The sequence below is a fragment of the Pipra filicauda genome, unplaced genomic scaffold, assembly GCF_003945595.2.
Source record: "Pipra filicauda isolate LSUMZ 115617 unplaced genomic scaffold, ASM394559v2 scaffold18_size4552066_pilon, whole genome shotgun sequence".
NCBI lineage: Eukaryota > Metazoa > Chordata > Aves > Passeriformes > Pipridae > Pipra > Pipra filicauda.
The window spans coordinates 3,591,689-3,880,046 of NW_024104298.1; the positions used below are offsets into that span (position 1 = coordinate 3,591,689).

A 288,358-nucleotide genomic window follows, 5' to 3' on the forward strand; every position below is an offset into this window, starting at 1 on the left:
TCTGGCTATGGAGACACATTTGTCTTTCTTGCTTATTGGGAAACTCCTTTCCACCAGAACTGGTATGCAGGTGTAGTAGTAGGCTTGCTCTTATTCATCGTGTGTGAAAAAAGCATGATAGAAACCACTGCAAAGAAGAGCAGAAGAGTGCAGTTTAGAGAGAACAAATCTATATCCAGATGTCTAAAAATTCACTTATAAAGTTAAGCCACAGGCTTTTAAAGTCAGGAAGCTTTTAGCCACAAAGAACTGACTCCATGTGCATCCCTGTTCACCAAGTGACTGTTATTAAAGCACCCAAAATAAGAAAAGAGTAGTTCCCAGACTAGGATATCCCATCAGGAAATACTTCAGTGAAAGATATGAATTGGCTGCTGCAAATGTGTTCTGACTCAGCAATAATTCCATAAGAATGTTTATCTTCCTTTAAATTTAGAATAAATTCAAGTCTGCCCTCCCAACCCTGTTACTAATTTGAAGTGTATCAGTAATACACAGAGAGGCTGAAGTAATGCAGCTTTAAGACCCAAAACTGAGAGAACCCCTTCTTGCTGCTGGCTGGCAGCGGAAACGGCATCGAGACCTGCAGTCTTGCACAACCCTGAAGTTTCGTGCTCATCGTGCACAAAGTAATTGGTTATTCCCAGGGCGACTAGAACAAAGGAGAAATAAAACACGAACGTGGCAGATCTCAGCCACTGACGCGGTGCCGCTCGCTTGCAGCGCGGCTGTGACAGCTTCGTGCTGCGGGTCACAAACGCTGGGCTGGGGGGCCTGACAAAAAACAAGTCAAACACAGCCACGGGTGTGGAACCAGAAACGAAACGGCTGAGACTGTGAACCACAGCTTTCAGTCAACCGGCTGGTGCTTCAACACCTCTCACCAGCGCGGCTCTGTCAGAATTCTTACCTACGGCACCTTCGGGCGCAGCTGTGTTCTCTACCAAACACCATTTAGCTATTTACCAAATAAAAATATGTGACAAATATATTATTTATGTGATCATAGACCCAGTGTACTTTGAAACACATCATCACCGGTTCCCCGGACCCCTGAGCGCTGCCGGGTGCAGTACCCTGCCCACCCCCGGGAGGCGTGGGGCCGGTCTCCGCATCGCAGGGCCAAGAAGGTGCCGCTCTTTCTGTGCTATCTCTAAACCCGGCGCCCAGCACTGACTCCCCAGTCCTCCCCTGTAGCTCCAGAGACGGCAGTGAGGGGCACAGGCGGGATTCCGCGGCACCGGGAGCTCCTGCCAAGTGGTCCCGGCGAGGCTCTGGGAAAGGGTCGGTGGGGATGGGGCAGTGCCCGAGACCCTCCGCATCGCCAGTGCCGGGGGTCCCAGGTTTGCACAGCCCTGGCCGTGACACGGCTCCGAGCGCACAGAGACGGAAATCCCCGGCGGGAGGAGGCGTGGAGAGAGAAAGGAGAACGGCCCACGGCGGGCAGCTGCCGGCTTGGCTTAGCTCAGCTCAGCTCTGCTCAGCTCAGCTCCGCACGATGGATCCGCGAGGGTGAGTAGTGACCCCGGGCCGCGGAAAAAAGGGACCTGCCGCCCCCCTCATTCATCGCTGGGGCACGGGGGGAACTCCCCGGCTGACTCCGGGACAGGGATGCGCATTCCCCTTTTAGGGAAATGCGAGTTTCGCTGCTGCAGCGGGCAGGGAAAGCGCTGGCGCGGGTGGGCTGCTTGACTGGAATCAAGGGCGAGGGGAACACTCCTGATCCCTGGACAGCGGTTGCAACGATAAAGGCTCCCGGAGGCAGCTCCCGTCGGCAGCTCCCGTCCCCCGGCGGGTCCCGCAGCGCTCCCGGTTCTCGGAGCCGCGGGACCGGAGCCGAGAGGATGAGGATGTTCCCAGAACCTCCTCCCCCGTCAACCGGGCTGGAACCCCTTGTCTCTCCGCGTTCGAGGGCTACAGGCAATTAACGGGCATTTTATGGAGATTTTTAGCCGAAAGTGAACTATGGGAGATGACTCAGCTGAGTTTTTATTGCCCAGGTTGGCGTTTCTCTAGGGCAAGTGTTAGAAAAACTCCGCAGGTAACTTGTTTGGGGCACCTGCTGATGCGAGAAGAGCCGTGTCGCTACAAGGATAGGGGGTAAAGTGGATCTCAAGGGGGTAAAGTGGATCTCAAATGGTTGTTGTAACTGAAAGCATCGGGACATCTTTTGCCTGGCAGGGTTGTGCCAGAGCAGCAACCTTCCATGGCTCTAAGATGAGCAGTGATGGAAAAAATGCTGGTAGGAAGAATGATCTCATCAAATAAGAATGTATGAAAAGGGAACTGCAACTTTCTCCTGTTTCATATGGCATTTAAAAAAAAAAAATGCAGAAGAGGGAAGGTGTGGGAAAGACTTGAGAAAGGAAAAAATAATTAAAGTTAAAATATCTTTTAAAAATCAGAGAAAACCTAAGAAACTTACTGGAGCTCACTGCTAGTGTGGGGGACACAGGAGCTGGGTGTACATAGAGGACAAAACAAAGGGTTTGCTGCAGGCAAGAGCATTTCTCCCTTTTTCCAGTAGAAGCTGGGAATTAATGCTATTCCAGAGGAACACGGTGGGTTGACACTGCCCCCACACAACCACAGCTGCAACCTCCTCCAAGTAAGAGGATGAGATCTGTCCAATCTTGGCTGTGCATCACTATCAAAATAAGAAATCAGGATCTGCTTTGTGTACATACATACATATGAGAATCGATTCTGGCTGACTATTGGAATGTTTGTTGACATTAGCAAAAGCCTACCATGGGAAATTCCCTAAGGAGTCCCTTAAAGATAAGTCAGTTACTTTTTGTATTTCATTCAAATGAGTTGCTATATCCATAATTTCCATGTGGGTGGGGATTGATAAAACAAACACAGGATTAAGAAAGATTAAAGACTACATTAAACTGAGGTTATCAAGACAGATCTCTAGAAACCTGGCACAAAAGTGATGACTCCTGCACTATATAAAAATACAACAGGAATACAATAAAAAGGCATGTGCAAAAGCCACCAAAAGTCACCGACAGAGACAGAGCAGAGCAGAGCTGCCTCTCTGGAATGTTTAGGTACAATTACTTAGGAGAGTTCCTTTAAGCCTGATGGCAGATTCACTAAAATAAGTAATAGAGCAGAAACGTTCTACACTGGTCATCCACTTAAACATTTGAAACCTCATCTATGAAACTGTTTCAAAGGACACAGAAAAGAAAAATGAAGTGTTTCCTTCATATAAAAGAAATACAGTTCATAGTGCTTCTCCCCAAAACTTTCTCCATCTCAGTCTCTGGAGATGGGGCTTCAAGTGGAGGTAGATTTTGTGTCAGGAATGTTCTGTGCTTTCTCCATGGGAAGCCAAATATGTTGGGGGGGATTATAACTTTGGGAGAGGCAGGTGGGAATTAGAGACACTCCTTCACAGCAGAGGAGCCCCAGGCTGTTCCTGAGGAAGCTGGTAGGAGTAAAGCTGGGCAAAAGCAATGCTGTGCCTGGGAAGTGGAGTATAAATTCCTATGCTTGGATGGACAAAGGAGCAGAAGCTGTGGGGAAAGGGCAGAAAGCTTGGAAGAGAGAGAGAAGGGATGTTGTAAAGCATAGCTGATGGGGAAAAGCAAGGTGAGAAATGGCTGCTGGGGGAGTGAGCTTAGGTTAGGGCTTGGAGGGAGGAGGGTCAGGGTTGGGAGGGAAGGCAGTGAGCGATCTGGGTGGCAGATCCTGGAGCTCGATCCTGGCTGGACATGGACTGCTGGAGGCAGCTCTACCCATTGCCCCCAACCCTTGGCTCAGTGTTGGACCTGGCTGAGGGTTGAGAACAGCTGAGGAAGGGAGCTGTACCCAAGTAGTGTGGCCTCACAGTCTTGCTTGCTTGCAAGAGTGAGCTGGGCAAACCAGCAACGAGCCAGTGCTCGTGTCCCTCTGCCCATCAGCTCAGCTTTGCAATCTTATTGTACCTGGGGCAATATCAAGGTGGGCAACTGCAGCCAGAAAAGTCTCATTGCAAAACCTTTCCAGCATTCCAAAACCTTTCCTTTCCCTTCCCACAGCACTCTGGAGGAAGGAGAGAACAATGTGTAACTAGGCATGGCGGTGAAAGGCTACTTTAAAGTAACTCCTAAGAAAGTGCTGCGCATTTATCTTCCTTAAAGCCCTGTGGGATGACAGTTAAGTCACTTGGACTTTGTAGACAGGTTAAACTGAGTTTTCCTATAGTATCTATCTCCTATAACACTCTGGGGTAACTCTTGCATAGATTTGTCCCTCCTGAGTAATCAAACACACCGAATTCTTTCCAGCAAAACCTTTGCACTCCACTCCAGTGCTCTCCACTATCAGCACGTTTCCTGTTTACACATTTTTACTGAGTGCACAAACTGGTGGGCAATGTGGTCAGCTGCTCTTTGACCTTTACCCAGACAAAACCATAACTCCCTGGGTTTCAGCAAAAGTATGAAAAACCTGGGTTTCGACCTGGGCATCCACTGTCCTTCCCAGTGATCCAGATAGCCTCCAGGGCCTGTTTGTCCATCTTTGTCCCATTTGTCAATCCACTTTGTTTTTCACAAAAGAGACAGGCACAATACCAGCTTCATGCCCTCTGCTCTGATTCCAATATTAGTGCATTTTGCTGCTATTCATGGCCTTGGCCACCTACCCACAGTTATGAACAGAAGTTTCGCAGCTGTCAAAAATGCAAATACTTAATGGGGCATTACACAGTAGCAGTACCTAATTTACCTACTTCTGCCACTGTACTAAAACAATCAATATTGGGTTTATTGCTTATTTAAACAAGAGAGACTCTAAAGTCAATCATGTAACGCTCTTGTTTGCTTTTATTTTTAGTTATGGATTTCTGTTACTGCTCCTGCATCTCCTGAGAGCTGGTAAGTGCAGAACGCTTCAGTTAAAAACTAAGCTTCCCTCCCTTTATTGTGTTTATTATGTTTGGCCAAATACACAAAGCAGTTGTAAAATGCACAATATAATCATCTGCCTGTTTTCAGCAAGATACTTAAAAATTCCTCAGTGTGAAATGTTTCTCTGACATGCATCAGGGAAAGAAGGAACAATCAATTTTTATCAGTTTCACTGCAGAGAACAGCAAGGGACCTCATGGATGCTCTTGCTCAGATTGCTTTGCTTGCTTCAGAGATATCCCTGCTTACGTATCTCTGCCAACAAAAGGCCTTCGAAGTGGACTAATAAGGGCTGTTGATAAGCAGATCTAACGTGCCTGGATACTCATGACTAGAATTATACATCACAGTGTCCAGCAGCCAATAGTAGTAAGTCTTTTACTACAGTTCCAAAATATCCCTTGCAAAACGAAGGTAGGGTTAAGCGACATCACCTGGTGATATTTAAGTGTTTTTAGAGTTGTCTCTCCTCAGTTCCTGCTTAATCATTGAGAAGGACCTCAAAAAAATCATCAAGGAAACTCCCTAGCCCCAACATCAAGACAAACTGTACCAGCTTCAGTCTCAGTAGATGCCAGCTGGCCTCTTCTTGCAGAACGCCAGTGGTGGAGGTTACCTCATCTTCCCTGGGTGCCACTTCTCCTGCTATTGAAGGGGGTTTCCCGAAGTCTGAGCCACAGCATCTGTGTTGCAGTTCAAGCCTGTAACTTCTTGTCTGACTCCTTGGAGGATAAGGGCCTGGAAAACATCCCACCTTCCTCCCTGCAATCTGCTTCATTGCTGTTTTAAAGCCAGGGTGCCCAACTCAGATGTGTAAATGAGCTATTTCTGAGTTCAGTGCACCCTCAGAAACAGAGGTCCCCCTTTAATATCGATGCCTCCCTCCCACCTCACCATGCCCTGTTTCCGCATTTCCAAACCTTCAATCCTATCATCTTTCTTTCCCAAATCATCCACCCACATAAACCCTTCCCCCAGATGTAATCTCTCCCATTCAACCCCATGCCTGACCCCCTCTCACCCCCTGCCTGACACTTACAACACATACACTGCTTTGGTGTCAGCAACCAGTTGCACCGAGGAGGTTTTGGCTGCTGGGGTGAAGAAATAGTGCATCCTCAGCAGGGAAGCTGTGGGCAGAGCTGCCCTGGCCCTCTTGGTGTCACTGTGCTTTCTACATCACTTATCAGTCAGGTCTCACCTCCCCCCTGCTCACCAGGAGGAGAGGCTGCTCCAGTCTGGAAGGCAGGAAAAGCGTTCTGAAAGCCAAATACGTTCTGAAAGCCACGTACCTCACGTGACCCTTAAGTTTTAAATGTCTAATGGATGTGTCACTGGAGGCATCTGGCCAGGCTGTTTTGCCATCTGTATGTGTTTATTGAGAGGGTGTCACCGACAGTAGCAATTAAATGTGATTTCTATGGCATTCTTGCTTTCAGAAACACTGCTTTTAGTCCCCTTCTTAATTTTTTGGGTCTCAAAATAATGGTAGCACTCTTTTTCTCATCAGTGTTTCCCTTTCTCGTGATTTACCTCCTGTCACTTGGAATTTTTCTTAATTAAAAAAAGCCTCCAAGTGATTATTAAAGCATTAGGGCTTGAATATGTGTCTGCAGTCAGTGGGCAAAGTGCAACATGTGGATATCCATGGGGCTGGGAACACTTAAGACTGGTTGGTCCTCAGAGAAATGGTCCCTTTGGACAATATACAGAAAAATGGATGTGGAGAGAATTAGCCACTGGCAAGTCATGTGGTAGGAATGACTATGAAGTGAGCACACACACACCTGTTATAAATACTAATACTGGAGTCTGTATGTGGTAGAATGTACTTGAAAATAATGACCCTTTTTCCACATAACCTCCCTTATTTCTCTCTCTCTTATGATCCTGCAGTTATTGCACTAGAGAAGAAGAACATCATCAGCAAACTCGGAGACAACGCTACACTAAGTTGCATTTATGACAAAAGAGACTTGCAATTAAAAAATCTACGGGTATATTGGCAAATCGCCGATCAAGTGAAGTGTTCAGTTGTGCATGCACTGGTCTCTGGTCGAGACAACTACAGCAATCAGTGTATTCACTTTAAAAACAGGACTCAATTATTCTGGGACAGGTTGGAAAATGGTGATTTTTCTCTACTACTACTGAATGTCAGCCAGAGTGATAAACATACATACAAATGTATAGTACAGGAGAAAAAAGAATTTCCCAAAGTGGTTCACCAGGCAGAAGTGGTTCTCAGTTTAGCAGGTAAGAACTTGTGTCACTTACACATATTTGCCCAAATTCTCATTTCAGTTTTTCAAATTCATGCTATTTCTACATTACATTTAAGCACACCCTTGGAAACATACTTTAGCCCTTTGCTGAAATGATGTGTGCTTAACTTAAATATTACAAACAGGGAATCTAAACCTGGGAGAATACCTGTAACAACTGTTTACCCAGTGTGTGTTTCTTTTCCTCTTGTTTTTCATTAATATTAAGACTCTTGCACGTGGCTGGGTGACAGCAGCTTAAGAAGTTGCTTTCTTCCTCTGGGTTTGGCTTTAGCTTTCTGCCCTTCCAGTAATTCTCAGCCCTCTGGGCTGAGAGAACCTGCAGGTGTTTCCCTTTCAAGTTATGAAGGCCATGTGAAACCCAGAAGTTCTGCTTCAGAGCCCACGTCAGAATTTTGTCTTCTCAACGTGTTTCAAAGTATCAGCGACTGTTTCTTCTTCTCTTGCTCTCCAGCTAGTTACAGCCAACCAATACTCAGTGGACCAATAAGAAACAGTACTGGAGAGGAGGTGACTTTCAGCTGCAGGTCTGGCAATGGATACCCAAAGCCCAATGTTTATTGGATAAATAAAATGAACAACAGTCTCCTGAACGCATCAACGCTGGAGATCATCTCCCACGCCGACGGCACCTACAGCGTTTTCAGCACCCTGACGGTGAAAGCCACTTCCAACATGCAAATAGAGTGCTCCATAGAAAATGAAATGCTGCAGGAAAATCTATCAGCCAATTGTAAGTCCCTTCACACTGCTTCATGTTTTCTAGATAGCAGGAACACCAACCAGTGCATCTCTGTCCGTAGATACACACTAACAAGGCCTATGTGTTAATTCAGTAGTTCCAAGAGGTGCTGAGAAGAGCTCAGGTTTTGTTTCAAGCTAATTATGCCTAGCCATGCATTTTATGTTTACTTCTTTCACACTGAAGTGAATACCCCATAAAGTGTATGATGACAACAGCTCTGAGGAGCTCTTGCACGCCAGGCAGTCACTGTGCTTTACTCTTTGGTTCCTCGGGAATATGCTGACTTGGGGAATTAAGTTATTTTTCAAGGGCCACCATACAGCAGATCCATGATTTCTGACCACCTACCCAACTGCTTTGCAGACTCATGTTTACTTTTTACTCTACCTAGTTTCAAAGTTCAGTTTTCAGTCTCCAAAACTCAATTCATTACAGTGCACTGTTTAAAGCAGGCCTGCAGAAATGTGGGTAATGTCAGCTGAATAGAACAATACACCTAATAGCACAAGTATAATATGCTATTTATTGCTGATGTGAGTGATCAATAGTAAAAGCAAGTATTTAGCACTCAACTCTTCACAAAATCAGAAAGCTATTAAAAAGGAAAAAAAAAAAAAAGAAAACTATAAAGTTAGAGCTACAGTACCACTGCTGGAAGTCATTATTTCAAACAAAACTGTGTAGAGAAGCTGTATGGAGTGGGAAGGCTTACCTGGAGGTGGCTCTTTGATCTCACTGCAATTCCTGGTCCTACCTCCAGCTACCCCTTTCTCTCGCAGGTTTCTGCACTCTGGTGCAAGGAGGTTGTACTGTTTGCATAACTGTAGCTGGATACCCACAACTTGTGTACCTGAACACTCCAAGGAATCACATACTCTGGACTTAACAACACTGATCCCACAAACATAGGCAAACTACATAAACTATTTCCAGGAACAAAAACTGTGCACGCGAGCAAAAGTTGCACAGTAGAGTGTTTAAATGACAATATACCATGCTGTCATCCCAAATTAAAGGAAAACTGAGTAACCTTGTCATTAGTTTCCTAATGGCATTCTGTCATATTGTCTTCTGGGGGAAAAGACCTTCATATTACCAGTTTCTGTTTGTTTTTAAAAGCACATGACACTTGAAATAGTTAAGGGATGCGATTTAAAACCTTCCGTTTGCAGCAGTAGGTGAAGATTCTCCATTAATTTCAGGGAAACAGGTTTTCACTCACTTTTCTGAATACATTGAGATTTACATTATAGATTCTGTATAGATTTATTTTTAACTGAGTCTAAGTACAAGCCCAAACATAAAGTCTCTCAAGGCTGGCAGGAAAGAACAAAAAAGAAGAAAGAAGGATGGATGCAGTGTGATGAAAGGGAAGAGTAAACTGGTATTGTATTATTAGACATTATTAGCTGGAGATGTGCCTTGCTCAGAAGAAATCACCAGTATCACAGTGATACAAATAGCACAAATATTTAATCCCTCAGAATTTTTTTATATATGTAAAATTTGGTGAAATATTTGCCTGGTATGAAATGTGAACATTTACACCTTATTACATCCCCTTTCTATTTTATTCTAGACATGGAGCAGAAGCAAAGCAATGGTTCTAGCACAGAAAACCTAGGAAAAAAAGGAAGACTTGCTCAAGCAGCTGGCATCATTTGCATTGTCATTCTGATAGGCCTTCTAGCTGTTTTAATCTGCTGGCTTTGGAGACGGAGGTCCTCCCATCTGCTGTCCTATACAGGTAATGAGTCACTTCATTTGCATGACCAAATATCTCAAGAATTCTTTTTCACTTACAAATATACTTAATGTTATCCATTGTGTCACTGGTAGGTACAAAATCATTCTGTTTTCAAAAACCTGGGGTGCCTTTGGGACTGGACAGTTTTCTGCTCTTGTGCCTGAGCCTCACAGGAGTTAGCTGCTGGATGTGAGAGTAACTCAGACTTTGTGCCTGTTCAGGCCATAGTTTGTCAGCTGTGATCCCTGCAGGCTGTTTCTGGACAGATGGAAGGGATACTCTTCCATGGAACAGAGCTGGGTTCAGTAGCTTGCTCTGCTTAGCACAGTCTGAAGCAGAAATCAGAGCATAATTCAATCCTGAGAGCTTTAGGGTCACTGGCTGGAAAACTAAGGGTCAGGATCCCACCAGGATCAAGCGGATTTCTACAGAAATACAGCTTGTCTCACTGTCACACGTGTACTCTTGTGTTGCTGCATGACATCAATGCTTGGCCTAACAGAACAAAAGGGAGCTCTAAAAGAGGTCTTGTGAACCAGACTGAGTCTGCCAAGCTATCTGAGTACTTGCTGTTAGCTACTTTGCAGCTGTACAGGAGCTAACACCTGAGAAAAGGGAGCAGGGACAACCAGACTTTTCATGGACAAGGACAATCCTTGTTTTCAATCCATACCCTCTTCCTTCATGCTAGCAAGCCTGGGTGCCTCAGAAAAGAGCGGGAGAAAGCAGGGTAGTGATCTTGTCCAGCATCTGCAGCAGCTGTTCTAGAAGTTGCGTCCTTCTCTCGGAAACAACCCAAGGGGGGTGCAGGACTCTGTCTCAAGACATGGAGCAGGGCTATTACCTCATTATTTTATTATCCAAATCTGTCCTTCCTGAAATAGTAACCTATATTGTAAGACAATGGAGTAAGGACTGCATTTTGCTCTTCAAAGAGCAGTTAGCACATTGAACCCTCAGCATTGGTGGATGTTGCTTAATATTAATCTCATTTGGATAAACACTATAGTTATCTACCCTACATGCTTAAACCTGTGAATTTGTTTCAACAGATGTCCCACCAAATGAATACAAAGAAGGACCCAACCGTAAGTATTAAAAATATATTACTGTATTTGTCTCAAGAGTGACTTAACTTCAAAGCTTTGGTACTCAAGTTTAGCACAAAGCCTTCAGATTAGACTTGCTGGATATTATAACTTAAGCATGTAAAGTAGGAGCCCTACTTCTTCTGTCAGCCCTTTCCTCAAGGTCTGTAAGTGTTGACAAAGGCAGCCTGAGAGTCTTAGTTCCCAAAAATTCCTTCAACAGTTCAGGCCAAAGGACATGACAAATCAACAGGGAACATGGAGCATACAGGCTGAAGCCACCCTCCCTTCTTGTTCTACAACTATGCCAAAGCTTCATTGCCACAAACCTGGAAAATCTATCTTAAATGCTGATTTTTGAGTCTGGACAACACTGACCATTTATCACTTCATGTCATCGCAGTGCAAATCACCAGCTGGTTGTTCCCTGCCTTTTTAGGCACAGCATCCTAGAAGGTCTTTAACTGGGATACAGGAACATAATTTTCTTTATGTCTATGAACCTGAGCCTTTATACGCCCAACTAAAATAAAATACTAAGCACTCTCCTAGAAAAAAATCACACCGTTCAGACCTTCAACATGTTCATATTTTTTATAAGCAATAATGCAATATTGCAGGCCAGCTGGTTTACAAATTCATTTACCATTTATAGTGGGAGAAAATAAAAATAGGGCAAAAAATGAAGATAGATTTGGAAAACAAACTCAGAACAGGGGATTTTGAGAGTATAGAGAGGTTGAAATATCTGCCTTTGGTAGTTTCTACTTGAGAAAATGACTGTTGCCTGTGTCTCTGCAGAACAGGCAGAAAATACTGTGATTCTACCAAAGCTGTAATAGTTAAAGCATAGTTTGCTGTAGCAGATGCTGTGAATGTACCCAATTCACAGTATCAAGCGGAAGCAATATAACCCCATAAATTAAAAAACTTTCTCAGGAACTTCTTTTGTGGTCATGGAAACTGGGTTAATGGTCAGTTATTTTCCAGACCACAGCCTGATCCCCAACATTTGTGTTTGCTAAACAATGAAAGGCATTGCACTGTTTCCAGCAGAGCATAATGTAGAGAGGAGGATGGATTTTTCTCCTTAAAATAAAGAGAGTTTCTCATTTTGTTCCTGTGGATTACATTAACATACATTAACACAACACAAACAGTTCATTTAAGGTCAACTTCCTTTACAGACTGACTTATAGAAGGCCCTACTTATACGAGGGCCTTGACTTTGCTCATAAATAGAAAAATCTCTGTGACGTAAGTAAGAGTAAATATTTGTTTTATTTTGAAGGCTGCTGTAGCACGATTTGTTCATTAAGAACAAAGCAAAGACACTTGCCTTCCAGACACTACCTTTTCCTTGGCATGTCTCTGCACCATTTGTGGAAGAGGAGGTGGGACAGCAGCTTTGGTGGCTCACTGCTGTCCCACCATCTTCTGGGCATCCTAATTTAAGGGCAACTTGGACCAATACCAGAGAAATGAGAATGATCTAGGGACGTGCTGGAAGATTGGTTATGTTTGTTTAGGCCGATTAAGGACACGATAAACAAACCTCTTCAGAGCGTCCTTAGAGAGGATGGGACAAGTTATTTATTGTGCTAACCCAGCTGACACAGCACTTAAGGTCCAACAGATTTAAACAAAGGAGACTTAAGCTGGATTTTAGGAAGAAAAGTGTACTGGTAGTTGAGCACTGAGATGGAGAGTTTGTCCAGGCTGTCAAGCCTCCATCTCTCCCAAGTTGTTGCTATTCCATTTCTTTTTTTTTTTTTTTAACAAAAGAGAAAACTAGTATCTGTCAGAAATTATTTAGTAATATAGCTGGTACTACCCTGGGGAAAAAAGATGGCTCTTGGAGAAACTCCAGCCTAATTCAGTCATCATTTCATATTTTCAAGCAGGTTGTGTGTGGTAGATGGGGAATAAGGCACTGTGGAGGTGCACCCAGGGGGATGCTCTGCCATGCATTTTGCTTTTCAATACTGATGGAAATGTGCTTCTGGTGGTTTCACTTTATGAAGAAGGCCAGATTGCTTCATGGGCAGTGGGAATCCCAAATACTGCAAACCAAAAAGAGATTACTGAAACTAGCTTTTCTGTTAAAAGGGGGGAAAAAAAAGGGTTGGAAACTGTGAGGAAGGCAGGTTGTAAAGAAGAGTAATTCCATCCTAGTGGGGTTAGTCTCTCCAGACACCCATTATAGAGTGGGGCAGAGTGCTCTGGAGCAATTCTGAACTGGTCCCTGGAGGGATCCCCTCACTTCCTTAGAGGAGCCTCGGAAAGCCGTTTTCCCTTGACCACAGACAGAATTTGTGCTTCTCATTCTCTGAAACCCAAGGTGACACTGGTATCCCCTCACAAGGGAGGGGGATGTTAGCAGGAGTGCCCTTTTTTTGCATTTGCAGAGAGAGGCACTTCCAGGTTGTGGAACAAGGACAGAAGGCCCCCAGTTTCTTGGGTACCCGGGCAGAGACAGGGCTTCACCCCAGCCAGTTCTCTCTCAGCAGCATGAATACCTCTTTTCCATAGCTTTGTTCCACTGATTGCATAGAAAAAACAATGCTAGGACATGATTATTTTGTGGAGAGTTTTTTTCTATTTTTTTTTTTCTGAAAAGAAATTGTTCTGTTTTTACAGTGCCTGCCTAAATGGAAAGTCTGCCAACAATTTGGGCAGCTGGAGATGTGTCAAGAGAAGCATCACTCCCTGTCTCAATGGCAGCACTGTTTGTAATACAACTGAAAGATTTCTGCCAAGAGAGATGGCAAAAAAAAAAACAACAACAAAACAAAACAAAACAAAACAAGCTTCTCCAACACAAGAGACAGGAAAATCTGCTGGATTTTCATTTCAGCTGCTGACTGTATCCACACAGCAGTTGTGTGACCACTCCAGTTAACCACCTGGGACAGTCCTCTGTGACTGTCAGTGATTTGAGTACCTGCACTGAGGAATGCAGTAAGCCTGGGAATCAACTGCTCTGTGCCAGAGCACTGGAAATTGGTGACTGTCCAGTCTCTCATCATCATCTTTGAGGATTTTGCTGGGAGCAGAAGCAGCCACCTTTCAGGAGCATGGGAAGTTCCTGTTGTGTCACCTCACCTGATGACTACTGGATGTGAAGAAAGGCAGCTAAAAGAAATAAAACCAAAGGACTCTGCAAAGTGAGAATTGTAACTAACCCTTTCCATGTTTATCTGTCTACAGTACGTCCTTTTCATTGTCTGGTTTCACCAGCTGCATGTTATTGTGTACAGAACTAGGCAGAACGCTTTGACCCAGGCCTCCAAAACTGATGTTTAAATGCACTTGATAGCAACATTTTGTTTTTTACCAAATATTCCACCGAAAAGGGGATTTCCACTTTTTACAGGAGTCAGAGCATACTGTGCGAAAGAACAGGCTGTGGAATTCTGACCAATTAAAAATAGTGCCTTATGTTATGTTAATGTTGGGTTACCTGGACTTACCCTTTTCGGGGTGAAACAAAAACCACGGTCAAGTTCTGCTTGATTCAACCGAATCTTTATTTAAGCACACTCCTGTGGCTTCAGATCCTCCTTTCAGGGAGGATTTTAAACTGAAGCTTTTATACTGTTCCTCTGCTTGTGTCTCATCCCTCCACCTACCCAACAAAACATAACAAAAAAACCAACAAAAAAACAGAACAAAACAAAACAAAACAAAAGTGCTGTCAGGCTGTTGTCCATGAATGTCCAGAAAGCCAAGAACTGCAGTTTCCTTGTGCCAGTGCATGTGCCTTGCTGTTTCAGCCCCCAAGAGAAACTGGCTGCAGCAAACTTTGCTGATGGTATGAGGTTTTGAAGGAGGAGGAATCTATATTAGCTCACTTGCCCAGGTGGGACAGTTTCATCATAGGGGGATGGAGATTACAATTTTAGACTGAGTTCTGGAAATACTCAGCTTCCCTTGCACTGGTTACTAGACAAAAATTGTACCATTTTTGTGAATAAGTCACAGCCTTGTTTGCCCTTGTTCTGTGTGTGGGAGGCACTCTGGTGTCAACTGCGAGCTGGGACATTGATTTTTCATATCAAGATCAGCTGTCAAGTCCCAGCCAAGTGAAAATTTTGTTGTCCTGTTCTCCCATCACGTGGAACCAGAGTCATTAGGCAATAGTGCAGCAGTTAGCTTTTGTCGAAGCAATACCCCCAAGGAGGCTCCAAGCTGGATAACTGTGCTTCTCTCACATCCATGAGAGGTGTGACATATTTTCTGAGTCCAGATCTAGCCTTCAGTGAACCATAAAGGGAACTTGCTTGAAGAAAGCTTGCAGGCACCTTAAAAATGTGAATAACACCCGTGCAGATGTACAGGGTAACCATTTCCTAGTGGTTCAGTAAGAAGTCCTGTGGACCTTTCCTTGCTATCTATCACAAGAAGTTGTTTTGTGCAGTCTCTTTGGTGCTGCTGTAACTGACAGAAGCCTTTTTCCTAAACAGTTTTCCAACTTTTATAACTTTTATATGCTACAACTGCAAGAAGCTGTAACGGTTCAGAGATGTAAGAAATGACCAAGTAGTCACTCCACAATATGTTGTTAAACTGATCTAGACTGCTTGGATTTTCTTACCTCTGTGCTACTTCATGGATACATCTAAATGCAAAAGCCCGTTCTTGCAAAATCTGTGCTTTCAATTGGTTTGGGGTTCCAGCTATTTTTAGAGGGTCCCAGTTGTTTGTTACCATTCAAAGGACGTAGGAGTTTTGTAATAACAGAGTTTTTGTCTTCACGTGCCACGTTTATATTTTAAATAAAATCCATTCATTCTTCTGGGTGTTTGACTAAATCTACCAGCACGCACACACAAGTCACTCCAAACCATTGCCCCCAATCCAAGTGGCAGTTTTGCTTTCAGTCACATCCCTCAGGGCATACGAGTGCTCCTTCCCAAAGCCCTCAGATGAGGAGACACCAACGCAACACAGACTCGACCACCTTTGCTTTTTTTGGTCTCACACAACAAAATACCTTGAGCACACTGAGTGAAAGCCATGCAGTAGCCTGAAGGCAGCACTAAGCCCAGGCTGATACATCCATTTCTCACCCAAATTTACAACCCCAAGCAGAGCAGAGGTACAACACTCCCACATCCAGAACTGAAACCAGCTCATTGCACTGTCCCAGTTCAGTGTTGCACTTGAGCACCAGCATCCCTCTGTTTGTCTTCATTAAAGGTAGCAGCTCACAGGGACTACATATCCCAAGTAGCTTGAACACATGCACAGGAAAGCAACACTTGATGCAGGTTTGGAGCAAGACTCTAAGAAATGGACTTACTTTCACAGAAAAGTGAAAGACAGTTATTGTGGCATGGCTGGTAAACCACAAGTGGAAAGCCCCAAGAGAAAACATGTGTAGCTACTTAGTGATCTGAATCCATCTGTCCTGTAGTCAAATTCATTTTTTAAATCTTTTTACCTGTGAAAGCTGAAATATCTCTTTTGCTCAAAAAAGCACTCCCTTTTCCCTCTTCGACAACCCTGACTCCAGACTCTTTTCTCAGTAGCCCTTGTGCCATGCCAAAGAAACTCTATTAGTTGCTTTTCCAACTTGCAAAGTGAATCTTTCTCATATTTGTAGCAAACATACACAAAAGTTCACATTTCCCCATAAGTGTAATCTCTCTAACCTCTCTTTTTTTTCCAGAAGAAGAGAAACTGCTCTCAGGAATAATTGAGTACAGCCCAACACCACAGGGAGAGAACCCCCATAACCCCTATAGATGTTGGTTAGGCTCTGGGACTTTTCCTCTCAATGTGTGGTGGGCATTAGGACCTTCACCACGTTCATTAGATGATATGGAATGCAATCATTGTAATATGGTCACCATTTGAGGATTATTATGGAGCTCCTGGAGCAAGTCCAGAACAGGGTTACAAAGATGATTAGGGAACTGGAGCACCTCATTTACAAGGAAAGGCTGAGGGAGCTGGGCCTGTTCAACCTCAAGAAAAGATGACTGAGAGGGGACTCCATCAATATATTTAAGTATTGGAAAGGAAGGTGTCAGAGGATGGATCCAGGCTCTGCTTGGTTGTTCCAAGCAATAGGACAAGAGGCAACAGGCAGAAACTGATGCACATGAACTTAAGGAAGAACTTCTGTTCAGTGAGAGTGACTGAGCACTGGAACAGGTTGTGGAGATCTTTTCCCTGAAGATATTCAAAAGCCATCTGGACACAATCCTGAGTCATGCGCTCCTGGGAACCCTGCATGAGCAGGGAGGTTGGACCAGATGACCTCCAATGGTCCCTTCCAAACTTACCCACTCTGTGGTTATAGAAGGCACCTCACATGTTCTTTGAGGTGATCTCTGCATCTGGCATTCCAGGGAATTACAGGCCACACACCAGTGGCTTCTGTGTCATCCATCATTCAAGACACACTTAGGTGACAACAGGTCAGTTTGTACAGTTACCTTCCAACACAAGAAAAACACTTCAAACACTTCATGTCTTATCAGCACCACTAACAAGCATAAGCACTGTATCCAAACCAATGCCCCATGATGCAAAATGCAAGTCCTTGGCAGCTATTAATCACAAACTCTTTGTTTGCAGTTGTTAGGAAAGAGTCTGTTTCCCATTTCAGTTTGGCACAGAAAATTGCTGTGTAGAGACAAGAGACTTAAGCTGACCCTCCAACTTGCCTAAAACAGGTCCCAAGAGTTTAGTGATAAATTAGCGATTTATTTTCCTGTGATTCCAAGAAGTGCTGCTTAGAATGATTTTATAATTGAAAAGCTTGGACACGGAAGTCATGCCGAGTCACACAGGGCTGTAGCTGACTTGGTGTTTGCACTCACATCTCCAGCACACAGAAGCCTTCTTTCACTTGCTGGACTGGAAAGTCCAGTCCTTTGCAGCATTCACCCCAGTAGGTATCATAAGTCAACAGAAGCTGTTTGAATAGGATTACATTGCACAAAAAAAAAAAGTCCACCCTTAAAAAAAAAAAAAAAAAAAAAAAAAAAAAGAGAAAAAAGATATCTCTCAGTTCAGACCAGGAATCTTTTAAGAATCTGTCAGTAAGAAGGAACACTAACACAGTTACTACGTGGACAGAGAGGGACTGCTAACATTTCCTTCTTAATTTCTTCTGCCAGATCTGTGCTGTCACATGTCATCCCTCCTAGGAGGCTGAGAGTGCAGTTTCGAAACAAGATCAAATTCGCTTGCAGAAACAACTTTTACACAGCATCATGCTGGACTAGAAGCAATTCTGTTCCTCTCGATTCATCTCTTTATCAGTCAGACTTACCACAGTTGTGTTACCTAACTTGTGAAATACATCACTCCTGCAGTTATCGTAACTAAAAATAGGTCAAGGGATAAACATGCAACTGTGTCTGAACTGTAGCTGTTTTTATAAAACTAGGTAAACACAAAATATCTTTATCACCTCATTGGGAGTCTTATTAACCAGTTTAGATTAAACTGAGTTTGATCAAACTCTGTGTCAGCAAATTACCAGAAGTCTTATCACAAACCTGGTCTTTCAAAGCCCTTTCTTTGGTTTTCTATACCTGTGTTCATGCTTTTATCTGGCTCTATCTGCAGCACAGAGGGTTGCTCTCTTATTTAAGATATATTATTGAATTATCTCATCAATACCATGAGAAAAATCGAGCCCTGTGTGGGTTCCTGACCTACTGAACAAGGCAAGAGGGCTGGCCAGATAATGACTGCCCTTTCCACGAAAATTTATTGACTGTTTCTACACAGGGTGAGGCAGGGACACAGCACCCCAGGGATGTCTCCTGCACTCCTGCCACCAGCTGACACGAAGAGAGTGTCCAGGAACTGAAGAAGATGAGGAAGTGCCTTTGGAGACAGGCAAACCTCCAGAAGATCCCAGTCCAGGGTGAGCTGCGGTGCCAGGTCTCTGCTCAGAAGGTGGGGACCCCATCAGGAATCCTGGCACACCAGGGCACAGCTCAGCTCTGAGGCGTAAAAGTGCCTCTGAGTAGGCAAAAAGTAAAAAAATAAATAAACACTGAATTCTACACAACTGCCCTGTTTAGTTTCAGATTATTTCTTTATTTATTTAAAGTTGAATTTTTCATGATGACGACGAAGCAGACAGCTGCCTGCCATGGTATTTCTCACGGAACAATTTGAACCAGCTGAGAGTGGGAACAAGAAAGAAAAGAAAACAAATTTAATATCTTTTAATCTCCTCCAGCCCAGTGACATTTGCCAGTCCTCAGTAGATGAAGCTCTGTGGGGGATTTTTTTTTTTTTAACTATTATTTGAAGTAGCTCTTAAGTAGAGCTGCCATTAACAAACATATGCTCTGGTATATGCACCAGGCATGCACACAGTGAGCCAGTGCCTTTCATTAACATTTTTGGCAACGTGGCAACTGCTGACCAGCTTTATACAGTGTGTCTTATCTTCATTTTTTAGCAATTCCTACTGCACTACAACATATCCGGACAGAAAATTATTTCTGAACAAAGTCAAACAACAGCTCCCAGAAACAGAAAACTTGGCAAAAGAAATCCACCAACTTCTGTAGCTGCATTTATGGCACCGATAGACCTTTAAGCCTCAGGAAACAGTAGTATATAATCCACATGTCAAAGACCTCTGCTAGTACTTTGTACTATGCCAGTTTTTGCATTAAAAGGGGTTTTAATGTTCCCAGGTCACAGGTGCTCAAGCTTGAGCACCTCACAGCTAGGAGCAGTCCCAGGCACAGAGGTGTGCCCCTGCCAGCATATTTTTCAGAAGTTTTGGGGTGGGGTTGAAGGCAGGGAAAGAAAGCAATTGTTTAGTTTAGTCTCCAGGCAGTGCTGCTCCAAACAGCCAGGAGGAAACCACTGAACTGAAGCCAGGTAAGAAGCTGGCTGTGAAGCTGGAAAGGGACCCTAACCCCCTCCTGTGTAGGTCTGGCTTTACAGCCCAGCTCTCTTATACAGCTCTCACTACATGTTTCACGAAGCATGCTGTAATCTCAACCACTGCACTCCCAGCTGATGGGATAGAGCACCCAGCCTGGCAATACTTAGTTGTATAACATATCTCTGCTAGCTGGAAATTCCGTGCAAATAATGAGCACAATTGCAGAGGTGAGCACAGTGCAGTAGCACACAGAAGTGTATTTGAGCAGAAATAACGTGCAATGGAGCAGTGTGCCAAATGCAGGTCAACTTTTGCAAGGAGATAAGAAAGCACGTGGCTCCCACAAAAACCTTGTCTGAGTGGGAGGACTGTCACAGACTGGATGCAAACCTTGCTGCTTTCATTCAGACTATTTACTTTTCGGGGAGGCAAGGCTGATATTCCCATCTCCCCACACCCCAGCATGTCAAAGTTCATTTCACTGTTCACTGCCAAGACAGCAGAGACTTTTTTTGCCCTCTTGAATTGCTGCTCCCTGCAGGTTGGAGAAATACCAACAACTTAATCATGCCTGCCTGAACTTTCACACTGGAAAAACTTGTGCCTCCTCTCATGAAATTGAGGTAAAAATCAGTACTTTATTTCCAAAGATGAAGCCAAGGAAATACCTGAAGGCCTACTGCTATATGCTTCCCTGGTAACAAAGTGCCTGGTCTCTCTGTGTGTCACATCCACAGAGCAGGTGTTGAGCTGTGAGGGCCTTTGGACACTCACAGCAGAGCAAATGTTGCTGAACTAAAAGCTTTTCCCACTATTAGACCAATTTCTGATAGATCAGGGGTAAAGGACTGCAGACAGCACCTGCAGAACTGGCACTTGAATTACTGATAATATTTACAGAATATAACCCTTCAGAGACAGAAAAACCTTTACAAAATACAGCAAGAGTGGCTGGATCTGCAGTACCGTATTCAAAGCTCAAATTTCATCAAATTGGAAAGAGGAATTCCTTTGCCCCTGGGACTGGAGCACCCTGCAGAGGAGGGGAGTACTCCCACCATGGCCAAGGCTGCCGTGAGCTAAACCAGGATGTTTTGCCTCAATGCATGTAATGGTTTAGTCAGCCCTGGAAGGCCTCTCTCCTTTAGAGAAGATGTGAACCAAGCTGTCCCAGGGACCAAAAGAAAAAAATACCTGTGTGCCTTGAGAAAAGCATTAAGCTTCACTTAGCCCTGCCTTGCACAGGGGAACCAAGGCTCGAGGACACTCAAGCCACTGTGGCTGTCAGCAGTTGTGTAAGACGAGATTGGGTTTGCAGACTTAGATCAAGAGGGAAGAAAATGGATTTAGAAGAAGAGCTGACTGTTTTTGGAAAGCAGCCTAATACATGAACCGCAGGAATGCCCCAGGCAGCTCCTCTTCCATGGCAGAGACAGTGGCAAACAGAACACGTGCTCTTTAGCCACCCAAAAATGAGGACTAGAGGAAGAGTGTCCCTCATGGAGGGTTGTGGCCTTGGGTGCAACAGTTTCATTGGTCATATTTAGAATGAATGCTTTAGGCTTGACAAAGCTCACACAAGATACCACAGAGAATAGTTGGTGATGCATAAACCAAGTTGTAGGGGGTTTTTTGCTCTTGGATTTCATGGTGTCCCTGCTGTGCCTAAATGAAAGAACCACTCCCATAATTAGCATTAGCCTGACAAGCTGCAACACTGAAGGACTGCAGATGACATTGTTGTGACTCTGCTGGACCTCCAAAGTACACTCCTGTGATGGAGGCCACAGGGTGGGCATTCAGCACTTGGCTTTTATAATTCATTTTATAACTCATACTATTATAGTTGCAAATAAGCTGGTTGGAATGTTAAGTACCTTTCAGAAGGTAGGTGTGCTCCCCATGCATTTCTAGGCAAAGCAGAGCCCTCCCTACCGTTACTGAACCAGGCCCAAGCACAAGACCAAACTCTCCCCCACCAGCTCAGTTTTCTACCACAAGCAGACTTGTAAGCCCTGTTTTGGCCAGCCCAGGGTAGGGCCAGATACCAGCAGCTGTAATGGAGGAAAGAAATAAAACTGGCTGAGAAAGAGACAGATATCATAAACTTTCACTCTTTGAGATATGCCAGAGTCTAGGACAGAGAGATGAAACGCAACCAAATGTTTTTTCACTGAATTGCTCAAAGGGCTGGAGAGATGAGGCAGCACCAGGAAAGCTGGTAAGGCCCATATGCAACTGAGTCAAGCCCGTGGTGACGTTTTGGTCACCACGATGATCTGCCAAGCACTAACCAGGCTCCCCTTGCTGCAGCAAGGGCAGACATTCCCTCCCAGCCTCACTCAGCCCCTGCCCTGCTCAGCCAACCAGGCAGGCCAGCCCGTGTCATTCTGTCTAGTTTGGAGAAAAGGAGGCTGAGGGGTGACTTTGTGTCTCCTACAGCATCACACCTGACAGAGTTCATAGAACACCTGGGCAACACTCTTAGTCATTTGGCTAAGTTTTAGGTAGCTCTGCAAGGAGCAGGATGCTTATGGGTCCCTTCCAACTCAAGATATTTTATGATTCTGGGGGAGGTTCAGATTTCACACAAGGAAGCATTTCTTTGCCAAGAGCGTGGTCAAACACTGGAACAGGCTCCTTAGAGAGGTGCTTAATGCCCAAAGTCTGTCAGTGTGCAAGAGGCATTTGGACAGTGCCCTTAACAACGTGCTGTAACTTTTGGTCAGCCCTGAAGTGGTCAGGCAGTTGGACTAGATAATCCTTGTAAGGTTCCTTCCAACTGTAACAGTCTACCCTCTGTCTCACTCATGTTGGGAGGAAAGCACAGACACATGGAGCGACTTAGGCTTTCAAAGCCTCCCAGTGCTTGCTGCTATTCCCTAGGAAAGCCCAGAAGCCTCGTGGCAAATACAGTCATGAACACCTTTACAGAAAAAGTGTGAATCCTCCCTCCTGAGTGTCTGAGATCCTGAGCCCTCAGGCAACCACCCACTGCAGGGTATTTTGAAAAAAGGGGGGGAAGCGACTGCAGAGAGGAACAAACAGCTAATGGATCAGCCTGAGAGATTATCATTCAAGGGATCAGACTGACAAAAGTAGGAAAAGTCAGTTTCACTCTCATTCCTTTCTCACAGTTAAGCTGAACTTTTGTTCCCATTTCTGCTGGCATATTCAGGTCATTAGGCCTCAGCCTGATGTGTAGTCCTTGCCAAGTATCTCCTATTGCCAGAACCTAAAAGAACATTTCTTGGACAGGAATGCTGCTGACTATTGATTCTTCCTTTGCAAATGAACACGCTACTTCAATTTCTGCTACCCTAGCAGCACCATGAAAGGACCTTCACAGTTGCTCAAGTGTCTCAAAAGCCAGCATGAGCACTCATTATTTCTTCATATCTTTGCATCCCCCTCATCCTGGGATAAGAGTCCTAACCACGTAACATGTTAGCTCAAATATGTGGACATGAGTGAAACCAGCCACAACCAGGAGTGCTTCCCACGGGCTGGACAGCCTCAGTCTACAGCCAAATCCAAAGTGATAAATAAAGTACACAGACCTCAGGTACTCACCAGCGTGGTGTAAATAGTCTTTGTTTTCACCTGAATTGAAGAATGATGAAGGTTCAGCAAAATAGAGAGGATAGGTATGGTAAACTATAGCTACTGCTGGTCTGTACTGTCTGATTCAAAAACTCTTGCTGCCTTCTGCTGTGAATGACAAATGAAGTTAAGTTTGCACTTTCCTTCTGAAGTGAGCCAGGTTAGGACTGTAGGTATTATTTGGTTCATCTGATAACAAAAGGGGAGCGAGGCAAAGAGAAAAACTCACACTTATTAATAATCCCAGGTAAGGTCATCACTATTAATAACTTATGATGAGTAACAGTCAGAAATGCAAGACTCGGTTTCTCGGAGTATTCTGCCAGCAGGTTTAGAAGCCATTTTAACTATAAACACAAATAGAGGTGAAAAATTACAACTAAAAGAGGAACACTGCAAGGTCGCAATATGCTAACATAGCACCAAAGGAAAATACATAGGTCCCTTGTCCAGTCTGCAGCAGTACTTAGTGGAATGCAAGTTTATAATTCAGATACTGAAGATTAAACTATATAAACCCTTCATTCTTCTATCAATTTACTTCTATGTGATGAAAACATTCTGGCTTCTAGAATGCATATGATTCATGGTATTTTAATTAGCAGATGTGTAGACAACTGCCTAGGGGGTTGTATTGAGTGGGAAAGGAGATTGTATCTTGCTTCTGTTGGAAGCCTTTTAGCAAATATGCAGGATACAGCAAATGGAGGGGAGAAAGCACATTTATACAACCTAAAAGCATCATCGTGAAGGTACTGAATATTTTAATGTCTCCAAACTGAAGTGAGGAGCCTCAGGGACTGAAAACCAACAAGATGTTGGGCAATAGTCTTTAGTACATGAATTGCCTTAAGGATTTCATGTCTCAACAAAGTTTTGTTCTGTGTTTCATTCATCCTAACAAGTAAGAAGCAAGACCAAAAAAAAAAAAACCAAACCAAAACAAAAACAAAACCACCAAGATGCCTGCAAAACTCAAGCACTAAAAGGAAGCATGCAGAGGGTGTAGCAAGGGTAGGTAACACGGAAGCAATCAAGAGACACTCTCTGAGCATGCAGAAAACACAGTTAAGAAAGCCAAAATCCACCTGGAATTTAATCCATTCAGGCATTTCAAAGACAACAAGACTTCTATGCGTACATAGGAGACAAAAGGAAGGGAAGGCTAGGGAAAATGTGGGCCTGCTGCTGAAGGAGACAGGGAACCTGGTCACACAGGACATGGAAAAGGCTGAGATATTGAACACCTCCTTTACCTCAGACTTTTTTAGGAAGACTGGCCTTGAAGAATCACAGATCCCAGAGACCAGGAGAAAGGTTCAAGAGAGTAAGACATGCCCTTGGTGGTAGTGGGACAGGTTTACTTAAGTAAACTGAACATGTCTAAGTCCACAGGCCTTGATGGGGTGCACTCACGAGTGCTGAGGGAGCTGGCAGATATCATTGTGAGGCCACTCTTGATAATCTTTGATTAATCATGACAGCTCTGAGAAGTGCCAGAGAACTACAGGAGAACAAATGTCACTCCTGACTTCAGGAGCAAGAAGGAAGATCCAGGGAGCTACAGGGCCACTCGGCTTCATCCTGATCCCTGGGGAAAGCAATAGAGGAGCTGATTTTGGGATCCATTTTCAGGCATGTGAGGGACAAGAAAGTCATAAGGAGTAGTCATCATGGCTTCATCAATTAATGTGGGACCAACCTGATAAACTTCTATGATAAAATGATTGGACTAGTAGTCAAGGGGGGAGTAGCAGACTCTGTCTTCCATAATGGTCCTCGTAGAAAAGCTGAATGAAGTGTGGGCTGGATGAGCAGAGTGAGGTGGATTAAAAAATGGCTCAACAGCTTGATCCAGAGAGCAGTGATCAGTAACCCAACCTAGCTGGAGGCCAGTAATTATCACTGTATCCCAGGAATCAGTACTGGGCCCAGTTCTGTTGAAAGTCTTCATTGATGATCTGGATGATGGGGCAAATTTGCTGATAACACCAAACTGGCAGGAGTGACTGATATATCAGAGGGTGGTAATGCCATCCAGAGGGATCACAACACGATGGAAAAATGGGCTGACAGGAATCTCATGAAGCTCAACAAGGAGAAGTGCAAAGTCCTGCACTTCGGAGAAAAAAAAAACCCACATACATGGTAGGGGCCACCCAGCTTGAAAGCAACTTTGCAGAAAGTACCCTGGGGGTGTGCTGGTGGGCAACAAGTTCAACATGAGTCAGTGTTGTGTCCTTGTGGCAAAGAAGGTTAATGTTATCTTGGGCTGTATTAGGCAAAATATTGCCTGAAAGTTGAGGGAGGTGATCCTTCCCCCTCTCTTCAGCACTGATGAGACCACTCTTGGAGATCTGGATCCAATTCTGGGCTCCCTCATAGAAAAGAAATATGAATTTGTCAGAGAAAGTGCAATGAAAGGCCACAAAGGTGATGAAGATGCAGGAGCATGTCTTCTGTAAGGAAAGGCTGAGCGAGCTGGGGCTGTTCTGCCTGGAGAAGAGAAGGCTCAGGTGGGATCTCATCAATGTATGTAAATACCTGAAGGGAGGGTACTAAGAGGACAGGACCAGAGGAAGTGAGCACACACACAGGAGGCTGTCTGAAGATCAAGCAAGTAACCCAGCTTGAGCAGGGGAGCTGGCCCAGACCACTTCCAGACGTCCCTTCCAACCTCAACCACTCTGTGATACTGGGAACCTTGTGACTGGATTTTGAAAGAACACAGGCAAAGTGTATAGCCATAACAAAAGTCTCCTTCAGGTCACTCAACCCATGCTGAATTTAATAGGAGTTCCTTGGAAAAACAGAAAGGGTGAGAAGAAAAAAAAGCCTTTTCAGTGTTTTCTTTTTTTTTTTTTCTGTCAAGATAAACAATTATAAGGCAACATTGCACTGCTGCCAGGTCCTCATTTTATTTCATGTTTAACTACACTCAGTGTAGCACAGGGGAACACTAAGCAATCACAGCATCTCACTTCTGCCACATGAGCAATAAGGAGACTGAGGAAAAAAATCCCCAACTAAAACCAACTCCAAAACAAAACACAACCACATGCCTTGTACATATTGGTGTGCTTTGTCCTGGTGAGCAGTCATCACAGATCAGCACGATTTCCATGTCTTTATCACTGAGAATCAAATTGAGTAATAACTGTATGGCCATGTCCTCCAGGCCCACAACCTTTACTCCAGACCATTAGATGACCAGAGGTGTCTGACTCCTGTATTTCTTTACACTGAGAGGTTTTGAAAGAATGCATTAGTATTCTGCTACCTCCTCTTACAAGATGGGAGTAGAGAAATAACGTGAGAAAGGGATGGAAGGGAAGACACAGAGGTTATTTAGGCACAAAGCTGGAGAACAGCAGCTTTTCCATTCTCACAATTTTTTCCCTAGATGGTATTTAATCACCATGCCAATGCACTCCAAAGACCAAACACAAGAAAAACTTGGAGTATTTAGAGACCTAGGACTTTAAAGGTATGTACTGGAAAAAGGCTGTTCAAATCACTGGACACCGAGAAATTACCTCAACTGATGGTTTAAATTTAGGCTGGGCTACGTAGCATCTCAGACTTGTTCAAAGCACATAAAGAAGGAATTAGCATATGAAGCATTAAGGATACACCTTTACATTCTCGAACTTTGTTATGGAGGGATTTTCTTTTACTTGGAGCAGGGCAGAGCATCTCTGAGTCAGATTGCAACAGTTCTGTTTAACTTGGACAATACTTCTGCTATTGTGAGAGAAGTTCTCAGAGTAGGGTTAGGAGTAGGATCTTTTGGAAGAGTAGCTTTCAGAAGAGTATGGGGGAAAAACCCATCAATACTTCTTTCTCATTACATTAGTACAGCCATAGGCATTTTTGGTCCTTCATCAGGAATTATAGTCTTGGAAGCCTTCCACTTTTGTGCTTCAGTGCTAGACAAAAAACAACTTCTACAAACTCAGAAGTATTTTCCTCTACTCTATCTTACCACTCATCTAATGTGAGTTGTATCAGGCATTCAAAGCTTTCCAAAGTGAAGTGTCCCAGGAAATACTCAGGATCATCACTGTCACAGGAGAGAATGAGGAATTCCATTACAACATCCTTTGAGTGAGAAACTGTATTGCTGAAATTCTACCATGAAGCTGACTGATTTATCAAGTGTTACCTTTCGAACCATTAAAGTGGAGCGTGGGTGGTTTTGTTTGTTTTCTATCACAGTGAAACATGATTTTCTAGACTTTCTTCAATTATGTAACTTCTAGTTTAATACAAAAAGAAAAAAAATCAGACATTCTGAAGTTTAAGCAATTTTTTGTATGAGTGTTCCATACTAATATTTAAATTAATCCAGCATGATTAACTAGCTCTCTGCTTCACCCAAGAAGAGGACTTAAAAGGAATGAGAACAGTGGTTATAATATTATTCTTTCATTTTAATAATTAACATTATTTAATACTTTCTAATAATAATTTATTTTAAATCAGTGGGTATGCCTTTTATGGCACGTTTATATAATGTAAAGTTCAACACTAACAGCGCATTAAGAAGTGTGTGTTTGCACTTATAAAGCAAAGGGAGATGACAGAAGCATTGAATTCAATGCAAGAGAGACTACCCAAACAAGGGTAGTTTAAATAGAAGAGTTGAACAAAACCCATCAAATATATTTTCCTGCAAGTTCTGAATTGTGCAATTATGCAACTCTGTGCAAAAAAAAAAAAAAAAAAAAAAATCAATGAAGCAATGCTCCTCCTTGCAAATGCCCATAGAAAGAAAAACTTAAATTTCTTTGCAAAATGCCACAGCAGAATATGCCAGGCACCCACATCCAAGTCCACATCTCACGGACATGCAAGAGCTCTCTAGGGGAGAAAAAGAAAGGCTTCTACCATGGTTGGCTGGAAATGTAAGGGGTAAACACTGCTCAGTACCTGCACATCAAAAGCAGAGAGCCAGGGAAGCAACAGTGCTTGACTGCAGAGCAAATAAAAGAAACAGAGCTTTTTTGACACTGTAGAGTTTGCAAAGGTAAGCTTTGAAACCGCAAGTGGTAGACTGTGTTCAGCTGTATAGGAGGTTAAAAACATGAATGTGAGTCAAAACTAATTGTAAGAATTTTTTAGGGTTTTTTAAGGGTTTTTTAATCATTTTCTGTTCTTAATAGAAAGAATCAAGCAAAGTCTCAAGTGCCTGCTTGAGCTAAGAAGCAAGAGCTGTTTCAGAGACATTAGCAAAATCCTTATTCTGAACATCTTCAAGTAGCACATTCGTGCAAAGAAATGCTTATTAACAAAGGCCATATGTTTTATAGGACTAAAGGTAGGCAGTCCTCCTAGAAAGGAGTGCAACACCTGAACACTGCATTACCATAAGCAGCTAAAGTTTGGGAAAAGACGAAAGGTGAAACATTGAATGTTCATGAGCTTTTACTATTGGTAAATCAAGTCGTTATGTCAGCTGAACGTGATAGGCCCTCAATAATAATTCCTTTTATTCCTCAGCTAGTCTCGAGAAACTCAGCCCCTCAGCATCTGAGTCATTGCTCCACATCCTGTCCCACTCCTGCACTTCCTCATTCAAGGCAGAAGTGACTCTCAGCAGCACGTTTGGATCTCAGCACATGCAGAAAAGATACCGAGAGATTCCAGAGGTAAGCAAGAGACCAAGTTTTCTCTCTTGTACTAGTAAGTGCTAAAGCTGCAGTATCAGGGCTATGGCTTTTTGGTTAAGGTCTTGTAAAGTTGCTTCAAATGATGTAGGCACGGGAAAAACGAAAAAGAAACGATCTGGGTTTGGTTTGTTTATTTTTTTTTTTCTTTGTCATAAGCGACAATTTGCTGAAGCGGAAAAAAATACAGATTGAGGGATTTCCCAGTTAAAGTGTTTCAGCTCTGTAGCTCCACTCCCCTGCACTGGCTGCCAGCTGGGGTGTGCTTAGACTGCAAAATGAGAAGTGAGGCTAAGACTACCGCTACAACAAAAGGCAGCTTTCACCTGACACCCCAAAAGGTATTTTTAACTAGTTTACTCACAATACAGTTTTGCCTTTATTTCTGCTCTTTAACCTTCTTGTTTATCTTTAATCATTAATGTGACACATTGACAGAAGTGGCTGCATGGGGAGTTTCAGTGTAGTGAAGTTCAGAGAATGAACTGGCTGAAAAGAATCAAATTCCACTTACTGCCTCAAAATGTCATTTGGGCAAGAAAAAAAAAGGCTCAAGACATTCAGCATGCTAGTCACACCGAAAAGGAAGCCCTACATAACTTCTCAGGTTCTGAATGGTCACTGTTTACAAACAGACAGTGGGTAACAGCAGCTAAAAAACCCCATGCAAGGAAGGTAAGGGGTCCCCAGGGTACTGAGCAGCACACACACAATCACACAACCCGAGGCGCAGTCTGCAGCTAGTAAAGAAGTCAAGTGTAAGAGTGAAGAGACAAGAAAGAGGGAAAGCAACTGCATAGCAGGGTTTTCCCAAGCCACAAGTCACCCTGGTTTCAGTTTTAACCACTGTTGGACTTTGAAAAAGAAGAGAACAAAATACAGTTGCACGAGTAAGTTTCAGGCAGACTCATTACCTTCGAGTTTTGATGGAAGATTTATATTAGATGAATTAAAAAATAAAAAAACAAACAAACAAAACCAAACAGAAAAACTACACAGCCACCAGTCCCTACAGCAGGGCATTTAAGACAGCTTTCCAATTTTAAAATCTGTTTGTATTCTTGATAGCTCATCCCTTCCCTTTACTGTACCCACCACCAAGGTAGCGCAGGGAGAGCGGAAGATGGGAAAGAGACACCTTGGAAAAGTACAGAGCAACTGATGCCACAAAGCCCAAATTATCACACCTCCATGTGAACTCAGACCTCTCAAGAGCCAGCTCATGACAGACAACTTTGCCTTTTTGAAAGCTAAATGGAAATATTTCACAAGTTGATTAAAACTGAATCCCGAGCAAGGAGGGAAATGACACAGCTACAGATTTCAGCTCTCATTAAATCAGAAAGCTTGCCATTATTTTGAGTTTAACTTGACAACACAAGTGTAAGTAATGTAAAGGAAGAGATTAGCACAGACATTTCATTCTAGAGGAATTATTTATGTATTTCTGGAAAGGAAGAGGAGGTGGTAGGAAGTTTTCATTGAGCCCTCTTCTTGTAACACAGACCAGGTTATTGAAATATTTACCAAGATGAGCATTACAACAGTCTCCAGCACACTGTCTCCAATTAGAAAAGCTCTAAAATAAGATTGCATGAGTGTATATACCACATTCAAGAGACTGATCCTTTGGTAGAACAGTCACCAGTTCTGCAGATTTTGTCTGCTAGAGAAGCCTCTGCAAAAGAAAAAGCCTATATATTGTTCAAAGAAAAAGAAGCAAACCCAACCAAACTACCACCAAACCACACATACACAGGTGCAGTCAACTCTTTAGGGGGCTTGTTGGCTTTTTCCACCTTATCACTGCAAATGTAATCTACAGCTTACTGCCAGCACAAGGCAGACGTGGACCTGTCATAGCAGATCCAGAAGAGGTCCACAAAAATGGTCAGTACTGGAACACCTTTCCTCTGGAGACAGGCTGAAGAGTTGAGGTTGTTCAGCCTGCAGAAGACTCCAGGGAGACCTTAATCTGTCTTTTCAGTACTTAAAGGGGACTTAAAAGAAACAAGACATTTTACCAGGCCCTGTAGTGACAGGACAAGGGACAATGATTTTAAACCAAAAGATGTTAGATTTGGATTGCATGTAAGGAAGAAATTCTTTACTGTGACCGTGGTGAGGCCCTGGAAGGGGTTGCCCAGAGATGTTGTGGCTTGCCCTATCCCTGGAAGTATCCAGGCCAGGTTGGATTGGGCTTTGAGCAACCTGGTCTCATGGAAGGTTTCCCTGACCATGGCAGGGGGGATTGGAACTGGATGAACCTTAAGTGTCGCTTCCAACCCATTCCATGCTTCCATGGTAAGTACTTAAGAATCCATAGAAAAAGTTGAGCTGGTTTCTGTCTCTCACAGCCCTTTTCTGAACTGTGCTACAGCCTTCCCTCTCGCTCCGGACAAGAAACCTATAAGAGCCAACTGTCTCCTATGGAAGCTGAGCATTTCTAAACATCCACAGAAGGTGGCAGTCCAGGTGACAGGACGCTGCATGCACATGTCAGTGACTGAGCTTTGTTTCCACAGGTGAGAGACAGAAGGAGAGGAAAGGAAAAACTATGAAATGTCCTCTGAGCAACAAAACGTTTTTCTGTTACGGTCCATTAGATATACACACACATATAGGATGTGAATATATAGTCAGTGAAGTATCTCACTGAACACTGACAATTTTCAGAGGCATGTGGGGATGTATATACACTGTGAATGTACCTGCAGTCAGGTTTTTCAAAGCAACTTGAGCCTCAGAGACTTCCAGTAATTGATTTCGGTTCACATCCGTTCATATGTTTTTAAATTCCAGTAATTGATTTCAACTCATGTCTGCTCAGATATTTTTAAAACAGCACCTCAGTCCTTCAGGCACATCCTAACCACACCTCAGGGTGTGGTGCAGAGGTGCCTGTGCTAACAGGGTCTGGAGAAGTGCCACTGTCCTAGTGTAACATTGCCCGGGCATGAATTCCCTGTGTTGACGGGGAAGTACAAATTGCAGCTCCTCAATATACTTCACAGGAGTTGGCTGCTCCTGACCTGGGATGAGCTCAGATCAGCACAGGGCTGGGCAGACACCCTTGGCTGCTCAGACCTGGCCAAAGGCACTTGTACCACCTATGGTTTACAGAAGAGGCAAACCAGAACTTGCACTGGCTTGGGTTTTCAGTTGGGTCTGTTACTAGAAGTAGGGAAAGGTTAGTTTTGATAAGTGAGTTTTTGGTTTTGCTGGGGTGTTTTTCTCTTTAAGTTTTCCCTCCTGCTTACATGGAGTCCTAAACAAATAAAATCACAGCCATCTTCTGCATCACTAAAAAGAATCTTCATGTTATGGCAGTAGCTAATTCTAGGTTAGGTTGTTCTCTCAGCTGCTTTTTACAGAATGGTTTGGGTTGGAAAGGACCTTAAAGATCCTCTCATTTCAACCCTCCTTCAACAGCCAGGGACACCTTCCACTAGATCAGGTTGCTTAGAACCGCATCCAAAAATGGCCTTGAACACTTCCAGAGATGGGGCATCCACAGCTTCTCTGGGCACCCTGTTTGAGTGCCTCACCATCGTCACAGTGAAGAATTTCTTCCTAATATCTAATCTAAACCTACCCTCCTTCATCTTAAGAGCATTCCCCCCTGGTCCTATCACTACATGCCCTTGTGAAAAGTCCCTCTCCAGCCTTTGTGTAAGTCCCCTTTACATACTGGAAGGTGCTCTGAGGTCTCCCTGAAGCCTTCTCTTCTCCAGGCTAAACAACCCCAACTCTCTGAATCTGCCTTCATAGGAGAGGTGCTCCAGCCCTCTGACCATCTTCATAGAGTCCTCCGAACCCAGAAGGTTCATATTTTCTTACACTGGGGACCCCAAAGTTGGACACAATACTCCAGGCGGGGTCTCATAACAGAGGCATAATCCCCTTCCTCAACCTACCAGGACACAGTTGGTTTTCTGGGTTGCAAGTGCACATTGTCAGGTCATGCTGAGCTTCTCACACCCAAAGTTTCACTCCAAATTCACTTTTTTTCCTATAAACAAAGAGTGCTGGTGAGGGGTGCAATTTAGCTTTTGCTTGCTGTAGTTGAAGAATGCAACTTCAATAAAGAGTGGGGAGGATGGACAAAACAGGTGAATTTTTCAGAGAACAGTAAGGGGGTTGAATTTTTAAATTTATTTCTACAGCTTAGCTTTGCACGCTGTGTTTCTCTCACACCTCCTTGTGCATACATTACTGTGTACTTTTCTGTATTATTTTATTTCACTTATAATATCCTTGCAAAGCTACTGAAAAGACTAGGCTCGATGAGATGAAGGAGGTTGCTATTTGCTTGATTTTTTTTTTTGCCTTCCATTAGTTTATGAATATAGAGAGTTAGTTGTAGAGTCCAAATGTATTTCTCAGCTAAGCACATTTGAGATATAATCATTTCACCTCTGGCTTCTTAACATCTGAGCTTCCCATGTTCTACATTGCCATGTGCTGAAGTTCTGAATCATAAGTTTTTCGTAAAAGCAAACTTGCTTTCAGCTCCTTCATCAGTAGCCTTGCCAGAGCAATGATTGCTGTGGCCATGGGTAGAGAGTTATCAGAGCTAGAGCCAAACAGATCCTCCTCATAATTTCTCAAGAGGATTCATTTATTTTGACATCAGGAAAGGGAAGAGCATCCAGAATCCCCTACATTTCCCTTGTTGAGGCAGCCCAGCTTTTAAAGAGAGATTTACAGGGTCTAAAGGGAATTGCTGTATGTTCCTTCTGCATCCTTCCATGATGCAAACTGACTATTGAATACATCTGAAGAAACAGCACATATTCCAGTTATCCAGCTCTGGAGGAGCTGTTGTTGTCTTTTTTCCTGCACTACCACAAAGAGTGTAAATAACACTGAACTGTTCCAAAAACACACTTGTGTTTGCAGTTACTCTCTCCATTACCATGAACTCTTACTTTCTGAAAGGTGACAATTTCCTCCTATCCAAATGCAGTTTACTATCTAGAGAAGGACATATCTCAAACAGTAGTGGTGAGGGGGAAAAAAAAGAAAAAGATGCCCAGAAGCATTTGTGAAACCCAAGAGGTGAGAGGAGTGTCACCACTGTTCCAGTTCTTCCATATATCCAGTGAGGGCCATCCCATGGCTTATTCACTCCCACACACTCTTCACCAATAGCAATGTTTCTGACAACTCAGGGTGCAAGCTAAGTTTGCCTTGCAGCTGGCAGAACTATAGTTAGCATTGGAGTTACATTTCTGAGAGATTTTTGAACACAGGGCATGACCCTGTAGGAATCTAATGCTCCTTTCTACTAGGTTCTATAGAGTAGAACCTATAAGAGCTCCTATTGTCTCCTACAGCAAAATTTATATTCTTTTATGGATAGATTTTGTTTATTTGAGATGAGGAAGGAATTTTTCTTGACAAGAAAGGCTGCAACGTGTGAGGATGGGAATGGAATTCTCCTGGGGTTCCCACGTTGTGTTGCATCTCTAGTATTTTCTAAGTCCCCTGCTGGGAAAGTGGTGGGGAGGGAGAAATTAAAAGCTTTAAAGCTAAAAGGTTTTCCTGGAAAGGTCTCCTTCACAAGACAGGCTGGGAAATAGCTGTGCCAAGCTAGAGAGTCAGGGGTCAGCGTTTCATCCCTCAATGTCTCATTTAAATAAGTCCCTATGCTATAACACATTTTACTGCCTCCTCCCCCATTTCTTCACTCACCACAGAGGAATGAAGCAGAAAAGAGTGTGTTGATTTGCACTAGTGTTGTCATCCATCCAATAAGTATGCTCTGGGGAAGCCTAATTCCATAAACATTGCTTCAGCCCACATTTGGGATCTGTTAATGCCAAAGAAAGCAGCAGCGCCTTGCTGAGCACAAACGCCTTTTACGACACCAGGATACTGCAGCACAAGTGCCTGGATGAAGCCCTAATATTCTTAAACCAAAAAGCAAAATACCTAATTAAAGAGCTAGCAGGGTCGTATGGTAGGTCTGTCTGGGGGATCTTTGAATTTCCTCACGGGGAAACTTCTGTCCTCAAAGACTGTCCTCCACACAATTAATTTCACCCTTCTAAAGCCTCACTGCAGCTGTAATTTTCATGGTGGTCGTGGAATTAAACCACTGTATTACAGGTGATTTCCAAATACTGCTCTCACAGCTGAAGTTGAACTCAGCTCAGATGCAAAATGACATGCACAAGTCTGTCTAAGTCCATGCAGCTCTGTTGGCTTGGCGTGGTTGCAAGTGTGTCTCTGCCTCAGTCCAACTGCAGATGTGTTCCACACATCAGAGGAAGGAAGAGAAGGATCTAAGTTAGGATAGCCTTGATTAAAATTCAGTTTTATTGTCTTGTTTCCCATTTTCCCTTAATGCTATTTTGTGTTGAGAGAGGCATGAACAAGTTTCCACCCAGAAATATGTTTACATCTACAGGGGATGTAAATGTGCTACTTAAGTTCCAGTCCTCCTTGTATTTTCAGCCCATGGTGCAGGACATTTTGGGACAAAACAGCTGTAAGAAACAGCTCAGTGAGTTAACACCAGTTATGGCAAAGGCCACCGTTGACTCACTACCAGCAAGGTGCAGGTCAGAGATACCCCATGCCCTTACCCTGTATAGGAAAGGGCAAATATTTCATCCTGGGTGGCTCCAGAACCTGGGGGGCTGCAAGGCTCAGACATTTTGCCATCCCTGAACAACTGCTTAGAAGTAGGGTTGCTTCGACTTCTAAAACCTGTGATCCGCTTCAGAGCTGCTCTAAGGTGTTCACTGTCCTTCAGCTGCCAGTTCAACTTAGCCTCCCAAATGCCTGTTTACAGCTCAAATGAAGGATTATAAAAACAACATGGAATACTCTTAGTTCAGGCCTCTAAATAAACAGTCCTAGAAGTGCCAAGGTTAGCTCTGAGGTCCTTAAAGTCTGAGGCATTGTAAGAGTCAAAATCAATAAAGCCATCTGGTCACAGGACAGGAACGTAAGGGCTTTGAACTACGAGCATGAAATCATCTAAAGAAGTTTTCCATGAGTGTTCCGAGGAAGTGCTTTAAAACTAGGTTATGTAAACTTAACATATTTTGAGTGCTTCCTACAAATGATTTCTCCCGTGGGTTGAACCCATAAGCTACTACTTTGTTTAACAACTATCGGGTAAAGCACAGGACAAATCACACCTAGCAATTACTAGTTAACTTTCCACAAACGTGTCAGCAAGGGGAGAAGAAAAAGGATCTTGTTCCATTACATATTCTCACGAACAATGGACAGTTGTGTCTGCAAAAAGGGCAGCTGTAATGTTTAACGCCATTCAACAGCGCTCTAAAGATCCACCGGCAGCTGCCAGTAAACCATGCACAATGACATCCCTAATCAATTAGCACTTTGTACTTTCTTATCTGAGGGCATTACATCAGTTTTCCTTCGAGGGTTAGGGATGCAGTAAATTGCACAGCAAGTCCCATCAAACACTCCTCCCTGTTGCCCCAACTGAAGTTTCAAGATGCTGTCTGGGTAAGCAGCAGGTAGTTGCCACATTCCCATCAAAGCTCAATCAACTCAATTTCTCATTGAATGCATCAGCTCTTTTTACCAGTAAGCAAATACAAATTGGAGAAGGAATCCTGCCTTTCCAAATCAAAAAGTTTCTATACAGTTTTCACTCCAAGCTTAGTCATTTCTGAGGCCCCAAGTCTCGTCATCTGTTACCACAAACACTCAGAACTCGCCTTTGGGCACATCGAAAAGATGGGTTTTCATGAAGTTTTAGCATCAAGAGAGGATGTGAATTCAGACAGCCCTGCTATGGGGTGGCTCAGGGAATACATCTCTTCCCAGAAGTAGGAAGAGTCACTCAGTTGCTACATCTGTCTAGACTAAAACTAGCACATTGCAATGACAAAAATCCTTCCAGATGCAGCTTTGTTAGACATCTCCCTGGAAGTGTCTACTTCCCTAGATTCTGATGGCAAAGCAGAAAATCAGCTGTTTACTCTAGCAGCAACAGCTGTAGTGGAAAAACACTCATAAGTACTTTGAGACATGCAAGTATGGACATCCTTTTCATCCTAACAAAATATCCACAGCATACTACTGATGCCAGAGAATGTAACCAGATATGGTCCTGCCTCTGTACTTGCACATGGACAAAGTGTTTGGCCTATGATTTTAAATATATTTTCTGCAAGAACTGAATAAAGGAAGGTAGTATTATTTTTAAAAAGTGTAGCAGGAGTTCTTAGTCAGAGAAACCCAAAGACAATCATTGATCTCTCACATATATAGAAACACAGTTCCTCCAGCTGGTATTTACATGTCTTGCTCCCACTTACAGAAAACAGGGCTGTTCATTGGTGTTTGCAGTTCTCAATGTGTACGATATGACAGAAAGCCAAGATCTTTTCTCTGATTTGGGTATACATACACCTTAAGAGATCACTAAAGCAGAGACTGTCAGAAGAGCTTGAGTGTAAATAGTTTAAGAATTATCACAACTATAATGCTCAACATTTGTGTCATGACTGCAGGATATGTGAACAGAGAAACATTTGAGAAACCTGGCCTTGCAACTACACAGTCATAACAATCTGCTCAGTTCTGGATGGCCTCACAAATTACCTTGGTTCTCTGAAATGCCTGGAGAAGATACACAAAGATTGAAAGTTGTAAGGTGATATTACGGATTTCCACTCACACACACCTTGATTTTTGAGATGGCTGGAACAATTGGCACATCTTTGTGCTCTTCATACCGCAAGGCACATCATGCAGCCAAGGAGCAATTTGCTCCTGTACAACACACATACTTAATAGCGCTTCCAAAAATCGGTGGCACAGACCTACTCGCTCTAATGCTCCAACTCACTTTTTCCTGGATTTCCAAAGAACAGTTATTATCTATGTGTTGCAAAATTTGTGCACAACTCCAGCCAAGAGCTTGAAGGGTGCCAAAACATATGTGCCACAGGCACTTGCTACTATACAAGAAGAGCTTTGTGTCTAAGGCACTGTAGAGACCAAGCAGGCTCCTCCAGCTACCCAGAGCTACTGGATCACAACAGTGGAGCTGCTACCTGCTCCACCCTTGCAGAAGCAGCTACTGGGCCTGAATCATCCCAGGGAAAAATTCCTGCTGAGAGACAGCATCAGAAGGTATTTTACAGGGGGTTAGTCAATGGAAAGGAAAGAGCAGGCATTCCAGGGAGATAAGCGCGTGTGTTGGGAGCAGGGAGATGTCATACAAGGGGTGCTTCATCTAGAGGAGTGTCAAGACTTCTCAACAACGCTGGTCAAATTAAACGTTGCTGTTTTGGAAAGGGCACAGTCACCTGGGGAAAGGTCAGTGCAATGCTCTGCTGAATTTGCAAGCCTTATTTTGGCTGTGCATTTCACACCCTCAACTTCCACTTTGGGGCTAGTTGAAAACAAACTGTAAAACTAAGTTCACCTAAACTTTCACAGGGGGTTTCCTATCTTGAAAGTGTAGAACCACAAAGAGGCCAGGCTGATATTTCATAGCATGAAAGCTTGTGGTTTTGCAGAAGCTGCTCCTCTTTCTTTTCAAGTCGTTACTTACCAACATGCTTTAAACGGCAAAGGCATACAAAAGTTCTGTTTGGTATCTCTGACACTGAGAAAGTATAAGTTTGGTGCACTCTAAATTACAGAAAAGAGATGCCAGCAGCTACCCTGGTGTAGATGCAGCCTGCCTACCTAGCCAGCAAGTTCCCTTCATAGAAGAGTTGTGCAAAGTTGATCCAGTGACTCATTGCTAAGGTACTTTGTTTCTGTCCAGGGCCATATCTAAAGTGACCTCCACCAAAGCCCTTGGGATGACCTTATTGTCCACTATCAAGTGATCAGCAGATGCTATTGCAACACAGGACATCTGGGCAGCATTTATGAGCCCTGACAACATCTGGTTGCTTTCTGATATTAAATCTCCAGCCCACATTCAGCTGTGTCCTACTTTCAAATGACAAGTATTGTGCTCTCTGGTATTAAACACAGTAACTGGTGAAAGGGTTCCATGGCTAAACTAAGCTCCCTTTGAGGAAAGGAGACCATTCACTACCAGAGCTCCATTATAACTGAACTATTTCACTTTGGAAGAGTAAACTAAAGACAAGTTCCCCACATATACCTAAAGGAGAGAGCAGGCAGCATGTGGAAATTAATAGTACACACACACACACAACCACAAGAACAGGGTAATGTTGTGAGAAAAGAGTAGAGGGGAGGATGTCACCTGTTTCATGTGCCATGGTTCTGAACAGAAACATCTCTAGGAAGTAAACACAAGTGGTCTTTCAGAGTGATTCAAAAGAATGGAGTTGCTTGCTGTGCTTCCAAACCCCGAGCTTTTTACTTTGAAAAGCAGCCAGCACCTCCCTGTGTGGTCAGGATTGTAGACTGGGGGGAAAAATGCAATGCTATTGCACTAATAACAGAAATTACTCTTTTGCTGGTGGGACAAGAATGAGACAAGATCCAATCATGCATACAGTGCTTGAGATGGGTGCTTCAGAGAGAAAATTATTTAGCTGAACTAAATCTGAACCAAGCACTAACAAGATCTAAAAGCCTTAAGAAGGTTGAGAAACATTCCAGAGTAGAGGGTCTGCAGGAAGTGCTTATGATCCCCACTCTTCTTTTTCCAACTTACACAAACTGACTGTTCAGGGCATTTCTTTCAGACCATAAATACATCCACCTCACTTATCAAGACAATAGTCTACAGTCTTCCAGCACCTGGGCAAAATAACTTGGGCACCTCTACACAGCTCTGGTGTATATTGTATGCACATCCCATTGACTCTGTGTGACTGTTCTCTGCTTGGAACAATTATTTACAGCTTAGCGAAACAAGCATGAAGTGCTTAAAGGAGCTTTTAGTGGCTCCTGTTTAGGATCCTATTTGTGTCCCTCTTTGGTGAACAGAATTTAATTGGACCTCAACATTCCCATGTTTGCAACACAGCCATGCAACTAGAAACTTTCTGCTCTGATACCAGAACACTTACATTTAAAAACTGTATAGGCTTCAACTTCTAAATATGATCACAAAGCAGTGGTTGGGAAGGCAATTTCCTTTGGGAGGAGAGGTCAGGTTTAAGCCTGCAATATTTGGCACCTCTGTCTTATTTTTGTCAGCGGTTCAAGAGTCCTTGAACCATTAGGACTTCATCTTTTCACTGTACAAAGTATTCCATGAGTACTTTGTGCTTAACTATGACCAAGATGGGCTCCTGGAGAAGGAAATGGTTTTTCCTTGCCTTAGTTATTTACATTCATGGTGCTTATCTGTTATTCTCTTGCATAGCAAAAGGTGCCACCAGGACCTGCAGGAATATCAGAGATATTTTGTTAGAACACCAAAGGTACTGGGTAAATGCTGTCAATTACTTGGAAAAAGTTCTATGAACAGTTCCTTCCTCCTGAAAAATTCTCACAAGCTGTAGCTGCAGGTCTGTTTACAAGAATTAAAAGAAAACAGACCACAAATAAAACCCAGACACCTTCACTTTTGATTTAACAGAGCAATGCTCCTAGAGAGACCAGCTCAGGCAGAGACCATCTCCTTTAGGTTCAGTAGCTCTGACATCAATAAACTCATTAAAACCATTTATTGGCCTCAGGATTTGTTCCAGGTCTATAAAGTCTTTATGATGAATGGTTGTTTATACACATGTTCAAACAACCACATTGTGTAGCTGAGTAGAAAAACCCAGGATGTGACTCAGGTGGTTTCTCTCGCTCAGAGGAGCCATTGTCAGAGTTTACTTCCAGGTGTGCAAACCCTCAGCAAGGTGCCTGTCATGGGACTCTCAGTTCAGTCACCAGTGAACATTATTCTCCAGGGAAGAGCCAAGTTACACCAGTCTTGATTAATCTCAATTTCTTTTTCTCCTCTCATCCTGGCACCCTGAGCTTCCATTTTCAGACCCACCATTCCCATGTTTCCATGTCCAATGCAGCAGCTACAACAGCACAGGTTACTAATTAACCTCATTTACCTGTGAGGCTCATCAATACTTAACTCCTTCCTAGAGAACAAAAATAAACATTTTCTGAACTTGATCCAACTTTCTTCCTTTTATCACACCTCTTGGGAAATATAAAATCCAACTGATTGTAGCATTACAGGTCAGGAATGAGATTTATTGTCCTAATAGGTCTGATAGAGGGAAAAATAAACTGACTGCTGAGTCTTGGTGGAATTGTATATATGTATCACTAACAACAGCATCTTGTCTCAAAGGTTCTAGGGTATGTAAATTAAAAATAGCTAAGAGGAGAGAGGAGTCACAATCCAGAAAAGAAACTGGTAGTCCTTGAGCCTGTTGCTGGCAAAAATAACCATCTGCAGGTCAGGATTTTCCCTGATCTCACTGTATTGGGCTGGAAAGTAATTTTGGAGAATAGAAATTCTCTGGCACTAAGTGTTAGACTTCCTCCTAGACAAGGCATCGAACAAAACTGATAAAAGCATTTTATTGACTACTCTGTCAGCTCAAAGCAGTCTCTTGAGCCTGAAATAGTTTCCCTTCTGCTTCCTAGGAAATTCCCCTAGAATTTCCCTTTCTCCACCTCCCTTGTGATCAGGCTACATCCACCACACAAATGCAAAACTTCCAAGGGAGGGAGTTTTCCTCTTTTCTTGTTGGGACTGATAACATTTACCAAGGGGGTTTTATAATCCTGGCTTGGTGTGAAAGGTAACTGCTGACTGAAGAGAAAAAAACCAAACTTGTAAAACGGATAATGCATTGGAGTTTTACAATCTAAGTAGCTCAATACTATTCATAGGATGGTCTGGGTTTAAAGGGACTGTAAAGATCACCTAGTTCCAAACCCCCTGCCTTGGGCAGGGACACCTTCCCTAAACCAGGCTGCTCACAGTTCTGTCCATCCTGGCCTTGGGTTCTTACTCAGTGTTCAGTAATTCAATTATTGTAGAGTTGTATCCGCCCTAAGTTTTATGGCACTTCAGCTGCACTCTGTCAATGGATGGGACAGAGAACAGAGATAAAAGGAATCACATTAATGAGCTTTTAGAGACTTACCAGCTGTAAGCAGTGGAAGAAGTCAAGGCTGCTGAGATACCCTAGGTGCTAGGCAGAGAGCTGAGATCAGACAGCACTCCTGCTTCAGCATTTGCAGGACAGCAGGCCTAGCTTGAGATGCAGGCAAAACATAATCTCACTTAAATCTCAGAGGGCTGGCATCTGCCTGGAGCTGGGAAGCAAGAGGCAGCTCGGCTCCTTCAATGCTCATCCCTCTGTAGGAAGAGGGACCACCCTGTGTCACCTCTCTGGCAGCCACTAGCCCTGCTCAGTCCTTTCCATGGTTTCTACCAGCAATACCCTCTTTAGTCTGTTTTTCCAAGAAGCCCGAACCAGCCTTGTACATGTCTAGCTGTGCACTTGCCAGGGAGTCCTTGTCCCTCTGTGGGAGCTTAGTAACAAAGGAAGAGCTCAAATAATCATGAGATGTCAACTGTAGATGCAAGTTAAGGAGCTTTGCCCATTGAATGATGAAGCTGCAAACTATTAGCAGAAATTTAAACTACGTGGAGACATTTTTGTGCAGGGAGGTTCCTACAAGTAACAGACTAACAACAGAATTAGGCTGTCATCCTCATCTTCAATGAGAATTATTTCATAGTAAATCTCTAATCCAGATGGCACAAAACCTTTTAAGGCAATTAATAACTACTGTGGGAGGGAAAGGCAACAACACAGAGAAATGCATGGAGAAATACCTGCCAACCACACCCATACTGTGCAAAAACTTCCCATATATTTCAACCCATTTGTGTTCATCATGCCTGTATCTGGTTTATGAGAAGGTATACTCAGGGATTCATATCACTTGACATACTGGCTAAAGAAAAAAAATAACTAATGTGTAGGTATCTGAGAGGACCAGAGGAAGGGTAGTGAGGTAACTTTATTTCACCCATCTTGTCTCCTACTCCAACAGAGCTTACAAGAGTTTCTCCTCAGTTTATGTCTAGCAAGAAGCTCACACACAAAGGCAGTAAGAGGACTCAGTGAGGTTACTGGAGATTATGGCAGTAAGTAGGCACACCTTCTGACAAAAGTTGAGCTCTCTACTCCAAAGTAGTACCAGTACCCCAAACTGGATCATCTCTCCCTTCAAAACCATGTCTCATTTTTATAATTAGCTTCAGATCATCCGCCTCAGAAATATTAGTATCAGTGTTGTATTAATCCAAACATTTTTACTGACATCAGTTAACTTAATGCCTCCAGGACTCCTCATGTGATTGCATCCAAGCATCAGCTAGATTGTTTGTTGAGTGCTCCAGAATTGGGTAAAACCACTGATTTAAGGGTTAGTTTTAACAGGTGCCAGAAGAAAAAGAAAGCCCAGGGTGAAGAATGAAAAATTAAAGTCCTGATATCCACGTGAATATTTTACTCTACAGTATCTCTACCTTCAGAGGTCAAACAAGCCATCATCCAGAGAGTTCTAGAAGCAAATGTTCAGACAGGAACCGCCTCCAAAATCAGAAAAAATACACAACATGGATTTAGCTGAAGGAACCCTTGTTTCTTTCTGCATTGTCACTTGGGAGCTGCTTCCTTAAGGCTACAGTTTTCTAAAAAGCAAAACCCCCACACAACTATGCCTCTTCTCTTGAAAGAAAAAAATCTTTATTCTTGAGAAAAATATTCATCAAAAGCAAAAAAAACATTTTGTTGGAACTGGCAGAAGAAAAGCAGTGGAAACTCTCCGAAGAACAAAAAGGAATTGAGAAAAAGGAACTTTTGAGGGAGTTGTCAGAAAGGCTTTGCAAAAAGGAACAGTGACATTTTGGTTTCATTCTGGAAGTTTCACAAAAGGGCATGAGACCCCTGCACACCACTAGTCACAGGGAATAAGTCTCACCCACGAGCACAAGACCAGGTAGAGGGTGGGACACACCATATGCTGCCGAAGCTGTGCTTCCTGAGCTGTCACCCAGACAGTGTCAGGCATGCAGCACGCAAAACCAGGAGGCCTTAGGATGTGCAAGACAGGGATAGGTGGGGCTGGGAACACTTGCTGGGGTTTTAGAGGTGAGAAATTCCTCCCCGTGTCAAGAGTCTTTCCAACAGGAAGAACGCAAGTGCCATACAGCAGCAGTGTTCTCTTGGAAAGCTAACTGTTCAATCTAGCACAAAAGTTATCTCACACAGAGAATAAAGCACATTTTAAGACAATGGGATGAGAGCCCACTACTGAAAATTACACACAGATGTCATGCAAAACTGCTTAACACTGACCCCACAGGCAACAGTGACAGTGTCCCTCTGGGATCTGTGTGCAGACATCCTTCTAGGCCTTGGACTGACCTTTGCCCAAGGGGAATTAAGCAGAGAACAAATACAAAATTTCTCAGAAATGGCAGCTGGAAATATTAATGCCATGGATCTTGACTGTCTGAGAATTCAATCAGACCAGACTTAACATGAAACCACTAAACACCCAAAAGGCTGTGGCATCATTCGCCCAGTGTTGAATTCTGCTCGCTTGCATACCAAGAGCGTGCTTCCTTCCCTCTGAAACTTGAAATGAAACATGCCACATTTAGCATCAGACCCCCTGAGCCACAAAACCCTTCCCATTTCACAAAGCCACAAACTACTGCAGTTTAGTCTGAGACTTATTTAGAAAGGTTATTCTGAAACCAAGTCTAGTTTCCTGAGCCTTCCAGTTTACCAGGTGTGCTAGGTCACACACAGTCCCTTTTTGGCCAGACACATCTAGAGTTTTTTTATTTTCCTTCAAACCTTTGGAAAGATGTTTATGTTTGAATCCTGGAAACTGATCCATTATAAACTGTAAATTCTGTTTCTCCCATATGTTTTATTTCTATACATTGGGATCAATTCCTCCTTACCAAAACTGTTTATTACAAGCCAGAGTAGGGTGTGTAAGTTCCTGCTGCAGCACCTGTACATGGTACAGTGAGGCAAACAAAAGGCAATGGAGTGATGAAGGGTCTGATGAGGAGCAGCTGAGGGAGCTCAGCCTGGAGAAAAGGAAGATCAGAGAGACCTCATTGGTCTCTACAGTTATCTGAAAGGAGATTGTAGCAAGGGGGGGATTGGCCTCTTCTCCCAGGTGACAAGTGACAGGACAAGAGGAAATGGCCTCCAGTTTTGCCAGGGGAGGTTTAGATTAGCTATTAGGAAAAAAAACTCACAGAAAGGGTTGTAAAGCACTGGAAGAGGCTGTCCAGGGAAGTGGTGGAATCACTATCTCTGGAAGTGTTCAAAAAACATGTAGACATGGCACTTGAGGACATGGTTTAGGGGGGGAACATGATGGTGGTGCTGGGCTGATAGTCAGACTTGATGATCTTGAAGGTTTTTTCCAGCCTTAAAGATTCCATGATTCTACAGTTTTCCACTGGGAGCAAGTCATGCACCATCACTCATTCGATTCTTATCCTTGAGAAGGAAAAACTTTGCAGATTAGATATGGATTTGATAATCTTTCAGTCCCCAGACCCTGACTGCGGCCCATATAAGCCTTAAACAGGCGATGGGAAATTCCAGCTGCACGGGGAAACACAGCAAGCCCGAAGGCAGCACCCCACCCACCACCTCCACAGCAGGGGTGATGTGACTGGAGCACGGGGCAGGGAAAAGAGGGAGCAGGGACAGAGTACACAGAACTCCAGTGCGCAGCAGATAAGGCCAAGTTCCGAGAACTACAACAGCTATAAACTTTGCTAAAACAAACAAACAAACACACATGAAAACCAGACCAGCCACCCACACCAGTGCACCTGAAGATGAGGATCCCAATCCAGGACTCAGCTGTCACCACAGCACATTTTGCAGCCTGAAGCTCCAGGCAGTCCCCCAAGGAAGCAGAGAGCACTTCTTCCCACTGCCTTGAGCCACACGGGTGGATCACACAGTGGTTAGCTACAGAAACACTCCCTGCCACTGCCCACAGATTTCCAGAAGGCTGCTTTCAAATTAGGGTAATTTCAAAACCTAAAACCCTAAAAGAGAAAGCCACCATCATTTTTTACTATATATCAGCATGTGCCCCCCTCCAAGATCTCTTAAATACCTCTCCTTGAACTAATTACAGGACAGGTCTGTAAATGATTCATGTTGTTTACTAGTTGCTGTCAGATAAGAACAGAAGTAATCACCCAGTTTCAGTACCAGACTGTCACACCATAAAAACTTTCTCTAAGAAACCAGACTGTAATTTCCGCTTGCAAGCTCATTCATTAGCTTTCTATTAGCTAATAGGTTTTACCTAAAGGTAAGAGGGCTGGGTGGTTGCATAAGTGGAGAGCATTTAAAGAAATGGCAGAAAGTTGCCTTCACATGGGTAAGGAAGAGTAAAGTGGCATTTCTTTGCTCAGGGTGCACTCAGGACTTCACAAAGTCATGGAAAAAAGGTGCCTCCCCCATCCTCCTACAAGCATCAGTAACAGCAGTCAGCTTGCATGAATTTGTTCTCAAAAGCTGAAGGCATACAAGAGAGGGAGGCAAAAAGAAAAACTCATACTTGGAGCAACTACCAGTGATTAAGCTACCAGGTGCATAACAAGAAGTTTCCATCTTAGCAGCAGCCTCTATTCATCTGATAAGGGATTTTGGCTAATCCTCTCGGAATTATTAGTGCTTTCTCCCTCAGGTGTCTGCTCTGACTTGTATCACCATTCATTCAGTGCCCAGCTGCATTACCCACATTACTCAGCCAGTGCTGAATGTTGACAAACAAAGTGGAAGAGGTGGCAAGCAGATCAGTTCCTTCCATAGAACATGCAAATTGTTGTGCCCCCTTAGTTCACAACAGCCTTTAGACCAGCAGCACATTCTGTGGTCACCACACAGAGGGAACTCCACCGTGCTCAGCATCTCCTGCCCAGCTCAGCCCTCTGCTTCACCCCATCAGACCATAAAACCTTCTCTACATTTTCAATTCCCAGGTGCTTTCTGATCTGTATCCCAAACTAATCACTCTTTCCAGTGAACAGCATTCAACAATAGCATTTAGACCCTTTCTCTCCCCCATCTCTCCCGCACTGGAAAGAGGTAACTTGAATCAATTTGCTTCAGGACACAAAGCCCTGCTGTTCTACAGGCACTGGGAGCATTTGATCACTTGCCCCACTTGATTAATTTAATTTTATTGCAGGTTGAGCTAACGTGCTCAATAAATGGCCTTGCACATATGACACAGAAGCAGGATGACAGATTTGCAAGAAGATCATAGTTCTACAATTTAATCATATGCTTTAATTACATTAATGCATTAATAATTTCATGTAGGTTAATGCGTTAAATAGTTATTAATTAGCATTTTTATTCTTCAGGAAGTGATTATTCATCGCAAAGCCTTACTCAGTTAATTATTTTAATCTCTGAAAAAGTCTTAAATAATTTCTCTGTCTGATTAAAATGAACAATAAATGGGTCACCTTTTAAATTTGAAAAAAAAATTACAAAAAAAAAAAATTGCTAGTTTCCTAAACTCCTAAACTAGCACTTAAAGAAAAAAAATTGAAATAATAGAAACTGTTTAAAATTCTGATTCACGTGGTGCATGAAACATCTTACACCTCCTGAACTGAACAGACAGGAACAGATCTCCCCTTTATGGTACCAAGGCCAATCCTTCTATGGGCTCAGTGTAAACACTTTTGTTCCAAGCAGAGTCTGCTCAAACCAGAAAGAAATGTTATTTCAACTAAACAGCATTGAATTAACCTAAATTAAGGGTCAGGTCCTCCAGCTAGACCCATTGGAAATGTTCCTGTGGTTAGACGCTGCTTCTTAAAGCAAGACCTTTCTTTATGCACCATTTTAAATGTCAGCAGGGAAGTAACAGCATGAGGATGGCAAGAGAGCTCAGCATTCACATGCAATTTGGTATTTCAACTCTGATCCCACTTGCTCCCCAATCCAAAACTTTTGAACAAGCATTTGTGAGAACCAAAAACCCCACAGGGACTCTGTGGGAGTAAATCAGCCAACACCAGTGACACAAACAAACCGGCTGTGCTGGAACAACCACCTTCATGTTTTTCTCAACTCAGAATCAAAATGGGTAGAAAATGACTGACCCTTCAGAAGACCTTCCAGATGACATCACTTTTAGGAGTTCAGACTTCTTCAGGAGGAATTTCTCCCCAGAAAGTGTTTTTGATAAGATGGTAATTGGTCAAAGTTTGGACTCAGGAGTCTTTTCCAACCTAAGTGATTCTATGATTCTGTGATAAAAGTGGTCATCAGTGCCTGAATTCCATTTACAGAAGGTAGGCAGGAAGGAAACACATATGGAATAAGCTCACCTTCCCTAAATTTTTATCCTTGTTTGAAACAACCTCCTCTAAGGAAGACAGAGGCAACCACAGGAGTTCATAAAAAACACAGATGACACACTGGTTTTAATGTCAAAGAAGCCAAAGACGGCAGATGGCTTGCACTGAGTATCAGAAAGGGGCTGTTAAATGAAGCATAATCAGAGCTTGGCCACAATGAGAGAGGGAGGAACACAAAAATCCAGGTCTTGGGTCTTGCTTATACCAAGAAGCCCCTTTGCACCAGGAGCAACAGGCAGGAGAACAGTTCCAGCACCTTGCCCATACAGAGCTTTCTCTGTGAGAAGAGGACCTTGGCTAAAACACTTCTTCCACCACCAGCATTATCCTGGAGCACACGTGGAGGAACAATCACTCAGATATTTGTACTCCTTAAGTTATGAGATGCTATGAGGATGGCAAGAGAAAGTCCAAAACCCACATTCTTCCCCCTGCTTCCAGGTCTGTTCCATTTTGAATTTTTTCCTGAGACAGTACCTGTTTAAAGCTCCCTCAAACAAGTTCTTTTAAGCAACATTTTCTTTATAGGCTTATTATTTTTGCTGGTAGATATGCAGCTTCAGTGGTGTGCTGGTTTAAAGGTAAACCAGCAGGGGAAAGGAACTCAACTCAAAAGAGAGATTATAAATCAGAATAACAATTTAATAAAATAATACAATAAGTATAATTATACAGACAAACAATTGGTTTTAATCTACAAAACCCAAATGTATAACCCAGCACCCTGGGGCATTAACGGAGTGGTGTTCTTTGGGCCCCCTGAATCCAAAGTAAAAGGAGAGGGGAAAACCTGTTGGTGAGAGTGATGGTTGCAGTCCAGTCGAGAGTGATGGTCTGCAGTCTGGTTGAGAGCGGTGGTCTGCAGTCTTCCTCTTGATCCCACGAGTGGTTAAAAAAGTTCCAAGACTCCAAGATTATATATTCTCCAGTTCAGGCAGGAATGCTCAGTACTTCCCTCAGAGCGGGGAGTTCCACAAAAGAGTGTGATGACAGGGAGGCACCCTCCTATCTTAACACCTCTTAACACCTAGTTTGTAGCCTGAGGAGTCAGGCTCTATGGGCAGAGGGTGTAAATGGTTCATTGATAACAATTTCTGGGAAATGGCATGGAAGGCTATAGAACACACAGTTTTGGGCTACACCCATACAGTGATGAACTGGTCCCAGGTGTTCTAACTAGGACAAGTGGTATTTGATAGTTTGTTGGAAGGTGCCTACACCTCCTGATAAATACAACACCCATCAGCTTTCACCACCTTCTTTGATCTCAGCTGGCTGTAGAACAAGAATCCCTTCACTGGGTTAAAAGCTCCAGGCTAGTCAGTGCATGGCTTGTGACTCATATCCGTCCTGCTCAAGAAAATACACTTTTTGTATTGCAAGAGTGTATTCAGAATGCAGATACGCAGACACTGTATATACACAGGGTGTACATAATGTATACACATTATATACACAGTGTATGTAATAATACACCATGTTTTACATGCATAGAGTGAGAGAAAGCAGACTGAACCACAGCAAATGATGCACAAGTAAAATACCTATTTTCTCTTATAAGAAATGCTTATAACAACAAAAATTAAGAGCCTTTCACTCTTTTGCAGACACAACTAGCAGCTGTGAAGCTGGTCTGGTGAAGCTCCCAACAGGGACAGATTCCCAAGGGCTGGGAAGGCACAAAAATGAAATGGTAAGTTATGCTTTATTTTGTGCTGCAAAATAGCTGAAGTTTGGGAGCAAAGAAATGTCATTTAATTGCCAACAGAAAATAATCTCAAGAGCAAACTGTGACCATATGCAATTAACTTTTTCTACACGAGAATGCAAGCCAGGGGGTCTGGTGTTTGCAACTGAAGCCTCATCCCATTGCAACCACTGAGAAACCTCAGAAAGGAGATAAAACCCACACCAAGACTAGATAACAAAATAAGGCAGAGTTTCTAATCACCTTCAGATCCAAATTATCTTAACAGATGAAGGAGGTGGGAAAGGCAGGATAAATTACACCAGAGAAAAGGTCTTTGATCTCTGCTCTAGCATTCTAACAAAGCATTTGACCTTTCTCTCTCTCTTTCTCATTAGGGAGACTGCACTCTGGATGGTTGCCTGCTTACTGGTTGTGTCTCTACCCAGAGGTAAATAAATTATAATACACACCTAGGAATTTGCAGGAGTATTTATATGTGAATACACAAACTGCCAACAGAATCTTGGAGCGAAACAAAACAAGTGCATGCATTGCTTTGCATATATTTCATCACAGTCCAAGGTTTGCAAGTATAGGTCATCATCATAGGTCATAACCTTCAGATAAATCTCAGCACCCAAAAGAAGTGGTTTTCAAGTTTGTAGGTAAAAGTCTGTGGGTCTGACACACCTTAAGATTATCCTGCCATATCCTTAAAAGTACTCTACCATTTCCATAATATTAAACATGACTTGGAATCTCATCATTTACGGCCCCCAACTGCCTTGTATCTGGTTTTGTATTTAAACTCAATAAGATACCAAGCTCTCTGCAGGTATAACTAGGTAAGCAAAAGGACTGGAGCCCAGCAGCAAACTCTCCCTAAATCTTTGCACATGCTTTGCCAAGTTCTGGCAGAGTTGGGTTTCTGACATTATGAGGAATAGATATAATCTTCCCTAAGAGAGAGACACACTAGTATGTGCTGGGGAGAGAGTTTTATACAAGGTGCAGGGGTAACTCCCTACCATTTCCTTATCTGAGGTTTAAATTCAGCAGTAGTAAGAGCTCTCTGTGTGGTCAAGACTCCTGTTTGCTCAGAAGTGCCTCACACTTACCAGATACTGCAGTGGTTGAGGAGGTTACACTTCACCTGGAACAAGTCTACCCCTTTCTTCTGGAAGCACAACTGACCTTTTTAGCAAAACCTCTCACGAGTCTCCACAGAGAAGTGTGAAAACTCTATTGCCACTCAAGATGTGATCCTTTGGCAGCCAAGTGCACCTGAAAACACTACCTAAGTGACTGCCCTTTAACTCCTTCCCTGCCACCCTCACCCCCCCAAAAAAGCAAGGGAATTCAAGTTCAGTGTTTCTGAGCAAGAAACTGTGATTGCAAACAGCCCTCTACCCTCCTCAAAATACTTTTTCACACAGGCAAGATTTAAACCTATAAGGAATTGCACAACACTGCTATATCAGGGTAATACATTTTGATTTGAGCTCTTAAGGACTCAGAAACACAAGAAACTTTCTTTTGTTTCTAACACCAGAACATTTTTGCTTAACCCAGTACTTCCACCATTAAACTACTTTGTTTTTTAAATTCACTCTGATGATATTAATGCAGTTCTAACAACAGACACACTTCCCACTTCCAGGTTCTTTTCCTCAAGGCATAAGCTCCAGATCACCTAATAGCATCCCAGATTCCTCTGGTAGAAGCAATATACAACTAATAAAGAAAAAAAAATTACTAACTTAAATCACCTTCAGGGAGAAGGAGAGAGAAACAGAAAACCCCAGTCTTTGTGAGCTTCCCCGCACCACACTTTAGATGCTGAAGCAGCAGTGTTCTCCTATTACAGGCATCTTACAGATTGGTTAAATTGGCACATCCAACTTCACCTTGATAGCTTTAAACATTTGGGCAATATTTAAAACACATAATTTAAAAAAAAAAATAAACTCATCTCACTTAGCATTCAAGTCTTAAAACTGCAAGTGGAAGCTGTGTGCCAACATTCATTTGTTCCAACATAGAGACCTGCACCTTCTGCATGCAAAGCTTACCCAGTAGGTCAGATGAGCACTTCTCATCCTGCTTCATTCACTATTCATCCACCTGCCACCACCTCCATTGCACAGTTGCTTCAGACTTCTGGCCAGGAGGCTCCTACTTCCACATCTCCCAGTACATCAACAGCCTCAGTAGGAAGATTAACACAACATCACCAGCCTTCAGCATGACTTCGTTCTTATTCTCAATATTGGCTTCCATAAGGACACTTATTTGACTTGTACCCAGAAGTCTGTTCTCCCCATCAACAAAAGACCTTGTGCAGCTGTAGGCTCGTTAAGTAACCCATTACAGCAGATTTCAGTCACCTGCCTTTGTCCCAGCAAATTTCAGCAGTGCCTCCTTTTTTTGGCTCCTGCTGGCCTGGTTTTACCAGCTGAAAGCAGTGTAGGGCAGGGTAGGAATTTCAAGAGTCATCCCAAGTGTTACAGGGTTTGTACAGAGGAAAGGAATGGTTATGCTAAACTCATATGCTATGTACTGCTGTCCTCCAGCTTCAGAAAAAGAATAAAAAGCCAAAAAACAAGTAGATACACTTCCAAAACCAGTATGAGATTTAGAAGCATCCACAGTCAGGAGACAGGATCCATGCTCTTTTCCCTCTTTTACTGATTAAGAAAATGCTCATTGTCCATTTTTCTGAATAGAGCTACAAGTTCTGCCCATGTAAGGATTATCTTTTCTTCATCCATGTGCAACAACACACGTTGCAAGCACTCTCTCTCCTAATGACATCCTGTGGACAGGACTTTTCCCACCGGAAAGCTCTTGTGGAGGTTCACTTCTTCCATTGCTTCCAAAACACCTGCAGCAGCCCCAGGCACACTCATCTCCTACTGTGGTTGTCTAACCATGTTCAGCCATAACCACAATCTGCTTTCAGACATGGCCTTGCCTCAGGGTGACTCTGCTGGGTGCAGCCTTACTGAGCTCCCCAGGCCCAAACAGCTCAGGGATGGGGCTCAGGCTTCTCCCGGCCCTCCCTCAGGTGGTGGTGGTGGCCCCTCTAGGTGTGCTGGAGACAGCAAATGGCTCTGCCTGGGCACGTCACCAATTGCAGGACACCTTGAGGACTGTAGGGTCATATGTGCTGTGGCAGTAAGGGTGGAGGCTGAGCTTTATTATAAATAAAATAAGACCCTTTGGGTATATTCCTGAAATTCGGGTTCCCCTTTGAGAAGCAAAACCTGGTCAGCATCTGATACATTCTGAAAATCACAGAATTACAGAATCACAGAATCAATTATGTTGGAACAGACCTCTGAGATCATGGGTCCAACCTGTGACCAAACACCACCGTGTCAACCAGACCATGGCAGTCAGTGCCACAGCCAGTCTTTCCTTAAACTCCTCCAGGGATGGTGACTCCACTACCTCCATGGGCAGCCCATTCCAATATCTAACCACACTTCCTGTGGAGAATTTCTTCCTAATGTCCAACCTAAGCTTTCCCTGGCCCAGCTTAAGGCTGTGTCCTCTCATCCTGTCGCTGGTCGCCTGGGAGAAGAGACCGACTCCCACCTGGCTACACCCTCCTGTCAGGGAGTTGTAGAGAGCAATAAGGTCACCCCTGAGCCTCCTTTTCTCCAGGCTAAAAACCCTGAGCTCCTTCAGCTGCTTCTCATCAGATCTGTGCTCCAGACCCTCCCCCAGCTCCTTTGCCCTTCTCTGGAGTCACTCTGGTCCCTCAGTCTTTCCTGAATTGACGGGCCCAGAACTGGACACAGGATTCCAGGTGTGATCTCACCAGTGCCAAGTACAGCTGGACAATCACTGCCCTGGTCCTGCTGGCCACACCATTCCTGGTACAGGCCAGGATGCCATTGGCCTTCTCGGCCACCTGGGCACACTGCTGGCTCATGTTCAGCCCCTGTGGATCAGCACTCCCAGGTCCTTTTCCAGTGGGACAGTTTCCAGCCTGCAGCACTGCATGGGGTCATTGTGGCCAAAGTGTAGCCAAATGGTTGAGCTCTCCACACAATAACGGGATTCTCCTTCCACCAACAAGCAGAAATAGCACTGGGGATATGTGGTTTTTCCAGCTAAAACTTTACACTGTTGTGCAAAGCCAGGCTAGGATTTTCAGCTGAAAAATCTGAAAACCTAAGGAAAGCAGATGCTTGGTGACAGAGTTTTAATCAAAGACACTTAGCTGGCTCTGAGATTCAGCTTTCTGTATTACAGTTTTCCTTCTGCTTTTATGTCTGTCTGAATGGACACAGTGTGACACCAAAAAAGCCTCAAAACAGACACTGATTGATATAGAAACAGAGGCCTGAGCATGTGACAAGCTGAGCCCTGGCTGATGAGCCAGTGGCTTCAAAGGGAAACTGGGACTTTGGTTTTTAGCCTAATATATGCAGAGAGCTGATGCAAGCCTAGAACACAGGAATGACCACACTGCGACCAAGAATATTTATTTCAATATTAAGTCTGATTACTTACCCCTTATGCTTTACAGAACTTTGGCCATGAAAACAGATTGAGTTGTTTCACAGTGAATTTTAGCTTTTCTTCTTGGCACAATCACAGACTCACACTGCTTTTGTTCTGCTCCCCGTTGGGGATAACTTTCCCATCCAAATTAATTCATCTGCATTTTAATTTATAAAATCATTTTATGAAACAGGTTTGGTCAAGAAGTTAATTTAAGCCCAAATTCTGTGCTGAAAATACCTAGCTGTCTATGCTTTATAAATACGTAGAAACCTTATTCCATAGCCCACTCTTCCCCCAAAAAATATAACACTACAGTCTGGTAGGAATTGAGGCAGAATCACCCATTTGTACAAGTTTTAGTATGCTTTCAACTAACTTGGAAAAATTTATAATAGTAATTGGCATCAGATTTATTAAATGAACAGTGTGTGTAAGTGATGTGCAGGTGGCTGCCTGCCCTGCCTGTGGCCCCGTGTGTTCACCTGCAGGCCACCCTCATCCTGGCTCTTGCATGGGCTGGAATTGGTTGGTAAGGCTGGTAACATCTTTCCTCTTGTGTAGGAAACCTACAAAGTTTCCCCAAGGTCTCAGAAAAGTCATTTAGGCAAAGTGGAAATGACAGACCCTTCTTTCTGGGCTACTGGAGAATAATGCCAGAGTCTGAAATCACAGGACAGGTACAAGCAAGAGTACAACAAGCCAGATATGCAGAGAAAAGCCCTGTTCTGTCAGACCCCCTGCAAGATGCCACAGGAGAAGGGAGATGGAGGGATCTAGCACATTCTTTGCAAGTCGGGAGTCACAATCTGAAAGCCAAGCAATGGGAGTTGGGGGATACTAAACCCATCCAGGAGTTTTCTCCTGCTGGTCCAGCACTCACTTTTCACACTTATCCTTTTATTTCAGCCAGACTTCCTACAAAACCAAAACTTTTTAAATCATGTGTGCCCACCTTCACTTCCCTGCATCCCCTTTTCCTCTTGTGAACTGACCTATTCAAGTCAAATCAGACACCTGATCTCAAGAGTAAGATCCCCAGAAGCTGGGAGAAAAATCACCAGCTAAGGAGATGAGTTCAAGCAGAAACCACACTGCCAAAGTGAAGGCAACTTGCACATAGCAACATCTGTCCTGCTGCACAGCTGGCTGGGCACTCAATCCTGGCGTGTACGACCTCCTGCCTGGCTGGGAGCAGAAGTGGGAGGAAGAGTGGCAATAATGATGTGATGAAGCCAAATTATAGGAAACCTGTTGTCTCTATGTCTATACACATTGATGTTGTTTTTTAATGTTGTCTGTTTTTTACTCCAGGTCAACCAGAAACATGCCGTGCATTTGTTGGAGAAACTGTTGTTTTGCCTTGCTCCACCACCCCTCCTGGAGAGCTGATCTTTTCCAAGTCAATGCTCTACTGGCAGATCGACCAGAAGATAGTGCACTTTTTTCAAAAAGGGCAGGATTCACTGGGGACCCAGGACAAACGTTTCCGTGGCAGAACCAGTCTTTTTTTGGACCAGATGAAGCACGGCAACCTTTCCTTAAAGATCTCCAACGTCCAGTTACAGGACAATGCTGAGTATACCTGCATCTACAAACAGGATGCAGATCATCAAACAAAGAAATCTAATATTAAACTCAGTGTCTCAGGTAAGACTTTTTTTTATTTTGGCCATATATGGCCGTTGACTAGGATGACTTCAAATTTTGAAGCAATTTTTCACTCATTCTGTTCGTTCTGTTTCATTCTGTTCCTTGCTTTTGTGGGAAGAATATGTGAGAAAGAAAAGAAAAAGCCTCTTTGTCAAGGTTTAGCACAGCATATCCACAGAAGCAGCAGGACTCCTAAAGGCAAACCACCTGCCTCTTCCCCCTCCCTTTGCAGGACATTAGGAATTCTGAGGTCTCCCCAGATTTAAGCATTTGGTTGTTTGTGGATTTGTACTGTCAAAGTCCAGGCCATAGACCCTTACAGACAAAAGACAGCCAGTTGCTAGTTTCCTTTTCCCTTGCAGCTGGAAGATCTGGGTCTGGTGACAAGGCTGGACACATGCAACAAGAATTACTATTTTTCTTCTTTAGGAAAATGAGTGAGACCATAAAACATGCTTGAATAATGCCAAACCACTGAGATAACTTTTGAACTACCTAAAAGCATGGCCACCAGAAGGATGGGGCACTGGGTTTGACCAGTTGACCCACAAGAAAAGAAAGTTATAAAAAGGGGTATATACATCAAAACAAATCATATCTTTTTATGATGTCTTATTTGAATAAATCAGCTGGAAACTTTCATTATGGTCAATCATATACTTTTAATTCTGCTTAAAATAGAAAAAAGTTGTTTTCAAGTAATATAAACCCTTTAATGACTTTCTTTTAATGCACATCATTCTAAAGAAAAAAAGTGCTTTTGAAATGTAAAGTGAAACGCTTTTTGTTCAGGAAATTTCAAAGTGAAATATTTTGCAGTTTTCAAAATGAAAAAAAAAGTGTTTTGGAAATGCATAATCAAAATATTTCCATCATCTAATTTTTGGGAGCAGTAAAGTGTCTTTTACTCTGATTTAATTCTGTGATCATATTTAAACTTTCAGTTTGTTTGACAAATGTATTCTTACCCAGAAAAGAAACCCAAAACACTAGCCCTTAGATCAATTATCAGTACACTTTTTCTGTTCTAGGGTCAAACAATTAACTTTGATTCTTGGGGTTTTTTTTCCAGCCCCACCTAGGACTGAGGAGACACCTTTTCCTTCTGGTAAGGCAACACTCCTTAATTTACTAAGTGTCTGAGTGATTATCCAGTTCTCTGTTTTGAATTTGCAAGATTGGTAAAATCTGCTAAATGGAGAAAGTCCAATAAACTTACAGAGCTTGTTCTCTCTTGCTAAGTCTGGCAAAATACAGCTGTCCCAGACAGGGAAAAATGTCTCCACCACTAAGACAGACCTAGACTGCAGGAAGAAAAATCCTGAAGTGCCAACAGTCACTAATTCATAAAGCTACAATCACAGTATGGGCATCCAAAAAATCAGTAAAAACACAAGTAACATGGAAGGCATTCTGTTCTGGGAGTTCAGGGCTTTGTAAATTACCTTGGTATGAATGAATCCCAGAATCATCAGGGTTGGAAGAGACACTCAAGGTCATCCAGTGCCACCGTCACCCCAGCACCACCATAATCACCCCTAAACTCTGTCCCTGAGTGCCAGATTCCTCTTGAACACTGCCAGAGATGGTGACTCTACCACCTCCCTGGGCAACCCTTTCCCAAGTATAATCACTCTTTCAGTGACTTTCTTTTTCCCATCTGATCTGAACCTCCCTTGGCACAACTTAAGACCATTTCCTCTCGTCCTTTCACTTGAGACATGGCAGAAGAGACCAAACCCCACCTCACTACAACCTCCTTTCAGGTAGTTGTAGAGTTGAGCTACCAGATCAAGAGATTTGAGGGGTCCTTTTGGTAATAAATATTCCAAAACCAGACAATTAATGACTCCACATAAGTTCTTCTGGGAAATTAAGGCAGATTTCATCCAAAGGCAATTCTGAAATATAGTGCAGATGCTTATATGTAGGTTTAACCATTACAGAGAGGTAACTACACCAAGGTAATTTGTAGACACTTCTGGAGTAAATGCAATACAGAAGGGATGTCCAGCTTGTACATACCATCATCAGTAAGTTCTCCCTTAAAACCCTTCCCACAAGCCAAATTATTCTTATTAGCTCTACAAAATCTTAAATTGGTGTCAAACCTGTAACAATTTGTCATATAAAATCAATAGCTGCAATTTGTGTCTCAGTGCAGGTGAAAGATACGATCCTTTACATATAACAATAATTATATCGCAGTTAATTTGATAAATTCAGCCACAATGTGACATTACAGACAGACTAGGCCACAATAAACTCAGACAGAAACTAAGAAGAGAAATGTACCAGTGTTTTATCTCATGACCGCACAGAAGAAAAAAAATAACAAAACAAAAACAACAGTTTTGTGCTTCGTGAGCAAAAAACAACTTGAAGAATTACAGGAAATATCCTTTTTTAAGACCTAACTACTCTAACTGGTTTAAAGGTCTTTAAAAAACATGAAGTTAAATTCGAGGTGGTATTATGTACCTCCAGTGACACAGCACCACATTACAACATTATAAAAGCAAACAGCTGTAATATCTCTTGCTGTTACCTCCCACAAAATGATAATGAATTATCAAGGGTCAAACTTTTTAATGAATAGCAATGGAAAATCCTGAAAACCAAAAGATAAGTAGGCTGTATTTAAAGTTGTATATATGTTTGACTCAGCCAAAAGCTTCCTGAAAACTTTCCCTCGTTATAAACTATTTCCTATGAAAAAGTATTTTCACTGAGGAAAAAAAAGTGTATTGGGACAAAGGGTGAGTGTTTCATTTCACTATAGGAGTACAAACTGAATTACACACTTTTGACACCTGATGGTTCTTGTACTGCTGGATTTTGAGGGACTTGGGGAGGAGGACAGAACAAAATCCTAACCCTCTACATGTAATTTTTTGCAAAAGGGAAAAAATATCTCCTGCTGTCAACATCTTTTAAATAAAACCATCAGCCACATCTCCCTTTTTTTTTTTTTTTTTTTTTTTCCCCAGCAATTTCTTAAGAAAGGGAGGAGGAGAATCTGTTTTTTATTAGTTGTTATTTTGGAAGGGACTTAGAAAAGTTAAATGACCTGCTGAGAACAAAGGCATTATATGCAAATGGTTTAAATGGTTTTCACTAGTTCTCATAGACGCTTCACAGTCAGCCAGAGCAGCAGATATTATTTCTTTATATAAAACAGAAACAGCTTTGTTTCACTTGGCTACATTGATTGGCTTGATTGATTTGTTTTGCTTTGGCTACATTTCTGCCTTTTTGCTGGATTGATTATTTTTTCTAGTTATTTTTAAGAGCTGAATTGTATTGTCACTCTGCATGTCTTGCGAGACTCCGTCTGGGTCAATAAAACTTGTTTAACATTTTTTCTGGGAAAAATGAAAAGGCCTTGGCATGGAAGAGGGCACAAGAGGCCAGGAGACTTGCTATAATCCTAATTTCAAAGTGTTACTGCGGGACTACCTGATGTTTCCTTGCTCTCTACACTTTAATATCACATACTTCTTCTAGGAAGAGGAGGGGGAAGCACCTTGACTAGTGATGAGTTAACTACAATGAGATACTGAAAGGTGATACCACAGTGATAGGAAGAGCCCTCAGGCTGTTGATATAAAAAACAATGTACAGCCTGATCTTCCAGGAAAAGGACTTGAACCTGAACACTTAAAGGAAAAATTTCTCTTCTGTTTAAGTCAGGAGTTCAAAATATTATTTTCCTGGTGTACTACACCCAGCACAGGCTGCAGGTACCACCTGTGCCAAGGGTAATTTGTCCACTTGTGGGTTACATACAAATAGTGATACACAGTACTGCTACCACCTGAGCATCTGTAGCCTAGACTTTTTAACACTTATTACCCTTATTTATGGACTCTTAATCACGGTGTCTACCTCAGACCCCGAGAAGGAAGAATAGTAACGTATTTTTATCCTAGAATCATAGAACGGTTTGGGTTGGAAGGAATCTTTAAGATCATCCAGTTCCAACCCCCCTGCCTTGGGCAGGTACACCTCCCTGTAGGCAACTGGCTGGTTGTTTTTCTATCAGGATTTTAAACAATTCTTAGTCATCCAGAAAATTAAGTTGCATTCATTGTTGCTGAGTTTCTGCGCCTTTTCTATGACGGGGAAAAATTTATTTGTCATAGTACCTTGAGACTGGCTTTTCTGGATGGTGTGCACACACACAAAAGGGGAATTTTGAAAATGAGCCAAAATACACATCAGTTTTACAAACACTCTTCCATCAATGCACTCATGCAAAATGTATCACACAAACTTCAAATACATTTTCTGTCAAGTCACCACTTACATGCCAACTTTCTCTTTTTTAATTTTCCAGGACAGAGTCAGGTTGCCTCCAGAAGCCCTCCTGAAACACCATGTCTGGCTGTGTTTTCCCTCTCTCTCCACCTCCTGGTCACACTGGGGGTTTGGCACTTGTAACCAGGGAAGCCAACCTTGTCTTTGGGAAGTTCTCCTCACCAGTGGCCCTCACTGGGCAGAACAGGCCTGTAGGTTCCAGAGCCACATGACAAAAACACCAGTAGCTGAAAACAGACTGAGCACTGGGTGTTTATGTCCCACATTTGGTTCCAAAAAACCTAAGGCAGCAAAACTCTGAGGTGGTAAATCTGCTTTTTCATTTGGTTCTTGGAGTCCAGTTTTAGTGCTGCCAGTGTGAACATTTTAATTTGTGGGTTTGCTTTAATGACAGGATAAAAGACTCACAAAACTACAGGGTCACATTATAACTGACCCTAGTGAGATATTTTGCTTAAGATCTCATCTGCTGTCCTTCAGAGACAGCTGAAAGGAGGAGCAGGAGTAATCACCCTCTGTGTCAGACAAAAACTGGAAGTTGCAAGGCCCTCCTATTTTGCCAAACATAAAAAAAGGAAACCTTGTGAAACTGCAGCCTGTGGAACTTTAGCTTCTGTTTTCACTCTTCAGCATCATGGGCCATCAGTAAGAACATTTTTTTTCCACAAGAAATATAGTATTTCTTCAGCGGAAGGGTGAAGCTGATTGAGAAAGAGGATGGAAGTTCATAAAACATCAACACAGAAGAAGGAAGTGATGTATTACTACAAAGTCCACTTCTAAATCAGCCAAAAAGCTTTAGAAGGCTGAATTCAGTATTTTCTCTTTTTGTCATGAAGCACTGCTCACAAATGTGAGCATCACGGAAAAGCTGGATACTTAAGCTAAAACTGTGCAATAAGAAATTGTTACTGTGACAATGTAACTTAGTTAAAAAGAGCACCTTTGGAGGGGGGGCGAAAGTATTTAAAAACTCATCAGAATCATTGTAACTGACACCTATGCAAACTAAATAGGTTTATTTCTGGAAGTGTTTGATTCAGGTAGCACAGATGCTCCTGTGTAAAACTTAGGTTGGAAGGATCCTGCATACAAACAAAGTGCAGAAGTTTTGTTTCAGGCCAGAACTGCAACTACCCTATTTCACAGCCAAAAAGCACCCAGAGGACAGAACCACTCCCCTGGGCTGGTGATCAGCAGTGACTGCAACACTTCCCTCCTGGCTGAGCCCTTGAACAGGGGGAGTGATTCATAAGGACGTGCATGAAGTCATTTTGATTTGGAACAGTTGCACTTTTTTCTTTCAAAAGAAAGAGAGGAAGGGAATAGAGTAAAATAGAACTTAAAACGTTATCCATTGAGGTAAAGGAGATGGTCACCTTTGACTTTTTTAACAAAGGGCCCTTTCCCCGTGGCAGGGAAGAGAGACAACATCCCACGCCCAGACTCTGCTGCTGCTGCTGCTGCAGTGAAGCTCAGCAGGTACTTGGCTACCCTGGGTACAGAGCAGCTCAGTGCAACAGCTGGGATTCACCTTCACAGAAGGATTTGAATGTAAGAATTGTACATACTGTGATTGTCTTTTTGTGTCCTACCCTCCAAACATTTGTCTCAGATTTCATGTATTTTTCAAAACGAAATTTGATTAAAAATAAAAACGTAAAACAAAACCAAAAACCTGGATGAGAGCAATCCTTTGGTCTACAAGAGTTAGTTATTTGTATTCCAGTTGTTCCTACAATCAGCAAGGCTCCTCTGCAATCAGAAAGTCCAAAAGGTGATATCTGTTGTTCCTAAAGTCTGAACTGCCTGCCCTCGTCTCAGGGACCATATGACTTCTAAAAATCTATTAGCCACTCAAGCAGCCCTCCACTTTACAAAAGGTGTAGAACCACAGAATTGTTTAGGTTGGAAAAGATCTCTAAATGTCATCAAGTCCAACAATTAACCCAGCACTGCCAAGACCACCACTAAACCATGTCCCTAAGCACCACATCTACAGATCTTTTAATTACCTGCAGGGATGGTGACTCCATCACTTCTCTGAGCAGTCTGTTCAAATGTCTGACTGCCCTTTCCATGAGGATTTATTCCTAATATCTACTCAAAACTGCACCTCCCCTGGTGCAACTTGAGGCTGTTTCCTCTCGTCCTGTCACTTGTTACCTGGGAGCAGAGCCCGACCCCCACTTGGCTACAGCCTCCTTTCAGGTGGTTGTGGAGAGCAATAAGGTCTCCCCTGAGCTTCCTTTTCTATAGGTTATCACCACCAGTTCCCCTCAACCATTCCTCATAAAACTTGTGCTCCAGATCCTTCGCCAGCTCCGTTGTTCTTCTCAAGGAAGGTTTGTTTTCTTCTAAAGGAAGGTCTGCTCTTCAATGGAAGGCCTTTGGGGTGCTGGCCTCGAGGCAGTCCCCATGCCCCAAAGGATGTGGGGCTGTGCCTGCCCTTGGTGGCCATGCACTGGACACAGCTGGGAATGGCAGTGGGATGAAATTACTGATGAGGTTATTCACATGCAAAGGAGCATCTTTTTTTTTCTTTTATATTAATGAAAGAAATGATGAAAACCAATCCTCTAGCAGACGCTCAGTGATTAATGGGTCTGCAAAACTGGTGCAATGAGTGCAGAAAGTTGCCTGGTTATGTCTCCTCAGTTAAAGAACCTCAGCATTTTGATACCAGCTGTGTGTGGAGAGACAGGCCCTCACATGGGTCCAGACATGGCTCTGATGGACCATTAGGCAGAGAGAGACTAAAGACAAATTCCTTGCCAGCAGTGCCCCCCGTCCAGAGGGCTGGTAGGAAAATGCAGTCTGTCAGGAGCAAGGACTTCACACCATATCTAATTTATCAGCTAAAGCCCGTGTTTTGAGTCACACTTGAAAACAAACGGGGAGCCAGTGCATTTTAAGACCACACTTCCCTCTTTGCAAAGGGCCCCATGAGACAAAGGGATGTTGAAAAAGCACATCCTGAAATAATTTGGTTTAGCTGTACTAATTGCATTCCCATACAGTGCTGTATCTAGCAAGAATCCAGACTGTAATTATAAAATTCTTTGATCACTGCACTGACTGCCACATCAAAAAAGGCAGGTCACATCTTTTAGCCATTGCAGATGGATATTTCAGACATGGAGGTGTAACTTGGCCACCTTCTTCCTTTAACGATCTCTTCACCTCCTCTCTCCTCTCTTCTCCTTTCCCTTTACCCTTTCCATTTTCCTTAAACCTTTTCCCTTAACCTTTCTTTTCTAAACTATCTTGGGTTTCTAAACTATCTTGGCCAGATCTTGGGTTTATATCTCATCTCAGGTGCCCTCCAGTCACACTGTACAGAAGCCATCTAAAACCTCTCTCTCCAATTCCTCCCCACACCAGTCACACAGCTCTGTCTTTCACCTCTTTTAGACTGACAGGCACTGTGTGAATGCTGATTTAGCCTTTAGTAATTACATACTAAGAACAGCATTTTTCTCCACTTTTACATGGCATTAAAAAGGTGTTTCCATATTTTTTGAGGAAGGAAAGACCTTTGACAAGAGTCACAAATGAAAATTGCAACAAAATAGTTTAAATTCAACTAATAAATAGGCATTAAGCACATTTGCATGGGGGTTCACCTGTATTAATACTCAAAGGCAAATGGTAAAAGACAATTTCTTGAATAAGGCCAATAGGTTCAGCTCCAAAAACACTTTGCAGGACTCATATCATAAAGGTTACAAGTGGTAACAGGATTTTATTGCATTTTTCTCAATCTGTTTCAGAGCAGATGCTCACAAGCATTAACATGGGACGCACACGTAGCCAGGAACAGGGTGATGCAATCCCCACTTTAGCCTGAAGAAACAGAACTTGAAGCCTGGCAAAGTCACAAAGAACTTGAAGCCACAGAAAGTCACAAAGCTCTCGTGGTGTGGGGAGCCAGATGCATGATTATTATTATTATGGAAAAAATATAAAACTTTGCTGGAAACAGGAAACTGACTGATGCACAAAGATGTCCCCAAGAACATACTGAAAATTTTTCAGAATGTGATTTTTCTCTCTCTTTTTTTCTTCTGATAATGAATTTCTTTCACTTGAATTTTTAAGTTGGCGTGAAAAAAAAAAAGAGAAAAAACAGAATATTCCCACATCTGTTTTTTAATCATTTTTTTCTCTCTTTTTTTTTCCCTCTAAATTACTTTTTTTGTTTCAGCCTTTGAGAAGAAAGGGCTATCATCAATGTCACATATCACTAAACATGATACCCTCACAGTATGGCACAAGAACAAAGGCTGAGCAGTTCCTGTCTCCTGAAGAGCAAGACTTTTAAGAATGAGGATCTGAATTTTAAGAAGAGGAAGAGGAGGAGGAGAAGGAGGTGCATGGTATTTTCCAAATTATTACACTTCCTGACACCAATCCTTTTCGCCCTCCAAAAATTGCTCTGCTGTGCTTCTTGGCCAGAGATGGGAAGAGAAACTGAGCCAGGGCACAAGTGGTGACCCGGAGGTGCAAGAGCAGCAGGTAAGAACTGAGCTACAAGGGAACAGAGGAGCCCTGACAGGGGCTCTGCTCAGTGATACAGAGGACAGAAATAACATTTATTTCATTGTTGTATCATCCATCTGTTTTTAAATATAATTATTGCTGTGATTTCTGTGTTCTGCTTGGTGCTGTATGAGCACCTCCACTCAAAAGTGTGAGCTGCGTGACTATAGAAGGGCCTGGATGCCCTCTACATGTTGTTTACAACTCTACTGTTTAGTACTCAGATTTGCAGCAGCACTTGGGATGTTTAAACATCCCTGTTTATTATATTTTCCCAGAGCTGTAGTTAAAGCCATTCCCAGGGGTTATGTATGACCATCTTTCAGATTTCCTGGGAGAAGTTTTGAATGGCTGGCAGACCTTGACTTGTCCTTCCTTCTCTGAGTGGTGACACAGCAAGTGTCTGTCTTGAAAGTTCACTTAACATGCAGAACATGGGCAGCACATACTTCTTGTGGTTTTTTTCCATTTCATTGTGAACAAGAGGGACAGCTTTGAAAACTAATGAGTACAATAACAATTCACACATTTAAGGAGGAGGAATCTCCACTTCTCCCACTTCTAGTACCTTGGTGGCCCACACCTATGTATTCCATATGGCAAGAGCATAAGGCTGATAATCTGCTACAGTAAAGAAATTTTTAAGATGTCCTTGTACATTATTCTTGCCAAAGAATGGCTGTAAAAGTGAGCTCATTTTTTCATGTTTGAAAGGGACACTGGTAAGAGACAAAAAGGAGTTAGTCTGCTCATCTTCTACTTTAAATTTACAGTGAGGCCAGATTAACTGGTTAGTGTTTTCCTCTGTGAGCTCCCTTTCGTTCAATATGATGTATGGAAATGGCTCATATAGAACATCAGCAAGAAATAAGTGTGGGTATACTTGATACAGAATCATAGAATGTTAGGGGTTGGAAGTGACCTTAAAGATCATCTAGCTCCAAACCCTCTGCCATGGGTGGGGACACCTCTCACCATTAATTCAGCTAAGCCTGAGGACAGTCATTCCCAAAGTATGACACTCAGCATTTGAGCAGAGTACTAAAAAATACTGTAAACAAGCAAGGAAGGTGATTATTTTAAATATGCATCATGAAATCATATGTCTCTGGGTGCTGCAATCCTTGCTGCAACTTCTGTTTCAGCTTCTTGGATAGTCCAAGTTTAGCTCCTTCTCTTCCCCTCTCTCTTTCTGCAGAGATGTTGATATCACTGAAATCACCCTGGAGAAAACAACCAAATATCAGCTCCTTAATTCTTTTGAGGGCTAAGGCTGACCCACACCACATGCAAGCTTCCCCTCAGCCACTTCAAGCCACAGAAAGGAGGAAGAAAACCAGCTCAAACAAAAGGCTCAAGCCCTGGAATGCAGGCAATGCTCAATTATTTGCAGATGGAGGATTGTCTAAGTTCCCACTCTGAAAAAAAAAAAAAAAAGGCACATATACATAAAAGATACTGCTAGCTTGGAAACACGCAGATGCTTCAGGAAACAGTGTGTTTCCTTCAAGGGGTATTTCTTGGCCTGATAAAAGTCCCTCCCTACAAACCTTGGTAATAGGTCATCTGGGCTATAACAGCATTAGTATTTAAAAAACAAACAAGTAACAAAACAACCCCCTCCAAAGCACCCCCATTAAAACAAACCAACCAAATCAAACCAAACCAAACCAAAACAAAGCCCACTGTGTACTTTTATGACTTTATACTACACTGTTCCTCATTTTTTCAGTTATAGATATCACAGGAAGGGTTTAGAGCTTAATTTCTGTATATTTGCTATTATACTTTCAGGGAGATAAATAAAAGGTAACTGTGCTGAAGAAATGAGTCTTAACAAGACAGTGTGACAAATGCATTCATTGCAATGGAATAAGATGCCTTATTTATTTTTGTTAAACCAGTAGGAAGCAATATTTGTTTTACTCTATGCCTCCAAAATGTCAAGAAAACAGTCATACAGAGCTGTCCTACTTTCCAGCTGTCGTACAGCTGGAATATCGTGCCTGGGTAAGTGAAACCCTGCACAGAACATTGTTCACCAAGTGCCCTCTGCTGGCTTTTTATTCCCAGAAAAAAGTGTCTCTATGTAGCCACAAACCGAAGGGGAAAAACGAAAAGGGCTTTTCAATCCCCAACCCTTATTTCTGCTTTTAGAAGAGAAAAGCACTGCTGTCAAATTTGTGAGCACTTGTAACAACCCACAGAGCAACATTTCATAAAACTGGGTTTGTGTGGAACCGCAAAGGAGGCAAAAAGGGGCAGGAAGAAACATAACTCCTCCCAAACCCCTAAAGTTAACCCCATCACAGCTCTAGAAAAGCAACACAAGTAGGAACACATTTATTACAACTGCCTTTCAGCAGGACAAAGCTCTTAAATGCTTCCTGAAGATAAGAAATGTCAGGAATCCATAAGCCAGGTGTTCTGTGCCTTCTCGTGGAGGCTTGGAGAAGCCTCTTTCACTCCTTATTTCTGATGGCATTTAAAAGAACATATTAATCATAAACTTCTATTCACTTGGCTCAAAGTAGCAAACCCCTCACTAGCTCCTAATAGCCCTTTGGAAGGAAAGGAAAGGAAAAACCCAGCTTGGCAAGCAAATGTCTCTATTAATAATTCTCAAAACGCACATGGAATTTCCCTCCAAATTTACACTGGCTGAAATCCAAGACGACAATCCTATCTCTTCTGCTGAAGTATGATAGTCTTCTATCAATAAAACAAAAAGAAAATACCTTGAAAAATGTGTGTACCAAAGGTTTGTAGTCAGACATTACTGTGAAATCAGAGAGAATGAAAAAAAGGCAATTCTGCTACATGATTCTTTCTCCCTTAAAAAAACATTGTGTCTAAATTCAGAGAAATTAAATAAAGGTAAAAAGAAGGTCTAAAATGTGAGTATATCTGAAAATAAAACTTTGTCCTTGATTTCCCCAGTCCACATTTTTGTCCCATCCCCAGTAAATGCCCAAGCTTCTAGCACTGACAACAGTATGGGTAGCTTGCTTTTTGTAACTACCTTGAAAGATGTTTCAGGCCCTGAGGAGGAACTGGATCCTTAGTAACTCTTCTTACAACTCACAGCCCCAGCCCTCAAACAGTCACTGGTTTGAGGCCATCATTTGAGAGTGTTGCTGTTGTTTAGCAGTGAGCTGACATTAGGTGAGCTGTTCAATTTGCACACTTGATTGTCAGCATATGCTACTGTGACAATCCAGCCTGGATTGTCACCAAGTCACCAAGTCAGGGATGAACATGAAGGTATACAGAGGATTATTGGCATCTTCATGGCTTGAGTGTCTGGATTCCAGGAAGAATGTCAGAGGACTGTAAAGAGGCCCCATTTGGATGATCTAACCAGCAACATGCAACAGCTGGTCACTGCATGGTAACAGCAATGTTTTCGAAAAATCATCATTTGTCAGGGCACCTGAATCTAAGATTCAGAATCTAAGAAAGCTTTGTGCCACCACAGCTGCACTTACCATGGGAGAAACCCTAAATTCATACATAGAACCCTGCTGTGGCGAGGGAGTTAATGGGAAGATTTAACTCAGAGGAAGAGTTGAGCTCAGTTTAGATCACTCTTGAAGCAGAGGGGTACTGTTAACACAGGCAGCAGCTGTTCTCCCTCTGCCCTGGGGATTTCAATACCATTTCTGTTTTGTGATACTTTCTTACGTTACCAAATTTCTTTTAAAACTCCTGCTGATGTAGGAAAGACATTCACTTTAAAGAGTTGTTACATTTTATAAGAACAATGACCTCCCATATTTTGCTAAGCCTCTGTGTATAAAATTGATACTAAAAACATCCACTTTGTACAAGCAAAACTCAGAGGAAAGTTTTTGCACTCAATTATATATTAGCAGTGTTTTAAATTCTGTTTCTTCCCAACTTGATAATTTCATGAAGAATCTGATGGAAAAGCAAAAAAGATTTCAGAGAATGTCCAAAATCCACTTCATGAACCATGCCTGCTACCATGATGACTTGGTTTCTGTGTGATTCCTCACTGGATGTGGTGATCTGCACAGGGAATCTCTAGGAAATCCCCCAAGAAAACACTGCCAGCTTTGAAGAAGAAAATCCAAATCATCTAAATCCAAATGTGGGGTTTTTTTAGTGACAAAAAATTAGAGGCTCCAGAAGCAAAAAAAAATGCTCATTCCATGAACACTGACTGAGCAAGTTGAGCATGCCTGACATTCATACTGGAACTTCACTCCTTCTCTTTGTCATTTCATAATGCAATTTCACAGTTTCTGCTGGATTCTATATGAAAAAATGTACCAAAGAAGTGAACTGAAATGCAGAAAAACTGCTAAAATGCACCAGTCAAACAAAAGTGAAGCGACAAGGATGACATAAAGGCAGAAATTAATTTATTTATACATCATTATTCCAGACATTCAATAGTATTTCTTTGGAGAAAGCTTTATTACCCTAAAGCAGGGGAGGTTAGGATAATTTGAGGCTGCTTTTTCCATTCACTACTAGTCATACAACTGCTTTAACACGGATGCTGTCCTTAAAAGTTGTGCGTCACATCAGCAGATATTTTCTCCTTCATTTCAAGACCTTTTAAAACTATAATGGGCCAATGGATGAATTTTTCAAAGTGCTACTCTTGTGGCAGTTGTGTCCTGTTGCTGACTGATATTCAGAATAGCTTTTTAATTAATACCAAGCCAAATTAAGACGTGGAAGATGTCTACTCCCTCAACAGCTGATCCTGGCTTGTAGTTCACAGACACAGGCCTGAGCAGATAAACCTTGAACCATGCACTCATTCCTCTCTATTCCCATTCTTCAATCACCACATGTCCTGCCACTACACGTGCCAAATCCCTACAAAATATCTGCCCTCAGCTTCTGAAAGGGCCTCCAAGTCTCTTTTTGCCCTATTAGAACTGGCTTGACACTGGTGCATCGAGAGGACTTGTTCCAGAACACACCCACACGGCTCTCTCCAGCTGCAAAAGGTCCAAAAAAATGCTCTGTGTCTCAGGCCAGGCTCCTTGTCCTCTGTAAGGCCCCTCCCTCAGAAAGGCATGGAAATTCCTGCAGCTGGGAATCAATCAGCTTGGTATCAGCATTCACTAGAGTGTGAACAGGTCAAGCAGGTGAAAACGTTTCCATTGGTCCATGATATATTTGATACTATGCCCTAAATTTAAACATTTCTGGTGTTGTTGTTTTTTCTTTTTTTTATTTGCCAGTTAGTTTTAGCACATTTTTTACCATTGCCCCAATGCCATCGAAGATATTGTGTAATTCTGTTTCACACATAAATGCTGGGGTAGTCACCACCTTGTTTTTTGTATCCACGTGAGCTTCGTAAAAGGGAGTTAAGGAAAACACAGACATTTTGTGTCTGCAAAATGAACCAGCACTGACAAAACCTCACAACTCCACTATCCTATAAAAAAGCACCTCCAAATACATTATACCACTCAGCTGCAAAGACAGCTGCAGCCTATAATCCAAGATAGTAGAAGCTATTTTTGCCAGAAATACAAACGCCACAAGTGAAATCTGTGGAAACACAAGAAAACCTACAAAATTCACTGACTGTGATAAGATGTCTCTGAGTACAGTCTGATTGCAGCACTAGCCTTCAGGAAAAGAACAAAGATCTCAAAGAGAACCAACCAGTTGTAACTTGTGCAAGTTTTATGTGCAGACTCACTCAGTATTTACTGCATTTCCAGGTGTCCAAGGGAGTTCCAAGGCAATAACTGAGAATGATACTCTGACTCACAGCTGTGCAGTTACACAGCTGTACACAGAAGACAATGTTTCTAATCCTGCACTGGATCACATGCTATCTGCTTTACACTAAATATTCCTATGAAACTCTAAGTGGAAAAGCCCAGATCCTACATACATTCATTCCTTTAATGACACACTTCCAAACTGTCTCTCAACGTGAAAATTATCAGGAAAGGATATAGTTACTTCTTTCACACAGTGCTTTGCTCCCAGCTCTTTGATGGCTCCTGCAGTCCCAGCATAAGGCCACTTGCCACCTTCCTCTTCTTCGTGGCCCACAGTTACTTCAGCACCAGAGAGAACCTTTGCTGCCAACACTGGGGAAATGCAGCACAGGCTGCAACAGAAGGAACTGTAACTCTACACTCTTTCAAAACTTGCTAATAACTGAAAAGATTCAAATGGACACAGCCTTACACATCTGAAAGACATCACAAGGCAACTTCCACTCAGAATTTTCTTAGCTGCTTCTTTGACAAACACCTGCACACACACACACATCTTGAAAAACATACATACCCAATAGGTTTGCCTGCTTTGTGGAAGTCCTTCAAGACTCGTTCAACTTCTCTGTTCACCTTGCAATCTTTCCCATCAACAGCAAAGGTTGATCTGTCACAGGAAGAAACTTTATACGTAACTCAGTATAAACCTACAGAGGTATCTGCCCTGAGACTGGCTCCTAAGGGTCATCACAAACTTAACAGCTTCTAAAAGGTGGTTGAAAAAGTCTCTAGCTGACCATCAATGCTTTAGCCAAAATGCTTCACTTCCAAGGCTTCGGTTTGTCAGAAAGCTCCTTACTTGATATAAACATCTAGAAACAAGAATTATGAAATCAGCTCTCTAGGATTACTGAGAAGTGGAACAGCAATCTTTTCAAAGGAAAAAACGTAAAGAAGAAAAGGGAAATAACATTCATGTTTCTCAAAGCTTAAAAAAAGCTAGGTTTTTTGAACTAGCTATTGTATTATCATTACTAAGGCAAGGGGGGATTTTTTTGGTAGGCAGAGAGGAAGAAACAGAATAATAACACTACAAACATGTGAAAATATTGAAGTTCTACCTTCACTTCCCTCAGTCCCAAAATGAAACACCTCTAGGTGTAGGAAAATACATAAACTCCAGAATTCTCACCATCATTGTTCAGAAAATTTAAAACAAGACAATGGTAAGACTTTAAAAGGAGTTTTGCTTTTGAAGTAGGAATTACATATATAGTAAATAAGGCCATTTATTGCTTCCTGATTTTACTGTGTGAATCACAGTTCTCGGAATCACAGAATGGTTTGGGTTGCAAGGGACCTTAAAGATCATCCAGTTTCAATTCCTCTGTGGAAGGTGTCCCCCGTGGGCAGGGACACCTTCCACTACACCAGGTTGCTCAGAGCCCCATCCAACCTGGCCTTGAACACTTCCAGGGATGGGGCATCCACAGTTTCTCTGGACAACCTGTGCCAGTGCCTCACCACCCTCACAGTAAAGAAATTTTTCCTAATATGAAGCCACTTGCCCTCGTCCTGCCACTCCAGGCCCTTGTAAAAAGTCCCTGTCCATCTTTTCTGTAGGCTCCTTTCAGGCACTGGAAGACTGCAATTAGGTCACCCCAAAGCCTTCTCTTCTCCAGGCTCATTACCAAAAGTTAATTAGGAATATTTAGTTGAGGAGTCTAATGCTTAGTTGGCACTCACAAGTTTTTGGCAGCTCCAAATCCACCAGGGAATATCACAGCATCATGGTCTGCTGTGGTCAGCTTAGCCAGGCTTGCAATTTTACCACGAGCTATTCTTGCAGACTCCACTAAAACATTCCTTGAAGAACCAGAAATAAAACAATGAGATAAACTAAGAATCTGCACACAGAATAGCATGAATAAAGTTTTGTCAGAGGACAAGGAGGAAGGGAGGAAGCAAGAAGAACAGTGGTATTCAACAATTGAAGTTACTGATACTTCTAAAATACTACTACTGGAAAACACAGGCCCTGAGAGACTGCATATAATAGAGTCCAGAAAACTCATTTAATATTTTCTCTCCAAACAAAACACCAGATGCATTCAGCAAAGTGCTACAAGTGCAGTCTGAAGACTGTCTAAGAGACTGAAGCTCAGCAGTCACGGAAAACACATGAAACACAGACTTACCTTGACTCAGCTTCAGCTGGTTGCCCCTTACTGTGGTCGATGACATGCATCTGAGGAACATCGGGAGCATACATGTGAACCTCAGCTCCCCCACGACTAAGGTGCACCAGCACACTACAAAAAAGGAGATAAAACACGCAGAAAACCTTAAAAGAGAGGCTTTACCTGGCCCCTAAGTCTTGCTACAAATATTCCACCACCTGATTTTGAAAGAAGAGGAAAAAAAGACACATCCTACCAAAGCATACTGAGCACATAGAAGCAAAATCCCTGTATGGAACATCACAGTGAAGCAGAACACAAAGCCAGTTGGGAGGAAGGGTCAGGTAAGCTGGAGACAAGTCATTTTGTTTGGTGCTTCTAAGAAGGCAACCAGGAACAATAAAAGCTTCCTTTCTCCAATTCCCAAGGTGTTATGGAAGAGTCCCACACTTAACATACCCATGTGTACATTTAACCTAGGCCTAGATGAAACACCTTTTATTAATTCACAGCAGGGAGTTAATAATTCAACTTAAGTATTAACAATTCAACAAAAAGTAGTAACAGGAACAGAAACTCAAAGTGATTACGAAATTAAGTCTGTACTTAATTCTCTTGAGATTGATTCTGGAACTCTGAATTTCTGCTTCTGAAGAAAATACTCTCAAACTCTTTGCTCTGGCATCACACACATCGTGCTGCATCTTTGGACAATCACTGAGTAGTGCAAGAACACAGCCTGAGCTTCCAGTTATGCTGTGAGGAAACTGTGAAGCTTCATCATACATCTTTCAGAGTAATTTTGATGGCCAGAGACAGCAAAACTAAATTAAACAGACTGCTGCAGTGTAACAGAGACTATTCTGGAGCCTATCTCATAAAGCAACTTACGCCGAAGCCTCGTGGATTTCTGTGCCATCGTAGACGCCACAACCAGACAGGACCTGCAGTGAGAAAATCAAGAGAGTATTTCAGGTGACACAGAACTTCCTACAGGATCTTTCACAAGGTAAGATGAAAACAAACAAACAAAAAGGATGAACAAACAACAAAAAAACCTCCCTTCATCCCCCAGAAGAACAACTTGGCAACAAGCTCTTTACTAATCCAGTGAGCATGATGCTGTGAGCACTGGAGTCACCATTTGACACACTGCAGAACTGGCATTTCCTATTTATAGCAACCCATCACAGGGGTCACAAATAACCAGGGTTTATTTCCTGGCTTATACATTTATTCCCCAGTTAATAAACTGACGTGTTATCCTTAGGTATGTTTTTACTGTGCACACAGTGGGTTGTTCTCAGTGTCATACATCTTTTCAATGAAGTGTCCACATCCATGTGAAACACCTTCTCATCCAGATGCTCATCAATCAGAAGTGGGATAAAAGTGCACTTCGAGGTGGTACTGAGAATAACTACTTTACCTGCTGCTGTATTTTGTCTGAGGATCTGCATCAGAGATCAACAGCTAAATCACTTTGAATGCAATAGTGCAATTATGCTGCATTAGCCATGCTTTTCCTTAATAATACTGGTAATAATACCTTAAATTTGTTTATACACACCGAAGGATAAAAAGCACAAACAATCATCTACCCTTGTGTGAGTGGAGAGTCTTTGACAAAGTAGAAAAGGAAAAAACATTTTTAAAAAAACAGGGGGAAAAACCATTATAATAACAAAATAAAAACAAAAAAATCCAAAGGTTTATGTAGTTCCTGAAAGTATATTGATGAACTCTTGTGGGGTTTTTTGTTTGGCTGTTTGTTTTGAAAGAAAAAAATCCAGTTAGGAAGTCAATTTCCTTTCCTCTTTTTTTTTTTTTTCTTCTTTTTCACTTTACTCTTCCCTCCTGGTTTTACCTCAGTTTTTTGAAGCTCAAAAGTTTTTAATTACAGACACATGAACAGAAACTCAGAACTGAAACTGTCTTAGTTAGAAATGTTAAAAATGTTACACTTGAAGGGGCTTTCAGGCCCCAGTACCCAGTTCTCTGCTCTCAGGGTCATGACATGCCACCACCACTTCACCAAATGAGCAAAATCCATGAATGTTCTTCTGTCCATGTTAATCCTGTTTGGATATTTAGGAGCTGCCTTTGACTTCACAACCTTTTTATTTTATCTTTATTTTAGAGTGAAAAACAGATAAGCAACTGTGCTGTAATTATCTTTCATAAGCAACACTTTTTAAATGTTGTTGAAACTCACTGAAACCGAAATACTAAAGCACTGTCCTCTTCTGTTATTTCAGTACTTTTTGCCAAATCTGTTTCCTACCTTAGTCAGAAATTTATGTCACTAAATGTCAAAAATAACATTTGGTTTCCCCTCTCTATTTAAAAAGCTGTGACTTGCTAAAATGACAGCATTCCTGGTGGGTTACCTGTTAGCCATTTGGACCACCATTCTGCCCATTCCAGAGCCAACTCTGCCCCAAACAGACTTCTTATCTCTTTATGTTTAATGCCATCTAGACTACACAAAGCTCAAGCTTCAAGGGCTGTTCACTGAGCTCCAAAACTGTGTGTCCAGATGGGACACTACCTTACAGCCTTGATTTTCCTTTGGCAACCTCTGGCTCCTCCATCTCCTGGCTTTCTTTTGTATCTGTGACATGCTTTACCTCCTTCCTGCAGAAGAGCACAACCCAGCCTAAATATTTTCCTGTGCGCTCTCAGAACCTCCCCTAGTCACATTATAAACTATTTCAAGTTCTCCTGGGCTCCTCAGTACAAGAGAGACATGGAGTTGCTAAAGCAGGTCCAGCAGAGGGAAACGAGGATGATTGAGGGACTGGAGCACCTTTCTTATGAATAAAGGCTGAGGGAGCTGGGGCTGTTCAACGTCGAGAAGAGACGCTGAGAGGGGACCTCCCCCAGGTCTGTAGGGGCTGCAGGGAGGGGGCAGAGGATGGACCAGGCTCTGCTCGGGGGGGGGACACCCAGCAATGGCACAAGAGGAACGGGCAGGAACTGATGCCCAGGAAGTTCCACCTGGACATGAGGAAGAACTTCTTTCCTCTGCAGTGACCGAGCACTGAACAGACACCAGAGAGGCCGTGTAGTCTCCCTCACTGGAGATATTCCAGAACCGTCTGGACACAATCCTCTGGGATGGCCCTGCTTGAGCAGGGAGGTGGGACCAGATGACCCACTGTGGTCCCTTCCAACCATTCTGTGGTTCTTTATAAACCAACTCCAGGCCAACAACAACTCCACAGACGCCAATTTTTACGCGTTCCCCACTCCTGCTCTGTCTTCCTCCAAGTTTCTCAGCTCTAGGCGGGTTTCTCTTCCCGAATTCAGCTTCTCCGGAGGGTTTCCAGCTGCCGCAGCCACCGGGCGAGCCTTTCCCGGCCCCTTCCTTGCACCCGCCCCACCGCTGGAGAGACCCCCCTGCAGAGGGTGAGAAATAAACCAACGCGCTTCCCCTCAGCGCGGCCCCCGCGGCTCCTCCATTAACTCACCACAGCGACGCGGGCGGAGCGGCGGCGCCGGGCGGAGCAGTGGAAGGAGGCGAGGCCGGCGGGTCCCGCCGCCCGCCGCAGAGCGGTGCACAGGGCCGGGCCGCGGGAGCTCAGCATGGCCAGGCGGTGGGAGAAGGGAGCGGAGGAACCGGGAGCCGGGAGCAGGAACGGGGAGCAGGTCAGGAGAAGGCGGGCGCGGAAGGGCCGCGCTCCGAGGCCGCCGCGCCCTTGGCGGCGCCCCCTGGAGGCGCGGAGGGGCCCCTGAGGGCCCTTGTTGCCTTCCCGAGCCTCCTTTTCTGGGAATAACAGTAAAAATAAAACCCATGGAAATAAGCCCTCGGGACTCATTTTGAACACAAGCCTTGCAGCAAGAGGCACCCTAGGCCAGAGCTGTTAAAGAAAATGGGGTAAACAACACACAGGGGCAGCCGCATTGCTGCCTCTCAGGGACCCCGTGAAATACCGGGTTTTAGTGTTTCTTTTACCCTTCCCATTTGGTTTTTACTTTTTCCTCCTTTATTAAGGAAACCAAACTACGGACATCATGAGAAATTTCCTCACTGAAAGCGTTGTGAAGCGTTGGAATGGGCTGCCCGGGGGGGTGGTGGATTCACCATCCCTGGAGGTGCTTTTGGAAGTGGCACTTTGTGCATGGTCTGGGTGACAAGGTGGTGATCGGTCAAAGGTTGGACTCGATGATCTTGGAGGTCTTTTCCAACCTATTTCATTCTGTGATATGTATAAGAAAGACAGTCCTGCTGAAATACACACAGACATCTGTATCTGATGTCAAGGTGCAAGTCTACAGGTGCAGTCTCCACCTGCCCTGGAGGAAGGGAAAGGTTGCTGCTTCCAAGCCTGGCTCCAGCCAACCCGGAGGCTGTCAGGCTCACAAACCATACCAAAAAGCAGAAGGATCAAGCCAAACTTTGGACCCACCAAATTTAAAACCTCATACTTGAATTTTCATTATTCTACCTATGACTATGGAAGGGCACGAGGGAAAATTTTATTTGCTTTCCTGTGCATTATAAAATTTGTTATAATTACCTAAAAGAATATTCTACTCTAAGAAAAACAAATCACTTTTAATTAAAGTGTATCTTTAATTTATACACTGAAATTCTACAAATTGACTGTATGTGTTCACTGTATATTTTGGACTCATTTTTCTCTTCAGCAGTTTTAATTACCTCTTCTCTACTCCAAAAGTGGAAAGTGACCACAAAATAAATCCAAGAGAACAGAATATGCTGGGGGGAAAAAAAGCAATTCTGGATCATTGTTAATACTTGCAGTCACTTAATTAGCAAAGTCATTTCAACACGTGAGTTGAAAGTATTACAAGCACAGATACAGTTCTTTGTTATTCAGGATCTCACTGTTGTTATTAGTCAATTTTCCCACCAAGTCACAGAAAAACCCAAGGAAATCAAAATTCCAGATTTTAATGTGCTAATAAACAACATAAAAAAACCCAATAGGATAAGAAAAAGTTTTCTTTTAAAAAAAAAAACAAACACATTTGTAACACATTCTCTTAAAGTTTAAATTACATTGAGTTGGCAGTGTCCAAACAAATTTTTACTACAGTATCTTATGGTTCGTAATTAAACCTCTATAAGATTTGTACATCACAGTAAATATTCTCTCATAGTCATTGCTATGGATGTAACATTTATCCTCATTTTTGAACCTTCATCAGGTTTGGAAGTTAGAGAACTAAGAAAACTGTTCCAGAAATATGTAAATATTAAATCGAAGTAAAACAACATTTAAAACAAGTTGAGAGCAACAGACAGACCTCCAATTAAGAATGCTTTTTAAAAAGGATAAAAAAAAATAGTCCAATGTATGACAAGTCTGCATTACAAAACTCACAATACTTAATGTACAAAGCATTTTTAATAAACTTCTTCCAGCCGTACTTTTAACCTCACTAAGAACACTTTTTTTTCCTTGCTTGAAATCAGAAATTATTAAAAAAAAAAAAAGAAATCAACAAGAAATCAATGCTGTCGAATTTATAGCCAAGGGATACATGATTTATGCCATGGATGGCACTTTGCCTATCCTACATTTCCATCCATATTGTTGGGAAGAGCTAATAGATGCCACTATGAGGGCCACTCCTTCTCAGTGAATACCACTGCATAAAATACTGCCTTGAGGGTTTTCTCCCTCTCATGCAGAGTAACTAGGAACTCAATTTGTCTTTATGAACCTCTTGCATAAGATAGTCACTGTCAGAATCCAACTCTTCTTCATCTACTGATGGTTCTTCAGCCAGACGTTTCATGCCCCGCTGTTGTGAAATGGCCAGCGCGTATTTGATGTTGTAGATGTTCCACTCACAGCTGTAAAAACAAACAGGAACACCTCAGAAACAAGGTGCATTCTCCTCCAGAAAAAAAAACCCACCTCTAGAAGAAGACTGCCTCTAATTCTCTAGTTCCAATAACATGCTATCATCCCCCAAATTACTCCAAGTTTTTGATTTAAAAGTTTAAATGTAACAACACGTACAGTTTTGAAACATCTTCGAAATGACGCTGGATGCTTTTCTGGAGGAACTGGATCATAGGGAGCAGCTTCACTGACCTGGAATAGAGAAAACACACCATTTGCAGTGCAATTCGTTTTTACGTATGGAAATCCTTTCTACAGTCTCAAGATTTTAACAAGCGTACATGTTAACTTTTCAAAGCAAACTTTTAAAGATATACTAAATAAATAAAAGCTCTTTCCTTTTGACTCTTCCCTCAATAAGGTCAGAGTACTCAACACTAGTAATATAATGTAATAATACAAGTAATACTCAATACAAGTAATGTCAGAAATATCTTTTTCTAATGTCAAACTGTGGCTTGAAGAACTAATTCTGCTTGCTGGTAGCAATGAGAGTTTCTTCCTGGTACTACAATACTTTCTGTGCAAGGAAGAGTTTGTTTTAAATCATCCTCTTCTACTTGAACAGCAACAAAAGGAGAAACTTCTTCCAGTCATTCCAGTAACTAAAACATTAATACCAATGTTGAAGCAAGGAAAGAGTTACACAGTGCACTGGTGTTTAACATGCAGGACTCCTTCTCATATTATCTCTCACTTAGCCTGTTTTAAATTTGTAAATTTGCCTTATTTTTTTCCTAAATGCCTATAAATTCTATACTATGAGTGGGCTAAATATAATTCACAGACCAGGCCCAAGTAGTGCTAGAGAACTATACAGGAAAGGTACTAACAGCTAAGAATTCATGCTATAATCACAAGCTTATATACATATATAAATGCAGTCAGTACCTGCAAATTACCTTTCAGTGACATTTAAGATGCATCACTGTTTGAAAAACTCAATTGTCAAACCTACTATCACTCTTGAAATCTTTATGCATTTATAGGCTAAGGAAGCTATGCAAAGTTTTATCTATCAGATTTGAAAATGTTTTGGTAGTATCTCTTCACAAATCCAATAACTTATTCCAATTCTATCATACACACTTGTTAGAATCACAGAATCATTTAGGTTGGAAAAGATCTTTAGGATCGAGTTCAAATCATCGCTTTTACCATTAGTAAAGAAGTTGTAAAAATTAAATAATTCTAACTGTTGAATATGCATTATCTAGAATGTCAGTAGATGTTAAGTAAAAACTGACGGGTTTTAATTTTAAAATGCTTGTGAGCATTTAGACTTTCACAAGATCTCACCTTGTTTTCAGTTTCTGTCCATGCAGCATGAGCAACTTATGAGCCCAAATAAGATAGAACTCCAAGTGACAGGAGATCTCAAATGCAGAGGCCAGGAACTCCAATAATTTCTCCACATACAGGTCTGGGAGCGATGAGCAGATAACATCAACTGTGCAAAAAGGGAAAAAAAGCCCATAGACTTCAACAGAATTGAATTACTATTTGGATCATCCCTTTTAGTCTCCAGCTACAGCAAGAAGTCCTTAGGTGTGAACTTCCCTGTCCAAGAGTCCTTTACACCTCAACTTATTTTGGCTTACACATCTCTGCTTACAGCTAGCTCAGCCAAATTCCATGGAAGATCCACTTACCTTCACTGCTAGGAACAGCCTCTATGACCTCCTGAATTAATTTCTTTTCATTCAGTTTGAAGGCCATGATGATGGCCATTGTGTACTCCTTCCGGCGCAGTGTTTTGTGTATGTTGCTGGGTGTGACATCAATATCCAGCTCAAAAGGATCAAAAATCAGTCCAGAGTCCAGTGAATAGATCAGAAGACCTTCTGTGGTGGTGGCTGCCCAGCTTCGTCCTAGAAGAGAAGTAACAATATTTAACAACAAAGCTGAGTTTTCTAGAATGGAAACAGAAGAGTAATGATGAACAGATGACTCATTTGTTTGCAAGAAATGGGTATGATTAAAAGATGCATCTTTGATGGACCTGTCAGCAATGGCAACGCTTGTAAAAAACACCAGCTCAAAGTGACATACACTTAACTTTCCTAATTACCCACTGCACAGAAAACCAGGCTATGAACCTAGTAGCACTACGTTACATCTGCAAAGATCTCCAAGGCATTTGCACTTCATTATTACTCCTCCAAGGCTCTGCTCTTTTGCTTGTTTTATAAGGAATGCAAAAATCCTAAATTAATTGTCGACACTCACCTGTAGGAGAGAATCGCACACAAGTCACTCTTATTTCAGGTTTAAAGTGTCGGTAACTCATGTCACCTAAAAGAGAAGTTTAGAAGTGATTTAATATGTTCACCAAAAGTTCACAGTCTAGTTATCAAATCCAACTATGATATAACCTCTAAATAATGCAGAACAGGGCAAAAACTGGCAGAGTTTAAGACTGGATAAGGCACAGTCCACGTCTGAGAGATCATCCTACAGCTCAGGTGGTGGGACTGAATTTTGCTCTTTGAAAATTAAATGAGGACTGCTGGGTTCCTTACCCAGGAGATCCTGCATCTCCTGTTTCCTGTTGCTTCTACTATGCAAAAGGATCAGCTGAACACTTGTGTGACAGATCCTTGTGTGTAACACCCAGGTAATTGTAATGTTAAAACTGAGCTCCACAAATCAAACCCTTCCTATCCATGTGAAAGATTTTGGTCCACATAAAACTAGCAACAAGAGAGCAAAGCCAAAGCCATACCTCTCTTTACTCCAGGAAGGGGAATTGCAACACCCTCATCACCTCCACCCCCTTCATCAATCAGAGCCAAGCTGCCAAATTCAGTCATTTTTCTCCGATCCAAGTATTCCTAGAAAAACACACAGTTTCCATTCAAAGCACTGAACCTCTTCTCAAACAGTTCAACCCAGTTTAGAGTGTGGTTTCACACTATTACAATGTTGTTCTACTCCAGAGATGCACTGTTTGTTTCCTCAGCTGCAGCCCTGCTCCTTCGGCCCTTCAGGCTCCATAACTGCACTGTGCTAATGGAAGGCCTGTGTGGTCACATAGCTGTGCAAATGAGATTTTAGGGACCTCCCTGCCCCCCATTTTTAAAACATCCATCCCTTCCAAGGTTCTTTTTCAGCTGATATCCTTTTAAGCCACGTGCTGAGCTGCAACAGCACAACTGAGGGCAGTAGAGAACCAAAGTCTGCTTCGCAAAGCGCTGTGGTCTAACAAGAATACTTGGAACCACAGTCCCTGGAACAACCATCACTCTTCCAGGTAAGGGGATGTTGAAAAGGTTTACTGGAATTATTTACTTTCGATGATTTTCATCACTTACTTTACTTTTGAAGGAATTTAATTTTGCATTTGGCAATATTCAGAAACAGAGTTTATAAAGGCCAGTGATGTTGTTCTGTCTCCACAATAAAACCCTTCATTTCTTTGCTACCACAAACAACTGACATCCAGGGAGTTAGTTTAGTACAAAATGTTGAGAATTTAAAGTTTCACTACAGTTTTAAGTTTAGTGCCAACTAACTTAGTATGTTGAGAGTTCTGCTCATTCGATATAAACACACTACAGTTTGGCAAAACTGTAGCTAGCTGACTGTCAGGAATTAATTCTGTTTTCTGAAAAAAATTTCCTTACCCCTCTCCTCCACACAACCAAGAAAATTAACCCATGCTTAACAAAACACTCATGAATAACACTTAATGAGATGTTATACCAAAACCAAAGTCTTGTGGGGGTGGAGGAATGAAAAAAAAAAAGACTCGGGTGCTCACATACCTCCATTGCATCTAAAGAATGGTTGCATGAGATTTCAAATTTTTTCATAAGAATCTGTTCCTTGACATTATATATACAGACAAACTTTGACAATCCACCTGCCAGAATAGACTGACCATCTGCTGAGTAACACAGAGTAGTAAAAGACCTGGTAAAGAAAAAGAGAAAGTTCACTGTCACATCTGCGCTAAAAGACACTATACAGCGTGAAGACACAAAATAACCACTCCATGTAAAAGTGGAGGTCTTCACTGATACAATATGCACTTAACACACGAAGTCATTTAGCACAAACAAGTCCTTGGTGCTTTACTATGAATCACAAAGAATTTAGAACTTCAGCTTAAGTACTTCCATTCTACTGATTCTGGGTCCCAGCTCAGTGAATGAGCTCTCAACTACACCTTACACAACACTAAGGATGGTCAGAAGAGCTAAAGAAAAAACAATGTTATGACATGATTTAAAGAAAAGGTTGAGAGCTCATCATCAAGAAAAATATTTTTTTTTCTTTTCACAAAGTCATTGATTCTTTTTTTAATTTTGAGTGGGAGCAATATGGAAAAAAACAAAGAAAAAAGAGCAGAATGAAACATGACTTTTACATTATTCTTTTGGACAGCACATGAATTTAATTTGCCTTTAAACATTACCTCACATGCACAGCAACATGTATAAACCCCACACTGTATTAACATTTTATTAAAAATGCAATAGTTTCTGCACACTAATAGTTACATACTGGTACTTCTGCGACAAGATATTAACTTAAAAACCTATCACATAGCAAATGAACAACTTGTCATGAGAAGTTTGATATTTTGCTGGGAATCCAACTGATAAAAAAAAATACACATGCTCAAAATCATGCTGAGCAGCGGATGAACACAGCAAAAGACAAAAAGGAGACATCCAGATGTCAAGTCAGGCAGTGTTTTAAAATCCAACATCAGAATCAAAATATCTGAAAAGCAGATACACTCTGAAATCTTCATGGAGAAAACAAACGGAAAGAAACAATTCAAAAGCAACCCAGTGTGACACCCTCTTTTCACTGCAACCCCATGTACATACTTGCCCTTGGCTGCCTGCTTGGCAGTTATTTTATCAAGCTCCTTCCTCCCCATCTGAAGATCGTGCCTTCCCTCAATTGAGCCAGTCTGCACTGCATTTTCGTGATCCCAAAACGTTATCTGTCCATTCAGAGCAGCAACTGCCAGCTCCTTGCCATCGGGACGGAAAGCAACGACGAGAACTGCAAAGAATTTAATCCACAGTTAAAAATGCAGTCAGATATTTTTCTAAGAAAATACCCCATATTTTTCTAGGCTCTTACGTCAACTACCAGAAAAAGCTTAACAGTAACAAGTATGACTTTACCTTTTTCATCGAACGTACAAATGTTTATCTAATTATAAAGCTAGTATTAAACTAAAATATTTATTGAACTGTTAACCAAGTACTACAATGAGGTATTTCAACTTTTGGTTTTTATAATCAAGAATGAGTCTGTCTGTATTTGACATGTTCTGTTATTCATTACTAGCATATTTTACATAACATTTTTATATTTGATATAAGATGCAAAATGAAATAAAGATTACCATCTGAGTTCATTATTAGTGTCTCCTTAGTTCTCCAGCTGTCTAACATATCCCATAATTTGACTGTTTTATCCCAAGAGGCACTGGCTAGAAGACACTTCATTGGGTTAAAGGACAAACTGCTGATGGGACCTTCATGGCCTGCTAAGACCTAGTAAGAGAATAAAAGGCAACATGGAATTAGGTGAAAGAAACTGAAATTCATGTATTATAGCCATTAAACCATGCCTAACTTGTCGACACATGCTTGACATCACTTTTGGACATGTGGCATGATACACACCAGTGATTCTAAACTTTTTATTTTCACAATGCAGACACTGTATTTCCACTATATAGATATCTACAACTACTCCTATGCACAAGTAGCCTCTTTAGAGACCAAGACTTAGGAATGCAGTGTGCTATTTCAACCCCTCTTATCAGAACAATCAGAACAACTGTGAAAAAGCAAATCATTGCTCTGAGAATTTGTATCCCCTGCAGTTGAAAACACTTCAGAAAAAACACTAATAAAAACTGTGAGTAAGAGTAACACAGATTTTTATGTCATGGAGCTCCTACTCCTCTCAAAAGAAATCAAGGAAAGAAACTGAACCCAAAACTCTGGAGATCCAGTCAAGTATACACTGAGTTGTTATAGTGATCTGTATGCAATGGCTGTGCCAAATTAAATACATGAACTGCTGAGCTCTTCTACTCGTACAAGATGTACAATAATGCTTAAGAACTGAAACAATAAAAACCTTCTAAAAAAAAAATAGCACCCCTGCTCTGCTCCAGCAAAACCCTCCATGAAATCTGTATTGGTCTTAACACAGCACCTACAATTTCTCCATCTGCAGAAAATATGTAGAAAAGAACATCTCTGAACAACTACTGGAAGGAAAGACTCTTATGCCCACTTTTTAGCTCAGCAATACTGGTGTTACCTTACCAGCTAGAAAGAGCTCGTTACTCAAAAATTCTAAAAACTATTTCACAGACAAATTCAAGGTAGTCTCCATGCAATAAATAAAAAAAACATGCTGAGAGAAACATAGTGCAGCTCCAGTTTTTGAATGTAACAAAACCACTTCATGTTGTATTGAAACCCTCCGATTAATCCCAAATTGATACTGTGTTAAATTCAAGCCCTCCAACATTGTAGGCCCTTACATCCAGCAGCCTCCCACTCTGCATTGACCAGATGAATATTTCAAAGGAATCCTGGGAACCAGCTGACACAATCTCCCCACTGGAGTCCACAGCCAAACAAGAGAACTGACTCGGTCGTGGAGACGTGAAGGTGCGGAAATTGCGGTATCTGTTGTAGGTGTGAAAATAAATCATGAGAACACTTTAGGTAGATTTAAAGGTATGTTTTACAAACTTATTTAATGTAGGATTTCATTTTATTTGTAAAGTCTTTCAAGCTATCTACAGAAAAAATATTCTGTGTATAAAATTAGATGTGATGCCTCAGCACGATTCCAAGATTCAAAGTAGTATTAAAAACTCTGCAGAAATAGGAGCCAAAAATAATCAAACAGAAGAGCTCTCTTCTATTAAATAGTGTATGTCTATTTTTGAGAAAATATGGGCTTGCTTACACATCCAGCTCTGTGCACAGTGGTATTATAACAGCTCAACTACGGCAGGTGTTCAGTTAGTTAAGTGCCTTCTCCTCGTTTGAGTAGAGCCAGACAATGATCCTACTGGATTTCCAGCTTCCCTGAGAAAAGTTCTTCCAGAATTTTCTTTACAGAAACTGGATGGAGCGACAGGATTCCTAATTACCATCTAAATTTAAATCAAAGGCTGAACCAAAACTCAACAAGGCAGTACTCACATCAAACAAGCAATTAGCAGTTTGCTGTATTTTGGGGGGGAGGTAAAAGCTGAAGACTAAATGAGACACAAAAGCTTTTATGAAGAGTTACCTGTGCAGATCAAAGGCACGCACTGTTCCATCAAGGGAAGCACTCAAAACGACATAACCAGTGGAAGTAAAAGTTACAGCAGTTACACCACTGGTGTGTTCTGTAAATGTGACAAAACAAAAGCTGCTTGAAGTGTTCCACACTTTCACCTGCAAGAGAGACAAGAAAAGACTTATAATCTCCATCACCGGTTCAGAGAGACAATTAAGGTAAGGCAGCAGAAGAGTAAAGAAAAACTAGTTCTAGAACTCTACATTAGCATAAAAAACTTTCAATATTATCAGTAAGGAATCCTGTGGAAGTGAAGTAAACAGGCCTCAGCTTAACTTTAAACTGCTAAAGACACATTTGCTACATGAAAATCTAAGAGGAGATAGACAAAAAAAGAACTGAAACGAAGTCAGTTTTCAAGGAGAGCTGTAACACTTGGTGAGCATCCTGAGCTTCCAAGCTTTGTACTGCAATGGATAAGACAACTGTCAAATTCAAAACCAACTATGAAGCCATCACAGAAGTTACAACTGAGATGATATTTCAGTTGGGCTTTTTCCCTGAACAAAAAACATTATGTATTTAGCTTTCTGCAGGTTGAGACTTCTGGGGTTTGGCCAGTTTTGAACCCGAACGGCAGAAGCCATAAAGTGGCAGATCTTTTTCTGACACTGAAAAAGTATGGACTGGAAATCAGCTGCTATTGTTGTTCCATTTAAGTGCCAAGACACTGTGGGATTGCTCTACAAAATATCTTAAAAAAAAATAAAAAAGTACCAGTACTCAAAGCATATGATTTCACTTCAAGTCACCCATGAGAAGGTAATTTTTTTTTTTAACAACAAGGTGCTAGAACGGTGCATTTTTAAAAAGTTGCACTTAAATAATCTGAAATTAATTTCATATCACAAACAATTAACAGGGCATGAATTGGGGTGACTGAAGTTCTTCAGTCTAAAGTATCATGGAACCACCATGAGCATACATGAATCAACATTTGACGAATTAGACATTTTGGTGTTTATGGTGAGTGGATCTGTAATAATTAAAAAAAATCTGCTAAAAAAGCATAAGTGATACAATTTGCTGACACTAGTAATAATAAATCAAAATATACATGCTCTAGAGAGAAAAACAAAAACATTTAAGAAGTGATGATGGAAAAGCATTATATTAAGAAAAGTATGTATCAATTACAGTAATAGAGCTTTTGACACAAAAAGGAAAGTCAAGCTGCTTACTATGTTATTAACACTTCAGTTCATATTTCAGCAATACTTCCCCACTTACTTTCCCATCCTCCCCTCCAGTCACTATGTACTGTCCATCTGGAGAATATGCCAAGGAAACCATGCTGTTGAAATGTCCCTGCTGCTTCAGCACATAGGATTCACTTTGCCATTCCCACACCAGAAGCTGACCCAAACCTGTAAGAACAGCAGAAGGATTGACCAGAATTAGGAATACAATGACCCTGCAAATGCAAGTCACAAAACACACAGTTGTAAGCAATGTAAAAAAAAAAACCCAAAAGATTGATGCAGACAGGTCGCACTCTGCATTTTTCAATCCTAATAAAAGCCCTTTCTCTATTATAACTTCAAGGTAACTTTCCTCAACAACCAGGAGCTGTTACTTGGATTAATGTTCCCAATACTACAACAGCGATGCTATCAACCAGCTGATAAATGAGCTGGAAAGAAAAGCAGGGCTGCATAAATAGGGTATGGTCTTGGTTTCCATGCAAATCGTTATGGACTGGGTGGGAACGCTGGAACATCCAGGCAGGTTTGAGATATGGGATGTGCAGCAAGTGGCAAAGGAAAATAGACTGGCCCAGAATGAAAGCATATTATAAACTACAAGGGGTATGGGCTTTACCCCTAACTCTGATAGGGTTTTCATATATGAAACATGTATTTTTTCCTTCATCAACAAAATATTTTCCTGAATCACAAGAGTTCTGTGAGGAGAGACTGATTAGGGATACTTGTTTTACTCTATCTAGTTATGAGAACAGAAATTATTAACAAAACTTTAACATTTGGAGTCAAGATGAGTCAAGAGGAATTTGGGCTTGCACACCCACCATATTCCTCATTTTTCCATGAACAGAGACCCCAAAAAATTTGACAAACCTGAACACCCAAAGGCAATCCAGTCCCCAGTGCAGTTGATGGAAATAGAAGCTATCCTTTGGTCTGAAATACTGAAGTACAAGAAATACCCAGTAAACACACTTGTGTTTTCACATCTTGTGCAATAAAACTTCAAGTCTAATGTTTATTATCTCTCTTCAAGCAAGTTGTTTGATCGCTTTACTGAACTTCTGTACCATTGTAACATCAAAAGCCTTGTACAAATTCCTTTTTTTTTTTGTTATACTCAAAGCCACCAAACAGACATTATTGCCTTATTTGGAACGAAGACAGAGTACCTGCATCCCAAAGATGTGCTTGCCAGCACAGAGCACAACTCTGCACATATAAGAAAAAGAAGGTTTTTTGGACATGGAAATTCTTTAGCTGTCATCCTACAGCCATGGAAAAGAATTATGATTTTATTTTTCAACTTAAGGACAATTTACAAAAAATTTTACACATGCAGAACTTTTTTTTCCAGCTGCTGTTTTCTACAGAGAAACTGAAAACATGAAAGTCCACATGGCTGAAGAAATCTACAGCCAGTAACTAGGAATTTCTGAGTAGTTTTCTCATTCAGACCTTGTTTTTCCGTAATGACCTATGGAATTATGGTATTTATTACATACATTTACAATTCTGCCTTTCCAGACATAACACTACTTAATAGATACTCATGTTTTAAGATTTTTGTGCTGTGTTTATTCATCCTTCACTATTAAACATGGTGTGTACTCAGTCAAACAAACAAGAAACTCCCTCAAAAACCATACACCTCCCACCCCAAATCAATCTAGAAACAGTGATAACCCCATACCTCACCTCAAGGAGTGGATCAGATTGAAATCTGGAAGCTCGTGGAGGTGAAAGATTCCAGAGGCAAAACCAGTGACTAAAAGGTGTGTTTTCTTGTGATAGGCTGCAGATGTCAGGTTATTAAAATCTCCCTCTTTATTGAAAAAATATCTGACATCAAAGAAATAAGAAAGAAGCAAGATGAATGCAAAAGAAAATTACGCTGTTAGAGCTGCCAAATATTTTGATCAAGGTGTCCTATAATAAAGCTGAAAAGGAGGAGTTCCAGAAATTGCTAAATATATGTACTTTATAAAATACATTTAAAAAATATGTACTTTACAAAGCTAGTGAAAGCTAATTCTCTTCTTTTCTCAATGTTCACAGCTGATACAGCAATCTGATAATCAGAAGTGACACCTCATCACATGCAATGGAAAGGATTAAAAGTTAACCCTAGAGGAACTGTCCTTTTGATCATCTAATGCCCATATGGATGGCTCCCATGAATCCACTGGTCATCCTTCTGTATGTGAGTCCTCTTACATAGTATACTTCAAATTCCTTCAGTTTGGAAGTTCACTAAGGCTAACTCAAACCTGGATTGGGGTAGGATACTTCCTTTATACCTCCTTCACAGTGGGGGAGACTGAGAACACTAAAGTTTATCAAATGTTGCTGTCACCCCCTGAAGTCAAGCAATCCCTTCTTGCAAGAAATCAAAGCCTCTAAACTTGGAGGGTACTGTAATAAAGATCTCATTACACTTCTTGGGTTTCAAACAATAACAGTACACTACATGTCAGTATTTCTTATATTATTAAAATTGCAGAACATGTTGTTCTGAAGGTGGAAGGTATTGCCCTTCATATAATCAAGATAAGACAAACAGATGTTCTACCAGAACTATTTAGAATGGGACCTACAGTAAATTTTTAAATCCTGGGCAGTTTTATTCTGCTTTGAATGAGTGATAACAGCTGAAAGAAAAGCCCTATATAGTAAATCCCCACGACAAATCTGACTGTGGAAAACTGGAAACCACTTACTTTGCGACACGTGAATATTTAACCTTATTTCTAGTCTCCTGTTCACTTGGATTGGCTTTTCCGTGGATTTCTTCACCCTTTGGCTCTTCAAGCAACTCTTCATCGTTTTCTCCTGCATCCTCTTCCTTAGCTGCATCTTTTGGGGGCATGGGCTTCAAGCCATCAAGCTCTGTGTCACACTGCCACACACAGAGAGCTGCATCCTGGCTAATTGTGTACAGCTAGAACACAAACACATGATTATTGTCCAACACCTCGGCTTTGTGCTCTACTGCTAATATAGACCTGCAGAAGGGTCAGCAAGTGTGCACTCTGTTGTGAGGATAACACATTACTTAGCCCTCTTAGAATCTGAGGCGTTTTGATCTGGAAATTTCACTTCTCCTGAGAACCAGTGATTTACTTTACGTGTTCTCAAAAATTTTTTGCAAGGACCAAAGGTAATTTGATTACCGGGTAACATTACAGTTAAATAATTTTTTCATGTTTAAAACTATAATATTTTAGGGGAGCAATTTTCAATAGCTTACTCACAGTCTAAAGTTTATTTTTTTAAATATCCATGGAACTGCAAACTCCCAATCACAGCAGAGGAGTCAAGAGACATATTGCTTATGCACTTTCTAAATTCTGAGATATTGTCAAAATAGTCATCTACAGGTAAGACTGTGCTTCAACTATTTAAATATTAAAATTTAGGAATGTTGTGTGATTATACATACATCTAGACTGTTCTCTTCAAAAAAGCAGGCTACAATTACATCCTTATGCCCTCCAAGTGAGTAGTAGATCAAGTTTGCCCATCGTTCTGCTCCAAACACCCACGTAGACATGTCCTTGCTTCCTACTGCAAAACATCTTAAAAAAATAAAAAAAAAAAAGGCAGTTTGAATTAGAACACTGGTTTGAAAAACTTTTCACTGGGTGGTGAATGTTCTGAGCACAAAGACACCAGTCACCACTTCAAAAGTAATTTTACACACAACAGAGTTGTAAACTGAGGTTGGTGACTGCAGCAAAAGTAGAAGGGGTTAAATACATTCAAAATGTCAACCATGCTCACATTCCTAAGACACGTTCCTTTTATGGATTACTAGGCAAGAATCCCTTGTTGATCCCCAATACATGCATATTTTATACTTTCTAGTCTGCCTAATTATATTTTTTAATTCAAGACAGAGTTTTTAAAGCTAGTACAATACTTAATAGGAAAGAAAATGGATTGTAACATGCATACAAATATTAACAACGTGTGCAGGTAGACAGTGCTTTAGTTTAACACTCACTTGGAATCATCAGTCCAGTCAATACAAGTTGTTTCATCATATGGACCATAGTAGGTTTTGTCCAGAACAAATGCATTGAATTCTCGTTTCTTCCCAGGAGCATGGTACAGATAAGCAAGGTTGTCTTTTGTAATCACAAATTTCCTGTCATATGGGGGGGGAGGGGGAAGCATAATTGCACACAAAGCTGTTAAATCAAACAAACTGTTCAGTATAGACTGCAACACAACAAAATAAAATGTTAAAAAGGCTCCTGCACTACTGCAACAATAAAAGGGGATTGCTTCTGGATGAAAAATATTTTCAGATTGATATTATCCCCCAGATTATGCACTATAAAAAAGAAAACCTTCAGTAAAAATCACTTAAGGTGAATAGTCAAATATTTATTCTCCAATTCTCATAAAAGAAGGAAAAATTCAAACACTTAAAACAGGATATTCTATTTCAACCTCTCTTCACCTCCATACGTTGGCCACTTCCAGAAACACAAAACATGTGCACCCACACCTGTTACATATATCCTTTGATATGGTCCTCTTTACAGCATAATTCCCCAAGGTGGAACTGTGATTCCAACTTTCAAGCAAAACCTCATTCAAGATCCCTCTAAGTCAATCCCAGTGAGGAATGTTGCTGAAGGGGGAGCTTCACACTTTTTCCTCTCACACTTCTGATGCTTCTAACATTCATGTCACCACAATCTGGACCCATGACCACGCAGTTAAAAGATAAAGGGTGTGAAAAGAAACACCAAATTCAGAGAACTGCCTCTTCCAGTAGTGCAGTTGTCTTAGACCAACCCAAGTCAGCACTGAAAATGCAACCCCACAACTGCCAGCTGATTGTCCCCACTGTGGGCTCCTTCCCCTTGCCTACAATATAAAATGCAGTCAAGACTCACAGCAGATCTGTGTTTATAAAAGTCCCAACACAAACAACATCTGTGACAGGCAATGCTCCTCCAGTATCTGTTTCCAGGGCTTTGCTTTTCCTCTTTTCTTCCCCTCTCAACTTTACAGATAAAATCTACCTTACACTGATTAATAAGTATCGCCCCCAGAATGCCTTCATAATCTCAGCTGGTTTATGGGGTAATTTCTGCTGTTTTGTTCTAAAGCATGCACTCTTTACTTACTTTCCGTCAGGGGAGAACTTGACACTGTGAACTGGCTTGTGAAAATAAAACTGATGTATCACACATTTACCAATCAAACTGACAAGCAAGGCAGCTCCCTCTGTAAGGGCAGAAAAAGAAGGGTCATGAAAATAATCAAGTTCCCAAAGAAAACATAGTCCTAGCAAGCTTAGTTTTCTTTCCTTAAAGGGGAAGGGGTAAAGTACCTCCTCAGAAATTTTTCAAGACAGTGTGCTTAGTATTATTAAGAAGAAAAATACAAAATGACCATACATTACCTAAATTCTGTAAAAAGTTCTTTTTAAGTTCAGTAATTAAAGAACTCCTCCCCAAAAGTTCCAACATAACTTTTAAAGCAGAGCACTTCTAACCTGTGCTAAGGTTGAATACCTAGCAACACAGATTTTCCCCTCTCAAGGCTGAATTTTCACTTCATTCTCTTATAAAACAAATGCCTCCTTTGCAAAAGTACCTTCATCAATCAGAATGGCAAGAGTTCCATCTGGAGAGAGCCCCACGCACACAATATTAAGCCGTGTAGCCAAAGGAAATGTCTCACACTTGTTACTACAAAAAAAAAAAAAGATGAAACAGTAAATTTGTGACAAGGATGTAGAAAGAACAGTCATCTTCAGTATCAGTGAAATATGGTCTGATACCTATGATAAAGCTACAGAATCAACTCAGATGTGAAACTTTCATTAGCTGTCAAAATTCCATGAACACTGACTATATGGTTGTTCTGTGCAGGACCAGGAGTTGGACTCAATGACCCTCCGGGTTCCCTTCCAACTCGGGATATTCTACGATTCTGTGTAAGACACAGGCTGCTAACTGGAATATCGGCATAAGGAGAATCAACCACAACCCTGGCACACAGGAAAGGCCGATGACACTCTAAGCTTTGCCGTATACAAGAGAGAGAGCACAAACAGAAGCACATAAGGAAACCACACCACTAAATCCAACGCAAACTGTTTTTTCCCTCTTTGCTTCTAAAACACACCTTTACATGCTTCTTACGCTATTCTCCCCACGCAACACCCCGACAGGTATTCCACCAGGCAGATAACCTTTTAACGCCAAGCCGGGATATTCTGGAAGGCCGAGCATCCCGGAGAGCCTCAGCCCACGGCAGAAGGATGCGGGAGCCGGCGGTGCGGGAGCACCATGGACAAGGCGGCCTCGGGTCGGGCTCCACAATCTCCTCAGAGCTTTATTCCCCCCGAAATCCCGGTGCTGGCCCTTCCCCGTCCCTCCCAGCCCTGTCGGAGGGGGCCGAGGGGGAGGGAAGCGGTAGGGGCTGGGGGCTCACTCACTTCTTGAGGTCGAAGAGGGAGACCCTGTTGCCGACGGGGCTGAGGAGAGAGTTTCCATCGCGGGTGAAGCTGAGGTTCCCGCGGCGGTACACGGTGCCCAGCAGGCCGGAGAACTGCGCGGGGAGGAAGGGGAAGGGTGAGCGGGGCGGGGGAGAAGGGGAGCAGGGGGGAGAGGAGCAGGGGGGAAGGGGAGCAGGGGACGCCGAACCGCGGCCGCACTCACCCGGTAGGCGAAGCGCATGGCGGACACACGTGTGGAGGCAGCGCCGGGCCCGCGGAACTGCGGCCGGGAAGGGGCGGGAGGAGGGAGTGGGGATCCCGCACATGCGCCCGGGGAGGCGGCGGGGCGGGTCGGGGAAGGGGAAGTGGGAGAAAGCGCTGAGGGGACTCCCGCCCTGCGGGTCGGGATTAAACCCGGTCGGTAGCGCTGGAAGGGACCGCAGCGGGTCGTCTGGTCCCACCTCCCTGCTCAAGGGCCACCTTGGCACAGGATTGTGTCCAAACGGCTCTGGAGTGTCTCCAGCGAGGGAGACTCCACACCCTCCCTGGGCAAACTGTTCCAGTGCTCGGTCACTGCACAGGAAAGGAGTTCTTCCTCACGTTTAGGTGGAAATTCCTGTGCGTTAGTTTCTGCCCATTGCCTCTTGTTGGCGTCCCTGAGATATTGCCTGTTCTTCTCTAGGTTGGCATCCCTGAGAAGATCCGTCCTCTGACACTGTCCCTGTAGATATTTGTGCACCTTAATGAGGTCCCCTCGGTCTCCCCTTCTCCATCCACAGATTGCGCCTCTTCCCCCACAGCCGCTCCCGTCCCTCCCCAGGACGGTGTTGTCGGTGTTACGACCCAGCAGGATAACTCTGGTTCTTGTTAATACACCCCTCGGGGTCACTGCAGGACCTGGGCCTGTTCGGCCTAGAGAAGAGAAGACTGAGAGGGGATCTCATCAACACCTACAAATATCGCGAAGGTGGATGTCGGAGGATGGTGCCAGACCCTTTCCAGTGGTGCCCAGGGACAGCACGAGAAGCGTCGGCCATTAACTAAAATGCAAGAAGTTCCACCTCAACACGAGGAAGAATTTTTCCCGGTTGAGGGTGAAGAGCACTAGAACAGGCTGCCCAGGGTGGGCATGGGTTCTCCCTTCCTGGAGACATTCCAAACCCACGTGGAAGAGTTCCTGGGACACCTGCTCCAGGTGTCCTTGCCTTGGCAGGGGAGTTGGATTGAACGATGTCCACAGAACCCTTCCAACCCTAACAATTCTGTGATTCTCTAACTAGAGTGAAACCACACTGAATGACTGGTGTATAGATAAGGCAGGTTTATTTTAAAGCAAATTAATTGCAGCAGAGAGGAGATGTGTGTACGTTTTGGTTATTTTCTGTAAAAGTATAAAAATACCACAAAGAAAATATAGGAGGAAAAGAAAGAAAGAGATGGAAAGGTTAAAAGTAGATAGTGAAAAGATATTACCACCCATGGATCCAGCGATGAGACTTGATTGTTGTAATTTCAACATCCCTTGGTCACAGTCTTGATCCTTTGGGTTCCTTGGGTTATATACATTCAAGTGAGCATTAGAACACCTAGATCTCTCCCCCGGGAGGAAATTCTTAATGTCTGATGCAACCAGCATTGCAGGCACCTTCTTCTTACGGAGAGCTCCTGAAAAGTGTCAGGAGGTGCTTTGGGGTCCTTGGTGGTCTCGATCCCCTTCTCTTGGCTTTGGCCACTCCTTGACCCCAGTTCTGCACCTGCACTGTATGTTGTGTGGTCACCAAGGACGTGAACAGGAAAACTGGCACTGGAAAGGTGCTGCTTAACCTTCATACAGCCCCACATCCTGTTCTAACTTGCCTGCTTGAATGGTCATCTGTGTTTGAGGCATAACAATCCATTAACTCCATACTTCTGCAGCTGGGCCCACAGCTCCCAGACGGGACAGGATCCAGGGAGTGAAGTAGGAGCAGGATAATCACTTCCAGTGGGATGTGCCTGTCTGTGTGTTTTGCTGGGGCAGCGGGGCAGACACATAGACAGCCTGGAGCTAACAAGCTTTAAGGATGTAGTAGATCAGAATGCTGATGTATATGTATATGTTGCCAACTTGGCAAAGGACGCAAGGTTCATATAACCTATAGCTGAACTATCCTCATTATAATACTAAAAATCACACCTACAGGGTAACGAGACCCTGCCCAGGTGAAGACCCTTTCCCTGAGCATGTATAGAAGTTAGCTGGGAGTACATAACCTGTATGGAAATTACTAACCATTTGTAATAGAGGGTTACTGACACTGAACTTCTGTGTATAAATAATGGTGCAGAAAGTCCAGAGGGATGTGCTTGATTTGTGGAATACCACAGAGCACCCAGGCTTGTGCAACCTCTGAAATAAATAAATAATCAATGTCTCTCTCCAGGGTGTAATTATTGGCTTGTTGCACACAGGGTCATGAATCTGATTTTTGCAGACGACAGTAGCTTTGGCTAAAACTGGTGAAACAATCACTCCTTCCAACAAAATAGAAGTCAGAGCAGCAGAGAAGTTGATTTCTTTTTAAAACATGTATATTTAGAACTGTAACGCTTACAATTTCATTAAACAATCTTAGTACAATGTGTTTAATCTAACAGTATATTACAGAACAATGTGAAAAATGATTTAATAGCAAACCATGAAAATGGAATTAATAATACCTGCAGTGTCAAAGTCACTAACTTGTTACCTTTTCCAGTCAAGGAATCCCAGCAGTCATTCGCACGAAATGATGCTTTGGGTTTTATCCAGAATAAAATGGTATGATTTCCACAGAGAAAGGGCATTCCTTCACAGAAAGAAGATGCATAATAAGAACATTTTCAGCTAGCAGGTCTACTTTATACATCTATTTAGACTTCTTTTTTTTAAATAAAAAATAATAATTAAAAAAAAAATGTTTAGACCAGTGCAGGGTGCCTATTAATTTTTTCAACTTAATTGCTGTTCCTTTTGGAAAGAGGGTTTGTTTTTTGTTTCCCCTTTATAATTTAGCAGAAGCTGAGTTTAGAAAAAAATAATAACAATGAATTTGTCTAACAAGCAGCTCCTCACTTTAGTTTTACTGACAAGTATTTGACATGGGACAGTTTCCTCTGTGGAGTCTGTTGACAACGCACCATTATAGATCTGCAAGTAGAAAAGGTCATTCTCACATTAAATGCACAAGTTTCAGTATCAGAAGCAGGACATCAGAAGTTGTAATTTTTCCAGTCACAGGTGGTTTTGCAACATTCACAAAAATTACACTTTTTTTTTTTTTTACATTTTTTGTATTTACATTTCAGATATAAATAATGAAATTCTTTAAGTTACATGTTTTAACTTTGCTTCACGATTATTCTACATCTGCAAGCTTTCCTATATCAAACCAACATCTTTCTTTCATCATGAATGCAGAAGTCTGGCCTCTAATCAGTAATAATTACACTAAGCCTTTATGACGAAAGGTTGACTGTTCAAGTATCACATCATACTGAAATTTTTGCCCCAATTTAAAAATTGGGGCAGCAAACGAAGCCACTTGGAAATGGTAATAAAAGAAATTAATCTGGGAACTCAATAAGCCAAATAATTTATTATTAAATTCTATCAATATCTTTCTTTGGTAAGAAATATGCAAGAGGATGACCCAGCCCCCACCCCAAAAAAAAAATCATATAATATGTGACATCACAGTGTCTACTCTGTGAAGGAGAAAGCCTCAGAAAATTAAGGAATTTTGTTCAGTTAAGATTGTTTATAGCAGTAGCTCTTCCATGCATCTAAGTATGGAAATGATGGAAGTTTAATATAAAATTGCAATGGCAGGAATTAACAATGATAAAACAAACAAAGAAACTAAAACCAAACCAGTAAAGCAACTGTCACACCAGTGAATGTGCTGTTGGATGCTCTGTTATGTTTCTGGCACAAGTGTGGAAAAGCCTGTAAATTATTACATAAAAATTCAAGATTTGGATAATTATATCATCCAACTCTACATTCTAAAATATGTAGGAAGCATGAAACAAATCTCTCAGCTGCCCGACAGAAAAAAATAAAGAAGTGGTCCAAATACTTGGATTTTTTGCTTTTGTCGCCCTGTGTTTTGATGCAGGATGTGACTGAAGGGAGAAAACCCAGTAGCTTACACAAAACATACTAAAGTGGCAATATAAACTAGCTGACACAAGCTTCACTGTACATTTAAATTGATACAATTGTCTGGTGCTTCCATGGCCAGTACACGTCGAATGCCATAGGTCTCCTTAGAGTTAATGTTACAACGAAGACTAAATCAGGTCATTTATCCTTTAAAGTGCTTTCATATCCAGTTTCTAATGGGGTTTTTGTGTTCCTTGTTTTCCATACCGAGTTGTCACGTGACATTGACTTCCAGAACGTGGTCGTCCTTGCTGGGAATGACAAGGATTTGCATTCCCGTGCTGCTGTTGAAGACCTGACCCGGAGAGAAGGCTTGGAGCCGGGGCATCGGCAAACCCTTGTGCTCCCCGCTGGCTGTGGAATGCAGGCTGCCTCTGCTCCTGATGCTGCTGCTGTCAGCCTGGTCATCCACGTTCTTGTCCACAGACAGGTTATCATTTTCAATCCAGCTATCTGTTTAAAACAAAAAAACCCCACAGTTTTATTCTACGGACAGATTAAACGACTTAAAGGATAATTTCAGAGCTCAGGCACACTTGTCAGTTTACCACCTGTTCAGATACTGAGCATCTCTGCTGAGGTAACAGTCTGTGCACACTTTTAGGCCAGCACCAGATGTAACAGTGAATTATACTGGTTTGTAAGGAAAATTTCAGTAGCATTACTTCACATTTGTCACAGGCCAGAAGGGTGCACACTGGCAGTTCCTGGAGCTCAGCTGACACATGTTGCTTGCACAAGTGAATTCTCACTAAGCTCTGGGATTACTTCACAGTACAGGTAAATACTCTGAATGGCTGTGGCAATTTAAACTCTTCATTTCATCTGGTCTACATGCCACAAATTTTCAGCGGTTCTTTTGTTTCGTACTTAATCCCTTAAAAAACTGGGAAAAAATTTCAAAGCTAATGAAGACACACTAGATGTTTAATTTACAGAAAATGAAACTGCAGGATTAGAGGGTTATCGAATAGTTTTCGCTTGATTATAAATTAAGGAAGAGACAACTTCCATGACAGTGACAACTACTTTTCAAACTAATCTTTAAAGGAAATGTAAGAAAACAATGCATTTATTATTCCTCCTCACAGATTGAGGTGGCAACCCAAATTCAAAGTTCCATTAGAGCAACATTTTATAAGTTTTTTCGAATGAGAACTGTTAGTGAGGGTCAGTAACACAGACACCTATGAGTACCTGGCCAATATATTTCTTGCCTTGCTTTTCTCTTTACACAACAACACAGCAGAAGCAGAGTAATTTCTGTAAGTAGCCACATAGTGAAGAGAGCCTTACCAGCATCAAGTTGCATGGAGTGAGCAGAATGGTGAGGGAGGTATTTGAACAATCTGACATCAGGGAAAGGCAGATTTCCAGCAAACAGTGGCATCACTTCCATGTGGACTTTGTGAGTTGCTCGAGGTGCTACAGGCATAGATATCACTCCAGAACTTTTTCCACAGACTGCCCAGTTACTACTGTTGTCAACAACTGCAAGAATTAAGAGCAAACACTATAAAGATCTTCTGTGAAAAATGGAGAGCCCTCACAATAATTTATTTCAGCATTTTAGCAACATCTAAAAGCCCACCAGCTTTTATGCATTAAGAGCTGTGCAAGGTAAGAAAACAGCTCTACACAAAAGGGACTATATTTGGGGCCCAAGCAAGTATTCATCCATTCTGAAGAGCATTTATATTCCACTAGAGGACAGATTAAAGAGAAAAACTAAAATATTCTCAGTCTAGCAAAATGCAAACTGCTTTATCGAGCAGCCGTACCCACAATACAAGAACATCTGCCATATAAAGTGTGGCAGATGCCATTCTCAAGAAAAGAGTACTGGGGAACTTTCAAGAAAAATAGTCTTACCTTCATACATAAGTTTTGTTGTGCAATATCCATCTGATTCTGTTAATGCTTCATCTCTGTCAACCTCTGAGAGGTCAACAAGTCGGGTGATTGACACCTCTAAAGAGCAGAGGGAGCCTGTTTTACAGTACTCTGCCCCCAGTGGTGGGAAAATCTCACTTTTCACATGATACAATGTCTGTCAGGAAGAAAACAGTGCTGTTGTCAAGAAAAAAGGGGTGTTTTACTTGTGTTTAAATTGAACTGGACAACTGATACAATACAAACTTAACTTTACATTTAACAGTCATATCCTGTTAGATCTTTTTAATGCAAGAATCAGTTACAAGTAATGTTCACTTCATTATCTTGCTCGGTTTACAAAAATCGTAGAACATAGAATCCTAGAACAGTTTGGGTTGGAAGGGACCTTTAAGACCATGTAGTTCCAACCTCCTGCCATGGGCAGGGACACCTTCCACTAGATCAGATAATCAAACCAAATTTGATTCAATCTGTTTTTCATACCAGCAGTTGAGCATACCATTTTTTCCTTCACTTTTGTGCTTTAACTCAGCATTTCAATGTTCCTAAATGGACACTAATCTTACTATTTAAAATTTTTTTATTAGTTTCTTAGCACCTCCCTTTACAGGAAGAGTAATTCTGAGTAATACAGGAGAACTACTTCAACCCTCTTACCCTCACAGTCCCCCAAATAACAGTGCCCACACCAAAGAGCTAATTTTCAATTCCTACAAAATTAAATTTCTACCAAAACCCCCACTGTTTAACACAGCTAGTTCTCTTTAAAAACTCCAGAAAGGTGCTGATACAGGTGCCAACAAATGCTTGTTACATGCCAGCAGGTAAACAGACACCTAAAATATTGCTCCAATGCCAGTTTGCAATAAGCAGGTAGGAAATGCAGCAACACTGAAGACAGACAAAAGGATTTAACCCAATGAAAGTCTTCTCATGATGCTAATTTTTGCCCAATCATCACAAAGGGTAACACTGAATTTAGAGATTACATTAAATAATGTTGATATAAGCTCCTATTAATGGAATTTTATCTAGACTATAAGCTTCCTAGCTGATCAAAGGAATAAAAAGTTCATCCATAAGGGAAAAGGAGAAACATTTAAGATAATGGCCTAGAAAACCCTAAATATTTCATTAGAGGAGCTCATCTCAAGCACTACAAAAAGCAACTCAGATGCTTTCAATAGCACAGATTTTTTGGAAATTGCAATTTGCTTTGGAGAGCACAGTCTTAAGATAGCAGGAAAAAAGCAGCTTAGTAATCTACAGAGTCTCCATGGCTCAAATCCAGGAAGATGAAAACATAAAAAAAATTAAACAAGACCACGAGCAGGTGTTATGGCCCCAACCACATTCCTGTGGCAAGGATATGATTCCACTATATCATACCAGGCTGCAGATGTATCATTCACAAACTGGTTTTCCAATGATTCTAAGCAAGTATTAATCTCATGATGTAAATAGAACTTTCCTAATATATTTCTTGACTTTCCCTTTCCATATATTAGGAAACCCTTTTCAGTTAAGATGTGCTATACTCACAAAAAAATTTTCCACTTGGAATTCATAAGTGAACGGCTTCAGGGTGAGAGACTGTTCTTCAGAGGTAGCTGGACAAAAGCTGACTGAAAACAGGCACTGCAAGGAGAGAGGAAGCTCTTTTGTCCACTTCAATTCCCATACAAAGAATATTGATTGCTTACTGTATATGACCTGAAAGAAAATGTTTAAAGTGTTAGCTCCTTCCTTCCTCTGGAAAACAAGTGGAAATGTACATATATATGTTAGTCTGTTCTGGCATTAATATAGTTTATAAAATTAAATTAAGTAAATCATTAGGGAAATATGCAAGCAAAATAACTAGCAGTGATTTTTTTTTCACAACGCACATCTGTTTAAAAGGAGGGATTTCACTGTCAGAATCAAGTGTTTCAAAAGGGAACACTTCACATTCAAACATGCCTGGAAAATATCTTAATCAAAAGTCAAATTTAATAAATATATTAATATGTCCTTATATGCTTTTCCTAGGCACCAAGAATGACCGAGTTAATATGTTCAGACAAGGCTGAAAGAAACTTCACGGTTGCCTAAGAAAGTTGTGGCTGCCCCATCCTGGAGGTGTTCAAGGCCAAGCTGGATGGGGCTCTGAGCAACCTGATCTAGTGGGAGGTGTCCCTGCCCATGGCAGGGCATTGGAACAAGATGATCCTTAAGGTCCCTTCCAACCCAAACCATTCTATGATTCTGTGAACAAGGAACTGTTCTGCAACTCAACTAGTTTACAGCTGTATTTAACTGGAAAACTGTGTCCACCTGATTTTTTTTCCTAAAACCTAATGACAAACTGCAGCCATAAGATGAATGCATTAAACGTCAACGGTGATATTACATTTGTATGGCTGTTGTTCAAGCAGGTATATAGTGCTCTGCATGAGATGAACAAGTTTGAAAACTTATCTAATAATCTTTGCAAGTTTTAGAATTATTCTGAGATCTACAAGTGTCAATGCTGTCCAAAGCATCCTTAAAAATCAATTTACTCAGAGAACTACAAAGGTCTGACCTAACTCAGCTACCAGTCTTAATTATTACAAAATCTACGTGCAGAAGTAGTGCTAACAATTTCACTAAAAGGAACTTTCATCTACTTGTCCTGCCAATATGCTCATAAACCACCAAGTGAATTTTACCTGTTGAGATGCAGGGTTGAGAGGTACCAGCTGCAAATCTCTACAGTCAGCAGAATTTTTTAGGCTGTAGTCTGAAAGCTGGAAACAGAGTTCTGACAAATTCTGAACACAGACTTGCACATATTTCCTGAAAAACGCGACACAGTTTGTTCAATGAAAGCTGAACCGTTACATTGAGAGAGTCCATGTCCATAAAACAAGGCTGTAAAACACCCTCTCTCACAATAAACAAAAACAGATAACTACACAGAAACAGCTTAGCTTGGTTCATCTTGTGGTCTTATTTCCAAAACAGCTGAAACCACAGATTTGTTTTACTGTCGTGAAAGAACACTAGAGGAAATGCACATGCTTCCAGTGGGAAGACAATAAAAGCTCAACTTAAATATATTTAAAAAAAAAAAAGGCTGCTATAAATATTACTTATGAAACTCCAGCTCCATATTTTATAAGAAGAAAGAAACAATAAATACTTAATGAGTACATTACCGTTTGCCAGCTGACAATAAGGAATGCTTGGCATTAAAAGGGATGCAGAATGTTAATGCAATAATAGTGGAGTAAATCGACCAAGGACAATCAATGGTCACCTAAAGAAAAAAAAAGGGAACAAAGTTCTTATCCATAATGGTATTTGGCATAAAGACTTTGCTTTTCTTCTCCTTTCTAAGCAAAACTTTTCTCACAAAGTGTCTACATCTAATGCATCCAGAATGGGAAGAAGAAACAAACTAACAAACAAACAAAAAAATCAGTATGTTAAAAACTAATCCGAAAAAATAATAGGTTTTTGTTTGCCTGTGAGTGGGATATCAAATATCAAAGCAGCTTTTCCTACAGAAACTGACATACCCAGTTCTGAAGACTGAAAATAAAGGAAGGGGAAATAGAAGAAAGAAGAGGTAAAAGGACACTAACAGTACCACTAGCATTTTGATACAATAACCTGGTAAAGGTCAGTGTCAAATAAATTGCTATAAGATCTATTACTTACATGTCTTTTTAATACTTTAATATATTAAATTCAAGCTCAAAATATTTTAAAAATATTTAACGTATATGTCTTTTAATTTGAAGCAGCACATTTGACTGAAGAATTTCTCCTGAACTGAACGCTGCCATTCTTCCAACTGTAAAGCATATACATTTAACAACGTATTTTATATGCTGAAAAAAACCCCAAACTTTTGTCACATCACATTTTAGCAACGCTGGTCTGTAGCTATTCCTTTCTACCCAGCTCCTCACACACAAGGATGGTCAATTTTAACAGGGAGTAACACTGTGAAAGGTGATGGTTTCAAGATCATTTTGCTGTCAGTTGAACAGTTTATTTCCATAGTACTTATTTTATTCACCCTTCATAATAAAAATTAAGAGGAAAAGCTACCTCCAACTAAATAATGTGACACTACAGTGTTCAGTGCCTCAGCATGGCATACAGATTCTTTGCAAGTGGAAGAAATATGTTTCCCATGAATCAGAAGTGGGAATTTAAAGACCACCACAACACCTTTTACAAAGTCACAGGTATCCTTCATGCTATATAAACTCTGAGTGTTAGAACATTAAAACTCAGATTGCTAGCCAGGGGAACAGTTGGCAATATATTAAACATAGTGTATCTTTCTGCTTATGTTTACAATTTCTTTATATTTATAACATTTGCTATGATTTTTTTGCATGTACATCTTTTAGGGGAAAATAAGTTCCATACAAGCAGTTCCCCATCACCACCACTTCTATTTTGTGAAGTGCTTACCCCTGTGATCCAATAAATTTCAAAATAAAAATGTTAAACTACATCTTACTTTTTGGTCAACAGTAGCCATGCAGTTGTCTCGTTTCTGCTTCTCTTTGTTTTTTCTGTGATTTTCTTTATTTACAGTATTTTCTTTCTCCACTGCAGATTCTGTGGCTGATGGCAAATACATGACTTCTAGTTCAAATTCAATCACATGATACGCAGGAGCCACTGGCAAACTGATGCTTGTAATCTTCTCAGAAGATTGAATCCTTAATGATGATTCTGAGATCTTTTCTATAATTGTGTAGAGTGGGTGAAAACAGAAATAATAGAAAAATATGTGGTGCCATAACCACTTCCTAGCAAGATCCCCCCTTTGCAAAAACAGCAATGAGCAACCATGTTGTAAAACTCCATAGTAACCTCTTCAAACGATATCTCTATATTTATATCTATAATCTGCACATCTTAAATATAACTGCTATTCACAACTTTACAGGAGTAACACGCTATCCTTTCTAAACAGCCAGAAGGTAACCATGTTCCATGTAGTCCTTTTAATGTTCAAGAAAGAACGAAGAGGACAACTTGATAACAAACTTCAAACCAGCTAAAGAGCTACTTTATGCCATCATATGACATTTACTGAAGTTTTAACCAAGTCCTGCACCTCCTTGGTCTCATAATTTCACTTAAAGCAAACTTGCAACTCATTGAACACACACAGGCATCAGCATTTTTGGTCATCAGCAGCAGTTTCACCATGCCTTCTGCGTTTCATCCATGAAAGTAAAATTGTCCAGCTATGTTTGCTGAAAAGTTCATACTACTACTTTGAGGGTGAAAACTTAAGACCTTTCTCGCGTTGAAGTACTCAGCTGCAAGTCCCTAAAACTGTCCTTAATGATGACTATTGACAAAGACAGTGTCAGTGTTCTTAATACTGTAATAAGCACAGGTTTACTTCAGGATTTCCAGGCTTTTACAGGTTGTTAATTTTTCCTTCCTTGCTTACCCCTGGTGTTGGAATAGATCACTGCCTTGCTCTCGGGATGGTACAGGATGGGCATGGCGTCCGCGTTGCTGAGCTGCAAAGTGTCCCCGCTCTTCATGGTGTAGTGACCAGTGGTCACTGTGAACTTCACCTTCTGGGGAATGCCAGCCAAAAGGCTGTCTGGAGGAGAAAGCAGGAACTGTTAGCAGATTCCAGTAGATGGTTACAATGCACTGCTAAGGCTCACTAGCAGACCATTCATCACACATCAGGATAACTTACAAGTGAGGGGTTTTGGTGTTACACATCACATTAAACCCAGCTCAGATACCTCTTGTGGGGAAACCAGTGGTTAAACTTGAGTGGCCAAACCCACTGTATCTTGGATGGCTTAGAAGAGCTGGCTCACATCCTGTGTAGCTCTGGCAGCACAGAATTCAGTGAAATACAATAACCCCAAAGAATTCAGCAAACATTTTAAGTTCTCCAGGTTGTAGACAGCTTTGTGGTTTTGCACCTGTGATGCCAGTCATACTCACATGTTGTATTTACATAATTGACCTAACAAGAGTGCCAGAATGCACACAGGATCACCACTATCAATTTCACAGGGCTAGGTAATTTGATTAATGCCCAAATGTCCTTCCATCACCCATACACTGCAAACCCTTTAACTGGAATGACAGCACAAAACGCATATTAACTCCTCAGCTGCCACACTTAATAGCCTGAAAACACAATCACTATTAACTTCCATTTATAAACTTTGATAAACTCTACAGCAAGTAATGTTCTGCTGTCCCTGAAAGCAATGGATGTATTTAGTATTCATTTTTAAAAAGTTTTTATTATCATCTCTAGTAGAGAATACCAGTTCTTACGTATTTCTCGTAAATACCACAGGGATTGCAGAATCACATTAGGAGGAATTTATTCACAAAAAGGGTGATTAGACATTGGAATGGGCTGCCCAGGGAGGTGGTACCATCCCTGGAGGTGTTCAAAGAAAGACTGGATGTGGCACTTAGTGCCATGGTCTGGCTGACAAGGTGGTGTTCAGTTATAGGTTGGATAATCATCTCAGAGGTCTCTTCCAACCTAATTGACCCTTTGATCACAAACCAACCAAATAATGAGCTCAGTAAAAATATTTAAATATTTAAAAATTTAAATATTCACTTCTAACCAGTGTGGCAGCTCAAATCACACCTGATATTTAAGTGCCACAACGTGTTCAAATTTACGTTCACAAGTGGCACTGCATGTCCAGAGCCAAGCACTGGAATGAGTTGTTGAAAACTAGCCATTATTGACAGGACACCACTAATGGATAATTTGAAAAGCAAGAATATATTTTACACTCAAAACTAAGAGTAAGGAAAATCTGAGTAGTACTCAGGCCAGAAAACACTTTAGTCCCACAGGAGGGCAACAGGAATCATCAAAACAACTCCAGCACAGCAGCTGTACCTACCAGTCATGGGCTCCACTTTCAGCTGGGGCTCCTGGGAATACACGTCGTACTGCACAATCGGGTAAATGTGCAGGAGGACAAACTGTACTTTTCCCACTGAAGTGCACAGCTGCCTGAGCGTGTATGTCCCAGGTTCTTTGGCCTTGGAAGAAAACATTGCAATGGATTTTTTTTTCAGTTCAGGAAATACTTCTAGAACAAGCCCCCTGCTAAAGAACAGCTAATTTTTACCAGGTGCTTTGAATTTGTAAATTAACATGGCAGATTTGTTTTTCTGAGTAAATGAGATGATTTTCACAAAGGAGCACCTTTTGCCCCATTAAGATACAAGCTCGAGAGTGCTTGCTAATTCAAGAAAAAAACAACATAACTAAAAAGTATTGATAATCAGAAAAACTAACTAGCAGCTCTGCTGTCAATTTGTTATTTTGGAGTGCATTTTGTCTTGTTTCTTGGTTGGTTCCCCCTCCCCTCCCCCCCAAGTGCAACACATACATGAAAAAATAATTATATTATGAAGTACTTCAATGATACCTGTGCTTATTTGGCTAATTCATAAAAAAGGATCGTAAAATCCTACAGTTCTTATATAAGGCTCACCTTTCAGCTCAAGCTATTGATTTCATACATTCCCCTGAGTGGAAGTTCACAAAAAGTAGTACCTACGTATTTAATTCAAAACTCTTCCCTTACCCTGAAAAATGGGATTCAGGATGGTTTTTTTATAATATAAAAAGCACATCTGTAACATCTGCTAGTACATTTATTCTTGATTCTATTTGCTCTTAGCTACTACTGCTAGGGAATGGGAAGTGTTTTCTTTTTTCATGAGCCACTTTACCAAGTGTAATATGTAAATACCAATGCTGGGTATAATTAAATCTAAATAATAAGTCTAGAAGTTAAAGAGAAAAGCTGTAACAACTTAACATTCAAACCTCACACAGTTATTTACATAGCAAATCCTGACTGAAATTCAGTATTATGCATTTTGACATTGAAGTCACTACATTTTGGCCCCTGAACACTTTATAAACAGAAAAGCATGAGTGAAGTCTTTCATGAGATATACACATACTTTAAATCTTAACATGGGGTGGGAATATTGGTCTAAAGAATTTAGACAATGCCTTCTGATCTCTTTTAAAGCTTGAAAAAAAAATACTGGAAGACTGCTATCAGCATAAATAATGCTGATCATCAGTCTAAGATCTACAGAAAGAATCAAACTCCCTCTGCATCACAGAAGCACAGTCATTCCTGTTTCTGCAGAAGTAGTGCAGTTAAGTATTACTGTAAGAAAATTTAGAAAACAAGCTGTCAGCAGCTTCTATCCTCTGGCCAGCTATGTAATCCAGTAGAAGTGACACAGTATATTACTACAATGACAATGGATTTTCAGTAAATATTTTGTGAATACTGCAGCTCAGATCCAGAGAAGGTTTCATCGTGTTATCTAGTAATACACTGCTGAAATTATAACGTGCTCAGATTTTCCCTTTGAGGACAGGTAAGTCATGCTTTAAATAACTGTGTTGCAGGATTCACCCTGAGCAGTCTTTCTATGCAAAGTTCTTTTCTTGAACAGAAGGTTGGGAAAATAGGGAAGTTTTAAGTGTAAGGCTGTCCACCTTCCAGTAGCCACCAGATGCATGGCAAAGCCAGACAAATTTAAAGCAGAGCTCTGTCTAGCTTTTCATCCATATCTCTTCTCCTGTTGTTTCAGATCCCACTAAGCCACAAAGCCTGCTCAGAAAAGTCTCTAACAGCTTTCTTCTAGTAATGCTCCTTCATCTGAAATCCTGTTCTACATGCATGTTAATTTATTTTACAGAAAACTATATTTCCAGCCAACGAGGCCTCTGACATGTCCAAATCCCATTAACTTGTCACAATCCATTGAAAGGTTGAGAAACCTAAAAAATTTAGGTCACTAGGAAGTTCAAATGACATTATTGCCATTCCACGTTGTATCATGGGGGACTTGAGCTCAACTTCCACCTTGAGATACCTGCTACTGTTTTCTGCCCCAGCACTGGGGGAATGGAAAGGCAGAGTATATGAGCCTATTGAAAGCTTCACTCTAAACAAAGTTCTATGACAAGATAGAAATTTAAAAAAAAAAAAAGAAAAAAAAAAAAAAAAAGAAAAAAGGATAAGTTAAAATCTCAGGTGCGGAGCACCTAAATATGCTAAAAATGCTCAAGAAATCCTCTGTCCAGCTCTGTCTAGTTATCAGTTTTTAGGCATCAGGAGTAAATATGTAGACTCTTATTTCGAAATTTGTTTATAAAAGGACAAAAATGGGACCACAGTTAATTTAAACCAATTAGAAAATGCCAAAGCCAGCAGGCATATGTACCATGTGTGACTGCAAAACACTTTCTCTCTTCACAGCATCCATACTCAACCCAATACAGAGGCTTGATAATGCTCAGAAAACAAGGATTACTCCAAGTATTAAGCTGACTCAGAGTGTATGTGTAAATTGGAAATGGAGGAAGTTTCATATCCAACACTATATGCAGAAGTAGGACTGTAATCTAATTTCTGAGGGTGGCACTTAGAGTGGTGACACTCTATTTTCACATTTGTTCATGCCAATTTAGTCTTCCTATATCAGAGAATCTGCATGTTCTTGTCTTCTCCTTTCCTATGTGAATAAGACTAATGGGGGAAATTTTAATTCTAACATCTAAATTCAAACATTTGTAGCTGAGCTTAACTTTGTCACACTTTTGCAGGCAAGTTTATCACATCTATCAAGTGAAAAAGTATTCTGCCACCCTCTGCAGTGAAGAACAGGCTATCAACCAAATTTAACCACACAATCATTCATTAAAGGTCTAGAAAAAGGACTTCCATCAAAATTTTTAGACATTGTTCTGAATGAGCTCCACAGCGCAGGCAGACCTCACGAGCAGTACATTATATTGTACAGGAATTTATCAGTTTAATTTTTGGCAGCAATAATCGAGACGTTTAAGTTCTGGAAGGCTGACTCAAATTATTTCAAATAGAAGAGTCATCTGTAAATTTCGGCATAAACACAATAGCATCCTTTCAAGGGAGTCTGTGGAATGAAGGTGTAGAACAACAAAAGGAAAGCCATAAGGGGAATGGATCATCCAATGTAACAGGAAGCAACACAGGTACCACCTGCCAGCACTAAGCTATTCCTCAGCCAGCATTTTTAGTTCTTCTTTCACGAGCGCTACGTTCACCAAACTATAAAAACATACCTGAATATTGAATGTTATTTTGTTGTCCCCTGGTTCCAGTATTAAGTTGCTGCATTTCAACACGTGAGCCCCATCTTCCAAAGTCACCCCTGAGGGTATGTCCAGTGAGCTGCTGCTCTCTTGCCTTCGCAGGAGCATGTGCACGTTTTTGCAGATAATTCCTGCCGTGTTCAAAGAGTTGTCTGAGGGACTCCTTTCATACATTTCATAAAGTTCCAGTGCTGGCAAGTTGTTTCTTGACAAAGGAAAGCCTGCAATTTCATTTGGAAAGCTGATAACACCATTGGAAGTTTTGTGCTTCGTGAGCCACTCAGCTGTTTTCCTGTAACTGTTTTTTTCAATGCTGAAGTGAACGTGGATGGCAATCTGATCCACTCGGACAGGGATGGGCATCTGGCTCAGCAAAGTCAACTCAATGGACAACTTTCCACCCACGTGGACAACAGCATTTGGAGGGTCAAAATGTAGAGTTTTCAGTTGTGCGAAGGAGTGCATAGGCAATATAACCTTCTGACCTGGAAAGACAAAAACAGGGATGTTATTATTCTGCAGTGCTGCTGGAGCTCAGCAAATCTTTTCTCTCAAAAAATTTAACCCCTAGAATTAAGTGGATCAACATTTCACAATGAATCATTTCACAACAAATCAATACTTTAGTATTTTTTATCTTGCGTGAGACTTAAAGGTGCTGAAATTTGTTTTCTAACAGTTACTTACAGTACAGCTTCAGCTGTTAAAAAGAACTAAATTAAGAGAGATTGTCCAAGCAGAAGTTGAACATTTCACTACTATGGAAAGTGTTCTAGATGAACAGGATAGCATAAAGTGACAAACTTCCCAGAGCATAAAAATCAAGACCAAGTATAAGTTCAAGAAACTATTAATCAGGCTGGTGCCTTGAGCCAGCAGCTTTACCACACAAGGAGTTTTCATTCTCTTTTCTACATTCCAAAACCAACACTAAGGCAGTACCAAACCTTTATTAAGAAGCAAGTCTAAAAGAACATATTACTTGTGGTAGATCCATTCATCAAGAAAAATGTCTGCATAAAAATGAACAGTCTTTATATCTACAGGAGGAATTCTGTATGAATTTGAATTATGATTAATATCTGACAACAAGATATTACTGAAGCAGCATGAAGAATAAATAGAAGATGGACAAAGCAATAAGCTGCAAGTGGATGGGTACAGATCTAACATCAAAATCCCAGAGGTATCATCACAGAGCTGCCACCTGCACGCCAGCAATGAGAGAGAAATGCAAGTCAGCAATTGAAACAACCCAACACACAATGAATTAAGAGCTGTCAAATCACAAAAACATGACTGAAGGAAAACAAAGACTTTGTAGTACTCAGGATGAAAATTTTAATTACTCTTTCATCTTTGACTACTCTTAATTATCACAGTTTTGTAAATGTTTTGGAGATGACATGTAAAGAACCATGTTGGTTCAGAAGTTATACACAAGGTGATGAACCCAGTCAGAAAAAGCTTCCCAATCTACTTTCAGGGAACAATCAGATCAGAGCAGCTTAAGTTTTAAGTATTTAAGAAGCAGACTTACCTTGGTTCTCTACTTGGTGATTGGCAAAATCTAGTATTTCTTGGCAAAAGCTTTTGCGTTCATCTTCTGTTAAGTGATCATCACCAGCTAACAGGCTGCTTGTTTGAAGATAACTAACAAAGTTAAGGAAACATGAGGTACAAACCTACAACAATGACAAATTTGACTGAAAACAAGACAATTCAAGTACTCCTTTTCTAATCTTTAAAGACAAGACCTGACGTTATCGTCACCAAACTCTTCCACTAGGAGAGAATCAATGGAAGATTTGCTATCATCTGAGAGCATTGCAGAATCTCAATATTACGTTTGCAGACCTACTAAAAATATGATTCATTATTAACCTGTGCAACCTTCTCCCATCTAAAACAATTAGTGAGCATAGAAAATTCATTATTTGACTATTATAAATGCTGCATGCAAGTTAAAGACCCAGTGTCGTGCATTACACTGCCCAACACTTAGCACTAAATAACCTGAATATTCGATTTTATTCCAGTTTACTTGGCTGAGAATCTGCCAGCTGTTATAGCATCACTTACCATAACTAAGTTGTAAGACATTCTTTAAAATTTTAAGTGCTGGGGATACAAATGATCACTTAAACATTTAGCTAAGAATGCAATATTACTGGCTCAGATTCCTTAAGAGCATTTGCACTGAAGCAGAAAAATTTAAGAGTGTTTAAAAGTGATGTAAGAATTTGCAAAGGAGGCCGATATGTATAATGTCTGTCTAGTTCTAAAAACACCCAAACAAAAACCCAGCACAACAGAACAAACCCCAAAATACACTCTGTGGTATCTGCTGAGCTAAAGACAAATTTGACAACTCTCTAGAGCCTAGAGTTTAAAACAGAGAGCAGCAGCCACATGCAAAAGGTGTTAAGTGAACCAGACATTAAAAAAGTAAAAATGAAAAAGTAAATAACCCAACTGTCCCCCAATGAACAGCAACAATGGAAACACGAAAAAGCTCAGCTGTCTGATGTTTGGCACTCTTTACTATTAAATAAAAGTTAGAGACGCATCAGAAAAATAATCCCAAGCATAATTTTCTCCAGTGGTGATTTTTCTGGCTCCGCCTTTCAGAGGATACTTTTCTATCTGCCCGAGGTGTTTCTGACATTCAGCCAGCTGCTTTCTCGTGTGCGTGACGAGCAATGCCCAGCCCTCAGCAAGGTAAGTTTTCAGTGCTCCCTGAAGATAGACTTCTGCCTTCTGTGGGCCCTTCTTCCTCCTTTAAAAATAAAGAAATGAGTAGAAAATATCTGAGAACCTTCGCAGCCGTGAAAACTCTCTGTGCCTTTTCTAAAAGTGGCGATGGGAGAGGAACACTGCCTGTCAGTGCAGGACAAGGTGCAGGGAACTGTTCTGATCTTTATTTTGCTGGTAACTATGGGCCTGCTTTGTGCAATTCACTTAAGCAAGCAGAACTGTAATCAATGTCAATGAAAGGCTTCGTATACAGATCTATCCCAAGTCAGAGCGAATGAGACAAAAGCCATCTCAAGCTTCTGACAGTGAACTAAAACTATGCTTACTCAAAAATTGCGAAGCAGAAAAAATGCTTCAATGAAAATATCGTTTTATCGCCACGCAGCAATTCCGTGGTAGCCTTCAAACCTAACATTATTCCTTCCCCCAGGTGAAAATTTAAGTTAATTCAGGAGAATCTGTTGCAACTAGAAGATCAGACTGCTTTAGAGAACAGGTGAGAAGCATACCCAAACACATTTTCCCAAAAAACGCTTAGGACTCCCAAATTCTTCTAAATAAGAAAGATAAAATGAAACTGAAAAGCAATGCAGGAGGTTTCCTCAGTGGATTTTAACAGGGATAAACACAAAAAATATATTTGGAAATTAGGAGTCACTAGGCTTCACAGTGAAGGAAACAAACATTTTTGCAATTGTAACCTCAAATATGAGACTGATAACTCTCCAAAAACATGTTTTCTGGCTTTCTGAGGTATATACAGATACAAATGTAGTTAAGATAACTTTGCATTTACTATAGTCTGCTTCCTAATGTGGCTTCTGACTTGTTTCAAAGTTTATAGTTATTGCTTTCCCACCACATCCTATTGCCTATTTTCTCCCTAGGAGAAGAAAGAATCAGCTAAAGAACATGGGGCAATTAAAGGTAAAAGTTCAAAATCATGAGGTGATATAAAGAAATTGCTAGTACTATTTTTCTTTTTTTTTTTTAACTGAAATGCAGCCTGAAAACAGGGTTTGTTTGCATTTTAAAAAGTACTTTTTACAACTCCTGTTCAAATACTGTGTATTTTTCTCAGGGATAATATTCAAACTTTTCAGAGCTAGTGCATTTAAGACATTTTAAACATTCATTTACATATAGAACTCTGCCAAGTCCTTTCCCACGAGCTTAGCTGAGCGAATTCTTCCAATATTTGTGTACATTTCAATGGTGGCATGGGACAGATCCTGTTTAAAAGAAAAGAAACTATTATAAGCTTTAAGTATTTTTAGTAGCTATATGGTATTTCACACAATCTCATAGCCAGTTAACTAAATTACTACAACAAAATGCCCCAAATTAGTCACACAATACAGAGCAGTTTGTAACAGGTCACCTTCATGTTTTCTACAGCTGGTCATTATCCCATAGCTGTATTGTAAGTAACAGAAATAAAAAAAGCCTACTAAAATCAGATAAGGCAACTCAAACCCACCAAAATAATAGCTGAGAAGCAGTTCCAAGCGCTTATTTACATTTGAATGCTCCTGTCTCTTTTTGGAAAGCACCTATTTCTCAGCAACTATCTGCCATTAGATTATCATTGCAGGATTTTGTGGTGTATCATTCCGGGATACATCAAAGCAGAACATATTTACAACAATATTAGAGCTTTCCCCAGAGCCTCACAACTAATACTTCCAAACCAAATCAACCACATACAGAACATGGTACATGATTCTTTCACTAAATCTGCACATATTGCCATTAGGTATATGGAAGTAAATTGTATTTAAACATACAATTAAATGCAAAATGCCAAGGTTATAATCGCAATAATTGTTTTCACGAGAGTGCCTTAAAGGAATTTTGCTTGCAGCTATGCAATCCCAAATTGAAGTTTAACACTCATCTTTAAGCTTAACCACACAGCACCTATATGTCACCTTCCTCACCTTGCCCTAAGCTCGTAATAACAGCAACAAACCCTTCTCACGAAATCAGCAGTTACAACATACACTGTATTCAACCATCAAACCTTTTCCTCAAATAATCTCTGGCCAGATAAATAAAAACACATCACATTTTGACAGGGCAAGGGGAAATGGCTTCAAACTAGAGAAAGTAGGTTTAGGTCAGGTATTAGGAAGAAATTCTTTACTGTGAGGCACTGGAACAGGTTGCTCAGAGTTGTGGCTGCCCCATCCCTGGAAGTGTTCAAGGCCAGGTTGGACAGGGCTTGGAGCAACCTGGTCTAGAGAAAGGTGTCCCTGCCCATGGCAGGGGGTGGAACAGGATGATCTTTAAGGTCCCTTCCATCCCAAACCATTCTGTAATTCTATGATCATATTTATAAACCTGCAGTCTCTTCTGACTATCAGCAACCTTCCAGAGAAGCTCATTCTCCTTCACTTAGTGTATTAGGAAATACTCTACCCTTCAAAACAAAATCCTTAAGAGCTTCCAACAGTCTAAATATTTTGCAGAGTACCTATCAGAAAACATCTATTCCTGTGGGCAGGAAAATGACCTAAAATGAGCTCTTTCTCAGGCCATTTTAGATGTTTCTTGTGGAGAGCCTAGAAAAATCACTTTTTCTTCATTTAAGAACTCACAACAATATCCTAAATTGAACTAAGTGATCGATCCTTATCAGATTAGTATAACCAGAGAAGTCTTTGACACTAGCTACATATACAAATGAAAAGCTATGTTCCCCCAAAATTAAGGTACAAGCCAACATGCTTGTAGAAAGTCTTAAAAAAAGATTCTGAGGTTGTTGCATAAGACCAGCCATTGAATGAGAACAAAGCCTTTGCTGGTAATAAAAGCTCATCACTTCTTGCTTTCAACATCTCTGAAAAGCTGCATTTTACTTTCCAGAATCATTAAAATTTTAAATGCAAATAAATTATCTTAGCTGTGCCTGGAAATGTTAACTAATTCTCCACTGAATAAATGGATATAATATAATAATAGTAATAGGTATAATATTAAGTATTAAATACTAAACAAAACCCAATCATTTATAGTGTATTGGATATCTCAATTTCTGTTGTATAAAACTGCAGCCAGAAATAGAAACAGAAATGCCATTTTTTCCACTGATGTCCCATGGTTAATATTAAAAAAAAATAAATCAGCAGTATAACTGTAACCATGTAACACCCATTGCAAGATGCAAGCCTAAAGCATTTAAAAGGAAGCTGAAGTAGCTGAAGTCATACATTAATATTCCTCTGGGAAAAATTCAGTTAATTCTGAATTTGGGATAGCAGAATATGATAGCCATGACATTGGCTTTTTTAATATCTAAGTATACATACTTACAGATAATAACCTTTAGCTCAGAACTGTAAATATTAAAGTTAATGCAAATATTTGAAATTTGGGGCCTGTACAGGGTTCTGACTGTAAAACAAATCAGCCTTGTTGCCTTCAGTGTGCAAGGAATGACCTTTGATATCAAAATATGGAAATAGAGATTTATGTTCTCAATGTATCTTCTCAGGTTTGAAAATTTTAGCCCTGTTCCATCTACAGTGTAAGCACACAAAACTAATACAAATAAGCAAAAGTCATACTTACTAAATAGTGTTTTTCAAAAGCTTCTACAGATGATAAGGCCTCTTTAAGTTTCTTGTAAGGGCTCTGTGATGCATTGGCTTTAGAAGGAAGCAGAACAAGAGGTATCACTTACAAATACATTCTTAGAACAGCCTGCCTGCATCCCACCCCACCCCATCCCTGCTTTTTCTTCAGTACAAAGTGGAGAGAAAACTTAAAATTAATCTTAGGTGGAAATGTCACTAACACTTTGAGACAGACCATGAGTTTCTTTTCCCCAGGCTCTAAAAAAAAAAGATCAAGAAAGGCTGTTTCATGTGTACATGTGAGTTCAGGGCAGCAGGGTAAAGGCAAGCAGCAACACAGTAAGTGCACTAACTTCTCCACATTCTTCAATGTACAGCACACAGTTCCACTTAAATACCATATCGTGGCAAAAGTAATACTCTCACAACTCCCCACTGCTGGATTTATAAATCAACATGACAGAAGTATACTGTAATTTAAAAACATTTTACTACTTTAACCAATGTACTTCAAAGGAAAATGGTTAACAAGACCAAGGTTTTTTCTGAAGTAGCTTGCTCAGTTTATAGGTCTTTGCCAGACTAAATACATACCAATATTTTAGAAGGAAAAAAACCCCAATTTAAATAACCACAACAGGCACCATAGCACTGAATTAAGACTCCTCATACCTCCAAGGGCAAGTGAAGCACCAACCTGTCAGCTAATGCTTCAAAGATACTAACTGTTGTAGCACATTTAACATCTGAAAGCTTCTTCCCATCAGAAATATCTTGGAGAGTGACAAAATCCCCAAGGAGTAAATAAATGTTATTGTTCAGCCACTCAATACCACTTAAATAATATCACTTTGTAGCTCCAGCTGCAGGTTATGTATTTGCATCAGATCAAGGATGCTCCATTTGTTTTTCAAATAATTTTATTTTAAATACTCGCCTGAAAGTATTAAAACCTTAATTCAGATCTGGCACTGTTCAAGACCATTTACCTAAATGCTGGTAAATGGAGCATTAATGGAAAAACTTGTACTTTCAACAGTAACGAGATGCATTGATAATTTAAAATAGACACACATTAGAACTTTTATCTCTTACAAATTATTTTCTCTCTCTCTCTATATATATATATATACATATATATATAGGTATACCTGGAAATTCTTATTACTGATGTATTTACATGCTATGCATTTGAGATAATGTCAGTTCTTGGAAGAAATTCCTGGCAGTACCTGTTTCAGGGCGTTCTGCTCCCAGCCCTGCTAAAAGATCCACAGTTCTGTTAAGGTCTTCTGAATTGGGTCCCTTCTCTGACACAAGTCCACACAGGTAACCCAGAGATTTTAACTACAAGAGAAACCACATGCTTGCTTTCAATAGGCTATAAAAGCAATATAAAGCTCCTTTTATTCTATTACATCATTCCTACAATACATTTCCATTGCTTTCATATTGTGCTGCCTGTAGGGTCTGTGTTAAAGTTGCTTCATGGGGGGAAAGTAGAGAAGCTTTCAAAAGTAACTGTTATTCTCACAGTAGAAATTAATGTATTAAAGAATTAAATTGCATATAAGTTACTGACTCAAATATTGGAACATGTGCACATACACACATGTTCCTATATGCATAACATCTAATCTGAATAAATCCTTCTGTCTATCTATAAAGATAGACAGAGCTTGAGATGTTTGGCAGTTATGACAAGGATTGCTTCTAATAACTGTATATGCATTTTTGAAAGCTATATAACCAAGAAATGCAGGCAGTCTCCAGTATACTGAGATTAGACAGCTTGCAAATTCACCTCAAGTATTGTATTCAGGTGAAAACCTCCCTGAAAAAGAGATTAGCACAGCTAACAGTATTAACAGAGTTAAATACCATAAAACCCCTTGCAGACAGCAGCTGGTTCTCCTGATACAGAGGAGGCAGAAAAGGATGCTGTCTTAAAGACGTTCAGATCTATTGGCCATTTGTTTAATTCACTCAGAATAATCAACTACAAAGATAAGCCCATAAAAGAATAAAGGTCTCAGTTTGTCATTACACCATAAAAAATGGGGATGGACATTAAATTCTTTTTTTTGAATTTTGAATTTATTTTTGAATTTATTATGCCACTTGATTTTGTCACTAGTTGCTCAATGTCTTTCATTCAGTCTGTTCCACCTTACCGCTACTCATTATCCTAAAATTATTCCCTTTACCCTTTGTGTTAGAAAAATGATGAATGGGAGGAACATTTCCAACTCTGATACATCTCTTCCATAGAAACATCTACAGAGCATGGGAAGAATCTGATGCAGTCACTGCCACTTCAAACAATCCTTTGCTTCCTTTATTCTGATCACACCCCCAATCCTTTTTCTATTTTTAAAAGATAACTCTTCAAGGTGAAATTGTCTTTCTCTGCTTTTGCAATAAGAGAAGGATCTCCTAGGGTCAGTTAGGGGATTCTTAAGTCTACTGGAATATAAGCAAACTATGATTAAAATAAATAGAAAATATTCTACAGACTATGGATAAACAAGAGGATGAGCATACATTTGTCTTCAGAAACATCTACACAGACCACGGTATGCTATTTCAGTAGTTTCTGCAGTTTACCTTCTTTCTAAAATTTTTTTCAGCAGTAGCAACCTTAGACATCAACTCTTTCATAGAAACAGAAAAAGCAGAACTTGAAAAGGCATTTGTGTAATTAGGGTAGCAGCTTAACCAAACTGAAAAGGTCACTTTAGATCATTTATGGTTAAGAGGTGCTAACTGAAAAACTGGAAATTATTTGCCTCTTTCACAAGCTGACAAAGGTAACACCTTCAGTGAAGTTGGGGGTCTATCACTACTGCTCTAACATACTGCAGAAATAATGTACTGTGTAAACAGATTGCTGGAATCTCTATTTATAATGGTAAATGCATCCAAACTAGGGCAGCTTTTCCTGCCGTAACTGAAATTCACATGCTCTTCCTCTCAGTCAACATGGACTGAGCTCCTTATGGAGTTTAATCAAAGTAGTGATTAATTATCAAACTCGTGGTGAGGAAGGAGAGGACAGAAAAAGAAGAAAACACACCCTTGTTATTCCCAGGCCTCACCTGACAGTGGAAGAAGTCGATATAAAACTGAGTGTCTCACTCAGACTAGACTCAAGACAACATACAGAACCCCACAATAAATTCCACGATAACAAGTGCAAAACCTCTTCCATGCAAACAAATTTTCTACTTCAACACTGTAATACCACTGCCCCAACACACTGTTTGCTCACCTTCTCAGTGGCATAGCTCCATAAGCCAACTGTGTGGGAAACATTTGCATCTATTTGAGCCCTATCACAGCAGCCTTCTATCCTTTGTAAGACTTCCAAACAACTCAAAAACACCCAACAATCCAAAGCTCCGGGAGGAACCGAGACCTGAAGACAAACAGATAAAATTAACTGGGAAATAAACATTAGTCAGATGAGAAAATACTTCAGCAAAATGCTTTTCTTGATGCTACACAGCAGAACCTTTTGGAAGAGCTTAACTCTAAGAACACACAAAGCACAGGCCAACTCTCACTGCCTCCTGAATAATTTATATCTATCAGTTCATGAAACAAGGACAGCTAAGCAACTAAACAGTGATTATATTAACTAGATTTGATACATTCATCAAGATGAAAGAAAAGGAAAGGAAGACTAATAGGTACTAGTACTTATTCCAAAAGTTTGAAAACTAAGCCTAAGGAAAACAGAGTGAGGAAAAAATTCTCTAAATAGACTACTACTTTTGTAAGGAGACATCAGTTCTGAGACTAAAATAAAAGTATATTAAGAGTTAAAAAACCTGAAAAAACAAATTAGTTTGTTTCCTTCACAACAGTAAGTTTATTCATCAAAGGATAAGACATCTATGATGGACAACTAATTAAAGAATGGAGGTGAAAACAAACAAATAAACAAAGAAACACATACAAAAAGAGAAAGACAGGAGAGTGACACTAGAATATTTTCAAGAATCAAGATAAAACTGAGCATAACTAAAGATCTAGAATATAATCCCAATAATGGTGTCTCAAAATCCTGTTCATAAATAATGCAAAAGTATTCCTTTTAGAAAGATTATGGAAGTCTTGAAGTGCATAATAAACTAGGTGACTAATGTGATAGGAAAGTTCAAAGTACAAGCAGAATGCATTTGAAAAAATAATAAAGATCTGAATTCTGAAAGAATTTTAAGGAAGATAAAGGCAATAAGAACAGAGAAGTTTAGATTTCTGCTGTGTGTTCTGTGGTGCCAAGTCATGGTAAGGGATTTGCCCATACTAAGAAAAAGGATCCCAACAGGGATAACTACATGCTGTGCACAAATATGTGTCACTGTCTCATGGCCTCAGCACCTGCACTCAGTTTGGATCACCACAGCACGACAAAACAGCTGAAATAAGAGACAATGCAGAGAAAAGCCCCAAACACTGAGAGCACAGGACAGATTTGGGGCAGAGCAAAAGGGGGAACTGTAGGAAGTACATTCCGAGATTTAGAAGGCTGCATGTACATATTTTGGAAAGAAAAAAAACCACCCACAAAATGCCCACACGAAACAACATCTGTGGGAATTACACACTAGTTTTACAATACACGATGATGTCAGCAATGCATCTGAAATAGGTTTGCAGTTTTTAAGTGCAGGTGAACAGATGGAACTCACCACCACAGTGTCAGACAGGCAAGAGTTAGCAGTTGTTATAATGGGACAAAAAAAACTTACAGAGCACCCATGGGATGAAGGACACGGATGAGTCACAAGGTGATATCCAGAAATAATCTCATGCAAACTACACTGTTCTTAAAGATCTATTTCAATTCATAGACACCTGTGGTCACACATGGAAGGGTGACCAGCGTACAATCACCCTAACAAAGCATCTTTAAGAGGATTTAAAAATACCAGCAGAAACTAAAGTATGAGGGGAAGAGAGGTAAAGTCTGGAGGCAAGAGACAGGGCAAAAAGCTTTGAGTGCTGTCCCTTGTTTCTTTTTCTTCTGTCACTGGATGAGCTGGCCAGAGACACAGGCAAAATACTGAAGAGCATTACTGGGCACCAAAAGGAATCACAAAGTAAGAACCAGAAAAGGCTGCATGGCAGTAGCTATGAAAAGAAGCCCCTTTGTAGATACTGTTTGTAGTTCAAAACTTCTCTTTTATACTAGCCTGCAAAACAATATATTAACCACTCTGCCTCATTTCCTTCAATACAACACTGCTACAGATTTAAATGATGGGAACTGTATTTCAACATATTGGTAGTAAATCCATGAAAGGAGCAGATAAATTACCTAATTGGTAAACAGTCAACTTCCTAGCTGAAGACTAAAATACTTAAACTAAATACAGGTTCGGTTTTTCAGATATGTCTCCAGATTTCTTGCCAAAGATGAAACAACCAACAGCAGCACAACCTGTTATTACAGCATCATTTTGATAACTCACAGCCAGTGCTTATTGTAGTCTGATCACTGACATCTAAACTTCAAACACCTTGTTAGATTATGGCTGGATAAAATCATTCACATAATGGAATATATTACACTGACTCACTTCCAGTAGCTTGAGTTCTTGCACGCAGTTGTGAAGAAGCTCCAGTGCTCGCTGGGAAACCTCCCATGGCCTCTGCAGGAAGATTAACAACGTGCACTGACGAGAAAATAGGTAACTACGCAAGTCCAGCAGAGTAGCTTCTTGATTCTGAATTAGCTCTCTCTTCTCCATGTCTATTGGTTTTCGCAGAATTAAACCATTCCAGCTCCTCACTGGCTGGCAAAAAAACGTCAGCCAGTTTGCACCATCTAAGTAAATAAAGTTAATATCCAAGAATCAACCACTGCTTTCTATCAAAAGCCTCTTCATCCTCCCTCCAGAATTTGTGAGCCGGCTTAGTCCTTCCCAAGTTGACCATACAGATAAATGAATTAATAACTTCAAGAACAAAACAAAAAACCAGCAGAACTTCCAAAGCTAGGTAAGATAACTGAATTTCAGAATATTCAAATCCCACAGGCATTTTGTCTTAATTGCATATTTCTTATTAGTATAGTGACAATCAGTTCGTAATTTATTTCTCAGCAATTGAGCCTATCTGAAGCTCAAAACAAACAAGCTTTATCTACTTCAGTATTTCTTACTGAGCTATCATGGATAGATGTGCCCCCACGTTCAGGTATTGCATTGGGTTCAGTCAGCACAAATATATTTCACTGCAATTACTCCTGCACTATATTTTTACCAGATTCATAACACATACCCCATTAAAGCTGTTATATAACAACATGTGCTTTAGCTCATTAAGGCGGTTTAAAGTTATTTGATACTCCTTGCACAGTAATTTTTCTTGAAGAGGAAGTTAAATCTTCTGTAGTGCAGATTAAGCACTTACTTCTGTTCAGTTTTGTAGTGATTACCAAACATCTCGTGTAATTTGAGGCAACACTGAATGCATTTCTCCAGGAAGCTCTTTACTGAAAAATTTAGCAGTGAGCTGTGAAAACAGCAGCTGCATCTCAGACAGATCAATACCTGGGTAATTACAGAGTTCAGGGCTCTGGTTGTAACAATCATCCCGTAAGAGCAAAATGCAGGTTTTCATTACAAACTGCTTCTAAGCCTCAGAGACGAGAAACAAAACTTCAGTTAAGACTATAACTGACAAACACACAAGTTTGCATAAAACACAGCATAAAACAAGAGCACAAGCTGCCCAGTGCATCCTCTCCCTGACTGCCATGCACTCATGTGGTACCAAAAGCACTGGGCTGCTCAGCAGAGCAAAGACACTGATCCACTTAACAGTTATTTCACATTTTAAGACACTTACCACCAGCCCCAAAGTTGACAACATATTGGGAAAACAAGGCATCCAGTTCATCATACTGCACTAGTGCATCCTCAAATTGCTGCAGCATCTCAAAGACAAAGGCCAGTTCTTCCTTTTGACACACAAGCAATACAAGGAACATGTTACTGATATTGGTCACACTGGAATTACAGCCTGTCCCCATCCACAGAGCTCTGGGAACTGCTATTTCTAACATTCTTTCCCTTCCAGCATTCACACATATAGGATCACCTGCCACTGGAGCAGATGCACCATGTCTTCCTAACATAGGGAGATTCACAAAAGGAGATAAAGTCACATAGCTATGCCAGTAAATCCTGATGTGTATCCAAATCCTGATTCACTACAAGATATTGCTCATACATCTATTAAAGTCTGAATTTAAAAATAATTAAATAAATAAATAAATACTGAAGAGTCATCTCCCATAATAGTACTAATTTTTCCTCTCCATTTACACTGTGGAGGCAACAATTGCAGTGTACCATAAAAGGTTTCCTTGTACACAGAGCCTAACTGGTAAGTAGAAGAAGTCTGAAAATTAGGTATATCTTAGGCAAGAGTCAGCACATGCACTCAAAGGAGATGTGAAGATGAGGTGGAAAACAGCACTGCACAGAGACCAGAAAAGTCCAAAGGAATCAAAATTTTTACTTTCATTGAGCAAGAGTTTCTTGTTTTTCTCTAAACCAGCTGAAATGAAGTTATATTTAAGGAGTATTAAAGGAAGTTATATTAAAGGAATTCAAGGCATTATCTATGCAGATTATTCAAAATAGACACTGTATTCTAAACATCATCTCCATACATGCTGAACAAAGAAAACACTCTTTTCACAGGCACAGTAATGGACTATTCACCCAAAATGCAAGAGCAACTACTAAAACACTTTCTAGATTCCATTTGTTTGCTTCAGTTGAGATTCATAAAATTTTGACAAGCTTGAAAAGATTCTGCTTCTTTAACAGCAGGAAACTGTATTACTGTATTAAATGTATTACAACATAACACAGACCTGCTGCAGACAGGATCTAAAAATGCTTTTAAACCAGTCTTCCTATTTCCTGCCCCAGCCCTCAAAGAATGATCAGAACATTAAAAGTACCAATATAACAAAAAAAAAGCACCACTATTAAAACTAGGACTCAAGTACTTTTCTTCAGTAACAAGAGACTCCTACCTGGACCATGAAATACTCGCAGAAGCTCCACCCTGGCTCAGTCCTTTTCTCTCTCAAAGTTCTCATGTCATCTTCAAACTTGCCTAAGTTTTTGGTAAAAGACATGAGAAGCAACGTCCTGAGTTTGGTCAGGAAGGCATTCCAAGATTCCTGAGAACGGGAAGAGTCTTTCAAAGGGTCAGAAAGTACCACACATCTGTAAGGAGATTGATAAAAATTATTTTTGAGGAGGAAAACACAAAATTCACATGTAAATGCCAGGTCAGAAGGTACCACGCATCTGTAAAGAGACTGTGAAACATTATTTTTGAGAAGGAAAAAACACACAATTCACATATAAATGCACAGTTGAATATTGTGCATACCTGACAAATTCAGAGAGAACAAAACTTAGCTTTTTATTCCACATTAATCAGAGGAAAAAAACAATTTGAAGGTTATGTTTGATTGTTTGGAGGTGGGTTTGGTCTTCTTTTTTTTCTGGTTGGGGTTTGGTAGCTTTTTAGAAACTTTTCCATGCATGTTTAAGTCTGTGATATAGTATAGGAGAAGACATAAATATTTTCCACAAAATGAGTATTCTAAAGCTTTACTTTTTTTGAAGCAAATAATGGATACATTATTCCAATTACTTAAACATAAGTCATGTAAGTAATGCTGTAGCTGTCATGGAAAAAAAGTCTGCTTAGCAATACAACTCAGCAGAACAGTAATTATAGTTACTCCTGGTAAGGATTATGCAAAGTACAAATCAAAGATCCATTAGATCACATACAGTCAGCCTTTCCTAAGTCACTTAAAATAATCACCCTTATAATATATTCTTGCAGTATCTCAATTTGTTTTGACACATCCTATGTGCTAAAACTTCCACTGCTTTTCTCAGGAAACAAACAGACCCCATTAATTCACAAATAAATCATCCCTTTTTAGAGCGTTTTCTTCCCGCAGTTTTTCCATCACAATTTAGTAACATTCAAAAAACTAACAGCATCTCCAAAGGCAGGAACATCTCTCATCCAAGTAAAGCACTATTTCTGGTTAGAGAATTCTATAGCAGAATTATTAAACCAAGCCAATTAATCAGTTAGAAGCCAAAAGCAAACTGAACCAAAGCTGTTCAAACCATTTGCCCCAATAACCCTATAATATACCAAACACTGCTCAGGTAAAAGTGCTGCCAATGTACAGTTGTGTCGTAACCTGCTGACCTCCAGTCACTGTCAGCTCACAGCAAGGTACAGAGTGCTTCCACCTACTCTTTTTCAATTTCAAATGTGCTCCTTGTCACTCCTTCTGAGGGGGGAAAATCCCCTATTTAAAGTCAGTTCTTACGGTTAAAAGAAAAAAATAGGTAATTCATAATAGATTCAGTGCAACGTTTCAGAATAAGCAAGACAGTAAAGTTGGTTTCAAAATAAGATTTGTGCATTTTGTTGGCTTTAATGAAAGCACAGTTTCATACATTCATTATCATTTTCCTTAGAATAAAAACAGCTGAAGAAACTGGCCCTGAGAGTTTCTATCTGAGAGTGGAAAAGTGATTGAGTGAACGGCAGAAAGTACAACGTCAAAAAATAAGCCCTATTTGCTTCATATTCCCTACTCACCTCACTCTCACTACCTGTAACCCTGGTAACATTTTTGCAAGCACCTAAGCAAACAAAAAACCCTGAAGGTCTAAAAACTGATTATGATCACAGTGTTCTCCTTAAACCTCTCTTAGCCAGGAGGAGACACTTGAAATCTTTTTGAAACACATTTCGAAGCCAGCACGAACCCAGGAAGAACTGAAAATAAACTTCTCCCTTTATTCTTTGTGTCAGTCTTCTTCAAAGCACAGATCTTACAGTCTGAATGCTGGACATCAAGGAAAGACTTTAAAGGAGCAAGGAATCTCTTACATAGGGAGTCAAGTTTTTAAATCAGCACATTAGTCGAAAAGTTAAGACGTTTGCAAGCAAAAGAATGCTTACCTGTCACTTTGTTTGTTACAGAAGTCATTTCTTATTTTATCTACTATGGAGGTTCGAGGAAGGATGTTTGTTTTGTTCTTTTTCTTGGCATCACTCTCAACCACCACAATGAGCCAGTCCACTGAGCTGTGAGCTTTGAGAACGTTCTGCCACTTGGTGATGTCATCCTTGACTGTAGTTTTGTACACTTCCGTGTCCTGGGATGAGAAGTGGTGAATCATCAAATTAAACACACACTCTGAACAATTTCAAAAGGCAGGTTTTGTTCCACAAGAAGGCAAACAGAAGCAGAATTAGTGACAGTAAGTTTGCTTACTGTAAGAAATCAAATGAGGTAAAGCATGGTGAAGTTTTGGTCTTTGAATTTATTTCCAGTATTTTGGTTAACAGTAAATACAGCTTAGTATTTGGTATCTTATCAATCTGTAGATTACTGAAATTAAGATTTTTAAACATAATTTAAACTCTTATTTTACACATCCTTGAACTGTACAACAAAAACATGTTTGAAATTACAAATCTAAACTGTTTTTCTCTCACATGGAGAGAAAACATAAGTTTTTGCACCTTCTGCACTGCTCAAATCTTAACCTGTTTAAAAGCTTTTGCATAAAAATAATCAAAAGAAATCACTTGGCATCATTTGGCATTTTTTTGGTTTCTGGGTTGGTTTTATACAGATAAATTCAGATAATTCTTAAGGCCGTTCTGGGTACTTTTTGATTTTTGATCAGATGTCACCTGTGTCCTTCAACTGGATAATTAATTCCTAACAGAAGCAAACCAAGAACCGGTGAACTGTAGATAAATAGGATTAAGACATTCCAAATCTTGCCCAGATTAGATTGCTGACATGTGGTAATACCTGACACATATACAAGATGGAACTAAAGAAAAAAATACATATCTTTAGATTTCAGTGCACGAACAGATCATAACTGAACTGCTCTGGCCACATTTCTGTATTATGAAACAAGTGCACTGTGCTACTGCAGCAACACTCTTAGATCCTGGGGTTTTTTATGACAAAATACTGAAAACAGGTTATTCAAATGCCCGTCCTCTTAGTGTCAAGTAACATCACAAAGAAATACTGCTTATGGCAAAAACTACTCAAGCTGACTAAGTTTTGTTTCCAATATTATTAGGTATATAGGCTTATGCAATGCAGACTTAATTGTTTTGACTTTCTGCTTGTGCTGTCTGTTATTGTCATTTGATTTTCATGCTTATTTGAATAATTGCACTTTTAAATCTGAGTCCTCGTTTTTTCACCATGTTTTCCTGATACTTACACAACATTCTGTCCAATAAATATGAAGAAAGGGGAAAGTCAAAAGGGCCTTATTCCCCTCTTTGGGTAATAGCTCCTCTTTAAACTGAACAAAGTTGGATTCTAGATGAATCATCTTCGGAGCACGGCCGTAAGACCTACAATGTTTGAAAACTGATATTAGTGGACAAGACACACACAGCAGAATACAAAAATGAACTCGTATTTTGGGGAGGAGAAATAAACTGAATTACTCTGGTATTGGAAACTCACAAACTACGCTTACTGCAGCTTGTATTGAGTTAACTAAAATTTGGTATCACTTAGAACGTGATAGAGGCTCCTTTTGGAAGAACAGGAGCTAGAAGCTCTTCAGTTTTCAGTAAGAGATTTTCTGTGTCTTTAGGACAAGTAGAAAATACCAAATAAGAAAATTCCCCAAGCATTTTTTCCAATCACAAAACGCTGTGCCATACCAAGCTTCCTGAAGGAAAGTATATCTAATTCCACACAAGTTCCACCTATATTCTCCTGAAGAAGACAGCATGTCACTTCCAGAACACAGCTGACAAAGTGCATCAAAACCCACCAAGACAAACCCACAAACCACAAAAACAAGAAGAGAAACACAGCATTACTATAATTTTTCTTTTGGTGAAGTTAAAGGGTTTGAATGATCATCCTGAAGTGCACAACATTTACTCTGATTATCTAATTTTTACAATTTCTTCAAGTCACTTGCTCTATTCAACTCAATTTATGGTAACAGCTTCTCAGAACACAACAAATACACTCCTACTCAAGTTGAAAAACACACACTGAAACAGTATCACAGAAAAAACCTTTAGTTTACCTCCTCCATTCCATGGGTTCTCTAGGAAGCTGCTGAGAAAGTGTAGGATACAAGGAAGTAAATAAATTCTGATCTCCAGCACCTGAAAGTGAAAGGCATTAATCTATTAGCACATGCAAATTATAGAATATATATGAGTATGTTATACTCCTAATGCTTTGCTGTTTCAATAAAAAACTTGTAATTTTGTCTGCTATGTGGAAACTGGAGTCCAGCACTGAACTAGATTTTTTAAAATCACATGCTCTCATGACCTAATACAACACTTTTAGCAGGCACATGATACATACACTGTTATAAACCTCCTATTGTGATTTTCCACAGAGCTACATAATCCATATACCAAAGAGGGTATCATTCATATATACAGCTGGTCCAACTCCAAAAACTAAACAAGCAGCTCCTCAGCCAGAGTCACTGGCTAAAAAAAAAAAATAAAAAATTAAAAATCTTCAAGAATTTAACCTTCCCATACTAGAAGGCTGGCTAGACAGTGGTTCACATCCCTTCTGTAGCTGGACCTACCCTGAGAAAATTGGCTTTAGCACATGTTCAGTGCTTTACTGGATTTGATTCCTCTCTCCTCATTATTCTGGGGCTGCTGTCAATACAAAAAACCTCCCTGACCACCAGGCTGTTCTTGAGGCCTCAGAAGTGTGAGGTCTGGCCCTACAGTGACCCACAGATCTATGGTTAGGCTTAAATCACTCCAAACAACTACATTGAAGACACCACCGCTGCAATAGCTACTTGTACATACAAGTCAGAACAAAATGTAATGTCTACCATATGAAAAGAATATATTATCAGCAGCCTATTCCTAACAATTCTTAAATTCTGTTGCTTTCCTTTGGGTATAGGAAGGATGTGACAAGGAAAAGACAGGCTTAAAGTAAGTCTTTCCAACTTCTGATGGTTATCAGCACCTTTGGCAAAGAGATGGCAAACTATATATAATGGTAAACTCTGGAACAAGGTATTCTGTCACACATGTTTGAATCCAAACTGACCAGTCGACTGTACCCAAGGCGTCTTTATGATACTTATACAGAAGACATGGCATTGGATGTCTGGCAAAGACACACATCCAAATGAGAAGCATGTTGGGTCAAAAACATATTTGCCACTCCACTTGCTCTTAGTTCTAAAACCTGATGTGTCACATGCCCTCTCTGAATCTGGGAGAATGAGGATGTTTAATGGCACTGTTTACTAAATCTCTCATGTGCATGTTCCCTTTGCTGTACTTCCTCCTTATTGCCTCATCTCTGGCCAGCTACATCCTCCTCTACCAGACTGCAATTTAATTCTTGAAAAATCCTTTATTTCCTGAGCTAAAGAGCTACATTTTCCAATTAAGAATTTAACAGCCATATAGGCAATTCTGCTATTTCCTGGTAGTTTTCCACCCGTTTCCTTTCCACAATCATGTGCCATTGTATAGAACATAGAACAGGAAGATTATCTTCTCATCTTCCTGTGGAATTGGATGCTACAGCTGGAGAAGTACCTGAAATCCTTTTTTCTCCCTCCCATCACACAATCCCACCTCCAGGCACACAGCCAGGCACTACCTCCACAGTACTTTACATGCTTTAGTTTATCTTGGAAATCCTTTCCTAGTCCACTCACCTTTTCTCAATTTTCTCATATATATTCTTTTGATTGCCTGCATTAGCATAATTCTATCACCACACAGCAAACTAAAAAAAAAAAAAAAGAAATTCTACAAGTCTGATTAAATGCCAGAACAACCAAAACCAGCTCTTCTGATGTCTGACCACATTAACTATTATTCAACAATACAATTTCAAAGAGTAGCTAAAAAGCCAAATAAAAACAAAAAAACCACCAATCAACTATTCCTGCTTTAGCCTTGTCTCCATAGAGTACTTTATTCTTGACTCTTCACCTCCATCCTGTCTGAATTAAGTGTACCTTACCCAGTATTATTTAAGAGTACAAACAAATGCCTAAAATGGATACTGAAACAAGTGTTAAGTCAGATTGTTAATGCTGTTTTATACCAAGTTACACCTCTATGAGCGAGGCCATGGAGAACAGCCTATTGATTTGCAACTCATTACTGCCCACAGAAAGTGAAACACGGCTTAGTGATTTAGCAACAGTTTGATGACCACATCAAAATGAGAGCCCGTGAAGCCTCGAGCCTGATGGAAAGAACAAACCACGTATTTTACCCTCTGGAGCATAACAAAGCATTCTGTCTGTACTGCACCTAAAAATTCAATGTATGCCACAAAAAAACGCCAGAATTCAACATCTTAAATAAAAAGCACTACTACAGAATACAGAGGAACTACTAAAGGATCATGTTTAAGCACTGTGCTGTTCCAGACAGCCACGTCACATTATCAGCTTAAGAAAGGGATATTCATTTTAAAACCAGTCAATTTTTCCTTGTGTGTTGGTTTTGAAGGCATATAAAATACACATAAGAATGTGTTTTATGATCAAGGCAAAGACTGTCCCCTAGGATTAGAAGAAAAAAGAGAACAGACCTTCAATGCAAAACACATTGTCTGTCTTTTGAACACAAAGCAAACGCTGCTACCACATATTATCGACACCCAAAGGGCTGTAACATTTCAGGTTCTGCTCAAACTAGACCTGCTATCTACTGTAATCAGCATGTTTGAGCTGCTCAAGTCAAGAACACTAAAAATGAAGTTATCAGCAGGCAACACTAACACAGCACTGACACAGGACCAACATCAGGACTAGTAAGTAGCTAGGACTTGTATCTGGCTGAATTCTACGAATTATGAATAAAACATTCCAAAACCACAAGTAACCCTGGAACTCAAATTCACAGCACAAAAGCCTGCATAAAAGTCTGAGAATTGCTTCAAAGATTTTGCTGTAGGTTTCTTTATCGGGTTTTCTCAGGAGCAGGGGGGGGGAGGTTGTTTTAGCTGGGGGGGGAGGTTGGAAAAAGAAGGGAAAAAAACCCCAAATGACAACTCAACTGTATCACAGTAAATTCATTTCCGTGGATTTGAGACCGAACCCAAACCATTCTATGACTGTCAGTAATGGGGAAAAGCTGCCCCCAGCCAGAGTGTGACAATCAGATACAACCAAAAAGGAAAAGGAAGGATGTACATATATGGGAAAGAGAATTAATTCTGGCATACTATCATAACTAAAATCAAGCACCCTTCTAGAGAAGGGGTTTCTTCTTTTAGAATCAACAGACTTAAATAAGACCTAAATATCCAACTGAGTTGATAATTAGGGAGTAACACTGAAGTGTCATCCTTTAACACTTAAAACACAATTAGAAACGCACATCTTCTGTTTTATTATATTAAATTTGCCTAATACAATTATTTTATAAATAATACTCTAATTCAATTTAATAAATTTATAATATTTCAAATTTATATATATTTTACATTTCTATTATGAATCTGATACGTGTTCTGATTGCTTTATTTTAATATTTGATTAAAGGGGGGGGAAAAGTTAACCCACAGCCTGTGGGGCACCTATCTCAGCTTTTAAGCTATGTATCTCTGAATTAATCTGCTCCCCACCTGCATGTCAACACACAAACCCCAAATACAGAAAAAACACAGTAGTTCTTTCAGGGATGCCATGGCAAGTGTAGGGTGCTTCTTTATGTGAAGTGGTAACACTAATATTGAAACAGTGATGTTCAAGCGTTACACATTAAAAGAAACACTTCTGGAGACAGAGAAGAAAGGACAGAGAACCTGTTTCCTTTCTTTCCATGTTACAAAGTTCAGAAGGCACGGCCTTTGCCACTTATCTAAACACTTCACAAACTATGGGCGGAGAAGGGATTGATCACAGCCCTGAGGAGAAGCTCGACGTGACCCGGCAATGTGCCCTGGCAGCTCAGACAGCCACACATGTCCTGGGCTGCATCCAAGGAAGTGTGGCCAGCAGGTCACAGGCAGTGATTCTGCCCCTCTATTCGGCTCTGGTGAGACCCACCTGCAGTGCTGCATGCAGCTCTGAGGCCCACAATGTAAGAAGGACACATGGACCTGTTGGAGCAGGTCCAGAGGAGGCCACAAAGATGCTCAAAGAGCTGGATCACCTCTGCTCTGGAGACAGGCTGAGAGAGTTGTGGTTCAGCCTGGAGAAGAGAAGGCTCCAGGGAGGCCTTAGAGACCCTTTCAGTGCCTAAAGGGGTTCCAAGGCAGATGGAGAGGGACTTGGGACAAGGGCATGGAGTGACAGGACAAGGGGTTTCAAACTGAAAGAGGGCAAGGTTAGATTAGGTATTGGGAAGAAGTTCTTCCCTGTGAGGGTGGTGAGGCGCTGGCACAGGTTGCCCAGAGAAGCTGTGGCTGCCCCTGGATCCCTGGAAGTATCCAAGGCCAGGTTGGATGGGGCTTGGAGCAACCTGGTGTAGTGGAAGGTGTCTCTGCCCATGGCAGGGGGTTGGAATGAGATGATCTTTAAGGTCTCCTCCAACCCAAACCACCCTGTGACTCTTTTCTTGTCTTTCTCCCTGACATTTTGGTAGATCACATCAGTGCAGCCATCCCCTACTTCCCTCTAGCCCTGCCCAGGACACTTGTTCTGCTGTGAATTTGTACAGGAATGATCAAAACCAGAATGACCTCTTTACCACAACTCCCCAGCAGTACTCTTTGCAGCTGTCTGATATGAAAGAATCATAAAATATTGACATTTTTTAGTTTGATACCTGCCTAAAAGCACATAAAATCCCCAATAATCCATTTTTTCCTAACAGATTCCAAACTTCTTAGATGCTTAGAGGCTTTGTCACTGTAGTATCTGAATATCCCACAATGATTTTTTTTTTCCTCTAGAGGAAATTATCCCAACCCACTAACTACATAGGCAGTGTAAAACAAAAACTCCTGAGGTCAGATGACTAAAGAATACAAATATTTGCCTTTGATAGCAATGACAAGCCCAGTCAACTGAGATAAAAGGCTCTGAATACCTTTAAAAGAGCGCAGTGCTAAGACTACACTTTGGTGTGGTTTTGTTTGTTTTTTATCCCCAAATATCAGTCACAGCTAACCTTTCTAATCCCACTTATTTTTCCCCTGGTAAAAAGTCTTACTATGAATCTTTTTTTCTTAACTCATTAGCCTGTTATAAGTGCATTCTACCTGAAGTTCTGGAAGGCTGGTGGTGTTTTTCTATTTATATCTTTTAAAGGTCCTCCTTCCCCCAGCCCAAATTCATATTCAAAAGAGGTCTAAAAACCAAAACACAACACAGCTTAATTGCTATGTAAAAATCATAGCTGATTCACTAGGAGAAGAAAATCCTTTTAGCAAAACTTTAATGCTACACTACTAAATCACTAAAAAGAATATGCTGCTTCTCATGACATATGTAATCAAATATTTAAGCACAGAATAATGGATCAACTACACGATAGTTATGACTTATAATGCAGACAGGAGTTCTGTTTGAGAACAGGAAAAATCCATTTATAGGATATAGTTGTTTAAATGGTTTCACTAGCAGCAAATCATTATAATCACTTGGGCTACATCCCACTTCTTGTTGGCACATTCTTTTATTACATCTACCTACTAGTAACAGAAGAACTTTTGAATCAAGCTCTTCCAGTCTCAGAATGATATTCTTTAACTGCTAGCATTTATTTTCACCACAGAAAGACACAAAATTCTTTCCCTACCCCTTATTTTTATTAACCTTTCCGCTTATGCTGCTCTTGTAGATAATTGCCAACATTTTCTGTTCTCAGGCCTACAATGCTTTTGCTGATGGTTTTGCTCTTGCTGTATCACAACACACTCTGAACATGGACCAGATGACAGCAACACATCATCCCAATTTCCTCCAAAGATTATACATAAACTCCCTTGTGCTACCACAGTGTATTGAGAGTGAGAGCAAACATGCAAACACACAATACATAAACAGATACTACAAGCTGAGAAAGAATATTCCACAACTGCATGAAGACAATGACAAAAGAACAGCTTGGTAGGAAAGCTCTGAAAAACCTATTAATTACTTCATTTAGCAGGATTGTCTTTAGTCTTCAGCCTCCTCTTCATATGGATAGACAGAGCTAATAATTTAAGTGCAAATCAGCTACATAAGGATGAGTTCTTTGGTTGATATATGCAACAACATTATACTGAAGCTCCAAAGACTTTCTCAAAGTTTCAAATAGGCCTCGTGAGAAGGAAGCAACATTGTTTGGGTTTCCTAGGAAAGCAATCTGCATTGTTTTAAAGATTATGTCAAGTCAACATTGCCCAGAAACTACCCCAGTTCAAGATGTCTGATGCAAACACTCAACTTGCCTGTGCAAATAAAACAAACAAAAAAATAATTATGCTAAAAATAATACTTCTACAGCAGTGAGAAAGCTAGAAGCTGACTCAAAATGCTTTGTAAGCTTACAAGGTCTGGTAGCAATGCAGATAAATTGCTACAAACTTGAATTGAGAGTTTGTGAGGTAACGTGCCAGAGAGAGCAGAACCACAGCTGGACAGTGAAACTCCCCAGTGGGTTTACAATCTAGCAAGACTGACAGTATAAAAAATTTGACTCAAATTAATTTGGAAAGGAGTCAGCATGGCACTCAGTCCTAACTGACAAGAATGATTTAATACTCTGGGATGCTTCCACATTGAGAAAAGGGGAAAAAGCAACTTCACAGCAACTTCCTGTGAATATACTACTTCTTCCACACTTAGAAAATATGGTGGTCTGTTCGCCTAGAGAAAAAGTCTCCAGAAGTTTTTCAAGCTTAGCTGACTCCTATGAATCTAAAAGCTCTCTATTAAAACCACAGGGTTTTGCCTCTAATACAAACACCATAAATACAAGGCTAAATCACCTACACACAACTGCTAAGGGCAGAATGATTAACTTGCAGTACTAACATGAAAGAAAGTAGTGACAAAAACTGCATTTGCAATTGGCATCAAATATCCCAGACCCATGGAACCTGCCATTTTTTTTTCCATAGGCCAAAGCCTGTACATATATAGAGCACTGAATTCAGGATTGTACCAATATAGCAACTAACTGCTGTTACAATACAGCCTAACTCACAGATTTTAAAGCATAACTCTCTTTACCAAAGGAACATTCCTTTCAGAGTACTGTTAAATTTATTTCAAGTAGATAAAAACATTTGTTTACAAAACAACTCTGGTATGCACAGTGCTGAAAAGAAGTTTCATTCCAAACAAAATTCCCCCTCCAGTCCTTCCTTAAGAACAAACCCTAAAAATTAACAGTATTTCATCAATCTGACAGATATTAATATAAATCTTGTGGCAAAAGGAAATACTTATGTTCTGAAAAGCAACCTCACTTAACTTTCATTCTCCTTCATATAATGAAAAACTAGCCATCTTCTCTCATGTCTGTTTTCCCCTCACATGCACCTGCTGGATGGGGCAGTTATTCCAGATAGCTCCAACTGCCTGGAACCACAAAACAAAAGATAAACTGTATTTGTTGAGCAGCTTCTAATATCCTGGCTTTTAATGTGTTTTCTAACAAACCAATGCCAACTCAATTCTTCCCCTGAAAGGCCAACCTTCTTCGTAAATCACTGGCAATATAACGCTTCGAGGAGCTTTTCTTCAAGTAAGTCATTTTTGTTGAATGCATTAATTTGAAATACTACAGTCTCAAAGTACTAACTGCTTGTACTTCAACAGACTAAAATATTACTTATTCAAATCACAGAGGAACAGCAAGGACTGACCTGCACCACCATCATCTCCCCCTGCTACACTCAGAGAGACTCCTCAATTCTGAATACAGCATAAAGCCAGAAAATTTAAAAGGCAATTCCCTCATAGCCTGAACAGCAGCACAAGACCAACAAGGAAGACAACAATATCCTCCAGATGTTTCTGATATGTACATTTTTCTGACTTGAAATCTGAAGCGAAATGGATTTCAAAAACAGGTGAGCAGAAAAGGTTCAATACAGATATTGTTCACTTCAGTGTATAAACTGCATCAAAAAGAAAGAGAAAAAGGAAAAAAGCAAAAAGTTTAAGAGAAAAAAAAAAGCACATTTATAAAATAGTCTGGAGAAAATACATACACAGAGTTCCACAACTATACAGTTACAAGGTTACAGTTGGATACTAGTTCTAAATAAGGTCTAAGACCTTAATCACCCATAAAAGCTCACTCCATAATAAGACAACACATAGCTGTGAAACAGTTTCTATTTCACAAGCACATAAAGCATTCCCAGTGTTCCAGTGATAACAAGCAAATACGTAGCTTGTTACATTATCGATGGAGATACTTTTGACTAAGAACAGTCACTGGTTACCTATTGTTAAAAAAGAAAAAGCAGAATTCTCTGTGCTGATCATGTAACTTTTTTATTAATGGCATTATAGACGTAGTTAGAATAGAATGGACTATTTCAGTTGGAAGGGACCTACAGGGACCATCTTGTCCAAGTGCCTGACCACTTCAGGGCTGTCCAAAACTTACAGCACGTTGTTAAGGGCACTGTCCAAATATCTTTTAGACACTGACAGACTTGGGACATCAACCACCTCTCTTGGGAGCCTGTTCCAGTGTTTGACCACAAGAAATGCCTCCTAATGTCCAGCCTAGTTCCCGTGCTTGTTTCAAGTGAACTTTGTGTGCGTCCCTCTGTACCTGTAAGAGCACAGGGGCTCACGTTTTACACCGGGACCTGCCTCCGACATCTGAAAGGGCTAATCCATCGCTGGAACCACGCGATCCCGTTTGTTAACTGAAGTGCCCCAGAGGTGAAACCCAAGGGACAGTAGTCAAAGATTAAATTATAATGTCACTGGGAATCCACCAGTGGGATCACCCCAGAGGATGCCTCACCGCTCGTAACTCCTCTTTACCGCCAGCAAAGCCGCACAAACCTCGCCGGCAAGAAGTTCGGGGTTCAAGATTTATCGCTATATTCCAACCTCTCCCCCTAAAGCACCTGTAAGCGTGACGCCCGGTTTGTTATTTACTGCAGAAACAACCCCAAGTTTGCCCACTGTCATTAAAAGGGGGGGAGGACACGACACCACAGAAGAGGCAAAACCCGCCATCACATCCCCTTGTAGGGGGGTGGCGACCGCGGCACCCGGAGCTGCAGGAGAGCCCCCAAAACCTGCCACCACCGCACCCCCAGCCCCGGGGATGCCGCCCCCAGCCCCGGGCCCGGAGCGGGCACCGGCCGGACCCCCCCCCGCGTCCCCCCCGAGCACTCACAGGTCACGATGGGCTTGTTCTCCATGGTGTAGATCACCGGGGGCTTCTCCCTGCCCTCCTCCTCCTCGGCGGGGTCCATGAGCGGGCGGGGTCGTCAGCCCCGGCTCCCCCGCCCGCCCGGCGCCATGGAAACAACGCCGGGGGGCTGGGACGGGACGGGACGGGACGGGGATGATGGGGATGACGATGATGATGATGACGGTGGTGCCGCTGCCGCCGCCCCCCCTCCCGCCTCCCCCCACCCCCTTCCCCGCGTCCCCGCAGCGCCGCTCCGGAGGGGAAGGCGGGCGGGAGAGACTCATCCGCTTCCTGGATCACCGGCCAGGCATTACCGCTTCCGGGGAGCGCCGCCGCCGGGAGAACCCGGAAAAGGGGGGAATGCAGCGCAGGGGTGGAGGGGAAGCGCGGCCCGGGGGACGGAGGGTGCCCTGACACTGCCGGGTGCGCCGAGGCAGCTGAGGGGCAGAGCCCCCCGGTCCGCCGGCACCCGGCACGAACCAGGAGAACCGCAGGATTCTTAGGGCTGGAAGGACCTCTGGAGACCACCCAGTCCAGCCCCCTGTGCCGAGGGAGGGTGACCTGGAGCAGGTGACACAGGAACGCGCCCAGGTGGGTTTGGGATGTCTCCAGGGAGGGATACTCCGCGCCCGCCCTGTTCCAGCGCCCTCGGCGCAAAGAAGCTCTTCCTCATGTTGAGGTGAAGCTTCTTGTGTTTTAATTTAGGGCCGTTTCTCCTCGTCCCGTCGCTGGGCACCACCGAAAAGAGCGTGGCACCGTCCTCTGACACCCGCCTTGGAGAAATTTATGTGTGTAGGTGAGATCCCCGCTCAGCCTTCTCTTCTCCAGACTAAACAGGCCCAGCTCCCACAGTCTCTCCTCGTACGAGAGATGCTCTTTATTAAAGACTTTATTTAAATTCGTTGCAACGCTTCTGTTGAGGCTCTGATGGACTTTGCGGGCACTGGCCTGATGCTTGTAAAGAGGCAGAGCCCTGGGCTGCTCCTGTGCCCCAGGGCAAGGAGGGGTGTCTGTGACAAGTGCGTTGACAATTTCCACAAGTGGATTTAAGCCCCTGCTCACCACCTTTGAATAATTCCCCTGTGGCAATGTGGAGTTACTGTTTTCTTCTTTTCTGCCCAGGTACAGAAAAGGAGCATCCTCACAGGAACTCTGCAGCACATGTTTCGTCCTTTGGAGCCTGTGATATTCCCATGGCTGTTCTTGGTAGTTCAGTGGAAGTGCATTAGGGATTATGTTTTCCACTGACCTCAAATACTTCAGGCACTTTTGTTGCAGGCCACCTTGAAGATATGCTTTAGAGATCATAGTAAATCAGGCCCTGTAATTCACTAATGTAATTCACTAGTCAGATTCTTGGAGCATGGAAACCATGAAGAAGAAAGGGTGAGGAGTTGTGTGCATGGAGAGTGAGCACAGAGGGAGGATTACAGGGAAGAGGAAAGAGCACACAGCATGGGCAGGTGAGTAATTGGAGGTGAATGAGATGCAAGTGCAAAACTGGCTCGTTCAAAGGAGGCACAATCATAAGTATATTTACTTTCCAGAGCAATGCATAGCAGTTAAAATGTATAAGTGAATATGGCCCTTGAAGTTTAAGGGTTTATAATGTTGGGGTTTTTAATGCATAGAACTAATATCATATTACATTTCTGTTGGGTCTAATTAGTTGTATTAGACTTTGGTACTCATAAAATTGACCCTTGTTTTACTGCAGACTGAGATGCTACTCCTTTGTTTTAAATAAATCTACTGTTTGCCTTGGTTGTCTGCAGTTTCTTCAGAATCAAGAATCCCAGACTTAGAGGATTTACACTTACTATCTTAAGTAGGAATAAATAACATATAGAAGAGCATATTGAAAGTAGTCTACCATAGGGGGTAAAAACACAAAAACCACTGCATACATGTGTAAAACCAAATGAAATCTAAGGTAGGACTATAAATAGTCTGTATATTAACCATAACTCTTTATTGCACAGTGAAATTGTGCACAGGTGGTTTGGGTGTTCAAGTATTTACAGAAGTCAATTTGTTTAGCATATTCTTGCAGTAAAACGTTAACCATGTTTTCTAGGCTTACAATGTTGTTTCAAGTATAATTACAGCACCTTTGTAACATGTTTTATCCCATACTGCTGCTGAATATTCCCAGTTTTGTCTCTGCTGTTTTACTTTGGGGATTAATTGTTGTTTCTAATTCTTCGAGTATTTTCACTAACATTTGCACAGAACTTCTCTTTCACCTTGGTTGTAACAAGACTTGTTTCCTTGGCACAGTTAAATACAATATTCCTTACAAGGCCAGAACTTTAAGAATCTTATGTAGAACAATAAAATGTTATATCTGATTTTCAGGTTTAGGTGAACAGCTGGACACTAACTTTTTTTTTAGTGCTGTGGGAGTCAAGACATATCGTGGCACAAATTTGTTTTAAAAATGTCAGCACATACATAATTTTACAGTAGAGGTAATAAATTTGTGGCAAATACATGATTTACTAAAACAGAAAAGAAAAACACCGTTATATGGACATGCAAAAAATCATAAATTCCTCACAGTAACTCCAAAGTAACTAATTTTATGCATCTGTCAAAAGGTCCTGCACAGTCCTAAAAATCACAGGCAGGGAAACAGGCAAACCCAAGTCAAATGTGCTTATCTCTTTTTGTCAGAGATTAGAGCTAAGGTCCATAGTTCATTGGGATTAACGTTTTAATCACCACAGAATTTGATATATATTCAATTTCCTCTCTTGTTCATCTTCTCCCCTGACCTCCCCTCCCTAAAAAAGGAGACAGACACATTAATATAGGCAAGGAGATCTAAAAGACTAAGGAAAACAATTTTTCACTGTGTTCTCGGGTGCTTAATTGCCAAAAATACTTGAAAGTCAATTTGACAGGGGAGTGAAATTGACTGGTCTCTGATGGAAAAAGTAGATCTTTTATAACAAACTAGACAGAGGAAAGAAAAATAAAGCATTTGGAAATTGGAACTTGGGCAATTTTGTGCTTTTACCTTGCATTTTGAAATGAATGGATGAAATTTTTCTTTTGGGGAAAATGTGGCAAAGGGAAAAAGGGACCACTTGAATGGCAATTCGAATTTTTCCTTTTCCTCTTGCCTTTAAACCAACAATGTCTAAAATACTCTCTGTCTCTACTAGAAATCATACATGGCTTAAGTGGACACTCGTTTTTTATCCACAAAGATATTATAGACACCAAGCCATTATGGTGCTACAGTTCTCCCCAGTTTTTCAACCTTACATGCTTGGCAAGATACAATTTCATTCTTGCCTACAAATCAGTCTCTTTGGCCAAGCAATTGGCGAATTCTCTTCACCATTTCAGATTGTTGGGTATCAGGTGCCTGAAACTTTTTTTGTAGCCACGTTAGCAGAGCAGAATTATAGCTGCACTTTGAATGAGGAGTCAGTCAGAGAGGAGGAGCTGAACTTGAGGTAGTTTATGGCCAGACAGAGCCTGTACAAGTGCTTCTCCTACGTATCAGCATTATCATTTCTATTCCAGCCATAGGCTTAGTGCCCAAGTAGGTCACGGCTGGGATGGATTTTGACCTCGAGGCACAGTATAAAGGAGTAGGTTAATCCAGGAGGCATCTGTATGACTGCATGAGAAAACTGCGTATATGTTACTGGAAGAGTTTCCTGGTTTCCAAGCCTATGCATCTTGTCTTCCTCTGGATTTCAAGTTGGTTTGGACAGAAGTGCACACCAGGAGTTTCTTCTCACCCCTACTCCACAGTCTGGCTTCTGTGCAAAGGCATCAGAGGTGTGCTGGCTGAACAGAGGTGTAGCACACACCATTGACTCCCTTGGGTGGGTATGTACAGGAACAGGATTCTGGGTGGATGGCAGCACACCAGCAGGAGAAGCAACCTCAGAAAAAACCAGACTCTCTCCCCCAAACCAAGGCACACAAACTCCTTACATTTGAAAATGCAGACTCCGCACGTCACACTAACTCTGTTGAACTGCACTTCATTAAGTGTCTCAACAGCAGTGGGTGGTGTCTACTCTCCCAGCTTTGTATGTGCACTCTGATCATGCAGCCACATCACTCCTCCCTCATTTCACAGCTTCTCTCTGCAATAGGATTTATAAGATACTGTAGAGAGTTTAAGATTTTCTCCATCAAAATTTTGCGTGGTTGCAGTTGTTCTTCTGTAATGTTTCTTCTTATTGATGAGTTAGGAGATTTAAACACCCAATGGTCACTGCCAGCAGGCACTCCCATCAGTGTTGTGTGGCTCATTTTGGGTTGGGCGAGTTTCATGGGCAGTTTCTGTGGCTTTTGGGAACTCTCTCTCTCCTGGAGAAGGAATGAAGTTTGACTTGAAAGGTGGGGATTGTTTCAGGGAAAGAAACTGGTTTCAAGTGTGCTGTTTGTGTGTATTGTACCGTGATTAATATAAACAAGGGGTTAAATTTCTCATCGTCCCTTTCTATCATATTTCACATGTTTTGAAGCACAAACCCACATGGCACAGGTGTCAAGCAAATGGGAAATCAAGATATCCCACACCTTTTTCTGCTCCTGAATTTCCATTTCCTTCTTTTCCCCCTTGCTCTTCTTCTGTTACTGGTTTGTTTAAATGATGTTCTCTGCAAGGCAGGACAAGAAATTTCATTGTCTCTGTAAAATACTTAGCACTTCAACTTGACCAAAATAAAATATAGCTGTACCCCTAAATACAGTATCACAGAGATTAATGAGCTCAGTAACTGCAAAAGAAGTAGCAGTGGATTTGTGAGGAATTGGATCCTGTGTCTCAGGTCTCTCAAGGAGTGAGAAGGTTAATTAAACCCTGGCTCGTTGTTATAACATTAAATCCTAAAACATGATGTCAGTCTTTGGGTCCCTACTGGGACAACCCTTATTGAAATTCTTTCAAATATTTAAGCAGCAGGACAAAGGAAGGAAAGCAGTTAAAGTGTATCCCTAATTGCCTTATGTTTTGATGGAATGTCCATTACGGGGAGAACTCCACGTTTTAAAATGTTCCTGCTGAGCTTGAAAATTGTGTCAACCATCCTATCTGGGGGAGGCAGAGAGAGAAAGGAATATAAACAGAAAGAATGGTGCTGATGAAAGGAAATAATCACCAGCAGGCAAGGGTGTGATAGGAGGACAATAAAACTCCTATGCCAGGTTTTGGCCAGGATGAAGACACAACCAACAGTAGTGTCCACAGTGCAATTTGATTCCCCCTCTCCAGTGTTGTGTGACTGTCTGATGGCCTGTAAGATAAGGGGGGCCCAGGAGTACCGTGGGAGATCCTGGGATCCCAGGATTTGCTAGCAATAACAGTCATGAATGTAAAATGTCTTGTATCCCTTAATTCACATAAAATCCAAATAAAGATCTTCCATGAAAAATTTTGTCTGTATAGTGTCTGTATCTGAGCACACTGTAACATTTCTGTGTCATGTGGGGGGTCGACCCTGGCCAGCAGCCACACAACCCCTTGCTCCCCCATCCCCAGTGGGACAGGGGTAGAAAAGAGGAAGATTAAAGGTTAGAATGCACATGGGTTGAGATAAAAACAGTTTAACAGGTGAAGAAAAGACAAAAATGAAGCAAAGGAAATCACTCACCACCTCCCACACACAGACCAATACCCAAACAGAAGCCACTTGGGAGCCAAAAATCTCCCTTCCTCTACCTTATTTTTCACTGATGACCATGACCTTATGGTATTGTACGGTATGGAAAAGCCTTTTGGCCAGTTGGGATCAGTTGTCCCAGCTGTGTCCCCTCACAATGTCTTGCCTACCCTAACCTACTTCCTGGAGGAGAAGAGTGGGGAAAAGAGAAATCTTTGATGCTGTGCAGGCTCTGTTCAGCAACAGCCAAAACTTTAGTTTGTTGTCAACACCGCTTTTGCCCCAAATTCACACCACAGTGTGGTATGAGCCACTATTAACTCCATCCCAGCCAGACCCAGTGCAATGTCTAAACAATTTAGATCATCATAATGCCAACTTTCAGTTGCTTAGAGGGTCTTGAAGAGGTTTTCTCAGGGCTTTCAACATAGGCACAAAAATGAGTACCAGTTACAGTGTGCCCAGCTCTGCTTGTTTTTACAGAAATCTCATTTAACAGATTGGCTTGGTTTCCCTGACTTGGTATAGGATTATGCCAGAGATATTAATGAAATAATATCCCAACTTTCATCCTGTCACCGCCACTTAGAGCCTGTAGGCAGAGCCTATAGGCAGATAGACAATTCTAGCTGAAATGGTAGGAGAGAGCTTATATACCTGATTTTATACCAAAAGTTCAAATCCTGTCTGATCTAAAAATTAATACCAAAGAGAAACTGCATGGGAAAATGAATGTTCAACTTTATCTGGACAGCAGCAAGGTTTGGAATGAAAAACTCTAAAGGAATTTCTATAGAAAGCCTCCTGACTGAGCATCAACTTCCACCTGTAGGGAAAGTTCAAAGGAATTTTTCCAGTGAGGTTAGAAGATAAATCCTTGCTTGAAGGGATTTCTCACCTTTTCCTTTGATACTTTTGGTAATTCATATTTAGGGGAGAAATGGATAGTGAAGTCCATGGGCTTCCACTGAGATGGCCTTCACTCTATATGGTGTTTGGGATTAAAAAACCCAAACTGTAACTAAGTTTTATAGATGTACTTAAGGAAACCTTATCCCAAAGAAAGAACTATTCAAGGAATCAGGATAGAAGCAAATGTATAGTTCACATAATTCCTGATAATCAAACTCCTGTGAAAATGAGACACAACCTGTTTACCCCATTAAATAGTTAGCTGAAGGAATTCCTTTGCACTTTAAGTACTTTCATTTCTTTGCCTAGACTTCGAGATTTTAAGGTGAACATTGAAACCAGAAGTTACTGATTTATGCATTTGATGTCAGCTTAGAAATGGCATTTCACCTTATTGTACAAAGAAAATATGTGCTGGTTTTGCTCTACAATTAATTAATTTCTGTAGGAAAAGAAGTAAAAATTAATGCTTACTTAACTTTTTGTCATCTCTGGGTTGTAATGAATAAAACACTTTTGCATGCAGTCAGTTGGTTATTTTTAACTGAATGAATTTTTCATAGGAAATTCTGCTTTTAATTAACTTATCTAATGAATTCACAGCCACCTGCAGAAACATAGAAAAAATAGTCAAGATTTTTACATTTGGGAAAATCATTTTAATAATATTGTAAAGTGAATTCTTTTTTCAAAATGAACTCTTTAAAAGCTGCCTTATCTTTTTAAATGAGTATGTCAGCCACCGATCATTCATGGTACATAATAATCAGAATTCTGGCTTTTTATTTCATATTGTTGGGAAAAAAAATCATCAACTGAAGTGTATTTAATAGCAACAAAATCAGCATGGGGAATCTATTTCCATAGCAGCTCTATTCTAGAGTATTTTCACTTCATCCATAGATTTCTGTCTGTGTTTCTGCAACAGAAAATGCTGTGTTGTGTGAACTGCCCCTCATCACCAGAGCTAGGAAAATATGGGAATGCAGAGGAAGTGATTTGAACCTTGTGGAAGAGCTGCGTGTGTCCTTGTTCTGAAACCCCTAAACAACCACCAAGACAAAGCAGAGGGGACAAAGCTCAAATGTGGGATCAAAGACCTTCAGGAGGGGTGAGGAAAAGCTAACAGCCTGAAGAAGTGGAGAGAAAAATGAGAAATCATAGAAATGCTTTGAATAGTTCTCAAAAATCCTGCTCATCCAGCAAAGAGGCTACAAAAAGGCAGCATGTTCGAGTTATCAGAGGCAGCTTTACCTTGCAGACACGAGGAGAAAGGCATTTGGACTCACAGAACAACTGCTGAGTGTGTTACAAGTGCACTGATCCACCTCAGTAAAGAAGAAAAAGTTTAAAGCATGAAATTTTGAGTGTGAGAGTATAAACATTATCAGTATGTTTATGTTAGGTGTCTAACAGTGCCAGCAACTGGGCTTTCTCCCCCTATCCCACATGAACAGCATAAAAGAAAAAAGAGGAAAAAGCAGATGTGACAGCTCTTATTCCAAGCTAATTTCAAACATCAGAGGAATTCAACCTGGTGATGTCTGCAGCTGAATTGTCTCCTTTTCTTCTCCCCTTGCAGGTCATTTATATCTGTTTCCCAAGTCACTCAAACTCATTTAGAAACCAACTTAGAAGTAGTGCAGCGACCTTGGAGCCTTTCACAGCTCGGCTGAAATCCAAACAACTTTTCAATCAGCACTGGCAGAAACAAGGTCAGGTGCCAGCAGGCTCTCAAACCCCAGGAGTTCCTGCAGCTCTGGACTATTTTCAGAATGGACCCGAGCTGCAAAACAGAAACACTTCAGCTGCCAGCAGGGAGGGCTAATTAGATGGTCTGGAACATCAAGATCCCAATCCACAGCATCCAGCAGTCTCCCCAGCTTTTCATAGATGTTACTTCTCTGAATCACTGGGCTCTGAACCTGCTCCCTGAGCAGCTCCCTTTTTCCTGCTATCCAGTCCTGCTGAGCCCACAGCCATAGCAGCTGTCACAGTATCAGCAGCTCTTAATGCATGAAAATCAAAAGCAATTGTCCTCACTCAAGAGAGAAGGTTTGTGTGAGGAGTTTTGTTCTCATTTATACCAAGAGTCTGAGTGGCAGAGGGTCCAAGAAAGAGTCCCAAGGTACTCACACTCCAGGGTAGTTTTCAACTTCCTCTTGAGACTGGAGACCCTAGGGCTTATTTCTTGTTTTCCTGGAAAGTTATAGTATCCTGAGAGGACTTAGAAGCACAGAAAGATACAAATTTGAACACTGGCTGTATTTCGGAAAAGGGGGAGGTAGAGACACCACCACGGGATGTTTCCATGCACAACTCAAGTGCAGGGGCTCTGGTACCACCACCAGCAAGGTGACTGCGTTGCCAGATACAGGAAACCTGTCCTGGCCTGCTATGAGGGCTTAGAGAGAGTGATGTATTTAACCTGTGCATGGCCAGAGAGCTCCCTGTTCACAGCTCACAAGGTAAATCACTGTTGTTTTATCAGCTATACAGTGCAGTCTGCACCTGTACACCCTCATCTGGGGACTCTACAGATCAGACAACCATTTCCTCCAGCTCATATTCATGACTCTATTCATTTTCACTTAATACACTATTAGAAACATAGATGTGTGGTCATTTCTAGAAGTCACTTTAAACAAAACAGATTGAAACGTTAATGAAGTAAATCTTTATCAACTAATTATGTTTTTGCACAAACATATTGTAATAGTAGTTCTGGGTTGTTACTTCATTTATCTTCCTGCTTAAGACTAGCTTCTGAAGAGCACTGAAGTTGGTAAGAACTAGACCATAAAATTTCTAATTCAATTTTCTAGGCAATAAGGATCTATTCTAAGGATTCTAAGGATCATCTAAGGATGACTCTGTGATCTCTGTTTATCTATCACAGCAGCCTAGGTAAGAGCTCACATGTCCAAGTGGGACATGTAAAATTGGTGGGAAGAAGGAAGAAAGAAATCTTTATATAGTGAGTTACACCATTATTTAAATACTCTTCTCTGTATTCATCAAGGGAAAGCTCATTTCCAAATTAACATGTAAAAAATTATTAGTTGTTAAATTAAAATGCATTATTAATTAGAAATTAGATTCCCTTGCAAGCTTACATTAGGCACGTCCTCCCTGGGTGGCCAAACTGAAGTACTACAAGAATAATGAAGTCTGAAGACGAGACCCAGAAAGCCATCACATTTTGCCTAGAAGAGATGAGAATCCTCCATTTCAGAGTTCTTATTTTTTGTCCTGCTTACAAAAAGTAGCAGATCAGTAGAACTCTGTTCTGCAGTGGCATGACAGGTATAACTAAACTCAGCATTTCGAATTTGTAGGGAGAGAGGACAGCTTTTATGCATGAACTGGAGTTACAGAGACACCAAATGTTTCCATGTGCAGGAGCAGCAATGGAGTGTGGGGTTTGGCATCTGAAGTGTTTCCAGGAGTGAGTCCCATTAGGACACTTTTTTCTTACACCACCATCAGATGGTAAATGAGCACTAGCCTTCATTTTTGAAGAAAAGGCCTGATATCCAAAATGCCATGACAGCAGATCCCCTCACAGAGGGTTAAACTGGCAGGGTAATGTGATTTCATGGAGAAGGAGGACTGACCAGCCAGAGACACAACAGTACTGTAACTTTTGAGATCACAAAGACGTCTAGGACACACAGGCTTTTTCCGCCACAGGTTTCTATTTCAGGGTTTGATCCTATTAGACCTCGGTGCTCTTAGTAATAAAGCTACAGAGGCAGCTGTAAAATAAAACATATTATTGACAGGACAGAAAGGACAACGAAATCTCTCATCAGTTCTTGCTCTGACCACCACTGCCCCCCCAAATAATAAAGCACTAAATATTTCTAACAGATGATGCTACTTGGATGCATTGTCCTGTAGCAGCCCTGCAAACAAACCTCCACTACTTTTAACACCCCGTTATTTTTCTTCCAGCTGTGTCTGAAGACAGAAAGGCACCATGAACCTTGCCCTAAGCACCAAACTGAAGTGGAGTAAAAGTAATCTTGAACCCTCCACAAGTTGTTGATAAATGAGAACAGGTTTCCTCTTCCAAGTGGAATGGCACAATTCTGTTACCTTATTTTTGTCAAAGTACTATATGGTTATGATGTTTTGTTTTGTATCTTGAGTGGGGGCAAGAACTGTTTCATCACAGGTTGCACAGCAAGGGCAGGGCCACTTACCCTTCTGGTGGGTGGATTAATGAATCTCTCCCTGCCTGGGGGCAGCCAGAGAGGAAAGTCTGGGTGTACTGATGCTTTGGGTGATGCTTCTGAATCTGTGCTGAGATCCCTGAGAAGCCCAAGGGAATTAAACACTTGACTCCCATCAGACTGAAAAGGAAGTCATGTGCCTGAGCCTATTAGTGCCTGTAAAATTCCCAGACCTAATATTAGCTCCAGAGGTTGCTCCACTGAGAGATCCCTTTGAGAATAAGAAAAAAAACCCAACAAACCCATATTGCTTCCGTGTAATTTTTTCTCCCTAACCATGTTATCGTGCTGGAGTCAACAGCAATAATTTATGTTCCATTATGTGTGGTACTTAATTTAGACAGGCCAGCTGCCTTCTTGTCTGGCTGCCAGCAAAAAGAGTGCACAGTCTCAGGAAATAACAAGTTTGCAGGTTTCCCTTGCCTGCCTTACTAATCTTACAGGGGTGCTGGGGGGATGGTGTTGGTTTGTTCCCATCTGACAAGGAACTAACCCCAGTGTGAGCCAGTTTCCCTCCCCAAAAATACAGGGTTCCACTCTGCAGCACATGGTTGTGTCTTGTCCACACCTCACAGCTGCAGAATATTCAAAAGCCCTTTCATGGAAGCACTGCTTAGCAGTTTGAGAAAGTCTTCTCCACCCTTAAGTGAGCCATTAGCATTAAATTAATCAGAAAATAATTATGGGATTTGCCAGGTAAACTTTTATCATGTTCAGTTAGTGAGTCTCACTCTGAACCTACCTGCTGGCAGGGAGAGGAAGCAATGCTTCTTCATCCTGGTAGATTATGCCATTATAACCCCAATAAACCCTCTGTGCTGAAAACCTTCAACTTCTTAAATAACGGGGGGAAAAAAAGGTTAAATTAAAGAAAATCTGAGTTTTGGAATGAAGCTTTGTAAATGATAGGAGTTACATGATTATGTGCTGGGTGGGAGATGGGAAGCAGCAGAACAGGAAAGAGCTTTCAGCAGTGATTGCATTTTCCTTATACCTCATTTTTGTGCAATTGCTTAAAGTAAGGGCTCACAGCTGGGAGAAAGCCCACTTGTGCATAAAACAAGTCAGCCTTGTTTGCTCAAAGTTGGCACTTGCCACGTTTTTTTGAAGAAAGGAGTAACCACAATGGGAAGGATTTTCCCCCAGGAAGCCTCAGGGCATCAGTTCAGCTCTGTGGCACAGGGGACCCCACTTAATTTACCTACAAAGCAGCTTTGCTGCACGGAGGCAAAGGGCAGCAGTCAGTGGCCATCAGTCTACAGTCCTCCATCTGCTGTCCTCTCTTGCCTGCTAAGAGTAACTGTACAAAATATGGGGCTGTTTTCTGGCTGCTGATCCCTAAGGAGACAACTATACACACCCCAGTCACCACATTGGGCTGGACAGGATTTGGCTCAGATGAACTCTTCATCTTAAGTGTCACCTCATAAATGGAAAGGCTTGGTGGGCAAACAAACTGCAGGACCCACATTCTGCTGAACAAGACCTGCATGGCCACGTTATAAAGTGGAGAGTTTTGTCCCACATGGACAAAGGCACAGCATGGCCTTCCTTTCTGGAAACCACCATGAAAAGGCTCACCCTTCCCTGGCATGATGGGGGAAACACAAATGCCAGGGGAGAGCCTGAAGCAGTGCCACAAGAGCCTTCCCTCCACAGACTGGAAGCAGCAGCCTGTAACAGCATCCTGAAGTGTATCTGCCTGGTGGAGATCTACAGTTAAAATATGCAGCTTCCAGCCCTAATCTTGGCTAGATCACTTTGCTACAGCTGAATTAAAAGATGGGAAAAAAGGGGAGTGTAGCACTCCTCTACCTTTGACAAGGAGCTTTGAGCTGATAGGAAGCATACAAGAAAATAGCATTTTTCTGAAAATACTTGTAGAATTTGTACTTCATTGCAGCCAAGGTGGGAGGAGATTTATACGTGTTCCTAAACCCTGCCTAGTTTCATTCTTCTACTGATTTTCCTCATAAATGGAGCAACCACTAGCCCAGAGCCACTTGTTACTTCATCGGAGAAGTGAAAAAAACCAGAAATGTCACAAGATAACTAGGCCACGGCTGAATTTGGCTTTTGCAAATGCTGCCCTGCGTCAGCAAAACGAAAAACAAAGGCAGTTTGCATCACAAGTCACAGCAAAGTAAAACAACCTGTCATCAGAGTCAACAGAGCTCTGCACAGCGTTCCTCACAATCCATCCCCTGGAATCCTCCTCTCCATATCCCGCCAGTCACGTGCAGAGCCCGTGCAGAGGCATTTACCACAGATGGTAAGGTGTCACCTGCTTCTGGCACTCTGCTTTCTAGCAAATGCCTCGGGAAACAACGTGCTTTGCCTTTCCAGCAGGGAGCAGGAACGCCCGCTCCAGCCACGCCACCTCTGGTGGCACAGCTCCAGCTCCAGCCCCACCCTCAGCAGGCTCATCATGGAGCCCACTGCAGTGTTGCCCCATTGGCACAAACTTTGATCACAGCAGAATATAATGATGTTGGCAGTACAGGAGACTTATTTATGTGTGTGTGTATATATATATATATATATCTCATATAATGTGTTGATATCCTACCATATATCATATGATATACTGGTCTCATATATGTTATTTTTGTGGGTGGCCAATAACCCCCTAGCAAAGAAGAAGGCTCAGTGGAGAAGGGTGAGGGTGATGTGCCTGTGAAGTCCATGGAATGAATCATAGAATGTTAACAGAGAGGAATGGACCTTAAAGATCATCTAATCCCAACACCCCCCTCCCATGGTCAGGGGCACCTCCCATTAGACCAGGTTGCTCAAGGCCTTATTCAACCTGGCTTTGAACACTGCCAAGGTTGGGACATCCACAACCTCTCTGTGCAACCTGTTCCAGTGTCTCACAGTAAAAAATTTCTTCCTAACATCTAACCTAAATGTCCCCTCTTTCCATCTGTACCCATCCCCCCCTGTCCTATCACTATAGTTCCTCATGAACAGCCCCTCTCTGTCTTCCTTGCAGGCCCCTTCAGATACTGGAAGGTGCTCTGATGTCTCCACACAACCTTATCCAGGCTGAACAGTCCCAACTTTCTCAGCCTGAGGTGCTCCAGTCCTCTTAACAACCTTGTGGCCTCCTCTGGACTTGCTCCAACAGTCCCATGTCCTTCTTATGTTGGGGGTACCACATCTGGACACAGTATTCCACATGGGAAAGCAAAGTAGAGGAGGAAAATCCCCTCCTTCAGCCTGCTGGCCACACTCCTTTTGATGCAGCCCAGGACACATTTGGCTTTCTAGGCTGCAAGTGCACACTGCTGAGACATGGTGAGTTTTTTTGTGAATCACTACCCCCAAGTCCTTCTCCGCAGGGCTGCTCTCAATCCCTTCCCTGCCCAGCCTGTAGGTGTGTCTGGGATTGCTGCAACCCACGTGCAGAACCTTGTACTTTGCTCTGTTGAAGTCCAAGAGCTTTGCATCAGCCCACCTCTCCAGCCTGTCAAGGTCCCCTGATGCAGGGTGTGACTGACCAGAGCTGTGGCAGAGCAAGATGACTTCAGCTCAACACACCAGGGACTGAAGGGTGGCCTTTGGTTTAGATCAACAGCTGAGTGGATCAACTAGTGGTTTAAATATCTCCCTGAGTTAAACTAGCAGGGGGGGAATTAAACATTACACCTGAAAGAACCTGGTCAGAGTATTGGACTCTGACATACAGTATTACAGGTTCACGGATGTGATGAAATCCAGGAGAGTATTCCCTTAACCCATACCACAGCTATTAACCTTTTACCTACCTATGAAATTCTGTTGTACTTACATAAACTTTTCTCTCCTAGAGGCACTCTGTCAAGCCTCTCAGGAACAGATTACAGTTTTAGAAGCATGTAGAAAGTGCATTAGCCTGTTCCTCCCCACTAAAAGCCCTCTGCCCAACATAGCAGCAGTCAGGAGGGTGGCACATCTGAACCATGAACTCATTCCCAGTGCAGCAGCTGATTGTATCTGGTGTTGAGAACACAGCATTACTTTTATGGAATTTCAGACTGTTTTCCCAAATATATCAATGCAGTAGGGGAAGAAAAACAGTGGAATTAGTAAGATTAAGGATTCTAGAAAAGCGACATACAGAACTGCAGCCACCAGCCCCAGTCAGCTTCCTACTGCATTTGCAATTTAAGGAGAGGGTGTGTAAGAAGCTCCCACAGTTTAAAGGTTACTGTGGTGTGGACTGCTTAGTACAGAAAAAAAACACCTAACGACATTCCCTGTGCCTTCATCCAGGGAGCAAACCTGTTCTTCCATTTCCACATCTCCCTTACACAGAGCTGGCTGTCAAACACTGCAGTAACACACTGCCCCATTGACCTACCCCTGCCCACACACCCCACTGCTGGCTGCTTCTGCATCCTCAGTATAGGCAGTTGTGGTGTCTGACACTGGCTGGTTCCAGATCAAAATCATCATCCTTCAAAAATGAATTATGAATCCAAGGAGATCCAACAGAGGCACAGAGGTAAGAAAAGCTGTATTTGTGCAAGCTGAAAAGTAATAGAAAAAAAGTTTCTGCTTGCATACTTTTAGAATTGAAGCCCAGCCTCTCCACAAAAAAGGTCTGCCCACACAGTGACACGATGCAACTGATCTGTCATTTTAAGGCAGCTCAGCCCAACCTAGACTATTCAAAGGAGAAGGGATTAGGGAAGGGAAAATCAACAGGAGAAACTGAGCTCAGTGTACAAAAAGGTGACCCAGGAACGTGATGTTATCACATGCCTTTTTCTTTGTTTGGGGTTTTTTGTTTGGTTTGGTTTGGGGGTTTTTGGGGTTTTTTTTGTTACAGGCTTACATAGGCTAAAGAAGAGCTGATGGCCCAGGGGCCCAAGCAGGTACAGAGCCAGGCCAGGGCTATAGTAGAGGCAGAAACTGTAGAGATGACCTACTGTTGAGCAGCTCTCTGATAAAAATATGGTGAAGAAAGCAAAAATGCCAAGGGATCATCCAGGGGGTCTCTCAGGTGGGAGTGTATGATGTTGGCGAACAGCTGAGGAGGGTCTTTATCTTCCAGTGAAAAATAGAAACTTAAAAGATGTCTGATTTGACAAATTGGTTTAATTAACAGCATCTATCCACACAGCCACCATACCCTACTGCAGTTTCAACTTCTCAGATCATACAGCTTTGGGTTTGCTTTGGAGGATTCTTCAGGAAAGGAAGATCCCTCCCCCCCATTCTGATCATTTGGAGGAGCCACGCAAAACTTTATATATTGCTGCCATAAATGCCTTGGCAATGCACTGTCCCTCCACAGTTCTCAAGGACTGGCTTTGTGCAGGGAATGCCCACAGGGTTCAGCTTGTTCTTACCTCCCAGCCCCCACAAAATGATCCACCCAGGTTATTGCTGCAGACCCGATCCCCTCACATGGATCAGTTTGCAGGACTGAGACCAAAAGGCATAATTGGAAATAAAACCAACCAAAGCAAAAATAAAATAGCCCTTAGTGCATGTTTAGTTACAAAAACCAGAGTGGCAAATAGGAAAAGGATGCATATCTCCCTGTTACATTATTGGCTACTCAGTAAACACTGCAAAAAAACCAGATGCTGGGCTGTCACCCTTCTTCATTCGAGCACAATTAAAACTCCTCTATGCCAGCATATTATGTACAAAATCACATACAGTTAAATAAGCAACTGAAAGTGTGAATGAGATTCTAATATACAGTACTTTCACACAGCCAAAGCTATTTTATTTTACAAGATGAGTCTTTTGTGTTTGTCTTTTTCTGAAAGCCCAATAAAAACAGCGTGAACTAGTTAAGCAAAATTTAAGAGACAACTTACAAAGTAATATTTGCATAGCACTGTAAATCTGCGTATTTGCTCGGGCACAGTTCTTAGTAAAAACTACAGTAGGTTGGGTTTTCTTAATAGCTTCTTGCTTCTCACGAGATTCAGACACCTCTCTTCTGAACGTCATAAAATCAAGTGTAGGAAAGAACTTGTAAAAACGTACAAAAATATATACACATGCACACTCAATGCATACCCTGTATACAGTTTTTTTTTATTACTCGTTAAGATTTGGCTAATATAACGATCATCTGGTACTTACACTTCCCTCCGAATGACAGGTTTGCAACAAATCAATCAGCTTAAGGATGGCGAGCTCTCTCAGAGGGAAGGTTCTCGTTAAAGCTACAGTACTTGCTGGTGATCTGAGGAGTGAGCGACGCGCCGGCAGCGCCTGCCGGGCGTTCAGGCGAGTTCAGCATTCAGGTTGTCACAAGGTGCAGCTCGGACAAAGCTGAAGCAAAACAAAACCAAAGGGGCACAGCTTGGCTCTCTGCACGGATGCACATGCACGTTATAAAGGAGGTTCACAGAACCAGTCCATGCCTCGGGTTAAAAAAAAAATAAAATTCCTGATTAGGCTCTGCTACCTACTCTCCTTCCCCCGGAAATTAGGTTTTAGCATGATTAGTAAATTGGTGTGTTTTCCTTAAAAATGCACGTTGGCCAAAATAAAAAAAAAAGAAACAAAACTTGTGTAAGACTGCCAATTGGTAGTGGTAGCCCCTGTACTAAAGAATACTTCTAATTAAAATTTGCTGTATATTTTAAAATTTTATATTTAAATTTTAAAAGTACTATTATATTCTGGTTTCTGCCCAAGTGTCTATTTTTAAAATACATTTCCTCCTAAAAAGATAAAATGCTGTTTCTGCTAATGTAAAGCTTTTTAGAAGTAGACAATCAGCTACACTCAAGTGCTTTCAACAGTGAAAGTGCACAGATTAACTTTGTTCACAGTTTCAAAAACGGAAGAGTAGCTGGTAACTACAGGTCTAACATTTTAAGAAATACAGGCAGCTTTCCATAAATCTAGAGAGGCTGAGGATAAGAGAAACATGACATGTTTGTCTTACAGGTGCCAATCCACTCTCTTCCCAATTCCAAAGTATGAAATACCTTCAAGTCATTTTCTGGTGGCTAACAAACGTGGCACAGACCCTGTAACCCTGACTTCCAGAATGTTTTCCCTCAAAACCACAGCAGGTAAAAAAACCCCACAACCAACAATCTGCAAGGATCTTGCTGCAGAGACTGCTGAGTCAATCAGATAAACTGTCCTTCGAGACAAACAGGGAGGGAGTGTGGCAGAATGAGAGTTACCATCTCTAACAAGCCTTTAAGACGAATTCTGACCCCAATCATGTGAACATGGCAAGGGTTATCTTGTAAGTTGCCACAGGGAGATCTCACACTCATATTTGAGTCAGAATTTGCCTCCCACATACACACACTTATCTCTGGTTTGCAGCGTTCCTGGTAATCACTCAGTTTTCTCAGAGAAAGAATTTGGCTGGACCTGCTGGTGGTGTTCCTCCTCCCTTCTGTGATGCATCCTGCAGCTCTCAGCATGGCTGTCCCCTGCTTCACATCCCGGGTTCACTCAGCCCCAACAGCCCTGGAGCTGCCCATTATGATCAAAAAGTTCAGAAATACAGAAACAAGTAGCTGGGACAGAGCACAAATTCAGCGTTGCCGTAACAGGGATGGGGCTTCTTCATGCAGCCACAAACCAGAACGTGTAGCAATCATCTGCTGTGAAACAGAACCTTCACACCAAGGGACACAAGCACGTGGCACCCAGGAGACAATGAGCTACAGCACTGCATCTGATCTTCAAAAGGAGGTCAAGGAATGGATTTTTCACTTTTATCGGCACTGGCCTCCAGCATCTGCATGAAACACATGGGTGAGGTCTGCCCAAGCTTGGCTTTACACTTCTTAATACACACTTTTCCAAGATGCCAGGAGACATGAGATTATCTGTCTTCAATCTGAAACACCCTGTGTAGTGTGAACTCAGTGTTACTAAAAGCCTCGGACTCCACACTTCTTTAATCAAAATGTACATGAAGCAAAACCAGATCTGTTGTGCGGTCCCAAGACAGAAACAGTACCTTTAGGCACAGTTACTCCCGCTTGAGAGTTACTCTAACCCTTGGTAAAGACCTTGCCCCAACTCCTTTCTGTTGGTTTCACCAGTGCCAGAGAGACCTGTTGCCAGGTAGGGATGGCCTGTATGAGCAGGCCTGGGAAGGGCTTCTTTTCCCTGATAAAAGTTTTGCTCTGAACTAGCAAAGTTGCACTATCGCGTAACAGCAACGCGGCTGTGTCACTTCAGACCTGCAGAGCACGTCAACCAGCGCCAAAATTCAGGAAGACAAAACCCCAGCTGTGTGAGACGATTTCTGCCGGACTGGTTGAACTGGTGAGCTCAGAGTTCCAGCTGAGAGGTCGCAATCAAACCATCTGCAGAAGATACAGGCGAGCAAAAATACAGACATCGGTGATGGAGACAAGTGGTATTACGGGGAAGTGAGCAGGCACACTCACTTTTCCTGTGAATTCTGGGCAATTAGGACACAGGCAGCAGTCAGATTCATTGGTCAGCAATTAAGTGTAGAGCCCTTCAAGGTAATTTAAAGCAGAACAAAGGAACGTTGCCCATGCTCTTTGTGCTGGAGACAGGTATTTCACTCAGTGATGCAACGTCAACTGCAAGAGCACATTCAGCCCACAATGAGCAAGAGAGAACTGTAATCCCACCGAGCCAAGACCTCTGGGTATCAGGTCCCTCTTCAGCATCAGCTTTTTGTGCCTTCCTAACCAAGATGCCACAATGCCAGCAGCTTCCGAGGGTTCTTAGACGTAGGTCAACACGATGCTGCTTTGGAACTATAAATCCCACTTGGAGAGCAACATCCCTGTTCTTCATGGCCAAGGCCAAAAGCACACATGTACCATCTGTCCACGTAAGTCTGAGAACCATTCCTTTTCGGAGTCAATGCTGCACTCCATGGCAGTCAGCTTGCAAGTCCACACTGGAGAACACGGAATTTACTCTGAACAATTAAGCAATAAATGAAAATTCTGAAAGGTGGAGAGAGAAAACGCTCTCATAGCTGTAATTTTATTAAACCTATCGTGGTTGAAAAGCAAAAAGACGGAAAACATGATATATTTTTGTTTATTATTGCTCTTAAAGGGCTTGGTAGTCAAATATACAAGCTATGTTCTATTAAACCAGAAGAAAATAAGATATAAAACCTATGCTCACTTCTTCAACCCAATCCAGCTGCTAATCTTCATTAGTGACATTAACTTCAGCTATTTTCAGTCATTTTAATTTATACATACTCCGTGTACGTGTGCGCACGCGTGTATAAAAACCCTTATTTGAGGAGATAAAATTCAAAATGAAGAGATTTCTGTTGGTTTCATACTGGTTTGTGCACTGCTGTATGTTTCAGTTTTTCAAGAGGTTACTGATATGTCTGTTTAGAAGAGCAAAATTTAAGTATCTGATGATGTATTTATTATATTTTCAAAAAGAAAGCATGACCAATAAGTTATGATAAGAAAATATGAAATGTTGATTATTCTCCCCTTGATGTACATGCACTAATCCCATGATTCTGAATAGGGAGTTACATGCACTAAGAGGAGAAAAGGATCCTGTAAAGAGAAAGGTTATTAATTCCCTTCTCCTCTAAGCAGCTCCCCTCTTCTCAGCATTAAGAAGGGATTTATTTTGTGAAATTCTTGTCATGCCCATTAATATACTGTTCAAAATGTAGAGTATAAAACATAGTCAGTGGTCAGCCTGCTTTGCAAGCCTCTTCTGCTAAGCCAGTACAATTTATATATACTCAATATCATCTTCAGGAAGCAAGTATACAGCATTTGTAACATCTTTCTAGGAAGCAAGAATTATACCCATTACTGAATTACTCAAGAAAAAAAAGAAAGAAAAGAAAGAAAGAAACCCCACTGTTCTTAGTCCTCCTGTTAAAAATAGGGAAAAGCCAGAGTTAACTTTATCAGCACTGGGATGTCTGACTGTATTTAGAGACAAAGTACAAAAACATCCAGCAAGGACAACAGAGTCATGGCTGGGCTCTGTTCTTCTCAATTCCCAAGGCATATTCCAAATTCCACTAACATTAGCAACAGTTTTGCATCCCCTATCTTAGGGAAGATTTATTGAGGGGACAAAGATGACATACTAATGCTGGGGGTCTGGGTACAAGGATTCAGCAAGGTTGAGCCTAACAGGAGACAGACAACATAGGTCATCCTTCAAATGCTCTTGTTGAAAAGACCACAAATAAAAACCAAGTGCATGACAGAACAGTGATCAATGAGCCCAAGTAAAATATTTTTCTAAGTTATAAAATTGCTCTTCCAGTGTTTGGAAACAGAAAAACCTGTGGGAGAAGAGGTTACATTCCAACAGTTAAGAGTAAATACGAAAAGTAGGTAAATTATTACTCTCTTCTCTTGGTTACTGGAGCAAAGATGAAAACAACAACCAGTGCTTTGATAAGATCTGTTCTTTACAAAAGTGAGACAAATATTCTAGTGGCAGCTGGGTTAAAGATACAGACCCTGAGGGTCAACTTCTGCCCTCAGTTGTAAATCTGCAACTCATTTCACCCACTTCTCAGTGCAGCCAAATGCAGATTGTGACCTTCAGACTTGAACATACAGGTAGTTACCATCTGTTTGCAAACAGTTCTCCAGCTCTGCATACAGCAGCAATCTACAAAAATCTCTGAATGTGCGTTTGTAAAAAAAGAAAAAGGAAAAAAAGAAAGAAAAAAAAGGAGAGAGACAGATAACAGACATGATTCTGATCTCTAATTTTCAGTGAAAAAAAACTCCAAAATGTCAACAAGCAAAACTAAAGATACTTAAAATCCCTGAAGAGACCTCATACTCTTTCTAATGCTTAACAGCACAGCTTACCTTGCAGTATAACTTCACATGAACATCTAAAGCATGGCCAAGTCAAAAGTGCAGCACACCCTATTCTTACACACACAGGGTAAGATCCTGGCCCCGTCTGAATCACTGCTGAAACTCTCATTACAAGTTCAAGAGACGGCAGCATTTGAAATCTGACTGCTCCAGACCTCTCCTTTTTGCATTTTTGTCAAAAGAAGACATTTTGAAAACTATTGTGCTGATTTCTGCTGTTGCCTCCCAGTTTACTGCGAGAGGTTGGCTGAACTGGACTTTGGTAATGAGAGATGCAAGCAGAAATAAAAGGAGAAATCATTCAGGACAACTGAATAAATTTCCTTCTTTGCACAACTCCAAATCTCATGGTCAATCATTGATTCAAAAAAACAAAACAAGCCCAAACAGATTCAAAATTATCATACATGATGTGAAATAGGGCAAACAGCACTCAAGACTAAAGTAATATTTTGAAATTAAACAGCCTTGAGCAGTTAAGCAGGAGATGTGATGGGAATTTTGTACTGTCTCAGCACGGATCTGTTCTGTGGGAACTGCTGATGAATAATGCACTGCTTCCAAACTCCACTATCTGTTCTCCCTCATTACGGAAGTTTTAAGACGTTGCCTGAAAATAAAAAGCATCAGTGTAACGTACAAATAGGATTTCATCTGTAGCCATGACAACACAGCCAAAATGACTCTAACCCCATGAACACCTGTCAGTTAATTTAAGAAGGGTGTTTTTTCCTGGCTCATTAGTAAAAGAAGTTGGAAATCAATAAACGTTACGTTGGCTTTAGCAAGAGGAAACATTCAATGGCTCCTGTTGTAAAAGTGAGTGTAGTGCTCTTGACAGAAACCAGTGTTTTCAGTCATCTGAAGACACACGTGGCCATGTGGCCTTTTCTCCCCCACCACAAGTCCCCCAACAAAGCAAGAAAAATTAGTTTCTTCTTCCACCCCACCCCAGATTTTCTCCCATAGCTTGATTACAGTAATCCTTAAACAGGCAGAAGGTTCACGTGTTCTCTTCAGTCGATGCCTCCAACGTCTTCATTCTTGGCTCAAGTTTTATTCATTAATATTAGTCATCAGTTATTAAGAAAAAGATAGTTTCTAAGTGTTTGTTGTTTTTTTTTTTTAACTGAAGTTAATGGGATACCATAGTCTGGTTATATGTGCTGAACTGCAGCTGTCAGTTACTCCTTTTTCTTGAATTCCTGGTTGCCATAGCTGGAGCCTTTTTCTATTTCAGTTACTCCTATCAGTCTACGAACTCCAAAGGAAGCTTTAAAATATAACAGAGAAACGAGAGGCATATTAAAACCAGTTCAAGGATTCAGGAAGCCACATATGAACACACAAGCAGAACCCACATGAGTTCACCCAACCCCCAAGTCAGTAGTGATTGCAGACCAACTGACACTAAAAGAGTGGGACAATCAAGATTAAAAAATATAATTACTGCTTCTGTTGTTTGACAGGACATGTAGCATGAACACTGAAGCATATCCCCTTCCTCACCCCTGTTTTTTTTTGTTAGGTTTTTCTTTTGTTGCGAGGGTTGGGGTTTATGTATTTGTTTGTTTTTTAATACACAGACAAGTTGTCCAGTGAAAGTATTTTTTCCTTCAGGCACCATAATAATGGGCTACAAGACTCACCTGCTATTGATTACTACAGTTATTGCCTAAGATATGAAGGCAAATCTTCCTGAATTAAAGCTTTTGAAATAATTAAAATGCTGTACAATATAAAGACTACCGAGTGAGTTCCCAAGTGTTTTTCTGCAAGCCCCATTCATATTAATTAATACACAGAACTTATTGGAGGTAATAGATCTTGTTCTGTGTCACACTGGGCTTGGCATCTTCTCTGTTTTATTACCTGCTCCAACAAGTCCTAGGAATGCAAGGATAAGGAGAGGTGATCCACTTGCAAAAACTCCAAAGCCAAATGTGAAGAGAGGAGAGAGGAGAACTGTGGCCCAAAAAAGAAAATTTAGGAGAGTCCATGGTCTCCTAGGAGGTTTAAACTGCTTGCCAGGAAATATGCCTTCCTGATTATACATCTCTTGCAAAGCATCCTGGATAAAAGAGAGAAGAAAACAGGTTCATAATATTTGCACCAAGCAAGCCAAGACTAGACAACTCCAGGAGAACACAAAGGACAGTATCCATGGTAAACACCCATCAAGAGTGCACAGCATCCAATTCCATCTGCTGTCATTTTTCTGGGCATTTCTGTTGATTGCCAAGGTGACTGTATTAGTCCTTTGAAGGCAATTTTTTCCATCACCAGAAACTGAAACCTTGTCCTCTCTACTACCAAATACCTTCATCTCATCTCTTAATTGTTTAGGAATTGAGGGCAGCATCAGGCCAGAGGCCAGTTCAGGCACTACTTGCACTCTTAGCTGGGTGCTCTTTCTTTCTGTTTTTATTTCCAAAAAGTTCAGCATGATTTAGCAAAGCCTAGCAGGAAAATGTTGTGTATAGAGCCAGGAGGGCAAGGCAAGGAATGAGCTAATGAGCAGGGACAGCACCATGCCAGCCACAACCCAGGGACTCCAACCCAGCTCCTGCATCCCCAGCAGAGCCTGCAGAGAGAAGCAGTCCTGAAACGTGTCACTGAGACGCCCACAGTCCCCCCTCAGTCTGTAGGAATGTTCTCCAAGGTTTCCAAGCCGCTACCGAGGTTGGCTCAAGTCTGGCTATTTCTTTTTTTTCCCTGCTTAAACTGTTTCTCTTTAAGTTTACTTTGCAAAGGACTGAGAAGCGCAAGGGATTCCTTGCTAGTAACGGCCTTTTGAGGATAAGTCCTCCGTGCAGGAAGAGGATTCCAGTTACAAAGTAGTGCTAACACCCTGAGATCAATATATATAATACCCACATATATGAGCAATACCTCCCTGGCAACACCCCACACCAAAGCTGAACGGAGCTACAGCCAATATCAGGAGGGATGAGAACAAATGGTGCCAAGTTGCACCAGGGGAGGTTTAGCTTTGATATTAGGTAAAAAAAATTTCCATGAAAAATGCTGTAAAGCAGTGGAACAGGCTGCCCAGGGAACTGGTGGAGTCACCATCCCTGGAAGTGTTCAAAAAACATGGATATGGCACTTGAGGACATGGTTTAGTCGTAAACATGGTGGTGGTGCTGGGTTGATGGTTGGACTTGATGATCTCAGAGGTGTTTTCCAACCTTAACAATTCCAGGGTGCTAATGGGAGATAGGGGGGGAAAAGATGATGATAGCTACTGCTCTTTGTAAGATAACTTCTCTCTCATTAACTGAATTAGAGCTTAAAATTTAAATAAAATTGAAACTTAGAACAATTTGCTGCCTACCTACAGACTAAGCACAAGCTTGGAAATGCTGCAGCACAGGTCATCCTAGTTGGAGAAAGCCCAAGACAGTTAAAGTTTCTCTGCTCTTCTGTTGCTTTTCTTTCCACAAAGAAAAACAACACAGAAATCAAGATACACATCTGAAGTTCAAAAATCCACCAGATAGGGCTGGACAACATTGATTACAGTTCTCTCCTACTCCCCACAGAACTGTTAAATCTGCAGTCAAGAAAATAACCATCTGAGGTTAAAAAAAGAAAAAAAAAAAAAAAAAAAAAAAAAAAAAGGAAAAGCTTTGAGCCATGTGAAGGCATGATGTGCTCTACCAGTCCCTGGCGTCAGATCCCAGGGACTGTCACACCATGTCACACACCACTGCAGAAGTATTACCAGGAGGCAGAAGGAAAGTGACAGTGGAAGAAAAATGAAAGCAAAGAACAATTGCAGCAGAAAGCCAGGACTGGCTGTCCCTGACAGACAGTTATCACTCTTCTCGAGTGCCTAAAAACACCCACAGGGAAAATGGAGCTTTTAGAAATCTGTGACAGAGATCCAAGAGCTGAAGAATGCAAAAAGACAGTGGATTGCTATTAGTCTTCCACAGCTCAGGCGTATCTCTGAATTCCTCTGTGCTTCCTGGCAATTTGAGACCTACTCACTGGCCAGCCCTCCACTGCCAAGGGGCTCTTCTGTCCTGCTCCTTCCAGCAGTTTGAGGGATGGCTGCCTAATTATACATAATATCCTATCTCTTCCCTCCATCCAGTAGAAGAGTGTGCATTACTCACTGCCTTAATACACTCTCCCTGTGAAAAGTCCCAAAAGACAGAAAAGAAAGCAAAGCTGTTTACCTTCTCCTGGTAAAGCTTATGAAGCCAGTTTGCAGCTTCCTTTTCATCTTGAGGGATATCTTCCAGAGGAAATCTCCTGGTTTAGTAGAGATTAAAAAAGGAAAGAAGAAAAACAAAAAAGGATTAAGGGAAAATCCAGGTATTTGACTTTAGCCCTCTATTAGGGAAGATCCTCCATTCAGCGAAGGGCATAAATCACAGGCAATACTGTCACTGATGGCAGAGGTCTTAAATACAGAGAAGAACCAGGACTTAGAAAACAAACAATTCTTCATTACAAAAGTCATATTCCTAAGACAAAATAAACTGTTCAAGCTCCTATCAGTTCCAGCTCACATCAGTAAAATAAGCATTTCCCACTCAAACACTGTTCTTCCTTCACCACATCCACCACTGGCTGATTCCCAGTGAGCTCAGGCTGAGGCACCCAGAGCTGGGAAAACACAAGCAAGTGGGAAACCCAAGGATAATTGTCTGTTACATTTTGGCAGAGAAAAGCCCATTTAGGAATTAATGGGAGAGGTGGTTAAAAATTCGCTTCAGATCAACTCTGAGGAAAATGTCATCTTCTGCAGGGACTGCACTTGTCCCTTCTGCCTCTCCAGCACTGCAGACTGAGGCATGCAGGTCTGGGTACCTGTGAAAATTATGCCCAGAGAGGCAGAGAGTAGGTTTAGATTAGGTATTAGAAAAAAAGTATTTGCTGAGAGGGTGGTGAGGCCCTGGAACAGGTTGCCCAGAGAAGTTGTGGATGCCCCATCCCTGGATGGGACAGGTTGGATGGCACTCTGAGCAACCTGGTCTAGTGGAAGGTGTCCCTGCCCATGGCAGAAGGGTTGGAACGAGATTATCTTTAAGGTCCCTTCCAGCCTAAGCCATTCTATAATTCTGTGAATGCATTCTAATTAATTTCTAATAATTTTTGCATCCCACAAATGAACCGAACGCCAGATCTGACAGATTTACCTTCATGACCTCTACCATGAGGAGCTGCTCAATTAATATAAATAATGCTCAGTAAAAAGTCATTTGCTGAAAGCTCTCTGGTGAAGCTGTCACGGTGTTGCTGTGCCACCACTAGAGGGGACTCACAGCAATAACATTTGGTAACTTCCTGATTATTTTCTCTGTAGCCAGTTGGGATAAAGACTGTTATCTGCTTCGGGGAGCTAAGCTGCTTACCTCTGCACAGGTAACTGTGTACACGTATACCAAGAACATGAGCTTACGTGTTTCCTTTCTCTGAGCTACATTAAGTCTTCTGGCACAATAAGGACATGTTCCATTTTCAGGAAAAAAAAAAACCAACCATAAAAATAGTTTCTTTATTCTCACAGCTTCCACTCCGAAACAGAGAAAAAGCTTTAAGCTGTAGAAAAGCACCTTGAGAATATTGATGCAGTTCACAAACATATGTTAAACTGAAATTATTTACACACAGCCATTAGTTTCTTTCATAGGGTACAATTGCTAATTTTACCTGGCAACATCATTCTCAACAGGATTTTATGAACCCAAATCTCTTCTAACACTATTGAAAAATACATTTCTCTTCTTTCCTCCCACTGCCTCTCCAAGAAATAAAACCCACTTGCACCTCTGTGAGCAAGCCATAGGATATTTCACTGAAGACAGCTGTTCTTCAGTGTATAATTGTACAGAAGTGCATCCATGCATGGGTACCCCAGGTCCAGCGAGATATCCTACATGCATCTGCCATCAGTATGGAATTACAGGTGGCAATTGCCTGACCACCTGTTTTGCTGGCTGGCAAGTTGTCTGTTCACTTTCCTCATCAGGAATATGTTTGGCAAGAGTAAATAGTCAAAATGAAAACCCTTGCAAATGAGCAACCTCACCTCTCCACAGGCAGCTCCACAGTCTCCTTTCCCCCTGAAAGACTAAAATGTTTTGGACATTATTCTGAGGGCAGAACTGGAGCACTGTGCCCCTTCTTTCCCCATTAAGCCTGAAGCACTCTGCCTCCCTTAGGACAGCATTTCTTCCTCAAAACTGTTGCTGCTCCACTCCAATGCACTAGGTGATCAGTGTGATTTTCTACAAAGATTCTCACCCTTGATGGCTCTGGCAAGACACACATGCTTTGATTAGATGGACTGTGTATAGAGCCAGTGCCATTCACCTGCACCACAGACCTAAGGCCAGAGGGCAAAGGTGTGGGGGGAATCAAAGCTTTTTCTTCTTTTCTCTTTTTAAAAACCAAGCATCGACCTCATCACCAGAACACAGCAATGTTTTCCAAAGGGTGGTTGAAGCCCCCAGAGAAGCAGAAGCAAACTGGCAAAAGGACTGTGGAAAGAACAACCAGGTCGTTTGTCAGGTCCAAACGTAAAAGGGAAAAGAAGAAATTCAGCAGGAAAGGGTTGGTAGTTCTTATGGTCACAAGGAAACCTTTAAAGGAGAAGGCAACAAGGAGAAAGCAAGAAAGAAACAGCATGTGTGTTTGTGTATGCACGTGTGTACATGCTCATGGAGTTAGGTGTTAGCAGTTACTCTTTTAGGCAAAAGAGCAGTGAGGAATGTGAGGAATGTCCCACCTCATTCACAGGATGCCTGAATTTCAGCATTGCTTAACTTCTAATCTGCTAATCAAACCATGTGAGAGGGAGAGAAACTGGCCCAGGAGGGCGCTTTACACTATTTACTGCAAGGGACCACTGAAGCTGGACTGGCTATTTACACCACACACATGCTCACAGGGACTGGGAAGGGCGCGGGACAGTTGGTTTTCTGCTTCCAGCAGAGAAGAAAGAAAAGGCAGACAGATCTTCAACTGCAGAAAACAGGGAAACCCTGGAACGACAGTGTGGTCACACCCTGGTTTAAAAAGTCCGTCCAACGCTCTCTGACTTGCTGGGTGATACCATGGGATCCCACATGAAAGTGAACTGAGGCACGAGGGGGAACAGGGAGATCTTTGTGGTCTGCGGAGAAACTTGAAGGACAAGGAAAAGGGGAATAGGAAAGGAAGTTTCCCCACAAAATCTGAATGCACTTCAACATGCCAAAGTATGCATCTTAGGGCTCATCTCCATCAGTATATGCTCACCTTACACACATATCTGCTTCATATTTCTTCCCATAAAGAATTCCTAATAAAGATGGGTTCTTGTTTCCTCTGAAATTTAGTGTTACATCATACACTGCTGAAACTGTTGCAGAAAAAGAAAACATGGCTGTTACAGTAGCAATTCTAGCGACCACCTTGCCGGCATCCTTGCCTGAGACAGCAACAGAGCCTTGTGCAAGTCTTGAATTAATGATGTCAGGCAGCAGAGTCCCTCACCACTTTGTGTTTATGCATCATATTTATCCACATCAGCCACCCCACATCCCCAGCTCTGTGGCACGTGTGTTATCAAAACACCAGCTGACATGCTGAACTAAGCAACAATGACATATATGAAAGGTTTATTATTTTTTTAAAGGCTGGTATCTGACAGTTCTGTGGCAATTTACAAATTAAGAGCTGACACGCTGAGTGCTTATTACTGCCAGCTCACTAATTGCCATGGACATCATGAAAAACAGAATTTACTACCCTGTACTACACAGAGGGTACTAAACAACATGTTACAAGTGATGCAAAGGGTAAGCAGCAGCTTGCCAGTACCTGTTCCCCTGAGACACTGGACAGCAGTGGTGAAACCTTTGGTTCTGGGCAACAGGTGGTATTTCAGTTTAGGCAACCCCTTGGATTCAGCTACTTCCATACTGATACGGTGCTTGGTCTCTGTAAAACGAGTTCCTTCGCAGTACAGGAGAAACTAGTACGGGACAAGAGGCAAAAAAAAGGATACTTGAGATCAAGAGAAACCAGAAAACTGGTGTAAGATAAACATACATCCATGCATGTGCACACACTTTAATTGCCTCATCTGTTCATCAACTACTAGGCATAAGCACCCCCTCACAATTCATTTGAGATTACCTTTAATTTTACCAACACTGGTACCAAATTTAAGGCGACAAAAAGACAGACCTAATTGTGGCACTTGGAATGCACAAAATTTAGGAAATCGATCCACTCAAGTCAATTTTAATCATGATTTAAATTACCAAGCAGGATGTCTTGATTTAAATAATCAATGCTAACTACGTTCTGCACTTATATTTTCTGGTTGTTTTCCCTAGAGACTAGTCCTTGGTTCTCAGTCGTAAAATCATTAAAATGCATAGCTAAAGTTCAGTCTTGAGATATTCTAATTGGTAGATTTTTTTTTCTGTCTTTTTTTCTTTTTTCCTAACACTAATCAGGAGGATATATTAAATATAGTTCATATCCATACAGTCAAGCAATTAAGTAGCTGAAAATACATTCTCCAGATTCTTACTTTTTCTATCTTTGTAATGGTAGAAAATTACAATGCATTCACAATGTTCTAGTTAAGGCTTAATGTTTCACTGTTCATTTTAACAAGCTGTACTGGATAATATTGAAAAAATCACTTTAAATGCACGAAAAACCTCAAAATATTTTATAAGCCAAGTAACTGTACATTCCATGTGCTGCTATAAAATTTATGAAAATGTTTGTATTCAAAGCTCTAAGGAAGTTAGTAGGTTGATTATACCACTGTGTTGCTGCAGTAAAATCTAACGTTGCACATAATGAAACAGAGATGTTTTACCCTTGACTTCAAATAATGTCAAAATAAAAAGGAAAAATGTAACTGCAAAAGCATATATAAGTTTGCCATATGTTCTCATAGACACTTTTTGGGAAACTTGTAATTTCACAGATCAATGAACACAGTAACAGGAACTCTCTATCAAAATCCATGGTCTGTGCATCCAAATTCACTCCTCCAAAAAAGGCTTCTTTGCTTATTTGTCTCTCCAGCCTGCCTCAGAAGATGTAGCTTAAGATCACATAGATTTAGTAATCAAATATAGGCTTTTTTTTTATAGGTAAAAAGTAAGTTCAGGCAAAATCAACAAGTATTACATAAGTCTGATCTATAAATTATTGTTAAGCTTCTGAACTGTTTCCCAAATGACTTCTGTAACCAACAGGCAAACAGAGAAACTTTTTACCAGCATATCCCAAAAGACCTCCTCAAACAGAGCATGGCTTTTCCTTGACAACACTTGGAAGTGAGCAGACCATCTCCTGACACATAAGGCCACAGTACCACCTCTGTCACCATTTCACTTCTGGCAGTCAGTACCAGAGAAGGAACTCAACACTTACCCACATATATTCAGGGTAATCAGACAAACGTTTTAACCCTTCAATAACTGTATCTCTGTCTTCTTCCCATTTCCTTTTGCAGAAAACAATCTCGAGGAAGTACCATGTCCAACCGATTAGGGGCACATATAGTAGCTCTCTCTTAGCAAGGACTTTGGAACTCTTGGAGAAAGAAAGAAAAAAAAAAAAAGAATAAAAAGAGACAATCCAAAAATGTCATTTGCTGATTTGTACAATGAGATCAAATACATTCAAATTAGAATGATGAAGAGCCTGATGGATTATATCTGGAAAGTTAAATGCAGGAAACTATGTGTCTGTGTTTTGAATGCATCCTGCAGATGAAGGGGAAGCCCAAGGCCCCACATACCCCCAGCACTCCGAAGCGCTCCGTCATGGTCCAGCCGCACAAGAAGTCGATCTCAAAGTTGTGATTCAAGATGATGATGACATGTTCTTTCCCAAAGGTGTTCACCGTGGCCTCGTCTGAGAACAAGGTGCACTCTGTGCCTGACCACCATTCCAGCAGCATTACCAACTCTAAACAAACACAGTGAAGACGGGGAGAGGTGTTAGGGGTGCCCCTTGCAGAAAGCTTCAAGCCCCACCCAGTGCCCGGTCCCTTCTGACTCCCAACACTGTCACCTACTCCAACCAACCCAGCTGAGATGAAATGAAAGCTTGGATGGGTACAGACCAAACACGACATCACCATCCTTAAGCAGTATTTAGAGGCTCTAGACATATGCATTTATGGATAATTTTAGCAAGTTTGGGCATTGCATTATGAATGTGAAATTTCATGATCACTGGGAAAAAAAGCCCAAAAACTTTGTGCCTGAAAACAGACAGTGGAGCTGTTGATTGCTCCACCAAATGAGTACAGCTTCTCCCAGGTGGAATACAAATTATGCATAGATGCAGCCTAATGCTTTTACTCAACATGAAACAAGCTTTACGGAGGTAAACAGACCAATAAAGGTCTTTTATAAGGATGCAGTGCCATAGATCTTCTGCGAGAGGTTTTAATATTAGAACAAGGGCTCTAATCATTCTGTATTATGATCATCAACACAGACCCAAACAGCAAACAGTTGAGCTAATTTATCAAAATACCTGGGCAAAGATAGGAATGGTAAATTGTGTCTTTTACTGCAAAAGAATGAGCCTTTCCCTCTGCTTTCTCCAGCTTTTTGATATTGTAGCACCTCTTACTCCACCCCGAATATTTCCTTTCCATTACCCACCCTTATTTTCCGCTACCCCTTTTTTCATCTTAAAAACCCTTCCACTTAAATTCAGCATGCATTGACTGTAGTTGCTATGGTTAGCTTATTTCTCTCATTTTAGAACATCGAGGCAGATGGAAGACATTTCTTGTACCATGGGACAGCTATAAAAAGTATGAGAATAGTTCATTCTCCCAGCAGGAAGATTTGCTTCCATACAAACTGTAGTCGTTGGTATGTTCTCATTTCAACGAGATATGGATGCAAACAAAATTTGTTTGCACAAATATGACTGTTAAAAAGTCCAGCTCTTCCCACATAACTACAATAAACTTGCAGGGTCAAATCTGGAAGGTGTCCCCTCAGTTCCCTACATCAGGTTCTGCCAGGAGTTATTTCAATTTCCCGTTGGGAGGTCCTGGTTTTTCAAAACAAGGCAGTGTCTTCCTGAACAAGGGCTTCTGATCAGGATCAGACAGGGTCATCTACCCATTCTGCTAAATAAGAGTGGGTCCAATTTTGCACCACATCAGAGAGAAGGCAAACACAGTATTTAGGTGAGTGATGGGGAAAACCAGTCCCGATGTGCTGAAGATACAGAGTTTCTCTAGCACTAGATTTTTCACTCATGACCACTTACTCATCCATCAGGTTATTCCCCTATATCACTTTCAATACTTGCTCATTTGCAGGCATGACAAAGTTTTGCAACTTGTTGATTTAAGAGAGCTTAACCCTGGTCAACTGGAAATACAGCAGAGGAAAGACAGAATTGTCTTGTTCGTTTACACCAGCTAGAGGTTTCTACTGCCACTTCCCAGCTTTGTCTCCTTTATGATCACTTACCTTCCTTTCTCTGGTTATCCTGGCTCAGTAAAAGAGGAAAGAGGACAGCAAGACTGTTCTCAGTGAGAGCACCTGCCAAGCAGGTGGCCAGGAGAATGCAGTAGTGGTACCAAACACAGTGTGGCACTTGGAACGACTTTCCGTTTCCATTGCTGTCTGTGTACTAAGGAGGAATATCTCCAGTACCTGCTACAGCTGCTGCACTTTCTTATCAGAAAATACAATAAACTGGGTGTGTTTCTTCTTCAAAATCAGGAAAAAAAATCTGCAGAGGCAGGTGTGGATGTCTGTCTGCAGAGCATTTCATTTACCATTCGCTCCGAAATAGTGGAGGATTTGCCAGAGTTCATACTGAGAGAGGAGGGTTGATGAGCCAAAGAAGGAAAATGAGGAAACAGATTGTCTTTTACAAGTGTACTGATAAATGATGTAATTATAACCAGGAGTAGGCTCACTTCCTTTTTTTTTTTCTGCTGTGTGGGTTACAGCTACTTTGCGTGGCACTGATCCCACTGATGCTACAGCAAGCACATCTTTATGAATGATGGGATGGGAAGACTCACACTGCCAAAGATATTTCCTATACAGGGCAAGCAACACCTTGCTACAACCAGCCCCTGTGGCTGGGGTTCCCACACACCAAAGCCAGGTACATTTACAGCCTCACAAGCCACTCACAAACAAAGCAGACAAGAGGCACAGCACATCCCTCAGCTGAAAGTACCAACATTTGAGAGATTATTTTTGCAGCTGGACCAAACTAAACACGCTGCACTCTCCAAAGATGTGAGTCATCTGAAAGGAGCTGATGTGTGAGAGCATGAATTACACACTACCTGTCACAAATTGCAAAGGACTGGGGACAGAGCCCAACAGACCTTCTTCCCTGTATGTCTGCCACAAATACTGGATAGAGTCACTCTCCCTCCCCTTCAGAAGCTGTGCTTTATGTATTTGGGAGGAGATACAATAAGAATAGAGCCTGGTTTTCAGTACATAGCCAGATACACGATCACCTGTGTATCCACCTCTGCACACTGATCCCCTGCCAGGTGGGCAGAGCAGCTTCTCTTACAGACAGCTCTGACATGAACATCCTCGGCCTGAAAATATAAACAGTTTGGAGTAAGAGAGCAAAATGTAGCACCCAGAACAGAACACCAACCTACAGGTTCATGGCCAAAAGGCTTCCCCATAGTGACATATATTTCATTATGAATGGCAACATTTAAGCTGCTGCATTTACACGGCTTACTTAATTTGGTATAAATCACAATTGAAGTGCATATTCTGTCAGCTTTTCCATTACAGGCCATCAGCACTCTGCAATCCCATATAACATTCGCATTAATTTTCACAGTTTAATTTCTCAATGAGTTAATTTATCACAGGCTATACACTGGGGGCTATTCTAGGTACAACCCAATTATCTATTCAGCTTCTCCAAACCTCTCTGAACAATAGTGTGGGTTATTCCAGTGTTTAGAAGACCTGAGACAGCAGCATTTAAAATGTGATTTTTTTTTTAATGCACAATGCTAACTTGTAGAGGGTTGAACCTACAAGCCTTAGAGGAACAAGCAGTTCATATCCTGAGAAACACAAGTCTGTTAGTGCAATAATAGTTTTCAGGAAGAAATTAGATTCTAGATTATTAAAAGCATATTAGGAAATTCTTACAAGCAAATTAAATATAAAAAATCCCATACACCTCCACTCTGCTCCAACCAAATTTTACGTTTCTCCTAAGCTATTCCATTACAATACCTTTACTCCTGACAGCTTGCCTGCCACTCTATTTAATTTCCTTTCTCCTGTACTTCTCAGGCAACATTCTCAATAGGCACAGGAAGGACAAGAACAAGGTTAAAAAAGAAACCAAACTAGATACTTTGGAGAGGTTTTGTTGGTAGTACTTCACATCGATGACTTATGAAATGTGGGTGCCTGTCAGTGGACTGCTCAGCTGCAATTTCAGTACTCACTGTGGTGACTCATTTAGCCAAAGTGGGAGTTGGATGCTGAGCTGAGCACTAAGGTAAGTGGCCGTGCATAGTGGGAGGGGATGGAGAGTGGAAACCGATTAGATGATTCACTGCTGAAACAGGAGGTGACATTTGGGCTAAGGAGCCTTCTAAACACTCATTTCAGAAATCAAACCCCTTGCTGAGATCTGTGAGGAGGAAAAAAAAAAAAGCCATCCACAGGGAGGAAGTTTTGCAAAGGTCTGAAAGAGGAGAGCAAAGCAGTTGAACTGACTGTCAAGCTGACCCACAGGCAGAAGAAAAGTGACATTGCTCCCAGGAGGAGACCCTGGCATCAGAGACAGACACTGTAGGGTGTAAAAGGACTCTGGAGTGGTCACACAGTTCAGCCACAGAGATGTCTACGCTATAGACCTAAGACAGACCACTTCCCCTCCAGAGCACACAATCGACTTGGGCTCCTAAGTGGTGAATATCCCACATGCTCTCAGTACCTGAGCCAGTCTCAGAATTCTCCCTTTCCCTTCACTCAGCACAGGCTCTGATGCCGGATGAAGATGGCATTGAGACAGAATCAGCAAGTCCTATCAGTCCAGATAGAGTAGATTGTGGGGAGGAGCTTTACTTCCCACTTCGTTGAACGACAGAGTGACAATATATATCAGCCCCTTGACTACTGTGTGATTTCCCAGTATTTCAGGAAAAAATGGCTGTTTTGAACTGCTCTGAAAGAGTCGAACATCTAGCCTATCATCTCTCTCTCTCTCTCTCTTCTCTCTGTGTGTATCCATATACATAAGCATACACGTTTTTCTGTGATTAACAAAAGCAGAAAACAGGAAAACCCTCTCCCCTCCCCACGCCCTCACATCCCCTTCAGGCATACTCACGGCTCCAAAGGGAATAGGCAAGGCGACAGTTTACTCGGCGATAAAACTGCTTGTTTATGGGCCAGAGGACTAGCGTGCATAGTTGAATGAAGTTAATGATCAGTCCACTCACAACAAAGACGAACCCAATGAGGAGGTGAACTATGAACTGGGTCTTCAGAAAGGCAATGAAGCCCATGATAACCACTCAGAAGCGTGAGCAAGGGCCGTCACTCAGAATAACTGTCCTGAAAGAGAAAACAAACAAACAAAAGAGTCAAATGGAGAGTGGGTTTACAAGCCCTGAGGAAGGACAAAGCAAAAGCCATGCAACAGTCCATGCAACTTCAGCAAGAGGCACCCAGCCCAATAAACACTCTGCTCTCCAAGCCTGCCTCATTCAGGTCTTAATAAACTGGTGATGGATGCAAATCGCTTCCAAAAATAGGAAGGAATCATTATTTACAATTCACAGCCCACCGAGAAGATTATTGTTTGCTGAAGACAAATCTCACACCTCTCCCTTCAAACAAAGATCACATAATTGGATTTAATGCCGGGAGGAACACAGAGCCCTGCAGTCACAGTGAGCCGCTGAGCCCTGATGGGTAAACAAGCTGCACAGAGACTGCTGCACCTTCAGAGGTGCTGTCCCTGAACTGCTACAGGAACCTCAGCCCTGAAAAGAGCAGGGCTGGTCACACAGAGCATCAGTCTGGCAAACACTAAGGCATGGAAATGGAAATTAGGTATTCCCACACCCAAACTCCCTGCTGGAGCAGGTTTAATAACTTCTCACTTTGTCAAGCCGCAAGTCCATAATCAAATATACCAGCTAGTGTGTGTGTGGGGGGGAAATAACAAAAAAGCCTTAGGTTATGTAGCAGTACAAACTTGATCTGGAAAGGGCTTTGATGCAGAATTTTGATTCCACTAAATTAGCCAGAGCACTTAACTTTGAGCACATGCCATATTTATAACAGGTGCAGAAACACTGGCAACGTCTGAACCAGCAGAAAGTCACAGGAACTTAGACAGACAAGCCTGATTCACTATAAACCCTGTCAGTACAAAGTTAATCCAACAAAATGTATTAACCAAGACACCAAATTGAGTTTATTCCAAACTCTGTGTTATCTGACACTGGCCTTTTTGACCTGTTGGATACTAGAAGTCCTATGACAAGGCCAACCAGGCTGTTGAACCACAGCCTCCAATTCTCACCCAAAAACCAGAAGCATGACCCTGATTTTCTGCCACAGCCAAAGCTTGCTGACAGTTTTTGTTCTCAGCTTTTATAAAATGTTGCAAATGACCAGATCAACCAGCAGATGGTAACAAATAGTTTTCACCAGTCAAGTATCTGAAGGTGATGTGGACCCCATGCCTAAAAATGAAGTACCTGCCAGCTGTGAGGAATCAAACCATTTTCACTTGCCACCTGCTTATAGTATGCTGCTATTTATAAAACTGTACAGCAATTTTACTTGTGAAAGCTTGTTTTCTACCATCGCTTCCACAAAGCAGGTACTGCCTTTCAAAGCACAGAGTGTCTAGTTTTTGCACAATTAGCATCCATTTGCATCATTAGTAATCTACCCACTTCAGAAGCACATTACAGGGGAAAAAAACCCATGTTTCAATATAGCCAATATTGTCCCTACCACAGAAAGCAAAGCAAAGCAAGTTGAATAATGTTGAAATTTATGATAAACAATCTAAGTTCTCCCAGTGTTTTTGGGTAAGAATGAAAGAAACATTTCTTTCACTAATAAATTACTTTCAGAACAGTTGTTTGGAAGCAGAGACTTCTGTTTAAAAAGAAACAAGTGGAACCCTCCTTCCTCCTCCCTCCCCTAAAGGCTGCAAGGCACAGTTGTCTCACACAGCCAAAAGACCCGTGTTCACACATCCCTGTATGGGACGTAGCCATGGTGGTTCAGTAACTTCCTAACACAGCAGTGGGCTCATTTATCTTTTCCACTGGCAAAGTTCTAATAAATACTGTCAAACATTATACACCAAGTTCTTCACTTCCAAGACCATTCTCTTCCCCTGGTTTATCGCAAAAGCCAGTTCAAACAAACAAGAAAAGAACAATTCCTTCCCAACTATTTACTTGCCTTCTGTACAGCCACGTGAAAGCAGCTTTGCTGATGACTGTGTCTAGTGTCAGACCATGCAAAGGTTGGACTCAATCTTGGAGGCTTTTCCAACCTAAATAATTCTGTGATTCTGTCTATCACAGTCATTAGACCAGTACTTACCTTCTCTCAACGCCCAGCTTGGCCCCTTTCAGACTAGGGCCCAAAGAGCATACAAATGGCACAAGCAAAAATTGAAATGTCAAGTATTATCCTCAAATAAAACACTTTGGCTCTACTTCCACAGCCTCTTCATTTTGAGCAAAGTCTGGAGCACTCTGGCATTTGTCCTCACATTAAGGACACTGCGGTGCTACGGACCCAAAAGGGCACATCCCTTTTTACATTGCAGCACGTTGCTCCTCTAGTTCTGTTACACATGGAAAACAGGACTCATCAGCCTTGCACTGGCATCCTGTCCCACGTGCTGGTCACCACAGAATCATTAAAGTAGAAAGAGACCTCCAAACTCATCGAGCCCAACATCTGACTGATCACCACCCTGTCAACTAGACCATGGTACTGAGTGCCACATCCAGTCATTTCTTGAACACTTGCAGGGATGGTGACTTCACCACCTCCCTGGGCAGCCTGTTCCAATGTCTGACAACCCTTTCCAGGAAGAAATTCCTCCTGATGTCCAACCTGAAACTCCCCTGGCACAGCTTGAAGCCATTTCCTCTTGTCCTGTGTGCAGCTGCCTGGGAGAAGAGCCTGAACCCCACCTGGCTACAACCTCCTCTCAGGGAGTTGTAGAGAGCAATAAGGTCACACCCAAGCCTCCTTTTCTACAGACTAAACACCCCCAGCTGCCTCAATTGCTCCTCACAGGAGTCTCTAGACCCTTCTCCAGCTCCTTTGCGCTTCTCTGGACTCAGTCCAGAGAACAGTTCTCTGGACTCAGTCCAGAGAACCTCAGCACCTCAATGCCTTTCCTGAAGCTTGAGGGACCCAGAATTGGACATAGCACTCGAGGTGTGGCCTCCCCAGTGCCGAGTACAGGGGAAGGGTGGGACCCCAGAGCTCTGTGACCCCGGCTGGTGACACAGCACAGCTGCCTCATGCAGCAGCACCTGGGCTCACTGCACCCCTGTGTGTCTGGGGGTTGTGAGCCTGACCAGTCCTGCTACAGGGCAAAGAACAGCAGCCACAGCATGGCTGGTTCCTCTCCAGCACTTTCCTATCACAGTGCTCACCCAACTGCTCCATAAAGCACAGCTGGTTTACTTGCACTTCCTAAAATGGACAACGACCAACTAAATTATGGGTTAGTCTTCTCCAATCCTTACAGTTTCCATGCTGGATACAGAACCTGCGAGTCTCCTTTTGGCAATCCCTCACTTAGTTGTATTTGACTTTTAAGATAATTAGTAGTTAACCCAGGAATTCTTCAGATTTCTGCATTCCTGCCCATGTAGAACAGCCAGGCAATTTAGGGACAGGGCAACAGGCAAAAGGTGGTCAGCAGTTGTTCTGTTGAATCCCATGGTCAGGCTGGGAGAGGGATAGGGAAATGAGTATTTGCTGGAATAAGGAGAAGCACCACTTCTGCATCTGATACATATACTAAGATCAGCTAAGGGAAGTGTCTTGGAAGTAAACATCTGCCCCTAGTCTAAGACAGCAAGTCTCAGCAGGATTAATTTTTTTCTTTCTTTTTATTTTTTTTTTTTGAAGTCTACCCATATCATTTGCATAGTCAAAGACCTGCTGGTAAAATCTTACTTTTGCCCTTCTTTTCCTAAAACACTTTGTAACTTCACAACATTGACCTTTCACCACAAAACCTCCACTTCCTGCTGCACAGCCACACTGAGAATTGTGGGCAACTTTAGGACTCTCCTGGCTCTCACATCCTCACCAAGTTCCTGCTTTTCACAGCCACACTGCCAGCCAGCACCAGGCTAAAACCCAGCTCAAACCAAAGATGACTTTCATTGCCTTTTAGTGCTTGACCTCATTGGGCTGTTTGACTTCCATAAAGTCAGAGACCCCTCCCCACAGTACTGATCACAGGATCATAGAATCATTTAGGTTGAAAGAAATCTTAAATATCATCTAGTTCCAACCCCCCTGCCATGGGTGGGGACACCTTCCACAAGACCAGGTTGCTCAGAGCCCCATCCAACCTGGCCTCGATCTTCTATATGCCCAGATGAAAACGTTCTTAAATGCTTTGAATCCTTCAGGGCTCCCTCCTTTATTTATATACCTCTCAAGTAAAGGGAAAGGAGGTAGATATCCTATGGTTTTCTTGGTGTGGTGTTTTGACCCTGGCTAGATGCCAGGTCCACCAAGGCAGCTCCATCACTCCCCTCTTCAGCTGGACAAGGGAGAGAAAAACTTAAAAAAAAGGCTCATGGGTGGAGATAAGGGCAGGGTGAGATCACTCTGATTACAGTCATGGGCAGAACAGACCTGACTTGGGGAAATGAGAGCCATTAGAAGGCAGAATGACAGAGGAGCATGATTGCATCAGCCTCATTTTATTAAGAAATCAGGTTAAAAAAAACCCTGATGCACAACATGCACATTACAGCATTCCATGAAACATAGATATTTATGAACTCAAAATTAAAAATTAAGCCATTAATCATTCTATAAGACAGCGTATCCACTTTGAGCTCCAGGTTTTAATTAATTTATTGCTGTCATGTGTGTACAAGTCCTCTGAAGTTCATCATGTTTGCATGAATCTGAGCATGAAATTAGAAACTGCTCCCCTGACTCTAATATTCCAACCCAGTGAGGAATAATGTGTTTGACAACAACAAAAATTGTGGCAGCCAGTACTTACACCTCTAGCCTTTTGCCATGCAGTTTTTCTGAGCATGCTTTTGCCATTTTCCAGCTGCTTCCACTCTGCCACATTTACCTCCACTTATGAAACTAATTACAGACATCTTTTGCACTGAATGTCCTGCCCCCACTCTGACTTCTATTTTATCTACCTCGTAACACTTTTGCTAGTTGAGGAATGAGTGAAATTCTCACAACACCGAATTCTACCTTTTACCATCATATTTTAAAATACTGTATTTTTCAGAAGCAGCTTTGTAACACTCCTTGATGTCTGCAAAACTTGGCAAACCCTGTCTATGAGGAACGTCTAATGATATTGCAAGTCAGAAGCAGTACACAAAAAGCATTTTGTTGCCCATATGGAGTTTCCTCACCATTTTTCAGAATTCTACAAACTCTGCTCACCGAAAACATACAAGGAAGATTCAAACCTATTTTTCATTCAAAGTGAGATCTATCTGTTCCATGAGCTGCTTCATGAGTATGGGGACAGATAGAATCAGCAGCAGCCAGGAGAAATGAAAATGCCTCTTCTCTCAGTACACTTTCTACCCTCCAAATTTCTCTGATGACCCAGCTCAGACTACTTCTCTTTCAAAACCATGAAAACCACTAACATAAGTGTCTATTCCCTCATCTCTCCCTATGAGATCAGAAAACACAAGAATAGTAAGGAGCTACTCAGAAGTTGAGGCAGAGATATGAAGCAAAGATTCCAATGCCCCTCCCTAAACCTGTTTGGCAGATAAAATAAAAGTCCAGATCCCAGTCTGGATATTTGAGCATCCCCCAGAAGTACCACATTGCCACAGGGGCAGCAGGTTATTTTCCTGGGACATGCCACACAAAAATATGTTGATCATCTTATGAGTTGTGCTCAATGCTAATTACATCAGTTACCTCTAAGAAATAATTTTTCCTTGCAGAATACACAATACTTTCTTAGCTGAAAGACAGAAGTATATTGGTTACCCAGCTTTTAAAAGTGAAATTATATACTCATAGCAAATAACCCTGATATAGGAAAAATATTCATGAAGAATATTATATTGCATATAAAGAATATAATATTATAATTGACAGTAATCCACTTCCTGCACTGTATCACATCTCTTTCTGGGATGAGGAATTTGGGAGCCTGACCCTCGTGATGCAGAAGTCATACAAAACCAGCGGAGAGAGTATTTACCCCGGGCTTTGCCCCAGACTCCAAAAAAGCAACCTAAGGCTCCTGCCCACTCTGCCATGGCACCACTAAAAGCAGTCTCCACTCAGGCATGATTTATTTTAGAAGTTTTAGTTGAACCACTGGCAACCACAGCTGTCTAAGTAGGCTAGAAAACAGATCAACAGCAGTGAGTCAGTACAGCAAATAGGGAAATATGGTATAACAACAGCTCTGGTATCCATTTGAACAGTCTGTACAAGGGATTCTCCAGATAAGCTGTAAAAATAGAGAGCAACTCAATTGCACCCCACACAGCACTACAAACCATCTACTACAGACCCAGCCTTTTAAACCTAAGCATGGGAGAAAGATTACCTTAGTTTCTCACACAATATAGGTCTAATTTCCCTGCACATCCAAGGCTGATTCAGAGTTCATTAAAAATCCTGCTTGTCATGAATTTTTAAAATTGAAGGGTATGGAAGAGAATCTTAAGCTAAACTGAGGTCACAAAGATGTAAACTTGTTTCTAATTGCAAGAACTAGGAATACGATCTCAAAAAGAAAAAATGTTGCTGAGTTACCATTATGAAATTAGATGAGAATTTATTTCTTGAAATTTTGTCAAACAGCACCACAGCCAGTTTCCAGAAAAGGTCAAGAATGAAAGATTACCACTACTACCTGTCTGAAATATATGAATTATTTTGGTCTTGATCTAAAGTCCATCAAGTCATAGAACTTTCCACTAGTGTCAATAGGTTTGGCTTGGTATCTGTAGAGATTTTTGATGAGATTAGTCTGTTTCCTATTGGAACTTCAGCCTTGGGGCTGCTTTTCAAAATGTGGGGCTATTGGGCTTCCTAATTTTAAAATGTGGGGCAGCTTCCTATCAAGGTTCCAAAAAACCCCCCAAACAAACAAAAAAACCAAGATAACCACTTGTTTAACTTGTATTTCTGTAGACAGAAAAATATTTAAACAACTCAGTGGAACCTGAAGGGGATAAAACAGCTCTCAATACTACACATCACTGCATTTGAGGCTCAGTTTTTTCTCTTCTCTGCCCTAAATGCAGTGTTACTGACATGATTAAGCCTCCTCACCAGCTGTAGAGAGCACCGTGCTTATGCCACTGCTAGGTATGAAATTATATTTTTCTAACTTCTTGCTACAGTATTACAACTGAAAACACAAGCCATATTAAAATGGCTGTTTCCCAAATTTAATTTCAACCATTTCCTTTTATCGTACTTGGCACATAAAAAAAAAAAAAAAGGGAGAGCAAGTGAACACAAATTTAATTTCTCCTCAGCATACACCCTTAGTCAACTCTGCCTCTATTTGAACAAATGGATTGGATAACCAAAATGAATTCTGTCTTGCTTAGATATCTGCTGGCTGCAAGACAACCACCACAAGGAAGCAGAACTGCTTGAAGAATTTCTCTCCCTGCAAGCACCTCTTTATTGACACAGAAAACAATGATATTTTCATAAGGATTTTCTGTTCACAACAGGGAAACCAGAGGGATTCTGTCATGACTAAAACCGGCCCAGGCAACTTCGATGTCATGGCTGAGTATCACCAAACCTGACATCATTTTTCCCACACATTTCCAAGACATCCCAGGGTTCTGCACCAAGCTTTCCAGTGAAGGCATCCCACTGCTTCAAAACTTGGTTGTGCATGCAATTTGTTTGTATTTCAGGAAGACAAACACTGACTTATGGTTTAGTAAACTTAGGATAGCTTCTATTAGAGTCTGTCATTTACAACTGCTTGTAGGTGTTTGCCTGCTGTTTCTCCCCTGGGTACACACGCTTGTCATCCTTCAGTCTGCTGTCTCACGCTTTTGTTTCAGTATAAACAACACAAAATTAATTTTCCCTAAAGCTATAATTACAAAACCTTAATTGCATATTAAATTTAGATTAGATAATAATTGCAAATTTGGCGAGTTTGCCTCATTCCTCATAGGTAAAGATGGGTTTTGTGGGTATATGCATATTTACAGGTACTTGTGAGAGCCCCTGTAGAATTCACCCTTAATAAACCTTGTGCTGAACTTGAATATTATCGATTACAAAGGTTTACTCAACTGCAAGCTTTGAGCTCAAGTTCTTTCTCTTACCTGCTTGTTACCAAGAGTGAAAAAAAGCCACCCTGTAACTTATCTTGCTTTACAAAGCATACAGTTAGCCTAATTTTGAAAACCAAAGGCAGGTAGACACACATTACTCCTGGTTTCATCTCTAGTGGAAAGCACAGAGACATGAGCCATCGACCCAGGGCAAGGGGAATCCAGACTCCCATCAGCCTGTTGGCACAACAAGACATAGCAGGAACAGGCCTGGCTCTTAGATGGAGTGGGAGAAGATAAGCAAGACTGCAATTTAAAATAAAAAAAAAAAAAGAGATAAAACCAGAGGAAAATACCAGCTCACTGCAAGACATTTACACTGAAGCACACGAGCTAGAACACTGTCATGTTCTGTATATTTTAAGAAATAAATAGGAACAATTATCAGGTTTTGCAAATTCCTTGTGGCTCCAGACAGACAGCTAAGCGTGACTCACTCAGACATGATTGTCAAACACCTTCTGCCAGACTTGTTCCTTCTCTTGGGAGCTTTTAAACCTTCTCCTGGCCCTTTCTGTTTGTTTGGGGGCAGCTATTCTCTCCTTTTTGCCACTTTAGATAAAACTGCCCCAAGGGAGAAGCAGGATGCTAATCCTTGCCAGCTCCCCAGTTCCCTATTCCTTCCCTCATGTTATATTCTCCTCTTTCTGTCACACACCCCAACAGCTCCCCAGGCCTGTGCAAGAGGCCTGCTGGGTGCCACAGCGGACTTGTGCCATTCAATCACCGTGCACAGCATTACAGGCACTGCCTGCCCATCTGGTGTTCAGTTCGTATGTCAACCCAGACTTTCTGAAAAACACTGTCAAACTTCCAGCTCACACAGACTTTGAGAGCTAAAGCAGCCTGGGAGAAGCTGTTGGAGAACTCGGCACACTCCAGCAGGTCTAACAGGTCCGCTCCAGTTCTTGAAAGGACAGACAAACATTTTCTGTCCTGCCAACTGCTCTCTGCAATTTCACTCCCAGTGCAGCAGCAAGGTGTCCTGCCCAGTTTCCAGGGAGGCAGATGCTGCACAATATTGGGATGCAGTACCTGCCAAGCAGTATTGGGATGCTCTTCCTGTTAAACGCTCCCTTTCTTTTTACAGACAGGTTCACTCATCAGTGATATCTAAGAAAGGACTTCACAGAATGGTTTGGATTGGAAGGGACCTTACAGATCATCCAGTTCCAACCCCCCTGCCATGGGCAGGGACACCTTTCACTAGACCAGGGTGCTCAGAGCTCCATCCAACCTGGCCTTGAACACTTTCTGGGGTGGGGCAGCCACAGCTTCTCTGGGCAACCTGTGCCAGTGCCTCACCACCCTCACAGGGAAGAATTTCTTCCGTATATCAAACCTATTTGAAGCCATTCCCCCTGTCCTGTCACCATAGTTCCTGATGAAGAGTCTCTGTCTGGCTTCCTTGCAGGTCCCTTCAGAGACTGGAGGGTGTTCCACACAACCTTCTCTTCTCCAGGTTGAACAGCCACAGCTTTCTCAGCCTGTCTTCATAGGGGAAGCACTGCAGTCCTCTTACCAATTTTGTGGCCTTCTCTGGACTTGCTCCAACAGTTCCATGCCCTTCTTATTTTGGGGGTACCAGAATTGTACGCTGTATTCCAGGTGAAATTCTTGGTTGGGGAACCAAGCAGAAGACCTTTAGTGAACACAGTACACTCGTTTACCCCTGTACACAAGGGAAGGGATACCTGGGAGAGCCAAGAGCCATCTGGAGCTCACTGCACAGCCCAGCAGCAGCTCACATATCGCTGAACTTCTGCACTTGCAGTGGCCAAAATCACCACCAGCACCACAAGACATTTAAGCAGCTTTGAATGCTCATCATGAAAAACAGGCCAACAAACCTCTTACAGCCACAGTATCTGCATGCTTCTGATTTATTCCCAAAGTTACGCCCCAGGCATGGGAAATCCTTTCCTCAGTGACAACACAGCCTTAGGAAGGCTGCAGATGTAAAACACATCCCAACAGGCGACTGACCAGTTTGTGTGCAGCACCACCCTGGTGTGGCTTTAAGGTTTCTGGGTCTCAGCTGGCCCAAGTGGGAGATAGAAAGAGTGGGGCAACAGTGTACAGCCTACAGCTGTCCACAAAGATCTGTTCTGATAGCCCCACCACCACCTCCTCTTTAAACCTCGGGAGATGCTGAGAGACGTCCCTCTCTCATGGAAAAGACATAAATTACTTCTCCACTACTCAGCAGAGGGATTAAGTGGCTGAAAACACAGATGCCCACTCCTGCAGCCAGGGTTGGGGAAATCTCCATTTTTCCTGGGACAGAGGACCCCAGACCTTTGGGCGAGGGAGCAGGAAGCAACAGGATTCTCCCTGGAAGGAGAAGGATGGAGGGGATGACCAATTTTAGCCAGGTTTAGTGCTCACAATGTGAATGCTCTGTAGGTCTTATAGATCCAGTGGGTAGCACCATAATGACACCTCAAACAATGCTCCTCAGCTGACAGCAGGTCTCACTACAGCAGGGCAGAATTCCACATAGGTTTGGATTTGAAAATCACTTATACACACACACACACACACATATATACACACAGATATAAAAACATGCACAGGTCATATCAGCAATCTCCAGGCTAACAGTCATAGGCCCAAAGGAATTTCATTTTAACTCTGTAGTTATGCTGGTATTTGGAGAGAAATGGTCCATAGAAAATCAGTATTGAATCAGAGAAAGGGTGGGAAGTGGAAACCAGGAGAACACAGATTTCACGATTCACAAGTAATGCCACAAGGCTGGGCTGGCCATAATCAATGCTCTTCTCAAATCAGCTCATTTATTCCCCCACACAGCAGTTTAAACACCTATGCAAGTTCTACACAGTATCAGCAATCCCACAAATATGTGATAAAATTTACATTTGGACAGATGCATCAATGTTTCTTTTTTTTCAGGCAATGTGGTGAGAACACCAAATCTCTTCCCTTTCTACAAAAGGGACTGATGCCAGATGAGTTTTTCCCATTAAGCCAAGGCACAGATTAGCCATTACAGAGTAATAATAAGTTAAAATGAACATTTTATATCCACTTCTTTCAAAAAGGACAGACAGAGGGAAGACAGCCCCACACTCATCCTTATAACCTCCCCCCCCACTTTACGTGAAGGTTGGCAAACCCAACAATATAAGCAGGTATTGTGAGTCATAAATACAACACAGGATTTTAGTTTGATTTCAAAAAAACACCACCAGACATTAAAAAAGTGAAACATACTCTAGCTACTTAAAGTGATGAGAGAGGACTGAGACCAAAACTTACAAACATGTTATTAATCACAGAAGTAGTTGAAGCTGTAAATTACCTTCTCATAAAGCTGAAAAAAAGGGCACTTTTACTATTTTGAAAAGCTCAGGACTTTTGCACTACCTGACTTAAAATCATGTCAAGATTTAACCCCCGGGAAACCACACTCTGCATCTAGCAGCTCTATTATTTTCAACCATTCTCATGGAGCAAGTGCTGATACTGACATTTTCCCCTCAAATGTAAGCATTTTCAGTTCCTCTTGGAAAAAAGACTTTTTGCCTTAATTACTTCTGGTTTTGACACAGCCAGCAGGTGTAGTGAGTATTTTCTTCATTTCAGCTAGTTCATTCAAAGTTGAAAACTCAACTGGGAGTTGAAAAAGGAAAGAGCCTCTTGCAATCTCTAAGTAAAAAACAGGTGGGAGAAAATGAGGTCTCTGAATTTCAAACTGGGCCAGACTTCCCCTGGCACTTACGTCTTGTTTTTTTCCCTTAGAGTATCATTCTGTTCTTAAAGTGAAGACATTCTGGCTCTGCCTACTCTCTTTAGTGAGAAGGATACTGTTCAGAGTGGATTTTCAGAGTAATTCAATATCCTTCCAAAGCCTTTCATTCTTTATGAAGTTATTATGACAGGTAGTTTGCCTGCACAGGTGAAAATGCATTTTTGTGAATACAAACCCTGAAGCTACTACAGTTACAACTGGCACCATAAAACAGGATTTGGTCAGATTTATGTCTAGACACCAATAGTGACACTTTTTAAGCATTAAATGAACACTGTGGGGAAAACACTAAAAAATATTTTAAAAGTAACATGCTTAGATAGGATGTCATCACCTTGACTCCTACTTTCCAACTTGAGATTAACATTTGCTTAGTATCTGGTAATTAAGTCTCTCATTAGGTCCCAAATTCTAAAGTTTAATCAGGTTAAAAAAAATTATTTGTTTATAAAAGAACCGAACAGGTTAAAATATAACTAGTTCAGGGAGAAATTTTGAGTATTTCTGGTTTTTGATGCAGGGATTTACAATTTCACAGTAGATTTGCTGAAGCATCCTTTCCTGAATCACCTGCTCCAATTTGTACAATTCCCAAGGTGTAAAAAATTTCAGAGTGCCTTCACCCTCCTTGAAGAGAATTTCACTGACAGCAAAGGGCCAGAGCACTGGCAAGCTAGCTGAAGTGGCAAATAACAAATAACTTGCCACAGTGACTTCTTTAAAATATTAGGACTTTTTTTCTACATAGCCCAAATAAATTTCACTAACACCAATAATCTCTTTGGAAAACCGTGAAGAGTTTAAAGAAGTACAAGTTAAATATTGTATAAAAAAGGCACCATTTGGAAAACGTTGCATGTTTCCAGATGAGTGAATGGTTTCCCCAATGACAAAAGTGCACACTTCCAGGTGTGCCTTGCAGTCACTCCCCTGAATGGAGGGGCAACTTCCAAAGTGAGCCTTACAGCTGGAAGACAGAAAACCTGATGCATGGCACTGTCACTCCTGAGGTCAAGGGTAAGTTCAATCCAAGAAGTGCACAGGCAGAGCACAAACCTCCCTCAAAACAGCAGCTCCCTCACATTCCTATGGAGCCAAGGGAGGGGAGGATGCCCAAACCTGATCCAGAAGCGCTCAGGTAGCTAAGAGAAAGGGGAAGGTATCAGCCTTGAAATGCAGACAGCTAAAGAGCTGAGAGACTGAGGATGAGTGCAGGAAGAGAGGAGCACAGACACCACCACCAGCCCATGATCCCCCTGAATCCACAACATGAACAAGTCTTCCATCCATCACTCTCCACCTCCATGCCAGTATATTTAGCATGTTATTTCCCTCCCCTCACTACATGCAACTACAGGAGTTATTTATACGCCAGAAGAAACCCTCATCACTTTAATTCCCCACCACCACTTGCTGAATCCACAGAGTAAAATGACAATCTGGTGTTCTGACACCAATCTTACAGCTACCTACTACCATGCCACACAGTTAACATCTCTGCTACAACACTTGGACTTAGTTAGGCAGGAGGAGCTTACTAATTGCCAGAAAAAAAACCCTCTCTAGACTGGGTTATTTGTTTCCTAACATGCTGGGCACAGAAGGAAGCTGCATCCATAAACACACACACACACACGTCACGCTGGTGCAGCTCTGCTCAGCTCTGCCCTGTACATCAGCTTCCTTCCACCAGACCTGCTCCCAGCGGACGAGCAAAGCAATCACTGGCCAATCCAAAAATTTCTCAGACGTATCAAGAGGGCAGCAAACCTAAAATATCCGTGACTTGTCTCGTCTCCTTCTCCGCGAAAACATCTATTTTCAGACGAGTGGCTTCTATAATGGATCTCTCGAGAACAAAGGTTTTGTTTTTAATTCTCCCCTCGCCATGGCAATACATGTACCAAGAAGAAAGATGGTCTACTTAGCAAAGTGCACTTGATGCTATTTTTGAACTCAAGATACAAAATAGTGTCCTAATGGTTTGCAAGTTTTATTTTTACAGTACTTTCACAAGAATTGAAATACCCATCAATTTTCTGACTTTGCAAGCCGCTTCCTCCATTGTGTTTTCTGCTGAGGAAGTTCTGAACAAGAGCTATAATACTTTAAGAACAACATTTTTCAATCCTAACATTTCATTTCATACCATCATTTCTAGTTAGTTTTCCCTGCAAAGCTTTTCCCTCTCCTCTGTGTTAATGAATTCTTGATATCTACACTCTGATGGCATTTTTGTCCTCCTACCTGCTCCCATATACACAAGCAGCTAGTCTCCTCAACCCTTCCCCGGATGACAGCTCCTGTAAGCACTTTACAATCTTTGCTTTCTCAAATTTCTGCTTTCAGCATCTCGTTTTATAAATAAATAGGGCTGTGTGAAAGCAAACAGAATACATATGTGAGAGTGACGTGAGAGAAATCATCTCTGAACAATCACCAGAGAACATATATTTCAGACTATAGGACAAGCAGAAGGGGAATGACTCCAGCTGCTGATGGCATCTGTTTGCCTGGCAGACTCCTAGAGCAGGATGAGAGATCAGCACTTCACACAGACAAGGCCAAAGTGTGGACACCTGCATATGGCTCGATTCTCTCCTTTCCAGGCAAAAAGGCCACCAACAAAGAAAATCCACAGGCTGCTTCCAGGTTTACTTCACTTTCAAGGCTATCAAACTTCAGATGTTTGCTTTGCATTGTCAACTGGCCTCTCCCAAGCAGCCAACTCTGGAAAAAGTGACCTATCACTCACCTTTGGACACGGACTAATAAGGTGGCATCTCAGTTCACAGAATACTGGTTATGTATGAACTGGACAAAGCCCTGAGCAAACCAATGTATTTCTGAAATATTCCCAGCTGAAAGCTGCCTCAGACTCAAATATCATGCTCCAGAGGTCCCACCCAACTATATTCTTCCATGTATTTTATTTTAATAAGGAATGCTTGTAAAATTACAACCCCACAATCGAAATCTCCATAGAATCCTGAGATCTCATATTAGACCTGAGAAACCATTCTGAGACCTCTTTCTTCCCTGAAGTGTCATCAATGAGCTCTACAGGAAGGCAGGCACCACACATCCAGCAATGATAATTAAGTCCAAACTGCCTGAGTTTTCACTCCACTTCCCAGGTGGTTTTTGCAGCCTGCAGTGAGCTTTATGTTGCCACGGCCACTCTTACAAGCATTTCACCCCTCCTTTAAAACTAATGACATCACAGCTGCAGTACAGACACACCTATCAGGTAACTCAGCCACAGATTGATTCATTTTTATCTCTACCAGCTGTGCAGATCTAAGATGTGATTAGAAACGAGTTCATCCTTCTTAAGACAGTTTAAGTATTACTTAGAGCATTTGTTTCACTCCACTTAATCTCTTTGCTCCCAGTAAAAATGATTGGTCTCTCTCGTGGTCTCAGAGTGCTAAGTCACATCTCTCATATCACAGTCTGACATCATTTGTTTGCAAAGGGCAACCGAATCAGCCACCAGGGAACTGTGCTGTTGCACATCCTCAGTGAAACAGGAACAGAGCTGCCTCTCCGGACCAGAGCTCCGTGGCAGAGCAACCACTGCCCAGGGGATTGATCAGCAAAGTCCCTGGGGTTAACCTGGTTTGTGTTCAAGAGCAAAACACATTCTGTGTGGTGTTGACAGCTGCTCTTTCAGTCTTTCCTCCAGCCCTCAATATCCCATGTTTTTCCTAAGCTCCAACTCAGACCCATATATAGGAATCTCTGTTTAGTTCGTGCATAACAATTGCTCTGGTTGCAGAGAGGAGCTTAAGTAGCTTACAGAGCTGCCTGCCAAAGAAAGGAATTTAGCATGTAGTTCCAAAAGCCTAGTTCCGTACAAACTTGGATTTCAGTGTTGACATACTTTTACATGCTCACATTCATGTAGAGATCTGCATATCAAAGAACACCCAACTTTGCCTTCATAACACTTCCCTAGGATGCAGTTCTTATCAGCCCCTTTCTTCTCTCCCTGGCTACTTCCATGAAACTGGTAGGATTCCAGTTGTTTTGGAGACACCCTCATGGACACCTACCAGCCAAGTGTGGCTGGAAACTCCTCAATGCGTTCAAACACATCATTGAGGAGAGAATGACAGAGAAATGTATTTGAACAGGACAACACTAATTTTATTTCTATAGCAAAGCAGGCTGAAAATTTGCCAAGCTCAACCTCTTCAGGTCATCAAATTCAAACACACAGCAGTGCTATGTCAGCCTGGATAAACTCATGGTTTATGGACATGGGCACAGTCACAAAATCCTTTGGGTAACAAGTTTTTAGACAGTAAACATGTTTTTCCATGAGCAGCAGCCACAGCACAGAAACAATCCCCGTGAAATCCACATTGAGAACACTGCTCAGAGCTTCAACTTCTCTGCAAGACTTCTGATTTAATGGAATACTCTACGCTCTTAAAATTGCGTGGTTTGGTGCTACGGGTGTGTGGGGAAGACATAGGCTGTTTTAATCTCTAGTACTTATCTCATAGACAACTACTCAGTCAATGTAGGACACCTATCTTCTCAGTGCTTCTGCTTAAGCTGCCTAAATAAAGCAGCAGAGCACACAGTGGTTTTTACACAAACACGGTGACATTTCAAGCACTGCAGCCCCTAGATTATGGGCACATTATCTGCAGATAGCAGATAGCACAAACCAAGCCCTAATTTGACAGGAACAGAGCTCAAAACCCACATTTCACCAGTTTATAGTTTACACTGCAGCATTTCCCAGAGCAAACCATCCCCAGGGCCAGCAGCACGGAAACAACCTGCCCTCGCTGCCTGCAAATCACCCCTTCAGCACATGCATATTAGAAACTTCCAGGCTTTTGTGCCTAAAATAACAGGCAACACATTCAGTCCAAAAATACAGTGATGGGAATTGCTAATAAAATCCAAGTGAAGATGAAGATAGACATCATTAGAGATCACATGCTAAACTACTGCTCTGAACACCTGAAACAGAGAGCAAAGCACAATTGCAGTCAATAAGCAAATAAAATAAATGGGCAGTGAGATTATGCAGCTCATTAAAACTGCAAGTCTAGCATAGGCCTCCCCTCTCAAGAAAACGCTCAACTGCTGCAGCACAAAATGCAACAGCAGCCAAAGCTTTGTGATCTGAATTATTTTTCTCTTAGAGTGCATTAATGAAACCAAAACATTCATGGCAAGTTCAGGCATTTGGGCACATCACTCAAGCTACAAGGCAGCTCTAGGAACAGTAAAATTACTGTGTTATATTACTTTTACTTCTAATACGAAGTACACCAATTAATCAAACTAAATACACTTTAGTATTTCAGGTTCCTTTGGTGGCCAGAAGCTGAAACAGAGGGCAGATTTGGTAGTAGGGGGAAAAGAAAGGGAAAACATTTTGTTTCAAATATTTTGTAGCTTGGAATGGGTCAATTAAAAACCACAAAAAACAGAGCAAAAGATTCTTATGAGTTTATCCTATATATTAAGTGATGTCAAGCCTACGCAGAATGATAAGTCCATTATTTATGTGCTAAATGTTTTTGTTGATTGGTGAAAAAGGACAATTATTTTAGGGTCTCTTGTTGTGGGGAGACTTTACCAAACCAGCTCCCTGAAGTGGTAATGACTTGAGCAAAGAAGGAAATGTGATGTCTTATGCCCTTATAATTTCTGTGTAATTCAGTCTTGCATTACTGGATTGCTGCAGTGTGTCTTGTGAGGAATTCACACCTGGTATCAGAAGAAATCGTGTGAGAAGTGGCTGGGAAATGGATGAGCCCTCTGGACTATGCCCTACACAGCTGCCTGTAACTTCAGGAGGCTGTGGTAATCCCTCCCTCATCTTTCACTGCTGCCTGAGCACCACCCTTCACATATCTAAGCAATGCCTTATCTTTTTCCCAGCCCCAAGCCTGCCGGGTGCCACACAAATCCCAGAGGAACAAAGACACTTCTTTGCTTCCTTAGATGAATTCCTTAGAGAGTAGAAACTAAGTCTAGCTCAGAAAGTGACCAAAATACGTCCTGTCCAGCAAGCTAATAAGGGTGCTCCAACCTAGGAGAAGCAAAAGATCAGATGGAATTACAGAAAAAAAAGAGTTAATCTCTCAATATGCAAAGTTGATTCCCCGATGAACTGGTGATCTCTGATTTTAATCACCCCAGATCTGTCTGAGGATATTCTAAGGGAGTATCTATCCTGCAGTAGCCAAACTAACACATTTAAGAAGAAAAAATAAATAAATTAGTCTTTCTAGTTACTTCCTACAGGGCAGACTTATGTTAAAAAATTAATAAACTAAAATATTTATCAAAGTCATCTTTCTTCAAGCATCAACAAATTAAAGAGTTAAAAATACCCAAACAAACAAAGACAAAAAGGCACTTGGAGGTACTCACACTAAGCCTCATCTATATCTAATCAAAGAGGCTTGAATGAGCTTTCTTTTCACTAGCAAATAGATGATGTCATTAATTTTCTACTGAACCTTGAGGTTGTCGAAGAAGAGGATCTGACCTAATACCAGCTAATTCCTGCTGTGTGCAGAATTGTAATCTCTCCTGCAAACCAGATCTGACCTGGATTCAAGTCAAGAATTTTAAGAGTGAACAAAATAGGGAGGAAAAAAAAGAATCACAAGAGAGATGTACATGCTATGCCCTATGCATAACAGGGACACAAATTTATATTTGTACCAGCACAAAATTGTAACTGATATCAGATGCACACACTCCACTCCACTATTGATTCAAGACATGCAGAATTAATTAAAAACTACACTGTGTTAATGTATATGCCTACCACATGTACTTTCTTTGGTAAAAAACCCCACATTTAGCATGAAAACTTTAATGTCCTTAAGCTTTAGATTTCCTGATTTTTAACATTAAAACTGTAAAGTCACTTACAAATGTCCTGGTTTTTTGAACATTTGGAGGACGACAGAGGCTGGTAATCACACACATTTTAATTTGAACTGCCACACTGTATAGCTGAAAGTTTACATATCTGCAGAGACTCACTGTAAAGCTTAAATGTAAACGAACTCATTAATATTAGAAGAGTGTGCATAAACACACAGAGAGGATCGTGGGCTTGTAAACAGCACAGGCAAAACTGCCTGGAGGAAGTACTTGGCCAAAAAAAAAGCCAAGATGATCACCTCACAGATATTAATTTCTTTGTGTCTTAAACACCTTATAAAAGAAACAAACTCACATGCTGTGCTGAAAACTTGTTCATAGCAACGTCACACCCCCTGGAAAATTTTTCCAGTCATAGTCATATTAATTCCAACTCCAGCAGGCTTTTCCTTTTACAGTTGAAGTGACACGTATTTTTTCACTAAAACTAGTCAACACGTTGCACTTGGGTTTCTGAAAGCTGCTGTTTGCTCCAGACGCGGCTCTGAAAAGCTTTTTCTTTTGGCTGTAAGTCTTGGCCATATGTGGAGACCCAGGGAAACAATGGCGGCCCAGAAATGTAGGGCAGCCCAGCTCTGCTCCTGCCATTCCCAAACCCAGGCAGGCCCACGGCTACATGGTTTTCCAGCATGGCCAGACACCCAGGTACATGCAGGCTCCTGGCTCCTCTGCTCCATGTCACCACCCTCCCAGGCCCCAGCTCACCCCCAAGGGGCTGAGGGGAAAAAAACTGTGCAGGTCTTAATTTCCACCTGCTTGAAAACATTCCTTTTGAAGGGAAGACACCTATGTCCTGCAAATACCCTGATACACTGTGAGCCTGACACAGCCCGATTTCCAAGTTACGTGCTGAGAGACAGCTACAAGAACTCTAAGAAAGAGCACAAAATAAGAGCGAAAGAACCTTATAAAGGCTCTCAGAACAAACGGGAAAGACACAATCACCATCTGACCTTAGGTGGCATCCTTAGCCACCACCCCCTCAGCTGAGTAAAAACATACAAAAACTCAAAAAACGGAAAACTTGAGTTCCATAACAAACAACAAGGACACCAAGCACAAAACAGGAAAGTTAAGGTATTTACCCCAGCCACATTAATTCGTAAGTCAATCAGTCTTCCAAAGCACTTTTAAAGGACTGCCACTCTCCAGCTCACCCCAATGAAGCACTTTAAAGGACGAGCCACCACCGCAGTCGCAGTACAAAAATCCAACTTACCAGTACAAGTAATAGGCTAAAGCCAGGAAGATGAGCGTAGCACAAATTCCAGCTAACAAGCATAAACTCGACTGGTTCACCAACATCTTCCCAATTTGTTATTGATTAATAAAAGAAAAAAAAAAAAAAAAAAAAAGGAGGAGAAATGGAACGGCAAAAACGGACGATGCGAGTCTTGGCTGGGAAAGCAAATCAGTCTTGACATGGAGGAGGGATTATGGTGACAAAAGCACATCAAGGTAAATCTGGAAGTGCTTCACAGCTACTAAAACTGCCTGCTCAGCAGCAGGAAAAAAAGCTGGGTGTCCTCTCCATTATGTGGCTTTGTAAAATACTGAACCAAAAAGCCCCTCTTACCTCAAGAACAGGGGTATGAACGGGGCAGAAGAGGACTAATATTTAAAATAGGTAATACTTTGCAATAAATATTACAGTCAGGTGGTGTTGCTGACAAACCAGGCTTTTGCTCTAATCCAATAAGCTTCTTACAGCAAATTACCAGGCTACAATGGACTGGATTCGCTGGCGTGGTGATGTACGTGTGCTCAGCGCTGTCACTTGACACATTTTTTTGGTGGGTTTGTTTGGGTTTTTTGTTTTGTTTTGTTTTAGAGAGCTGACAAAAGACTTCGACAAAAATCTAGATTTTAGCACAAAGGAACTTCCCACCGCACCAAAGCCCTTTTCTTCTCCACAAAGAGTGAACAGAAGGCTTGTGAGAACATCAGTGCAGAGAAAAGGTTTGGTTTGCACCCGGAGTGCAGCCCTGGCAGGGCAGCAGGACTGTTCACCTTCACAGCACGATGAAGAGACATCTTTGAACTGCACAGACTAAAGAAAGGGACTCTGCAGCCAGCTGAGGGGGACTTGGGATTCCCCTGCCCTTGCCCTTTCTCTGCAGGTCTCAGAGGAGAGCTCTACCCATCTGAAGACAACGGTGTTTTCTCTCTCTTCTCCCTGCTCCAAAATCAGGGCTTTTGGAAGGCCTGAGCCACAGCAGGCACAGTCCAGCAGCCTGGATAACAAAAAGGAGATATCAGAGTCCAGGGAAAAAGAAACAAGGTGGCAGCAGTTACACCCCACACAGGCAGCAGGAACATGGTGTGATTAGGGCCCTTCTGGCTGTTCTGCACCATAATCTGGACAGTCCAGATAAAGAGAGACTTGAGGCCACATCCACACAGGGAGACGAGTTGGACTAAAGAGTGATTCCCATTCACCTACCATTACACCACCACAGCCCTCCATGAAGACACAGTTTTAACTGGCATAACTCACCTGGTCAGAGTTAGGCCTCTAAAGAGACGGGAAGAAACAAAAATCCAACCAAAATCTAGCTTAAATGCCAAAGAAAAAATTAAAGTGGTAGCCATAGCCCCTGACACTCCCGTTTTCTGACCAAACTTAAACAGCAGCACTAAAGAAAGCCAAGGCCCTTCTTAAACCCCTGGCTGTCCTGGAAGTGGAATCACAGAGATTTTTTGGAGTTTTTAATAAAGTTCAGAGAGGTAGGACAAAAAAACCACTTAGGACACAATAAGTAGGAAAATTTTATAATCAAAGAAACAGACATACTTGGAACTACTTGCCCAAAAAGGAAAAAGCAGGCCATGAATTTTAAAGTCACAGTCAAATAGGAGCTTTTATCCAGTTCAGCAGAGCTGAGTGGAAGAAGAATGCACCTCTGATTTTAAAAGCACACACAATAAATACAACATACTTCATAAAGTGTGGTGAATAGGGTCCAGTGGAATCCAGCTTCTCAACAAGGACAGAAGCATCACAGCATTAGTGAAATAAAGGAAAATTTTGAGTGCTCTCTATGCATCAAGTCAACAGGTCCTCCTGCCTCTCTTATATCCTGTATGAAGTCCAGGTCTATTGTAAAACCTTTTTTCAACCTCATCTACAACTCAAACACATTTCTCAAGTGACTACACAGATAAAAGACTTACTTCTATCTATATCTTTGTCAGTGAAGGAGATAGCTTGCAACTAAAATCCTTGGAAATAAGAATAACCCGTTTCTGTGGGCTCCAAAGGAATTTTTATCGACTGTGCTCCCCAGTCTCATTTTGAGACTGCTCACGCTGTTTCTGTTCTCAATTGCAGAAATGACTGTATTAAATTACATTAAAATAAAGCCCAAAGCCCAAGAGACAACCTCACATGTAGTTCAAAGATGACTGGAGGGTTTCAGACATGCAGAGTCACTAAACTGGCACTTGCAATGTTTTTGTAGGCGAAGCTCAACCACCAGTTTCCAGGACTGCTGATCAATACTTTTCCAATGCACAACATTCATTACAGAAAATGCACATAATGGATTATGACTGGCCACAGGACAGCCTCAGGATTTTGTAAATGAAAACAAAAACAAAAGTAGCAATTATCAAGAGGTCTTACTTGGAAAAAAATATTAATTAGGATATTGCAATAATTGCCTATATTTGGAGCAAGGCTGATTTGGTATTTCTATTGTAAAAGCAACTCTAAAATTATAGTGCTGGTATTCAAACAGTGATTCTATAATACCAGCCCTTACATAACAAACAGAAAAGGAGTTATCTAACAGAAGCCCTATTAGTACAAAATTATTTGAGTAATAGGCCTCTTGCAATGCATAAAATAGATCAATGTTATGTAATTTCAAAATGTTGCCAATCTTAGTCTCTGATGATTAAGAAAAATCTCAGTAGTGTCTACTCATCTCTAAGACTACACAAAATGCTCCTCTTCACTCCAAGTGATTGAATTTTCAAGACAAATGGGAATTCATCCTTTATATTCAGATAAAAGTAAGCTACAAAAGAAACTTCAGGACTGTAAGTGCATCTACACACCCAGCTGTGACACCCAGGGGCCCAACTCCTAGAGAGATTGGGTGAATCTGGAAAATTACACAGGTCCCTTACTTGTTAAAAACAGGGATGCAAAATAAAGGATAAACAAAATGTCTCACCTGTGAATCTTCTGAGGTAGAAGAAGAATGATATATTTTGCTTTCTGGACAGAAAATTATGCAGAAAAAAACCCAAGTCTCAAACACAAGACACAGAGAGAGCCAGCCAGGAGACATCTGTCTGCATGCAAATGTGCTGTGGCTGAACAAGGAGAAGCCTCTGACTGCTGCTACACGAAGTCTCCGCAAACATCACATTCATGCCTGTGAGCCCATACCCAAGTTCAAAGCTTTCCTTTGAAGTACTGAATACTAATTGGGAAGAAATGGAAAGTCTGTCTTTCAAGGAGTGCTGAGCTGCTTTAAATTTCAGGTATAAAACACTACCTTCTGCAGAAGAGCAGCAAGGTGATTTGCTCTGTGATTACATCCACGGTAATGCATTGGCCTCACGTGCTTACACCTCATGCTTCTGCTCCAGCATTTGCTCCCACAATCTGCACTGCCAGGATGGAAAACCTTAAACACAACTATTTATTATTTTTTATGATTATTAAATAAGTAAGTAAAAGAATAACACACTAAAGTGGAGGCTCAGATGACACCAGAACTATCCAGACGCTGTAGAAATCGCAACCGCAAAATCAAGGAGAGACAACAGGAAAGTTTTCCCCTGCCAGTGCTCTGCTATACTAAACCTAAAAAAATTGCCAGAAGAGCATTTTGCATTATTTCACCCTACAAATGTATCTCCAAGCTGCAAACTGCTCACCAGCAGTGGAGAAAGGCAGAATATATGCCACTCAATTCTAACTTTACAAGTCCTATGTCTTGACGGATCTCTGACAAGTGGGAAAGACCAACCAGCCTCCTGTTACCAGGCTGACCTTTGTCACATGGACCTCATATATATATGTCACATATACCCCATCTATACATTTCTGTATAGGAAGACTAAGCTTTCACCAGCGAATTTTCCAGGGTTTGACCCTGGAAGGAGACAGAGCCACGTGGAGAGGGAGGAAATTAAAAAGTCACCGTTTTGAAGCATCTGGATTTGGAAAATCTTCATATCACAGGGGAGACAGAGAAGTAAAAATACTAACAGCAGATGTAGGTGTTCTGCTGGGTAACTAATCCCCTTTCTCCTTGTATGGGATCCAGCCTTTATTCTCTTTGCTGTCACCACAGCTGCAATCAGCAGTGTGTTTCTTTCTCAATACAGCATCTATTCTTCTTTTGGATGATTTCACTGACAAATATTTCACAAGGCTGTTATCAGTCTGAATCCATATCTGCCCCTGTGGTCAGATCTCTCTTTACATATATACAAAAGCAGGTATCTTTCTAAAAAAGACAGGCCATACTTATCAAGTAGACTGATAGCAAAAACAAATACATGCCAGACAAAGTTTTATTGCTCTGTGTTTTCTGACAAGATCACACCAGCCCCTTGTGGTCTGAATACTGGCAGCAGCCACACACTGCACAACCTTTTCAGTGTAACGCTCCCTGTCCTGAACAAAAATAAAAAAATCCCTCAAACCCCCAAACAACTACTGAAAGAAAAATCCTTCTCGTATGAAAATCTGAAGACAAATTTTGAACACAAAAGCTGAACTGCGTGGACATCAATGTGAACATTTGAATGTGGTGAAATCTTTATCAATCACAACCAAGACACTTAAATACAGTATCTCACACCTTCAAAAACATTAACAGTGTACAGCCCTCTCACTTCTAAGTTAAATTTCAGGCTGTTGTTGGGCCATTCGTCTAGGAAACTAAACAGCAGCCACTTTGCAAACAGCCCATCTCTCTTAAAATCCTTGTCAGAGAAAGACCTGAAGAGAAACATCTACAGCTCTCCCCATTTCTTAAGACCTTCCATCTCTTGGTGGCTTGATGTCCTGTTGCTGACAAGGCCCCTATTAGCACATACTGTTGATTCAAACCATTCTGGATTTGGCAGAGGGGATCTTCCCATGGTAACACACAGTCTTTGAAAGATTCTGCCAACAAAGGTCACAAATGCAGGACTGGTCAGCATTGTCACGATGCATTTTTGCTTGTTCAGCTCCTTCTGAACAGCGGTCTTTTAACGCAATGTTTGAGAGGGAGGTGACCTAAATATCCTTTTCCTGAAGGCTGCAGGGATCCTGGAAATGACTGGCCCACTAGAAATCCACGCCTGCCTTGCACCAGCAACATTCAGGCAGCTAGGCTGCATGAGGGCTGTTCCTCAACTGACAGTGAAAGCATGGGAGATTTCACAGATGCTCTCTGCTCTTTTTATCGTCTCGTGTAAACTGGCTCTGACAGATCTAGACTAAAGGACATTAAAAAATCCCGACACTGTGAGTACTTTTTCAGTCCTACAAATACTGACACTAATCTGGCCACAGGAGATTTCTCAGTGATCATAACCCTAGCTGCCTGCATGGAAATTTCTACATTTCCATACATTCCTCCACTGTATCGCTCCCACTTCTGCCAGGGACACACGAGAATCATGGGAGCAGAGGTTGTTATCTGTTAACCCGGCACAGCTATGAAGCACTGAAAGAAATGTAAAATGGGAGACTACTAGTTTTAAGTGAGCACCCACTTCTCTTGGAGCTTGCAGCAATTTCAGAACAGCATGACTGCCAAGTCAAAAATTGCTCCCCATCATTTGTAGAATTAGAAGCTAATTAGTAAAAAGAGGTGTTAATTGTACCAAAGCCTCACATTCAAAAGAGCTTATGTGCCAAACTCGAATTATGGACATCATCACTGCTAGTTTGGCACTGCTCTTCAAAAGCTCCTCAGTCAGGCTGAGTAGTGGTTTGAGAAGCAGTATTTATGCTCTTTTGATTAATTTCCATCTGCCAGAATAACCCTCAGCTCATCTGCAATTATATGCCAAAAACTCAGATATTCAAGGATATTAAAAACTGCCTGGAGTTCAATGCAATATGTTAATATAGGACACATTTACAGACAATGAGTCTAGCAAACCAGTCTAGCTTCATTTAAAATACACAAACAAGCATCCTGGTCTAATTACCAGAACTAATCTAAAAGAATCAATATTTCTCCAATCAAGACATAAAACACAAACCTTCATTCTATTTACTCAGCAATGTATAATTGCTTCTTGAGTCTGCAGACTGTGATGTTCACTTTTTAAGCCCATTGAACATGAACTACTTATTTTTATTCATTCTATTTAAATTCCTTTTGCCTTTACTATAATAAACCAGATTTTCAAATAACTGGAATAATTGAAACTTCACTGCATTAATAAGAAGTATTTTTTTTCTGTGAGTAAGTTCATTTATTCCAGGCAACTGGGAGCTTATCCTAAACCTGGTTTGACTGACTGCTCACAAGTTTCTACTCCCAGGCACTACTAGAGGCTCACTCTTAACTCATGCTTAAGGTCAGCATGTCCTCAAGGTTTGCTTGTATAACTGCTTTTAGAGTTATTACTCATCCCAGATCTGTACCAACAAGATATATCTTAAGATAAACTGTTGAGTTTGGGCTTTTTGCTGACGGTTTTTTGGGGGTTTTTTTTGTTGGTTTTTTTTTTAGGTTTGGGTTTGTAGGAGGTTTTTTCTAATTTTAATTTAGAAATCTTTATTGAATAGATAATTTCCATAGACATTAGGGGACAGTTAACTCAGTTAACCTGGTAAAGCTGAGAAATTGGTAGCAGTGGGCACAAGGGGATGAACAGCCTTAACAAACAGCGCCTGCAGCTGAGCTGTGAATTTATGTTACCAAATGTCCCAGCACTGCACTGGCCCCCAGCCATAAGCAGTGAAGATGTTTTCCTTCCAGGGCACACAGAACAGTAACAAGTGGCATTGCTATACCTTCACTACAGGGAAAAGAACTGCACAAGGAGATGCTGAGATCTTTTGCTCCCATCTTACAATAGAGATCCCAATTACCCAGACAATTTCTTCTTGAATGAGATAAAAGCTCACAAAACCGGCCTTGTTGTTAAGTCATAATAATATTACATGGAGACACATCCTGTGACAGTATTTGTATTCCCATCTATACTTGCTGCTGGCTTTGCAAAGTACTGCCAAAGGTCCTGAATGTGTGCCCTTCACAACTTACACGTGTGAAAACAGTTGCTCCAATGGCAACAGTGACATTTTCAAAACAATTATAAAAGAGTAAGGGTAAATGCCATTACAGCTTCTTATAAAGCACTTTCAGTTTGGATTATTTTTTTCTTCTCAAAATAAGCATCCCTAGGAGATCAAGTTTATAGGTCCTTGATTTCCAACAGCTGATCCCTCCAGCTAGAAGTGGATCTTCTGTTAGCCCAGAGCTGTGACCACCCTGGCAGGGCTGAATAGTGATGGGTCCCAGGCACAAATGTACCCAGCATTGTCCAACAAGGATGCCCTTTCCCTAAGATTTCTGGGGAGCAAAGCTAGGTGGGGTGCAGTTTTTGGAGAGCAGGAGGACTGAGTGGTTCAGAAAACACCACTGTCATGCTCACTTCTTCCAAATAAAAGTTACAACAAGGAGAGCTGAGGTGATCTTCTGATGCCCACCTCTTATACGTGGGTTCAGTAGCTAGAGGAGACATACTGAAGTGAAGGACATGGAAACAATATTTGCCCTGTCCTGAAAGAGTTCAGAGCAACACTTCCCACCTTGCAGAAGAGTGTTCCCATGCTACAACACACCTAACACACCCAGACCTGGAGTGTTTGTAGACTACTAGAGAAAATTAGTCCTTGGTTATTTTCATAGTGTTCTGACTCAGTGACTTATCAGTGACTAATTATCTGTTAAAAACAGATAGGAGAGAACATTACTTCTGCATGTTATGCAAAACTGACTTTTAACTTAAGAATTAGATCACGTCAGACTAACAGCAAGGGTGGCACCTCTGGTAGCAGCTTTTCAGAACATGACCCTGCCAGTGAAGAGGCCTCTGTCTTACTGGGTTTGAAACAGCCCGTTACCACAGCTTCCACATTGGTAAATTAAATATGAAAGCAGAGAATGTAACTGGTTTTCCAATGTACTTTACATTTCTCCTTGTCCGAACTACCGAAACTCTTGAAACTGTGACTGCCATGACTGCTTTTGTGAGCTGCTTTCAGGTCTAGCCTGATCAATCTTTATGTCCACAAGCTCTTTGCAAAGAATGGGTTTTTTCCCCCCTCTTTGTGGACCCCACCTAAGCTTACACGAAAGTTCAATCTTCCATCAATTGTTACAGTTTGAGAAAGAGAAATCCCTCCATGAAGACACACAATAAGTACAACAGCAGCAGATGACACCTACAGGGCCTCTGCCAGTGCATAAACCCCAATAGGAAGGAGTGTCTCTTATGAGACATTCTATCCTAATTTAGTCTCCCTATAATCCAGTCCCTCACCACCTTGTCTGTGTGCCTGTTGGTACCTGTTGTGCTTTAGTTCATGAGGTGGGGATTTGCTCCCCAGTAGTAGCATTCATAGGGATGCTGAAAAGCTCAGTACAATTTCCATAATCCACATTAGAATCTACCAATCCACTCAGCATTTATAGAATCCTAGAACCACAGAATGGTCTGGGTGGGAAGGGACCTTAAAGATCATCTCATTCCAAAGCCTTGCCATGGGCAGGGACACCTTCCACTAGTCCAGGTTGCTCAGAACCCCATCCAACCTGGCCTTGAACACTTCCAGGGATGGGCATCCACAGCTTCTCTGGGCAATCTGTTCCAGGGCCTCACCACCCTCACAGGGAAGAATTTCTTCCTAATATCTAATCTAAACCTCCTCTCTGTTAGTTTGAAGTAATTGCCCCTTGTCCTGTCACTCCATGCTCTTGTAAATAGTCTCTTTCCATCTCTGTTGTAGATTCTCTTCAGGTACTAGAAGGCTGCAATTAGGTCACCCTTCAGTCTTCTCTTCTCCAGGGTGAACAAACCCAATTCTCTCAGCCTTTCCTCACAGGAGAAGTGCTCCATCCTTCTAATCAGCTTGGTGGCTGTCCCCTGAACAATGTGAAGGCTGAAGGAATTACTCATGGCATTATTCAACCCATGCAGCTTCCAGCATGGCCATCCCCTTCCCTCAGAACATTTCATTTCCAGTTTATTCCTCCTTGTAAGTTTTAGAGACCCAAGATTAGACACCCACGCACGTGCTACACAAGGGCACAGGCAACAGGCCCGGCAGCCTGCAGGGCTGAGGATGAGAAGCCCAAATTCTCTTTTCTCCAAAACAGAAGCATGGCTTGAAAATTCAAGAGCTGTCACAATTCAAAATCCTGCCCCCCAAGCATATTTTAGCTGCTCAGTAACACATTGATGGCCTTTTCAAGTCTTAACAGACAAAGAAGAAAAGCAAAAACCTGTAGCCATGTAAGTTGAAAAATATCCTACAAAACAGCAAACACAAAAAAAGGGTATTTTTCATGCATTTCTGGGGCATTGCTATTATGCCAGTGTCAACGAGCCCAGGCAAAAATACTTTACACAACCAGTTTTGAAAGCAGCTGGTCACTAAGACATTGCAACAAGGCTACTTTAATGAATCAACCTATTGGGTCTCTCTTCACACACCAAAGCTGCAGGCAGTCAGCATTACCAGATTCAGCTACAATAACTATTTTTGGGGGGTAAAATTTCGATATTTGGGGTTTGCAAAAAGTGGCTATTAGCCCACTTAATGACCTGGAATCAATGCTTTAACTTCCTCTATAGCACAAAAATGTACATTTGAAAGGGATGTAATTTTGCACAGGATCAGAATACATGCCCTAAACACAGACTGTGGCTGATCCAGTACATGCTGCCCCATGAATCAGAGCTTTGAGAAACATCTCACAGAAACCAACATTTCTTGGGGGACTGCTTGTCCTACAATAGATCTTGAAAGGTTATAGAATCCCGGAGCAACAATCTGGGTCTTTGTAAAATCACCAAGACTAAATTACCTAAAAAAAGCCATAAAAAAAGATACTAATAGCCCATGTAGGGGCGGGGTATCAGAGATGGTCACCAAAATGTCAATCTATAACACTAACCTAGGATTAGTTTTAGGATCCCATCCTGAAAAAAAACAAAACAAACTGCCCTACTGCTGTGTCAGTGGGGTCTCAGCAGCCTTCCACTTTCCCTGTCACTGCTTGTAGAACAGACTAGGAAAAAGAAAAAAAAGGCAAAAAGGAGGAAGTTTGTTGATGTACTTAATATTTTCATACCCGGTTACTGGACAAAATTTAAAGATGTTTGGATTAAAGGCAGCCTAAGACGACCCCAGAGCCAGCATTCTATGAACTTCATAAAGGAGCGTTGTAAAGGCACAGTTCTCCACTTAAGGAAGGAGGAGATAGATAAGTATTTCTAGAGTCCCCTGGAGGCTTATTTGTGGTTAAGTCTCTGCTGCAATGATTACCAACACATACAACATACATGAGACAGCAAAAGCAACAAGCTGAAGCGCTGATTTCATTCCTAAATTAAAATTCTCAGAGTGGGAGACTTCTGACGCCTCTCCCAGCAGTTCATGCAGCTCTATGAAAAGAACAGGATTTGCACACGTGGTTTTTTTTTTTCCCTAAAACATTATTGCTACAGACAGAACGCAAACACAGAAACATGGGGGAAGATTTTCTTTCTTACCACCACCACCACCACCGGGGACCACTTCTGGCACCTGGCAACACTCAGAGCAACAGGAGAATCCCCATCTCCTCCCTCCAGGGAAGTACCACTGCTTATGTTTCAAGAGATTTGCTTTCTCATTTGCCTATAAGCAAAAAAGACATTTTTCAATGAATGAAGGCAAAAATATTTTGTTTAGAAGCAAAACACAATGCAAACAACACCCAGCTGCAAGCCCAGGTAATGAATTCTTTAACTCAAACATTTCTTACTAAAATTATGTGTCTTTCTCTTTTCTCTGCAGAAAAAAAAAAACCAAAACAACCCTACAAGATCCTTCTTCCCATGTGTAATACCACACTCAGCTCCACAGGTACCAACTACTTTTGCTTTCAGGGGGTCTAACTGGCTCATATCTACGAAATTAAAAGCAAGTGTTCTCAATTTACATTAAGTAGTGAAATTGCAGCTTCTATTCAGAACGGAGCAAGGGCTTGCATACACAAGAACTAGCCTACTTTTCCCCAGCTTTACTAATCAGCATAACAAAAGGTATTTCTTTTACCTACAAATCCTGTCTTGAGAGAAGTTACTGAAAATGAAGCAGAAGCAATTATCTGCCCTCCAAACACACACTTAATCTCTGTATTTTATTAAGAGTGTTTTTTATGATCCTGAGGCAATTAAGCTAATCATTATTTAATTTTAGATTGGTGAACTGGAGATTTACTTCAGACACAAGCTCACTTTCCACATAATTTAGTCTCAGTAATTAGAGATGTACTTTACCCAGAGGTGGCTTGTTTAAAGTGTTATCTAATTTCACAAGCCTTACACCATGAAAATTTCGTGCAGAAATCTTCAAACTTAAAGAGGAAACCCCCCAAAGAAACTCAGATTTACCAGACTGCAAACCTGTTTTTCTTTAAAAAATAAAAAAAACGAATTGAAAAGATTCTTCAAACATCGGCCCAACAAGTTCATGTATCACAAAACCTAACAAAAAGCTGTAGAAACAACCCACCAAAACTCCTTTAGAAAGTCATTAGAACAAACAGTGCTCCTCTCACACAAATTGCTTCATTTATGACTTATTTTAACCAGGATGTAAAGTCTGCAGGAAAACACAAATGCCTTACTAGGATGCCCAGCAGGTACCTGCCATGGGATGGAACCTGCACTGACTCATCCAGTCATTTATAGATTTCTGTGACAGTGTTATCAGAGGAACAGAAATAAGGACCAGACCTGTAGGTTCATACTGTACATATTGACCCTGGATATCAAGCCACTGGAAAACTGCTCAACTCCAACCCATTTCAGACAAATTTGTGTAAAAACATTGTTGAAAACAAACTGTACTAGGAAATACTGGTTAGCCCTGGTTGCTCCTGCCCACCTGGCTACCAGTCTACCTGGGCTGGCACATTGCCCAAGGCCAGTTTAATGTCTAAACACATTTGCTGGTTTTTGGAACAAAGGGTATCATCTTCCCCCACAGCCATTAAAGAGAAGGAAATCAGATGACATGGGAAGCATTTGAAAAACAGACACTACTTCTCGCAACTTTTTGTCTTCAGAATTGTCCAGTAAAGCCAACACATGCAAGTGCTCAACACTCAATTAAAAGAACTCTATAAATGAAGAATTATCAGATTCATTTCAAGACTTTAGTGCCAGTACTTTTTTGAACCAACTTGACTTGACGCACATAAGAAAAGCTATAGAACTCATCAACAGCACTGAAGATTTCAGCAAAGACTGACAAAGAAGCATTGGGATGTGAAGCTACAAAGAGATCGGGACACAACAGGCTTGATGTAGGGAGTTTACTCAAAATAAATATAAGTAAGTCTCAGCTACCTGGATATTCAAAAACCACTATTTAATACTTTTCCATGTGGCATAAGATTACACATGTAAACTTGGAGACCCGTAGAGGAACTGTGACAGCAAAGATCCTGCCCAAAAGAGATGGTGACAGACAGCATGGGAAGAAAAAAGCTGCAGACACCTTGGAGGTTACTAATGAAAACACAAAACCCAACAATCAGTCCTCTGGTTCATTTTTAACTGATTAACGGCTGGCATACAAAAAAAGTAATTATGGCAGATGATGACAAAGCTGGGAAGCAATTTGAACAAGAAGGTATATTGAGTTATTAATAAAACAGGCACCATGGCCACAAAGTCTGGATCCACAGGATTAGGATGAAAGTCACTAATATACAATGCACAATCACATATATAAAATAAACTTGCCCCAGCCAGACACTGGAGGGTGATTAGTGTCTGGAGAAGGGCCTGGATGCACCAGCCCATTTCAGCACAAAATGTCTGTGAGTCACCACTGAGATGCAGCTGCAAAAAAACACACGTGCAATCCTGGGATGTATCCAGAGAAATGTGTCCAACGGAGAGAGGAAGCACAGAAAAGTACATAGAGGCACTGCTAAAATCCCATCTGGAATGCTGCATAAGAGAGGCTGCCCAATTCAAAAAGGAGGCATTAGAAACACAGGAGGCTGAAGGAGGATTTCCAGCACTGATATCACACACAGGGAGAGAGGGATGGAGGGGCATTTACAGGGAATGCAGTTGCTCCTTGTAAGGCAGCGAAGATAACCACGAGGAAGAGAAATAAACCACTTCAGACAAAAAAGGCTCCTGATATCAGAACAAACAGGTATCACCTGGCCAGGAGTAAGTTTAGGCTTGAACCTTTCAGAACAGCAAAGCTCGGGGAGAAGTTTTTGATTACAATAAACCTACAAGCTTAAGGAGGCCCCGTTATGACACATTACCTGCTTTCTTTAGCTCCAATCATTTTTTTGTAGCTGTCCCATCTAAACATTCATTGAAGGGTCTATAAAACTGTCACCAAGAGCAGCTGTTTCAGTTCTCAGTGCTGGTGGGGGAAGGTCAGACTGTGAGTTATGGGGCTGGGGGGGAAGCTGATTTATAGGGTGAAGTATAAATGGTTACTGTAATATTCCTGCATATCGAAAAGGCAAACAAATATTGCTTAATTTAAAATAATGTTAGCCACTTTGTTTACATTAAAATCCTCACGTAAGTATGGTAATAAAAAGTGGGCACTAGAAAAGCTCAACCAGACATGAACAGTATCTCACCCTACTTCCCAATATCCCACAAGGAAGAGATCCGTAAAACTGATGCAACATATGCCAAATTGCTCCTTGGAATAACCACATTCCCTTCCCTGGAAACAGTTCTTGAACTCTGCCTTCATGGGCTATCAAAGGGATCTTTGCCTTTTCTCTGCCTGTGTACAACATCTCTCATGCAGACATTTTACTAAGACTGGTAAAACTGAGGTCAAAGTCCCCAGAATGAAAGAGTGCAACTGGTAGGAGAATAATTTCTGGTTTGATACTGAAGCACAGCAGTGTTATGCAAGAGAACGGGATCCAAGAGAAACTTTTAGTCCGGTGCTGTTTACTGTACTGGTACCTGCACAAGAGGTACTTGAGCCCTAAAGAATGAGAGAGAAGCTCTTCCAATTAAGAATCTCATAGCGTGTGTATATATATATATTATATATACTGTATATATATAGAGAAAGCATATATGTGTGTGTGTGTACACATCTATCTATCCATCTATCTCCATATATAGACAGATATATATATAGACAGATAGATATATATATATAGACATATATATATATATATATATATATATATATAGATATATATATATATATATATATATATATATATATATATATATATATATATAGACATATATAGACAGATATATAGACAGATATATAGACAGATATATAGACAGATATGAACTGGACATTGCAAGTTGTATCAAATTGCTTTTCTAATGTCTCCTAAGATGGAACAAACAGATTTAGGCAGTACAGGGAGGACAGAGTCACATTTAGGTACACACATTTTTTCCATTTCAAAAAAGTCCCCCAATTAAATATAAATGTGCATGCACTTTAACACATTTTCTCTCTTGCACAGTACTTTGCATTGAATTCAACATAACCTCCACGTTTCCATTAGCTACTCTGATACCACAGCTTTGAAAATATTCTCAGTGCTCCAACATTTAAGACATACAAGACTCAAAAGTGCACACATATAACTCTGTCTTCAGCATCATCTCAAAAGGAGAACATTTCATTCCTTTTTATCTTCCCCACCCCTTCTTTCCTTTCTCTTTCTCTTAAATAATTTATTAAAATTACTGAAAGCATTTGCTGGTCAGCTTTAATCCTCCCCATAGGAGTTATCAGTATCTTTGAATCTTCTGAGTATTTACTTGACCCACTTGCTCTACTCTCTAAAGACCACCTTCCATATAATACCCTGATGTTGATGGATGAATGTCAGGAAAATAAGAAAAGGGGAAAAAAATAAAAAGCTTGATAATGTATTTTTAATCACAAATTACCTTTCTCTCTAGACAGTAAAACTGGTTTCATGGCATACTTCTCTCAGTGTCTTATGGAATCATCCAACATTAACAGAATGGCTTCGAGAAATTTCTTCCTGCCACCATCCTACTACTGTGACCATCACATCTTGAGAAGGAGGGCCTCTAAAAAATAATTGCTTCCCTAAGGATAATTGGAAATGATTGACTTGAAAGTGCTTTCAGAAAAGGAAGTCTTCAGTCACAGAAGGAAAAACAGAGAGGATATCAGTAAGTTATGATGGGTATACAACGAACAATCAGAAATGTTTTTTCCTCCCTCATAATCCATAACTGAGCTGTGATCCTTCTTGCCATGGCTGTGAGTAGACTGACAAGTGGAATTATTAATGACATGGAAATGACAGAGCAAATACCAGTCATTGTGTTGACTGTAAATCCTTTTTTAAGACATCCACTATAAAGCAGACTACTGACCTAGATGGACAAATGACAGACAAACCCTCTCCCTTTCCAAGATGGAAATTACACTTCTGCGGCAAACAAAGCGGTTAATTTTCCATTGCAATTTGCAACCAAACCCTTCAGTTGTAAGACAGGGAACAGATAAGCAAGAATGAAGTGAGTGAATGTATCTGTGGCCTTATGACTCCAGAGAGTTCTCTTTTCACTCATCACGAGCGAGCTGGAGCACCAGCAGCCCACCAGTTACACTTAACCCTGTCCATAACCTTCTGTGGAGCCAGAGTTCTGATGGAAAAACATCCTTGACCAGGTTCAGCTGTGGCATCCTAAAACATTACTGCCCCCTCTTGTCCATCCCAGCCTTCTGCCAGGGATCACTGCTCCCATAGCCTGCCCTTCAAGCACTCCAATCCACAGCCCAGGGTGTTAGTTTAACTTCCTGAAGAAGGTGGGTTCTTCCCACGGCTCTTATTATTTATTGTTTATAGGCAGAAAAATGCACTAGAATTTCCCACCTGTGAACTGCTGGGGCTGAAGCAGTTGCACATGGTCCTTCCTGCAGTGCCAATGGCTGGTAGCACCTGGAGGAGGAGACAGTGCCCAGGATCACTGCAGCAGGACTCCTGCACAACCCCAGTCCAAGCTGAAGAGGTTGAATTATTCTTGGTTAAAAGAGGCTGTAACTCTTTTGCTACTAGAGAGCAGAAATAGGACAAGTCCTCAGCAAGTTTACTAACTCAAATGCCTATATAGCACTACTGTGCTGGAAAGCTTTCCTCTCACTCCAAGCTTCAAATACAGGATTTCAAATACAGGACAGGAGACCATGGCCGTGTGAAGTGATGTAGGATGGGAAAGCCACAGCTGCCCTAAACAACCACAGCAGAACATCTCTGAACAAAGGTAAGTGTGCCATGTCCTGGGAAATATTATCCCAATTACAGTCCAGACAGATAATCATTTATCTGCAGTTGTTACAGCCTAGTTACCTCAGAGGTTTTCCCTGACTTATCCCTGATTAAAGGCCTAAATGAAAAACAGCATAAAAGAGGAAGTATAAGAGGGAAACTTGAGCAGCCTTAGGCAAGGTTTCAGTATTTCGTTGTCTTTGGGAATGCTTGGGTCTTAGCTGGGTTTATTAATGAAATTTAAATTGTGAATAAATCTTGAATATTGATGCAAGCTCATTCATACTTCATACAAGAATTGCCTAAATTCACAACTGGGAAGAAGTAGGCTCTGAAAAATGACTCAAATTATTTTTCTAAATGGCCATTACTATACACCTTTTTTTCTTTATCTTGATATATTATGAAAGTCTGTTGTATTCAGAATAATCCCAGGGATTTTTTTTTTCTTTTAAACTCTAGAATACTCTTTTGCTTAGAATAAGCCCATTATAGAAAAATTTTATGGCAATAGCAGAATACAGAGCTACATAAAGGACACAGAAACAAGGAGAGGTGCTGTACTCAGCACTTAAATACTATATAGAGAGACCTGCTGTGGAGTGTGGGAAACACACAGGAATGACCTGCAGGGTAAGGGATAAGCTTAACTTCCTAGTTTCCCTTCTTCTTTCACCTTTCAAGTCTTAAAAAACAAACCAAAACAAATTCCAGCTGTAAACATCCTTCAATGATTTTTTTTTTCTGGCTGACCTTCATCACAGCATGTACCTTGCATTTCAGTGTTCCTCTGCCACCTTCATTTTGTGTCCTGCCCCAAACCCTGGGTCTGTGGGTCCCTGCACTGCCCCCTCCAGGTGCCGCACAAGCTTTTCTCCTATTGCTTTGACATTTTCTTTGCTGTGCAATAGATTTATAGGTAGGTTTTAGAGCTGTAAGTCTTTAAATGGACTTCAGCCAGGAAAAAATAAAATTCCTAAACACAGTTCTTCATAATTACCCAGTAATGAGAAGCAATTGATCATTAACTTTCATGCTCTGATCTTCCACAAGCAGACTCTCCAGTTACTCCAAATTAATCATTTTCTTAGGAACTCACAAAGTTAATAGGAAGCTACCTCATGGGATTTGAGAATTGCAGTGAGTCTTTGGCAGCTTTGAATCTGTAAGGTTCCAAAATGAAAACCTGTAGGTGAAGCATTAGTCACATCAGGATTAAAACTCCCAGCAACCCGCACATCCCAGCACGCCAGACTCTCGTCACCTTGAGCTCACCCACACGCACCCCACCCCTTCCCTGTCTACCTTAAGTCCCTTTTAGCAAGAGGCTGTCACCAGGGTCACAAGCCAAGCAAGGCCTGGCTAAAAATATTCTCCAACACTGTCCCTCAGCACTGTTGTCCACCCCGTCCTGGATATCGCTCAAGCTTTCACGTTATTTACAGAGCACCTACTGCTTCCAGTGCTGGAACCAGCCAACCCCAGGGGACAGTCACATCCCAGCACTGGGCACAAACCCCTCTGGCAGCTGTTCATAGCTGAGGGATCCTCCTCCTTAGTTATTTTACTCCCTCCCTGGTTAGACTAAACTAAACTACAGGTATTTCTGTTTATTCGCTACTCTTAATTCAAATACAAATGAAATTAAAAGGCTCTAGAATGGCAATCTAGTTAAGAACTTTAATGATCAGGAGTAGCATTTTAGAAATAAAATATATTATAAAGCACTTAAATTAATTAAGTTTGTTTCCTGTCCAAAATACTTAGCATTCTGCATTAAGAAAGTAAAGCCTCTTAAAGAAACCTTTAAAATTCTCAACTGCTACAGGTAAGCCCTGAACAGGCAACAGTGAAAAAAGCTGCCTTTGCTATCATATCTCACTCAGCACCATAAACAAGGAAAGAACAGTCTAACACACCTATATCCTGAGAAAAATAATATTATTCTTTGTTATGGATGAAGCCATTCTGTAGTGAATGAGGTGATAATTTTAAAGCATCACCTCTTCAGGATCTCAAAAAATTATAGATATGCGTACTCATACTATAGATATGAATACTCATACTGTAGACATGAATAATCCTCTCCAAGGAACAGTGTCTAACAATACAATAACAATAAAAAAATAAAAAATACAATCTTCAACAGAGCTAACAGTTGAGCCAGAGAAGGCCCAGTTCATCTTCTCCAGGAGACCCTGTACACTGGACTACCAAATGGTCTTTTTTTCCTTGTTTACACATGGAAAGTTTTTAAATACCATCCTCATAGCATTTTCAATTAATCAGAAATATACATGAATAATAGATTTCCAGAAGCCTGATGAAGCTTGAGCTAGTTGCAACCTAAAATAACAATGTAATTCCTAAGAGGAAGCATTATCTTTACACTGTCCTACCTCAGTCAAACACAGCAAGAGAGAGAATTTGTTTAAAAGCAGAGGGGAAAAAAAAAAAACCAAACAAGTCAAACAGAAGAGCACGAGGCTGAGGAGACAAAAATACTTGCGATCAAAGGGTGGCACGGCATGAGTGTTTTATTAATCTTGCAGGAGCTCAGAGAACAGCCCTGCCAAGGGTCTGTCCGTGCTCCTCCCCAGGGCCAGGGCTGCTCCACCTGTAACAGGCGGAGAAAACCTCACCAGATCACTCTCACTCCTTCAGCTCCAGGGCCCCAGCTCACCCCAGCCCAGCGTGACTGAAGCAGGTGCCAGCTATTTTTATGTCTACTCTGCAATTCACATCTGACCTGTTATTAACTTCAAAGGGAGAAGCAGCCACAGCAGCACCAAGGGATGTACTCCCAGGGAAAGGGAGGCTACGACTGAGCGGGAGGATGCAGCCATGGCCCTGAAATGGTCTGCAGGAATGGTCCGCCCCAACCATCATAAACCAGCATCTGTCTGATGCTGCACAACCTGTGAGATGCCAAAAAGGCCTGGCCCCTTCCTCTCCATGCACCACACAACCCACTCCTGACAGCACCAGGTGGTGGGTAGCACACACTTGCTTGGGCTGATCCTGGTGTTTCTGGATACTGATGCACAGTTTGTACATAAAGGAATGTGGCACACTGAATTTATGAATTTCAAAGTTCACGTATGACAGGGCATTGAAGGAATAATCTAATCTTAAACTGATTTAAATGTGTTAGCTGATTCACTCTCACACCACAGATCTCAAAGGACTATTCAGAACGGAATCGAGTGGCCAACTGTGCACAAGGAATCGTGTCCGCAGCAGATCATCATCTGCAAATTGAGAATTACTCCAAAATCCATCTCTTTCCCACTATGAAAATCTCAGCTTCTAAGATTAGAGGCCTTTTGAAGGATTATTCGTTCCCTCACACTTAAAAGGATGCCAGGATTACTATATCCTGGACTGTAACCGAAGCCATTCAGTGCAAGCAGCTTTTCTATCAAGGGACCATCTTTTCTGTGAGATCCATTATATATCTTAGGGTTTGATTGAAGTATTTAGTACCTTTTTTTTTTTTTCCATAAACACAAGAGCTGAGCAGTCTTCTGATCTTTAAAACTGTAAATGCCCAGCTTCTACAGCTGCAGTAATTAAACCAACTTCTCATTCCATTACCCACATCAAGTCTCTTCCTCAGCATCTGATCTATTCCCACACTGCACTCTTCAATCAAACCAAGATAAGCTATTTTCTAAGATCAGCTGACTTGTCTCTCCCTCAACATCGCAGCCAAAATGATTCTCGGCAGATATGAAGCATCTTGCTAAATATCCAAAAGGTCTCTTTTAAAGAAATAAAAAAGTAGACGTCAATGCAAGTGGTTATTTTTAGCACCTGAGTTGTTCTATATTTATTCCTTTATGTCTATCTAAAAAAAGCACAACCTCTGATGAGACATTACCAGAAAATACATTCTACTGGGAAGTCTGCTTTATGAATCCTAGCTACTGAGCACTGCAACAGGTGGATCACACCACCCATCCAACCACACAAGCGTAATGGCATAAGTGCACACAGGAGAATGTTTCCTCAGTTTCAAAAAGGTGCTTAAAAAACCCCCTGAAACCAACAAACCAACTCTCCCAGAAAGCAAACTCCTCAGTATAATCTTTCTGTCATTCTTTTTAAATGCAGTGCTTCAGACTCATGCTTGAAAACTGCCACTTTCAGGTATTTTTAATTGCCTAACCCCCCTCAAAAACCCTCAGTATATCTTATGAGTTACCTGTAAAAAACAAAACAAACCGACAGTCCTAAACTCCAGAACACATCACACTTCCACAAAGCCTCAAGTCACCAGGAACAGCAGCAGCTCAGGTCATACAAATACTCAGGCAATAAAAGACTACTTATCTCTTCCTTACTGTCTTTCCTCGTACCTGTCATATTCTTGCCCGGAAGGCTCCTGCCCCTTTTCCTCCAATGTGTTTACCCCAATAACCTCGTGCCTCTGATCTTATGCAAATTATCTGCAGATTAATTTTCAAGGACAGGATACAGTTAATCGAAGGTGTGGCTTATTTATGTGGAAAGAGCCGTGTCATGGAAACTTCTTCTAGTTGTTTGTAAACTGTCATTTAAAAAGAAAGAGAAAATAGTTTAAGACAGGGTCTTACATCCACAAAATTGGGAAGATACCTATTATCTACCCGCATTATTTTAGATTTTTGAACTATGCTAGATCTCTCAACATACTCGTCCAAACGGCAGAAGTTGGGATAGGAGTGGGGAAAGATAATATGTACCTCTGTATATTAACTTGGAACTTCTCTCTCCCCTCTGACCTTCAAGGACTCTGTCTTCCTTCCAGGTATTCCCTACCTACAGGACAGACATGCCTCATCACTCAGTCATACCCTCCAAGTATTTTACCAACTGGCATTACCTACACAGTGACAGCTCTCTGATCCCAGTGCAAACAACAGATGGTGGAGGGACTCCAGAGCATGAAATCATACTCAGCACACACACTGGTATCAGATGAATAGATTTGGTCAGTGGCAGGTTATTATTACCTTCACGCAGTGCAAATCACCTGAGTCTGCAACTTTGCACAAGGTAAAAGTACAGATTTTCAAAAGAAAAAAAACTGTAGGCTTTCCAAGTTAAAACCACGTGTGCCCCAATTACCTCTCTCTCAGACTGACCTTTGTGTGTTTGTCTTCAGAGACCTTGCCCTGCATCACTATTGCACTACTGAAGCCAGAATGACTCCAGGTCAATTTTATGCAATTTTTAAAACAAGCTGCTCTGAAGGCTTTTCCTTGAGCAAACCCACCTAACTCCCCTACCTAGTTTCGAAATCTTTTCCCCTACTGATTAAAATGTTTCCCATGCAGCTGTGATTTCATTTTAGTCTTCTGTAGAAAACTGAAGACTAGAAAATATCTAGTTTGAATTCAAGAATCCTCTCCTCATAGCCACATAAAATTCACCAAAAAAGGCAATTCTCTCACTGTTGCTCCTCTACTACCAAAAAATAGTTTCTTTATCATTGTAAAGTAACCGAAAGCAAGGCAGAAAAAGCATCCAAAACCTTAGAAAGAAATAAATCAAATTCTATATATCCTCTCTGGTTATTAAAAACAAACAATAAAACACATATACTAACCAAAATAAAGTTAGCTTAAGACATCTGTGGGACAAAAGAGCAGCACATCAAATTTATTCTTATTTCCTAGATTAAAAGTCATTTAGTTCACATGAAAATTCTTTTTGAGACAGCCTGTCTACTTTTTGTGAACTGGATAATCCCTTTTTCAAAATGGATTAAATTCCAGAATAAGAACGTCAAGGGAAGTTTGTTCAGAAACCTGCACTGTGAATGAAATGGAGTTTGCCTCTCTGCAGTCTGCCTTTTTGCTCTATTAATTAATGCCCAAATTTAGCTGTTTTATGGATTTTGTAAGTATTTGGGTGTCAAACTGACCACACACAACCTGTGCAGTGAAAGGCCAGGACACAGCCAGGTAAACCCCATTTGTAAGGACAGAATTGCTCACACACCCTGCTCTGCTCTGTGATGTGCTTCTCTGAGCAGAGCCGTGCAGACACCTTGCAGATCCGAGCTGGTTCCTCAACACAGGCCACAAACACAAAACTCCCAAGGACACAAACAACCGAGGGGGTCACTCCCTGCACGGCCATTCTGTAATCAAGAGCACACGAGGGACAAAAACAGCTTCTTTCAGAGGAATTAAGATTGCAACATGACCTCCAGCACCTGCCCCTACTATGAGAAGGTGGAAAAAGCAACAAGGGAAGTCCAGCAAGAGGACCCCTGAGTCCCAGCCAGAGCCAGCATCAAAGGCACCAGGGAAGCTGCAGAGTCAATTGATCTAAACCAGCACATTAATCCACAGCACCTGCCTGCTTTTGAAGGGAAAGCCCTATTGCTTCTGCAGATTGGATCACAGGATGATTTTGGTGTTCACAAAACAGATTCCCTTTGGATGAAACCAAATCAGAAGATCCACCTAAACCCCACTGGTGACACAAAGCATCCAAGACAACAGGCCGGCTGCACCTCTGCAGAGCTCTCCTGTATGCCCCAAGCAGTTGGAGTCTCTTCATCTGTCACAAATTTATGTAATACCTGGTATGCCACACACTAAACAAAGGGCTAAGTGGCACCCTTTGCACTTTTATAAGTATTGCACTTTTATATTTGATGTTAACCACCAGCTCTCAATCCTTTGCAATCTGCTTTGTCTTCCACTGAGGCCTCTCAAAAACATCAAGGCTGATCAAAGGCGACAAAGAGGGGTGGTTGATTTGAGTGCCACCAGGAACAGAGCATAGACACAGGCATGAAAACGAGGAGGGGGCAGGTTAAGGAGATCCACAGCCCATCAGGAATCTCTTGCTTTTTATTCAGCAGTGTTCACACACTAATAAGTCACAGCACATAGTTTTGTTCCCCCACTCCACAACACTGATCCCAGTGGTTTTCCTCTGTGATAAGTGTCCTAGATGAGAGCCATGCTGCATGTTCCAACTTCTGGAAGCAGATGTGAGAGGCTGAAATTACATCCCCAGTGTCCACAGCAGCCATCTGTGACTCACAGGGCACTGAAGGTATTTGAGTCCAGCCTTTTGTGGAGGCAGAACCAGGCAGGATGTTACACTTCAGAAAGGCCAGATATGAGGCCCTGGCCTGGAAACACCCTTCCATGGTCTGAAGTCAGCAGGACTAGCAAAGGTCTGCCCCCACTGTTTCTTTAACAGCAGTTCTGGTCCAGGCACCAGCTTGGAATCAATACTGCTCACACTGCCTGGAGATCCACAGAGGGCAAAGGCCCAGGTTACCTTGTTAACTTTGTTAACTCCCACTGCTTTCCGTGTTAACTCCCACTACTTGGAGGTAAAAGGTTTGGAAGACAGCCCTGGAAACCATGACCATAACCTTGACCTGCTCATCCCACATCAGCTCACCACTTGTAGTAGGAACTTGTACAAGGTCTGGGCTTCTCAAACGCACGCAGGATCACTCTCGAGGAGAAAAGACAACGCAGAAAGAATCGTGCCTTGCAGAATATACCACCTAAGGAGTCTTCCTGCTGTGCCTTTTGCAATAGGACGTGTCTATCTTGCATTGGCCTTATCAGCCACCAGCGTGCTTGTAACAAATGTGGATAGAGCCCTTCCCAAATCTTCGTTCGCGAAGCCCAGCCATGAGATGACGATGAGGGCTTCTCAAATTCCATTCAGGGACAGTAGAGATGCCATACCATCAGGTGGCAGAAAGTCTGGACTGTGCCTCTTCACACAGCAAAGGTCTGTGCCCACTCCTGGTCATTTCACCTATCGAGAGCAATGGCATCCGACTGGACCAAGCTCCTTCTCTGGGCCAGAGAAAGCAGCTGCAAAATTTCAGAGAAAGCTCCTTCTTCTACCTTCTTCCCCAAACAACAGGACGTCCAGGAAGGTGAGACTTTTTTTTTGGATGAGCTCCTTGAGCAGTTGATGGTGAAAACCACCCATCCCTCCTGACGCCACACTAATCTCGGGAATCAAGCAGGGATTCAGACAGCAGGTTGCACAGGTCACTCAAGTGAGCGAGAAGAGAAATAAAGTTTGTTCCCACAAGAGGCTTACACAGATAGTACTGACAAGGCAATGACATTCTAGAATCATCCCTGTGAAACAGGGAAGAGGATAATTTGACACTTCCTGGAGCAACAGTCCAAGAAGCAGAGGCTGGGGGACAGCTTTCCTTCAGAGAGCTCTGCAGCACACACAGAGGGAGGATGGCCATTCCAGGGAGTAGGATAACTCAAATGCAAAGAACATGAAGCAAACAAAGCAAGCAAAACTGGAATCTGCTTTCTGACCTGCTCCTACTGCACTGCATGCGTGGTTAAAGCAGATACAGCCAGTCATGACTCCCCTGGCAAAGGGATTCTCTCTTCTGTAGAGAAGAATCCACAGAGAAGAGCTCCAAAATCCCAGCCAGAGCCCAGCACTGGCACTGTGGGGAAGAGCTGACTTCTGCTAAAAGGCATTATGAGTATTATGTGCCATGTTGCAGTACAGTTCTGTTGCTTGGGGGTTTGTTTGTCTTAATAAACTGTTGCTTCAGGTACCTGATGGGCAGGTACATTTTCAATCTTCCCTTCCCTACAATATGTACCTTTCTCACTGTGCTTACTTATCACCACAGCTACCAGAAAAAAGCAGGGATTAGCATGTCTATTTGAACTACTGATAAGGACAGAAAAGCATATCATACAGTCCTTTGATTTCCAGTTTGAGCAATATCCTGAGTCTGAACATTTCACATGGGTATATTTTCTCCCTTCCTCCTCCAAACATGACATTAAAACACCCAGAGGTATTCAAACACAGAGCTAGTATTAATCAGCCTCTCAGGATCTGAATCCCATGGGCTCAGGGCAAGTTGCTGTAGAAGTCTATTTCTTCTTCAGTGGCCTTTGTGCTGATTCACAAGCCACATGAAGAGCTTAAGGCAAGGGCAGGACTCCACCTTGGCAGCACCTTGCCAGGCAATGCAGCCACTGCTACTTGAAGCACTACTCCAAGTTAGACCAATGCTGCTAAAAGAAACTGAAGGGAGGTGAGGAGCAATATTTTAACTGAAGGTGGGAGAAAACCCCAAATATTTATAAATATATTAGAGACTGAAATACTTTTTTCAGTGATTTCTTGTTCTACTCCTTTTTTTCCACTGCTCCTGCACTACATATACATGCTGACCTATCCTCCCAGCCACAAGCCACTGAAATCTGAGAGATATCAGATCTCACATGCACTCGCATTATCACCATCTAGATGTAAATCCTCTGGTGGGCCTCACTGTTGGCTCCCCAAGAGGGAAGAAACAGCTGCAGAACAAAAGGAATATATCTCTTTATCAGGCAGTTCACTTCTTTTTTAGGGGTTCAAGTAGTGGACAGCAGGGAACAGCCAAACTGGGAGGGGCAAGGATGGAAGGAAACAAAAGAGGTCAATATAGGGAGTGGACTAAGCAGATCTGGCAGCTGCCTGGAAAGGGGACAGAAATGGTTTTATTTCCAGATGGGAAACATCGAGGATAAATCTGAGGACCCTCAGAAACACACAGGATAAATCCTGACCAGAGCTGTACACTAATACCTAGAACCATCCATTCCTGCTCATGTTTGGACAATACTCTGAAGCCTTGGGAAAGGACTAATTTGAGCACAGCTAATCACTGGACTGATGAATCAGCTCACCAGTGTGCATTTTCCTTAGGGAGAAAAGGGAGAATTGGCAGAGGACAGTGCTGCAGAAGACAGAAATATGAGGAAACAGCTGCTGAATTTGATGCAGGAGCAGCCCATCATGTGGATAACATTTTGGTGCAGTGTTCTTGGCCAAAATCCTTATCCCCAGCCAAACACATCCTATAGCACGTAAGGAACAAGAACATTCCCTTAGGAAACCCACAGGCTTTCCAACTGTAAAATGCTGGGAGAGGAAAACCCAACGCTTTTGGTACTGTACATGCAAGCAACAGCAAGACAGAAAACATTCTTTATCACATGGCAAACATAAAGGGAAACTCATATAGATGACACTACCCCTGAGAGGACTGCAATCATGGGCACCCAAAAGTGATGAGTTTGTCACATATCCACATCTGTATTTCACAAAACCTGTACTAGTTTAAGGATAGTTTTTGGAGCACCTTGAGGTTCACTGGCTTAAAGTCTGTACTGTTAACTTTGCTCAGTAACCTTCCATAAGATTAAATACAAAAATGAATTTGTAGTGCTTTCTATTAAATTATTTTATAAAACCCCTAAAAAAATCCTCAGAATAAAACAAGAGTACAAAACACCAGGTCGGGCCACCATGCCCTATATATGTTCATTTCCATAGGCAAAAACATCTCCAGGAGAGGCTGCTGCAGGTAAAGGATCCAGACACAGCAGTTCAATTTCTTCCTCCATCTGGATCAGCTGAGCACCACTGCAGCTCAACAGCCTGAGCAACCAGGCTGCACAGCCCCACAGTCGCCTGCTGCAGCTTAAATACCTTAGTGATTCTCAGGATTGTGCCACCAAACGATGGTTCCACCTTGCTGTCTGACAGCAGCCCCAAAATGGAAACTGCAAAGGATAAAAGAATTGCAGGAACTGGTACTGGAGCTCTCACTTGCAAAAACCTGGTGTCCTTAGAAAAAATTCCCACAACACACTGGACATCAGAGACCAGACAACAGTGAAGAGCCTACACTACAGATCTGTTAAATGAGACCCATAATAAAAGGTACAGGTTAGTTCCAGCTTTGATGGCCTTTATTTCCAAGCTGCCTTAATGGAATAGAGAAACATGGAGCAATACTGCATTTCATATTTTTGTTCAACCAAACACTGGCTTACCACTGGACTAATACAGTCTCCCCATCTACAACATTTTCAGTGACAGATAACAGCCCACTCCCAGGACTACTGTACTCTCCATGCAAAGGCAAAGAATCATGTAATGAAAAATTACAACTGCAAACATATGTGTGCTTCAAGGGCTTTTCACACTATAGAATCTATTCCACCAAGCAATTTTTAGACTTCGAGGAACAGAAGTAGGTTTGTATTCCTATGCCAGACTGACTGGTCCTCTCCTTTTTCTGAAAAGTAAATAAAACCTGTTCTCAGTTCTGTCAGTACAGAGATAAGGATCTAACTTCAGAGAACTGCAAGTAACCCGACCTTTTAATTTTTCCTAATGCTTCACGTGTGTCCCATCAGTGGCATACAAACGTTTTACTTATTTGTTCCTTTCCTGCACAGCAGAAAAGAGCTTTCAATCTGCGTGAAAGACGATGCCTTGGGCGCTCCCCACGGGCCTCTTATTTATTGTTCACTGTAACTTCTTTCTCCTGCTGGCGACTGGAGACTCATTTACCAGATTTCTGTGGTGACAGGTATAATAACAGGCAAGCAGGTATCTTCTACTGCATCTCTGGACACCTGCTCTGAAAGAGTTTTCTGTTCCTGCACACTGTTATTTGAACACGTGAACGACCCTTCCAAGGCAAGAGCCAGTTTTCCACAAGACAGAGTTGGTGTGACTGTCAAACTGAGGGGTGGTAAAAAAGCACTCATCCTCCTCAACTGTCTTCCAGCACTACCTTCATGAATTGAAAAATCAACAGCCTCCAATGCTTATTTCCAGTCCTGCGAAATAGAAGGCTTAAAGCAAATAGGACCTTACTGTTGTAGTACAAATAAAACCATTACACTCTGCCTATCTATTAAGATTTTAATAATACAGAGACCTGTGCATGATTGCTGTTGGTTTTCTCACTGATTTTTTTCCAGGTGAGCAAAAGGATTACTTTGCCCACAAAAACCTATATAGTAACCCAGGAAAGCAATGCAGCAGCTTTTTTAATTCTAAATGCTGAGCCACTGAAAACAAAGGGAGGGCTCTATGTACACAGCTAATTCCCAGAGACTGGTGAGACTCATGACTTGGGATCACTGCCCCCTCCAAAGCCAGCCTGAAGAGTAGAACCATAATAACAGCCTTCCACTATTTGCTCAATGGCTTTCAAACCTGTCAGTCCCTCTATCCAAAAGGCATAAAAAATTAGGCATAAAAGTCTTGGGGAAATGGTGACGAGGAAAATATGCACATCATCAGATGCTGGGACAGTCCTTAAAACAGGGGCCTGGTGTAGCTGATCCAAACAGGAGATGGGGTTGTCATGCATTCACAGCTCCACGTCCAGTTTTGCCTTCAGTAGCTCAAAGATTATGTTCACAGACTAAAAAGTGTGTGTGGAAGAGCTTCACAAACACTTTCAACCACTAGAAAACAAGTCTTCAGCAGGAGACTCAACAAGGACAGATGTTTCAAGTTTAAAGAAAAAAAAGCAACCAACCAGAACAAAGCGACAAACTTGGTCACAGTCTAAGTTGCCCCATGGAAGCAAGTTTTACAGCAGATTAAACCTCAGCTGTTGAAACTAAAGCTTGGTAAACAAGAGCCATCAGCTTCTGGATGGAACTGAAAAAAAAAAAAAATTCAGGTCACAAGCCATATACTTCAGCAAAAATCACCAGACCGTGGAACAACTTGCTGAGGGCCAGGATAGTCTTCCTGACTAACCATTTCTTTAAATCAAGTTTTGAAGTTTTCCTTGAAGGCAAATTACAGCTTGCATACAGATTTATGGGACATGGGGCTAGCCTTGGGATAATTCCTACACCCTGTACTTTTGAATTGTGACTCAAGAAGCCAAGGGGTAGGTGTGCAAAGGGGACAGGGAATGAAAGAGGAGAAGGAAAAGAAAGTAAGAGAAAGTACAGAAAAATATAGAGGGAAACAAAGAAACCATACTGATAATGAAGTAGGATGAGTAAAAGCAGCCTAGAAAGAGAAAGTGCAAGGGTATACAGTAATAAATTTATTTCTTTTAGTAGAAGATGCATGGGAGGAAGAAAAGAAATGGAACAAGAGAAAACAATGCTGTGCGAGAGACTGGGGCTGGAGAGGGGACATGGAAGGGCCACGAGGGAAAGAACTTTGTTTGCTTGTTTTCTCAGATCACTGAGTATTTCTAAAGTGAGTTTTCCATACAAGAGAACCTGGCCCCAGCTGGCCACAAGGCACTGTGACTGGTCTTGCGTTGGGTAGGCAGGACACAATGCCACATGACAGAAAAATGCTACACCTAAAAAAGCCCCCAGTCACACTCACACTCAGCCTTACAGGTGACAAATCCTTACACTTAGTGATTCCCCCGTCCCAAATGAAATGTGAAAGCAGATGCTCTTTTAAACTCACTGTATTTTTTTGTAAGCTGCCCTGACCAATGCAGCTGTTGTTCATTTACTTGTTTTGAGCTCCATGACAAGGTACAGCAGCGAAACTTTACCTGGACACCAGCTCTGTGGGGGATCAGATGTGTGCAGGTGTTGTGATCCATGCCAAAGGAAAGGAGACACCAGGTGTAGGGACACATAAGCAAGGGACTACCTAGCCAGGCTCTTTCTATTGGCTTCTTTAAGCAACAGCTACAGGATCAAGTAACAATAACCAAATTGAAAGGGTTTTGCCACATAATGGTGTATGTTCAGAACTTTATAGTCAAGAGTAGCTGAGGTGGAAAACTATATAGGACAGATCAAAATGTACTGATTGATTCATTAGGCACAGAGGATTTACAGCAGGCTGGTTTGTCTCGCTTACAGCTCTATCAATGAAACCAATCAGCCTCTCTGAACACAGTAAGAAAGTTTATTTAGGGCAGCACAGCAGCCTTCTCTCACCTCTGCTAGGCATGGGATGGTGCCTCACTGGGGAAGGTGGACAGAGGGATCAATTCCCTCACCAGATCCAAGTTTACTCCTGTCTTTGCTTTAAAAAAAAAAAAATCACATCCAGCAAAACACACGAAGAGAAAATTCTGAGTAGATAAACACTGCATAAAAGCTTACACTTACTGCAGCCAAGTACTATCAAAGGCAGAAAAAGGCAGAAAATACACAGGGCATCATACATGTACACGAAAAGCCATGAGCAAAAACTAACTTAAAGAAAATAAGCCTCCTAAAAGTCTTAGGGAAGTAAAAGCAGGCGGTTTTCGTACATCCTCTTTTGCTTCCAACTTATGTTTCATCCACACAGCTTCTTCTACTTCAGATTTAAAAAACAAAACACACACACACAAAAAGACAAAACCCCCACAATAAACACAGACATTCAAAAACATGCTTCTCTTCCTCCATCAATCCCACAGGGTCTCTTTACAAACTTGTGCAATCCTACTCTGGATCAGCTCAGCGATCCTCACACTGCATGAAGTGGTCCCAAGCAGTGTTCACTCTGGAGGTATCAGGAGGAGAGACAGAAAAAGCCCTGCTAATGTATAGATAGACTTGAATGACTCCAGAATGACTCAAGGAGAGGGGAGTAATTCTTCCTGAACACTAAAGACAGCTGGCAATTTACTCACACCCCATGCAGAAAGACTTCTGAGTGTTCAACAGCACAGTCAAAGAGATTTATTCCTTCTCGCGTGTGCCTTTCCCTGTGCTTCCAGTTGCTCTGCTCCTGGGAGCTCCATTACTTGTGTTAAAAGAGTATTCCTTTTTAATCTACCTACTGCTTTCCAGCTTAATTTCACAGCACGGTTTTTAAAATTTTAAAATCAAAGGGGAAAAAAAAAAAAAAGAAACCACAACATTTTACTGTAGGACTCTAGCACTGTCCAAGCAAGAAAGTTTTATATTTTTCCTTTATCTGTATAAACGAAGAAAGGCAAAGAAAAGAGAGATAAATGAACAGTCAAATCCTGAGAAATCAGACCTCTTATTTTTACTTCAATTTGACAGATCTGGGTCCTGCAGTAAGAATGACTGCCTTCAAGATCCACCAAAAAGATTCAATCACATCTACATGTCAGAACTTTGTTTTCACACCTCCTAGTCAGCCTCAGCATAAGGTTAGATTTTCTCTCATTCTTATTTCCCAGATGCCACAAGAGGCTAAAATGGAACAGTAGAGCCACTTCCTACCCTCAAAAACTAAAAAGAAGTGAGATGCCACTCTACATCAATCACATTCATTTATTTTGACATCATAGGAAGTAAAAGCTGTCTTATTATCCTCAGAGAAAGCAAAAATTCATATGTAAAGGCACCTTTTCCTAGGCAGGTGACAGATTTTAAAAAGAATTGCCCTGTCAGGAATACAGAACCCATAAAACAATATTAATAACTAAAGGTTAAAATATGTACTGGTACATGGAAAATACAATTACACACTGGCAGGGCATCCCAAGTGTAGCACATTCAGTGGTAAATAGATTAAGACCTCATACACACTCCAGAGGTAACATGTAAGTGCATTGTAGTGATAGGACAAGGCGCAATGGGTACAAATCAAAAGAGGGGAAATTTAGGTTAGATGTTAGGAAGAAATTCATTACTGTGAGGGTGGTGAGACACTGCAACAAGTTGCCCAGGGAAGTTGTGGATGCCCCAGCCTTGACAGTGTTCAAGGCCAAGTTGGATAAAGCCTTAGGCAACCTGGTCTAGTGGAAGGTGTCCTTGCTCACAGCATGAGGGTTGGGATTAGGTGATCTTTAAAGTTCCTCTCAACCCCTTAACATCCTATGATTCTATGATTACCATTTTTCTTTAACAAGTTCCCAGCTCCGCCTTGCTCCCCAGCACAACCATCACTTTAAAACACCAGATCCCAAACCACTTATATCAAAATGAGAAATAAGGTTGCGCAACTCTTCCTAGACAGCAGGTAACCCTGCAGCACCAGAGACCTGCGGCTGCCTGGCAGAGAGGTCCATAGGAAGCATTTCTGGCTTACCCACCACAGGGAATGCTGCTCCAGGAGCAGAGGAACCACACGCTGTCCAGATGGGTCCGGGACCTTCAGGCACAGCAGAGAAGCAGTTTCTCTGACTTCACCAACACCTTCTCCTCACACACCTCAGGCTCAGTGCCCTGAAGAACTGGCTGACTCCGCATTCATGCCTTCTCCTTAATCCAGGACTCTTCGACAGATGGAGCACCCCACAGTATCACCAGCACACGACACAGCTGGTGAGACCCTTGCGTGTTTGCACACCCTGCTGCCCCCCCAGACGTGCCCAGCACACACGAGTATGTCCAAAGATTAGGAAGGCATTGCTAAAGCAGCCAGAGCACATTCGGAGGGGAGCAACGAGCACGTCCTGACCCTCACGTGCAAACCACCCCTCACGTCCTTCACAGGCCCAGCCGCGATCTCACGTTGCTTCAAATATAAATAGTGTCTGGAAAAGTCACATAACCAGGGCAAAGTGCACAGGTAAAGCAAACACACAAATGCCCTCCGGACCTCTGACCGTTTTTCTTTTTTTTTTTTACGGTCACAAGGAAGGGTTATGATTCCTCACGAGTGCGTTTTGCCAAGTGCCAGACTCAGCTTTCCAACTTGGTGTCCTGCTGCACTGCCCAGCCTCAACCAGTGCTGCAGGCTCTGCTTTGCCTCCTTCCCAAGATAAATCCACCCCCTGGAAATATTCTCAGTCCCGTGGCCAGTGGTTTGCCATGCCATAAAGCAGCACTTCCTTGCAACCCTCAAACACAATTTGAAATATTTATAAAGCACAGATTATTTACCCATTACGATGCTATATCACACTGTCCTAACACTTTTTGATTTTTAATGTACATACCAGTGAATAGAATATATTTTGACCCATATACAGTGTACTGGCTGATTTTTAGACAAAGAAAAATAGGTAAAAATAAGCAGAACACCTTCTGAAATCCAAGTTGTTAATTACAACTGCAACTAGCATTTGATGCACCCCAAAGGAAAGAATGTTTGCTGTGCAATAACCTGGATTAAATATCATTTGAAGTGCTGGTCACTACAAAGACTGGCATGAGTTACTGATCTGGAGGGAAGGTTTCTAATTATTTAATTCTAGGCTTAAGGCTCTGCCTATTGCTTGACTATTAGAAACAGACAACTCTGCTCCTGCCTTTCTCTTGGACATGAGAAAAAACTAAGAGAAAAAGAATATATACTTTAAAAAAACCCTTCTCCCCTTCCACTGTATCCCTTCCTTCCTGGAAAGGTATTTAAAAACATTAAATGCTTACTGAAAATACTAAACAACTGAAACTATATAGACCTACATGCAAGGAGTCTTAATAAAAACTGAATCTTAGTGACCAAGTAAACTGCACCACCTTAATATCTGAGAGCCATTCAGGCATCAAGGGCAACATTCAGAGACTCCTTGAACCTTATCTGAATGTACACCATTGCAGTGACTGCTTTTCAGAGGCTGGACTTTCTCCTACTATCCACACTAATCTTTCTTTCCACAGATCAAGATGGTTGGCATATTTTCTGTTCTAAGATGTTTTGCAACTATGGCCCTTTTATCTAAGCCCAAAACACTCTTTATGATTGATAATGATGATAAAATAATTATAAAAAAGCAGCTTAATTCAGGACACATGCGAACCTTGAAATCAAGAGGACTTAAAACATATGTCTGAGAGTTTTAGTGGATAAGAGTTTTAGTGAATAACAGAAGATTGGAAAGCATAGAGGTGCAAGGAGTTTTTGCTAGGGAACAACTTTGCTCTTCACGTGACAAATATTTTTCGAAAGCTGGTAATCTCCGGAGATGTTTTCTTTTGTTTCTTTAGAACATCAGAGTTACTACAGAGCTATCACAGTGTTACAATGTATTTATGGAAGTACTGTGCTAAAGGACAGTGGGAAGCTAGGAAAAAAATAAATAAATCTCATTATACCAATCACTACCTTACTCCTTCTGCCTTGATCACAGCAGAGATATGGTATTTCACTAAAATGGGTATGACACCATGGGCCAGGAATAGGGGAGAAACCAAGCAACCAGACACTGCACTGCTCAGCTGCCTATAAACTATTTAATGCATAATAAAAAACTTGATCCCAACAACAACAAAATTACTAAGGTTTACAGCATGTGCATTTTCACAGGTATCTGTCTTTTAAGGCAGAGTATTCATACTCCTATGCACCCGCATTTTTGCGGTGTTCCTTTATTATAGATTACTCTGAGACCTTAATTTCAGGGTGATTTTAGAGTCTTACAGCCATGAAATTACATCTTCATGAGAGTCAAGTAATCTCAGACTGAATTCATACACTGAGCTAAGGGTGTATTTGCATATTGGCACTTGAAGGTTTTGGCTTTAAACACACACACAGACACTGAGTCAGGGAGATGAAAAGATGACTGAGGTTTGAGGAAAAGTCTATCCCTTATGAATGCTTCCAGTTTAATGGGCAGAGAAAATCTGCTCCTTGAAATTCTCACCAACGCTTATGGAAGCGATCTGGGTTTCTAAACATAGGTGCCAAGAGCCATTTTTGGATGTTTCCAAGACACATCCACAACATCCACACGGGACTGGCAGACGCCACACCAGACCATTGGGAAACTTATACCCTTTGAGAGTGGTGGCTCCAGGCCAGGAGAAACACTCTGGAGTGCCTAAAGGGACACTACATGTTCATTACATTGCCCCACTAGCCTCTACAGCATTTAATTAAAGCAGAGAAGATTACAACCAATTTTAGAACCAGCCTGGCCCCTCCACCCCATCCCCTTCCAGCCAGTTCATTTGGTGGATGGCCACACGATTTCAGCGTGCAGGAAAAAAAAAAGCTGCTGTCTCAATGTAAATATTTTGAATACTTTGCAGTTTGATAAATAACTGAAGAAACTTTTGAGAATAGTGACCATGAGAGGAAGAGCACATAATAACAAACCTGAGCTGCACAGAAGGCAAATAGAAGACAGCAACAGGAAAGGTCTACGGCTTTCACAACACATCAAGGGATTTATAATGCTATTTCCCTCTATTGCTTTGTGAGACATCGTGGCAGTTTCTCTTTTTACTAAAACAAAACAAAAAAAAAATAAAAAATCAGGTTCCAGTATGGAAAAGCATACATTATGAACTCAACCCCCCCAGTTTTTAGATATCAAAGACATTAACTATACACATTAACTACCTGGTATGAACACTTGACACTTTTGGAAAGTGTCTGCCTGCACAGAGCCATCCTCTTCTCCAAGGCCACTGTGATTACTAATGGGAACCACCATGATATGGTGAACAAAAGTGACATAAGCATGGTTTAGACTCCAAGTACTCTGCCTTAATTTACTTGAGTGTTTTATAAGTTTACTCTGCTCAGTGGCAGGACTTCAAATTTTGAGTTCATACTGGGAATAAAATAGGTCAAAACAAAACACGTCCATGGCTGATCTACAGAAAAAAAAAACAAAAACAAAAACATTAAGCCAAAAGGAAATGGTTTTGTTTCCCTTTGGGCTTTAATACTTTCCCCAATGCTTTTCTGTTAGTCAAAAGTACATTTAATACAAAACAGAAATTAGCATTCAGGAATCTGAAATGAAACCATGTCAGAAAAGCCAATTTTTACCAATGGGGAAAGATCACTGGTAAAAATTAGTTTGAACACTTCAATTCTTCCAAATTCTATTGTGAGTAGTGCCCAGCAACTAAAACATGCCCATACAAAATGAATCAGCCTCGACTGAAATTTGATTTTTGACCCGATTACATTCTTCTTCCCGAAATAACCTCTCAACAAACAGCTAAAAAGGCTGCAGTCAAGAACTGGCCAATATAACCAGAATCTTTAGCGAGTTTGCACAGCTCCCTCCTCTCGCAGAAACTATCACTTCCAGCACAAGAACTGCAAAGCTGTCTCTGCTAAGTTAACATCTGAACAAGTTTTAACACAAGATTTCTACATAAATTATGACTGCATCCAGACCCGAGGCAGAAAAGTAGGACTCTCGAGAAAAGGAAGAGATAACGCATCTTAAAAAAATGGGCAGCAGCTCTTAAATGCCTATGAGAGCCTCTTGCCCTCTGACATGGCAGCACAAAGTGCCTCAGTGGAGTAAAGGGGGGAAAGAAGCAGCAGAAACAACTCCACGAATTCCTGGCGGAGAATATAAAAAAAATTTGACAAACAGCAAATTCAAGATGTGGCAGATCCCAACAAGCAGTAAGTGAGGCCAGGAGAGATGCGCTGCAGGGATCTGGAACAAGACAAGGCAACAGGGAGTCCCAAAAAGTGACAGCTTGAACAGATCAATCTCCACAGGCCCTCAACACTCCCACCCACCCACTCCTCTCTTTCGACCCAGACCACTCCCTAAACCCCCTGGTTTATAGATTAAATAAAGGCAGCATCTGCCCAAATGTGGACCTGTGACATTCAGGTCTGCTGGTTGCCTACACAATGTGTTCAGGAGACAACAGTAGCTCCCACTCCACAGCAACATAACATAAATCCCAGAAAAACCAGGAATAGGTAAAAGCCATTTTCATTCCCTTCATGCTCCTCCTCTTTCCGCTCTTTTCCCCATATACATCCAGTATAAAAGAAAAATGGTTAGAGATACAAAAAGAAAACCTGGTCTAAGTCCACTGGAAGCACAGAAATGAAAAACACAAAGATTAAACATTACTACTTCATCTGTCGTGCAGCGCAGCGTTAAACTTACCTGCTCATTACTGTAATTTGGCAACTGATTCTAAATCCTTAAAAAAGTGCCCTGACAAAACCCACAATAAGTGGGATGAAACAAGGAAGAGGAGGAGGAGGAAGAGGAGGAGGTGAACAAGAGAAAATTATACCAAAAGATCAAGATAAGTTGGAGATGCATGAATTCACCTGTCTGAGAAGATCCACCCTCTTCTAGAGATGACATGCAAGTTAAAGTCTCAAGCATAAAAACCTCAGTGGAGGAAAAAAATCCCTACTTTATAACCAAGTTGTAGGTGCTTGACACTGCTGGAACTTGTTGAACACAACTGCTGTGAGACAGACACCTCAGCAGAGAGGACCCGAATCAGTGCAGTGGGGGTTTTAATTTGTGTAACAGTTATTTGCAGGTTTAGAAGCACATGGCTAATGAGGACTCACTGGCTACCCGAGGCAAACATAAGAGCAGGCTTTCTGCTGCTCATGCCCTCTCACACATGTAATTCCATCAGGTCTGTGACCTCCAAATACTATATTATCTGCAAGAGGCGGAGTCTTTCAAGACAGAGGGTCCATTTACCTAACGATGACATCCAAAATGCTTCCAGTGGACAGAACCTCATCTTAACGTTGTTCTGGAATTAAGGGAGAAACATAGCAGGGCTCCTCTCTCATAAGAGCATCTGGCATTTTAAAACCTAGCACATTACAAATTCCCCCAACAGCTTTTGAGTCATTCAGCAGAGGCTCAATTTATCTTAGTTCTGTTTCTCCTACCTAGGCACAGGCTCCATACTCAGTGACGGGAAGACTGAACTTCCTTGTGGCCATAAGGAGGCAAGTTGTGTCTCATTTACATGAGAGATACACACACTTTGGATGAGTTTTTCAGACACAGCTGACGACAGCTCAGCACTGCTGAGGTTACACACTGGCCATTGCTGGGGGAGAGAACTCAAGGAACAAGATGCTCCACATTTCCTTGCGTGGACTGCCTGTGTTTTACCAACACACAAAGACCATATGTCCTGCCAAATAATTTTAGGCATACCACGCATAAAAAGAAATCATTTCAGGAAGCTGGATGGTATTTCTTTTCTGTTCACACAGAGTGACAGACCATCACAGTCCATAAATTTTCTGGTACTTTGTCTCAAATACTTGCTAGCAAAGCATTTGTCAGTACAGGCAGCCAGGAACTTGACTCAGATTTTAATTCACTGCTAATCATTCTGCAGAACTACTTCAGCACCCACCAGGTTCGTGCAATGGTTGCAATACCAAAAAGGCAAGCAAGACTGTGTTGTAGAGAGAACCAGCACTTGCATTTAAATTCTGTGGGCACATACTGGCCACTGCTGAATGAGGTTTACCCGGCCTTTCAGCTTTTGTTTAGTGCCCTCCATGCATTCCTGGTAATTACAGCTTCTGGCCAGAGGGACTCTAAGGTACTTTGGCTGGTCATCAGGAATTAATTTTGTGCCACAGAAACTCACTGAGAGCCAAATGGTTGAAAAAACAGCAAACCAAAGGCAACCAGCACCGTGGTCATTCTGGTAGCTGAGTTCAGGCACCAGTTTTGAAGCAACATCTCCAAGGCTTTGCTCTACCTTCTGCATGGAACACACATGAATTGCGAGTGAATTGTTTCACACACTCCAAGAGGAAGTTATGAAGCAGCCACTAATTGAGAGGACTTCTTGTCAGAAAAGCAAAAATACCAATATCCTTCCCAGGGTCACTCGGTCTGACACACATAATGATCAGTGTTGCCTTGTGCTGGAATTCACAGCATATGAGGCTCCTGGAGTGGAGCAGGCTCAGAGCATAAGTCTCTACCAAAATAAAACTGAGTGTCTGCAGCCAAAGGAGATTTCAAAATGTCACCTAACCCAGCTGCCCCCAACCTTTGTCAGTAAAGTTTCTCCATCACCTTTTACTTCTCCTCTTCATCATGACCACTAATTTCTTGTCCCCCACTCCCTCATATCTTTTATCTTTTTTTTTTTTTTTTTTTTTGCACAGCAACATAAGGGATGAGCAGGGAAGGCCAAAACTTACAGGTTTTGGATCGCCCCTGCCCCTTGTCCACATCTCATAAAGGTACATTTCCCACCAGGGATCCTGCACCCCAGTCCCCAGTGCAGAAGCCCCAAACCCCAACTCTTCCCCGGCATCTGCCAGAATCTTTTCTTTTTTGAGTTCCTTCCAGCAACATGGATTTTACAACTCCCATTTGGCAGCAGAAAGTGTTTTCCAAAGTTTTCCGACTCTCCATTCTGCATCCTAAATCCCTAACTTGTCTTCTCTACAGCAGGCACAGACAGCAATTCACTCCTTTCTCCTCTTGCAGCAGGCTTCCACGTGTTCTCTACGTAGAACTATATTGATTCTTTAAATCTTCCTTTTGGTAATGTTTCCTAGACATCTCTGAATTTTTTCCACTCAATTTTTCTTACAACTTTGTCCACAGGAAAAGGTGTTTCTTAAAAAGCAATACTTCCAGGTGCATGCCACAGTCCAGCTCATGCCAAGGAAAACCATCTTGCAGGGGGGTGTGCGTGTGTGTCCCCATCTGGGGTGCTTGATTTTTTCCTTTTGGGGTCAGAGAGAAGGGAAGGGTTTGGGGTTCTTGGGCTGTTTTGTTTTTTGGGTTTTTTTCAATCACCTAAGACTGACTCACATTCAGGTTTCAAACTGCTAAGTGGAAGCACTATATTTTTTGTTATTATCAAAACAGAAATACAAGCAACTCTAGAGCTTTCTTTCCCCTTAGATGTTTTGCCACTCACTGTGTTAATGAACAGCATTAAATAAAAGACTCCAGAGCAAATACAGAGGCACAAATGAATGTAGGCAATGGTATGACCAAAAATTGAGGCAGCTGTGGTTGATTTTCTTCAAAGAGGAGGATCAAGAGTATCAGCGGACAGACTCCTCCACTCCAGACTAAACTGCAACCCCACTAGAAATGATGGTGCCAACCTTTTTTTCAGTGTTGATGGTCCTGCTGAACTGGGGAAGAGCAAAGAGCCAACTAGATGGGAAGTTAAGCAGCCAGTTTTCTCTGATCTCTGACAAAATGCTCCTACCCAGGAGTACTCCACTATTCCACTACTCCCTTTGCTGGATCAGGCAGAAACCTAAACACGGAAGAACACGGCTCCATTTCCTCTTTAGGGCCCCAGATCTCAGGAAAGTTAATGCTGACCAAGAAGAAAAGAACAGGCCTGCGGGAGAAGGAGGGCAGGGGAGGGGAAAGGAAAGCTCTAAGTTGGTTTTTTTAGGTCACCCAGTAAAACCAAAGCATCTGTGTAATGCTGCAAGGTTCATATTCAGAACTAAATTCATGAGGTTCAGAAAGGGAGCTTCCAAACACCACAGCATGCTTCAGACCACTCTTAGTGCTTTTTGGCCTGAACCCACCACCTTAAAAGCCAGCAATTTTTTCACCAAGCCCACCTCTCCCACCTACCTCCCTGTCAAAGGGCAACGATATAACAGGCATTTCTCACCAAACAAATTAAATCCACTCTTTCTTGAAGGAGAAAGGTCAAGACGATGAGGGCACCACACTTTTAAAAAGGACATTAAAAAATAATTATGCTAAACCACGTGTCAGCACAAATTAAAGAGAGACAGGAAAATGCCTCCTTTCAACTCGCTTAAATATTCAATTAAAAAAGTCATCTAGGCAAAGTCTTGTTAAAATAAACCAACTAAGGAAACGCTTGTTAAACCAACCTGAAACCCACGTTCTTTTTGGATGTTCCTTCATTGAGAAGGAAGTCTTCACTCTGCCATCACAAAACCAATCATGTCCTCAAAGGGTGTGCCTTCCTTCACGGCAGCAGTGAGTGGTGTGAGGAGCAACCAGTGCTGATTTCCTACGTGCCACCAAGCGCGGTAAAGCTTCTGCCAGCCTCCCTTGTACAGAAACACATCCTCCTCCTTCCTCAGGCCCAGCCAGCCAAGTTATCCACAGATAACCCTCCACAGTAGTTCACAGCTTCCTCTGGGATCCACCAAGACAGCTTTGGAATTGGTGTCAGAAGAATTAGTGCAGATGGACGTAAAGCACAGCCTTTCCACCCGCAACGCCTTGCAGGAAAACCGAAGGTTCAGCCTTCGGACCAGACCTACCATATGGGTGCTTGACAAAACCTTGAGATCACTGCACTAGTAGAAAACGTTTAAGGTTTAGGACATGAAAAAAAATTGATGAAATAAAAACAATGCCAGAAAAAAAACAAAACAAAACAACAAAATAAAAGGATAATACCACTTTCTTTTGTTGCAGAGAAAAGTAGAGGCTCTCTACCTGAATAAGGCTCATAGTGGGTTGCATACAGAAGGTCCTGTTATTTCAATGATGAACACTCTCTATCTGTTTTTTACTGTGAAATGTAACCAAGATGATGCTGTGAATGCTTCAGGACTCATCACCACTACTTTGGTCAGCTCTTCTTCCCCCGTATGATATTGCTTCTGAAAAGCCAATACATCACTTCACAGTGTACCAGAGCATGCCAGAAAAAATATAGTACACAGACTAAAATGAAACCTTTCAGTGAAGCTTATTTCTTTATTGGTAAGTTGCTGGCAAAAGCTTCAAAGTTTTAAAAAAAAAAAAAAAAAAAAGAGAAGTACCATCTAGAGGGCTTTGGTATAGGCACAGCTGCAGCCACAAGAGCTTGTCAGCAATATATATCTAACAGCATAAGGATACATACATATTTAATGGACATATCTTCATTCTAAGACTACATGCTCCAAAAACTTTTACCATAAATTAAGTGACAGTCCTCAATTTGCAGCCACGGCTACAGCTGCAACAAGTAAGCTGAAGCAATGCCATTTTTAACCAAGGTTTTCATTTCAAATGCAAGGCTGAATGCCCTTCTTAGGGCTCAGCAGGACCCAGGCAGCAAAACATCTGCACCAGGCCAGAGCCAAAGTCCCATCTCACGACATGTCCCTGGCAGCAGACAGCAAATGATGGTCAGGGAAGAGCAGAGGACCAGGGTAAGTGCACTGTGACCCTGCTGCTGCCTAACGTCCCAGTATCTGGTGATCTGCATCCAAGGAACTTCAAGGCAGAAGTGCTTCTGCCTTCTTAAGTTCAGCTTAAGACCCGCTGCTATAAGGTTGCTGGGTAATGAAGGCAAACTCTGTCCTTCCAGAGTGGGCAGAAGGAGAGGGTTCACTGAGTGTTTTCTGATGAGTATTTGGACAGAAAAGCCTGAAAGGAATCCAGCAGTGTTTGGCAGTGATAGGTCTTGTACCATCACAGAAGGACACTGGAGAAAAAACACGACCGGAGAGTTAAGCCAGACAGTTCAGCTTCCATCGTCAGAAACAACTTGACTTGAGACAACAAAGCAAACTGAATTACTCAAAGTACATCCTATTTCAGATTAAACCATCTCAGTTCTTAAAGAAAGCACACAAACATCCTTGCCACAGTATGAAATACGTCTGTTTTCAAGTAGTTGTCCTCTCCACGGGTAAGAGCGATACCGGAAGCAAATTCAACGTGAAAACCATTTACGAGTTTCAGAAAAGTTAATTATGAGCAGAGACTGCTAAAAGGCATAACACTCTCCCCCTGCCATGGGCTGGCCAGGAAAGCAAAAGCAAAAGACAAGATAAAAAAAAAAAATCAAAATTCCCAAAGCCACCTCAATCCCATGACTCCAGAGATAACATTTCACTGGAAATGGAGATGAATAAGGATCTGGAATCTGGATCAAATTCCCATTGCTACTTATACTTTTAGCTAAATGTACTTTATAGGCAAAGTAAATTAAAAATAAAAAAAACCCACACCTTGAAATAAATACAGGTGAGAGCCTCATGCTCCCTAGGAAGAGAGGGGTCCTGCCCTCTGTACTGTGAGTAACCTCAGGAAACAGTCTGAGGAACCAGAGATGTCACGTCTGCTGTGGCCACCAGAAGGAAAAACAACATTGCTCAGTGGGTGGTTTGGGTCACAGCCTCTTCACTGACTTCAGGAAATTAAAAGCTTTCTTTCCCTTTGCTTTCAGCCCTCTTACAATTCAAACTTGGCTGGCTATACAGTTAATAACCCAAGTGCCATAAGCACCAGAGATGTGAGAGGAGAAATTCAGCTCAGAGAGGCTGTTAGGGAGACCAAGACTTCAGAAAGGTACTTGGAACAAGGGGTCCCACAGAGAAGTACATGATTTGCAGCATAATGTTGGGTCAATCAGTCACAACTACAGCTGGGAGATGAGCACTTGTATTAGGCATTAAAGGTGTGTCAAACCTACAGTCAAACCTCCTATCTCTGCTCAGATGGGAGAAAAAAGTTCACACCAAAACCTGCTGGAAGGTTTCCAGCCAGGTTAGTGGGTTTAAAACCCCACTTTTATCAAACACACTGATTGTAGTTGTGTTATTTAACAGTTCATCAAAATTTGGGTCCATAGGCAGTCTAGTCTATATCAGTACCAGGAACCTGAAGGCTGACCTAGCCAGGGAAGACTGAAAACTGATAACACTAAAGCATGATATGAATTATGTCAAGAGGAAAAACAGGCTGCTTTTGAACCAGCACGCAACGCACAACATTTCCACCGTCGTGTTCCCCTGAAAAGACCAAATCTGCATTTGAAGTACCGACAACTTTGAATCTTCAGGGGAAAAAAAATAAAGCGTTCTTTGCGCAGAGTCAAGCTTAGGCAAATCTTGCAGCAGTAATTACAGACACTGCCTCCCCAAGCCATCTGCTGTGGCTTTTATAACTCCTGGAAGGGCAGCAGGCAGAGCTGGTGGAGGAGAAGAGGAGACACACATCTCTCAGCAGCCAAAGCCAAGCTGCGCAGAAAAGCTGCGACACCGGTCAGACCCAAACAGGAACTTACGTCCTGGTTATCCAAACCTCCTTCAGCTGGCAGATGCTGCTGGTGTTCATGTAACAGCTGGTTCTGCAGCCTTTTCAGATAAAAGGGAGTTAGGAGGTCAACCTTGAGGCAACTCATCATCCTAAGCAAGCCCAGCCTGGCACTACTCCAGTGGGAAGCGTCCGACCAGGACCTCATCCCATTAATGAGCAAACTTGTGCTCTGAGTAATGCAACTTTCACATGCAAAAGAACATTACAGACACCAGCAAGGCCAACAGCTCCACCCATCCAACAGCTCCAAGAAGCGAGGCCAGTAACATGGTCTGAATAATTTAGAACAAGCTAAATCCATCCTTTATCAGGACACGTAAGTTCCAGCCTGATGTTGATGACCACTTCATCTGCAAAATGTTTTCATCAGCACAGTTACAGCCAGAAGAGGCAGCAAGACACACTCACCCTAACCCTTGCTCACACAACCACATGCTTTCAGGAACAGGCCAGGCCCCAGGCACGCTGCAAAACCCACTGTCCTAGTACAGCTGGAGACAATGCCGATTAATTGTTTTGCCATCCATACAAAATTACTACAATACTCACTTCATAGGGTTGTCACAAGGATTATTTAACAGCTCTGAAGAGCTTTGAAGAAGAAATAGAGGCTATTGTTCTGAGAACCATAGAATCGGGAACAATCTCACATGAATTTTGCATGACTGTGCATGTGTGACAGTTGCAGCACCAACAGATTATTTTTCTCCACAAAAAACCCCGAAAACCTTACAGTAGTAGTTCATTTACTGTGGGCAACACTTTAGTCAAAAATGTATTTTGTTTTGCTTGTTAATATATCCTAAATAGCTATCAACTTTGACTATTTAATTAATAGATTCAGGTGCTGTTTCTAGTCTCTCTTAATTAAGGGAAACATCGCATTTTTTACAAAGAACTCAGGCTGTCAGGGCTTCTAGCACGCACACTATAATTACCTAAGTATTGCCAACACACAAGAACAACAAGAGGGGAGAGAAAGGAACTAAAAATTTGACTGAAACCTCTTTTAATTTACAGCAAATTAGAAAGTCCATCTGCATGGAGAAGAGGTGCTACACACAGAAAGATTCCAATGTCACACTGCTTATGCCTGACCATTAAAGAAGTCTTAACATTGATGCAGAAACATTGTAAAGGTTTTTAATAGGCTTTTTTTTTTTCATGAATACACAGGCATTGGATTTTAAGTGCTCTGCCATGCACTCAAATCCACCTCATCTGTATGGAAAACTTCTACCATTTCACTCCAAATGTATAAGGAATCTTTATGCCCTTTCATTCTCATAAAGCACAGGGAGATCAACATCTGCCTCAAGTATAAGCATTTTCTTTTTTTCCTCAGCAGTCTCAAACTCCAGCAGTAATCACAATTAGGCAAAGAGGTTGTACCCAGAGCAAAGTCGATTTGGCTGAAAAAAAATACCATTTCCACTACACAAAACTTCAAATGATCTTTAAACTCTTCGGGACATAAACCACATCTTTTGTTTGGAAAGCAAACGCCACGTCATTGATACTACTGCAAGATAAATTGCAGTATTAAGACTAGTCAGCACACCAGCGTTCATTCCCCATCCAAGAGGAAACAAAGTTTCTTGTCTTCTTTATTTCATCCTAGTTCTCTGCCCAGGAACCGGAACCTATGGGTGCACAAAAAATGCAGCATTGCAAGTAGCAAGTTTCACAGAGCCTAGGTCCCAAGTTCCCAATTCCTAAGGGAGGCAGCATTCCAAAATTAAGGGCCTGCTCTCCCTACAAGTGATATGCCTTGGAACAGCAATGGGACTGGGGAGGTGTCTCAGAGATCAACAACTCCAGGAAGGTCAGGGTGCCAAGACAACACTGGACCCCTCACAAAACACAGGCATGAAACAGAAAAGTGAGTCTGATTGTCTCCTTTGCCTGTCAGTCTGGTGGGAAGCATCCTCATGTAGTCTGAGCTGTGCACCATTTCAGTACAGCTTTCCTTGCCTTTTCCCTGTAAGATATCATAATCTCCACCTAGCACTTCCTCAGTTATGCAGCAGGCTAACCTGGCACAGCTGGTCCAAAAAACTGTCCCAAAACTGTTTGGGTTTTGCACGGGTTTACAGTCAAAAAAAAAGGAGCCCCTGTGGCTCTCAGTCCCTTTTTACAACATTGAATACCTGTTTGGACAAGGACAAGAACTTAAGGTTCCTGCTTCCCAAGACAAATATTTCATCTACTAAACTGCACAGTTGTGCTGGTTAGACAGCTAAAGGTACAGACCCAGCAGAAGGAGGAGATACTGTGAAGGATCCAAAGGTAGCACTCATAGATTGATCTTTACAAAAAAGACCAGCATTTCTTTCATCTTTGCTATAACTTGTGTGTAACACCTCTAAGCGCTCAGCTGCTCATCACTGTCATGTTCTGCATACTCCTAAATGTGTCCAGACTCAAAGGCAAAGAAAATTTTAGGTAAATCATAAGTATATACTGATTTTAGAAGCATAAAAAAAGGTTCACTTCCCTTTTAACCATTTGAAATTTGGATCGTTGCAATTAATTAACCAATACAGGAAACAGATTATTGGCTTGGTGCACCACCAAACAAAACACTTCCTAAATTATCCTAATTTTACCTACAGGTGCCTGTGTCCTAGTGATAATCAATCCCCCAACTCAGGTGCTGACTCACACTTGGAAACCTGACCATGATCATGCATCAGATGGCAAACTGGTTTTCATGTAATACATTTAAGAGTATGTTCATCAAACACACAACAGAAGCCTTGGGATTATTATTTAATGTTATTTAAAGTTGGTTAATACCAGAAGTAAACAAGAAATTTGGATAAAAGTGTCACATATCTCTCTATTCCCTTCCTTTTAGTTTTACTAAAAAAGATGCTAGCAATTACTTATTAATTCTAGCTCTTATTAAGAGCTACCCACAAGCAAGATCTCCCTGGTGCTATCCTGAAATGCAAGTGAAGACAGAGAATACTTATTACTGGTGGTTCAGCACCAGAAGGTAGTGAAACAGTCTGAGACACAAGGAAATTTTGAGTTCCCTTTGTTTTTTGTCATTTCTTTTGTTCTTCATCTCCTGATACTCAAGGTACCAATTGCCTAGTCACCTGGTCTTTGTTCAGGCACTGACTGTAATGAGACTATACGTGCACCAACACTCAGTATGAACATTAAAAAAAAAAACCACCACTGAAAAAAATGGCCATTTTTAGCCACTGCAGATGATAACTATGTTTCTTCATCAGTACCTTGGCCATTCCCTCCAGAATTATGGTCTCATGAGCCAGAGAAGCAAGACTGAACGCAACCTTTCTTGGTTTTTTATTGTATTTGCATAGAGTGCAGAAGCAACTTACCATAATTTATGGCTACTGTAAATTTTGTGTAGGTGAACTCATTACAGTTAACAGCAATACTTTATTCACACCGGTTCCCCACAAAATGTGAGCCTCAAATCCAATTATTCCGTAATAGTTTTGTAAGTAAACAAAACACCATTTAGGATTTGAAAACAATACATCTTTCTGCTAACCGAGGCAGAAAGGAAAAAAAACAACAAAACACCGAAGCTAGCACAGGACTATGCAACAATTTCATTTTGTAAGAAGATTATCACAGAGCAGAAAGCTTTAGCTCTGGCTGAGAAAAGAACATATACTCTGTGCTAGTAGAGTTCCCTGTATTTGTAAGTGGAATTTTGTTCTGTTTGTTAATGCACCTCTTCAAGAGACAAAAGAAACCACACAGGGAAAAGGAAATAACATTCTTACTTCTGTCCAGCATCACCTCGACTAAAACCCATTCTGATTTCAGCTCTTTTCAGGTACAACTTGCACATTTTCGACAGAGCTATCTGCAATGCACTGTGAAAATGCACTACAAAGTTTTGATAAGTGGTCCTGCCATTTTAATCATGCTCAGCAGGGACAATCTGGTCAGGTGTTTTCCCTGTGCTTGTTGAATTCAAGCTATATTTGGAGACCAACTGTTCTCTGTCCTGCTTTCTCCAACTAAGTGTGTGCATAAGGGTGGAGAGGTGAAGGTGGGAATTAAGAGAGAAAGAGAAAATGAGACTCTCTTAAGAGTACATAAGACGGCCCTTAAAAAAGGCCAAAAAAGGTACTGACAGTAATGCACTTAATTTTAATTGTGAAGGTTCGGTAACAATAGATGTGAAAGGGAAGAAGACTAGAGTACACAGAAGGGAACCAAAAGCCAAGGTTTCTGTGAAAGTTACAGGAAAGACCAGAACACTTACGATTAAAATCCAAGGTTCAGACATGTTCACGGCACAAGGAGCTCTGTAACAGCCCAGTGCTCGCTGCTGCAAAGCAAGTTCACTGCAGGTCACAACTACAACTCCATTTAACCACATCATCTCATACAATGTTGCAAGAAAATGAATGGAAACTGTACAAGTTCTACTGGTTGTAGAAACAAACTTGGAAAAAGAACAAAACAGATATACCTATCTGTGATTACACTGAACATCATCCAAACGACCCGTAGTTCAAGCAGAGTCTCAAGTGAAGAGCGTCACCACAAAAGAAACAGTGCCAAGACAAGTGGAGAGCTTTCCACTCTGCTCCCAAACATGCTTGTACATATCAGCAATTCACTGATGGCAAACATGCCATCTTGGACGCCAGCCTATTTCCCTTAGAGTGGGAGAGGGGAAAGGCCATGGAGTTTATTTTGGACTTGAAATTAATGAGTGAGATAAAATGATGAGCTAATGAGATTATTATTGCTTTGAAGAATGAGCAGCGAGATTACTGGAAACTCTGTCATATCTGCTCTCTGCCTAATCAATGAGGAAATATGAAGATTCAAAGAAGAAAAAATACTGGAGGGGAAGAATAGACAAGTGCAGCATCAAACAGGTAACACTCAGTCTCAACAAGAAATTCCCTTAGAATACAGTGCACTAAAGGCTATAAGGGGATAATCAGCATGCTTATTGATTTAGATGCCTGCACATTAGGTTAGCACCTTAATAAATCCATCAGCATCCTCTGAACAGAATCCAGGCATAACAGCATCCCATTTGGTTGCCGTTCTCAGATCAATAGGGTTTGCTCTTCTCCATTTTGCACTCGCAAGCCGTGCACCCAGGTACAGCCCGGCTCTCCTGAAACGGGCTGTCCTTCTTTCTTTCTTTTTGTTTTAAACCACTCTCCCACTTTTCGCCGATCCATCCATCCATCCATCCATCCTTCCTTCCTTCCTTCCTTCCTTCCTCCCACCCTCCCCTGGCGCTCGGCGGAGAGCCCAGCCGCCCTCCCTCCCAGCAGCGAGCCGCCAGCCTGCGCCTCCCGGGACGGCGTCCATCTCACCCCGGACGGGCAGGACGCGTTTCCAGCCGGGACCATTGTGCCCTTCCCCGCACCGCCGCCGTCCCCCGGTCCCCCCACCCTCCCTCCCTGCCCCGGGTACCGCCCGCCGGCGCACAAAGCGCAGCGCCCGCCGGCGGCACCGGCACCGCCGGACCGAGCCGGGCTGGGCCCGGCAAGGCTCCTCCCGAGCCGCCGCAGCAGGGGCGGCGCGATGGGGCCTTTCCGAGAGGGGCTCCCGGTCGAGCCCCCCAGGGTGCAGGAGCGCCGAGCGGGGGATGCTGCCCCGGCCGCCCCGGGTCCGCCGCCCGCCTCCCCTCTCCGCATCCCGGCGGAGCGGCACCAACCTGCAGTCCCCGCCGCCGCCTCCTCCTCCTCCTCCTCGGGGAGAGCCGGAGCTGCCTGTGCCCGCTTCAGCCTCCAGCCCCCGGCGGCGGCGGGCTGGCTGCCCTCGGGAGGCGGGGAAGGGGCGAGCGGGGCGGGCGGCTGCGGGAGCGCCGCTCATTGAGTGCGGCAGCCCCAGCTGTCGCCGCCGCTGCTGCTGCTCCCCGCAGCCGCTACTTCCTGTGCGGCGACGGTTCAGTTCCTCCCGGGCCGCTGGGGGCAGGAGAGCCGGGGGGCGGAGGAGGAGGAGGAGAGGAGGGGGAAGGTCGGGTCAGATAGCGGGGGCGGCAGCGGGGCCGCCGCTGCTCCTCCCGCCCCGGCGCGGCTCCGCCCCGCACAGCCCGGCCGGGGCTACGCGCTGCCCGCGCCGCAGCGGGACGCGATGCGGAGGAGCCGCCCGCTCGCCCTCCGCGCCCCGCACCGCGGGCAGCGCCCATCGCCGCGGCCGAGCACCCCCCGGCCGGGGCTCCCCGGGGGTGGCTGTGGGACTGGAGTGTCCCCCGACCCCTCGGGGCCGCTCACCGAGCTCCTCGGAGAGCGCGGAGCGTGTCTCTCCCTCCCGCCCGGCTCCGCATCCCGCGGCGGGGAGGGGAGGAAGGTGCCCCCGGGCCCGGCCCTGCGGGGCTGGGAGGGAGCGGCCGGCCGGCCGGGAGGGGTGAGAGAAGCTCCCGTACACAGAGATGGGGGATCTGAGCGGGAGAAAGGCGGAGATGGAGCCGCGGGGGATCGATAGCGGAAACTCTCTGTAAAGCAGGAAACGGCCACGGAACGGTGCTGATAAATGGCAGGGTCCCGGGGCTGGATGGAGGGGAAGCAGCGGAGTACCAGTTTGGTCGGCTTTTCAGAATAATTCTTGAGAGACAGCGGTTTTGTTTGGAGTCTTATTCGTTCGCCTTACGAGGTGACAGGACTGCAGCAGCTGCGTCTGTCCCGGCCAGAGAAATTCAACATGGTGAGGCTTTTATGGGCGATAATGAGTTGGAATAGGGAGGTCTTCCTCTCCTTTCTTGGATCGGCGTGAGGAAGTGCCAAAGCTTGGAAGCCACAACCTTTTATTAAAAAAAAAAAAAAAAAAAAAAAAAAAAAAAAAAAAGTCAAATTGTAACAACATTTTTAAATACAAGTGTCTAGCGTTATCCTTCAAACACCTTACTGATGCCACTAAATAATTAGGTATACTTTCCAAGATGGTGAATGCTTGCAGCTCTTAAAGCTTTTTGTTCAAGATCACATATTCATTACTCCTGAAAGACAGTTCCTTTTATTTGGTTCTAGAATACAAATTTTGGGGAGACTAACATTAGGCAGTACAATGGAAAGACAGTGGTCATAGTGGTCTTTGAATCTTCACAATAAAGCAAATACTACCCTCAGCAGCTATGGGAGACCTACTAAAAAAGTGCATTTACCTGTTGTTTAGGTTCCACATGTCCCCCTCTTTTGCCTGTGATATGTGACATTCAGAACATCATAACCTACTTCAGAAAAGTACACACGAGTAATATGTAAATATTTATGTTCTTTGTTTACTTGAAGTGCCAATAAATCCCTTTATTGCTGTGCTTTTACTGCCATTGCAGAACTCACTACTGTTTTCCAGCTGTAGCTGTGTTCTAGTACAAAGCAGAGATTCTGCCCTTAGGTTGGGTGCATATATTGCTTTTTCTTCCCCCTCTCTCCTCCAGCACAGCCTCTTGTTGGCAGTTCTGATCAGCCTCTAATGCTGCTCAGCCCATGCCGGATTGGCCAACCACAAAATCTTTGGCCTGTCTCCTGTGCTGGTGTAGCTTTGTAGTGGGCTGCCATAAATTCCAGCAGCCTCCATGGCTTCCTGGAGAACATCACAGGTGATTTCAGTCCCTCACATAGCTCAGAATGGAGACAGGAAAAGGCAATTTAGCCTTCCTCTGAGGGTCCTGGTGCTGAGCCTCCTGTTTGTCTTCATTTTCCACCTGGGCAGCACACACGTGTTTGCAGCTCATTTCTTTCTGCACCTTCTGGGTTTGCACAAGGATACACATAGAGTACAGCATCCATTTTTCATCTGTGTGCACTTTAGTGTGCCTCACAAGTCCTCTTCCAAATAAGAAATAGCTTATTCAAGGGAACGATCTAATAGAAGTAGCTTATGGAAGTTTGGTTGCAGAAATAGAGCATGACATCATTTCTTCAGTCAGAAGAATATTCAGATTGTATCACTAACAGAAGGAAAGTTAAGCTTGCCTGACTTGTTTCTGCTTTACCCAAATTTTAACTACAGCAAAATATAAATTCCCTATATTATTTTATACTGGCAGCCCTACTTTGCAGTGCTTGTAGAGTTCAGTGAGAGTGTTGTGCATATAAGTCAAATGACCAAAACTGAAATCTGGAAGGATGGTGCATTCACAAGGTATTTTAGCATGAGAAAGTTAAAGAACAAAAAGAGAAAGAAAAGGAAGAACATGTTAACTTTAGAAATAAAAATTGTGAATATACAGGAACAGCATGAAAAAAAATCCCAAAGGTAGCACTATAAAGTTTGCCAAGAAATTAATTTCCACTCTCCTGCTCAGCTGTGTTCTGACATCTTCTGGCAAATGGCATCTTCTCTTTCTCAGGACTTAGGAGAGCTCTGTGAAGTACTGGTCATTACCTCTAGGGTAAAACTGAGAACAGCTCTCCTGATATTTATCCATTATCATCCCCAGGCTTAAAATTAGCTCTTCCACAGAAGCAATGTTTGCTATATTCATGAAGCAAGATTTCAAATAAAGCACTACTAACCTCTTCTATTGAGCAAAATCCACTTAACACATCAAAGCAGCTGAAATCTATTTCAGAGCATCACAACTGTAGGTTCTGCTGGAAAGGAAAGTCTCTTGCATTGATCTCCACTTGTCAATTACTCTGAATATGTGAATATAATTTGGAGAAGCAGATTTTCTCTCCACCTGAAGAGACTCTCTTAGTGTTTGAAATGCACCCACTTTGTAGCCATCTCATCTGCTATAGTCCCTCCTTCCCCAAATCTCATTCTGGTTTCTCAAACTGTCTGTTAGAAATCACTGGAGAATGTTTCCACATTAGTTTTCAATACTGAGCTGTGTCTAAGTCATTCATGTTCAACACCCCAATGCAAAGGCAGCTCCTCTTTGTCTCCTGTCAACCACAACGAAGCCCCAATTAACTTCTGGAGTGAGCAGAATCCAGGCAACAATTCGCATGTTGGGACAGCAGGTCCTGCACGAGCTGCTGGAAGGTCAAGGAGACCTGAAGCTGACACTGCCCAGGTCTCACCTGCCCTTGAAAATTCAGGGGTGCTCTGGCAAGTGCAGATACACAGCCTTGGTCACATATGTGAAAGCACGACATAGCAACAGCACTGTTATTTTTCTAGTGCTGACACATCCTGTCCTAAATTTAAGCTCTAATTAATCTGAGGTCTTAACAGAAAACCACATGCTGACACAATGCATTAGTGTGCACGCGATACAAAAGACGCAGAAAGCCAGAATTCATCTCCCGAAGTGGTTAATGCTTTAAATCCAACCGAACTGAATATCCGCTTAGCTCACCAAATGTTCGGCGTTGCCTCATGATCATCACTGCCCTATTCTCTGCTTTGCTGTGTTCTCGGTAGTGTTGTGCTGTTGATAATGACAAGTGAACAGAAACCTGTACCACGAACACCAGTTGTCTGAAAATTAATTGCTGTTAGAGCCGAAATTTCTTAATGCGTGAAACTTTTTTTTTTTCCCTTTGGGAAAGTGTAGCCGCCTTTCATTTGGTCGTTTTTGAGTTACACAAGCATTACAAAAAAAGTCCCTATCACCATAATTACAAACAGTTCCAGTATGGTAGAAGAAATGACTAGAAACAAAGAAGCTGCAAGCTAAAAATACATATATAGCAGGCATTTCAGAAGGGACTGCTGATTTGGAGTGCCTGTGTACACTTCAAGGGCCCAGCTTTTCAAAAGCTGTTGAGTTTGTATAAACAGTTCACTTCCAGATGCCTCCATTATATATATGCTTGTTATTTTTTCTCTCTCCTCTCAGAGTTAGTGTTGGCTCAATTAGGAATGAACTGAAAAAGTCCGAGAGACACAGTTGCTTATGAGACTGGGACACAGGAATTCCTGTTTTAGGAATGCCAGATGATTTTAGCCAGAGGTGACATCCCTAGATTTTCATCTCCATGTGCATACTTGGAAAAACTCCAGGCAACTAAGTGAAATTTAAGCAGAAAACTTAGGCACTACTGTGAGTTGGGAGGTATGGAAAGCAGCCTAAATTCCTCTTGTGCACTTTAGATGTCTAAGTGCTTAACTGCCATTGTGGTGGGAAATGGACTTTAAATCATATTAAATCCAAATGTAGTTTATTTTGGATTTTCCTGATGCCTTGTACATTTTTTTGAATGAACACTTAATGAAACCACATATTGCCAGGAACAGATAAGCATGTAAAGCGTGTGCTTTACACATCTGTACCTTTCAAAAGGGTGATGGAGTTTAAATAAATAAATAAAAAGAAATGCAACGTTTCGCTGTTTTATTGGGCAGAATTGAGGAAAATCAGTTTTGTCCCTCTTCCACTGGAAAATTAATTCTACTTCTTTACAGAAGAGTCTTCCAATACAAAAATCACATGATGCTGGGAAATAGGTCATGTTGCTCAGCGAAGAACAAAACCTCACGCAACACGAACGCACAACACACATTTTGCTGTAACTAAAGATCCTCACACTTCCTCTCAAAATTGCATTTGTTATCTTTGGACGCCCTGAGGTGAATTTTAGTTCTGTTCTTCTCACAAGGCACTTGGAGCTGAACCACACACTCTTGATTTATACTGAAATTGCATATTTTTCCCTGTAGTGTAAGGGCTGTATTTTGTATATCTTTTTAAGGAAAAAAAGTACCCATTAATATTAGTGGGAGTTTTTCTGTACAAGGAAAGCAGAATCACTGTCCTATATATAACCGAATCTGAAGAAATGCTGGATAAACACTAATTTGGTTTAACCCCTCTTAGCAGTTTGTATTCACCCCCTCTCTTAGCAGTTTATTTTCAGAAGCCCGAGCAAGACTTGCTGTCCTTGCCAGGCCTGTTTCCCACTGATAGCTCAGGCAGCCCAGTGAGTGTAAACATCTCTACTGTCCATGTTGAGGGGCAGATGAAGTGAATCCAGTACATGCTGTGTTGTGTGGCTGCAGATGTGTAGGTCTGGAAGGGACCCTGGAGATCCCTTAGCCCAGTGCTCATTTATCTGGTCCAAAGGCTACATAACCAGGTAAAATTAAGGGATCTTGTAGTGCACCCACAGTGGTTTTCATTTACAAAGAGAAAGCCTTAGGTTCAGCTTTGATTATCTCTGTACTTGGCTTCCTTTAATGAACCGATTTTCTTGCTCGCATATATGGAAGGATGCGTCTGATCCTGAGTTTTAGTGTCCTGTTCCATCAACTGCCTTCTGACAGATTTTGAGTAGTGCACAGTACCCAGACCACACCGTGAAAAAGACTGAGTTCACCTTTAGAGGACATCTATACAAAGAAGTAGGATGGGATAATCATGGCTAGGCTTTGCAAACGAAGATTTAGGAAGGCTCTATCCACGTTTGTTACAAAGGATGGGATAACGAAACCCTACTAAACACATATGATCAAGGAAACAGAATCATAGAATCATAGAATATGCTGAATTGGAAGGGATCCATCAAAATCATTGAGCCCAACTCCTGGCCCTGCACAGGACACCCCAAGAATCCCAACATGTGCTTGAGAGCATTGTCCAAACACTTCTTGAACTCTGCCGAAGTTGAGTTTACCGGGGATTCTTAATTCTGCATTTCCTGATAGTCACTATAGACATTGGAAACTGATTTGACATTATTTGAATCTTTAAAGTAATTCTGGGAGCTTAGTCAATTGATTTTCCTTTGCATTGCCAGAGTGGTGGATGTGGGCCAAGATGTGAACGCAAATGAGATTCCTCAGCTTCGGGAATGCATTAGGAGAGCTTCCCTGTCCACTGCTGCTCTCTGTGTCTAGTAGCACTCACACACCATTCAGTTTTGCTGTGTTTATAATGGTGGTCAGCACTGCAGGCAGTGCCTCTGGATTTACAACTGGATGTTGACAAACCTACGTACCTGTTTCGTGTGCTTCTCCACCAAAAACCTGCCCACTCAGCCGCCGCTGCTGGTTTTGGCCAGAGCTGCCGGCAGGCTGCCTCGTTATGTATAAACATGTAAACCACTAAAAGATAAAAGACTGCAGTGTGCCAGGTCCCTAATATAGATGAAAACTTGATTTCTTACCTCTGCGAGGAAGAAGTTGCTTTTTCCTGGCTTTGGAAGCATTTGCAGTTCAGTGAGCTGCTGTTACATGGAAGGGGATGTGCTTTCCCACTGTGCTTTTGATACACTTAAAAATGCTTTTCTGGAGTAACCCATAGCTTTGCCAGCCTGAAACTCAATAAACATGTTATTAAAAGGACAAAGATTTAGTGGTAGTGCAGTCTGTGCCATATATATCTCTGTTGATTTATTAATATATGAATGAGGCCAGAGATGATTGTCCAATATTATCTGTCATCATCATATACAATCCCTGATTTATGGAGCTGACTCCTTGGTTTCTCAGGTGTGGTTTGGTGATGCTAGTGGAGTCAGACTGGCATTATGTCAATACACCCAAGAGGAAAACCAGACCCTATTTGTGCCATCAGTTAATGTCATACGCTAAAGGCATCAGATAAGCCCCCAAACTTAGGTGGGAACCAGTATGCAGGTTGTGGCAACATTTCTGCTAGTCAGGCTTATTTTTGTATGGTTTTGTAGTCTTTATGTGTTAATCTTTACACATGAGTAATTTTCCCAAGACCATGAAATGAAAACTGAATGTCACACTATCTGTTTGGTCTGTACATCTGTTACTGATGTCTGGTTTTCATAATACCAGTGAATTTCTGTGCAGATTAGAATACATACCATATTTTATTGCAGATCTCATTGTAATTGTCACATTTCTGAGGCTAAGTGGAGAAGAGAAAGGAGCCAGTGGACATCCCTCCCCACAAGAGCATGAAAGGAATCTATAATTCACACAGCCTTAGAAACCCCACAGCTGATGTATTGCTGCTTCAAAATCCACATTCACAAAACACAAGTTCTGAGAAACTCCAGTTCCACAGCCATGTTACAACCTGGATTTGCCAGAGATGGAAATGATAGCAGGGTACAGCAGATTTGGTGTCATCAACAGTGCTTTAGCATATCTGCAGTTGGGAGGAAATGTTTGGATGCATTTGTGTCAGAAGAGAAAAGCAGCAATTACTGATAGGGAGTCTCTGAGGCAGATCCAAGTGCATCAGCATATGAAGCAGACTGTCTCTGCTCTCAGCTGAAAAAAAAAAAAAAGCCAGCAAAAACCATATTTGAAAGAACCAGGAATTAATGAAGTGCTTGTAAGTGTATGACACAGTAATCGAATGCCCAAGTAAAGGAATCTGCTGCAAAGGAAATCCACAGCAGGTGCTTCCCAGGTTTCAGTTGGGAGATTGGGGCTGCAAAACCCTGTTATCATTGTACTTGCTCCCATATATTCACTGAGAATGAAGAGATCATTATAGCAAACTAGGTGTGGGTCTGTTAGTCTGCAGTCTAGATTAGGAAGTGCTCCTTAATGCAAACATTTTCTGGTTAGAAGTAGGATATCCATTAATCCAAGTGCAAAAACTGTGACTGACTTCACAGTGAGACTTACACTGCTATGAAATCATATATAGAAGTCAGTATTTAGAGGATTCATGGAAGAAACACTTCCCATTGTAAACCAGAGACTGAATCTGAGGAACCACCCTTGTCAAGACAGGGGGGGGGAAAGTACATGCCGATAACTTGTTTATAAAATACTTGCTATAAATAATCCATTGGTAAAGGCATAATTAATATTTCAGAGCTCAACCCAAGCAAATCCAAAGCAACACAGAGGCAACAGATTTTGAGTAGAGCAGCATCATGGCTAAGAGTTGACTTCCCTAGTAACATCATGTCAATCACTGTGTGAGAAAGGACAGGCAGAAGGGAACAGGAGGCCAGTTGAAACCATCCCAGGAAATTGCTCTGCATTACAAACTGAATCAAATCAAAGGGATTAGTGGGTATGTGCAGATCTTCCAGAAGATCTCTGTGTATTAACACTCTGGAAGGGATGCTGGAAGTTGTAGGTTTGACGTGGCATTTTGATATTTGCCAGGAGATACTAATAAGGGCACTGCAAGAAGCAAAAGACATTTCTCTTCTGTAACACATCTGCAAGGCACACGGTCTAAGAACAGAGACCTTTTTTGCACAGTGCTTTTTATAAGTCAGGATCCATCAAATTATCACTTGAAGAATGGAGAAGATTCTAGCAAGAAGCTGCATGACAAAGATCACTGTCCAACACCTCAATCCTTCTGCACTGGCCTCACCAAAGACCTCTAAAAGGGAACTAAGCTCCTGAAACCACCAGATTTCAGAGATACACACAGATGTACTATTTCACGTGTTCTCCAGGATAAGGGGCCAAATTAACCATCACTAAGGGCACAGAAGCCTTGTATGGTGCCTTGGATTCAGCAGTGCTGTACTGCACTGGAGTACTGGAATTTGTTTTTCTGAAACACAGTCCTGGGCAAGACAATAACAATATTAATACTATAAATAATAATATTAATATTATAAAGAACAATATCAATAATATAAATAATAATACCAATAATATCACCATAATCAACAACAACAACAATAATAATGCATATTCCCCAATGGCTTTTGGGATGAGACACAGCTTGTACATGTTTCTGCAGGCAGCACAGCCTCGGGAGTCCTGGTATTTACAGATTTTTTGCAGGCTTGGATATCATGGGGCTTCCCACCAGAAACTGTGGGATTCCCATGTCGCAGTGAGAAGTGCAGTGGCTGGTGCCCCTGGGCAATTCCAGACACTTGCCTGTGCCAAATGAGGATCCAGGTAGATCCAGGGGATAGGGATTAACCCCAGACACTAATTCCCACACAACAGCTACCAGCACTCAGTGCCCCCTGAATGGGTGCTTGGAAGTGAGAAACTGGAGACAGCTCTGAAGTGTGTGCACTAATTAACTTCAATTAAGATCTGGAGGGGAAGAAAAATTACAATATTGCTTGAATTATGCATCTTGTACATACCAGTGCCTTGCAGTGTACATTATGGGCATTCATCAAGAAAGAGTAATATGCCATTCCTTTATGGTGCATTTAAACAATGAATGTCGGTACTTGTATTGTAAATTTCTCTTTTAACTGTATCTGTGTCAAGTTTTAGCATTCTTGCACCAAATCCATTTGTCACTGATGGGAGGAGGTCACCAAAAATGCATTAACTACTGACTGATAGACTGCAATAAAGAGAATGTGGTTATATCTGAAACAAGCCTAAAAATATAGATGTCTTCAACAAAGCATCTTTAGAATTTGCTGCCTTCAGTGACACCAAGAGCTGAAATTCCCAAATTTGTCTCACTGACTGTATGACCCTTAAAAAGTAGAAGAAGCCTTGTACTCTGACTTTGCTGCTATTGCATTGCCATCTCAAAATCATTTCATAAAAAGATAGTATCATCAAAACATGAAGCAGAAAAAAAAGAACCATATGCAAAATATTAAACCAACAGCTGTTCAGTACTAGAATAAGTGTAGTTGAAAGATTTTCTTATCAAGTGACTGAACAAAGTCTTGGCAAATTCTTAAAATATGAAGTCCAATTATTTGAGCAATTAGAATATCTGAAAAATACTTTCTGAAGTTTTTAATTTAGAGGAAAGAAGTGGGTAATCTTTCCTTGTCTAATAGTTGAAATGAAGACAGGTACCAGAGAAGGTTCTACAGCAAATAAATCAAGAATATGAAATATTGACTTCCCACATATTTTTTTCGTTCCTTATCAAAAGTGCTTGGCACAAGTTAGTAGCAAATTAAACTGCTTTTTTTTACTGACATTATATCACTCAGTTCATTAGGAATGAAAAATGAAGCATTTGGATAAAGGTATGCTAAAATAGGTAATTATTTTAGTAAATATATACACAGATCCTGTTTGCAAGAAAGATGTATGACATAGTGTATAATTATACATGATTACAAAATGACCTGTTTCAGTAGTTTTAATGCAATAATCATCAACTTCTCCAAATGAAAATAGCAAAAAGATGAAAGACAAAAAAAAAAAAAGCTTGAGATTGATTATATAAATCAGTGAATATCCAACTCTGCCTTAAATCACGATTGCAGTGACTGGGGATTCAAAATTTGAATTCAAAATTATAATTTCCAATCCATGAAAAACTTTTGCCTAAAAGAAGGGGCTTTTTTTCTCATACAGAGTTTGACACATGAATATTCCTAGCAGCAGAGCTTTTAAAATGCTGCCTGGTGAAATGTAAAGATAGGATACAGGCACGTGTATCAACCCATCCTATATCAACCTGCTTCTCTTGCATGGTGTACAGACCAGTTTTCTACCTGTGGGACTAACTGCTGAAAGTATGGCAAAGGTAGAGAGCAGAAACTAATATTCTGATTTTCTTTTTTTGTTTCACAATCAGCAAGATATTGCCTCCTTACAATATATTCCATCCACCACACAGTTTATAGAACAAGTACTGAGGATTAGAGTGTTTAATAAGACAGTCTGAACATGGGTTTTTGGGAAAAAAAACTGTAGAAGTTGCCATTTCCAACTGGGAGACAGCTCATTAGAAGGAATGAGACCGGCTCAAATTATGCCAAGAGGGAGAAACAAGAAGGTAAAAAGATCCCAAGGCAGTCTGCTATGAGTATGGGTTATTTGCCTTGCTCTAAATTTAAGACATATTTAAGAAAGGCGAAGTTTTCAGTAACTCTTTGGAGACTTTAAAAATAAATCTACTGTGCTTTCTGTAATTTTTCCTTGGTTTTAATTGCTCAGGACTCCTGGGTTCTGCTGTGGTAGCAGTCATTAAATCAGTGAATGATGCACACCAACATCTCGATGTTTATTTACCTATCTCTCAGCTTGGTTAGAGGTAGCTAGTCTTTCCAGGTTTTAGTGGGTGTTAATTATTTGATTATAAAATACAGTGTGGCACCTGTGCCTGAAAAAAAAAAATGTCTCCTGTGCCTTTTGAGTGGCTTTAAAGTAAATTCTCCCATGTCTCCGCAGTGTGGCAAGCTCACTAGTTAAATAGAAAGGCAATCCTAAATTCACTCAAGGATGTTCAGTGTACTGATGCATTTCTAGCTGCTGATAACTGGCTTGTGTCACCCAGCAGTGTGGATACAGACAGACCTTGTTTATTGGGAAGAGAGGGTACAGACACCTTTTCACAGTGGATATCTGCATGGAGGTGTTTTTTGCTCAAACTTGGTCCTTTTGAGCCCGATTCAACACCTATTAAAGAAGTAAGAACCTTGGCACTGACCACAGTTAGGAGGTGCAGCAGGCTGGGGTGTCTGGGGTTTGGGTTGTTGGATAGGTTTTCAAAGCTTCACCAGCAATGTTGGACTATCAAGTGCTGTACCTGGGAAGAGGATTTCTTGCCACCAGCATGGGATGACACAGAAGAGAGAAGTTTTCCTTAAGTTATGCCTTTAAATGTCACCAACATAAGAGGAAATATCTGTAACCTTGATTTAAAGGGTTTTTTTATGCCCACTGTCTGAAGATCATAACCATTTATGATCATAATAGATAGATACACATAACTATTCCCTTTCCAGCATTAAAGCTTATAGCTGCTGCTTGCAAAACCTGCCATTCAAAGTAGGATGAAATTATTAAGTCAAGGGTTTAAGGGCAGCTTCTCTCAGAAAAAAAAAACCAAACAAAAAAACAACAAAACAACCAAACCAAAACAAAACCCAGCAACACAGCCAAACATACTGCAGAAAACCAGAAACAATTAAGACAGGTCTTGAGAAAGATTAGTTCGGTGTAATTGCCTTGTCAGAAAGAGGAAGGGAGCATCATGTTCATGTTGTTTCCTCTTCCCCTAAATCAAGAAATAGAATTAAGTGAGACTGATGCAATCAGGGCTCTGATTTGGCTGTGATGGTGCAGCTGTGTCAGTGGCAGCTGGAATCTCTGCTGTGCACATGGCCATGACACAGCACAGGCCATGCAGGAGGCAGCTCCAAGGAGCTCTGTATTACAGCTATCTCCAGAGAAAATACCTCAATTTTCCCTCTTGTCCTCCTGTATTTCTTCTCCATTTTGTATACACTAAACACTTTCCACGGCAGTGTTACATTCTGCAATAGATCAGAAAAGATGCAAAAATATTTACAGTAAGTGCACACAGTATATGGCAGTTTTTTCACCAGTTGCCTGAATTCACCCACTAGTTAAAATCAAGATAAAGTCCATATTAAATGGAAGGGCAATTTCTAAGCACCAATGTCCTCCCAGATTCAAAGCAGAGAAGATCAAGTCATGGAGAAAAGAAGGCAGGGAGGTGGCCCTGGCAACCAAGGGGACAAGATGATGTTTTGTGTGGTGAGGGTGGCCAGGGGCCCATAAGCTGTGGGAAGATGGGGAATTCTGCACAGCCAGAAGTCATTATTAGGAATCAAGTAATAACTGATGGGACATTTAATCAAAAAGAGGGGAGGGTGGTATGGGATGAAACTATTGGTGATTGCTCAATGGAAACCTTGAGATAATCAAGTCAGCTTTCAAAACAGCAATCTGACTACCCAAGAAAGGCCATATGTGTTGCAAAGTTCACTCTATGAATAAGGAAACCAACATCCTGCCCAAAACAAACACAGGGACCGCAGAAGTCCAGCTCTTCTTCTACTGGGGCTGAGCCTCGTGGTGCAACTCAGATCACAGAGACCATTCACTTGTGCAGGTGCACACCAGCATGAGCATCACAGCCTCACATGACACTCAGGAAATGTCAGGACTTCTGAGGAATTTGGAGGCTGCTGAATGAAAGTAGTTTCTGAATTAGGAACAGGAGCATAGACAGCCACAAGCTCTGGAAGTGATGCACAGCTGGCAAGTGTGATGTGGACTGAGGGATGCTCCAGCTTGTATGTAGGCAGAAACCTGTGCAGAAGGAGAACCTGCCCCCAGAGAAAGTAAACCTGACTGAATTGTTCAGGAGGGCAACATGGTAACAACTAATGGCAAAGAAGAACCACCATATAAGCATCAGTTTAGCAAAAAATCATATCTGAAGAGGAAGTTAATCAAGGCACCAAAGACATGACAAGAAGAATGTCTATTTTCCTGTACATCAGCACTTGATGACTGGTTAATTAATGAGGTTTGGGATTTCTTAAGCAGCTCAGCCTGTTTAGCTTAATAAGGAGTGAGTGATAATTATATGATAGGCTGTAATTATCGATCTACATGGGAACAGAAATCTGATAAGCGAGAGCCCTTCCATCTACCAAACAGAAGAGTCCAGTTGTATAGCTGAAATGTGAGGATAAATAACCATTACCAAGCTGTACTAATGTTGAATTTCCCATTTCTGGCAATCTATTAGAAAGTTGTAGCCACAGGTATGACAAATTTCCTACTTTTAACAATCTTAAAATTGAAAAAAACCAAAAGCTATGTTTGGTTGTTTTGTTGGGTTTTTGTTTTTTGGTTGGTTGGTTGGTTGGGGGGTTTTTGTTGTTGTTTTGCTTTTGGGTTTTTTTAATTGAGGTTTTCCCCCAAAAAACTTGTTTCCAACAAGATTTTTGTGAGGGTGGATTGTGTTATAGAGATGCTCACCCTACATAGTCAAAACTCCATGTGGTTTATAATTTGCAAATCCCTGTTTTGTGCAAACTCACCTTTTCAAGGTGCTTAGGAGGGGGTGTCACAGGTTAAAGGAGTAAATTTTTGTGGGAACTGCTTGTCAAAATATTGGCATCCCCTTACTAAGGCATCCTCATTAAATCCTCCCTTTGAAATCACAAATGTGTGTGAGAAAGGCCCAGAGCTATGCAGAGCACCACTGGTAAAACTATAATGTTCTGGAGAGATTTTTCCCAAGTATATCTAAACAGAAAGAAACTTAAGTCATTCAAAAGACAAAGGGAAATATCTGCAGCTGAAATTAACTGTCACATCCATCAAATCTTGGATGTAAGCCTGGTACTTTACACTAAGCAAGAATTGCTTCCAGATTTCCACCAGTCACGAATTGACAGTCTGGGCTAAACAGACCATGATGTGAGTACCAAGAGGATGGATGAAATTGGACAAAGGGTGAAGAGAAGTCTAAAAGCCCACATCTGGTGGTTTAGAAAAAGAAGAAAAGTTTCAGCAGAGTCTGGTCAGTAGCTTAATCCAGTCCCAGGATAAGTGAACACATCTCTAGCCTCCAGTAGTGAGTAATGTGGATGATGCATTCACACAGCAAGATGTATTAATAGCAATGGACTGGTCACACAAACTGTGAACCTATTTGGGATCTGCCTTAATTTTTAAAAAAATCAGCAGAGATCCAATAAAAGGAGAAGTTTTCTGCCCCTATTCTTCCTCTCCATTCAAAGCACGTAGAAGCACACTGCTACCTGGAGGCCAAGGGTGTGGACAAATATGCTTGGCCATCCCTGGCTGTGAAGTGTATCTCCACATGCAGAGTCAGAGAATCATAGAATGGTTTGGGTTGGAAGATCACCCAGTTTCAACCTCTTGCCGTGGGCAGGGACACCTTCCACTAGCCCAGGTTGCTCAGAGCTCCATCCAACCTGGCCTTGAATGCTTCCAGGGATGGGGCAGTCACAGCTTCTCTGGGCAGCCTGTGCCAGGGCCTCACAACCCTCACAGGGAAGAATTTTTTTCCTAATATCTAATCTAAATCTACTCTTTTTCAGTATAAAACCATCCCCCCCTTGTCCTGTCACTTCATGCCCTTGTAAATAGTCTCCATCTTTCTTGTAGGCTCCCTTCCCTGTAGGACTACAAATGCATGGAGAGCACTCCTTGGGTTATTTCTACACCTTATTTTTGTAGCTTTTAAGAACAGAAGCAGAGTTTGGCCTCTTCTAACTAACATATATAGCCCTCTTCTTAATACCATTTCGGTCAAAAGCAAATTGCTCTCAGGTTTTTTTTTTGGGAAAGGGATTTCACGTCTGAATTTTAGGGATACTCAGATTGAAATCTCAGATTGAAGTCACTTGCCATGAGATTTGCTTCCAGGCTTGAAGCACTATTGATTGTACATCAAGGTTTAAAATCAAATTGAATGCATTGATTTGCTCCCAGGGAAATTGTACACAAAAGAGGAAGCTGTTTCTCCAAATGAGCCTCTTAGAATGCAAAAAAAAAAAAAAAAAAAAAAGAAAAAAGGAGGAAACAAAACAACATGAATACCCATTGCTTAATAAAAACTCTTCCTATCTAACAATGTCTTTGTCTCTTTGGAGAGAATGATTTTTAGCTTTGATTGTGAAAAACACTAGTGGAACAGCTCTTGTGAGCCACAGCATGCAAGCAGCAGTGCTAAAAACATCACTAGGATTTTGCTATGAGACAGTAGTGAAGCTGCTGTTGAGTCACCTAGGCAGATAAAAACTACAAATTCAGACAAAAATGTGAAAGCAGTCAGATTTCAAGAAGGAACATTTCTACCCATTGTATCAGACTAAAGCTCATTTTCTACCCTAGTGAAGTCTCATGTATTTTGGGATATTTTCTTACCCGATCTTTTTTCTCATCTCCTAGGACTGTAACAAACCAATCACCTTACAGCATTATACAACAACAGCCAAGGAGAGAACAGGGAATAAGACACTTCTACCAGCTCCGTTTGCAGAACTCACATTAATCAAAACCAAGCACTGTGGTGCTTCTAAGCAGCCCTGACTGCTGACCCCTGGAGCTTTAACTTGTCATTTAAACAGTGGGGTTACTGCTTGTGTAAGCAATCATGTCTGAGCTCTCTGTAATTTGAGGGGGGAAAAAAAGTTAAGTCAAACTCCCCTTGTATTTCCTTTATTCTGTTTCAATTAGAAATGCTGTGATTCCCAGGGTGAGAGCCTGTGGAGCAATACTGTATTTGCTTTTCATTCAGCAGAATTAATAGGTGATCTACAGCAACCCATGGTGGTGAGGGCAAGTTTCTCTCTGCTCACTGTTCCAAACCTTCCCCCAGGCACCAACCCTGGAGCAGAACGTGGTTTCTGAGCCCCTAAAGCAATGCTGCTGTTAGGGTAGGAGCACTACTTCCCTAGGGAGATGGGAACCACTGCCCCAGCTGCCACAACACCCCTGCTGGAAGGAGCTCTGATGGGAAAGGGGTCAGCTGGAGAGGGTTCCCACTGTAGGCAAGGGACAGAGACTTGTTTGGAGGAGGCCTCGGTAGAAGAATGTGAATTTGGGAGCTGAGCATATAGATAAAGAGAAATTAATCAATGAACACACTGGGGGTAGCTGGAGAATCATAGAACAGTTTGGGCTGGAAGGGGCCTTTAAAGGTTAACTAGTCCAAACCCTCAGAAGGGGCATTCAAAGTGGACACAGAGGAACAGGTGAGTGAGGTGGGATGTCACAGCTGTGACATAATTAAAGGTATTTACACACACATGGACTGTGTGCACAAGCAGCCAAAGCCCTTGGCATTTATCCCCCTTCCGTCCCAGCTCCTTTGGGCTGTGCCCTCAGCTGGGGCAATGCAGCACACCCAAGCAGAAGCCAATTAAACTTCCTTCTGTACACCAGCAGAGACTCTTCTTTTTAGCTTTAGAAAGCCGCTCTCCAGGGACTAAATTGAACTTCAATCTACAATTGAGCAGCACTATGGGGGCTCTGCTCTCGACTGGAGTACCTGGGAATTACTGCAACGTAAACAATAATTTCATAATATTCGTGTGAGCCTGTTGTTGGATTGCAGAGTCACACATCACAGTTTAACATTCCTGGCATAAGGTTGCTTATGCATAGTCTTGCAGAGGGTTTAACTAGGAGGGCTAGATAGCTGTGAAGGGGTTGCTCTGACATTTCCTCTGAAGATAATATGGGTGGCACTGTCTACACCCCAGTAGATCCACATGGAGGGCTCTGCTTTGAAATTGGCTTTTCTTCAAGGCTCTTCAGAGAATTTCCTTGCTTTGCTTTTCAAATATGGACACAAGAGAAAAGGAAACATGTATCTAAAATATTTCACTGTTGTAGGTTTAGTTTTTCTTTTATTTTGCTATAACTATATACTATTTTCCTCCTTTGTAAAGTGGCTTAAAATACACAGGTTTAAAAGGGCGGAGAACATGTATTTTTATTTAGTCTAACTAGTTACTGCAGAAAGCTGATGATCTGGATACATTTCCCAGGTGCAGTCTTGACTTCACAGCAGTCAGTAATAACTCTACACTGACTTTGTGGAGCTGAGTGAAAGGAAAACAATCCAAAATATCCAAAGTGTGATATTGTTGGTGTCTTCTCTTTTCCAGAGATATTACCTCAACACAAGCCCTATCAAGCAAAAAACATAAGCAAACCTTGGCTTAACTTTTGGTTTTATGCTCAAAGGTCACAAGTCTCAGTTTTGTTTAAGCTGCACATGGACCTACTTCTAAAAAAGTGGACTCTTCCCACAAGCACATCTGGTGTCTTATCTCTGATGTCCAGGAAACAAGCCTCCCCTCAGTCACACTGCTGTGTTAAGAAGGAGGTTTTGTAATATACTGACAGTAAAAATCATATGTGACTTTGTTAGTTAAAAATTAGATCTTGCACTGAGTCTACAAATAAAATGTCCCAAGAAGATAGCACAGGTCATCTCCATGCCAAGAGACACCAAAGGACTGCTGAAACCAGAGGACTCCAGAGGGCACCGATGTTATCCAACTGCAAAGCTGATGGATGTCAGGATTATGTACATTGACCTTTTCCCTACCTACAATGATGACTTCCTGTTGTTACCCATCTCTGCGTTGCAGATATTCCCAAATTTGAGTAACAAACTGGGAAATCGTGATGAACTGCAAGGACTGCAGAAGTAATTAGTAAGATTCTATTTCCACACTTTGCCGGTTTTGCATTGAAGTCATTTTGCATTAAAGTAATTTCTGTGGCAGGTTAATTGCTTTTTTCTTTTTCTAATGAGTTAGTTCCACTAGCTTGGTTAATTATACATGCACATTCTGAATTCTGCTTCTTATTTACAGAAAAGATAAGATAACTCCATAAATGTACAGCATAATTTCATGGTGAGTTATGGGTGGTGGAGGCCACCACAAGAATTTCATTAGCCTCAACTCAAAAGCAGTGGCAGTAATTGCTGTAAGGCTATAAAGATTGAGAAGGGTGTCACAAAAACACAGGAGTGGCAATAAGAAATGTAAATATTTTTGATACCTGCAGACCAGATAATCTCTGCAGGCAATGTATCGTGTCATACACTTTTGTAATATTTCTCCCTGTGCATCCTGTTGGCTACAAGAAACTTCAGGCTACAGAAAACCTGACTGTAACACTCAGCATGTCTCTCATGTCCAAGACTGCAGCATTAATTTGTAATGCTTAATAGTGAATAAATACCTCATTGAAGAAAACGAGTATCAACAGCGGAAACATTTGAGTGGAGGCTGGGTAACAACCCACAGTGACACTCACAGTCCTTGCAGGAAGAACCTGCCTGTTTGCCATGTTAAAAGTATGTGAATGCCTCCTTTCCTAAGTATTCTGGGGAGTAACAAAGTCTCCTGCTGCCCATGTCCTGTGCTGAATATAAAGGTGGTCATATCACCTTCACCATCTTTGACAGGGGGAGTCAACCCTCCTCTGGCTGTCAGTGAACAATTCCTGCCTCACAAGCAAAGAGGATTCCAGCTCCCCTCTTGTCTTGACCTTCCCTGCAGCCACCGAGCAGAAGTGTTTCTTCACGGAGCATGTAGAGCTCCAATCATGGAGACACTCGTGAAAAGGAGCTTTGGCAACACCAATCCAACAGCCCCTGGAGAAGGTAGAAGTGCCTTCAGCACAGAGGAGGCAACTCTGCTTCCTTCTGTCCCAGTAAGAAGAGCAGCAGAGAGAAGGGGTATCCAGAGAACAAAGCTGAGGAAGGTACGGACTTTGTTCACAGGCACCAGGGCTTTGACTCTGCCTAGGCACATCTCCTCTGAGGAGCCAAAAGGAAAGTAAAAAAGCCCACAGGATATATGCTTTGCTGACTCATCAGTTGAAAAGGGCACCGAGAGCTGAACAGCTAAGAAGACAGTGGAAAGCAGAGCAGGGAAAAAATTAATATAATTTGTGCTCTTCAGAAATGCCAGAATCTCATCACTCCCTTCTTGTGAAAGTGTGTTAGTGGTAGTTCTATAGCCACACTGTCCTGCACAAGCCCTGACAAGTCAATCTCTTTTTCCTAATATAGCAAGTCTCCTAAGAAAGATGAAAATGCAATAACTTCTATGCAGCTCCAAACCTGCCATCCTACTGCAAGCAAGACAAGCATTACACTCCAAGAGCTAGAATGGTGCCTTCACACATGTAGACAAACCTTAGAAATGTTAGAGACCAAATACCTCAATTTTGCTGTGCCTCTGAGTCATAACTCTTAATGAAGTACTGGTTGTGTAGCTGCAGCTCCCTGAGCTGACATTAAGGAAAATAAACACTTCTCTGTGAGAAGCAGAGCTGAAAAAGCTTGCTTTTCTATGGTCTTGCATCCTACAACTCTGCACTTCATACAATATCCCCTTCAACCTTCTTTATGTCTCCTGCAATTCACCCTTTTCCTGTAATTTCTCCAGCCCCCCCCTCACATCTACTCATTCCTGCATCCCGTGGATGTGCACATCCTGCCTCCAACCTCTTCCCACATACTAAGTCAGAGGTGGTTTGTGTTGTGGCCAGTCCCAATCCACCCTGCTTGGGCAGGATGCACCTGCCAACTGGCTGTTCCACAGGTCAAACAAAACCAGTGACTGCCAGCACAGACTGCAGCCTTTCCCAGAGGAGGACACACGTGGGAACTTCAATATCTCCATGTCTCCATCTCATCTCTCAAATTTGGATGAAACTGGTCCATTTTGGGGGAGGAGTGACACAGTGCAATCTCATGGTCTTTAGGAGATGAGAAAGCACAAGAGGTTTTGCAGTTGTGGAGATAAAACTGCAATGCCAAAGCCCAAGCTCACATGACATTATGTAGCCAATCTTTCTGACCTTCTTTCTCCTGTCTGCTTTAAAGTTTTAGTGTCCATACCAAAACTGCCAGACCCCTGAGGCTTTGGTTGCCCAGTAAATAGCAGAAGTGCTTTAAGCTGGCTCAGCACTCCCCAGTAGAGCTGCCCTCATCTCTCTCTTGTGATGTCTGTCCTCTTGTAACAGCCCCTCAGGCAGGGCTGACTCAAGCGTCCTCACAGTCCTGTGAGGGACAGAAACTGGAAGCTGATCTGACTGCAGGAAAAAAAAAAAAAAAAAAAAAAAAAAAAAAAAAAGGAAGAAAAGAAAGAGAAAGGGGAAAAAAGGCAAAATAGGGTAGGCACAGGAGCAAGAGAGTTCATGGCAGCACCACCACTAAGGAGCCTTCGTCAGATATGCCCTGAATGTAGGCAGGGGATTAACCCTCAGACTCAGGGAGGCAAAAGCCAGCCTAATGCTGGCACTGGTCAACTCCTCCAAATAAGAAGGGAAAATGAAGGTGTCTCTGAGCTGCAAGCACCCCTGCACTGCTACAAGCCCCTTAGCTGTGAGAGGCAGGGGGCAAAGGAGCCCTGTTCAGAAGCAGCTGGCAGAGCCCATCTGCCCCTTCCACGTAAAACTACAGCAAAGCTCTTTCTGACAAAGGCAATGACACAACAACACATCTCAGTCACTGAAAAGATATGAAAATTCATCACTTCAGCTGCCCTGTTGCAAACCCTGTACTATCCCTCAGGGGAGAAGAAAGGCAGCTGCATTCCTGCCTGTTTTCAAAGGCTATTTCCCCCAAGGAGCTTGTGCACAAAGGCAAACAAGCACAAGATGCTGCAGAGCCTTCATCAGCATTGTGCTGTGTCCAAGATAATAAGCTTGACTGAGAGACTGAGCTTGACCTCAGACTCATCACTACAGCTCAGAGCACAAGCAAACTCACCTCACACTATCTCCAGAAAGGCTGTGTGGGCACACTCGGGGAGCTTGATTTACAGAGCCACTGCAATCACTGATTAAAATTGAGGTGATTCCCCTTGACTCAGTGAAAAAAAAATCAACCAGTGAACCGACGAAACACACAAACAAAAAAAGTAAATAAAAAAAATGCCCAGGGACTTCTTAAAACATCTGCTGGGAGGTGGTAGGAAAGCCAAATATATATAGTACGTCTGCCACGAAGCAAAAGTTACTCCTTTGTAACAGAAATAAGTCTGGTCAGAATGAAGCATGAATGGAAATGTTGTTTTGAAATTACCAGGAAAAAAACAGCGAAAAAAGGGTTAAAAGAGCAGCCTCTGCCAGTACCCAAGGACAAACTGACAGCTGTGATACACTAGTGAAGGTGTTTATGCCAACATCAGAAGGTCTGTGCTCAGATAAAACCACAGCTGGGATGATTCCTTGACAACAGATCCCACATGAGGAAGGCAAGAAGATTACAGGATGTTGCATGGGCCATTCATCCTGGTGGCACCTCTAAGAATCCACAAATGTGGAAGCACAGACAAAGCACAGCAGATGTTGCTAACATTCACAAAGGATAAACTAAGCAAAATTCTGAGGCAAAAGGATGATACCACAACTGCTGGCTTCTAACAGGTATAAAAGGCCCATCCAAACCCAGTTTGCCATCACCAGTGAAGAGGAGCCTGTGTCTGTTATTTTCCATGTTACACACGTGGTCCTTGGCCAGACTGCTTGAGCACACGGATCTGCCTCCCTCTGCATGACTGTAAACAAGCTGTGAGTGTAGAGGGTAAAATCTGGCCAAGAACCAGTCTGAGTGAAATCACTTTTGTTTAGTATAAAATCCCTTAAATTTTAACAACTTCAAATCCCTTAAATTTAAAAAAAAAACCACCAAAACTAAACAAAATGAAAACAAAAAACCAGTGAGATCCTCCAGTCTTCACTTTGAGGTCTGCTGCTCTAGTTTACTGCACCTGGAAGCGTAAAGACAAACAAATAAAAAGGTTCATAACTCTGAGAGACAATCTATTCACCAGCTAGTCCTGTCACTTGTAGTTTCATTTTCTCCTAAAAGACTGCACTTACCAGCTGATTTTTTTTATTTGCACTTTATCTATAACTGCAGTAGCTGAATAGGTAGAAAGGGTTTAAAGGTTGGCAGCTTTCCAAGTGCATCTCTCTAATCTCCCAGGTTTTCTCTTTCTCCTCCTTCTGCTGCTTTATTGGAATGGGTGTTCCACGTCCCCTATTCTCCTCCTTGACCTCAGCTATAGACCACTGTGCTTGGGAATTGTCACAGCAATGAGGTAAGTGATCCTTTTCTCCTAAGGATTTCCCATTCCTGCCTTCATTTGGTGATGGCAGCAAAAAAAAAAAAAAAAATAAATGGCAAGAAGCCAGAATTCTGCCAAGACGTCTGAAGCATCAGGCTGTGACCTGTCAAACCCCTCTGAAAACTTCCTTTCAAAACAAGCACTTCCTGCAGAGTCTCTTCTTATGTTCAGTGCCTACTCTGTTTTGACCTGATTCTTCCTAATGCTTAATGTCAACTCCAATATCCCAATATCTCCATGTTATATATGACATGAACACCATTTATGGGATTATCAGTCATTTTCCTCCACTTAATAGGTACAAGGTAATGCCAGATTCAGTGGCTCTTCCCTGTTCTTCAGGAAATTGAGATTCAGAGCCATTAGAGAGACTACTACCATCTTGCTGGGCATCTTCCCATATTTTAATGCAAGGCACGAAAGTGCCTTTATCATGTTAAAGCAGAGCCATGGCATAGCTGGGGCAGGATGAAGGCATTTAGCAGAGCTCAGAAATGATTGAAACTGTCACCAAAAACCAGGAAATAAACTCTCCAACCAGTTTGTTAAGTTAGAAAGCCAACATTGCTTTATCCATCATGCTGGGTACATGGGGTGTCTCTCTACATAACATGCACACCCATCAGCCTAACAGAGCAGGTTATAGGCATGAAACTAATACATACGCACTACATTTCTATTATATATTTATTAATTTCCTGAATACATGCATTTATGCTGATTTTTTTGTAGACTTATTTGGCTGTGGTTCTGGATCTTCTAATGAATCTTTTCTCCTTGAGAATAACTCAAATATGTGGTCAGGTTGTGATGCACTTCTCTTATCATTCTTTGCTCTCCTGCTCTCTATCTTTATTGTCAAAACTAAGACATCTGGTAGTACATATTAATCACTGACACAGGTAAATAAGGAAGCACTAACTTGCACAAGACTTATTAGTCACAGATGTAGGGAGTTAACACAAAGCCACATTAATCTCTGGCAATTGTACCAAGCATTGTAAGGTACAAAACTGAGCATTAACCTCAGATACAGGAATCAAACACTATTGTGCTGAAGTTAAAAGAATTTTCCAACATCTTCCCCTACTGCTGCATAGACTCTTTTTAGAGAAAAATAACTTATTCAGCAGCCTAACAAAGTGGGCATCTCCCCACCCTGGTGCCATGCTCACCAGAGTGACCCACAGCTCCCAGGGTTCTTCACAGCTCTGCCCCTCTCCCCTCCTCCCTTAGGATGATCCAGAATGAACCACATCTCTCCTCTCTCTGAGAGAACTGCTCTGTCTCCCTGTTCTTCCCCATCCTCTTGAAGACATCCATGACCAGCCTGAGACCCTGCACAGTTTCTGCCCTACCTGTAAACTTAAGATAAGGGTTCCTCTTGCTGCCCAGTGAGGATCTGAGCCAAAACCTAGGCAGAAAATCACCTATGCCAATCCTTATTTGTGTTCCTGCTGGGGGATTTGAAGCTTTATATCTGTGCTGCAGCTTCTTGTAAATAAAAATATTAAGAGCAGGGAAAAAGCCTCCCGATGTGGTCCCACATTTTTTCCCAGACTTGCTTTGGTGGCTGTGTAGGATTGAACCCATCAATGTCCCTTCTTTACCTACTGGTAAGAAGAGACAAATAATAAATCATCTGCTTGGTTTTCAACCAGCATGAGCTTGCAGAAATGTGAGCAGTCTGGTTAGGGAAAAGGCTGGGTGAGTGCAAACTTACAGTTCACAGTAGTCAGCAAAAAGAATTGGTTTATGGCTTTACTTGCCAGGGGCTTTGTAGAAGCAAGTTCTGGCTTTGAAAATTCCTGTCTCTGCTCAGTGGAAGTGGAATATTTCTACCACAATAATGATAGGCCTTCCCCCCAAAAATGGCAACTTTCATATTTAATCTAAAATATTTATATATGTGTGAAGTACATAACTTCAGAAGAAAATGTTGATATGTATTATTAAGAAAGGGTACAGCCAGGGTTCCACTTGGCCAAGGTGTTAAAGCTAATGCCTCCACAAGCTGAAGGCAGTTCTACCTACTTTTATCTGAACCTGTGTAAATTATGGAACACCTCAGCTATACAATAAAGTTCTCATAATCCATATTATCACTCTGGACCATGCAGTCACCTGTGGTAGCTACTGTGCTTCTGGCTAAACTGAGCTCTTTTTCCCTCACGTGTTATTCATGCTGTATGGAAGGAAAAAAAAAATCTTTGGCTTCTCCGGCAATTTTCAGAAGGTGAGAACTTCTCTAAGCCATGAAAGACAGAATCATCTTTTCAACACTCACATTTCTGGAAAAATAGCATGGATATATTATTTCTTGCAACTGTTTTATACCATGTGTTAGCAAACCCACACAAAAGGAACCTGCTTATTCAGAATATCAGAGGCACAATGTGGGCTTGCTGATACAATGAGAGACGTGTCTTCTGTGTCTGAGGGGTTGTTTTTTGTTTCATTTTTTTCTTTAACTGCCAAGAAACATTTGGATGCTAAATGGGAGAAGTCTGGACAGAATGTTTTCTGCAGCTGAGTTGTTGATAGCTTTGCTATTTCAGAAATCACAGCTGATCTGCAGAAAATCTATACAGCAGAGGATAAGTGACTTTAAAGAGCCAGAACACAAACATGCTCTGCCTCACTCCTCTCCATGTGCTGCATAGAGCAACAGAATATCCCACACTAATTTGCAATCCAAATCAGTTTTCTCTCACTGGAGACTCATAGTGGTGTTGCCCAATATATTTTAATTAAAAGGCTTCTTCACCCTCTGGGAAAAAAAAAAACCAAAACATAAAACCAACTACAAACAAACAAACTCCAAACCAACAACAACAAAACAAAACAGCAAAAAACCAAACAAGCACCTGGACAGGATTCTTTCATTTCCAGCCTGTTTCCCTTTTCCTCACTTATTTTTTCCACTTACTGAAACACATTGGTGCGTGCATGTTTTATTTCACTTAAAAATAAGCCCAACCCTTTCAATCTTGACATGTTTTAACACCAAGCAGTAGCCTTGTCTGACACCACTGATTTATACAATTTGGCCATTTCACATTTTGGACATGAAGACTATTAAAATATTGCTCAGAAAGAATCTCTGCAAGCCACATAAACTTCTCTGAACAAAATGAATACTTGGCTGCCACAGCTCTCATCACCATCAGAGGAAACTTTGTTTTGCCTTTGCCTTGAGGTGGAATGTTCAGAGTTTGTGTGTAATTTCTTCACCTACCTCAGACACCCCTGTTCCCAACATTTCTTGGAAATAAGCATGCCGAGCAACTTCTAGTTTGCTTTCATTTGAGAAATTACAGTCTTCTGCTCCCATTCCCACTAGTCACCCTGATTTATTCTTTTTTGTGTACCTCACTGGTTCTGCTAAAAACAGAAGCAAAATAGCCTTTTGGTGACAAACTGGCTGTATTTATTTCCATCCTGCCTTCACCACGTGACAGCCCCACTTCTTCACCTTCCTGATGCCAGAATTTTTTAATATTGTTTTTGCTGGGTTTTGTTTGGCTGGTTTGTTGTTTGCTTGGGGTTTTTTACTACTTCTATCAACATCTTTTGCAACATCTATCTCACCTTGATTCTTGGCAATTTTCACTTTCTTCCTGCATTTCATTAATCTCAAGTCATCAGTCTTTATGTCTCTTTACTCTTAATATTTGTCCTGGGCTCCTATTCTCTCCTGATTACCTCAGCCTTTTCCCAAACATCCTTCCTCCTTTTATTGGATCCAAAGTCCACGTTGTCATTTAATAAAAGATGCAAAAAACTTCCAAATCCCACTCTGCAATTAAGCTTTCAAGCACATCACAACAGCCAGCTTCACAAAGGTTGGCCCTTTTAAATCAAAAAGTATTTTAAAAAGTATTATTATTATTAAAAGTATTACAATCAAAAGCATTGTTGATATGCCTGATATTCCTTCCATTTAATTTGAAGAAATCACTGGTTCCAAAGTTAATTTCTAAAACCAGCGCATTATAATATTCTTATTTTTCACCAAATCAAAACTTCAATGCATCCACACATTTAATTGGTTCAGTAGCTGTGTGGGAAATAACAGGTTGATTTTCACCTGCCAGAACATACTTTAATCTGGCAGGTTAGCAATAGTTCTCAGTAGTATTAATCCAGACAATGCTAGAGAGACCATTAGCTTGATCCAGGTGATAATTATTCCTTGGATCTTTTCTAGTGAAGCCCAGAAGTTATTCTAACACATCCCTGCATCCCTAGGGTGATTTGGCTTCGTGCATGGCATCGTTCTCACTGCTGTGCTTTCTGCCCTGTTGCAGAGTACATATTATCTTCCTGTGCTCATTTTACAAATGGATACATGGCACCTACGTAAACAGCTCCATCCTAGTTGTTCTTTTTCCAAGCAACCCTAATTCTTGACTCATTTACAGAGATTTTTTTTTTCTCCAGACTCAGGTCATACCCTTGCCAGGCCTAGAAGTGCATCTTCTGGGGGTCACTGAGGCTGGAAAAAGCCCTGCTTCCTCAATATTAATTTCCTTGGTCATCATCTGAAGGTGCAACAGAAGGACAGAAAGGTTACTTTAGGATGGTAGGAGCAGAAACAATTCCACCTTTGGTCCGTAGTCCTCCTGTAATGAACTGTAGTGAAAAACAGGGGTTTACCATCTGTGAGTTTTGCAAAGCTCTAAAGATTCTTCTTGTCCATGAACATACTAAAGAGATTTTTCTGTACTCTTATAAGGGTGTTGGTATTTGCTGTGAAGAAAAAAAAAGATCTGGGCTACACAAAGCTCTGAATAATGGCTTTAAACCTCATCTGAAACTGACTTTTTTCTCCCTTCTCTTTACAACCACTTTTCTTTGATAGTTCTCTATGGTTTTGCATATTAGATTTAAGGCCCTTTAGTTCTTATTGCATATCAGCTTTGCTGATTTCGTATCATAGTAATACACCAGTTCCATAACTGCTCTGGGGGAAAACCAAACAAACAACAAAAATCACCGTGGCTAAAACCACGCATAGAATTACTGGAGGAAAGTCTCTTTGTCAGGCTTATTTTTGTTTCTGGGCACCCCACAGTTTTTACCCTGGATACGTCTGGACTCACAGAGCCCTTAAGAGGCAGCACTGAAATTTAAGAATTCAAACCAAACTTGGTTAAAATGATAACCTGCAGTGCAGCTTTGGAACCCATCTGTTTCTGACTGCTGTTAACTCCTCTCATCATGCTGGCACACTCTGTGCCTGAGATTAGTCTCATCAGAAAGCGTGAGCGCCAGTCAGTGCCTGAAAATTTGTGTTTGGACCTGGACACGACTCCTCCTAAATGCTTTCAGTACTGAATGACTCAAGTGTGGCTTTCCTTGAGCTGAACAGAGCCCCACTCCCCACAGAGTCGTGCTTATATTAGCAGAGCACTGAACGAGTACGGCACTTCTCAGAGGGAAGAGAAATCAGGACAGAGAGGGGACGGATGTCACAGAGTCACAGAATGCTTTAGGTTGGAAGGGACCTTATAGATCATCGAGTTCCAACCCCCTGCCATGGGCAGGGACACCTTCCACTAGACCAGGTTGCTCAAATGTCTGTTTTGTTTACACAGCAATGCTTCATCCCTTCCAATATGGAAATCTTCATCTGATTCCAGGAGATCGAAGCAGCACAAATAAAATGTTACTGAGTGGAAAAAAAAACCTGCAGCACAAAAAAACCCCAAACTATCAAAAAAGAAACACTGATTTTGTGACTACACAAGATAGCGTTTAATGGCCACAAATGCCATCAGACTCTCTGCTTTACACAGGATTTCAGATTAGTGTTCTTGCTTAATAAGGGTCATAAACCACTGAACCTTAACAGAACAAACAAAATTATCTCCTATTCTGGGGACAGTTGTCAGCAAATATTGTAATGGAATTACTTCAGGCAGTTAGAGTCTCTTCCTTAGAAAATGTGTTCTCTCTTTCCTGGGCAGAAAACGTGCTGAAAATATGCAGGCAGATCAGTGGTGACCCTGTGAATCACAACTCCGTGGTAGTCACAGTGCTCCTCACAACTCAACAGTCCCAGTTAAAGCACCACTGAATTGCAAGGAGAGGAAAAAAAAAGAAGAGAAAAATAAAAATATAAATCACCTTTGTGGCCCTTCTGGGAATGATGGTGTAAAGTCCATCTGGCTGGGATGCTCCCTGAGTGCAGGGATGTGAGTGGCTGCTCACGCTTGTTCAGAGCAAAGGGTTGACTAACTCACGTCTCTCTGAGGATTGCCAGCAGCATTGGAATGATTCAGCAGCTGCCAAGTACAGGCAGAGCAAGTAATCACTCCTTATTCACTTCCTCCGTGGTGTGTTTGATTTTACATAGCCCTGTCATATCTCCTCTCTCCAGCTGCCTCTGTTAGACTGAACTGCCCTGTCTTTTTCATTTCTACTTGTACAGCAATTGCTTCACAGCTCTCACCAGCTTTGGCACCTTTTCTCTGTCTTTTCTGGTTCTCTTTACATCTTTCCTGTGATGATGTGAGTGGGGCAACATGAACCTTTCAAAATGACGGTGCACCACAGGTCTACAGAATGGCAAAACATCCCACTTTATTCCCTCATTTCTTTCCTGCTGGTTTCTAATTATCCATTTACCATTTTGACAACTGCTGTGGGTTTAGCTGAAAGCCTTTTGAACTCCAAGATGGTTTTCTTCAGTGGTAATTCTTCAGGGCCCACCACTGTGCATGTAAAGTTATGTGCACTAAAATTAAGTCTACTCCTCTGCACTTGATAGCATTGTCTGTCATCCACTATTTTATTCTCAACCATCTACTGTGAGATCTTCCTGTAACTCTTCACAATCAGTTTTGATTTTGATTACTGCAAGTCACTGAATGTCGTGGGGAAATTTTATCACCTCCAATGACAACAATTTTTCAGGTCATTCATGAGTACTTTGGGCTGCCCCGTGGCCACCACACATCCCTGAGTGACCCTGAGTGGTGACCTCGTCCTGTTGTGCAAACTGACAAATATTCCTGCCCTTAGCTTCTTGTCTTTTAACTAGTTGCTAACCTATAAGACAGCCTTCATCCTTATGAAAACTTAGTTTATTTAAGGAAGAGACTTTACCAGAAGCTTTGAGGAATCCAAGTACACTGAGTCTACTGGATCAACTTGATCTACGTGCATGCTGATTCTCAAAAAGAAAACAACCCTAACAACAGATTTATGAGCTGTGGTTTCCAGGCTGTGCTGACTCTTCTCCATTATATTGTATTTCTCCATATGTCTCCTAATTCTCTTTTTCATAATGCTTCTCACAAATGCCCCTTAAATTAAAATCAGGTTTATGAATATGTAGTTCCTTGGGTTCTTCTAGACACCTGTTCAGAAGTGGACATCACATGTTCTGCTTCCTCTGACCTTGAGGCTAATTTAAGCAAAGCCAATTTAAGCAGTAGGTTATTCACCACAGTTAATAGTTTGGCAATTTCATATCAGAGCTGCTCTGAAACTCCTGTGCGAGTGCCATCTGGTCCTGTTGATCTGTTGTTATCTGTTTTAGTGGTTTGTTTTAAAAAGGCTTTTAATGTCACTTAGTTTGAGACCTTTCACCAGACTTGTCCAATTAAAGTTTTCAGCATGGCAATTCCATTGAACTCCTGAATTGGAACAAACACCAATACAAATAATCTGTTTGGCATTCCTGATATTGCTTTGCCTTTCTTTTACACTTTGATCATTTATCAGCTATCCTGAGTTTCTGCCTGTGACTTTCTGTTTCTGACATGTTTGAAAATGTTCCTATTATCACTGACATGCATTTAATGTGCTGCTACCAAGAACCTTTTTATTACCTATTGCTTTGTTATGGTTTTACACTTCCTTTCCCAGAACGTGTATTCTCTTCTATTTTTCTCATTTGTACCTTCCCCTCTATTCTGCAAAATGTATTTTTCCCATGGTTTCCTTTATTTTGTTCTTTACCTGTGCCAACTTTCAAAGTCGTTTTCCCAACACATAATTTATCCCTACTATGAATTTTTGATGTCTTTAAAAGTGTCCATGACACCTGCAAGCACTTAACTTTTTTAAACTGTGCTGTTGATTTCTAAGAAGCTTTCTCATTTGTACATTTCTGTCCTTTCTGAAGCTGTACACTGTGGTCTTCGTGGGGTTCTGGGGTGTTTTTTGCTCCTGTGGACGTGCTGCATTTGAGTGCACCGTGATCACCGTGCTAAAATGCTTTGGTGACACTTGTCCACAGCAATGCTCTGTGCATGGCTCGGGTCAAAACCAGGCTCTGTTTTTTCTCAGCTGTGTTCCCTGCCCGGCTGCTGCAACAAGCACTCATTTATGGCATCTGCAAATATAATAGCTGCCTCATACTTTTTCATAACCTTCACCCACGCTGCAGGACATCACTGAGACCTCGAATCTCCTGTGTTTTCTGCCATTTCATGCTTTCTCATCGCCCTTGCCATTTTGCAGCCAAGGTCACCAGCCTGGTCAGGTGGCTGACAGCATCCCTCTGTCTTCCTTCTTAGGCACAGCATTTCAAAACACAGGGATTTTTCGTTACCTGTGTGCCACAGATGACTTAGTTACCTGGTTTGGCTCAAAGTTATTTTTTTCATAGAGTGTCATAACATAATCTGCAATTTCTTTATCTGTTGCAGCCTGCAATTGTGCTATCCCATGGCTCAGTTTATCTTCTGAGTTTCTGGTATGTCCATTGCATCAGTATCATAATTTAAAAGCCTCTAGCCATTTAAATTTTAGACTTCCAGCTTTACAGAAAAGCCAGTACATATCTGTTCTTGGCTTTGATGATCAACGTTTGGGGTTTTTTTATTCATGTCTGCTCCTTAATGTCTACCTCATTAAATTAATCAGCTTCAGCCCTATCTTTTTTAGTTGCTGCTGTTATTTTTTCCCAGATAAGGATGTAATTGAGCACTGTATATGGTCAGGAAAGATCTTCAAGTAAATCAAGAGAGCTACAGGATGTTTGCTCACTGATGTCTAAAAAAAGCTGGAGATCATTCTGCCAGTCTCTGGCTCCTGCAGTGTGAACTGTTACAGTTTTGTGCTATTACTTATTAATTAGTAGCACAGAACTGGGCAAAATCAGTCATGTGAAGAAGAAATCCAAGAAAACCACTTAAAATGGACCACTAATGAAAAGCAGCTAAAAAAGTGCAGCTGTATCCCCAGTGTTTGGGCTTCCAGCAGCAGAGCCTATGAAAACCAGCAGTTGCATGGCAGAGACACAAGCAGAGCCAGAGAGCTGATGCTTTGACAGGTCATCATCCTAAACAGGAGTCACAGTGCTTGCTCAGTCAGAAAATCACCCTGAAGTCGGGCCACTGAAAAATAAAAAGGATTAAACATCCGAGAAACCCCAGTTAATACCAGGGACACGATCACACATCACTTGCTACCCTGCCAGAACTCATTGCCCCGGGGCGAGAACATATCATTTACCCTCACATGACAAAACCCACAGATTTTAACAGATTACTTTCTCCCCTTGCTTTGTGCACCATCTGTCGCGCCTCTCCCGTGTGTCAGCCCTGCTGCCCCGCCGTCATTAGCAGGTTACTCACATTATTCACTTCTCATGTCACAACCATAGCGGTGACCCTCCCACTGACCCCAAGCCCACTGCCAAGTGGGATGAATAAACACAATATTACAATGCCAGCCTCCCCCTTCTCGAAGTTTGCAAACTGTGAGGAGCGCAGGCCTTTTTGTGAGTCGGTGTACTGCGGGCACACAAAGCTCTTTAAATTATAGGTCTTGATCAAACTCAGCGTGGGGTGGGAAAGGCCCTGAGAAAGTCACCGAGCACTCGGGGTGGTTGGACCACAAGGAGTGCTGTGGTTGCTCTGCTCAGGTGGAGCAGCACCAGCAGCTCAGAGCTGGCCTTGCCCTGGTTGTTACATCGCACCCAGCCGAGAGCACAACGTCCCCCCAGCCAGGTGGTGCTCTGTGGTCACACACAGAGGAAGGATGAGAAAGGGACAGCAAACACATCTCTTGGCAGACCAATTATCTGCTTGTTGTCAAGTTCGTTTTTGGCAAGAGAGGCTTTGCAGACCGTGCAATGGATTTGTGTGTGTTTCCTGGGAACAATTCCGCATTGTGAGGAGGGATGAGGGGGGAAGAAAAAAACACATGAAAGGATGTGTTTTTATAAACTGCTGAGATTAGATAATGTCTCCCAGCAAGCATCGTGACTCAAAAAAAATCCATTAAAAAAATCAAAAATTGGCAATAAGACACTTTCCTATGGAGAGAATGGAGCTGAACCTGCACCTTAACACTTTTTTCGCCCTCCAATAATGAAGTGATTCTTCCTTCAGGTCCAGACACTTGTGGGACCTTCACAGCTTATGAAATTACTGTCTTTTATAGAGTAAAAAAGAGACAGAGGAGAAAGAAGAAGGAAGGGGAGGAAATAAAGGAGCTGAGCTGAGCTGACATCTTCCCAACCCACCCATCCCATGAAAGAAATACCTCTGTGAGCAAAAAACACTCCCTGGAGGGTCCCAGCACAGAGCTCCAGAACCCTGTGACCCACAGCACAATCATGGTTTTGGGTGCAGAGAGACAGGCTGCTCCTTCCTGTCAGCACAGAAGGAATCTGTTAAGACATCTCCTGGAGACCTTGAGTAGCAGCACTTGCTCCAGGCTTTTGGGCTGGCCTCTCTTCTGGGGTGAATTTCCACCCCCAAGAGGGGCTGTCCCAGCTCAGGTGCTGAGGGCATTGTTTAATTGTAGGAAGGTATTTAATTTCCCTTCCCAAACCACCTTCCTCCCACGTGCCTTGTGAAGAAACTCCTTTGCATCTTCCTTTTTATGGCCAGACATAAGTACAGATTATTTAGAGCCCTCCAGTTATTATTTCTCATTAGTTTTTAATTCAAGAGAAGAATCTCATACAGTCTGTTAAATGCTTTATTCACTGTCTTGCTGAGACTCTCATCTGATTCACTGATGGGTTGTGAATACCTTGTTATTGATTTTACTTTGCCCTTTTATTGCATTACTCTAATACAATAGTAAAAAAGATTAAGTGGAATCAGCGGGTAACACAATGAATGTGCTGGCAGAGGGAAGAGAAGCTGGACTAGAAGAAGAGAAAGCAGTTCTGGGACCTCCAAGGGAGTTGTTTGAGGCACCTTATGGCTCTTAATACTTACTTTTGAGAGTCCATCAGTAACACTTATCAGGTGGGAGGCACCACGAAGCCTGGAAGAGGACAAAACACAAAATAGGAAAAGAGAGAAGCCAGGGACTGGCCAAAACTTCACTTCACTGAAATTAATGATGAAAGCCTGGAAAAAAATGTTACAACCCTTTCAGGATGTAAAAATCAGGAGGCCGATTAAAAAAAAAAAAAAGTATATATATTTTTAAGTCTCACAGCTTTGCATCATAGCTGTGGCTGTGAAGGGAATGTAAAGCAAAAATTTCATAATGGTTGGGTGAGTCAATCCTGCCAACACAAGGGACAAGGTCATCTCACGTTCACTGTGTGCCTGGGGAGGGGTGGGTCACCAGGCTTTCTTTATCTCTGAGACACCAGTATAACCACCTCCTGCTGCTTAATGAAGTCCTTTCCCATGCAGACCCTGCACAGAGCACACAGTCAGACTATAAATTAATTCCCAGTTCCACTTTTCTCCCATTAAAGTCACTCCAAGTGACACACAGCACTTGTTCCATGCAGAACACAGACAAGGGGAAAACCCAGTTGGGGCACAGGAGACAAGCCTGGGGCAAGTAAATTAGACACGTCCTCCACCTGGAATAGGCATCTAAGCCACACCAGCAAATCAGGAATCAGAGAAAAGAGGGAGAAGGAGACTTTTATATGGAGGTAAATAAAAGTAAAGCAGTATGGTGCAATTATTGAACTATCTGGCCAAATAATATTGTTTTTCCAGACTAATTAGTAGTCTATTCATCACAAGTAGCAGCAAAAAGAATCCCAACTCTGACGTCCCCTCCACTTCAAGCTCCATTTTGGCTATTTATATCATCTGAATTTTCAAGAGTGCACCAATTACAACAGTTCTGCCACGCAGCCTTCGTGTTTCAGCCAGAGCACAGCGTCACTAATCCTGCATCCTTTGCTCTGCTTGGCCCCGTTAGTGGTGGGCATATTTCACTCCAACACTTTTCTGGGATAAAGGATGCTTTCTCCAAACCCTGCAGTGCAAAGGAGGAGACCTGTCCCCTTGGTTTTGGCTCAGACCCTGCTCTCCAGTCCTGGCTGTCCGTGGCTGAACCCATCTGAGGGCTGCCAGGCACAGCTGAGGGGGAGCCATGCCAAGGCAGCTGCTCCAGAAATCTCCTTGTCTCCCTGTTTCCCTTTTCCCTTCCTCGCACAATCCTCCTGGTGCAGCCCCAGAAACGGTGTGTTGGGACCAGGGCAGCTGCCGTGAGACAATGGTTGAAGCTTCTTTGCTAAAATAAAACTAAAGAGAGCTCTGGGAAAGGTAGGAATTTCTTCCTTATCCGTAAGCCCAGGCCAAGAGTTGGAAAGCATCTTGAGACACAACTGAAAGCAGTGCAGAGTTTTATGAATAAAAGCCTGGTGTGCAGTTTCATCTTATGAGCATCCTTGTTCCTTGGAGAGAAGCAGCAGATGCTGATTAGGGGCAGCACATTTTCCAAGAAGAAACATAACTTGCTTCTTCTGAGTTTTGCATCTCCAGAAATGACTTCTGTATCTCAAAGGCAATGAGCCTCGCTGTAGACTGTGTGATATAGGGTATTTTCACTTTTTTTGGGCAATGTTCATTTTCACTAGGGTGGGAAGTTTGCACATAAATACCTACAGACCTGTCAAAACCAGTTCCTCAGCAGCACCTTGTCCCACACACCTTGGAGGATAAAAAGGACTGCAACAACAGTATTTTGACTACGAGGACAACTGCTTTTTCTCTCCTACTTACAGTGTCCAGAGCACCCCAAAACCTGACTGTGAGCATTGGAATTCATCTTCTCTTTAAAGTCAGTGTTGGGGGTAGCATCCCAGTCTTCACAGCAGGTGGCAGCTTCCCAGGAAACCTTAATGGAATGAAAAACAGTAAAGATCACCACAAAATATGCAGCAGCAGTTCTCCAGATGTAATATTTGGCAACAGGCTTTTTTAGCATTTCAGCTCACTTCACCCCAGAAAAATCTGACTCCTTTCACCAAATAATTGTTAATTCAATAGAGCCTCTTATGCTCACTTCATTCAGCATTTTGTATGCTATTCACTTCAGAAAGACATTCTTCTTCTCTTGGCAGATGGAGAATCCTGTAGCCAAATAGTTCTGGATGTTATCCCAGGCCTTTTAATTTTCCCTTTCTCATTCCCTTTCTTTCCTTCATCTTCCCCACATTGAAGTAGACTTTGCACAGATTTGGAGGATTTTTTATTTTATAGTGTTTGAAAAATAGGAGTGACTCAGGGGATACAAAACATGAAATGAAGCCATGACATCAACTATAAAATTTTGAAATCCAATGCCTTCTTATTCCATGCCTGCATTAATTTGCTTCAACATATTACCAGTGTTTTCTGTACTCCAGCTATTCCTGCAGATGCCTTCTCATCTTAATTCCCAAGAAAAAGCATAAGTAAGAGCATGAATTTTCATTCATTATTAAATATACCTGTGCCCATCTCAAATTCCCTAATATCATTTCTGGAGACATTCCTTCTGTATTCATATTCCATGTGCATTTCAACACTTAAAAAGAAAGGGAAAAAAAAGTGAGAAATCATTTGCCCATCATCTCCACATACCTCACTTACTGTCCTTCTCACTTGGTTGCTTGAATGTTGTATTCAACCTTCCTAAAGATTGAGACAAGCTGGTTTTTTGTCCAGTTATCTGACTCTGAAACAAACAGCTTTTGCTTTCAGCTTTTTTTTTTTCCCCCCCAGAGCAAACCTGTGGCAAATCAACTAATCTAGGGAAAAAAAATAAGACAAAATGAGGAGAGAGAATGCCCCAGAAGGACAAAGAGCCAAGAAAATACATTTTACTAGAGCACAAGTGACTTTTAGCAACATGTTGGTGATGTTCAGGAGCTCTGGCTGGAGGACTGTCACCGAGGGACTGATTCTGTGACCCTCCAAGGAATGCAAACAGACATGTCCAGCATCTGCAGCAGGAATCTTCCATGGTCTGTCCCTGCATCCAGGCAGGCTGACAGCCCAGCAGTGGCCCTCCACTGGGTCTCAGTTTCTTCTCCCTGCCTTGGGTGTTATTTATTTCTCCAGCCCCACAAGGGTGGATCCCACAGCCTGACCACAGGCTTCAACCTCAATTCCAGAAGCCTCCCTAAATTTAGTGATGATCAATTATATGCCACTCAATGTGGTTGCCTAGATCTGTCTGGATTGTGTGACATGACCATAATGTTGTCCTTAGCTGTTAAAAATCATACTGTGAAGATACTGAAACCCTTCTTATCAGCACATGCAATACATCTCTTCTTCCTACCTCCTACATCTGAAAATTCCTAAAAATAAAAGGTTTGTCAAATTAAATGAGTACTACTAAATGAGTACTAAATGAGTGCAAGTAGGCACTCTCACTCACCTGTGCAGTTTCTCCCCTTCAGAAAATGGCTTCTTCTGAAAGGATGTTCCCAGATTCCCCACAGACAGTACAGTCAAAGCCCCAGTCTGTGCTTTCCATCTTTTTCTTGTTCCCTTATTTTCTCCCATGGGATAAATTCCTTTCCTCTTGTCCATTATAAATGCCCTGTCACCAATCTACAATGAACAGCAAGGAATGGTAATTGTATGTGACTGGCGCCCTGTCCTGAACTCTCTGTGCTGCATCAGGATGTAGAAGAGAGGGTAGGAGGAAAAGAAAGAAAAAACAACGATTTGGAATTTACCAGTGACCACTGAGGGAGGACAGAGAAATGCAGATAAGGAGGTCACTCTTTAGGAACCCACTTGTCAAGTACATTGAGGTGGGAGCCCTGCCCAAATGCCTACAAAAGGTGGATAGGAGAGAGAGGAGCTGGAAGGTGGGCACCCCTTGGGCAAAAAATCCCTAGGCACTGTGAGGACAAAAAAGATAATACTCCTGTGTTTTTCCTCCCGATTTTTAAATGTTGTATTCAGCAGTTTACAAAAGATTGTGTGCTACACCATAAGGCCATTGGCTGGCAGTGTGTGCTGCTCCTGGGATTTGTGTTGAGAGTGGCTTCAGTTGTGTCTGGCTTACCAGGCATGAGAGTCACAGTAAAGAGGAGCTGGGGGAGTCTGTTGTAGCCAGAAACTCAGCCCCACACAGCCATATCCCACATGAGGATGGGGGAGAGAATCAGAGGGGTATCAGTGAGAAAACTCATGGGTTGAGATAAAGGCAGTTTAACAGGTAAAGCAAAAGCTGTGCACACCAGCAAAGCAAAATGCAGAATTCATTCCCCACTTCCCATGGGCAGACAGGTGTTCAGCCATCTCCAGGACAGCAGGGATCCACCACACTTAACAGTGACTCGGGAAAAGAAACGACATCACTCCAAACATCCCCCACTTCCTCCTTCTTGCCCCGGCTCTACATGTTAAGCATGATGCCATATGGTGAGGGATATCCTCTGGGTCCTGGCTCCCAAATCCTTGTGTACCCCCAGCCCCATCACTGGGGTGAGGGGCAGAACAGGCCTTGGCTCTGTGCCAGTGTTGCTCAGCAATAACTAAAACATCCCTGTGTTATCCACATTTTCCAGCACAAACCCAAAACACAGACCCACAGCAGCTACTGTGAAGAAAATTAACTCTACCCCAGCCAAAACCAGCACAGCCATAGGAAATGTATAGGTGACACGTGCTTCTTATAAGACAATATCATTTCTCAAGGAACCAGCCAAAACCTGGCAGTCACAGATGAATAAAAGGGATCCATGACCTGACTCCCTCTGTGCAGCCGTGGCATCCTGGCAGGACAGAGAGAAGAGCTCATTCATTTATAGAAAGCCAGTGTGTGTCCAAGACTGGAGAAAGGATGTGTGGAAAATAACTTGCAGGTATTTTAATCAATGCTTGGTTCAATGCTTGCTGAACACTATGCTGATGAAAAAACAACCTTACTTCTCCAGCTTGCTGCCCACTGAGGGGCACAGCAGGGAAACACCTGATACCAAATAATTGTTTCCTTGACCTCGAGGTTTCATGAGAAAAAAAAAAAAAGGCAACTTTAAACATATTATGTAACCCTCCTCTTTAGTCCTGGCTTTTAAATTTCTCCAGGCATCTTCACCTGCAGCTACTCCATTGATTCTAATGCTGGGAAAAAGTGTCAGAGGAATAGCTCTGGAAAACTACATCCCTTATATGAGAGGAGAGCAGCACCTGTGCAGCCTTTCCTTCAGTGCAAGAACAATGAGCATCCCAAAGGATGGATGAGAACCACCAAGGTTCATGAGGGTGACTCACTCCCTCTGTTCACACGTTCCTTGACTTCTTAGCTGGGGTTAAAAAGAAGAATCACACAGAAACTTCAATAAACAGGTTATTTTCTCATACTGCCTTGTTTGCTGCTGGTTTGCAAGAACCTCAGCTGCTGGAGCTTGCTGTTGCTCCAGGGAATCAGGCCCCAGGTTTCCTTTTGGCAGTCAGGAGAGCCCTGGTGGGTTTTTTCCAACACTAGCATAGGAACTTTCCAGAAGCCACTTGAAATGCACTTCACCTTGCTAAGTGTTTTAGTAATGGGAAGTAGTATCAGAAAATAATTCATTCTTATATTTTGTAGAACTTTCTCAGTTAATTATATATAAAGATTCCTGTACCTGATCAGTCAGTCTTGATCTTCCATTATTTAGAGCTGCATCCATTGAAACAAGTCAGTTATGTGGTAACACCGTGGAGCTGTGGCTACAGACACTCGTGCAGACTTTCCTGATCAAGGCACTAGAGAAATTCCCTTCTCCAGGAAACAAGAAGGTGCTTCTACTGACACAGAAATTAGTGGATGTTTTTTGAAAGGCTGATTGATTTTCCCTTTTGTTTCGGCATTATTTTTTTCTTCTTTTAAATGTGTTGCAAAAATCTCTCCTGATATATGTTTTCAATCTTAGTTATCTTGTGTTTTGGTTATTGCTTACCAGTGCTGAAGGTGAATTTATAAGAATAGGATACAACATCTGACACCAGCTCATAGCTACAGTACATTTGAAAGCCCAGCTGTCCAATGTGCACCACATACACACACAGGAGCAGTTCACATTTTAAACTACATGTGAAACGTAATGTATATGTATCATAATAATTTTGTCCATTGCACAGAACTTTAACATGCTTTGCATTATGTTTTATTACAGTTATCTAGACAATATTTTACAGTAAACATACTTACCTACTCTCTGCTTGGTAGGGACAGTTACAAGTTTCACCTCCTAGATATGTGCACATACTGAAAATAAAAACACTGAAATCAATACAAGTGTTACATGGCAAGAATCAAGAGGGATCTAGAGCCCCGCACACAGACACCATCCTAGGAAATATGAGAGGTATTTATACAGGTGACTTAAATCTTACAGAACCTTATAGAGAATAATACAGATTTGGTACCTCTCCTTAACCAGTCCAAAGCTGCAGGGATGTAGTGAGCAATCAGTAAATGTCATAGACATGTCATAGACATGTCACCACATAGTGGTGGTAATCTTTGTTTTGTTTCATTTAGCCAGCTCTTCTCCAAAAGAAAAATTGTTTTGTACATTGAAATACCTCAACTATATTAAAATATAGCTCAGCATTCTGGCCCCACTAAATCTAATGGCAGATTTCCACGCCAGATTATAATAGCACCAATATTTCACTTCCAGGTAGGGAAAAAAAAAAACAAACCAGCCAGCCTTTAGCAACCTAAAAGCACCTCTGTTTTCTGTGAGTTTTTGGAAATACCACTCTTCAGGAGTTATGCAGAGCAGGTCTGGGCACGGCATTGAGCACTGCAGTTTTGGCAGCTTGAGTAGCCACTGTGGAATAGAAGGGGAGAAGGATGGAGTTGGAGGGGTGGAAGCAGCCTAGATGAAGCCTTTGCACCTCCCATTGAGCAGCCATCCATGGTTTTATGGTTTGCTCTGAGAGACAAGGCATGGGCTGGGCTTTTAAAGAAAACATCTAACAAGAAAAATACTGTTTTGGGCACTTTAATGGGAAGACCTGTTATTGAACCTACCAGAGGTCACAGAAAAAGGCACTTTGAAGCTACCCTGTTGTGAAAGCTGCCAGGTTTTTGCAGCGCTGCCCCTCTGCTACTGTGACCGAGGCAGGGCTGGCAGGCTGAGCCTCTGGAGCTCATTGTGGGTAACTTGGCAGGGACAGGCAGTTTCTGGCAGGTAAACAAAACTCTTGAGGTTGGCAGGCCTCTATCAAGACTGTGGAAGGAGAGGATATAAAAAGAAAGCTGGTTTTGGATCCACTGAAGACACAGGGCTGTGTTGGCAGATGAGCTGTGGGTCGCCCTGTGGTGGAGCAGAGCTGCTTCCCTGAGGTGTAGGGATGCCAGAGGGAACGGGATGAGACATCTCCTCTTCATGGAGTCACATCTAGGTCATCAAGGTTCTTACTAGAAAAAAAAAGGACAACCAACATATCTCTTCCAAAGCAGCTGATGTGCCGTGAAACTTGATATGAAAGCACTCTTTATTTTATGTACGTCTCAGTAACAAACCCTTTTACTTTAATCCTCTCATTTCAAAGTGCCTGGGGTAAAAAATGAGCTCTTCTGAGAAAAGCTTTAGTTTAAACAGATCTCATGGCAGCACCACTGGGTATTTAAGTCCAGTTAATTTCTTATAAGGTAAGAAAATTTCCAGTGACACCTGGATTCCCTTTGTCCCCCCGCAGGCACACAGTGCCCAGTCTGTGCTTTCATAGTACAAGTTTAGAGCAGGTTGAAAAAAAAATCTCCTGCAGACTTGTGGGGGAGGAAGCAACCTTTGGTTGGAAAAGATAAATTTTTTTGTAGGAGGCAGCCTTTCCACCAGCTGAACTCTGAATTAGTGAGTGATAGTCACCATCCTCTGCTGGCTCAAGAGCCCCTCCTGAATGCCTCAGGGCTCTTGGCTCCCCACAAGAAGGATATGTCACTGTCCCTGCCTCATTTATCTGACAGACACCATATGAAAGGCTTGGAGTTTCACCACTGAGGAAAGCAGACCACTACTGGGCTCCTGGATAGATCCAATGCTCCAGTCTTTTTTCATCTGCTTTCCTTTAGGACCAAATGAGGAGCTCAGGTTATTCTAGGTGTGAGAAGAGAGGGAGACCAGCGTCAGATGACTTTGACATCAGCTTATTTGTTAACAAAACCACACAAAGTCCTGCTTTGGTGGAGAAATCATCGAGTTTTCCTGATAGCAATGCTAAATACCCTCTAGCCAGCATCCTGGCCCCTCCCAGGAGGCCTGTTCTTTGGGTCACAAAAGCTTGTTCAGCCTCCCTCAAACTCCTTTTCACATCCTCACATGCACATACATACACATGCCAACATCTGAAAAATATTCAGTGGAAAAAAAGTCTACACAAAGCATTAGATTTTTCAACATTTGCCTTAACTAAGCCCACCATGAGGACCAGACCTAGTTTGCCCAGTAATCCCTGTATAACAGTGTTTGAATTCCAAGTTGAGAAGTTATCCTGCCTGTAACAACACTCTGAAGACAAAGGGTCTAAACTCTCCCCTGTTAATGAGCACATGCATCAAGAGGCAGAGTGGTGGCCTGTGCTACCTGCCACGCTGATTGCTGCTGCTAATGAACAGCCCTGATTAAAAGCTGTTCTTCTCTGTCCATAATAGTATTCTGAATGAAGCTCCTCTAGTAAATTAAATCTTGAGTGAAATGATCATTAGAGGGTGTAGGTCGTTAAAGTATATTGGAAAGCTGCTAAAACGGGGGTAGAGCTGAAAATACTTTTAATTAATTTAGGGTCAAACAGTCCCTGGCATGTCAGAATGGTCTCTCACTATACTCCCCAAAATTACACTTCAGAGAAACAGGTGAGAAAGGTGTCAGGACTTACCAGATAACAAGTGGCAGGAGGTAATTAGAGACTCTATTTCTAAAGATGAAGCCCCAGCTTGCTGAAGGTGTGCAGGCACTGACAGCTGGGCTGTGTCTGCTCAGGTTACCGTGGGCTTTCTTGCTTGAAAGCCTGTGAGCAACGTTCAGGGTGCCAGAAGTCCCACAGCACTTCCCGGCCCCTCGGATTGGCAACAGCAATGCAAAATACGAGACTTGAAATGCCAACGAGCTGCAGACCTCACACTGTCTGCAGGTACAGTGTAGATCTGAGAAAGGTGGACAGCAGTACCAGAGACTACCAGAATTCAAAGTTTTGGGGGAGAGTCGGCATGGGAGGAACCACGACAGAGTAGCAAACCATGGGGGAAATGGGAGAGAGTGCCCCAGACTGCCCAGGGTGAGCTCTTCACATCACAGTTGTTGTGGCTGCACCTTTCCATGGGCAGCACAGGCAGTCAAGGGCACTGCTGCCTCCAAGGAGGTGCCATCCTGCTGCCTCTGAGTGCTGATGAGGCTGAGCTTTTCCTCATAGGAATTGCTCTGTGTGGAAAGAGCAAGGGAGATGTTGGGAAGGACAGCTTGGAGATGCTGGTTAGGAAAGACTGGGAGGTTTCCGTGCCAGGCTCACCCTGAGGAGTGTGATAAAATCAGAAGAGGAAACAGGGCCATTTGTGAGGGTTGGTGCTAAAGGTGGGTCAAGGCTCTATGACAGTGTGACATAAGGATCTCAATGTGTAGAGGGACAAGGCTGAGAAAGGGCCTTTTGCTTGCAAGGCAGCCAGGAGAACTGGGTATTTCACAAACTCTGTTCAAAGGAGAGAGAATGGAAAAGCAGGAACTAAAACTGACCTTGAATTCCCCAATATAGCCAACACTGTCCCATCTTCTCCAAGCTGCTATGAAGGGGTGACATGAATTGGTTTTAGACTCCAGAAAATAAGCTCCTCATCCATTATATGTGTTTGAGATCTGAGGGAAAGGTGTTTAAAATGCCTAGATTTTAGAAGATTCGAAGCAAGTAGCTAATCTTGCATTGGAAGATGTTGGGAGCCTGTCTGAGTTGTGGCACAGAGTTATGTTAGAGAATGAGAAAATAGTAATGACTGTCCCACAGCAGACAGGGAGTGCTCCTATCCTGTGGTCCTTTACCCAGGTAACATATTAATCATTCAGGCTTTACAGAACAGAAGGAATTTACTTGTCTTGCACTAATTATTTCTATATGTTAATAAGTTCCCAGTCATGGCTAGATAATTGCAGGAAGCATCTGAGACCTTAAGAACTGCATCTTTAAGACCAGATGCTTAGTTAATGAGGTCTTCAAGTAACCCAGCTAACAATAATTAAATAGATTGAAAAAAATAACGTCTAAGAGCACTAATTACTATTTTTTCCTTCAGCAAATTATTACTAAATTAGAAATTGCCATTGCTTTGCTCTGAGGATATTTTTTTAACTCAAAATTACAATGGGGGAAAAAATACCAGCTCACAAAGCCATTGCTTTTCTCTGTTTTCCATGTTGGTGCAAAGCAGGGAGAGGAGGGAAGGCAAATAAATATCACTGAATTTGAAGTAGAGTGATGAGTCCCTGAACACAGAGAGGAGCCTGTGGAAAAGATCAAATAAGAAACTTCAGGAAAGCATTAAAGAATTACAGTAAACTGGGGGAGGGGGACTCAAGGAGAACAAAATGCTCTTAGAGAAATTACCAGTGGCTGACAGCAAATGCATCCTCAACAGGCAAAGGTGGTGGCACAAGGAGAGAAGCCAGGGACTCCTCTGAGGCTGGAGTACCTGCAGTGGGCACTTGCTTGGTGACAGGGTTTCATTTCCCTGCATCAACATACACATTTCCCTTGGTAAAGCTGGAAGGTGGGAATGGGAGAGTAGAAACGTAAAAAAATCGGATTTTTAGCTGAGTAAATAGTAGGAATATAAAAATTCAAAATATATCAACAGTACAAGAACAAATAACAGCATTAACACTGCTCTCTACTGACAGATCAAAGCAAAACACAGGAAACACGGTTTTCAAATTTTTTACCCATTTCTGTGGCACTGTCTAATACTGTTGGTACCCTACTGGGGTGTTGTTATATCATTGGGGGCTATTACTGGACAAGGTAACGAACCTGGGAAATTTCATGAATGAGAGAAAGTTTGTGCTGAACACTGGATTGGAGTTTTTTGCTACCACATATCCCATAAAGGATGATAAAGAAGCAAACACAGATCCCACAGCCCCAGGCCCCCTCATCAGCTTCCCTGCCTTGGGTGGCACAAGTCCCAGCTGTCCACAGAGCCAGGGTAGTGTTGATAATCCAACGATCTTGTAGAGCCTCAAACAGGGAACAGGTAGATCAGGCAGATGAAGAGGATTTCTCGTGCAGATTGGCATTCAAGTGCAGTAATAAATTGTTAATCATCGTCTCCTGTTGGGTTTTCAAATGGCCAAACTGGTGAGTTGTATGGGGGGGGGGGGGGGGCAGTGGAGATG

At 41.8% G+C, this 288,358-nt stretch overlaps 6 protein-coding genes and 1 long non-coding RNA gene across 11 annotated transcripts; 3 read left to right on the forward strand and 4 right to left on the reverse strand.

Moving 5' to 3' along the window:
* The first annotated feature begins 1,199 nt into the window (after positions 1 to 1,199).
* Positions 1,200 to 14,067, forward strand: ICOSLG (inducible T cell costimulator ligand). The gene is made up of 7 exons (XM_027742035.2): positions 1,200 to 1,512; positions 4,834 to 4,874; positions 6,804 to 7,163; positions 7,647 to 7,925; positions 9,517 to 9,684; positions 10,737 to 10,772; positions 13,413 to 14,067. The coding sequence occupies exons 1-7, from the start codon at positions 1,295 to 1,297 to the stop codon at positions 13,421 to 13,423; spliced, it is 1,113 nt and encodes a 370-aa protein (XP_027597836.1). The 5' UTR covers positions 1,200 to 1,294; the 3' UTR covers positions 13,424 to 14,067.
* A 14,761-nt stretch (positions 14,068 to 28,828) lies between these two features.
* Positions 28,829 to 62,119, forward strand: LOC120323051 (myelin-oligodendrocyte glycoprotein-like). Its single transcript, XM_039380207.1, has 6 exons — positions 28,829 to 28,901; positions 49,872 to 49,957; positions 50,350 to 50,402; positions 55,784 to 56,119; positions 57,195 to 57,230; positions 60,462 to 62,119. Exons 2-6 carry the CDS (start codon positions 49,950 to 49,952, stop codon positions 60,563 to 60,565), a joined length of 537 nt encoding a protein of 178 aa, XP_039236141.1. The 5' UTR covers positions 28,829 to 28,901; positions 49,872 to 49,949; the 3' UTR covers positions 60,566 to 62,119.
* A 7,231-nt stretch (positions 62,120 to 69,350) lies between these two features.
* On the reverse strand, positions 69,351 to 76,616 carry GATD3A (glutamine amidotransferase like class 1 domain containing 3A). Its single transcript, XM_027741923.2, has 7 exons — positions 76,361 to 76,616; positions 73,779 to 73,831; positions 72,906 to 73,019; positions 72,454 to 72,573; positions 71,282 to 71,374; positions 70,943 to 71,099; positions 69,351 to 70,327 (listed from the first exon to the last, which is right to left on the reverse strand). The coding sequence occupies exons 1-7, from the start codon at positions 76,475 to 76,477 to the stop codon at positions 70,199 to 70,201; spliced, it is 783 nt and encodes a 260-aa protein (XP_027597724.2). The 5' UTR covers positions 76,478 to 76,616; the 3' UTR covers positions 69,351 to 70,198.
* Positions 76,617 to 77,922: 1,306 nt separating this feature from the next.
* Positions 77,923 to 94,062, reverse strand: PWP2 (PWP2 small subunit processome component). The gene is made up of 21 exons (XM_027741921.2): positions 94,005 to 94,062; positions 93,782 to 93,894; positions 92,935 to 93,029; positions 92,463 to 92,562; positions 91,325 to 91,468; positions 90,761 to 90,896; positions 90,039 to 90,259; positions 89,017 to 89,160; positions 88,192 to 88,262; positions 87,344 to 87,480; positions 86,063 to 86,211; positions 85,299 to 85,446; positions 84,141 to 84,291; positions 83,611 to 83,791; positions 82,537 to 82,684; positions 81,495 to 81,603; positions 80,999 to 81,064; positions 80,422 to 80,640; positions 80,069 to 80,219; positions 78,887 to 78,961; positions 77,923 to 78,717 (listed from the first exon to the last, which is right to left on the reverse strand). Exons 1-21 carry the CDS (start codon positions 94,020 to 94,022, stop codon positions 78,558 to 78,560), a joined length of 2,736 nt encoding a protein of 911 aa, XP_027597722.1. The 5' UTR covers positions 94,023 to 94,062; the 3' UTR covers positions 77,923 to 78,557.
* Positions 94,063 to 96,330: 2,268 nt separating this feature from the next.
* TRAPPC10 (trafficking protein particle complex 10) lies at positions 96,331 to 137,951 on the reverse strand. Of its 2 annotated transcripts, none has more exons than XM_039380206.1 (23): positions 137,784 to 137,951; positions 128,543 to 128,624; positions 127,712 to 127,847; positions 126,417 to 126,613; positions 124,441 to 124,636; positions 123,240 to 123,351; positions 121,967 to 122,214; positions 119,650 to 119,796; positions 117,611 to 117,725; positions 116,374 to 116,450; positions 113,941 to 114,032; positions 112,682 to 112,822; positions 111,584 to 111,696; positions 110,014 to 110,528; positions 106,772 to 106,913; positions 105,319 to 105,477; positions 104,368 to 104,597; positions 103,046 to 103,146; positions 102,557 to 102,683; positions 101,406 to 101,501; positions 99,840 to 100,017; positions 99,264 to 99,458; positions 96,331 to 98,420 (listed from the first exon to the last, which is right to left on the reverse strand). In XM_039380206.1, the coding sequence occupies exons 1-23, from the start codon at positions 137,860 to 137,862 to the stop codon at positions 98,182 to 98,184; spliced, it is 3,717 nt and encodes a 1,238-aa protein (XP_039236140.1). In that variant the 5' UTR covers positions 137,863 to 137,951; the 3' UTR covers positions 96,331 to 98,181. The 2 variants fall into 2 exon arrangements, with proteins under 2 accessions (XP_039236140.1, XP_027597798.1); XM_027741997.2 differs by having other exon boundaries at positions 101,406 to 101,576.
* A 112-nt stretch (positions 137,952 to 138,063) lies between these two features.
* LOC113998904 lies at positions 138,064 to 143,206 on the forward strand. Its single transcript, XR_003544643.2, has 3 exons — positions 138,064 to 138,392; positions 138,507 to 138,597; positions 138,924 to 143,206. It is a non-coding gene; the product is annotated as an uncharacterized LOC113998904 (long non-coding RNA).
* A 10,445-nt stretch (positions 143,207 to 153,651) lies between these two features.
* AGPAT3 (1-acylglycerol-3-phosphate O-acyltransferase 3) lies at positions 153,652 to 243,545 on the reverse strand. 4 transcript variants are annotated; one of them, XM_039380191.1, is made up of 10 exons: positions 243,333 to 243,545; positions 204,446 to 204,569; positions 173,745 to 173,971; positions 169,165 to 169,334; positions 168,795 to 168,956; positions 167,214 to 167,367; positions 166,650 to 166,752; positions 163,580 to 163,655; positions 161,265 to 161,463; positions 153,652 to 160,665 (listed from the first exon to the last, which is right to left on the reverse strand). In XM_039380191.1, exons 3-10 carry the CDS (start codon positions 173,920 to 173,922, stop codon positions 160,577 to 160,579), a joined length of 1,131 nt encoding a protein of 376 aa, XP_039236125.1. In that variant the 5' UTR covers positions 173,923 to 173,971; positions 204,446 to 204,569; positions 243,333 to 243,545; the 3' UTR covers positions 153,652 to 160,576. The 4 variants fall into 4 exon arrangements, with proteins under 4 accessions (XP_039236125.1, XP_027597801.1, XP_027597804.1 ...); XM_027742000.2 differs by having other exon boundaries at positions 204,443 to 204,569; positions 243,333 to 243,544; XM_027742003.2 differs by lacking the exon at positions 204,446 to 204,569.
* Positions 243,546 to 288,358: the final 44,813 nt, after the last annotated feature.

What these genes read in the sequence shown, in the direction of transcription:
- PWP2 (XM_027741921.2), bottom strand. An exon ending in TGCCATTCTGATTGATGAAG is followed by an intron (nt 92,563 to 92,934) that starts GTACTTTTGCAA and finishes CTGCCCTTACAG; the next exon opens with AGGGAGCTGCCTTGCTTGTC. An exon ending in AGAGTGGGAGGCTGCTGGAT is followed by an intron (nt 84,292 to 85,298) that starts GTAAGGGCCTAC and finishes TTCTCTTACTAG; the next exon opens with GTCTTAGCAGGCCATGAAGG.
- GATD3A (XM_027741923.2), bottom strand. Translation starts at nt 76,477, where the DNA reads ATGCTGAGCTCCCGCGGCCCGGCCCTGTGCACCGCTCTGCGGCGGGCG. An exon ending in GCTCCGCCCGCGTCGCTGTG is followed by an intron (nt 73,832 to 76,360) that starts GTGAGTTAATGG and finishes TTCTCACTGCAG; the next exon opens with GTCCTGTCTGGTTGTGGCGT. An exon ending in CCAGCTGAAGCTGAGTCAAG is followed by an intron (nt 72,574 to 72,905) that starts GTAAGTCTGTGT and finishes TGGTTCTTCAAG; the next exon opens with GAATGTTTTAGTGGAGTCTG.
- LOC120323051 (XM_039380207.1), top strand. An exon ending in TATTAAACTCAGTGTCTCAG is followed by an intron (nt 56,120 to 57,194) that starts GTAAGACTTTTT and finishes TTTTTTTTCCAG; the next exon opens with CCCCACCTAGGACTGAGGAG. An exon ending in GGAGACACCTTTTCCTTCTG is followed by an intron (nt 57,231 to 60,461) that starts GTAAGGCAACAC and finishes TTAATTTTCCAG; the next exon opens with GACAGAGTCAGGTTGCCTCC.
- ICOSLG (XM_027742035.2), top strand. Translation starts at nt 1,295, where the DNA reads ATGGGGCAGTGCCCGAGACCCTCCGCATCGCCAGTGCCGGGGGTCCCA. An exon ending in CGCACGATGGATCCGCGAGG is followed by an intron (nt 1,513 to 4,833) that starts GTGAGTAGTGAC and finishes TTTTATTTTTAG; the next exon opens with TTATGGATTTCTGTTACTGC. An exon ending in AGTGGTTCTCAGTTTAGCAG is followed by an intron (nt 7,164 to 7,646) that starts GTAAGAACTTGT and finishes CTTGCTCTCCAG; the next exon opens with CTAGTTACAGCCAACCAATA.
- TRAPPC10 (XM_027741997.2), bottom strand. Translation starts at nt 137,862, where the DNA reads ATGGACCCCGCCGAGGAGGAGGAGGGCAGGGAGAAGCCCCCGGTGATC. An exon ending in TGTAACAAACAAAGTGACAG is followed by an intron (nt 124,637 to 126,416) that starts GTAAGCATTCTT and finishes ATCTCCTTACAG; the next exon opens with ATGTGTGGTACTTTCTGACC. An exon ending in CTTTTGAAAAACACTATTTA is followed by an intron (nt 114,033 to 116,373) that starts GTAAGTATGACT and finishes TCTTTTAAACAG; the next exon opens with GATCTGTCCCATGCCACCAT.
- AGPAT3 (XM_027742003.2), bottom strand. Translation starts at nt 173,922, where the DNA reads ATGGGCTTCATTGCCTTTCTGAAGACCCAGTTCATAGTTCACCTCCTC. An exon ending in AGCGCTTCGGAGTGCTGGGG is followed by an intron (nt 168,957 to 169,164) that starts GTATGTGGGGCC and finishes TCTTTCTCCAAG; the next exon opens with AGTTCCAAAGTCCTTGCTAA. An exon ending in ATTACCCTGAATATATGTGG is followed by an intron (nt 167,368 to 168,794) that starts GTAAGTGTTGAG and finishes GTCCCGTACTAG; the next exon opens with TTTCTCCTGTACTGCGAAGG.